Here is a 270,022-nt window from a genome sequence, read left to right on the forward strand (position 1 = left end):
TTCCTTGGGGGGCGATATTGGAAGTGCTTTCTTCATTGTCTGTATAGGTAGCACAGTAGAGTATGTGCATGTTAGGGCAACTGCAATAAATGGGAGTACATGGACAGAAAAGTGTCTATAGAATAATAAAAAAAAAGTATCCAAAATATATCCAGGAAAAGATGGCATAGTGCCTGAGACCAGGGGGCAAGAGAGATGCATACAGAGACTTATATGTATATATGGTGCCTTTATATATTGCTATCCTGCCCTATACAGATCTCTAGCAATAGTATAGAGACATCATCTGTCATTAAAGGGGTTGTCTCACTTCAGCAAATGGCATTTATCATGTAGATAATGTTAAAGGGGTTGTCCACTTTTTTCCATTGATGACCTATCCTCTGGTCATCACAGCAAAAATGTAAAGCCTAAATAAATGTGTGTTTTAATAATGTCATTTATGATGATACATTTCTTTTTGATTGTTTAATACTGATGACCAATACTCAGGATAGGTCATAAGTATCTGATCGGTGGAGGTCCGACACCCGGGACTCCCGCTGATCAGCTGTTTGATGAAGCCGCAGAACGCACCTGAGCTCTGGTGAGCGCCATGGTCTCCTCACTGCGCCGTCCATTGTATAGTGGCTGTTCTTGGTATTGCAGCTCAGCGCCATTCACTTGAGCTGTGCCTAGGCCATGTGACCAATAAACGTGACGTCACATGGCCTAAGAAGAGACCTCATGGAGCTCTGTGGCCTCTTCGTACAGCTGCCCATGGATTTCAAAATCCTGGAAGAACCCCTTTAAGAAGTAGTTTTCCTTTTGCTTTTCAAATGCTGTTATATCATATCTTGCATTGCCAAAATTTGACATTTTCAGCTTGCACCACAAAATGAGTAATTGGGCTTGGCATACGCTTTATCATGTGTGTGTTTTTGGCCTCCAAGCACTAGGGTCATTGTTGTATTTCCATTCAAAACCAGGTGAATATCAGCTGTCACCGAAACGATCTGCAAGCATCCAGATGCCCTCGGCGGAAATAAAGCGCACGCCATGACGTTTTAGTAAACATTTAGAGGGGGGGGGAAAAATCAAGAAATGTAAACCCGGCCATAAATTGTATCTATTTCTCTAAAGATTGAGATGCTGTTCTTTAATGTTCTATCGAAAAGAATTCCCCAGAGGAAAATACTCCTGCCTAGTTTTAGTTTTTTTGGCGTAAAGACAGATTGGTCAGTGCGTGGAGGACAGCTTCCAATCACCCAGAGTAACATTCCCCACATTAAACTCTAACTGGAGACTCAGAGTTAAAATATGTTCCTAATAAAGTATAACATTTTATGGTCATTATGCGATACACTCAACTTAAAAAGAGCAGAACTGCTGAGAAAGTCATTTCCAATAAAGCTCTCAGATTTCTGTACTTGGGTCAAGAGCCCGGGGAGAAAAATTAAAGAAAACACGAACTCATGCACAAATTAATTAAAGATATTTCCACTAATATATTGGAGCAGTGTCCCGAGGCAAGGCCAGCCTCCCTGCAAAATATGGTAATATTCAATCTGTGGTCTTTCCATCAAAATGTTCAAAAACGTTTAGAATCAAATTGGCAGCTCCATGATAGGAAAAGGAAGCCGGCCTAGGTAGAAACTGTACAATGTGAAAATACTTCAAATAGATCCGTGCAATGAGAAAAGAAAACCCTGGAGGATAAGACGGGAAGGATCGCTCGCTGCATCCTAATGACGGATCAGGCTGGGGCCATACAGACCATTATCTCTTAGTCTGGGTGCAGGTAGAAAATGAAAACATGGTGGAAACAAATTACCGGAATGAAATGGTTTACAGTATAATTGGACCACCTATTCTGAGGGGTGCTTACAGACTAAAATAAGAGGCAGCGGGGTGAGAATGCAGTGGCGTACATAGAGAAGTAGGGGCCCCATAGCAAGGATTAAACCAGGCCCCCCACACAGGACAGAAGGGTTTCTGCCCAAACCCTTTTCAATGACCCTTGGGCCATTTTTCCACTGCTTCATTTGCTAAAAGTTGTTCCTTTAGAGGGTAGAGTCCTGACCAGGTTTTCACCTTCAGTAGAAGAGGAGATAATCCCAACTAAGACGGGGCGCCTCTTGCCCCTGGCCCCATAGCAGTCACATGGTCTGCCACTATGGTACTTATGCCCCTGTGAGAATGTGCTGCAGACTTCAGGAAAAATCTGGGGATTCTGTAGGTGCAAAGTGTGGTCTCATAGCTTTATGTCTGAAAGGACCAATTTCAACCTTAAAGGGGTCCTCTCACTTCAACAAATGACATTTATCATGTAGAGAAAGTTAATACAAGGCCCTTACTAATGTATTGTTATTGTCCATATTGCCTCATTTGCTGGCTGGATTCATTTTTCTATCACATTATACTCTGTTCATTTCCAGGAGTTATGGCAAACCACTGCGGCGCAGATATAAGGTGGCCGGGACGGGAGTGGCTGCGCATGCGTGCCTGTGTGCGCTCTGACTGTCCTGGACACCAGAGAGGCCGGCGCTTTTTCCTATAGTGTGCAAGCACAACCACTGCTGCTGGATTGCAGGGTGGTCATAACCATGGAAACGAGCAGTGTATAATGTGCTGGAAAAAATAAATGAAGCCAGCAAAGGAGGCAATATGGAGAATAACAATACATTAGTAAGTGCCTTGTATTAACTTTATCTACGTGATAAATGCTGCTTGCTGCGGTGAGACAAACCCTTTAAAGGACAGCTGTCACCTCCGCTGACATGACTGTTTTAGTGACTACTTGCATTCCTCATGTAATATCATTTCTGGAGCATCTATTCTTATCAGTCTATTTTGTGCCATTCCTTTATTATTCCTGCTAGAAGTTGTTAATGAATTACTAGCAGTTTGCAGTGAAGGTCCAGATGGGTGTTACCAGTTGGGGATGGGTAACTGCACAGTCTGACACCGGCAGCCCTGATTGGACAGTGTCAGACTGCAGGGACACCCTTCCCAACTCGTAACACCCATCTGGACCTTCTTTGCAAAATGCTAGTAATTCATTAATAACTTCTAGCATGAATAATAAAGGGATGACAAAACAGTCATAAGAATAGATGCTCCAGAAATGATATTACATGGGGAATGCAAGTAGTTACTAAACCAGACATGTCAGGAGAGGGGAGAGGTCCTCTTTAAAGGGTTTCTCCATAAATATTTATGATCTAAACACAGAGTAGGTGATAAATGTGCGCATGGAGCATTAGTGATGACTTTACCGCTGCTCCATTTACTGTCTATAGAGAGATCACCTACCTCCTTCAGTCCCATAGAAGTGAATAGAGAGATGGTCACGTATGAGTACCACTGTGCCATATACAGAGAGGACTCAGGGATCCCCATTCTCATCATCAGTGGGGTCCCAGCAAATAGCCCCCCAGTGTTCATACATTTATGACCTATTCTGTGCATAGGGGATTTATGTTGCTTATGGGAAACCCAATTTAAAGGAGTTTTCCAGGTTTAACTTTCCTAATTTTAAAGGGGTTGTCTGAGTGTTTAAAATGGATGACCTATCCTCAGGATAGGTCATCAGTATCTGATTAGTGGTGGTCCGACCCTCAGCACTCGCCTACCATTGAGCGCTGCAGCCGGTGACGTCATGTTTATCGGTCACGTGGCCTAGACACAGCTAATTCCCATTCAGGTGAATAGGGCTGAGCTGCAACATGAAGCACGGCTGATGTCCAATGGACGCCACGATGCTTGGTAAGTTGAGAGGAGGCTACAGCTTCTTTAAAAAGCTGATCGATGGGGGTGCCAGGAGTCAGACCCCAGACCCCCCCAAGTGTCCCTCTTTTTGCCCCAAGTCCCTTTTTGCACCATAAATCTCCCTCTTTTTGATCTGATGTATAGATTTTCATTATTGCGTTTGCAATATTGATCCAGAAAGTGTTTGGCTGGTTCCTTTCTGTATATTAGAGCCCTCCTTGTATATTATTTCATTATTAGTATATGCAGATAATTTGTGCGCCATTTCGTAAGAGAAAACTATAAAATTATATAAATATACAGAAAAATTGAGCTTTCACACTATGAACTATAAGTGTCCCTCTTTGAATGTCCAAAAAGTTGGGAGGTATGAGACCCTCGCCGATCAGATACTGATGACCTATCCTCAGGATAGAAAGTGAGGATATGTCATCAGGGTCAGGTGAACACTCATTTAAATTGATAATAAATGTGTGATCCCGGGGTCCTACACCCAGGACCGCCACCATCAGTAGCTAGAAGGGCCCGTCACACAATTCTCACTCCAATATCTGACAAGTTCCTATAGTGTTCTGATATGTTTCATCCAACAGCGTCATTATCACAGGCAAAATGCCATGTTTGATCTTGGCCTTGTACCTTCTGTATGATAAATTCCTCAGCTTCAAATTGATACCGAAACCGATTAGAAAATCTGGCCATGGACCTACATAGATGACAGTGGGTTGTCATCTACTGTGCTGCTCTGACAAGTAAACATTACAATACTTCCATGCTTTGGACATTGGAATACACCTGCTTTGTCTCCATAGACATTGGATGTTTGACTTCCCGTAAAACAAAACCTTTGTGGTCCATGAAATATAATATAATGTAATGTCTGTGGCCAACGTAACACAAAAGTAAATCATCTGTAGATAGTCAAATAGCACTAGATGATCTGAGAAATGCGCAGTTATCCCAAAACTTGTGTTAGGTGCCACCATGCTGAACAGATTAAGGACTTCTAAATAACGTCGTTTCTTAATTTGCTGCAAGAAGCGTCCTGGAAACTTGATGCAGGAATCTTCTATTTGTACCATTTTAGACGGTTAATAGTATTTTTAGCTGCGCGAGGAGTTGGAACAAAAATACCAGACCCCCCTGGCTACAGCGCAGTGCGTCATCAAAGGGTTTAAACAGAGGTGACCAGACATTCCCCCCGCAGTCTAGAACGCTTCTGAAAAAGACACGGGAAAGAGCTCAAAACAATCTGGAACAGCCCAAAAAATGAAAACTGTAATTAGAAAAACATTGGCGGTCACTGAGTAAACAGCAAATATGCAGATGCACAGATTAGTGTATTCTCGGGAAATGTACAAAACTGACCACCGACATGGACCCCGGCGTAAATACTCGACAGCTTGTTTGGAATATGATTCCCTTAAATTAGATGTCAGGTTGGAATCCTTCCTAGGGTCATTTCAGAAAAACCAAAGTTTTTGGGTCGAAATGCGTGAAAGACGCAGTTTCTCCAGCTGTAGGAAAGAGCTACTCTGGGTTCAGCCAATAAAGCTTATTCATTGTGTTATGAAACATGTTCAATTTTCCAATATACAGTACTTAATAATTTCCTCATGCTTTTCAAGATCTCTGCTTGCAGTCATTGAGTAGGAACCTTCACTGTTTATTTCCAGAGGGGAAAAAATGTTCTCATCATGAGATGGACATACAGCTGTAGGGATCACAATGGTTAAAGTACAGTTATTAGTTGATATGCCTGGGATCGGAGATAGCACCAGTCTCGAACATTTATGCACGTAGATGCCACAGTCAATATTGAGCGCAGTATCTGAGTGGTTACACAGAGGGAAGAGGCTTCCACTTGTTACCTCATCACTAGGCGTAATCATGGGGTGCTTATTAGTTGTCCTTCATATCTGCATATATCTGGTATAGCTGCTTTCAATAATGATCTGTATAATATCTGGAATGTTATTTGTACTGCACAGTGAACCATGTAAAAAAAAAAAATCAGGGCACCCAAAATGATACTATTAAAAAAGCTTCATTCTGCAAAAAAAAATTCCCCCATAAATAAGTTATGACTTGCAATGTCGAGAAGAAAAAAAGTATTATTAAAAAATACTTTTATTGTATACAAGCAATCAAATATAACATAAACATATCGACCAGCAAAGGGAAAGAACAGTGTGAGGAAATAAAAAATAATAATTAAAGTTAATAAGTTATGTGTACCCCAAAATATGTACTGTACAGCAAGTCTTATACAGCTTTGTCGGCAGAAAAAAAAAAGTTTATGGTGTCCTGAAGGGCAGAAAAGCCTGTGTCTTTAAGGGGTTATCCTTACTTATTCATGACCTTCCCTTAAAGGGGTTTTCCGAGACTTTAATACTGATGATATATCTTAAGGATAGGTCATAAGTATCTGATCGGTGGGGGTCCGAAACTCGGGACCCCCGCCAATCAGCTGTTTGAGAAAACACAGGCGCTCACAGTAGCACCGTGGCCTTTTATCCGGTTTTCCTAGGCCAGTGATATGTTCATCAGTCACGTGGCCTAGGTGCAGCTCAGCCCCATAGAAGTGAATAGGACTGAGCGTGATACCAAGCACGGCCGCTATACAATGTAGGACTCTGCCTTATCAAACGGCTGATCGGTGAGGGTCCCCAATGTCGGACCTCCACTGATCAGATACCGATGACCTATCCTGAGGGTAGTTCATCAATTGTAAAGTCTTGGAAAACTTTTTTAAGTCATGAATATTAGATCATGTTGGTCTCACTCCTGTCCTGGGTACTGCAGCGTTGCTCCCACTCCTGGCCTGGGTACTGCAGCGTTGCTCCTGGCCTGGGTACTGCAGCGTTGCTCCCAATCCTGGCCTGGGTACTGCAGCACTGCTCCCGCTCCTGGCCTGGGTACTGCAGCGTTGTTCCCGCTCCTGGCCTGGGTACTGCAGCACTGCTCCCACTCTTGGCCTGGGTACTGCAGAGTTGTTCCCGTTCCTGGCCTGGGTACTGCAGCGTTGCTCCCACTCCTGGCCTGGGTACTGCAGCGTTGCTCCCACTCTTGGCCTGGGTACTGCAGCATTGTTCCCGCTCCTGGCCTGGGTACTGCAGCGTTGATCCCGCTCCTGGCCTGGGTACTGCAGCGTTGCTCCCATTCTTGGCTTAGGTACTGCAGCGTTGTTCCCGCTCCTGGCCTGGGTACTGCAGTGTTGTTCCCGCTCCTGGCCTGGGTACTGCAGTGTTGTTCCCGCTCCTGGCCTGGGTACTGCAGCGTTGCTCCCGCTCCTGGCCTGGGTACTGCAGCACTGCTTCCACTCTTGGCCTCGGTACTGCAGCGTTGTTCCCGCTCCTGGCCTGGGTACTGCAGCGTTGCCCCCACTCCTGGCCTGGGTACTGCAGTGTTGTTCCCGCTCTTGGCCTGGGTACTGCAGGGTTGTTCCCGCTCCTGGCCTGGGTACTGCAGCGTTGCTCCCGCTCCTGGCCTGGGTACTGCAGCGTTGTTCCCGCTCCTGGCCTGGGTACTGCAGCGTTGCCCCCACTCCTGGCCTGGGTACTGCAGTGTTGTTCCCGCTCCTGGCCTGGGTACTGCAGCGTTGATCCCTCTCCTGGCCTGGGTACTGCAGCGTTGCTCCCGCTCCTGGCCTGGGTACTGCAGCGTTGCTCCCGCTCCTGGCCTGGGTACTGCAGCACTGCTCCCACTCTTGGCCTCGGTACTGCAGTGTTGTTCCCGCTCCTGGCCTGGGTACTGCAGCGTTGCTCCCACTCCTGGCCTGGGTACTGCAGTGTTGTTTCCGCTCTTGGCCTGGGTACTGCAGCGTTGCTCCTGGCCTGGGTACTGCAGCGTTGCTCCTGGCCTGGGTACTGCAGCGTTGCTCCTGGCCTAGGTACTGCAGCGTTGCTCCCGCTCCTGGCCTGGGTACTGCAGCGTTTCTCCCACTCCTCGTGTTTAGCCCCTTTAGCCTGTATCCCTGCAGATATAAAGCCGCACAATGTAGTCGTTCCACGTTAGGGAGAATGACATTGATTGTTGTACAAGGCGCTCTACCGGCAGTTGAAGTTGAGCGTAGGATACACACGTAAATACTACAACTCCAATTCTTCAGTAACAGACTTGACTGACTCTACCTCTGTATGTACACACATATACAATTACTAGGAGTTCAACAAAAGCGCTCACCCCCCACATTTCTATATATTTTGGCAATGTTAGGTTGAGACAGTGAAAACAAAGCACATAGCGAAACGAGATGGGGTAATATTAATGTATAGGATTCGGTGCCCCAGGCTCAGTATGTTTCATTAATTTCCTCTCCATTAAAGCAAAATGAGGATATCCTGTAGAGAATTGCAGTGAACTGTTCAGTCCAAGAAATTCCCCTGACCTGTGCTGAGAAAACATCACTTGTACTGTACTCGCCCACTCGAGCAAACTGACGGAGGAAATTCTTATTATTTTTCTCTGTCTTATAAGGAAAGAACACAACGACAAGACTATGTTTTAAATAATGCAACTAAACCGACAGTTCTTCCCCTAGGGAAACATTGAGGTCCTGCGCGATATTCATGGCAATTAGAGATGAGCGAAATTCCGCTTATGAAATTCGTTCACACTCCGTTTGTTGGTAAAAGGTGAATTGCGTTATGGATTCCGTTACCACGGACCATAACGCAATTCTATAACGGAATGTCTTTAGAGGCATTCCGTTATAATAGAAGTCTTTGGACTGCAAAACTGATCCGTCCCATTTCCGTTATGCAGGGGAGTCCTCTACGGGACGGATCCGTTATGCAGGCCATAGACTTCTATTATAACGGAATGCCTCTAAAGGCATTCCGTTATAGAATCGCGTTATGATCCGTGGTAACGGAATCCTTAACGCAATTCACCCTTTACCAACAAACGGAGTGTGAACGAATTTCATAAGCGGAATTTCGCTCATCTCTAATGGCAATGCGTGAAGTACTGCAGACTCCATTTTGCTGTGAAGTTCTTAGTTTAACCCAAAAGTCTGAAAATGTTCGACTAGTCGGCACATTCCTTTGCAGGGACGTTTCTTGCTGAGTCTGCAGCTGCACAGAAATCGTGCAGCTACAGGAGAGGGCAGCTTGCTGTCAGTGACAGACAGATTCCCCATGGAAAAGGCAGACATGGTTTATTACCGTCCTGGCATTCCTGATTGCTGTATGTTTGGTACTCAGTCAGCACTGTGTATACAGCGACCATGACGCTTCCTGCTCCCGTCCCACTGATTACTGAAAATTGCCTTTAGGATGTGTCCACACATGGCATATACATATATCAGGGTAGGTTTGCATTCAGAAAATATATAGCATATTACAACACCATTATTAAAGTGGATGGGATTTTTCAAAAGCTTATCCACACGCTGCTGAAAAATGCAGTCGAATTGGCAAATAATTTGAACTGCATTTTGAGCGTGGGTTCACAGACGGCGACTCCGATGCAGATGGAGGAAAACAGCCTCAGCAAAAAAAAAAACAACCAAATAGGATGGAGTGGTCCTCCGCTGCTTTCAGCCTTTGCATTTCACAGGCTGAGAGCCCAAGTAAAACCTGCAGCATAAGGACTCATGCACATGAACGTGTGCCGCCCGGCTGGCGCAGACGGATGCAGACCCATTCAATGGGTCCGTGATCGATCCGCACCAAGTTCTATGTTTTGTTGAGGTGCAGAGGCACGGATGGACAGAAAACCCATGGGAGCACTCCGAGGGGTTCTGTGCCTCCGTTCCGCACCACACCTTCCGGATTGGGAACCTATTCAAGTGTTTGTGGGCCGCGATATGGGCATCGGCCAACAGCGCTTGTGTGCATGAGCCCTAAATTGGCAACCTGCAGCACAAGTCAGTTTGGCCATCAGGTTTTCTCTGCAGCATGTGGGTGGAATCTCTGAGGGTACTACCACATGGCGCAGTCGTGTGGCATTCAGGAAGCAGTCGTGATTAGTTATATCAATCCATAATCCCAGATATTATCCTCTAGCTATGTATAATCCTATTAATATTAGAAAAAATGCCAATATGTCCTTTAACATAAAAGAGAGGTCTCCATTGCATAAAGCACAAGTGTCAGCGGACATAAAACAAACTAACAAGTGCAAACATAGCGAATGCCATGGCCAGAGTCGCTATCTTATCCGTATTGATTCACATACTCGTCATCTTAGATGCAGCAAGGATGGCGCCCGCCCCGATATGCGTTTCGGCGTACCTTCTTCTGTTTTTATTTGGGTTTTAAGTGTCATTGTGATTTATGTATTGGTTTAATAAAGTTTACAATTTGGTATGAAGAAGCTCTGGTCTTCTGTAGGTAATTACTGGTTTACTGTAGCATATACCAGTTACTATTGGTTTACATATGATACAAGGTGATGTAATGTTATAATCAGTGTGATATAGATAATGCTTGTATTGTACATTGCATGATATATTTATTGTACATTCAAGAGCAGCACTGTTTAGCCGCTCTGCATTGATAATGGCTGCGCTGCCCCTGCAATACCGCGTGACCAATAAACAATTGCGGTCTCATTAGTTTAATTGGGCCAGGCCACGCGATTCTTGACCACCCTGTGTGATCGCACCCTCTCATCTCATCCATTTTTCCGCTACTGTAAAATCTGCAGCATTTGCACCATGTGTGAATACACCTTACATCTGCTGCATTTCAATTTAGGCCTCATGCACACAAACGTATTTATTTTCCGTGTCCGTTCAGTTTTTTTTTTTGCGGATAGGATGCAGGTCCATTAATTTCAATGAGTCCGCAAAAAATGCGGACAGCACACCGTGTGCCGTCCGCATCAGTAGGTCCGTTCCGTAGCCCCGCAAAAAAAAATAGAACATGTCCTATTCTTGTCCTTTTTAGGCATTGTTACAATGGATCCGCCAAAAAAAAAAAAAATGTATGGCATACGGATGTCATCCGTTTAGTTTTTTTGGGGCGGACTGCAAAACACATACGGTCGTATGCATGTAGCCTAATGCTGCAGGTTTTACCTTGTGCAATGCAAACTCGCAACATTTATGCCATGAATTCCACCACTAAATCCATTTGGTGCAGAATTTGCTGCTGCGAAATTCAGGTTGAACCCATCTCGTATGGACATGGGCAAAATCTGCTGCTGATTCGGCAGTGAAAACCGCCATTTTCCACTGTGTAATCCACATTTGAAACGTTGTCAACAGCTTCTTATTGGCATCAATGTAAAATGACGCAACCATGTGAGCGTGGTAGAATTTATTTCAGTAGCTGATTTGAAAAAATGCTTGAGAAGTGCAGATTGCATAGAAGCCAATGGGGAAGGATCGGTGAGCGTTTCTGCCGCCAAAAAAGATCCGTTTTCAGCTGATTTACTGCTGATTTTTCTGCAGCAGATTTTGCTGTGTGAACCCAGCCTGAACGATGTCTTTCTGGTTCATCCTTAGCATTGCTGGGCTCCAATATTACGGTAGATCCGACCTACCTAATATCCATCATTCATCCAGCACGGACACATCTCCTGACATTGTTTGGACAACAGAGACATCCATCAGAAGAGCTTGCAATCTAAATATTGTAATATAATCTAGACAGCTCCGGGGACAAGCAGAGGGATGAGGTGGGGACGGCTGATAGCAGATGTGAACGCTGGATGTGTAAGGGAATTGTCTTAATTAAAATTCTCCCTTTCATCGTTGTAATTATGCGCTAACAAGAATTTGCTTCCCGCTTTGTCATTACGCCAACTTAAAAGAGGAAGGAGAAAAAAAATGGATCCGACCGTCCAAACATCATGTTGTATTAAAAGAATGATGATTTTAATTAGCAGCGAATCACTGAGGGAGAGAGTAAAGTTAACTAATTATTACCTGGCAATTAATAGAGAATATTTGGAGTGGCTGCAGAATAAGAGGAGCGGCTAGTTCTAGTTTATTTGTCTTTTATTTTCTGTGGTGCTGCAATGAATGTGGCAATCCCTGCACCAGGTGAGCTTACAATCTAACTTGCTTGGTGCACATACACTCTGTAATATAAGGAGTTAGCTGACAGGCACATATTACTGGGACAGATATCTCTCAGACTCCCTTGTTGTAGACATCAGGGCCTTTGATTCTTAATAAATTGTTCTCATTGTGTTACATTGTTTTTTTTTTACTAAGACTGAAGTACAGGGGCGACTGAGAACTTAAAGTGGCCCTGGAAAAAAATACTAAAAGTTTTGTAGTTGGGTCTAAGTTTTGTAGTTGGGTCTAAATTGATGGAAGGCAGGGCCAACGCAAGTAGACGAGTCCAGCGATACCATATTGTGGAACATTATACCACCCCAACGGAGCCAAATACCACAGTGCATCACAAAATACTGCCAGCTGCACAAAATACATCTCCAAAAACTTCCACTGGCCGGCCACGAGGAGAGCCCAGGCGGCCCCCTGGGCTTTAAATTTCCCTGTAAGGTCTATGGTCAGTCCGTCCCTGCTGGAGTGGAAAACCCCAGTCTTAATTAAATGACCCCTGTTCCATCAGATGCTGTATTATGGACGTATTCTCCCCCTAGAAGCATTGCTGCTACAGGGATATCGTGGTCCTGCACAAAGGCGCCATACGGCGGCATACAGAGTGCTTATAGCTTAGGAACCAAAGGGAATATGTGTGCCGCTATTGAGCACCTCACACATGGTTTTGCTGTGTGCATACCGCCATGGTTTATGCTGTCATGTCCTATCATTTTGAAAGTATTTGCCCTAAATCTATTGTCTATATGCACCAGCAAAAGGCACGGCTCAACAGTGCGGCTGGCTGCATGCAGCCCGGGCCGGCCATGCCCAACAATGAGCCCACAATTTTAACACAACCAATGGGCCCATGGCATCATTCACCTGCATCTGCGTAATAATCGGACAGGGAGCGGTGTGCCAAAAGATTGACTTGAATAATCTTTAAGAGTAGAATATGACTACATTGCTATGGACATGCTGCTGACAACCCGTTATACTGCCTATGTCTATCAGGCAGCACATTCATAACAACCAGGCTGACCCAACTGAGGCATGAAGAACTGCAGTGTGGCAGCAGACATGTATGGTCCTCCTTATAAAAAGTACATACACTGCTCAACACCCAGAAAGGAAAGCTGTGGAATTATGGAAATCACTGGATGGATAGACATGTTAATGAAATAATAAAAAAAAATGGAAAGAAAATATTCAAAACATTTCAATGTATTCAATATCAAGCACCATGCACAGAAATACCCACACCTATGCAGCTTGACATACTATCAATGAGGTTATTAATGGTTGTCTCCATGCTGAATGCACTTGGGCACACAAATCATCAAGATCCGCTGCTGGCAGCTCCCTTTGCAATTGCCGACCAATGACGTCCCAGATGTGCTTGATGGGAGAGAAGTCTGGAGACGCTGCAGGCTATAGAAGCACGTTTAGGCCACACAGGCTACTCACAGTAGTGCGAGCAAGAAGCGGCCTGGCGTTGTCCTGTTGAAAAACTGCTTCTGGGACACTTTGGAGAAATGGCCGTACCACTGGTTCCCAGAGCAAATCAATGTAACGCTGAGCTGTTAATCTACCTGAAATAAAGAATAGACGGGTCCGGCTACTGTACATTATACCACACCACAATCCTGGGAGTAGGACCAGTATGATGTTCCCTTGTGAAGACCTCTTCTTGGCATTGCCCATGTGGTCTCCAGACCTGTCTCTAGCTATCATTGATTCTGTGAAGAGGACAGACTTCCATTCCAGCCTCCATTGTCCGTCTTGCTCTGCACCATGATAGCCTTTGGGAGCGGTGGCGTGAGATCAACGAAACATCTGTAGCTGGAAGTCTGGCTTACAGCCCAGTTTCATGCAGACACCTTCTGATGGTTTGTGTAGACGCTGTTTGCCACCCTAGGCTTGGGATGTGACATCCAATCTCACCTGCAGTACAGAATGGATCACTACACGCCATTCTTCTAATCAGACGACCCGTCCATGCAGAGGTTCTCCTCTCTCCTCAGAGGTTCTCCCAACCACCTGGACACACAAAGTTGAGCAGAGCTGACATCTCGGATTAGGCATGTAACAATCTGCCGGAGTGATAAACCAAGGCCTCTCAGCTCAAGGATTCTGTCCCTCTCAGTTTTCGACAAGTGGTGATAACTGAGCCGTCTGTGCGATTCCTCCTGTTCATCATCCCACATGACTTGATCATGATCATTTTTCAGGTTTCATGTGGCTAAAAAAGCTTTAATCAGGCTTTTATGTCCCTCCCACAGTTTGGCGCTAGGTGCATGAAAATGTCATTATCTGCAGATATTCGTGACACTTTCTACTTCCTCGTTTTACATAACCTTATGGCTTGTCCTTCTTGGTGTTGTAATTTCAGGGTAGAGGATTGTACAAATTCCAAGCAGAATCAAATCCAGGACCCGACTTTTCCAGGCAGTAACCATACCTAAAACTACCTGTACAACAGCAATCTCTTTGGATTGCCTTAGCAAAATGAATGAGGACATGTACTGTATTTAGCAGAATGTTCTTGCTTCTTAATATAAGTCCCTTCTTGGGGAGGAGATGTACAATTATAGCAGGGTGCCCGTCTGTCTTCCCCCTACCACCTCTATAAATAATTCTGGCATTAGGAATAAAAATAAACCTGTTTCGGCCTCTTTTAGTTAATTCCTTGGAGGACCATTGTGATGGTCAAAGAGTTCAGAACAATGCATATCCAGATGTGACCTTAAATATCACAAAACTGAAAATGAAAGTCTCGTATCAGGAGTACCATGGTTTTCCGGAACCTCCAGTATTTTTAGATCATCGTTTCTGTCTCCCAGGTGCCACGAAATCATCTGGTCTAAGTAGGATGTGGTCTACCGCAAGGAGAAAATTATCCCATAGAACCAATAGGCAGGGACAAATGGCCTTCTTCTCTGAAGCTCAGGCTGGCCACATGAGAGATACCCGTTTGACAAATGGTTGGTGGACAGATGTGTCTATACTCATGCATGTGTTCTGAATAGGGAGAGTGGGGAAAGCTGCTGCCATAGTCCTTAGGACAGAAGGATCAGGCATGTTGAAATCCAAGTGCCCAACCTTTATCTCTTCTGACAACTGCTATTGGGTGAGAGTCAGGAGGTTCCCATACGCATCAGGTGACCGGACGGGTTGGCCAACATACATCTAATGCAGGGGTCAGCAACCTTCGACACTCCAGATGTGGTGAAACTACAACTCCCAGCATGCTCCTTTCACTTCTATGGGAGTTCTGAAAACAGATAAGGGTACTTTCACACTTGCGGCAGAGGATTCCGGCAGGCAGTTCCGGCAATCCGATTGCAAACTAATGGCATTTGTCAGGCGGATCCGTCTGACAAATGCATTGCAATACCGGATCCGTCTCTCCGGTGTCATCCGGTATTATTATAATTTTTTTTGCATTTTTAAAGGTCTGCACATGCACTAATACACTTTAATGTAAATTAGATCCGGCATTCCGAAAAGTGTTCAGTATTTTTGGCCAGAGATAAAACTGCAGCATGCTGCGGTATTTTCTCTGTCCAAAAAACGTAAGAGGGACTGAACTGATGCATCCTGAACGGAATGCTTTCCATTCAGAATGCATTGGGATAAAATGTATCTTTTTTTTTCTGGTATTGAGACTCAATACCGGAAAACAAAAACGCTAGTGTGAAAGTAGCCTAAGCAAGTGTGCATGCTGGGAGTCGCAGTTTCACCACAGCTGGAGTGCTGAAGGTTGCTGATCCCTGATCGGTGTATGGCCAGCTTTATGTAGGTGACCATAATTATGTAGTAAAAATAGCGTCAGTAGCTGTATGACAAGTGTACGATGTGGCGGTATTGTACAGTGAGGCTTCCTGGCAAGGACCTTTATGAAAAAAATCCCAGCTAATGTTTGCATAAGTGATGATGAGGATGATGGCTTGCAGCTGAGCAGATAAGAGGCCTACATACCATCATTGGTCTGATTTGTAAAGGTCACACGATGCCCTTTCATGCACGATCACATTTGCCTTCATAGTTTGTAGCCCATTAATGGGTTAACCATGTTCTGGCGATTCGCTGCACGTGATACAAATAGAGTACAGCGCAGATAAGGTCTTCTTTCCTGCATAGGATACGGCAGAAGTCGCACACAGGATGCTGCTGCTCCGTCCAGTTAACAACCAGCTTGCTGCAAACATTTCTATACTCGATAATATTTTTTGCTATCTCTTAAAAAGTACATTAGCACCAGACCATGTTCTCATCAAAGTCTCCACTCAGAGAACACCGATAAGCCTTATCTTATTTCTGCTTCATTAGCAACTGAAATCTTGGGGAGCTGTCAATCACAGCCATCGCCACGAGCCGCGGAAGTTAGATGGTGGTAAAGTAACGTTGGGCCAGGGTTACGGTTTACATGAAAACTAGTAATAGAGGTGACAACTGGAGGGACCGTGTCCTGTGCTGGGGGGGCAGCATGGTCTGAGGATTAAATCCTTTATTGGACCAGAATAAAAGAAACCTTGATGGTTTCCGCAGACGCTATAAGGATTATTGACCGGGTACAAAATACAGACAAAATAGATTTCTAACAATTTTGTTTAATGGTATTTATTTTTCACATTTTTATGGCATGCAATACATTAGCATCCCAACTGGGATACTGAAAAAAAACAAAAACATAGGACATCAATTAAGTACGCAACCCCGGTGTCGCAGTAGTCGAATCACAGGATAAGTCCGAGAAGATCGCATGAGTAAGTCCATTTGTGGCAGTATTTCTGCATTGAGCAATCACCAGACTACATTCACACTCACACGCCTGAGCACTCCCCAGCTCTACCCATGCCGATATCTAAACCGTATTTTGCGTATGGAGCCAAACACCCTAAATCTTCTCAAAACGATCCGGAGTTCCTCTAGCAGCGTAACTTAACTTATACATGTGTAGGTCTGTATGTATCAGTTGTATTGCTCAAGAGTAAGGGTCTTGGGTGGCTTCCAGTTAAGGAGAATAATCTTCCTCCCGTAAAAGATTAGCAGACGGAGCAGTTGTCTATCATGTTTAGCAGGGGTTAGATCCATCACAAGGCCAAGCAAACACTCTATAGGAGAGCAGATCCCTGGGAGCCCCATCCTCGTATTTATGAAAGAGCAAATCGCTGAATCGTGGGACAATATCATGTGGTACAATGATCCCCTCGACTCCCCGCATCTCGTGCATGAAGGATCCGGTAGTCTACGCATGTAGAACAGCCGCACTGGGGTCAGATACACCCTATGTAACCATTTTATCTGGATGAGTTGGTCCCGAGCGCTAATCACCGTAGATCGCCACACAATGCTCAGCTCCTTCAGAAGTCATGAATATCCACACACCAACGCTCAAAAGATCGCCGGAATGGCGAGTCCTGAATAACCAGTATCTCTCTATAAAACGAAGAGAGTGGTTTGTATGGTCGAGCCCTTCTAGCAATAGACTCGAGGGGGCCACATTTCAGCTGCAAAGGCAAAGTGTTAAACTGTGTCCCACAGGCGTGTCTCAACTGAAGCTCGTGCGGGATAGGTTGTAATCTCGTTGGAGACTTTCAAAAGTACGGAAGAACCCATCTTGGTAACGTTGGGTAATCTATCTCACCCCCCTCTGGGGCCAAAACTCCTAGACAGGCAAATGAAGGAGTTCTTTAAGCTGCCTATTCCGCCATAGGGGGGACCAAGTCTAGCCATCTGCACCCTCTGCATGACCTCTACAAATGTCGTCCACACAGCCGCCGTACCCTCCGTGTAGTACCTCACTGATATACTAGGTTTTCCAGCGCCTTGTATGAGCCTACTAACACTGCCTCAAGAACCACCGCTGGATTATTCGCGTCTGCCCGGATCCACCAGGATGCATTGCCCAGCGGTGGGGCAATATAGTAAATGTACATATCAGGCAATCCCAATCGTCCCTGTGAATATAAAGCTTCCAGTGATTTCCTTACCAACCTGGGAGCCTGGTGCCTCCACAAGAACGGTGACAGCAATCTATCTAGGGATACGAAGTGAGTTTTTGGAATTTTCATTGGAGTTGCCCTGTAAATATACAATAATTTAGGTAATAGTACCATTTTAACAATATTTATGCGGCCCACCAGTGATAGAGGCAGGTTTTCCCAGTCTCCAATTTAGCACGTAATATATTCCATCGTCGGTACCACATTCAATTGGAAGAACTGACTAGGATCTCTAAATACACAAAGCGATCAACTACCGTCAAGCGGGAGAGTGGAGACACCTCCGCCCTATTCTCATTGTCAATGAGGCACAGGCTAGACTTCACCCAGTTAACTCGCAGCCCCGAGTAAGCGCCGTAGCTATCCACCGTATCCAGCAGTGCCTCTAGGGAGGGTCCTGGATCTGCCAAGTACACCAGCCTATCGTCTGCATAGAATGATAACTTCTACTCTGCTATTGTCCACCCTTCTATCAGCATACTGGAATTAATCAGCTGGGTAAGGGGTTCCATAATGATAGCGAACAGCATGGGTGACAAGGGACATCCCTGCCTGGTACCTCTATGGAGCCTAAAGGGGTGTGATAAGTAGCCATTTACTCTCGCCTTGGGGGCCCGGTATAACAACTGCACCCAACGTATGAAAGTCTGGGGGAACTTTAAGCAAGTCAACATCTCCCACATGAACTGCCACTCAACAAAGGCGAAGCGATCGCCCAGGATCCTGCATTCTCGTGTCTAACCTGCAGATTTGTGAATAACCTTCTGAGGTTTATATCTGTAGTTTTACCTGGAATAAAGCCCAACTGTCCCGGGTTTATAACCGGGAGGATAACGTCACTGAGACGTCTCGCCAATATTTTAGCGTCAATGTTCAGAAGGGAAATCGGTCTATATGAACTACACTGGTCCAGGGGCTTCCCTGGTTAATGGATTACCACAATAGTAGCTTCCATGAAGGATGGGGGCAGCCTATTGTGTTCAAAGGCATATTCAAACAGTTTCAGGAGCCGCGCACTTTGCGCTTCCACATCTAGCTTATACCACTCCAGGGAAAAGCCGTCCGGACCAGGGGACTTCCCGACCGCCATGCTCAAAATTGCCATCTTAATCTCTCCTGCGGTAATTGGGGAGGCCAAGTAACCCCCTTCCGACGGAGATAGTGGTGTGAGGATGGCCCTCAGGAAATTCTGTTTGATAGTACAACTACCATATTATTACAACTGCATACTATGTTGGGTACTGTCTCATCAAATAAGAACATTAGAATAAGAAAGTATCAATAAGACATTGTAACATTAACTTGTCTTACACTGCTGTGGAATGTAATAATTTTTTGTGTTGTGCGAGAGCTTCGTACTATAAGGCCCCTTTCACACGGACGAGATTTTCGCGCGGGTGCAATGCGTGACGTGAACGCATTGCACCCGCACTAAATCCTGACCCATTCATTTAAAGGGGGCTGTGTACATGAGCGATGTTTGTCACGCAGCACTTGTGCGTTGCGCGAAAATCGCAGCAGGTTCTATATTCTGCGTTTTTCACGCAACGCAGGCCCCATAGAAATGAATAGGTCTGCGTGAAAATCGCAAGCAAGTGCGGAAGCGGTGTGATTTCCACGCATGGTTGCTAGGAGATGATAGGGATGAGCAACCCCGGACCCCAGTCTATTCACGTGGTGAGCGCGGTGACGTCCGTGCAGGTCCTTCTGAATGAAGCAGGACCTGCGCTGACGTTACCACGTGGTGAGCGCGATTACGTCATCAAAGGTCCTTTTGCAGGTTCTGAAAGAAGAAGAAAGAAGACCACGATCAAGTGGATGAACTGAGTTAATTTATTTGTATTTTTTAACCCCTCAAGCCACATTTTAGTAAGCATTCTGTATTCAGAATGCTATTATTTTCCTTTATAACCATGTTAAGGGAAAATAATAAAATCTGCAGAACACCGAACCCAAACCCGAACTTCAGTGAAGAATTCCGGGTTCGGGTCTGGATACGACATTCCGTTTTTTATCACGAGCGTGCAAAATGCATTGCACCAGCACGATAAAAACTGAACAACGCAGTCGAAATTGAGTGCGCACTCGTGCGGGTTTACCGCAATGCACACGCGATGCATCCGGAGCAAATCCGGGACGCCCGTGTGAAAGAGGCCTAAGTCTATAGAAGGACCGTGACTATACGCTAGATTTTTACATTTTGTTGTTGTTGATATATTATATGTATTTTATCAGACAATAATACATGTGGATATATTAATGTAGAGAAACCGGCCACTTATTATCAATTGTATTGAACAGCTAGGTGGTATAGCAGGCCGAGTTGTATACCAGTGAGCTCCCTTCTTTTGTTGTTTTTACCTTCATGATCTGAAATACCCCTCGGCAGGTATTCCGCCCTGTTTAACAGCGGCACCAGGTCTCGGCTAACAAACAGAAGATCTATGGGAGATAGCGTTACAGACAATGCCGAATAGCAGGAGTATTGGCGATCATTCGGATGCAGGTGTCTCCATCCCTCCGTTAGGCTGTGGGCCTCTGCCCAATTACTGAGCAATCTGTTATGGGAGTCTGTCAGCAATCGGGTCTAGGACAGCGTTGTAGTCTCCCAAGATAATCAGGGGAGTAAGTGTTAGGGTCGCCACCTTACCCTTTATTTTATCTAATAGGGGAGGGATATAGAGTCCAATGATCACATAGTCCGTTCCCCGCACTGCGGCTGAGACAATAACATATCGGCCAGAGACATCTGTAACTGTAAAGGGAGCACTTTAGCTATAAGCACCGAGACCCCTCTGGTGTAATTGCTATACACTGCATGATAGACAGAACCCACCCACGGTCTTTTCAGAGCTAACACTTTTTGCCCCCTCAGGTGGGTCTCCTGTAGAATCACCACATCCAGGCTGTAGCCCTTCAAGTAATTAGTCAAGGGAGCATTTCACTTTATCATTAAGACCCCGGACATTCCAGGAGACAAATCTACAAGTGACCATTCCAAGAGAGAAACCCATTATAATCACATGAGAGGACCACGGAGGCCCAGGCCAGTCGCACACACATCCATACCATGAGACACCAAACAGAGACAGATATAACAGACTTCCCAAGTCCTGTACTAGGAAATTCCCCCCTCCCTGCCCAGACCCCCCAACTTATCTGAGCCTAGCATCCCAAAACGTAGATACGCTAACCTTCCCTTAAAACACAGGGAGACACATCGAACATGGAAGGTCACCAAGTCCTCGGTATTGTCGTACGAATCCCACGGGTCAACGAAGGTGTCCAATCCAGCAGAAGCTCCTCGGCCATCCGTAAGTAATGTAATTTTGCGGGCGCCAGAGGACCCGCGGTGGTCAGCCTCTCCTATCCAGCCAGTCAGACGCCTCCTCAGGGGTAGAGAAGAATCTTGTAGGATCCCCATCTTGGACTCTAAGACGTGAAGGGTACAGCATGGCTTACTTAATGCCCTTCTCCCGTAGTCGTGCTTTCACCGCCGTGAATTGTCGCCTCTGTCTCTGGACCTCTGATGAGAAATCCGTGTAGAACAAGATTCTAGTGCTCTCATACTTAATCTCTTTCAGCTGGCAAGCTGCCGCTAATATGGTATCTCTGTGACGATAATTCTGAACTTTCAGAATAAACAGACGTGCAGGAGCCCCGGGTGGCAAGGGCCCGGTGGGTATTCTGTGCGCCCGCTCCACAACAAAATTAGAGGACAGGGTGATAGGCGCCAGGCATTGTTTGATGAGTTGTTCTGCAAAGTCCTCAGGTGCTTGACCCTTGGCTCTCTCCGGGAGGCCCAAAATGCGTATGTTATTGCGTCTATTGCGGTTTTCTGCATCCTCCACTTCTGCCTGTAGTATTTTCACCTGCTGCTGGAGGGCTCGCACATGATTTTCCCCTAAGTGCGCCACATCGTCCACCTCACCCAGATGCCTCTCCACCTCAGCGGTTCTATCTCATCAATATCATGGCGGAGGCAAGCTAGATCCTTTTGAAGGCGGTCTATTTCAGCTGTAAGTGCGGACTGGCAGTTCGTTATTGCAGTCATTATTTTACTCAGATCTACCTCTAGTTGATCAGGACGACTACTTTCTGCTATTTCATCTGTTTGGCTCATGACATCCACTAGCACCTTAGGGGTAGGGGAAGTAGTAGAGGTACCGGTTTTGTGGCCCATGAATATCTGGATGATGATTAGTGGTAGGAGGTCCCCTCCAAAGTACCTCACACTGTCCAGGCAGGTTTCCCAAAGACCCTTCTTCAACAGAGCTCCAAGTGTCCCCAGGACCCAGTGAGGCAGCGGCAAGTCCCCTCACCTCTCATAACTCTGCCTGTAGCTGGTCTAAGATGGCAGGGCCAGGTGTCTGTCACAGACCCAAATGTTGCTGGTCAGGGAGGCAGCAAGCGCTAGAGAGCCTCCTCGTAGCTCCCCTCAGTACCGCTGCAGCGCAGAAGCCAGCTGAGTCGGGCAACAGGCCACAGGCAGAGCGCCACAGCGCAGAGTTCAGGCAGAAGGCCGCAGCCGCCCAGCGGGACCGGAGCAAGGGGGAGAACGGAGCCCAGACGGGTCCAAACAAAGACTGCCACACCTTGGAGTCAGCCTCGGCGGTTCTGGCAGTGGGGAATCGTCGGATGGCCAGGATATTAGCAGGATGCCAGAGGAGCTGAAACGGTTCACTTCCTCCTCAGAATATAAAGAACATTACACGGTGGTACACCTATGTTACAAAGTGCAGAAATTTATTCATTACATTTAAAAAAAAACGCAACACAGTGATGTTGAAAAAACCCTTTAAGCGTACATAACTTTTAAAATGTTTTTGTTGTTTTTTTTGCAAATTTGAGCAAACAAAACTTGGCAGCCTTTGCCAGTGTTTCAATTTGAATGTCGTGGACCCCAACCCACCATGGCTTCCAGCGGCAGCGTTCCAGACACCGCACCAAGAAAGGACATGTTCTCTTAGGGCATGGTCACAGCTCGAATGGCAGCTTGGCTTCCCAATGAAAACTAGGTTGATTCCGCACGGTCGTCAAAAGACACTAAGTAAAAACAGGCCGCTAGGGGTAAGGCTACTTTCACACTTGCGGCAGAGTGATCCAGAGAAACGGATCCGTTATATATTTTTTTCACATTTTTACCGGTCTGCACTTGCGCAGACCGGAAGGACGGATTCGGCATTGCGGTACTAATACATTTCATTATAAATTAATGCCGGATCCGGCAACTGATCCGGCATGCTGCAGTATTTCCTCCGTCCAAAACGCCGTTCAGTGATTGGACTAAAGACATCCTGATGCTTCCTGAACGGATTGCTCTCCATTCAGAATGCATTAGGATAAAACTGATCAGTTATTTTCCGGTATTGAGCCCCTAGGACGGAACTCTATGCCGGAAAAGAAAAACACTAGTGTGAAAGTACCCTAACGCTGGGTTAACACCTGAGCGTTTTACAGCGCGTTCCTACGCGCTGTAAAACGCACAACAGGCAAGAACCAATGATTCCCTATGGGAATGGTTCACACCTGGGCGTTTTACAGCGCGTACGATCGCGCTGTAAAACGCCCGCCGCTCAAACAAGTACAGGAGCTTTTTTTGCCGCGTTTGACGCGCGTTTGGGCCATAGACTCTTTGGACAACACTGCTGTCAATCACCCAAACGCGCGTCAAACGCGCGTTTACTATTACAAAAAACGTGCATAAAAACGCGCGACAAAATCGCGCATAAAAACGCGCGTTTGCGAAACGCTTAGGTGTGAACCCAGCGTTAGCAACATCTTCCTTTCCTTTACGCTGGGTTCACACCTGAGCGTTTTACAGCGCGTTCCTATGCGCTGTAAAACGCACAACAGGCAAGAACCAATGATTCCCTATGGGAATGGTTCACACCTGGGCGTTTTACAGCGCGTACGATCGCGCTGTAAAACGCCCGCCGCTCAAACAAGTACAGGAGCTTTTTTTGCCGCGTTTGACGCGCGTTTGGGCCATAGACTCTTTGGACAACACTGCTGTCAATCACCCAAACGCGCGTTTACTATTACAACAAACGCGCATAAAAACGCGCGACAAAATCGCGCATAAAAACGCGCGTTTGCGAAACGCTTAGGTGTGAACCCAGCGTTAGGCTTCCTTCACACATAATTTTTATTTGCTGGATAATTTTTTTTTTTTTTTTTAAACACTAGGAAAAAAAAAAGATTTTTTTTTATGTTTTATGTTACGTTGTGTGTTCTTATGGTAGTTTTTGAACCATTTTTGTTGCATTTTTGTTTTTGCAAGCCATTTGTTTTCAAGCTGGAAAAAAGATCCTTGGTAAAAAACTAAAAAATGTAAAAAAACAAAACACAATACACATTTTTGCAATGGCAAAAAAACAATGTAGCACAAAAACGCCTAAAAATTATCTAAAAAAGGCACCATAACTGGAGCAGGTCGCAAAAAAAATACAAAATGCTATGGACTCAAAAAAAGATTAAGAGAAGAAAACCGCCCTTAGAAAATATATTTGTACTTTTACACATCTTCCTATAGACTTACAGATATCACCACATAACAAAACAAAAAAAAGACGTCTGATTGGTCAGAGCACACAGCACGGCGGTGACATCACTCCAGGCTGAGCCCGCCCACTTGGCAATGATGGAGGACATACAGTTGGGCAGATCTGCCAATCTTATCTCAGACGTAGACTAAAACGAGATGCAACTTTGGGTGCCCAAAAGGAGGCACAATAATAAACGTGCCCCAGTTATTTCTGGCTGCACTACACCTGAAGGGCTCACGCACATGGACATTGCCTGGCCGTGCCCGTATTGCAACCTGCAAACAGCGAATCCGCAATATACGGGCACCGGGCGTGTGCACACCATATCATGGATGCTGACCCAATTACTTGAATGGGTGCAATCCGGGAGAAATGTTGCAGTGTGGAACAGAGGGTTTTCTGTCTGTGCCTCTGCACCACAAAAAAAGTTGTGTATGCGGTGCGGACTGATGCAGATCGCAGACCCCATTCAAGTGAATAGGTCCATAGACGGTGCCCGACCATTACGGACCGTGATTTGTGATCGACAGCACGGGCAAGGCCGGCAAACGGTTAGATAAATGGGGAGATTTATCAATATTTTTTGTTAGTTGCATAATTGCCAATTGTCAAAAATTTTGCAAACATTCAAAATTTATAAAATTGGGTATACTACAACATTTCTCTAAACGTGTAAGGCTCTATTCACATGAGCATTGTATACTGGAAAACAGAACATTCTGATCCAGCATAGGATGTATATCAGTGTCGCCTAACGGACTCCATTGATTTCAACTAGGGTCTGGCGGTTTCCGTCATTTTCATGTATGATCCTTCCTGTTAAATCTGCCGATGGAGACTGCAGCAGTGTGGACAGAGCCTTATACCCTTTTCCTCGTGGCTGCTGTCCTTTAAACCAATATTGTTCGGTACAGTGCCACTTTTTAGAACAGTTTCCTAACTTTTTTGTTACCAGATGACACATTGTAAAGTCCTTCCAAAAGTCTGAAGAGTTTTCCCAACTACCAGTCAGTCCCTGTAATAGTGCAGCTCCCTCCTAGCGAGGCGGCCATATTGGATGATTTCACATCTACTATTCACAGCAGTAACCAAGTGAAATATTCGGCTCCGGGAACAATGGAAGATGAAACCTAGAGAATTGCTGCAGTCGGTGACAACCAGGTCTGAGAAAGGCGGATAATAAAATCATGACAGCGTATAGTAAAATCCTTCACAGCTGCCAGGAGGCCTTGTTTTCACAGGACAGACGCTTGCCTGGGATGTTAGAAGCCAAGAATAATATACTGTCTTTAAAGAGACTAAGTAAAAGGGTAAAAAAAATCTTATAAACATGGCGTGGAGAGTCATGCCAGCGGTTATAAATCCTGGATCCTTTAAAGAAACTGAGAGTAGGAGTTGGAGGAGGTCAGTTGTGGGGAGATGCAAGGCATAGCACGGAGGAGAAAAATCTCTGCTTCATCCAGCTAAAATTCCTCATCAGATCCTGGGACTGATAGGTCCAGGCGGACAATGTCGTTTAACCCCTCGCAGCCTGTATAGCGCCTTAAGGGCCCGGGTAGCTGAAAAAAGCATACCCTGTTGATGCACTTGGAGCTGGCACCTTGTGGAGAGACGAGGCGCAAACTGCTAAGTAATGAACATTGGACATTGCACAGAAATTTGACGATTTGGCACCTGCACAGTTTACCGCATCTTTTGTGCACACAGTAGATATACTGATACAGCAGTTACAAACAGTCTTTTCAAAACCAGCCCCCGGATCTGAATACTTTTGTAATTGCATGTAATTAAAGGGAACCTGTCACCAGGATTTTGTGTATAGAGCTGAGGACATGGGTTGCTAGATGGCCGCCAGCACATCCGCAATATCCAGTCCCCATAGCTCTGTGTGCTTTTATTGTGTAAAAAAAAAATATTTGATACATATGCAAATTAACCTGAGATGTGTCAGAGCTTGAAAATATGACTCTTCTATGGTCACACAAGTAAGATATGACTCTTTTATGGTAATTTGCATAAAAGGCAGCAAGTACAAAAATGCATAGTACTTATTGAATTTGTCTGCAAATGAAATTAAAAGTGTAATTTATATGTTTTGGGTAACACAATGAACATTTAGAAATGCTCAGTGAGGGTAGCATAGTAGAGGTGACAGGTTCCCTTTAAAAATGTAATATAGCCACTGAGTTATTCAAAAAAATGCATCTGTATAGCGCCACCTGCTGTTTGTCCTTTTCCTTATTTCTTGTCCACCTCACTAAGGTGGTCGCATGCACTCATTTGAAATCTTCAACCGTCACTGTCTGTTAGAAGCTGTGGCAGTTACAGGCAAAGTGCAACAGCAGAAAGGACACACCCACTGAGAATGGACACACACCCTGAGAATGGACACACCTCCTGAGAATGGACACACACCCTGAAAATGGACACACCTGAAAATGGACACACCTGAGAATGGACACACCTCCTGAGAATGGACTCACACCCTGAGAATGGACTCACACCCTGAGAATGGACACACACCCTGAGAATGGACACACACCCTGAGAATGGACACACACCCTGAGAATGGACACACCTCCTGAGAATGGACACACCTCCTGAGAATGGACACACCTCCTGAGAATGGACACACCTCCTGAGAATGGACACACCTCCTGAGAATGGACACACACCCTGAGAATGGACACACACCCTGAGAATGGACACACCTCCTGAGAATGGACACACACCCTGAGAATGGACACACACCCTGAGAATGGACACACCTCCTGAGAATGGACACACCTCCTGAGAATGAACACACCTTCTAAAAATGGACACACCTCCTGGGAATGGACACACCTCCTGAGAATGAACACACCTCCTGGGAATGGACACACCCCCTGAGAATGGACACACCTCCTGAGAATGGACACACCCTGAGAATGGACACACCTGAGAATTGACACACCCTGAGAATGGACACACCCTGAGAATGGACACACCTGAGAATTGACACACCCTGAGAATGGACACACCTCCTGAGAATGAACACACCTTCTAAAAATGGACACACCTCCTGGGAATGGACACACACCCTGTGAATGGACACACACCCTGAGAATGGACACACCTCCTGAGAATCGACACACCTCCTGAGAATGGACACACCTTCTGAGAATGGACACACCTCCTGAGAATGGACACACACCCTGAGAATGGACACACCTCCTGAGAATGGACACACACCCTGAGAATGGACACACCTCCTGAGAATGGACACACACCCTGAAAATGGACACACCTGAAAATGGACACACCTGAGAATGGACACACCTCCTGAGAATGGACTCACACCCTGAGAATGGACTCACACCCTGAGAATGGACACACACCCTGAGAATGGACACACCTCCTGAGAATGGACACACCTCCTGAGAATGGACACACACCCTGAGAATGGACACACCTCCTGAGAATGGACACACACCCTGAGAATGGACACACACCCTGAGAATGGACACACACCCTGAGAATGGACACACCTCCTGAGAATGGACACACCTCCTGAGAATGAACACACCTTCTAAAAATGGACACACCTCCTGGGAATGGACACACCTCCTGAGAATGAACACACCTCCTGGGAATGGACACACCCCCTGGGAATGGACACACCCCCTGAGAATGGACACACCTCCTGAGAATGGACACACACCCTGAGAATGGACACACCCTGAGAATGGACACACCTGAGAATTGACACACCCTGAGAATGGACACACCTCCTGAGAATGAACACACCTTCTAAAAATGGACACACCTCCTGGGAATGGACACACACCCTGTGAATGGACACACACCCTGAGAATGGACACACCTCCTGAGAATCGACACACCTCCTGAGAATGGACACACCTTCTGAGAATGGACACACCTCCTGAGAATGGACACACCTCCTGAGAATGGACACACACCCTGAGAATGGACACACCTCCTAAGCTGCCAACATGAAATACATTTAGCAGAGTAATTGAAGGAATTAATGGGGATATCTCTGTGAGGTGCAGGTTCATGTACCCTATGATGTCTGATTTTAATTTTGTATCAGTCATGGCATAACCCCTTTAAGGCCTCGTTCACACTTCAGTGTTTAGTCAGTGATTTGTGAGCCAAAACCAGGTACAACTCTAAACACAGAACAGGAGCAGATCTTTCCCTTCTACCTCATGTCTGTGGAGGCTCCACTTCTGGTTTTGGCTCACAAATCACTGATGGAAATCACTGACCAAACACTGAAGTGTGAACGAGGCCTAATAAATGTCCTTCAGTGTTTTTGGCTGCCTGCATTTTTTCTGGTGTTTTTTGTACACAGAGTGGCTTACCACTAATATTTTCTTCATGGCATTTTTCCCCTATAGAGAAAGTGATGTGAAAATGTCTGAAAAGACCGTTAGAGCAAAAACATACAGTGTGCATTCCGTATTTTGTGGAATGGAACAGCTGGCCCCTAAGGGTCTATTCACACGTCCGCAAAATGGGTCCGCATCCGTTCTGCAATTTTGCGGAACGGGTGCAGACACTTTCATTTTCCATGGGGCCGGAATGTGCTGTCCGCATTTGCGGATCCGCACTTCCGCATCCGTGCTTCCGTTTCCGCAAAAAAATAGAACATGTCCGATTCTTGTCCGCAATTGCGGTCAAGATTTCGCATTTTCTATTATAGTGCCGGCAATGTGTGGTCGGCAAATTGTGGAATGCACATTGCCGGTGTCCGTGTTTTGCGGATCCTCAAAACACAGACGTGTGAATGGACCCTAATAGAACAGTCCTATCCTTGGCCGTTATGTGGACAATAATAGGACATGTTCTATTTTTTGGTGGAACGGACATACAGAAACGGAATGCACACGGAGTAACTACAGTTTTTTTGCGGACCCATTGAAATGTACGGTTCCGCATATGTTCAGAAAAAAAAATGGAACGGACACGAAAAGAAAATACGTTTGTGTGCATGAGCCCTTAGGCTGGATTCACACACTGCTTTTTTGTGGTGTTTTTTTTCCTACTTTTGCCTTTTTTTGATGTCATATGCATTTTTTGCGTTTTTGTTTCATTTGTTCTTTTGCAGGAAAACTGTTAGCTCCAGACGTTAGCTGAAAGTGTAATAGTGTTTTTTAGTTTCTATGTAATTTTTTCCTCTTCTCTATAGGAAAAAAAATTAAATTCACACACGTTAAAGACGTTGTCCCATTGTCCTCCGCCCCATTCAGCTCTATGGGACTGCTGGAGAGAGCAGCTATCTAGAGAGGCAGCGTGCATGCATGGCCACTGCCCCATTCGAATGGGGGAGCACGTGTCCCCGTTCTTGTGATCTGCAGGGGCCCCAGTGATTGGATCTCCACCAATCAGGCACATATTTTCCTTTACTGTAGATGGGGAATGCGTTGTCATATTGGGACAACCCCTTTAAAAAAAAAAAAAAAAAAAACACTAAAAAAAATACAAAAACACGTGATATGCAAAAAAACTAATGTGCTTTTATTTTTTTTTACTACAATAGCAAATTCACAAATGTAGAAAGCTGTACACACAGGCTCTATCACAGCTTCAGCGTGGATAAGTGCGCGATACGGAATTTAGATTGGAAGCTCCGATAGGACAGAGTCCGACCTGAAGAAATGTCTTCTTGTAGTAAGTTGGGACTTCGCCTCTTCACGTTACATCCGAAGACAGAATATAAATACAGGGGATACGAAGCCAATGAAATCATGGCGTTCGAGTCGCCCCTTCCTGTCTAAATCTGAATGCTGACCCTTCACCATTACACCAGGCCTCGGAGGGACCGAATCCAGGGGATTGTTTATGATACCTGCACCTGCAAGACCAGTTCCCTTTTCAGTATTTCATATGGAAAGAACATTATAAAGTGTGATGTACAGAAAAACCGTAGCCCGGGACGAGGCGCAGTGTCACCGATACCATGGGGCGTTAAATTCCTGGGTTTAGTTACCAATTATGTAAACTCTGGTTATATTTCATCCTCACCGCTGGCTGCCCTGGGAGGAAGCAGACCTCATCCAGACGGGGGCTTATAGTTAAACAATTTAAGGAGCAAAATTGCAGAAAATGTAGCGCAATTTGGCTGCTGAGCGAATTCTCGCTGCCGCCGGAATTATCCACTTGTGTTAATGTGTCCCAGGATTAGAGAACATCTGTCTCCTTCAGAAGGGGTTAAGTCCTCTCTATATTATGTTAATTAGATCCAGGAAAGCGATAGGATTTATTCGCACCATCGCACTTTGTAGTAGTGCAAATATTCTGCTGTGTTACACCAGATAAGTGAATGTAGTGTGCACCTACGGACTGTAGTCTGCTGCTCCTACACTGTATATTTCGTGCAGGGGGGTCGACAACCATTGAAGCCGAAATGCTCCCACTAAGACGGGGGTCGGTACCCTCCAGCACTCCAGGTCTTGTGAAACTACATCTCCCATCATGCACACTTGCTTGGCTGCTCTCTAAACTGCCACACAAGTGGAAGGAGCATGCTGGGAGTTGTAGTTTCACAACAGCTGGAGTGCAGAAGGTTGCTGATCCCTGCACCAAGAAGAGGTCATTGCCAAGGAGATGTCGTCAAATGTCCATCAAGGTAGTGTAGCAGTCATCCAAAGTGCTCTCTCTTACCGGAGGGTGCTAGACGTTCCCTCCACATAGGGGTCTGTAACTCCCACATCCGAAATGATTCCACCCCAATGGTTGTCCGCCACACAGAGCTGTGTGCTTACCAACACCTGCTTTGCTGCAGGCACCATGACCTCAATCCGCAGATGTGTTTGGAGAAAGGAACAATTCAATTTCCCCAAACTGATTGCACCTTTGTTTTGCTTCTTTTTTTTTAATCTAGAAAGGCATCTAGAATAGCTTCTCTCAGCCATATAGTAAAAGAATTTGGCTGCCTGCAGCCACCACCAGGGGGAGCTCTAAAGTCTCATTTATTATTGAGGGCTGGATAAATAGTTTTCCATGAGCTCCCCAGAATTTATAAAATGTAGCTTTTTGGCTGTGTAAATAGAAGCAGATGTCTTGGCTCCTAGCAGGGGAATTTTGAACCTGAAAAAATTCTAAATTATATAAATTGTACGCACCTCTTTCCTCTGATTTTAAACACAGCAAAATTCATAAGTGCCAGATTATCAGATTGTCTGCATTATCGAATGGTTGTAAAACTTGCAGGACTAGCTCTGGAATGGAACAGGAAGCCCTGCCCTGTTTAAAGTGTAGTGGGCGTGACGGGTTACTGCAGCTTCCATTCACTTCAATGGTAGTTGAGCTGCAGTAACCCAGTTCGGCCACTACAATCTGAATGGAGCTGTGCTTCCTGTTCCATTTAAAGTGATAGCTCCCACATCGGAGGCTGCAGAGAACAGCTGATTGGCGGGGGTGCAAGGTATCAGACTCTCACTGATCGGATACTAAAGGGGTTGTCTCACCTCACACATTGGTGGCATATTGCTAGGATACACCACTAGGGATGAGCGACCCTGAACTTTACAGGTTTGGGTTGTGTGTTCGGGTGGTGTAGGAATTCCGTTATAATGTAATTCGTAGACGGAATGCGAAATGGAAGCCTTTAAGAGGCATTCCATCCGTTTTGATCAGTCATAATAGAAGTCTATGGCCAAGCATAACGGATCCGTCTGGTTTCCGTTGTGCAGGACGGAAAACAAAAGACCTGCGTAACGGAAACCACACAGATACGTTATGCTTGGCCATAGACTTCTATTATGACGGATCAAAATGGATGGAATGCATCCTAAACGCTTCCATTTCGCATTCTGTCTACGAATTACGTTATAACAGAATCCATAATGGAATGCCTACACCACCCGAATGCCAAACCTGTAAAGTTTAGGTTCGCTCATCTCTACACACCACCAAAGTCCGGGACCAGCACTTAGCTCTATAATGGAGCCTCTATTTGTTTCTATGGGACTGCCAAAAATAGCTGAGTGCTGGACTGGCTATTTCCAGCAGTCCCATAGAATTGAATGGAGTGGTGTCCGTGCTTGCGCTTTGCGCTCTCCATTCATTTGTATGGGACTTCCGAAAATAGCAGTGCTCGCTGGCTGTGTTATTTTCAGAACTCCCACAGAAGGGAATGGAAGGTGGCCGCTCTCGTTCACTTTGGGGGCTCCGTTCTAGACATTCAGTAGGTGAGTGTCCCAGAGATGGACATTGGTGGAATAACCTAGCGATATGCCAGCAATGTGTGACACAACCCCTAATGATTTATCCGGATGAGTCATGAATATTAGGAGCCCGGAGAACCCCTTTAAATGGCACGAGCACCATATTTCTAGCAGCTCTCCTCCACTTTTTAGGACATGTGCAGATGTGGCGGATTTACAGTGCAGATTTCACACTGCAAATCTGCAGCAATGTACAGTACAAGCGGCACAGGGGGCTGCCAAAATCTGCACGGAAATCCGACCTTCTCATTGCGCCATCATCTGATTGCTGCAGGACCTAAAACATTACACTGGAGTGGCATCTGGCGAAGCGTTCTGTAAAGTGTCGGCTCCGTGTGTTGTTCCTGTGTGATATTTTGATAGCGAGCTGTATTATTTCTAATAATTCACACCAGATAGTGCAGAGCACGCATGGCGCCCTTAACCCCGCTGCCTCATGCACGCTGCTCTATGGCTTTAGCGGATTTAACTTTTTTAACCTGCTCGCATTTTACAAGATATAGTAAAACAGCCCTTAACCAATTTTCAGTCAAGAGGAAGTAAAGCTTCATTGTACGGATTCCAAAATTTTGTTCAAATATGCATTTTTTATTTTTTTTTGGGTAAGGGAACTCCGTTCAAAAATAACTTTGAAAGAAATCTAAACATAAAATACAAGGGGCTTAATATGAACCAGCTACGAATAACATTCACGGATACACATGTAACGTGCTACCCAAACGACCTGCGACTGAAAATATTTGAGGATATTTTATCTGTGTATCAGATTTTCTTGTGTAACTTGTGAAAAACAGGAAGCGAATGTAATGGCGGCTGACAATACCTACCTCATATCGCCTGTATCAGACCAACCACCCCGTGGGCCCATATTACAGACAGATCCTTGAACATGGGCACGAGGCATGATTTTGCGTTGACTTTCTTCTTTAGCGAGTGAATCTTCTTTATTTCTGTAGGTTTGTTGGATAATCCAAGATATTTGATAATTCACCATCTATGAAGATTAGAGAAAGAGGGGGCAGATGCAGTAGAGTAGCACAATGGCATGATCAGACTACACAGGGTTTGTTTGTAGTCTGTAACCATGGAGACTCATAGATCTGCGCATTAGCTGTAGATACTAAACAGTTGAATATTTCGTTTATTTCTTGCAATATTAGACATGGACCAGTTTCAGACGAGTGAGTTGTCTGCAGGAAACAAGCTCCAGGTGGGAGTATGATTTCCCATCCAGGACTCTGCTCATGTAACAGGACCTCATGGCATTATAATGCTGTATGTCCCTGCCTGACATCATCTGTAATAACTTGTACTTACCGTATTTTTCACCCTATAAGACGCACCTAGTTTTTAGAGGAGGCAAATAAGATAAAAAATATATTTTTCATCAGACCTCAGATCAGAACCCCAATGTTAATAAGACCCTAATTTAAAGGGAACCTGTCACCGGGATTTGGGGTATAGAGCTGAGGACATGTGTTGCTAGATGGCCGCTAGCAAATCCGCAATACCCAGTCCCCATAGCTCTGTGTGCTTTTATTGTGTAAAAAAAACGATTTCAGGGACAGGACTCATCTCAGGTTAATTTGCATATGTATCAAATCGTTTTTTTTACACAATAAAAGCACACAGAGCTATGGGCACTGGGTATTGTGGATTTGCTAGCGGCCATCTAGCAACCCATGTCCTCAGCTCTATACACAAAATCCCGGTGACAGGTTCCCTTTAAGCCTCAGATCAGACGTCTAATCGGACCCCATAAGTTTTCCATGTTAATCAGATCAGAGAAAAAATAAATAAATAAACTTACCTCTCCTGCTCCGGACACCACCGCTCCTGATATCCTGCTCTTCCTGGTACTTTGTGCTGTGTCAACATCGTCACACTGTACGCAGGTCACAGCACAGCATGAAGACCACAAAGCAGTGAGTACAGAGGCCGGGGAGCACTGCATTCACTGCTCCCCAGTCCTCCTGTACTAATGAGCGCTTCCATAAGGCCTCTTTCACACTAGCGTGTCCGGATGCGTCCTGGTGCAATGCGGCAAACCCGTGCGAGTAGGTACCCAATTGCAGTCAGTTTTGACTGCGATTGCGTTCCGTTGTTCAGTTTTTATCGCGCGGGTGCAATGTGTTTTGCACAAGCGTGATAAAAAACTGACTGTGGTACCCAGACCCGAATATCTTCATAGAAGTTCAGGTTTGGGTTCAAGGTTGTGTAGATTGTATTATTTTCCCTTATAACATGGTTATAAGGGAAAATAATAGCATTCTGAATACAGAATACATAGTACAATAGCGCTGGAGGTTCGCGCAGCCGGCATCTCTTCTGTCTTGTTCTGTGAGGAAAAGGACCTTTGATGACGTCACTACGCTCATCACATGGTCCGTCACATGATCCATCACCATGGTGATGGATCATGTGATGAGCATAGTGACGTCATCAAAGGTCCTTTTCCTCACAGATGAAGACAGAAGGAGATGCCGGCTGCGCGAACAAGTGGATTAAGGAGAGTTAAATTTATTTTATTTTTTTAACCCCTCCAGCGCTATTTTACTTAGCATTCTGTATTCAGAATGCTATTATTTTCCCTTATAACCATGTTATAAGGGAAAATAATAATGATCGGGTTCCCATCCCGATCGTCACCTAGCAATTGTGTGAGAAAATCGCACCGCATCCGCAATTGCTTGCGATCTTCGCGCAACCCTATTTGATTCTATGGGGCCTGCGTTAAGTGAAAACCGCACAAAGAGGAGCGTGCTGCAATTTTCACGCAACGCACAAGTGATGCATGAAAATCACTGTTCATGTGCACAGCCCCATAGAAATAAATGTGCGGGTGCAATGCGTTCACCTCACGCATCGCACCCGCGCATAAGTCTCGCCCGTGTGAAAGGGGCCTAATGGAAGCACTCATTAGTATCCACCCCATAAGACGCACTTTGGGGGGAAAATAGTGCGTCTTATGGAACAAAAAATATTGTACATAACGCTGTCAGTACAGTTTAATAGATCCGAAGTCTGACGGGGACACACGGCCAATATAAATCATTATAATGCTGTGAGATCCCGTAACAAGAGCAGAGTCCAGGATGTGAAATCACTGCCTCAGCAATATCTGGTGTTCCCATAGAAGTGAATGGAGCAGTGGCCGCACTTGCACGGCCCGTTCTCTATTCATATCTATGGGACTGCACAGAAGCATGCCGTGCATGCGCAGTAGACTTTTCTTCACTTTCAGAGGTCCTTTCTAGAGATAGGTAGGACCCTCAACTATAAGATTTTAATGGTGTATCCTAGCCATATGTCACCAAAGTCCCAGATGACACAACCCCTTTAAAACAACCCAACAGGCTAACCGTGCTGACTTTTTAAAACTGGAGTGGTGTAAAAATGCAAAATGTCCCAAAAGTTTTGCCTAAAGAAGCCCAAAAAAATCCCATCGATAAATGTCCATGTAGTCATTAAACCCAAAACTGGGTTTGGGTGAATAGGTATATTTCCTAATCCAGACTGGAGGCCTGGTGAGGTTGGTTACACTGTTGGACACGGTTGCAGGTCCTTTGTATCATCACTACAGAGAGCTACAACATGTCACGTATCACCAGCGCAGCAGATGCAGGCTCTTCAAAGGGGTCGCGTGCAGGCTAGACAGCTCCTCTCCAGAGGACATGTTGCGATGTGTGATGTGTTTAGTCTGCAGGTGTTTGTTTTGTGCCTAGATGAAGATGGGGCACTGGTTGTTTAGGCTGAGCCCCTGCTACTGGGCGGATTCCATACATCGTGGACGCTTCAGTTCAAGGAAAGATGTTACCAAAGGACGGTGTATAGACATAACGCCGCTCGCCTCCATGTATCAGGTTGCACTAGCAGCATCACAGCCTGAATACAAGGTATTTAAATATTGTATCATAGAGTGGATAAATTATACTAAAGCATAGTAAAATGTGTCAAATAGATAACAAGATTGGGCAGTTGGATTTCAACATGCCTGATCCTTTTGTTCGGCCTCTCTCCCCATTGAGGACATGTGCATTCTCCGCCACGTCCATCAGTCATGTGTATTAGGGGGGGGGGGGGACAGCTCTGATTGTACAGTAGAATAATCAATTAAGTAAACGTTCATCTCCTTCCTATAATGGACACAGGCACTTTAAAGGTGCATTTGGATATATATATATAAAAAAAAAACAACATTTAAAATAAGTAAATAAAAGTCACAAAATTGAAATAAACAACTTCTTGTTTATTGAGGCAACAAGAGATAATGGTGTCATGGTTAACGCATCATTTGACCACAAGCCGGAATAAAATGGCTGCACCCTGATTGAGGGGGACAATTAAAAAGGTATAAAATAATAAATGTTGCATTTAAGTTCACATTCATGATTGTTATCAGTGAGAGATACTGAAAGAGGTTAGAAATTTTGGGCTACATCATATAGTGTGACAACGCATCGCCCAGGTATTTCCTGTCAAGTCCTTCGGCTCAGCGCTGGTGCTGCATACATCGGTCTATATATATATATATATTTATATAAATTAATGGTGCGGACAGGCTGGATCCTCAATAAAGACCTGCAATCAACCATTCAAAATCTACTTTTCATCAGTGACCTTTACTTCGTTCTGCTCTTCAATTACATGATGCTCTGAACTCTTCTTAAAGGGGTATTCCCATCAGCAGTTTCCATACTTACCTGCGGCGAGCGCGACGTTCACTTCCTGGATTCGGCTGGCCTTCATTGACGTCTTCTCCCGGCCGGGCTTGCGCAGAAGACTGAAGATTTTCTCCCAGCCGGGCAATGTCCTGAATGCGCACGCCGCCGCGCATGCGCCATGATGACTTCTTCCTGGCCAGTATAGTACAGAGCCGCGAATGCGCACGCCGCCGCGCATGCGCCATGATGACTTCTTCCTGGACAGTATAGTACAGATTAAAAGGGAAAATAATAGCATTCTTAATACAGAGTGCATAGTACAATAGCGCTGGAGGGGTTTAAAAAAAATAAAAAAATATTTAACTTACCTCATCCACTTGTTCGCGCAGCCCGGCTTCTCTTCTGTCTTCATGTTTGCTGTGCACAGCAAAAGGACCTGTGGTGAAGTCACTATGCTCATCACGTGGTCCGTCACATGATCCATCACCATGGTAAACGATCATGTGATGAGTGCAGTGACGTCGGCAAAGGTCCTATTCCTTAAAGAAGACAGAAGAGAAGCCGGGCTGCGCAAACAAGTAGATTAAGGTGAATTAAATGTTTTTTTCGTTTTTTTAACCCCTCCAGCCCTATTGTACTATGCATTCTATATTAAGAATGCTATTATTTTCCCTTATAACCATGTTATAAGGGAAAATAATACAATCTACAGAACACCGATCCCAAGCCCGAACTTCTGTGAAGAAGTTCGGGTTTGGGTACCAAACATGCCGATTTTTCTCACGCGCGTGCAAAACGCATTACAATATTTTGCACTCACGCGGAAAAAATCACGCATTTTCCCGCAACGCACCTGCCTCTTACCCGGGCCAAAAACATGACGCCCGTGTGAAAGAGGCCTTAGGGTTTCATGCCACCCTTGAGGGTCTCTCTCTAGAACAGTGATTAGAGGATCCTGCGTACATTTGGTCCTCTTGATGCCAGATTAAAGGAATCATCATATTATTATATGTATGAACACAATGATGAAGAATTTTTGAGGTTGAACATAATTATAACAATGTACATTCATGGGCAGCCCTTCCAGAAGCGATTAAGATGCATCATATCAAGAATCAAGACTGAATAATTTTCTTCTGTGGGTCAAACACATATCTTTTGAAGGCCAAGATGATGAGCACAGGCTGACTGTCTGTCCGACTTTCTTCTTCTTTGGTTGATTCTGTGTCTCCTTTACTTGCTTTGGTCTTCTTTTTTGAGGAACCTCCAAGAGCTTGCTTTGTCTCTGGCTTCAGACCGTCTGGATGAAAAAGAAGAAGTCAATGAATAAAGTGATATGTACAGTAAGAGTAAAGCCTTGTAAATCACCCACAAACATTGTCAAACTAATATTTATTCCTACAGCATACAGCAGATAAGAGTCACCTGGGCAGAACCTGAACAAGCAGAGTAGGTGAGCAGAGTGCAGCTCTGGAGCATAATACACTGTACTGATCCTGAGTTACATCCTGTATTATACTCCGGAGCTGCACTCACTATTCTGCTAGTGCAGTCACTGTGTACATACATTACATTACTTATCCTGTACTGATCCTAAGTTACATCCTGTATTATACTCCAGAGCTGCACTCACTATTCTGCTGGTGCAGTCACTGTGTACATACATTACATTACTTATCCTGTACTGATCCTGAGTTACATCCTGTATACTCCAGAGCTGCACTCACTATTCTGCTGGTGGAGTCACTGTGTACATACATTGCTTTACACTGTACTGATCCTGAGTTACATCCTGTAAGCAATGTATGTACACAGTGACTCCACCAGCAGAATAGTGAGTGCAGCTCAGGAGTATAATACAGGATGTAACTCAGCATCAGTACAGGATAAGTAATGTATGTACACAGTGACTCCTCCAGCAGAATAGTGAGTGCAGCTCTGGAGTATAATACAGGATGTAACTCAGGATCAGTACAGGATAAGTAATGTATGTACACAGTGACTCCTCCAGCAGAATAGTGAGTGCAGCTCTGGAGTATAATACAGGATGTAACTCAGGATCAGTACAGGATAAGTAATGTATGTACACAGTGACTGCACCAGCAGAATAGTGAGTGCAGCTCTGGAGTATAATACAGGATGTAACTCAGGATCAGTACAGGATAAGTAATGTATGTACACAGTGACTGCACCAGCAGAATAGTGAGCGCAGCTCTGGAGTATAATACAGAATGTAACTCAGGATCAGTACAGGATAAGTAATGTATGTACACAGTGACTGCACCAGCAGAATAGTGAGTGCAGCTCTGGAGTATAATACAGGATGTAACTGAGGATCAGTACAGGATAAGTAATGTATGTACACAGTGACTCCATCAACAGAATAGTGAGTGCAGCTCTGGAGTTCAGGATCAGTACGGGATAAGTAATGTAATGCATTTATAAAGGGACTCAAATATTATGTTATGTAGCTTATATTTGGAAACACTGAAAGGTATTAATAATGAAAGACCTGTTCAAAAGTTAAATCTAAAAACCTGCCAGTGCAAAAACATCAGCTGCAATTATGTAGACCCTAAATTATATACTAACTAAATCGGTACATAAAACACAAAGTATTTAAAACAAAGTTGTTACAATCTGTTTTGCCTTTTTAAGAACTTAAATTCTTTACTTTGGCGCCCATACGAAACTGAGACATCCGTGTTTTGAGTATAATATTGCCTTCTTTACGGCGATAACATTATTTCAGATGCATTAAAAGTGACTATAATAGATAGAGGTTTGGGATGGAGCGACACGCATTTCAGCGCTAATGGTCATTTTCCTAAGAGGGGTTTGGTTGTTTTGTGTTAGGTTCTCATATTTCTTTCAATATCATTCATCTCAATTCTTCTTTGCTCCTTGGTTGACTATCTACAGACAGACGAGAAGACGCAGCAAGTGTCTAGAATTGCAGAGCGGTTGGGTCAAGGAGCAACTGTCTTGGACTCTAGCTCTTCTCTTTCCGATAGGAGAAGACAGAACCCAAGAAGTGTATGTACCTGGTGCCGCAGTCAGCTGAAACCTGCGGTGTCGCATAACCTTATCTCATACACTTAATCAGCCTCCCTGCCCTCATACTGAAACTCTGATCGGCATTCCTATTCCAGAACATGACAAAAGATTCTGATGCTCACGATTTGCTGGAGACAGGAGGTCTACGAACCCAGGTGATTTGCTCAATTACAGAGACGTGAAGGGGGTATTGGTAACTGCGTGTAAGGGTAGAGGCATCCTCTGTCCTTGCTGGTAGTGTCAGATGTGGACTGACACAAACAGCAATTAACCCTTCAGTGTTAAGAGCACGTGGCATGTTTTCGGCTCGTCTCTTAAGGATGTTATGGCTTTGAAAGATAACATTTTAGAAAGTATGCAGAAAAAAAAAAATACAACCCAGTGATACTACCACTTCTTCTGAACCTTTCTGATGGCGATAATGCCTGTAGTACTAGTGCTCTTCACTCCATCCCTGCTCCTATTTATTTTATAAGATGCTTTGCTGGTAAAGAAAACTCTAGTATTTAGATATCATACATTTTTTAAATTTCCAAAAATTTGATTTAATTACTGCAACTTAGAATCCAGTACCTGGAAACTGACAATATATGTATTTTTATGTCTTATAGCTTTGTATCAGATTTGTTATATTTTAGTTTATTGTTTCTTAACCAGTATACATTACTGACAGTGCATAGTATTGTATAGATATTAAAGGGGTTGGCCCATTTCATAGATTGGGGGTATATTGCTAGGATATGCCCCCAACGTCCGATAGGAGCCCTACAACAGAGCCCGCAAAGTTAGGGCTCATGCACACGGACATTTTGTGCATTGGAGGCCGCAATTTGTGGTCCCCAATGCACGGGCAACATCTGTGCGGATTCCACAGATGGATCCATACCCATTCAACTTGAATGGGTCCGTGGTTCGTCTGCACCGCAAAAAAGTAGTGCCCTTTTTTTGCAGTGCAGAAGCATGGACAGAAAACGCAAAGAAGTGCTTATGTGGGTTTCCGTGCCTGTGATGCGGGGTGCACACGGTTGGTGCCCACATATTGCGGACCTGCTGTTAGTGGGCCGCAATACGGGCACAGTCAGGCAACGGCCGTGTGCATGAGCCCTTAAGGAGAGTGCACCGCGCATGAGCAGCCGCCCTACATTTATTTCTAAGAATGTAGGCACCGGTGCCTTCTCACACAGCTGATTGGCGGGGATCCCGGGTGTTGGACCCCCACCAATCAGATAATGGTGACTGATTCAGAGGATAGGCCATCAGGTATAAAAATCTCTGAAAACCTAAGGTGCCATGGGTTAAGTAAATAAAGGGTCCATGAAGGATCTGTTTTGTACCAGATCCCATTGACTAATAGTGGGTGTTATATTCTGCTTTCTAGAAGAAAGGTGGACATATACATATTAGATTAATGCTAGCGGAGCCCATCGATTGTGCCGGGGACTCTCTTCTGACAGCAGATGTTGTAGAAAAAAAATGGCCAGGCCTAGTGAATTTCAACATGCCCAATCTTTTTGTTCTCACTGTAGAAAAGCTGGTGCGAGAGATATTTGGGTGTCTGGAATAGATGAAGGCTAAACGAGAGTCCATCCAATGGGTATCTAGACTCTACTGTGGTTGCTGCGCCTGTGGGGTGCCCCAGAGTCGAGGGACCTTTGTCTAGCAGTGGGGGCGCTAGACCATCCCTCTTGTGGGCTCTGTGTTGCAGTAGTTACCCATGCGGTGCCACCAAATAGCATACAGACCCAATGAGGTCATTGTCAAGTTGGCAAATGGGCTTATACAATAGCCAACAGAACCCTGACAGGACTGCGATGCCAGTGTGAACATTGCCTACCACTGACGCATTTATTGGTCTGTGTAAATGGTTTCCTCTAATATAGATTATGGCAACCTGCAGGTCATTGGAGGGGTTGTATGTTTACACCAGTTTGAGACCATTGATTCATCATTATTTTATTAACTCAAGAGTCGTCCTCTTAGCTGCACGTATAGGACACGGCATGGAGAGAGGTTCTACCACGCTTCTATTTAGTAAGCCGTGCTTTTCCCAAAATGTCCCATTCAATCAATGCACATTTAACCTGGTCCCACGGCTCCCGCTCTTCAGCAGGTGAATGGCATCACGGCCTGAAAAAAACGGCCCTGAACGCTCGCTTTTCTCCATGGTGCCAGAAGGTCTGTGGGCTGCCTTAGACCAAGCTCCTAAAAGCCAGTGCCCAAGAGCCAGACACAGCCCAATCTGACTTCCATCTCTCTCCGTGGAATTCTTGCGTTACACGATACATGCCTGACGTTCCTTGAGAGCAAGGAAATGAAGGGAAATAGATCTGTCACTGAAGACGACATTGGCTACTTAATAGCTGGAGCTGACGGGTATTTTTAGATGGAAGTCTTGTTTAACTTGCATTACGGTTTAATCTCTGCTGAACAATGACCGCGCCGGCTTGAATACACAGCGAAAAAAATCTCTGCCATTAATTAAGTCCTGGCTGTGCCGCACAGTCAGAGAAAACATTAATAGATTTTTTTTTTTTGTTTCCGCTGAACAATTACTTTATTTTGTTAGCGGATTAAATTCAGAGGGGTTTGTGTCACAAAGAAAGAAATGCAATACGCTGCCTATCTGTATGTGTACAAACACGCGGCGGAGGAGCGCGCCTTCAGCATCGGCAGTGAGAAACATGGCACATGCTCTTCGGGACCCACAAAAACATGGTTCATTAGACCAATGTTTACTGGAGCATCTCAGAAATCCAATAATGAAATTATATATACACACATATATATATTCAATGACCTGGCAGTGCAAAGAAGAAAGGGGGCCCCACAGCAAAGATCTCCACAAGTCCCCCATTATGCTCCTGGGCTGTGCCGCCCCGTACAGAAGGGCGTTTGTTTCCCCTTTCACACCTGTTTTGTAACCCTTGGTTCCACTCGCCACCTAAAAGTATATTCGCACCCGGTAGATCTGTTGCAGAAACTTCTAAGACTGAAAATCATTTCTATTCATCCGAACGAGATTGTTTGGTGGCAAGAACATGGATTTCTGCAAGACGAATGCGGAAATTTCTGCACAGATTCCGCTGCCTCTGGATTCACCCTAACAACATAGCGGTCCAAGAAGAGGGTCCTGCACAGGTTCTAAGAAAAGGAATGGGATCCACCAAAGCGCTAGGTGCCCCTCTATCCAGAGCGGCTGTATGGTCTGCATCGAGGGTACATAAAACCCAGGCTGTGCCAGAACATGCCCATAATCTGCTACAGATGGATCCTTCATAATTAAGGGATTCTGCTCTGATATTGACATCACAGGAATGTTCCCACATCATTGGATGCTGGTGGACAAACGTGAAACGTATCAGTTGCCAGGTTATCGAATGTTCTGGGTTGTCACCTGGTCCTACAGAAATATATAAAAAGCATTTACATTATTTGCCTGACATTCTAGAATATTCGCTAAGTGTGTGTTCACATGTGCGCTGGAGGCTCCGTCACAGAGTTCGCCAAAAATAGTGTAAAGAAAAGTCCTGAATGCAGGAAAAATGTTCTCCGACGGGATCTGTTAGACTCCGTTCCTGTCAATTATGTGCCAAATCCGGTCTCCACTGCTGAATTTCGGTCACTGACATTCAGTAGCGTATGTCTCTGAAATCCGCTGCCGCAAAGTCCACCTAAACTGGGCGTTTTTTTTTTTTTGCGTCCCCATTTCTGCAGGAATTGCTGCAGGTTCTCTGCGGAGTTGCAAAGCTTGAAAGATGAGGATAAAACCTGCAGCATAAATTAGTTTACAGAGTAAGGTCAGTTTAGGGTGTAGGTTTAGTTGTTTGTTTGTTTTTCCTGCGTTTGGATGCGTTTTGTGAAAATTTTATCCAATTTGCTGATACTGTAAACCGCTGTGGATTTTCTGCCTACAAATCCGGCTGCTGCAAATCTCCATCCGGTTTCAATGCCAATAAGAATCTTAGTGCAGATGGACAAATACGGATATTATGAATCGTTTACTTAAGCTTGTATGAAGGGTCGAACACCGACTTATAGGAGAGCTGCCTTACTTCTGGTGGCATTGGAGGCAGAGCTTGTTGGGAGCGCATTTGCATTCCTTTCTTCCCAGAATTCCAGAGGAGCGCCGCCTGGCCTATAAGACTCCTCACACCGTTTAGGCGCTCCCCCTAAGGAGATACAGTATCCCCGAATCCTTGTATTGAACACACCATGGGAGTTATATATTAAGGGACTTGCAAATATTTTAGTAGCAAATATAGTCCCTTTTTTGACTGGCCATGCGACAATATTTAGTTGCACACAGGGACATGTTGGGAGTAGTTTTTCCAAAAACATTTACACCTTCCCTGTAAATGTCCTGATTCTGGCAAATTCACACCTGGAAACAGGTGCAAATATTGGTGAAAAATGACGCCAGCCAGGCGCACAGACTGCCGTAGATTCGTCTAATTTATGACAAGGCCACAAATTAGCCGAACCTTATGGCAGAGTAGGGGGGAATCTTAGTAAATGACCCCCGATAAGTTTTGGCAAGTAGTATAGGTGCACAAGATCACTCAGAGAATTAACCCTTCACTGGAAGCCAGAGAGGATTCTGCCTTCGTGCACGCAGGTGACTGCGGTCTTCTGTTCACACTTGGCTGGAGCTGAAGGATAAGGGCTATTCAGACGCACAATGGTCTTTGCTGAGCGTCCCAGAGAGACAAGTCTTTAGATTTGGCTCTCGCTGCTAGCAATCACAGAAGAATGCGAGAAAGCAAAACTGTTTCCCAAGCACTGTTTGTTGGTGCCATAATTAATAGAATCATCAAACGGTTCTGCAAATTGCTTCCAATTGCCGGCGTCACTTTCATGTCAGATGCCAGACTAGAAAACACGAGCTCGTTCACTACTGCTGGGCTAACCTCTGTGTCCTATACTGGGAACCAAGCGATTTCTAAAGGGGTTTCGGATAATTTGAACAGTAATGGGGTCCCGCTGGGTATACATTACACACCATTTAAAGTCATGTTGTTTTTCCTTGTTTCAGGACATATTTAGTAGTGAGACGATCATAATAAAATACAATGGACTTTTATTTCCTGCGTTCCCATAGATTTCGCTTCCAACCAAAGGGCATAGTAATCTGTATAGGGAAACTGTCAACATTAGCTGCAAAATTATAAAAAACAAAACTAATAGAAATAAAGCAAGTCTCTACAAAAAGATATGAAAACCTGCAGGAAAATGGTCAGTTGGAGTGGCAGAGCACTTTCATGGCCTTCGCGCCATTATTTCTGGGGACTCGGACTCCTGTCCTCATAATTGTTTGGGGTCCAGCACTGAAGATACTTATAACCTATCCTATGGTGAAGATCCAATACAGTTCAATCCGTGTACAGTACAAAGAGAGACATCTCCACCTGTCCTCCAAAGCCCCAGCTAATCCTGACACAGGCAGAAAGGTTAGGGTTAGCAAATGTAGTGAGCAATGCAGTTCAGGCAAAGAGCGGTATGGACAGGCAGCGGACAGTACATGTAGGACAGGTAGAGAGCGGTACAGTACATGTAGGACAGGTAGAGAGCGGTACATTACATGTAGGACAGGTAGAGAGCGGTATGGTACATGTAGGACAGGTAGAGAGCGGTATGGTACATGTAGCACAGGTAGAGAGCGGTATGGTACATGTAGCACAGGTAGAGAGCGGTACGGTACATGTAGGACAGGTAGAGAGCAGTACACGTAGCACGGTAGAGAGCGGTACGGTACATGTAGCACAGGTAGAGAGCGGTACGGTACATGTAGCACAGGTAGAGAGCGGCACGGTACATGTAGCACAGGTAGAGAGCGGCACGGTACATGTAGCACAGGTAGAGAGCGGCACGGTACCTGTAGCACAGGTAGAGCGCGGCACGGTACCTGTAGCACAGGTAGAGAGCGGCACGGTACCTGTAGCACAGGTAGAGAGCGGCACGGTACCTGTAGCACAGGTAGAGAGCGGCACGGTACCTGTAGCACAGGTAGAGAGCGGCACGGTACATGTAGCACAGGTAGAGAGCGGCACGGTACATGTAGCACAGGTAGAGAGCGGCACGGTACATGTAGCACAGGTAGAGAGCGGCACGGTACATGTAGCACAGGTAGAGAGCGGCACGGTACATGTAGCACAGGTAGAGAGCGGCACGGTACATGTAGCACAGGTAGAGAGCGGCACGGTACATGTAGCACAGGTAGAGAGCGGCACGGTACATGTAGCACAGGTAGAGAGCGGCACGGTACATGTAGCACAGGTAGAGAGCGGCACGGTACATGTAGCACAGGTAGAGAGCGGCACGGTACATGTAGCACAGGTAGAGAGCGGCACGGTACATGTAGCACAGGTAGAGAGCGGCACGGTACATGTAGCACAGGTAGAGAGCGGCACGGTACATGTAGCACAGGTAGAGAGCGGCACGGTACATGTAGCACAGGTAGAGAGCGGCACGGTACATGTAGCACAGGTAGAGAGCGGCACGGTACATGTAGCACAGGTAGAGAGCGGCACGGTACATGTAGCACAGGTAGAGAGCGGCACGGTACATGTAGCACAGGTAGAGAGCGGCACGGTACATGTAGCACAGGTAGAGAGCGGCACGGTACATGTAGCACAGGTAGAGAGCGGCACGGTACATGTAGCACAGGTAGAGAGCGGCACGGTACATGTAGCACAGGTAGAGAGCGGCACGGTACATGTAGCACAGGTAGAGAGCGGCACGGTACATGTAGCACAGGTAGAGAGCGGCACGGTACATGTAGCACAGGTAGAGAGCGGCACGGTACATGTAGCACAGGTAGAGAGCGGCACGGTACATGTAGCACAGGTAGAGAGCGGCACGGTACATGTAGCACAGGTAGAGAGCGGCACGGTACATGTAGCACAGGTAGAGAGCGGCACGGTACATGTAGCACAGGTAGAGAGCGGCACGGTACATGTAGCACAGGTAGAGAGCGGCACGGTACATGTAGCACAGGTAGAGAGCGGTACGGTACATGTAGCACAGGTAGAGAGCGGTACGGTACATGTAGCACAGGTAGAGAGCGGTACGGTACATGTAGCACAGGTAGAGAGCGGTACGGTACATGTAGCACAGGTAGAGAACAGCACGGTACATGTAGCACAGGTAGAGAGCAGCACGGTACATGTAGCACAGGTAGAGAGCGGTACGGTACATGTAGCACAGGTAGAGAACGGTATGGTACATGTAGCACAGGTAGAGAGCGGTACGGTACATGTAGCACAGGTAGAGAACAGCACGGTACATGTAGCACAGGTAGAGAGCGGCACGGTACATGTAGCACAGGTAGAGAGCAGTATGGTACATGTAGCACAGGTAGATAGTAATAAGGCGCAGACCACTGTATACACTGCTCTCTGATTGGCTCTTACTGCCCCTCACCTGCTACATTGATTGGTTACTGTATCCAGTCATTCATACTTTACCTCTGAAATGCATTACTGATTAGCTGGACGGTACACGGCACGCCCCACACTTTGTACACGGCACGCCCCACACTTTGGCATCTCTATTATTTATTAACCTGAAAATTTCTCCGGTCTGAAGTCTGGGCAGTCTCCGTCAGAAGAGGACTGTGGACCATACACGGTGAGGAGGAGGATGAACAGGTGGAAAGCATTTTACTTGACCTTTGTCAGTATGTCATTATATAGAAGGTCTTGTTTGAACAGGCAAATGACTTGTATAACAAATGCCCCTATTCAGAAAATAAAATTTGAGTAATCCTATTAAAAACAATTAATTTTACACCAACCCCGTCCAGAGGAAAACAAACGAGAGAGTGTCGAGAAACCAAAATGGCTTCCGTCATGTTTAGTGGCTACTGCGATTACAATCATCCCCCTGATTTCCCATAAATATTCATTGTGTGGATGTTCTAGATTTTTCACAATAACTGAGCAGTCGGAAAACGAACAACTGGATGAAGGATGGTTCTCTAAAGCATCCATGTAATTAAACGAGAAAAGCTCAGGTAATGCAAGTAGGACTAAATCCCAATCTCAAGGGAAATACTGTACGTCTGTATCTTGGAACATCATCCATTGGTCTCCTAGTGGATAACCCTATAGCCCCATGTTATGTACGAGCATGCAAATATACAGCAAAGGGAGCCTATAGCAAGAGAAACTTGGCCTCACCAATTGTGGCGGTGCATGTCCCCCCACCTTTTTCGAACTGTGACAGATGAACCCCAAGACCTCCCATGCCTCTCGTCTTGAAGTGCGGTGGTTCCATCTTGACAGTTTTACATACGGCATTACAAAGGGGATGAGGTCGAACTAAGTTGGGGTCTCTCTACTCTAGAGTCCCATGGAGTCTTCACAGGCCATCTCGATGGTATGCAGGGGTGGACTGGCTATAGACCCTACAAGGAAACTTCCCGATGGGCCAATGCCCAGGGGGCCACCTGAGCTACCTCATGGCTACCGGCTGTGTACATAATGATCTGATGCTCTCAGCTTTAATTTAGGAGCATCATGTAATGGTGGTCCTGTGTAATTTGGTTCTGCTGAGGCAGTATTTTGGGATGCACTGTTATTTAGTTCTGCTAGGGCGGTATTTTAGGCTGCACACTACGGTATTGTAGCTCCACCTACTTCTGTTGGCCCATCTTCTGTCAATCTGGACTCACCTACAACATGAGGCCACTTTTAGGTTTTTTCCAGGGCCACTTTAAGTTTCCAGTCTGCTCCTGATGGTACAAATACTCTAGATCAGGGATCCCCAACCTGCGGCCCTCCAGCAGTTGCAAAACTACAACTCCCAGTATGCCTGGGCAGACTACGGCTATTAGGGCATGCTGGGAGTTGTAGTTTTGCAACTGCTGGAGGGCTGCAGGTTGAGCATCCCTGCTCTAGACTGTTCTGATATCCTCATCTTACAATATTATGTGATGTACAAAGGGCATTTTATTTTAACCGATGGTTTAAAGGGAACCTGTCATGTGGATATTTGATTATAATCTAACTAATTATATACAATCATTAACTACTAAAAAGTGCCTTAGATGTATTCACTTACTGGTGTGACAGATGGTTACCTAATAATATACACACAAAGATGCCACATGCTGCATGCTAATGAGCTGATTTGAGTCCAGCGTGATGTCATTGAGTCCAGCGTATATTTAATTCAGAGCTATAGCCACTCCCCTGCCCACCTGCTGCTGATTCATATGGGAAAAAAATGTGAATCAGCAGCAGGTAGGCGGGGAGAGTCAGGAGCTCATAAATATTCATGACTCATCAGCTGGAGCTTTTCAATACAAGATGTTGGCAGATTGACTGGGTCAATTAAAGAAAGTGACCCAGCATTTTGCTAAGAAAATCAGTCACTTATTTATGTTGCCCTTAGTTAGGACACCATAAAACTGGTGACTGGTTCCCTTTAAGCCATCGATATGTATAATAATATACTGTTAACCATTTTTTTGCCAGAACCAATGAATGCAACCGATACGTGCCGCAGGATGGCTACGCGCCAATACTTTGACATGTCGGCATGAAGAGGGGATCCTGTTGTTCTTTAGCACAGCAGGACGGTCCAGGAACGGCTGGCTGCTATCTGGTGCACAGCACTCTCCATCTGAAGTGGGTACGAGGAGGGTGCCAGCTGTGCTTCATTTTCCTAACTTCTCCCAGATATCTGCTACTTGAGACTGACCCCCGTTCCTGCATTGTTTGGTCCCGTGTCACGCTGGCCTGGAAGAACATCCCAATCAACAGGAGTGGGAAGAGAGAATGGAAGACGAGTGCTAATAAGACGGCGCAGGGGAGAATGGAGAGCGTCTTTATTGAAACTTTTATGCCGCGTACATTGTGCATAAACAAATGTGCGGCTTGCTTTCAAACGATAAGGAGATTACATTTTTCATTTCTTGAAATCAGGTTTGTTCTCCGTTGTCATCACAACAAAGCGAATTAGGACGAAGAAAAACAGGCATCTCCTTACTAGGACCCAGGTTCTTCACAGCACAGCTGCACAGATACTTAATATTCTCAAACAAGCCTTTGATTGTCTTTGATGCAACATGCTTGCTTTTATAGCGACACAAAGAGAGGAAAATGCGGCGCGTTCTGATGTCTTAATGTTGTCTAATACCTTGTTTAACCTTCGCTAAGCTCCTTAAACGGTGGGAGACGAATTGGTGGAAAACAAATAGACTGCAAGAGGGAAAGGATTTGCGCAAAAGGAAATGCAAAGATATGCATGCACAACTTTATGCCGTGCTTACGGACGTTGCTAGGGAAATAATTAATCGCACAAGATATTATCGCCATGTGTTGCGTAGGACGGGCATCGCACGAAGAAGGGCACAAAAACATAGGTAAAATAGAAAATGGTCCGGCATCTCAGGATCCATAAATCGGGGCTTTATTCAAAAAAAATTCCATACATAACAAGTGGTTGCAAAAAGATCCAAACAACGCCTAGGTATTTCAGCCAGCGCCTGTGTCCTTACCAATGGGTAAGGAGATGGAAGAAGTCCGAAACGCGTTGCAGTTGATTTTATCTTTTTGCAGCCACTTGTTATGTACATAAATTCTTCTCCTAAGATGACTATTTTATACTCTATTTTTCTGCGTTCACAAGCGGAGTCCGAGACGCGTAAAGAAGGATGAGCTACGGGCTCTTATTTATAGTAAGACATTGGTCCAGTGGCAAATTTAGCAGTTGTGCAACATCTGCATGGAGTTTAGGTTTCCTTTCAGCACTCCATTGTTCTGGGTGCAGTCAGAGTAGATTGCTACTGAAAATAGTGGCAATACCCAACTTTCTAACCATGGATAGCCCCTAAAAACGACTTCTTCACCTGGGTAACAGTGACATCTTTTCTAGATGAGATCTTTCAAACCCATAACTGGATTGTTAAGGACGCCAAGATTCAGCTGACCCATGACTCGTGAGCACTTGGCTAAGAGAAAGAACAACCTATGTAAAGGTCTGTAGAATATGTCAAAGCTAAATCTAACTTTAGATGGCTATATCCTGTAACCAAAGTCCTCTCGGGTCTCTTCAGAGCCTCTCCACCTCCTAGATATATCCAAAATACAGATTAATCTGGCAGTGCAAAGTCTGTTGAGCAGCCTTCGAAAATCCCAAATGTCCACCTGACCAAAAAGGTCAATGGCGAACTGTTACAGGTGGACATAAGCATGGTGGCCCAGTGGTTAGAGCTGTTGCCTTGAAGTGCTGGGGTCCTGGGTTTCAATCCGACCAAAAGCAACATGTGCATGGCTGCTACCTTCTTCCCGTCTTTGCATGGGGCTTCCTCCTACGCTCCGAAAAGACTTACTAATAGATAATTTGGAATTTAGATTGTGAGCTCCAGTGCGGACAGGTACTAATATGAGTGATCACAGACCATGTCCAATGCCGCAAAATATTTGGGCGCTCTAAAAATCAATTCTAATGATCTTTATTAATAGAGCGCTAACATATTCCGCAGTGTTTTACTGCAGAGGGTTCATGTACAAACAGAGTCAAAAATAACATAGCAAGAACCAAGAGCTTACAATCCGTGGGGGGAACGCAAAATTAAAAACATTGTAGATATATCACAAGAGTCTACAAGACAAAACGGGGACCAAAGTACGAAACGCCACAGCCGGTCCACAGGACCGCGCCTATATCAAATAAATAAAATTTATTTTATTTCAATACATTTTAGTAAACGCCATCACATAAAAAAAAAAAAAAAAAAAAAACCTTGTCAGCATTTCTTTGCCCAGGAACAGCCGGTGTTAACCCTTTAGCTGCTGGCTGAAACACTCCAGGGGTTAACACCTAGAGGACCGGCAGCCAGTGCTGGTTCGGATCCAGGCTGCCCGCAGAGCCCAAGTCTCAGTCTGATGTTTTCCTTCCCTGAACAGCCCCCGTGCATGGAAACCAATGTAAACACGAGCCCTGGAACCTCTCTTTGTCTCCAGACGCTCCATGTTACTTCCTAGACTGCACTGCCTAAAAAAACTACCATTTTATATCCAAAAACACAAAGGGGGAGAGAAGGAGGCGTCTTTTAAACCGTCCGTTTGTAGAAATATTGGCAGCCGGGGGAACGCAGGACATGCAGTTAAATGCTGTTTTCGTTGTGCCCATTGGCTCGCTGCCTTCCATCTCTCTTTCAGTATCTCTGGGAAGCTGGCTTCCGATGGAGGCTTAAAGTAAAGCAATGGACGGCCTCCTCTCGAGGCCGCTTATGATCACAGGATACTGGACACCGCCACGGAGCACAGAGGTCCTTGCTATGCAACTGCTACTTTCCTCCTTGAATATTTTTGTAATCTTAAACGGAAGCCCCACAGACATAACCGGATCGAGTCCTCTTACAGCGTGAATTTGCAGAGAGGGTAACATGACACATTCTCAGCCCAGCTTGGGGACATTTGGAAAAATATTACCTCTGTCTCACAGAAATAAATGCTCACATTTCATCCTTCAGCCAAAGAATGATAGATGTACATGGAAATAAAAACTGTAGTGTAAAACACATCATTTGGACGGGGCAAGGCTGCCCCTATCAGAAAATAGGCCGACACTGCAGCGGGACATTTTGTTCCAGCAGCCATTATGTACTGGTTTTAACCTCCGCTTGTGTGGAGAACCTGGGCAGCTCCAGTTGGGTTGAGAATTGCTCCACTCCGTTGTTTATTATAGGGGAGACCTGCTGCAAATTGCACGTTGCAAATGACAGGTAAAGAGAGGACAATAGAAAGATTAGAGAAAATATACAAGAATATGTAACAATGTATCACAGCATGGTGGTTACCTTGTAGCTTCAGCCTAAAGGTGTCCGTACAGCTTAGGCTTCGTTCATATCACCATTCAGCATTTCCGTTCTCCTGCTCCATTTAGGACGTTAAAGGCACATAACTGAGCCGAACGGAACCTAAGGACCCCATAGACTATAATGAGTTTCCGCTCAGAAGATGATTTTGAAGCGGAGACAAAAATCCTGCATGCACAACTTTTGTCTCCGCTCCAAAATCATCTTCTGAGCGGAAACCTAACGGACCCCATTATAGTCTATGGGGTCCTTAGACTCCGTTTGGCTCAGTTATGTGCCTTCAACGTCCTTAACGGAGCAGAAGAACGGAAATGCTGAACGGTGAAGTGAATGAAGCCTTAGGCTACTTTCACACTAGCGTTAAAGTTTTCCGGTATTGAGTTCTGTCATAAGGGCTTCCGTTCAGTATGCATCAGGATGTCTTCCGTTCCGTACCTTTTACGGTATTTGGCCAGAGAAAATACCGCAGCATGCTGCGGTATTTTCTCCGGCCAAAATTCCGGAACATTTGCCAGATCCGGCATTAATTTCCATTGAAATGTATTAATGCAGGATCCGGTATCAAGTGTTCAGGAAATTGCCGCAATGACAGATCTGGCATGCGCAGACCTTTAAAAATGTGAAAGAAAAAATAAATACTGGATCCGTTTTTCCGGATGACACCAGAGAGACGGATTCGGTATTTCAATGCATTTGTCAGACAGATCCGGAAACAAATTATAACCGTTTGCATACGGATTTCCGGATCCGGCAGGCACTTCCGGCCTGCCAGATTATTCTAACGCTAGTGAGAAAGTACCCTTAGCTTTGACCTAATGCTCATAGGCCTATCAGCTTCATATCTAGGGGTGCACCTAGCCTTTCTGCTGCCTGAGGTGAAAACTGAAACGGCGCCCAACCCCTCCAGCCCTACTGTTTAAGACATACTGTGATACAGTTGAATATAGAGAGATATTCCCACAGACCTGCCGCTGCCCCCACTTGTCTCTAGGTTTTGCCGCCTGAGGCAATCGCCTCACCTGACCTCATTGGTGGTGCACCCCTGTTCATAACATGCGTGTTATCAATGGGGAGAGGGAAATAAGCAGTGACATGTCCCGCTGAGACCAAATGATTGGGCATGCTGAAATCTAACATATCCAACCTTTCTTCCCACTGACGGTGGAACTCCTCCATATACATTTGCACCCGAAGGAGGGGCTGTGTCCCTGAAACACCCACCAAAATATTATGGAAGTAATAAAGCAAGATTTTATTTCAACTGGATGAGCACTGGAGTCCATATTTTCTCCCGAGTAAACTACTCTCCATACACATTAGATGGTCAGTGTTTCCAACCAAAATCTGCAAAGTTCATATAAGTCCTGTCCCCTCTTCTGACGTGTCCGTTTTAGTAACTACTTGCATCCCCCATGTAATGTGACTCTACGTTGTGCCATTCCCTCTGTTATTCCTGCTGGAAGTTTATGAATGAATTGACAGCAGTCTTCAATAAAGATCAATCTGGTTGTTACTAGTTGGGGATAGGGGGTTTTCCCTGCACAGTCTGGCACTGGCAGCACTGATTGGATAGTGTCGGACTGTGCATGGACCATCCCCCAACGGGTAACACCCAGCTGGACCTTTATCGCAGACTGCTTGTAATTCATTTATAAATTTACAGTAGTAATAACACAGGAATGGCACAACATAGAGACATAATTATAGATGCTAGAGAATTATTACATGGGGAATGCAGACCTGTCAGGAGAAGCGACACATCCCCTTTAAGGGGAAGTGATTAGCTATGATTTCTGTAATGAGTAGGAATTGAGTTCATAGCCATTTGTCCTGTTGCCTAGTAGAAATCCTTGCCCTACTGGTAGCCGCCAGCATCACACACTAAGATCTGAAAATGTAGTGGTTGAATGAATGGCTCATTATCGTTGCCTTCAGTCCATGATCAAAGTCACAATCCTGATAAATACAATTTGGAGCAGACTGGCTTCCTTCTCGGTGATCATTTATGCCCGATAGTGAATAAGAGCTCCATGCATCTTAGGCCTCTTGCACACGAGTCGACTGTATGTCCTCCGAGAAATACGGTCCGTGAACCGGCCATATGTCCCAGAGCGGCATTGATCGTGCACACGGCATTATAGATTACAATGATGCTGTGCACGTCGGCCCGCCCGCAGGACTATTGTCCCGCACTCGTATGATTTTATGAGTGCGGGACAATAGCCGCGCAGGCGGCCCGACGTGCACAGCATCATTGTAATCTATGATGCCGTGTGCACAATCAATGCCGCTCCGGGACCCGCTCACAGACCGTATGTCTCAAAGGGCATACGGTCATGTACATGAGTCCTTATACACATTTTGCATCCGTTTTAGGCATTTTCAATTGAAATGTATTGTTTTAGATGGGAAGAAAAAAAAAGTCCTACACAAAGTACTTTTTTTCCATCTAAAATAACCGATCTCAGGAGGAAATGGCTAAAACGGATGCAAAATTAGCATAACAGATACCTAAAATACAGGCTCAGTTTTTTTTTGTATACTTTTCTGTTCTTCCGACGGATCAGAAGAACAGAATAATAAACGGTGATGTGAACCCGGCCTTTACCTGGGGCCTCCAATACACCGCAGCATCGCCAGTGTCAATGTAAAATACTGGACCCCACTGCGGCTCGCCGGCGATGCCATGTAGCCCTCAGCATACCATGTAATGCCATTGTCAGATCTGGATATTTCTAGGTCAAAAATGAGAAACTGTACAAAACTAAATAAAGAACATAAACTCCATTAGAATTCATCTTCACCCCGTATTGAAGTATAGAAGGCGGATCAGCTTCAGAGTTCACAACACGGAAAAACCTCATGTATAGGAACCATTTCTATCACCGTGCTGTCAAGTAATCAGAGCGCAGAAAAGGTGTTAACACTGTATATTTTGGCACGGCTGTTTTTCATTTGAAAGGTAAGAAGTTACTGAATATTTTACATGGCTGGAAAATATGTAGAAGAGGGGGTGATGATTAATGGTCAGCTCGGAAAATTCACCCTGGGTTATTTCAAGCCCAGAACCAGGGAAAAGATTAGGAGCCGTCACTTGATCTGCCAGGAGGTATTACCGCGTACAGCAGATTGACGCGCTTCAGCCGACTTGGCCCTTTCTTTCGGCTGAGCTGGCCCCTCACTACAATATTTTTTATTTTTTCAGTAAAAGTCAGCAAAAGGCTTAAAGGGGTTGTCTGAGATTTGGATATTGATGACCTATCTGCAGGGTAGGTTATCAATATCTGATTGGTGGGGGGGGTCAGACTCCCCGCCCATCGGATATTGACTATATACCCTGAGGATAGGTCATCAATATCAAACTAATCAGAAAACCTCTTTAAGTTGGCTCTACACACTAGACTTAGGATATATTCACATGACCTGTCCGCAAATTGCGGATCCACAAAACACGGATACCGGCTGTGGGCGTCCCGCATTTTGCAGATTGGACAGGGCCAGTACTATATAGAAAATGCCTATTCTTGTCCGCGATTGTAGACAAGAATAGGACATGCTCTATATTTTTTGCGGGCCCGCGGAATGGAAATACTTTTGCAGCCCCATTGAAATGAATGGGTCCGCAACCATTTCGCAAAATCGAGGTACAGATGCTGACCCAGTCATGCGGTCGTGCGAATGTAGCCTTAGTTAAACAAACCTGCCAATTTCAGCAGTAGTGGTAGACCATCTAATGTGCATGAAATATGTCATTCTGCATCTTAGGGGCAAAAAGTATCAGAAATGATCAATTTCAACATGCCAGTCCTCAAACAGATTGTCTCGTCTCGCCATTACTAAAGCGAGATGAGACGGTCCCAACCACCAGCCGGCCCTCCCTGTTCAGTAGTACCTATTGCAGTGCATTGGTGCTACATAAAAAGCGATCACCAGTGCACGCAGCCATTTCCCGGCCGGCTGGTTATCAGGACTGTTTCTCATCTCGCCTTAGTAATGACGAGACAAGACAACCCCTTTAATACTCCAAAGATATGGCTGGGTACACATATAGGATTTGTGTCCAGCAAGTTCTTTATTTTCGGCACCAGACAACGAATGCATGGTTATGTGCAGAAAAACATAGCATGCACTATACAGGTGGTTACCTGAGCAGGGTCAATAAACATATGTGAAGAAGCCCATAGCCGCCTTTTATAGGTGTCTGGTAGTGGCTTTCCCCATTGAAAACACATTCAGGCTTACCCAAACCAAGAATGTATGTGCATTGAGAAGTTCTATAGGAAACGCATGGCCACATTTAATAAATGAGAACCCCAAAGTAGTCTGCAGAGGCAAATTTTGTCCATAGGGCCTAACCGGTCCTACAGAAAAACTACCCACAGCAACCAGTCAAAGCTTATCTTTCATTGACTGGTTGCTAAGGACAAGGCACAGTTTTTCAAGGACACTCAAAAAGGAAACAAAGGTTCTAGACGTAAATGTGAACAGTATTACAAAGCATTATATTATACAAATACAATCCCCTCATGCGCACACGTCCCCTTACAGAACTTTCTAAATACCAGGTAAAAATTTTTGTGGGTTGCAGATTTCCTAAAGTATAATGGGATTGTATGATGTTCCGCTGCCATCAGATCTGACGAATCCCCTACAGAGCCTGAGTGTGATTGAGTTGCACATAATCGGTTCGTCCTGTTTGCAGAAAAATATAAACCATATAGCTATAGCAGAGTGGATGGAACGAGGGCCGAGCTTCTTAGGAAGTCAGGAAATTAAATTAAGCCGGTATAATGTAACCAGCCAAAAAAACATATAAACAAGTTAAAAAATAAATTAGCCTCTTTAGCAAAACCACAAGGCGGACGTACGGCATAAAGACGAAATAAAGCAATTGTTGTTTTTTTTTTTGTTTTTTTATGCTCTCGAAAACTGGAGGTCACGTTCACTACACTAAATCACAACAAGTGACAATTAAATAAAATAAATGGGGAAAAAAGACTATTTTTTATGTTAGCAAAAAATAAAATAGATTATTGAAGACTGATATATAATTAAAAAAAAGTTTGCTCCAGGATTAAAAACATTAAAAGAACAGCAAATAAGAATAATTTCCTGATTGTTTTTTTTCCTTTAATTTTTGTAATTTATATTTCTTGATTCATTTCAAAGGAAGGTGCACTGCGCATTGGAAGAAAAGATAAATAAATAAAAATGTACAAAATAAATAGAAGATTAAATTATAAAATATAAAATAAAAAAAACACTGTATGGCTAAACAAGTAAAATATACGATTATATTAAACCTGTCCATCTTCAAATGCTCACATAGAACAAATATGATTACTTCTTGATGATGAAGTACCAGTTATGCAGAACAACCTTGCAGGCCGTGATAAATTTCTCAATATTTTTTAAAAATGAGCTAAATTAATAGGAGTAGTCGAAAATGAGGAGAGAACCTGCGAGTGTAATTTAGCTCGGCCTCGTAAGAAGGCATTTATTTTACATAATGCCGTCTGCTGAATCTTCATTAATAAAAAGCTCGCATCAGAAGATTCCAGGTCCACTGAGCCTTAATGAAGAGGTTACTTCTACTTAAATGCCTGGTTATACCAACAAAAGGAAAAAAATTAAAGCACAAGTTCTACAATCCAACCCTATTATTAAGTCCTTAAAATATACACTACCTAAATTTGTACATACTCTTTAACAGTATTTAATCTTCAATTAAAATACCCAGAGCAGAAAACTCAGATAACTGACTACAAGAAAAAGCTGATTGACCCAGAATATTCTTCTCCTTGTTACTATTTTATTTCTGCATATTAAAATTGTCATCTTTATGTCTTACAAAAAAAAAAAATCTCCAGAAATAATGAAGTTGAACAAAAGAATATGAGGCAGCAATTTAACAGGCTGCGCCGGCTGCATCCTGATGACTGTCAGACCGGTTCAGAAAACATGAGTGACCCCGTACCTGACAGACCTCCCAGCTAATGGGGAAAAAAGGACTCAAGAATAGAAGCTTGTATTACACCAAAAAGACTGAATAATCACTGGATGCATCATCTGTCCAACCGCAATATCCTGGTGACTACCGGTTATTATTAACTTCGTGAGTCCACAGGACAAGTTGTGTCCATGGGTCAGGCCTGGAGCTACAGCAGATTCCCTTTCACTTGGTCCATTGGACTTGACAAAGGGAATTCAATACTCTTGAAAGACTGTCCTCCAACACATGTGAATGCAAATGTAAAAAAATAAAAATCCTGTACTTATATGGGTATAATCACTATGACAAGATGGCGCGACGGAGGAAATCCGCAGGGAGAACACAGAAACTCCATGCGGATTCGAAACTGTGCCAACCACTGAGCCATCATGATCTCAGTAGGTTGTACAATACTAATAGGGAAACTCTAGCTTAAAGGGGTTGTCTCATCTGAGACAATGGGGGCATAGCTTTAGGATATGCCCACATTGTCTGATAGGTGGGGTTTCCACCGCTGGGACCCGGCACCTATCTCCTAAACGGAGCCTAGAAAGTGGCGGAGGGCGCACTGCACATGTGCAGTGGCTGCCCTCCATTCATTTCTATGGGTCCACTGAAAACAGCCAAGCAGCTGGCTAGGCTATTTTAGTCAGGCCCATAGAAGTGAATAGGAGCGTTGGCCGGTCATACGACCCATTCACTTCTATTGGGAGAACGCTGTGTTCTCGATATAGGTGCAGGTCCCAGCGGTGGGACCCGCACCTATCAGACAATGGGGGCATATCCTAACGATAAGCCCCCATTGTCTCAGATGAGACAACCCCTTTAAGGGTGAGTTCACAAGGAGCAGATACTCAGCGGATCATAAGGGATGTAAAATTTGTAGCATATTACAGTAGAAGAAAAGTAGATCAGATTCTACCAAATATCATACACATGCTGCGGAAAAAAATCCACAAGAAAATGACCTGCGGGGCGGATTTTGAATCTGCATCATGTCAACTTACCATGCAGATTTCACTTTGCCATGCATAGTAAATATTAAATTCATGACAAATCCGCATGTAAAGTTTGCTGTTTTTTTGCCATGGATTTGTTGCTGAATTTGCACACCAATTTGTTGGCAAAATATTCAGCAAATATTTTTCAATGTAAGTTTACGTCCTATCAGGATGCACCTTAACAGGAAAGTTTTTTTCTTTTAAATTAGTTAAAAAATTTTAAAGTTACGTTCACACATGCGGTACAAAATCTGGTAATCTGTTCTGACATAGCTGGATACCACATATCGCCAAAACCCTATTGTCTATAATAGGATCCAATGGAGATCCAGCTGGTTTATGGCATAAGTGCTGGCTTCTGCATGTAGTGGTATTTGCCCGGCCAAAATCCAGACGGATCCCATTATAGTCAATAGGAATCCGGCGGTATGCGGCAGTACCCGGCTTAGATGGGTATTGTCAATTCCCGTAGTCTGTTCCTCTGCCGAAACAGACTACTGGAGTTTGTGCCGCATATGTGAACCTACCCTTCGATTTGCAAAATAAGTGGTGATTAAGAAAGTGTCAACTGAGCACATTTTCAGGTGATACTATGGTGGGTACAGTCTAAAGAACCCTCTACCACCTAAAATGTGGTCCAGATGTTTTTTTATAACTCTGGCTATTGCTCCAAGTACAGCGAAACAGGTCGCTTTTTTGATTGGAAGGACACAAATTAGAACAGTGACAATCTTTGCAAAATTAAAACTTTCATAAATAGAACTCAAACATCTAATTGTTCCTGTTCGGACCCTCTGACTATAACCCCTGAAGTACAAAAACATGCGGACGGGTTAATTAGCTACCTATGAACCTAGCCGCTCGGTGTGTATACCATACCGGGACTAATCTGAGTGATTACCAGCGCAGCGGAATATGTTGCTGTTACGTAAGCGACTGGAATAACATTCAATGGGAAAGCCGTAGGCTGGAAATAATTTTTCTAAAAAGAAGGCAAAGCTCCGATTAAAAGCCATCACTCCATTTATTCTATCTCTTCAACAAACCTTCTTAGCGATATCTTGCAGAGTCCGCAGCCTATCTCTAACGTTGTAGATAACAGTCCCACTAACGTCTCAAGACTGGAGCCTAGACTCTGTGTATATATGGAATCTAAACACGCATCATATGGAATATATTATCACGTAACCAGGAAAGTTTGCCTGCAAAACCCTTGTCCCTTGATTACAAATTCCAACACTTGCAAGCCTACCACACTACAAGATGGAGCTACGGTGGTCTGTACACATGTACTTAATTTGGGACGAGGAGAAGTTCAAAAGTTTACCAGCTCTTTTTGACCTGCAGACCCTAATGGTTTCTGTGCTTATATGGAGAGAGATGAAGATGACATTTAATACCAGCCCAAAAAGGAGATGCAACCAGTTCAGAAGGGATACGTCCATTCCAAAACAAGACCCAAACTCTTGGGATTGGCATCTGATTTTGGGCTCTTGGTAAGTAGCTGGAGCTATAGGGACAACGGTGTTAACCCCTATAGATTGTATGACAACATGAAATTAAATAATTGAAGGTGCTTAGGAAGGTTGGGCGAAATATATCAATTTGCAGATGTTGCATAAACTTTGCACTGAAAAATTCCATGCAAGAGCCCATTTATACATGGAAACACAATGGCTTGTATACAACTCGAGGGCCCAAGTCTCGCAGCTAAAAATATCGTGAAGCGGATTGCGTGGACAGAGTCAGACACAATGCTGTAGAAAGGGGAAACGTTACTTAACAGGCGGCTTATACATTTGCAATTGTGAATGTGAAGAGATCCTTGTGCCCCGGGGGACAGACGACTACAAAGAGAGCATAGAACGTACGTCTACTGAGAGATGACTTGGCCGGGGTGAAAATACAGCTACTGTGCGGATGAAAAGCTGAGCTTATTGATCACAAAGAGCATATTTTGCACCCACATAAACTGCATGAAATCTTGTGGGAACAAGCCATTGAGCTGGCACATTACAGGGAATCTTCCTACTCTCGTGGTGGAAGTCACGATGTACAAGTACAAATACTACCGGCCCATGGGAGCTGAGCTCGTAGACATTGGAGCACTGTACGGATAGATACCACATATACCGCAGTGTCTCGAGGGGACGGAGGAGTCTTAAAAAACAGCAAATTTCCTTCCTCGATGAAATAGAAATGCACATTGAGGATCGGGATAGACTGTTGATCGACGGCTATCTAATGTATATGACTGGCTTTAGTTACAAAACATACAGATGTAACTAATTACAAGCTACTAACCCCGATATAACCACAGACTTGTATATCTTGTGGCCAATATATTGAAAATCCAGGGCCTAGGACATCCACCAATAAGGTTCTTTGCAATTATGTTTTTCTTTATCTCGCCATACACATGTAGTAATAGTATCTGGGGGTGATGGTTGGACGTTGTGGACCTCAGAGAATGCCGATCCCGCTTTAAAGACTCCACTTGTCTGCTAAGAAGTCTATTCCCTGGCCTGCAGCCAAATGCCCCCCCTTTTGTAGGCTTCCGATGAAGGGCATGAACCTGGATGTAAACCCTTCATTCCCAGCAGAAAGTGGCAGTGACCAGTTCAACCAAAGCCTCTATAGTCTGACGTGGGCACGACACTCAAGACGAGCTGTCACTTAAGAACGACTCGAGATAAAGGGAGGTCAAATGTCAGCTGCTTGATAATTCATGTCTGGGACTTCTACGGTTTTTCCCACTACCTACTGTATTAGGAGTGACGTTCCCACAGCGTGTCTTAATGCTTATTATGGTGAGCAGAAAAAGCAAATATATGCAAACAAAAAACACGCTAAAACGGATGGAAACGCGGAAGTTAGAGATCTGCTTGTTTGCTCTCGGCAAACCATAAGAGAGTCGGGATGTCCTTTAGATGCCCTTGTAAAAGTAAACAGGCAGGTCTGCAGACATTCACTTCCATTACCGGAGCCTCCGAATATTAGTCTGCTCTGTGCTTAAGGGGCTACAAGGGAAAACAGAAGATATAAGCTACAGCATGATAGATAGATACCGTAGATAGATAGATACCGTAGATAGATAGATACCATAGATATAAGCTACAGCATGATAGATACCGTAGATAGGAGATAGATACTGTAGATAAATAGATACCGTAGATAGATACTGTAGATAGGAGATAGATATAAGCTACAGCATGATAGATGGATACCGTAGATAGATAGATACCGTAGATAGATAGATACCGTAGATAGATAGATACCATAGATATAAGCTACAGCATGATAGATGGATGGATAGATACCGTAGATAGATGGATACCGTAGATAGATGGATACCGTAGATAGATGGATACCGTAGATAGATGGATACCGTAGATAGGAGATAGATATAAGCTACAGCATGATAGATGGATACCGTAGATAGATAGATACCGTAGATAGATAGATACCGTAGATAGATAGATACCATAGATATAAGCTACAGCATGATAGATGGATGGATAGATACCGTAGATAGATGGATACCGTAGATAGATGGATACCGTAGATAGATGGATACCGTAGATAGATGGATACCGTAGATAGGAGATAGATATAAGCTACAGCATGATAGATGGATGGATAGATAGATACCGTAGATAGATAGATACCGTAGATAGGAGATAGATATAAGCTACAGCATGATAGATGGATGGATGGATAGCTAGCAGATGGATATGAGAAAGAGAGAGATATTAAACACAGACAGATATTAGGGCTCATGGACATTAACATATTTTCTTTCCGTGTGTGTTCTGTTTTTTTTTTTGCAGACTGTATGCAGAACCATTCTTTTCAATGGGTTCGCAAAAAAAAAACAAAGTTACTCTGTGTGCATTACGTTTCCATATGTCCGCTCCGTAAAATTATAGAACATGTCCTAATATTGTCAGCATAATGGACAGGGGTAGGACTGTTCTATTAGGGGCCAGCTGACGTCATCCGTATTTTTTGCGGACCGCAAAATACATACGGTCGTGTGCATGAGCCCTTAGATAGATATGAGAGAGATACATATTAAATACAGATAGATATTAGGTAGATAGAAGGGCAGCACACTCCAAATTGCAAAAAAAAGTTAATAAAAGATCTTTTTATTTTTTTTACATTTTGCAGTGTGCTGCCTTTTTTGCTTGTTTTACCTATTGGGATTTAGTCACGTCGCCTTTGGCTCGTTTTGTATTTTCTTCTCCGGTGCTGCCATTTCTGTGTATTTAGATAGATTGATAGATACGGTATATTATAGTTTACTGTACTAAAGGAAATAAAAATAAACTTCTGGACATGAGCGAGCGCCTCTGGCAAGGGAAAAATAACGCACAGCAGACAGAGGGTTAATAGACTGACTCACTTTGCTCGCAGGCCAGTCCGAGCGATCCAATCTGATTGACATATGTGTAATGATGGCGAGCCGGAGAGTTTTCTACTGATGGAGGAAGTAAGGGATATAAGGGGCCAATAAACCTAAAACAGAAGTGGTCCCATATGAAGAGCACCACTTCCAGCCGCGCGCTACGCTGCGATTTTGATGCTCGCTGTTTTTGGGGGGAAAAAAGGCTGCCCATTCTAGGCATTAAAGTAGTCCCATCGGCCAGGCCTCAATATATCATCATGACACCGGTGGGAAAACTGATGAATTGATGTCAACCTTTTATCTGTGTAGCTTTTCCAAACGTCTTGATTCTGTGGGACATTTGCCATCACTTTCCGTTTTTGTTTTTATTTTTGCACATTTCCCTCCTGTACGTGCCTCGTACTCAGATCACATAAAGCTGCGCGGCTCCGGCGTGTACTGTACGTGAACATGATGTAAAAGCACCTCCGGCAGGATACGGGCCGCGTAAGTTCACAATTCATCTGAAAAAAGCGGTTTTAGTTTTACTTCCAAGAAAAACCTCCAAGAATAGCAGAGTCCGCAGGGAATGTGTAAATCAAGCTTTATTATCCCCGCCTTCATTATGAGGGAATATAACATCAAGTTATCTTCAAAGCCGAGCGAGTGCAGCGATATAGGATGTCAGCGGAGCGCTGCTGAGGGGGGAATGGCAGCAGTCCACACGTCATGTCCTGACTGAGGCGGCCAACAACAGACTAAAGACCCCCGACTCCGATCGTTTGTCACTCTGGGCCAACAAATTGTTCAAAGTGTCAAATAAACTATTACAGAACGGCCGCATGTGGCGCAAACCCTGCGGATTGTCTGCAACGGAAATGCATGCTGAAAATACAAACTGTTTACAGTACCAGCAAAGTGGATGAGATTTTATTTAAAGTAGTGCTCCTTTTTTTGTACGTTTTTACATATATTACTAACTAGGGTTGTCACGATACCAAAATTTTTATTCGATTTCGATACCATAAAAAATTATTGCGATAATCGATACCATTTGATACCACGCGAAAGAAAAAGAAAACATCAAAAAAGCCGTGTGCATTCCGCATTTTATGGAACTTCCGGCCCATGATAGAACAGTCCCATCCCATTTTTTAGAGGAAAAAGGTCATAAAGAAATGGCGAATCGCGTGTTTCTTAAATTTTTTACATCTTACTTACGGCGTTCACTGCATAGGAGATTTTTTAAATATTTTAATAGTTTGGACTTTTTGGGAGGTGGCGATATGTAATATGTTTATTAGATGTAGAATTGGGAAAAAGGGCGATTTAAACTTTTAATATTTTGGTGTTTTTTTTTATCTTTTTCTTTTTTACTTACTAACTATTAGCCCCCTTAGGGGGCTAGAACCCTTATCCTGTTCACCTTATTAGAGATCTATTAGGGTGAATAGGATCTTACACTCTTCCTGCTGCGCTGTGCTTTGTGCACACAGCAGCAGGGAGCTTACCATGGCAGCCAGGGCTTCAGTAGCGTCCCGACTGCCATGGTAACCGATCGGAGCCCCGCCATTTCACTGCTAGGGCTCCGATCGGAAGCGGCCACTGCCACCACTGCAAATACACCGGCCCCTACATAACTTAGACGAACTTTACACTTGTCTAAATCTACGTCAGCTCCCTTGCTGGCATAGATTCAGATCATTTTCTACGCCTAAAACAGGTGTAGAAAATGTTAAAATGAGACGAGCCTGCCGGGCCGCCCTTTTCCCCCGCCCAAGCCACGGCCCCTTTTTTTAGACCTGGGGTGAGCGGCAGAAAAAGGGGAAAAGTTGCAAATTGCTGGGAAAATAACCTTTGCGTTGCAATCTGTGACAGATATAGGCCAAAAAGTGGCACATATCTCTTCATAAATGACCCCCAAAGAACTTTGGAAACTTGCAGAACTTTTCATTACACGATAATTAAACATCTTGTACAAAGGAGCGAAAAACCCCTTTAAATAGCACAGGCGTGAATTCTCATTGCACGGCTCCCACTAACAAAAGGATAGATTTTGTTATTTTTTTCCTTCTACAATAAAAGTTTCTGCATCTAAAATTGTTTTAATTTATTTAAAATGAAAAATAAAAACTTTGAAGCCACTTTGTAGATGAATAAATACAACCCGGAGCGGGAGAGAAAGAAAACTTTATTGCTATCAGCAATTACCTCGAGAACTTCGTTTCCTACCATATTTTCCACTCTCTTTTCAGAAGTGCGGTTTAAAATTCCGTTTTGTTTCACGAGATGATATACTCAGATACTGCATTCACAGGAAACCGCAAACACCTCGAGAAACCCCCCCCCCCCACTTCAAGATAGGAAATATTTAGGAAATATAATATGTTCGTTCTACTGAAAACAACCTGCTCCTTTTGTTTTCGTTTTATCAGCGTTCACGCGATAGTGGGAACAAGGAGAGAGAAGGGAACAGGCGGGCGTTATCTTTACGGATAAGTGATTGCATTAGCTTACAAATATAAGTTTCTATTAAGTGCGGAGCTGCTTTGAAAGGTCGGAGGGGGGGACTTTTTAGTAATTTTTTTGTTATCTTTCACTTTTACTTCTTTTATTTCGGTCAGATGTTTCTCCATTAAATGCTGTAAAAGTATGTGTGAAGAATATATATATATATAACGTATACATACATCTATAAAAAATATATCAATATACCGATGGATCAGCATCCGTGGGCCTGGTAGGGACTATTCCAGACCATTAAAGGGGTAACCCGACACTAACAAATGCTCCACAATATGCCGGGCCCTCACACTAATTCTACTTACCTTTCCCCCTGCGCCGCCGCTGCTGCTTCTCCCCGTGCGCGGTGGTGGGGGGGGGGGGGGTTTCGGTGCAGCCAATGGCAGGTGGTGATGGGGACAAGCCTTCCTAGTGTCACCCTCCATGCTCGGGAGACTCTACCTCGTCTGCCAGTGGCGGTGCTGTGACCAGGAAGCCAGGTAAGCAGAATTCTAGGGGGGAGTATTTGTTAGTGTCGGATAACCCCTTTAAGGCATTCTGACAGTCCAAGAAAAATTTGAAGGGACAGGGGAGCAGAATTACTGATCCTGTCCAACAAGTTCACAGCACAAACTTAGGGGAGAATCTATCATTCCCTCCATGCCAGATTTCTATGAATGTACATAGATCTTGGGTGCACTGCAGAGTCCAGCATGGGCTTCTCAGAGAAGCCTCCTGGGAGCAGTGAACGGTGAGGTCAGCCATGACCGCAGAAATACAGAAGCCTTCCAGTGACGTAAAGAATGACGTTTATTGAAGCAGTCCCGGTGCATGCGCAGTACAAGTATCCTGCTGCACATGCGCCAGGAAGGGAGGCCGGCCCTCACAAAGTCTTCTTGGCTGCAGTCGATAGTGAAGTCAGAAATAAAGCTCTTTTGACTGCCGAGGGCAGGAAGACAGAAAAGCACTTCTGAACGGGATCGTACCGGAAGCACTGAAATCACAGTAGAAAAGGTGACGCGACTGTAACGAACAGGAAGGAAACGCCAGCTTGACACATGGTATGTACTGCTCTTCCCTCTACAGGTTAGAAGAGCACAGCACGGTTTGTCTCAGACCCCTTTAATATATTTTATAGCATTTGGATTTTTCTGACAGAGCTCCAAATCCCCTTTATAGACCTAGAGTGAAATTGAAACATTCTAGCTTCCTGCAGCCACCAGTAGAGGGCGCTCGCTGCACACCGTTTCATTTGTGAAACAGTATAAACAGTTTGCAGTAAGCTCTTGAGCTCTCTCTAGTGGTGGCTGTTGATGGCCAGAATTTCATCAGTGTCATTAATACAGCGGTCTTCCCTCCTATAAAAGTATATTATAAACTTAACTAGAGCATAATTGAGGATGGACATTTCATCAGGTTTCTGTCGACACGCGCTAGAAATTGGGGGGGGACCTGTTGTCAGTACATAAAGGGGATAATAAGCGTCTGATTGGTGGGGAGCATGAGAATGGGAGGCATCCTGTGTCCTCCCTTAAGACTTGACTGGTGGTCGTGCATGTGCACTGCTGCTGCTTCATTCATCTCTATGGGGCTACCGGAGATAGTGGGGAGCTGTACTTGGCTCCACCAATGAACGGTGTGGCAGCGCGCATACTCGACCGCCACTCCATTCCAACGGGAAGGGGAGAAAAGGATCCCTCTTCTTGTGATTGGTCCAAGTGGTCATCTCCCCCACAATCCCCTATATTGTAGTTAGAGGGTCAGCTTAACTCTTAGAACAACCCCTTTAAGAACTGAAGTTGAGAAAGTCTGACCTGCGTATAATATCCGGCCACAGCAGCAAAAGCGCATGAGCAGGGCCCGGAGCTGCGCAGAATCCTGATGCTATATGGAGATTATTACACTATGGACACATTGTATTTCTATTTAGGTAATTTGTGGATCACAGCCTCTACATTGTTGTTGGTCTTACGGATTATGATCGGGGCTGGTTAAGCCTCTTGCTTACAATGACCGGCTCAGCTGGAATAATATTGAATCTAAATCATATCTCCAGCAGAAGGATGGATTTTTTTTTTTTTTTTTTTTTTTTGGGGGGGGGAAGGGTGGGTGGCAGGGGGTCCCAGCTTTCTAAAGGGAGTATGGCACCAAAGGACTGGTCTTCTGGCCAGAAGAGGAAGGTTACAGCCTGGTCAAGGAGCCTCCCCAGAGATGTCAGAAAGGTTCTGCTAACTTTTTCGATCCATATAAATAAACAGTTGAACGTGAAGAGCCTTGAACCAAAGCCCCCCCATGTTTACCTAACCCCTGAACCGTGAAAGACATCAATCCCACACTTATTAAAGCAAGACCTCGCTATCCCGGATGGCTTTGACTGAGACCTCTCCCCTGCATATTTACAACCGGCCAGGGGTCAGAGAAAGTTCTGATGGGCCTTGTCTTATAAAGAAGAGAAAGTCTGAAGAGCGGCATTGGGGGGGTGAGACTCAGACAGCTTTAATTAGAGGGACTCGCTAGACTAAAGTATCAATATACAGGTCATGTTATCCAGGCTGCCAAAGGAGACACTTATCTCAGGGCCGGTCACCATGAGAAAGCCGCTGTTTTGGAGTTATTCTAACCTGTCATGTCTGTCGGTTTGCCTTGCACATTGATACTCCCCTTTAAGACCCTAATACAATGGGCCGGCCAAGCGGAAAGCCGAAGGAGCTGTTATCACCCTGGAAATTGTACAGAGGTGCCATTGTCCCAGCATGGATATTGACAGCCAGTAACAAAAGTATCAGGACTGCAGGGGGGAGAAGAGGAACCTAGACCCCATGGATCTCAGTACGTCGCCATTGGGTAGTGCCCATGTGTGCCACACTTACCATGGCCTACGGCACCAGGGCCTGCATCTGAACCTGCTGTGAATTTCCATTTTATATATATATTTTTTTATATAAAATGCAACTTTTTTTCAATGACTTGTTCAGTAAAAGCTTATAATAATTATAAAAAAAAAAACATTTAAAAATTGTCCAAAAAATTTGTACACTTTTCATTTGAATTTTGTTACAGTCATGTATCCGGGATGTGAATTCTGTAGGATGTGATCTGTTTGCTGCGGACGAGACTGGGTTCCAGGGCCTTAGGAATCCCTTGGTCTTCCCTATTGTCCCTGCCGGAGGATTTTCAAAATAGCCACACAGTCAGCAGCAGGGTAGTCAGGGACGGAGCCAAGGATAGGAACCAGGAGAGTAGTCAGGGTGTCAGAAGGCGAGATGAGAAAGGAATGGAGCCAGGAGCCGAAGCAAGATCAGAACCAAGGCCGAGGTCAGGATCGGGGTCAATTCCAGGAGACCCCGATCGAGAGGACGAGATGTACTGCTCCATATCAATACGTCATAAATATGCGACAGATTGGAACCCCCACTTTAGGAGAGAAGATGAAGAGGCAGCTCATGCATGAGGCCTTCTCCATTAAAGCTGATGGAAATAGCCAAGCGGTTCGCAACCCCCATAAACTACACTGGAGAGAGTCACATGCAGTCACAAACAGAAAGAGATCACGTGGAAAGCACGGGGCAGTATGTTTTTATAAGTTGGCAGGGTACTGACAAAAAGCCAGGTTCTGGTCTGATAAAAGTCTGGTTACCTGCAGCCACCACTAGGGGGAGTGCCTGCAGTACGCTGCCCCTAGTGGAAGTTGTCTGTAGCTAGAATTTTATGCTTAAAGCATTTTTTATGGGTTTAGAATATTGGCATGACCTGAGGATAGGCCACCAGTATCTAAATCGGTGGAGGTCCAACTCTTGCCTCCCTGCCAGTCAGCTATTTGAAGGGGCCATGGCACTAAATGCCTCCTGCACCTTGTGCCTCAGTACCCTATTGGTGCCTCATACTGTCTGCCGTTCCAACGAATCTCCACAAACCACCAAATTTATAGAAGGCTTTTTTCCTCGCTTTGCAATCTCAACTTTACCGTCTGCTCTGTGGGAGCTGGGAAACACTCGGAGAGATGCAGATGAGCCATTTCCTAAAATTATCTCAATTGCTGCCATTAACGCAAACTCCCGAAACGATGTTTTCTAATGATTGTCTGGAGAGTCAACAGAACAGGAAATGAGGGCGAGAGTCGGGGACGAGGGGGCATCAGACTGAAAATCGCAGGTGCAGGAAGACGAAACTGTTCCAATGTGTGCAATGGGTCTTGGCATGACCAGGAGGGACTGCACCTGGCAGGAGCTGCCGTGCGGCCAAGGTCCTGACCTCAGCTGTTCCACCACGTCCATACGGCCGTTCCCAAGGGGCCCGTCCTCCTGTAATAATTCTCTCCAAGTTTAAGGCTGTAATACGACCATTTGTCAACAGTGACAACGAGACGGATGAGATATTAAGTGTTTTTGTAAGAGAAATACATGTGACAGCTTACAAGCCCGGACAATTACCCTGTCTGATCTGTGAACACATTGTCTGGGGTCTGTCCTCCGGGAATTATTACATTTGATTAAAGGGGGTTTCCACTTTAAAGACAACTAATTGTTAAATAAATTTTCCAGCACTTAAAAATACATGGCTGCCTTCGCAAAATAAAATTAAAAAAACGGTGCAAATTTGCAATACCAGACTCGTGGACAGGTGTGGCGCTGTTTCTGGAAGGGAGCAGCCATGTCTTGCTGCTTGGAGTTCTCCAGCTTTCGCAATAACTACAACTTGCAGCAAGTCCTGACAGTCTTTCGCCTGGGAACCGGACAGCCACAAGTTCGGGACTATATTAGCAACCTCCGGCACCCCAGATGTTGTGAAACTACAACTCCCAGCATGCACATTGACTCGGCTGTTCTCGGAGCTCCCATAGAAGTACCACTGTGGTACTTCTATGGGAGCTTGGAATTTCTTAACTTATTACCCGAAGTCTTGCAAGACTTCGCAAAGTAATAACTTCGGCTCATAGGAGCCAATACATTCTAATACTGTACGGAGCGCTCGTTCCGTACAGTATTCTAAAGAAGTTTTATGCAAATCTACTTCGGATGTTTCATCCGAAGAAGTCGATTCACTCATCCCTAGCACCCACCATAAATAGCCGTGCCCAGTTTACTGGCAGCATTCGGACTGGATGTCTATTGCAATGCGACCTGTGAGTGGTGGACAATCGGTGAGGGGCCCGGCATATGGGAGAGCAGTTTATAGTCTTGGATAACCCCTTTAATACAAGGCACTTTCTAATATATCGTGATTCTCCATATTGCCTCTTTTTCAGGCTGGATTCATTTTTCCATCACATTATACACTGCTCGTTTCCAGGGGTTTCGGCCACCGCTGCAGAGCGGATACGAGGTGGGCAGAACGGGAGCTGCTGCGCATGTGTGCCTGTGTGCTCCTACAGTCCTGACCACCAGAGAGGCCGGCACTTTTTCCTATAGTGTGCAAGCACGACCACCACTGATGGATTACAGGGTGGTCGTAACCATAGAAACAAGCAGTGTATAATGTGATGGAAAAATGAATGAAGCCAGCAAAGGAAGAAATATGGACAATCACAATACATTAGTAAGTGCCTTGTATTAACTTTCTCTACATGATAAATTCTATTTGCTGAAGTGAAAGGACCCCTTTAACTGCTATACACCTTCTATAGGGTGTTTAAACACACTGGCACCAACGTCCAAATGTGGCTATTTCCGTGAGTGGTGGGAGACCTATAGTAGTTAAAAGAGTTGTCCTAAAGTGACAACATATCTCCCCATCCACAGGATAGGTGGTAAGTGATTGATCGGTGGGGGCCCAATGGCTGGGATCCCAAAGTGATCATGAGAATGAGGGTCCTGTGGTGGTGAGTGGTGGGTGAGCACGCACACCCTGTCTCATTCATTCCGTCTGGGGGACTGCCGGGTTAGCTGAGGGCTCTACTCGGCTGTTTTTCGTAGTCCCATAGACTTTATGTAAAGTGCAGTGGGCATGCATGACTGCCAGCCCATACCTGTGAAGTCGGGGGTGACACAGGACCTCGTTTGGTTGGACCCCACCAAGAACTTCTAACCTAACCTGTGTATAGGAGGTTGTATAAGTTGTCATTCTGGGACACCCCTAAGGCTCCTGTATACTTGTAATTAAATTATCCGGAAGATCTGGGCGGAGAACCAGCCCCTAATATAAGTATTGGGCACCAATTACCAGATGTTTTTAAGGAAAGCAATCCTTGACCCACCAACTAACCCCCCCCCCCCCCTCTTTTTTTGCCCCTTTTATCCTTATACGGGACATCTTTGCATATGTGAGTGTATGTAGATAAATGTTTTGTGTGTTTTTGTACTGTTTTGTAATATAATTGTAAAATAAATTATCTTTATGCACATCTATTTATGAATAATTAAAGGTATCGTCTTAGTGTCTAAAAGTTGTTTAAAAAAAAAAAAAAAAAAGGCTCAGAAAGAAAGGTGAGCGTAATAAAATCCATCACACTCACCTTACCGATCTCCCGCTGTTCCCGTTCCAAAGCTTCTTAGCCCCGCCTCAGCCAGTGATTGGCTGAAGAGTTGTTTCCTGTGTGTCATGGGGGCCCAGGAAGCCACAGAACAGGAGTGGCAGGTCAGTATGGTCAATATGTCTTACCTAATTACTTGACACCATCCTAAACCTTTCCAAAAAATCCAATTGAAAGAACAACCCTTTTAATGCAGCAGGCCCAAAGGGATGCCGGGTTTTGACAATTTTAAAGTAAAGCAAAAAAAATAAAAATAATAATAACTAATAAAAATAAAAAAGCATTCATGTCTTTAAAAGCGCGCAGACGACTTGCATAAGGTCGCAGGAGGGTACAGAAATAAGACAAAGGGAGTCGATTACAGAGTTACACACTTATGCAAACAGTTATCCAATGCATTTTCTTAAAGGTAATATGATGTGTTCGTATTAAGCTGATAACCAAGGAGACTGCTGACAGTCTCGCCGAAATTCCCCTTTTAACGCGGGTGCATGGGGAATATCTGTTTGGTTGGGCAATCAATATGGTTAAATGACTGCCGCCAGAAAGTGGTCGGAGTGCGCTGAAGGATGATGTTCATGAGCTGGTTCAACAAGCCTCTAATGAACTTATCTCCTTTCATGTCATACTATCTTAACTCCGCTGCAAAGACAATTTGTACAACTGGATCGCGCCCGAGAAGAGTTTGATCCTTCTCCTGCAATATATCCATCTTACTTATCCGTCCGCGCTCCACAATGAGGAACTTCCCGGTCTTAAGCCCGAAATCCACGATTCTGCTACAATGCGTATTATGGCGACATCATTTTATTCCATGCACATTTGCAATTTAATCATTTGGCTCCTTCCTTCCGCTAGAGGAAACTATTTTTTAAACCTGGATTATAAAAGAGTCAGAAAAAAATAAAAAATCCTTCATTCACGGGGATATAGAGCTCTTTAGAAGACTATTGTACGGAGAACTGCATGATTAGTTTGACGAACATCAGCCGGTCCCAGATAAAAAAATTAAAAAATGTGATCTCCACAAAAGACCGGGCCGACATTGTGACACCGTAATTTCATCAAGTCACTTGACTGCAATTGATTACTTCAAAAAGGCGGAAGCAGCGGCTGACATCAATGCCCATCCTGCTCGAACGCTGTATTCCCTCCACATCTTCATAGCGCGGTGACGAACCTCCGGGAGGTCAATGGACCTTCTCAATGCCACGGCTTTATCTTCCCGTGCATTTCGGTCATTCTGTTAAGGAAGGTTCACATGGAGGATTTTGCCGCGACAAAATCCTACGTTTATCCCATGGCAGAAGCCGCTGCGCTTTTCATGTGCACCTAAACCACGCAAAGGCTTCCACCGCGGCTTTGCGAAGGGTCCTCACGGTAACTGCTCCAAGAATGGACCTCTATATCAGGGCTGGCCAACCCGCGGCTCTCCAGCTGTTGCAAAACTACAACTCCCAGCATGCTCAGACTGCCTATCGCTATCAGCCTACAGCAGGGCATGGTGGGAGTTGTAGTTTTACAACAGGTTGGCCATCCCTGCTCTACATTCTCGGCATGGTCATGAAAACCGTGCGGCATAAACCCTCATCCACATGAACTGCAGCGCAGCCTCGCATTGGAAGGAACCACTCTCAGAGCAGATTTGGCGCGTTTTTTTGCCCCAAATCCGTGCTGAAATATGCACCCAAAATCCGCTGTCTGAACCTACCCTTGCAGTATCACACATGTAGGACATTTACACATCCTCTCCAATAAAAAATAAAACACACTGACCGGAGAAGCTGTGACACCTAACAGGGACATACTATAAGACACGGAGATTCTAATAAGGCCTCATGCCCACGACCGTATGTATTTTGTGATCCGCAAAAAATACAGATGATGTCCGTGTACATCCCGGAATAGAAAATAGAAAAGTTGTATCCTTGTCCATATTGTGGACAATAATAGGACATGTTACAATATTGTGCGGACCAGACATAGGGAACCGAAATGCACACGAAGTAACTTACATTTGTTTTGCGGACCCATTGAAATGAATGGTTCCGCAAAAAAAGGGGTAAATTGCGGCAAATTGATTAACCACTTCAGCCCCGCTAGCTGAAACCCCCTTCATGACCAGAGCACTTTTTACACTTCTGCACTACACTCCTTTCACCGTTTATCGCTCGGTCATGCAACTTACCACCCAAATGAATTTTACCTCCTTTTCTTCTCACCAATGGAGCTTTCATTTGGTGGTATTTCATTGCTGCTGACATTTTTACTTTTTTTGTTATTAATCAAAATGTAACGATTTTTTTTGCAAACAAATGTCATTTTTCACTTTCAGCTGTAAAATTTTGCAAAAAAAACGACATCCATATATAAATTTTTCGCCAAATTTATTGTTCTACATGTCTTTGATAAAAAAAAAAATGTTTGGGCAAAAAAAAAAAATGGTTTGGGTAAAAGTTATAGCGTTTACAAACTATGGTACAAAAATGTGAATTTCCGCTTTTTGAAGCAGCTCTGATTTTCTGAGCACCTGTCATGATTCCTGAGGTTCTACAATGCCCAAACTGTAGAAAAACCCCACAAATGACCCCATTTCGGAAAGTAGACACCCTAAGGTATTCGCTGATGGGCATAGTGAGTTCATAGAACTTTTTATTTTTTGTCACAAGTTAGCGGAAAATGATGATGATTTTTTATTTTTATTTTTTTCTTACAAAGTCTCATATTCCACTAACTTGCGACAAAAAATAAAAAATTCTAGGAACTCGCCATGCCCCTCACGGAATACCTTGGGGTGTCTTCATTCCAAAATGGGGTCACTTGTGGGGTAGTTATACTGCCCTGGCAATTTAGGGGCCCAAATGTGTGAGAAGAACTTTGCAATCAAAATGTGTAAAAAATGACCGGTGAAATCCGAAAGGTGCACTTTGGAATGTGTGCCCCTTTGCCCACCTTGGCATCAAAAAAGTGTCACACATCTGGTATCGCCGTACTCAGGAGAAGTTGGGAAATGTGTTTTGGGGTGTCATTTTACATATACCCATGCTGGGTGAGAGAAATATCTTGGCAAAAGACAACTTTTCCCATTTTTTTATACAAAGTTGGCATTTGACCAAGATATTTTTCTCACCCAGCATGGGTATATGTAAAATGACACGCCAAAACACATTCCCCAACTTCTCCTGAGTACGGCGATATCAGATGTGTGACACTTTTTTGCAGCCAAGGTGGGCAAAGGGGCACATATTCCAAAGTGCACCTTCCGGATTTCGCAGGCCATTTTTTACACATTTTGATTGCAAAGTTCTTCTCACACATTTGGGCCCCTAAATTGCCAGGGCAGTATAACTACGCCACAAGTGACCCCATTTTGGAAAGAAGACACCCCAAGGTATTCCGTGAGGAGCATGGCGAGTTCCTAGAATTTTTTATTTTTTGTCGCAAGTTAGTGGAATATGAGACTTTGTAAGGAAAAAAGGAAAAAAAAGAAAAATCATCATTTTCCGCTAACTTGTGACAAAAAATAAAAAATTCTAGGAACTCGCCGTGCCCCTCACGGAATACCTTGGGGTGTCTTTTATTCCAAAATGGGGTCACTTGTGGCGTAGTTATACTGCCCTGGCAATTTAGGGGCCCATATGTGTGAGAAGTACCTTGCAATCAAAATGTGTAAAAAATGGCCTGCGAAAGGTGCACTTTGGAATATGTGCCCCTTTGCCCACCTAGGCTGCAAAAAAGTGTGACACATCTGGTATCGCCGTACTCAGGAGAAGTTGGGGAATGTGTTTTGGGGTGTCATTTTACATATACCCATGCTGGGTGAGAGAAATATCTTGGCAAAAGACAACTTTTCCAATTTTTTTATACAAAGTTGGCATTTGACCAAGATATTTCTCTCACCCAGTATGGGTATATGTAAAATGACACCCCTAAACACATTCCCCAACTTCTCCTGAGTACGGCGATACCAGATGTGTGACACTTTTTTGCAGCCTAGATGCGCAAAGGTGTCCAAATTCCTTTTAGGAGGGCATTTTTAGACATTTGGATCCCAGACTTCTTCTCACGCTTTAGGGCCCCTAAAAAGCCAGGGCAGTATAAATACCCCATATGTGACCCCATTTTGGAAAGAAGACACCCCAAGGTATTCAATGAGGGGCCTGGCGAGTTCATAGAATTTTTATTTTTTTGCATAAGTTAGCGGAAATTTATTTATTTATTTTTTTTCTCACAAAGTCTCACTTTCCGCTAACTTAGGACAAAAATTTCAATCTTTCATGGACTCAATATGCCCCTCAGCGAATACCTTGGGGTGTCTTCTTTCCGAAATGGGGTCACATGTGGGGTATTTATACTGCCCTGGCTTTTTAGGGGCCCTAAAGCGTGAGAAGAAGTCTGGAATATAAATGTCTAAAAATGTTTACGCATTTGGATTCCGTGAGGGGTATGGTGAGTTCATGTGAGATTTTATTTTTTGACACAAGTTAGTGGAATATGAGACTTTGTAAGAAAAAACAAACAAAAAATATATATATTTCCGCTAACTTGAGCCAAAAAAATGTCTGAATGGAGCCTTACGGGGGGGGGGGGGGGGGGGGGGGGGTGATCAATGACAGGGGGGTGATCACCCATATAGACTCCCTGATCACCTCCATCATTGATCACCCCCCTGGTAAGGCTCCATTCAGACGTCCGTATGATTTTTACGGATACATGGATCGGATCCGCAAAACACATGCGGACGTCTGAATGGAGCCTTACAGGGGGGTGATCAATGACAGGGGGTGATCAGGAAGTGTATATGGGTAATCACCCCCTGTCATTGATCACCCCCCTGGTAAGGCTCCATTCAGACGTCCGTATGATTTTTACGGATCCATGGATACATGGATCGGATCCGCAAAACACATTCGGACGTCTGAATGGAGCCTTACAGGGGGGTGATCAATGACAGGGGGTGATCAGGGAGTGTATATGGGTGATCACCCCCTGTCATTGATCACCGCCTGTAAGGCTCCATTCAGACGTCCGCATGATTTTTACGGATCCATGGATCGGATCCGCAAAACACATGCGGACGTCTGAATGGAGCCTTACAGGGGGGTGATCAATGACAGGGGGTGATCAGGGAGTTTATATGGGTGATCACCCCCTGTCATTGATCACCCCCCTGGTAAGGCTCCATTCAGACGTCCGCATGTGTTTTGCGGATCCGATCCATGTATCCATGGATCCGTAAAATCATGCGGACGTCTGAATGGAGCCTTACAGGGGGTGATCAATGACAGGGGGTGATCAGGGAGTGTATATGGGTGATCACCCCCTGTCATTGATCACCCCCCTGGTAAGGCTCCATTCAGACGTCCGTATGATTTTTACGGATCCATGGATACATGGATCGGATCCGCAAAACACATGCGGACGTCTGAATGGAGCCTTACAGGGGGGTGATCAATGACAGGGGGTGATCAGGGAGTGTATATGGGTGATCACCCTCCTGTCATTGATCACCCCCCTGTAAGGCTCCATTCAGACGTCCGTATGATTTTTACGGATACATGGATCGGATCCGCAAAACACATGCGGACGTCTGAATGGAGCCTTACAGGGGGGTGATCAATGACAGGGGGTGATCAGGGAGTTTATATGGGTGATCACCCCCTGTCATTGATCACCCCCCTGGTAAGGCTCCATTCAGACGTCCGCATGTGTTTTGCGGATCCGATCCATGTATCCATGGATCCGTAAAAATCATGCGGACGTCTGAATGGAGCCTTACAGGGGGTGATCAATGACAGGGGGTGATCAGGGAGTGTATATGGGTGATCACCCCCTGTCATTGATCACCCCCCTGGTAAGGCTCCATTCAGACGTCCGTATGATTTTTACGGATCCATGGATACATGGATCGGATCCGCAAAACACATGCGGACGTCTGAATGGAGCCTTACAGGGGGGTGATCAATGACAGGGGGTGATCAGGGAGTGTATATGGGATGATCACCCCCCTGTAAGGCTCCATTCAGACGTCCGCATGTGTTTTGCCGATCCGATCCATGTATCCATGGATCCGTAAAAATCATACGGACGTCTGAATAGAGCCTTGCAGGGGGGTGATCAATGACAGGGGGGTGATCAATGACAGGGGGTGATCAGGGAATCTATATGGGTGATCGCCCGCCTGTCATTGATCACCCCCCTGTAAGGATCCATTCAGACGTCCGCATGTGTTTTGCGGATCCGATCCATGTATCCATGGATCCGTAAAAATCATACGGACGTCTGAATGGAGCCTTGCAGGGGGGTGATCAATGACAGGGGGGTGATCAGGGAGTTTATATGGGGTGATCAGGGGTTTATAAGGGGTTAATAAGTGACCGGGGGGGGGGTAGTGTAGTGTTTGGTGCGACTTTACTGACCTACCTGTGTCCTCTGGTGGTCGATCCTAACAAAAGGGACCACCAGAGGACCAGGTAGTAGGTATATTAGACGCTGTTATCAAAACAGCGTCTAATATACCTTTAGGGGTTAAAAAAAAATCACATCTCCAGCCTGCCAGCGAACGATCGCCGCTGGCAGGCTGGAGATCCACTCGCTTACCTTCTGTTCCCGTGAGCACGCGCGCCTGCGTGCGTTCACAGGAAATCTCGGGTATCGCGAGATGACGCGCCGATGCGTCCAGGAGGAACAAATCAACCACCTCCCGGACGCATCGGCGCGTTAGGCGGTCGGGAGGTGGTTAAGGGGTAAATTGCGGCAAATTGATTAAAAGGAGCATACCTCTTAATAAATTTGGCGCAAAAATGTGAGAAGATAAAATCTATGCCTACTATGGGCAGTCAGAGATTTGCACCAAAATTTGCACCATTTTCTGCCTTCATTGTTAATAAATCTGACTAAAAGTTGGAAGCCACGCCCTCCTGGTAAACCACGCCCATTTTTCAATTTTTGGTGAACACAACTCAAAAAGTGAAATGGATTCACATGACCCATTTCTTCATTTTCTGCCTAAAATTCCTCAAACCCCTTGCATGCAATCTATGGGGGGGGGGGGGATGTATTAAAGGGGTTTTCCGAGATTTACTTATTGATGACCATTTAGCTAATCAGTATCAGGTCAGTGGGGGTCCAACTCCCGGGACCCCTGCTGATCAGCTGTACTAATAGGCCATGACCTCCGTGAGCATTTCGGCCTCTTCCTAGGTCAGCGACGTCACGTTCATCGGTCACATGACCTAAGTGCAGCTCAGTCCCATCCAAGATATGCTTGGTAAGCTGCGAGCAGGCCGAGGTACTCACCGGCGGTCTGGTGAGCGCCACGGATTCCTTAAAACACTTGATCGGCGAAGGCGGCAGGAGTCATTCTGATGACCTATCCAGAGCAAAGTCATCAATATGTAAATCCTGACGGACCCCTTTAAGAAGTAATAATTCTGGTGCATGCGGCCGAATTTTTTTTTACCCCCAACTAGGGGGCTGGCGTAGATACCCAGTCTCATTTTCTTCTGCCGCAATGTTAAAATAAGTGGGGCTGCAGAGGCTCCGTCTCCTCCTGCACACTTTTTGTAAACATGACAAGAATGATGGAGAAGAGAAAAGTCACAATTTTTTGCCAGAAAACTGGTATACAAAGCGAATACATCCTATCTGCTCCAGATAACCACCAGTAAGTCTGTTCTTCCTTTCTGCTGTAGCTCCTCTCTCCCTGTAACAGCTCCGGAGGTAGGCCCTATTTCAGGAGGCTTGCCCTTTGTTAGGGGTGATGTATGCTTTCTGCTGCAGCTCTCCCATTGTATCCGTCACAACTTCTAACAGTAGCTATGACAGGTGTCATTTGAAGGATGGAACTGAGCATGTGCGACCACCTCAGTTGGTGGACGTGTACATTTGCTATACAGATTAAACACTAGGGGAGCCATTATAATGAAGCCAAGAGAATACTTCACAATTGGACAATTGTTGTAAAGTAAATTACTAGTTCCTCATGCGGAATTATTTTTACATAACACTTTAAAGGGGTTATCCGAGCCTGGAAATGCCCCCCCATCCCCCCAATATGCCCGGGCCCCTCACACTGATTTAACTTACCTGGCTCCCCATGCCACTCCTGGTGCCTGCACGGCCGCAGCTGCTTCTCCCCGTGCACAGATAAAAACATCTGGTGCCTGGGGGGGGAGCAGCCAATGGCAGACGGGGACTAGCCTCCCTAGCATCGCTCCCATCATGGCCTGCCATTGGCTGCCCTCCCTCCCTCGACACCAGATGATTTCATCTGCGCACAGGGAGAAGCAGCGGCGGCCGTGCGGGTACCAGGAGCGGTGCAGGGAGCAACGGGCCCGGGCATAAGAGGGGGCATTTCCAGGCTTGGATAACCCCTTTAAGGGTAACACAAGCTTCTTCTTTTTTTACATAAAAACATTTAATTTCTTTTAAAATATATAAAATGTTGGATCTCCATACCACGTCTGTTTAAAGCCCTAAAGCTCGGGGAAGACCACAGAGGGTCCACCGTGCCCAGATGAAGCTTTCTATGGTATACTTAACCATTAAAGGCTGTGTCAGGAAAAGGTTCCTTCTAATTCTATATGGAAGCAATCTGCGGGGTAAGACCGACTCAAATTATTACTGTCTGCAGCCAAAAAATATTCAAAAAATTCTGAAGAGCTTAGGGAAATAAGGCAGTTTTCCTCATGGGAACCTGAAGTGTTCTGCGCTGAACAGTAGGGAGACGCTGCCATCGCAATACTCATTTGCAAGGTCATGGACCGGAGAGGAAGCGAGGAGGAAATGTTTAAAGCCCTAAAGCTCGGGGAAGACCACGGAGCGTCCAGCGTGCGCAGATGAAGCCTTCTATGGTATACTTAGCCATCAAAGGCCGTGTCAGGAAAAGGTTCCTTCCAGTTCTATATGGAAGCAATCTGTGGGGTAGGACAGACCGCGGGAGCAGGGATCTGATCAATCGCTTTAAATAAAATTAGACCACAAACAGGATGCAGAGCCATTAAACACAGCGCTGACATGTGCAGGAATGTGAACTGCCGTTAATATGTGCTGCATCATACCCCTCCTCCCCCACCCCGCAAGTCCTGTTAACCCTTTAAACAGCCCTGAATCTGCAGACTCAGCAGAGACAACCTAAAAAAAAAGACTCCTGGGTCACATCCTGTGCTCAGCCAGGTCTTTCAGACTCGTGCACCATTGCTGATATTAAAGGGGTAGTCCGGATTAGATAACCCATGTCCACATAAAGCGCCCCCTGACGATAAAAGAGGTCATAGCAAAAGACATTTCAGCAGAGGGCGTCTGCACCCACAAAGTGGCCTCCTGATCCTTAGGTGCTGTGCTAAACTATCGGGTGTGTTTTTGCTTTTTACAATTTTTTTTATTTTTAAAGCATTACTTAAAAAAAAAAAAATAGTTCCTATTTTGTTCCTTCGGAAGCAATACCGCAATAACGCATGTAAAAAATCCTGCTGGGGTGTCCAAACAAACCCTTGTGCTTTCCGATTCTGCAGCCCTGCTGGGGCACGTCCACAGGGGATGTAAATTTCAATGGAATCTGTTGCAGATTTACCACAATTTTGAAGCAAAATCTGCACTTTTTTTTTGCAGATTTCACCCTATGGATTGCAAAGGTGAAAATCCGCAACATAAATGGACTCTAAATGTAGATACACATAGATCTGCATAGGAGCTGCAAGCACAAAACAGCAGGAGATTTACGTAGGATTGTGCTTACGCTCGGAAAGCGGGCACCAAGCAGGTAAACCACAAATAGACATTAAAGAGCTGCAAACAATTACAAGTATCCTGTATTGAATAGACACCTCCTATGCCGACTTCTGTGTTTCCATAGAAACAGACTACAAACAAACCTTGTGTAGTCTGATCCTTCAGTCCCATTTCATTCTCTTCCATCTGTCTCCTCTTCTCTGCTTGTAGTTTACTAAGCGGGCAGAGGACTGAACGCCATAGATCAGGGATGCCCAACCTGCGGCCCTCCAGCTGTTTTAAAACTACAACTCCCACAATGCCCTGCTGTAAACCAACAGTTGTGGGCTGTCCAGGCATGCTGGGAGTTGTAGTTTTGCAACAGCTGGAGGGCCGCAAGTTGGGCATCCCTGCCATAGATGAACGATCAGTCTGCACGGGCTTTGATGCAGGTCAGTACCGTGATATTCCAGCAACAAAAATGCTGCGAAACCTCATATATTGAAGTACTGCTTGTCCCGTGGAGCCGCCACATATATCCTAAGGCTTCTTATACACTTGCGTTGTTGTCCTCCGACAAAGGATCTCAATATCGGAAAAATACATTTCCGTTTAGTCCTCATTCATTCTGAATGGAAAGAGATCCATTCAGGATGCATTGGGATATCTGCAAGCTGCGGTTTTGTGTCCGGTCATAAAAATGGGAAAAAAACGGATCTTGCACTGAAAACTATGTAAGTCAATGATTTTGTAGCCAAAAAAAAATAAATCAAATCTGCCAGCCAGCGTATGAATGTATTTAGTGAAGGATCACTTTTTTCCGTTTTGATTTCACACAACCGCATCCTGATGTGCAAAATCAAAAAACAAGATCTGCCGGATCTCAATACCGGAATTGAAAACGCAAGGGGGCGAAAGTAGCCTTAAGACTTGGCGATACATGCCTTAGACATATCACCACCGTTTGCTATTCCGGTAATTTTTTGGACAGAACGTTGATAAATTCCACATATGGACTCACTTGGGATTCGGATTTTGAATTTGCCGCTCTGGCCGAAGCTTCCTTCTATGGTGCCTTCCTCTCCCGTCGACAGCTTCACCTTCAGTCCCACGAACAGTTGCATGTTGGTCTCCTTTTTGAAGAGGGAACGTCCGATGACACTGTAGTCGTCGTTTACCTGCGGGACAGAGAGGGAGCGGCAGATCAGCGCCGTGTGCGAGGTAAAATACAGCCATAACGTCTACACGTAAGAGAATGACACCGGACCTGATCATATTTACCTGATCTTCACCTCTGGGTTCCAGCTCCATCTCTGTAGGTCAACACCGTAGCGGTCATGGCACTGGATCAAGTGACGCATGGACGAACGTCACCCGTCGGATGTTGACGTGGGCAGGGGCAGGACCTGCAGGGGCAGCGAAGGAGCCAGAACCCAGCGGCAGGGATCAGGTAAGTATGATTAGCACCGCAGGAGGTAGGTAGAAAAGGTCCTCAGGGGGTGAACAACCCCTTTAAGAACTCCCCTGAAACTCCACATAATAAAAAAACAAAGCATCCTGTCTCTTTAAGCACGCCCGCACACCGGGCACCAGACAGACGAGGTGCGATGGCGCCGTGAACCGGTCAGACCTCCACCTAGTGCCAAAACAAAGGTTGAAAGTTTAAAGGATGTTAACAAACAATTGCGAAAAAAATTAAAAAGAGCGATGTCTATAGAAACGTACGGAGAGCTCGTAAATACGCTGGGTCAACACTGCTCCAGCTTTTATTTCCAGTGAGCAAAACGCGGCCACTTCCCCGACTCTCGCTGTCCAAACAGCACGTAGCGCGCGCCTGCACCAAAAAAAGACGGGAAATACTTCTACTGGCGTCTACGAGGGTACGCACGATGCACACCGCATTATACCGCCTCACACTCGTCCTGTAGAAAGGAGGCCGTGAAATATGCCATCAATTACACCAAGAGCTGCAGAGCCGAGTGTGTCACTCTGTATAACTCGTAATCCCCCATCAGTGGTTTGTAGAGCGGCTGTAAAATGTTCCAACAGCGAGCATCTAACTAAAGGGGATCTCCGCCTCTCTATATATACTACACGGCTGGGTTCACATCTACACTTTTAACTTCTAGCCAGATACCACCGTGCACCGCAATTTCCCTATTGACTGTAATGGAATCCGGACGCTTTCCAGCATATATGCCGGATACAGTGAATTCTAGCAGTCTGTTCCTCCACTGGAGCACATGTGTGAACCTTAGGGTACATGGACAGTATGGGGGCAGGTTCACATTGGCACCCCCAGAACGGATAGCTCCGGAGGGCCCATCCCAACAGAGAGGCTGCTCTGCAATACTATAGTTTCCCATGCTATGATTCTGATCAGTTAGCATCCTCTTCCCCCTGCGACTTGTAATCCGGCATCCATATCCGTTAATCTGCCTCCTCTTAGGCCCAATCTACGCCGATCGGGCACAACATTAAAACAGATTATTGTCATTTGTCCCTGACCCGCCGAGGCATGAAGGTATCCAGCAGGAACTTTTTCAGCAATTTGCTCCACAGTAGCTCTCCTGCGGGATCGGACCAGACGGGCTAGCCTTCACGTTAATGAGCGTTGGGCGTCCATGATCCTGTCACCAGTTTACTGGTTCTCCTTTCTCAGTGGTAGGTACCAACCACTACACAACAGGAACACCCACAAGTCCGGCCACCCAGGTGATGCTCTGACCCGGTCGTCTGACCATCACAAGCTGACCCTCGTCAGAGTCGCTCAGATCCTTCCGCTTGCTCATGTTTCCTGCTTCCAACACATCAACTGCAAAAAGACTGTTCACTGGTTGCCTAATATACTGCATCTCCCGCCAGACAGCGCTGTCACCAGATAAGTCACCTGTGAGTATGGGCCAGGGGCATCGTCCACCGCACCTGTATGGGTACTGCCGCCTCCAGCTGCGGCTCCGTTACGTAACGCTCAGGGACACGACATTTCTCACCATGTGCATTTATGTACACTGCCTCTATTTCAGCATTACATGACATAATCTACTGAATCCCTGTAAGTGGCGCAGTGCCCGGGGCAGCCGTGGACAGGGGCTGCTGCTCTACCACCCAAATGGCGCTGACTGACACAGACCCCTCGCCCCTGCCCTGTCCTCCCGGATCGCAGATTCTTGGCGTCTCCTGGTATCAATTACTGTTCCTTCTTGATGAGGGTGACGGCCACTAAGGTGAGAAACCCAAACAACAGACAATGGTGGCAGATGGCGCGACGTGCTCCGCCAACATGACCACGAGCAGCTTAACCAATTAACCAAGAGCATCGCAGCCCCCATAGAAAGGAACACGACACGAGCAGCGGCACCACTGCAAATACTGCTACTAATACTATTAATACTGCTACTATTGCTAATACTACTGCTAATACTACTTCTACTACTGCGGATACTATTAGGCCCCTTTCACACGGGCGAGATTTCCACACAGGTGCAATGCGTGATGTGAACGCTTTGCACCCGCACTGAATCCTGACCCATTCATTTCTATGGGGCTGTTCACATGAGCGGTGATTTTCACGCATCACTTATGCGTTGCGTGAAAATCGCAGCATGCTCCTCTTTGTGCGTTGCGGTGCGATAATCCACGCAAATCAGGCCCCATAGAAGTGAATGGGGTTGCGTGAAAATCGCAAGCATCCACAAGCAAGTACGGATGCGGTGCGATTTTCACGCATGGGTTCTAGGTGACAGTCTATTCACTGTATTTATTTCCCTTATAACATGGTTATAAGGGAAAATAATACAATCTTCAGAACATCAAACCCAAGCCCGAACTTCTGTGAAGAAGTTCGGGTTTGGGTACCAAACATGCGCGATTTTTCTCACGCGAGGGCAAAACGCATGACAATGTTTTGCACTCGCGCGGAAAAATCGCGCATTTTCCCGCAACGCACCCGCCTCTTATCCGGGCAAAAAAACATGACGCCCGTGTGAAAGAGGCCTTATTGCTGCTACTACTGCTTATGCTACTATTACTGCTAATAATAATACTATTACTACTACTGATGCTACTACTATTACTGTTGCTGCTACTACTACTATTAGTGCTGCTGCTAATATTCCTACTGCTTCTACTACTACAAATTAATACTACTATTATTACTGCTGCCACTACTATTAATACTACTATTACTGCTACTACTCGTATTACTACTGCTTATGCTGCTACTACTATTAATACTACTATTACTACTGCTACTACTATCACTACTGCTACTACTATTAATACTATTACTACTGCTGCTACTATTAATACTACTATTACTGCTGCTGCTACTACTATTAATACTACTGCTGCTACTACTATTAATACTACTATTACTGCTACTTCTACTATCACTACTGCTGCTAATACTACTGCTACTACTACTGCAGCTACTACTATTAATACTACTGCTGCTAATCCCATTAATACTACTATTACTGCTGCTACAACTACTATTACTGCTACTACTACTATTAATACTACTATTACTGCTGCTACTACTAGTAATACTACTGCTGCTACTACTAAGGCCTCATGCAGACGGCCATTGTTTTGGTCCGCATCCGAGACGCAGTTTTGGCGGCTCGGATGCGGAGCCATTCACTTCCGTTCCATGGTCCGCAAAAAAAATATAGCATGTCCTAATCTTGTCTATTTACGAACAAGAATAGGCAGTTATATTAAAGGCTGTCCGTGCTGTTCTGCAAAATTGCGGAACGCACACGGACACCATCCGTGTTTTGCGGATCCACGGTTTGCGGACCGCAAAACACACATCGGTCGTGTGCATGAGGCCTAACGCAGACACTGATTGAACTTTTGTGCAAAATCAGTTTTTTCCTCCACAGATCCGGATACAATTGGCACGGCTGGTGTGAGAGGCCTTGGGCGCTGTTGGATTCCATTGCATCCGTCTCCATTTAGTACTTTGAGTCCTCAAGGGTGTAAAGGGCTGCATTTCATCGCTTGGGCCGGGTTCACGTACATCCCTGTGTCCAGCTGCTGGTTTGTGCCAGGGAAACATACGGAAATACAAGTGGTGCGTCAGATCCCGGAAATTATCCTGAAGAAAACTATAGAACAAGCCTAAGGAAGACGACATCATACGCCCCAGGTTAGGGCCCCATTTGCACTTTTCAGGGGCCCCGAGGCAGGCTTGATCAGTATTAGAAAAATGGGTAGCCTAATTTTCCCAAGAAACAGCGCCCCCTGTGCCCATAGGCAGTGCCTGCTGCAGATCGTCCCTAATGAAGTGTAGAGGGCTGAACTGCAATACCCGACACAGCCACTGGACAGATGGGGCACTGTTGCTAGAAAACAGTCAGCATGGTGCCTGAAAAATCTGCAGAGCTGCGCACATAACACTACAATTCATGCCCCTCTTTCCAGTCTATGCCGCCCCTCCCCCTCCTCTACACCCCGTATAGTGGAGGCCTCGGAAAAGAGAAGGTTTTAGACGTATTGTCCTCAGGAAGTTAAATTATTTGCAATTCTGCAAATATTTTAATCGCGTAAAAACAGAACTATGGAGCACGTGGGCAGAAAGTATTTACACGAGCGCGGACCCTGCACGAGGCTGGAGCGAGGAACCAAACGAGACCCATGAAAGACGAGTTCAAAAGCAAGATCAATGGGCTCTTAAAGTGGGAATGAGGCCACTTACCCCGACGTGCCCACGCTTTACAACCTGCTCTCTTCCTAAGTGAAACCATTTATGATAAACTAGCTGGAAGTGTCCGAGAGATGGAAAGTCCTAGACCGCAGCACAGTCACCCGAAAGGCAAACAGTCCAGGAATGGGGGGGGGAAGGGACCGAGGGGTCAAACCGATGGCCATCGCTGGGACAGTAACCTTCATGTTGTAATATATCATCCTAATCCCAACATGAGAGTATAGGAAATATACTATGAGAAAACCTATGAGATTAATGTAATATAAATCATGAAGTAACGCAATAAACAGGATGTAACAACGTAAAATTAGACCACGAAATAATGTAGTATTTGAGATGAATTAATGTAATATTAGGTCATGAAATAATGTAATATTATAGAAGGTGAAATAGCATTATACAAGATGAGACAATGTAATACTATAGAAAAATTGTGATATAAAAAAAAATTATTATGAAATATTGTATTATAGAACAGGGGTGCACAACGTTTTCATGGTCAGACTGAACCAAAATTTAAAGGGGTATTAACAACTGAAATACTGTATTTATGGCGTACTGAACATACAGTATACACCATTAATGTCTCGTTACAGTTACAGGACCCCCATCCAATGGGAGAATACATAAAAAAATGCAGTTTAGCAACCGCAAGACTTAGACATATATGTCTGTTACCAGATGGTCGGGGGCCACACAGAATAGTATTGAGGGCCGCAGGTTGTGCACCCCTGTTATAGAACATAAAATAACATAGTATTGTATGAGCTGAAATAAAGTAATATAGGACATGAAAGAATGTATTATAGAGCATGAAATAACAGTAAATGAGATTAATGTATTGTAATGTAATATTCAGTAAATCATAAAATAATTTAATATAGAAAAATGAAATAATATTCTATAAAATGAAGTATTGTAATAATATTATAGAACATAAAAACTAAAATTTTTATATATTAAATTAATTAAAAAGAAAACAACAATGGCGCACAATACTTTTAAAATAAAAAAATGATCTTGAAAAAAAATATATTATTCTGTGTATACAGCTTGTAAACTATGTGTATCCATGGTTACAGACTACGAACAAGACCTGTGTAGTCTGATCCTACATTCATGTGTTACTGATGGTTGGTAAGGGTCCGGAGTGTGTCAGGGGCGGATTGGCCATAGACCTTACAGGGGAATTTCCCGGGGGCCGCCTGGGCCCTCCTCACGGCCGGCCAGTGAACGTTTTTGGGGTTGTATTTTGTGATGGACTGTGGTAATTGGCTCTGTTGGGGTGGTATAATGTGCCACAATATGGTATTGCTGGCCTTGCCTTCCATCAACTGGACACAACTACAAGACGGGGCCACTTTTAGTATCCAGGGCCACACCAGTTCACAGTCCGCCCCTGGTGTGTGTGACATCTGCACATCCATGGGGTCCTGGCAGAGGGGCCTTGCTGTACTGCAGTCCCTAATACTTCAGGGATCCATTAACTGGATGCAAAATTCAAGGGTTCCCCTAGGGTTGTCAGAGTCAGTCCTGTCCATACTACATGCTCCACACCATCACCCCTCCGCACTACACCCATAGGTATTTATTGCAGTATTTATTCTAGGTGACTATACGTGTCTGGCGAGTTGGACGATATTTTCTCTCTACATTTTTCTTTTTTCTTTTATGGGATTGTAGTATTTCCCGGCCAACATAAACCAAACGACCAGAAACAAATAAATAAAATCTTTTCATCAGAACGAAAAAGAAATGTTTTTATGAGAGCGGAGCTCGTAAACCTCTGCGTGTCCTCTCGTGTCTGCCAGTTGTAGACAGAGTTAACGTGCGCAGTTCTTATAAGTCCAGTCTACCGCCAACCCACACACTCAATAACTATGGAGGCGCGGAGGGACTGCAGCCGAACCCAAAGGGTCCCAGCAGTTCTCAGGTGCGAAACGTTCTATGAAATATGCAACCTGCTGGCACCTTAAGAAGAGGCGCAGTGAATGGAAGACATGGCAGAGGTAAAGCAGGCCATGATGGTATGTACAGAGCTGGTCCCAAGTAGGACGGTGCCCCATACTAGATATTGGCAGATCAGCCACATAAAGTGTAAGTAATACAGTATATATATACTGCTATATACCGATAACGTGCACCGCAAACAATATTCTGTACAGTGCAAAGGAATAGTGATAAAGAATGCAGAGCAAGTAAATACTGCACCTAATATCCATCCCCTATTGTATCTAATTATCTATCCCATATCTATCCATCTATCCCATATCTATCCATCTATCTATCCCATATCTATCTATCCATCTATCTATCCCATATCTATCTATCTATCCATCTATCTATCCCATATCTATCTATCTATCCCATATCTATCTATCTATCCCATATCTATCTATCTATCCCATATCAATCTATCTATCCCATATCAATCTATCTATCCCATATCTATCTATCTATCCCATATCAATCTATCTATCCCATATCAATCTATCTATCCCATATCTATCTATCTATCTATCTATCTATCTATCCCATATCTATCTATCTATCCCATATCTATCTATCTATCCCATATCTATCTATCTATCCCATATCAATCTATCTATCCCATATCAATCTATCTATCCCATATCAATCTATCTATCCCATATCAATCTATCCCATATCAATCTATCCCATATCAATCTATCTATCCCATATCAATCTATCTATCCCATATCTATCCCATATCTATCTATCTATCCCATATCTATCTATCTATCCCATATCTATCTATCTATCCCATATCTATCTATCCCATATCTATCTATCCCATATCTATCTATCCCATATCTATCTATCCCATATCTATCTATCTATCCCATATCTATCTATCTATCCCATATCAATCTATCTATCCCATATCTATCTATCTATCCCATATCAATCTATCTATCCCATATCAATCTATCTATCCCATATCTATCTATCTATCCCATATCTATCTATCTATCTATCTATCCCATATCTATCTATCTATCTATCCCATATCTATCTATCTATCCCATATCTATCTATCTATCCCATATCAATCTATCTATCCCATATCAATCTATCTATCCCATATCAATCTATCTATCCCATATCAATCTATCTATCCCATATCAATCTATCCCATATCAATCTATCTATCCCATATCAATCTATCTATCCCATATCTATCCCATATCTATCTATCTATCCCATATCTATCTATCTATCCCATATCTATCTATCTATCCCATATCTATCTATCTATCCCATATCTATCTATCCCATATCTATCTATCCCATATCTATCTATCCCATATCTATCTATCCCATATCTATCTATCCCATATCTATCTATCCCATATCTATCTATCCCATATCTATCTATCCCATATCTATCTATCCATCTATCCCATATCTATCTATCTATCCCATATCTATCCATCTATCCCATATCTATCTATTAGGGCTGCACGATATGGGAATTTTGTGCATTTGCGATTAGGGCCCTAAAAATTGCGATAACAATATGCAATGCTTTAAGAGAATTGTGCTAGAGGTCTATTTGCTTGGATTTTCCCATATGAGCCACTGACCCGGCTGGGTATGACATAGTTATGGGGGATCTGTGGATGATGCGCAGTTATGGGGGATCGGTGGATGATGCGCATTTATGGGGGATCGGTGGATGATGCGCAGTTATGGGGGATCGGTGGATGATGCGCTGTTATGGGGGATCGGTGGATGATGCGCTGTTATGGGGGATCGGTGGATGATGCGCTGTTATGGGGGATCGGTGGATGATGCGCTGTTATGGGGGATCGGTGGATGATGCGCTGTTATGGGGATCGGTGGATGATGCGCTGTTATGGGGGATCGGTGGATGATGCGCTGTTATGGGGGATCGGTGGATGATGCGCTGTTATGGGGGATCGGTGGATGATGCGCTGTTATGGGGGATCGGTGGATGATGCGCTGTTATGGGGGATCGGTGGATGATGCGCTGTATGGGGGATCGGTGGATGGGGATCGGTGGATGATGCGCTGTTATGGGGGATCGGTGGATGATGCGCTGTTATGGGGGATCTGTGGATGATGCGCTGTTATGGGGATCGGTGGATGATGCGCTGTTATGGGGGATCGGTGGATGATGCGCTGTTATGGGGATCGGTGGATGATGCGCTGTTATGGGGGATCGGTGGATGATGCGCTGTTATGGGGGATCGGTGGATGATGCGCTGTTATGGGGGATCGGTGGATGATGCGCTGTTATGGGGATCTGTGGATGATGCGCTGTTATGGGGATCTGTGGAAGATGCGCTGTTATGGGGGATCTGTGGATGATGCGCTGTTATGGGGGATCTGTGGATGATGCGCTGTTATGGGGGATCTGTGGATGATGCGCTGTTATGGGGGATCTGTGGATGATGCGCTGTTATGGGGGATCTGTGGATGATGCGCTGTTATGGGGATCTGTGGATGATGCGCTGTTATGGGGATCTGTGGAAGATGCGCTGTTATGGGGGATCTGTGGATGATGCGCTGTTATGGGGGATCTGTGGATGATGCGCTGTTATGGGGGATCTGTGGATGATGCGCTGTTATGGGGGATCTGTGGATGATGCGCTGTTATGGGGGATCTGTGGATGATGCGCTGTTATGGGGGATCTGTGGAGGGCGCTGTTATGGGGTGGATCTGTGGATGGCGCTGTTATGGGGATCGGTGGATGATGCGCTGTTATGGGGGATCTGTGGATGATGCGCTGTTATGGGGGATCTGTGGATGATGCGCTGTTATGGGGGATATGTGGATGATGCGCTGTTATGGGGGATCTGTGGAGGGCACTGTTATGGGGGATCTGTGGAGGGCGCTGTTATGGGGTGGATCTGTGGATGGCACTGTTATAGGGGATGTGTGCTATGACACATAGGGCCATGAGGGGGGCCAGCATAAGACACACACATAGCATTTTATGCTGGTCCCCCTCATGGCCCTATGTGTCCTAAACTGCGCACATAACTGGCTTTGTGTGTAAAGTATTTTACTAGTGTGTGAAACAATCTCTCTCCTATTGATAACAGGTCCGGCCTCTGTACTCACTGTCACTATGAATGCACTGCAGCGAGCAGGCCGGCCGGTGCGTGACTGACGTCACTTAGTAACGCTCCTCCCACTTCAGGAAGCAGGAGCGTTACTAAGTGACGTCAGTCACGGGCCGGCCGGCCCGCTCGCTGCAGTGCATTCATCCTGAAAGTGAGTACAGACTAGAGGCTGGCCATGTTATCAATAGGAGAGAGATTGTTTCACACACTAGTAAAATACTTTACACACAAAGCCAGTTATGTGCGTGGGGCCCCTTCATATATAATCGCGGCATTTTCGGGTCGGCCAAATTGCCATATCGCATTTGCCAATTATCGCGATTCGATTAATTTTGCGATTTATCGTGCAGCCCTACTATCTATCCATCCCATATCTATCTATCATTTCCCCTCTTCATAAACATTACTTAACTATTACATTCTCCCAATCTCAGTAATCAGCAGCCGCTCATCAGACAGGGCTCCAGCCTCCGCTTGTAAAACACATTTTAATACAGAGAGAAGACTTCAGTCTCTAGAAGGAGCTCTGCGGAGTCCGTCTGCCAGTAAATATCTGCTCCTTAAAGGCATGCTGGGAGTTGTAGTTTTGCAACAGCTGGAGGGCCGCAGGTTGAGCTAAGTCACTTCCATCAACCTAATAGAAAAAAGGATAATTCTATGCAAAACCAGAAAGTCTCCAATCATTTACTGAAAATCACCAGGGGCTAGCTCCAGACATGGCTGCTGCCAGCATTTAAAGAGATGTTAAACTTAGATAAAGGGATAGAATGAAATCACTCATCAATTTGCCGGACAGTCTTCAAGACTTTCAGCTTGTGAAACCAACAGTCTTGAAGAAATCTAACAGAGAAATCAGTGATCCATTCCCTTCTGCTCCATTTTCTTACGTGGATTGTTTAAGGAGCAGAGTTTCGCTTGCCAGGCCTCAAACACTGACCTTTCTGGTGATGCACATTCATTCTAAGTCTGAAAGAACAAGTACTCTCTCTTACCCTCTCAACTTGTCCTTCCTTGTGTTTCATCTTGAAGACCTTGAGTTTTGGAAGAAATGTCTCGGAGTAGTTCTTGTGTTCTGCCCCTTCGAGGAGGACTCCATGAAAGGCTAATCTACAGGTATTTGAATGGATGTCAGTGTCCAACTTGGATCCAATCACAAGGCACGGTTTGGGACAGGTGACCGGCCTCTCAAACTCCAGTAAGGCCCACTGCTCCTTAGGAAGGAGCTCGTCTCCCTGAGGACTATCCGCTTTGCCCGAGTCCTTCGTGATATAGCTGTCCTGATATAAATACTCCTCCCCGAAATCGAAGTGGTCTGTAGGTTCTTCTTGGTTGAGGTGAGGAGGAGGAACACTGAAGAACATGACTTTCCCCATTACAGTTTCATGGCCCAACGTTATATGGAACTTGGCTTTGGTGTGAAGGGACCCTTTAAAGTAAGGGATCTTCTTGACTGATATTATGGCCGCGTGGATTGTGTGCAGCGAGTCTGGAGTGCAGACAAGTCCTCTTTCTAACAGCTTTGGATCAAACTGAGTTACGCAGATTCCCAGGCGATCGCCCTGCATGGCGCTGCTGACGGGCTGGTGGAACATCTGCATGCTTTTCACCTTCTTAGACACCTAAAAGAAAGTAAAGAAGAAGAGAAAAAAAAGTCAAAACTGAGGACACCTCATTGGGACTACAGATGGCAATTGGTGGTTGGACGGTTTCACACACTGACGTCGACCAATGATGGTCTTCACCAGGCATGCTCAACCTGCGGCCCTCCAGTTGTTGCAAAACTACAACTGCCAGCATGCCCGTCCAGGCATGCTGGGAGTTGTAGTTTTGCAATGGCTGGAGGGCCGCAGGTTAAGCATCCCTGGCATATGTCATCAACTCTAGGATCCCCAACGATCCTGAGAATGAAGGGGACACAGAGATAATTCAGCACTTCACTGTTTCCCCCCTGCACATCTGTGCCTTGGTCACCCGCTGTGCAGAGAACTACAGCTCCATTCAAGTAAATGGGGCCAGCTGCAGTTAGAGTGGTCGCGACCACCGATGTGCAGGTAAGGTCTCATGCACACAAGGATATGCATTTTGTGCTCTGCAAATTGCAGAGCCGCAAAATACAGATACCTATGTCCATGGTCCAAATTTGGTGGCCAGGTATAGGACATGTTCTATCTTTTTGCAGAACGGAAATAAGGATGCAGAAAGCACACAGATCATCTGCAAAAAGATCGAGTAGGTCAGCAAAATGTGGACCACGGACACGTTGAAGTCAACAGCTCTGCAAAAACAAAATACGTGTACGTGTATTTTGCAAATCCGAGGTTTTGAAGCTGCAAAAAGGACATGGTCATGTGTATGAGGCCTCATAGATGGGAGGGGATGCAGTGCTTCACCATAGCGACATCCCCTTCCGTCTCAGAAATGTGAAGGTACCAGGAGGTGGGACCACCACTGTTCATAAAGTGATGGCATATCCTAGCGATCTGCACATGGTGGGTCCTGCAGCGGCAAATCTATTGTGTGTGGAGCTCCCTTTAAATGAGTTGTCCTCTCCTTTACTACTGATGGACTATCCTCAGGATAAGCCATCACTACCTGATCGGCGGGATCGGACAACCCACCGCTCCGCCGATCAGAAGAGCTCCAGCCCCAGAAATGATGTAATATGAGGAGAAGTAGCATATAAAGCACTAGTCTGTCTGGAAGGTGCATGTTCCAGGTGTAGCACTAGCAGAACTATCTGCAGGGACATATTTAATTAAAAAAAAGCTGGACCGGACAAGAGAGGTCAACTTGGCAAAGTCACTGCAGAAGAAATGTAGCAGCCATTGTGCCTGGGAGCCTTCAGTCCCTCTGAAGATGCTTTGAATGATTTAGTAAGCCATTTATCAACTGCTGGAGGTGGATCACATAGAGGAACGTCGCTTCTGCCTGTCCATGGAGAACGAGATAAACCCTGGGAGGGACCAGGGCCAAGGGCCTGAAAGTCTGTAAACCGATGCAAGGACTCCGTGCCCTTAAATGCTCCGTCCATCGAGAAGCTTCTTGTGAAATTCAATTCGTGGCCGGTAAATATATGAAGTGATCCCCGGAGGAGTAGTCCAGAGAAGTCGTAATCAATACGAGACCGTGTTAGGTGTTCTCCTCCGCGGGAGCGGCTCTTGTCTTGGACATTATAAAAGCAATTCATTTACAATACCTGTTGCTGGAGCCTCAGTCTACCGCCTGTGACTGGTGCGGGGCTGACCACAGGACGTAATGACTGCGGTAAATGATCTGACCGTAGACTGTAAGTGACCACTAGGTCTATGATCGGCGGACGGCTGAGAGGAAACATGAGGGAATCTGCCATGGGTTTAAGAGGGGAGAAACAAAGCAGTACTGACATAATACAGTCCCAATAGCAGTGCCATAAAAACTGCCGTATAGTGCTGATATAATGGCGCAACTATACAGAACAAACGTGTCAAAAAAAAATCCTGACATCCTGCAGTTTTTACACAGAGCCCCGTGGAGATCACAACTCAGCAGTCATCTCATCATCATCATCGCAGGCAGGATTACCAAGAGAGGCAACACCCATATAGAATACACAGGATCCATCATTTACAATAGGCGATGGTCACTTCTTATCTATACCACTCCCTGCACATTGGCCTTTGCACAGGTCACAGAGCATGCCCAGAACACTTGCCCATAAAATTCAAAAAGAGTCATCGTCAGTCTACAGGTTTCTATGGTCCATGTGGCCTCTTTAAAGCAAATCCTCCATAATCATCTACATCTGTTCAGCTCACATGTATAACTGAGAAAGGCTCTAAGGTTTGGCCGAAAAATGGCGTCTCCACATGGGTGAATAAAGCATTTTTGCATTTTTATTTATTTTCGAGTGCTGCCTTTTTGCGGTTTTGTATGCTGGGCAATAGTCTAGTCCCTTTTTGGTGTGCACCTCTTTTGTTAATTTTATTTATTGACTTTAGTGCTGCCATCTATTTGCTTTTTCATGTACAGAACTAGACACTAAATAATAGATCCACAATTAGAAGACAAAAACACAAGTAATAAAGAAAATAAAAAAAAATGAATATTTATCAGTATTTGGTTTTAAACCAGAGGTGGCCAACCTTACAGACACAAAGAGCCAAAAAGAAAACCAAACAAAAAAAGTATGACTACCAGGAGCCACGAGCTATACATTTACACACGAGTCACCGTATGTTTTGCCCTTCAAGATGCACCTAGGTTTTAACAAAGAAAAATAAGGGGGGGGAAATATTTTTTTATCTGATCTGAGGTCTGATAAAAAAAAATGTTTTTCTTATTTTTCATTAGCAGAGAAAATCCTCATCTGACCTAAAATAAGATCCACAAACCTCATCAGACCCCTAAAATAAGACCCCCAATGCTCGGATCAGACAACACAAATCAGATTCCCAGTGTCCGACCCTCAGTGCTCAGATCTCCCCCCATGCTCAAATCTTCCCTCTTCTCAGATCTGACCCCCCCATGCTCAGACCTGACCAACCCATGCTCCAACAAGTCCCTCCCATGCTCAAATCTGACCCCCCCATGCTCAGTTCTGACGACTCCCCCCCATGCTCAGTTCTGACGAATCCCCCCCCATGCTCAGTTCTGACGAATCCCCCCCCATGCTCAGTTCTGCCCCCCCTCATGCTCAGTTCTGACCCCCCCTCATGCTCAGTTCTGACCCCCCCTCATGCTCAGTTCTGACCCCCCCTCATGCTCAGTTTTGGCCCCCCCTCATGCTCAGTTCTGACCCCCCCTCATGCTCAGTTCTGACCCCCCCTCATGCTCAGTTTTGGCCCCCCTGCCATGCTCAGATCTGCCCCCCTGCCATGCTCAGATCTGCCCCCCCTCCCATGCTCAGATCTGCCCCCCCTCCCATGCTCAGATCTGCCCCCCCTCCCATGCTCAGATCTGCCCCCCTCCCATGCTCAGATCTGCCCCCCCTCCCATGCTCAGATCTGCCCCCCCTCCCATGCTCAGATCTGCCCCCCTCCCATGCTCAGATCTGCCCCCCCTCCCATGCTCAGATCTGCCCCCCCTCCCATGCTCAGATCTGCCCCCCCTCCCATGCTCAGATCTGCCCCCCCTCCCATGCTCAGATCTGCCCCCCCTCCCATGCTCAGATCTGCCCCCCCTCCCATGCTCAGATCTGCCCCCCCTCCCATGCTCAGATCTGCCCCCCTCCCATGCTCAGATCTGCCCCCCCTCCCATGCTCAGATCTGCCCCCCCTCCCATGCTCAGATCTGCCCCCCCTCCCATGCTCAGATCTGCCCCCCCTCCCATGCTCAGATCTGCCCCCCCTCCCATGCTCAGATCTGCCCCCCCTCCCATGCTCAGATCTGCCCCCCCTCCCATGCTCAGATCTGCCCCCCCTCCCATGCTCAGATCTGCCCCCCCTCCCATGCTCAGATCTGCCCCCTCCCATGCTCAGATCTGCCCCCCCCCCCCCCACCATGCTCAGATCAGGTCCCCCATGCTCAGTTCTATAATTTAAAAAAAAAATCTCCTGATCGGGCACTGGGCTCCTGCTCGGGCACCGGCTACTCTGCAGGTCTGACACGCTCTCCACTGTGACCTGATGAGCACAGCGTCCGGTCATAGTGCGTGTCTCCTCGTACTACGTTCTCACACTGTGTGCATCAGGACGTAGTGGAGAGTGAGCTGGAGCTGCAAAGTAGCAACAGAGCCCGATCAGGAAAAGAGATCTGAGCATGGGGTGGAGAGTGCGCCGCCCGACTGCTTCCGGCTCCACAGCTAGAGCCGCACATGACGAAGCAAAGAGCCGCATGCGGATCAAGAGCCACGGGTTGTCCACCCCGGTTTTAAACAGTAAAAATAAGAAATCAGAGATACATTCCCTTTAAGTGACTACCGGTAGATACCTGGGCATCAGAAGACAGGGGGGAAAAAATAATAATACACCGCCACTATTGAGCACCAAGTAGTGCTTTAACAAGATGAGATTATTGCACCATGTAACATGTCATATACTGCAGATAGTTTTGACTACGTATTCCAGCGCACCCACAGCTAGATCTGTATAAACTGGTTACCTACACGCTGCGCTGTTAATGAAGGCATGCAATGTAGATTGGGTATGAATGGCTGACCTGGTGCCGCTACTGATCACCAGGTCAGCCAAGATGAGATCATTGTACCATGTAACATGTAACTTGTCATATACTGCAGATCGGTTTGACGGCATATTCCAGCATGCCCACAGCTAGATCTCCATCAGCTGGTTACCTACATGCTGTTAGTAGAAGCATGCAATGTAGATGGAGTATGAGTGGCTGAGCTGGTGTCAGGACATTTCCATCATCTCGTTATACTATTATTATTTATTTTATGCACTTATATAGCGCTACTATATTCCCAATGGGGCTCACAATCTAAGGTCCCTATCAGTCGGTCTTTGGAGTGTGGGAGGAAACATGGGGAGAACATACAAACTCCATGCAGATGTTGTCCTTGGTCGGATTCGAAGCTAGGACCCCAGCGCTGCAAGGAACCAGTGCTAACCACTGAGCCACCGTGCTATGCATTTCTATAGGGCGACACCGGATCCATTCCCATCCACAATGCTGCAGTGGAGCTTACAATCGAGCAGGCGCCGTGTGATGGAGCAGCAGAGGTCGCTTCAGGCTGGAAAGCTACATTCGGTTTAAACAGATTTGGCATTTCAGAATTCTTTTCATAAATTGCAGCTTAAGACACAAATAAACGGTCAGACTTCCTTCCCTTCCAAGCCTCACGCCTCGCCGTGTTAAACTGGCATTTATTAGGACGGATTGGATGACTGATCGCCGGCGGTTTTCGATCCAAACCACAATTAATAATGTTAATTGCAAATGCCTGTAAGCTTCTTCGGTGTTAATGTAGCACACTAATAGGACGGCTGCCCGCAACCGAATCTCTTATTCAGGGGAGTTATTTGACAAGGGGAAACAACACTAATTCAGTGGATCACCTTTCAAGGTCACGGAAAAATGAAAGAGTCAGCGAAAAGAAAGAAAGGAAGCTGAATACAAACTAGGACATTCCTTAGGAAATTCCACAAATGCAGAAAGTGGGACAGAAAAATGGGACGTAATATTAACAGGATATGCATCTCTTGTCTGAGACTCAGAATAAATAGGCCTATTGCACACGACCGTAGCAATACACGGGCGCCGTTCCGTGGGACATGCCGGATGTGGACCCATTCACTTCAATGGGTCCGCAAATCCGGAGATGCGGAATGGAACCCTACGGAAGCATTATGGAGTGCTTCCGTGGGGTTTCGTCCTGTACTTCCGTTCCGCAAAAAGATAGAACATGTCCTCTCTTTTTGCAGAACGGGCGGATTAAGGACCCATTAGGCCTCCTGCACACGAACGTGTGCGCCCCGTGGCCATGCTGCCATCCGCTCGTTTCGCAAAAAGATAGGACATGTATCATTTTGTGGAACGGAAGCACTCCGTAGTGCTTCCGTAGGGTTTCGCTCTGCACCATTCCGCATCTCCCGATTTGCGGATCCATTCAGGTGACGGGGTCCGCATCCGTGATGCAGAATGCACACGGAACGGTGCCCGTGTATTGCGGATCCGCAATACAGCAACGGGACACCTATGGTCGTGTGCAATAGGCCTTAAAGTGAATGGGTCCGCGATCCGCTGCAGCTGCCCCACAGTAGGTGTTCGTGCATTGCGGCCCACAATTTGCAGGCCGCAGCAGGGCCACGGGGCTCACACGTTCCTGTGCAGGAGGCCTAACCCCCTATATGCCACAAGCCTCTGAAATCAATATTGATTGTAAGGAACTGTTAATGCTAGACCGTCACTGGATACATACATAACTGATCCGCTGTTATGTCCCATTATAAACTTCATAGTTGCACTCGCTATTCTGCTGGTGGAGTCACTGTGTACATATATTACTTTTCCTGTACTGATCCTGAGTTACATCCTGTATTATACTCCAGAGCTGCACTCACTATTCTGCTGGTGCAGTCACTGTGTACATACATTACTTATCCTGTACTTATCCTGAGTTACATCCTGTATTATACTCCAGAGCTGCACTCACTATTCTGCTGGTGCAGTCACTGTGTACATACATTACTTATCCTGTACTGACCCTGAGTTACATCCTGTATTATACTCCAGAGCTGCACTCACTATTCTGCTGGTGCAGTCACTGTGTACATACATTACTTATCCTGTACTTATCCTGAGTTACATCCTGTATTATACTCCAGAGCTGCACTCACTATTCTGCTGGTCCAGTCACTGTGTACATACATTACTTATCCTGTACTGATCCTGAGTTACATCCTGTATTATACTCCAGAGCTGTACTCGCTATTCTGCTGGTGCAGTCACTGTGTACATACATTACTTATCCTGTACTGATCCTGAGTTACATCCTGTATTATACTCCAGAGCTGTACTCGCTATTCTGCTGGTGCAGTCACTGTGTACATACATTACATTACTTATCCTGCACTGATCCTGAGTTACATCCTGTATTACACTCCAGAGCTGCACTCACTATTCTGCTGGTGGAGACACTGTGTACATACATTACTTATCCTGGATTACATCCTGTATTATACTCCAGAGCTGCACTCACTATTCTGCTGGTGCAGTCACTGTGTACATACATTACTTATCCTGTACTGATCCTGAGTTACATCCTGTATTATACTCCAGAGCTGTACTCGCTATTCTGCTGGTGCAGTCACTGTGTACATACATTACTTATCCTGCACTGATCCTGAGTTACATCCTGTATTATACTCCAGAGCTGCACTCACTATTCTGCTGGTGCAGTCACTGTGTACATACATTACTTATCCTGTACTGATCCTGAGTTACATCCTGTATTATACTCCAGAGCTGTACTCGCTATTCTGCTGGTGCAGTCACTGTGTACATACATTACTTATCCTGTACTGATCCTGAGTTACATCCTGTATTATACTCCAGAGCTGTACTCGCTATTCTGCTGGTGCAGTCACTGTGTACATACATTACTTATCCTGTACTGATCCTGAGTTACATCCTGTATTATACTCCAGAGCTGCACTCACTATTCTGCTGGTGCAGTCACTGTGTACATACATTACTTATCCTGTACTGATCCTGAGTTACATCTTGTATTATACTCCAGAGCTGCACTCACTATTCTGCTGGTGCAGTCACTGTGTACATACATTACATTACTTATCCTGCACTGATCCTGAGTTACATCCTGTATTACACTCCAGAGCTGCACTCACAATAATGCAGACATCATGGCTGTCATCTCCCAAGATCCCCTGCCTTTGCTTTATCTGCACAGCGCTTGCTCTGGTGATTTGCATTCTGTAATGTAGCTTTACACTAGGCACCGCGCAAGAATCAAACGAACTGTCCCCTGCGATACAGGAGCTGAAATAAACCGTCAGGGCTGTTTCTGCCAACAAGCTTGCTGACTGTGTCTACTGACAACCAGCAGAATCATGAATGCAGCTCTGGCTCAGTACACAGACAAGTTATAGACATATTTTATGTACATTTTGTATACCAACTGTTTATATTTTAACGCTGCCCGCAGACGGACATGCCCTTGGGTATACCCTGTGCTGTCAAGCCAGTGACATCTTACAGTCCTATGTATTAGTAAGTTGCATCCTCATGAATAATGGGTCCAGCACGCAAAATATGGCTGCAAAGGTAATGGATACAATTCAATATCCTCTGCAAATGGAGCTGATGGCACACACTGATAGCCGGGATCATTTCAATGAAGAAGCCCTGCGGTGACAGGTTTAATATAAAGCACCACAGCTTCCTGCAGGAATACCGCAGCAGCCGCCTGACAGCTTATCTGCTAATACCCCTGGCAACCAAACGAGGGCATTTAATAACATGGGAGCAAATGCATCACCCATAGCAACCAGATAACAGCTTCAATCGGCTATCTGATTGGTTGTTGCAGAAAAGCAGATTAGTTACATTTTATCCAAATGGTTACAATTGTTTCTCATCCAGTAATGCAGCTATACAGGAGAACGCCCGGTCACGAATTAGGGGTTTTAGGGCGCGGATCATCCCCGGAACGGCTCCCTGTGATGGATCTTCCCCTTGGGTACGGGAAGAGAGAGGTTTTAAAAATACATTCATGTTTGCCTAGTGCCACGTAAAGGAGTGTGAGCCTCTACCTATCTCAAATGGGAATCAGCCTGAGAGTCGATGCCGGCCCAGGAAGGTAATTCTTGCAATCGCAGAAATGAAATGGAGACATGTTAGATCAGTGGTGCATGAATATTTACTCAAGCCCGGCTTTACTGCACTCAACCTGGCTTCAATTTTGCAAATTAAAATGAGCACTGTGTGGATGGAGAGATTAAAGTACAGCGTCCTGGAGGCTGCCGCTTGCCCGCTGAGGTATTAAGTGATCTGCTCTCCCGTATGCTGGGCTATTTTGGTGATGTTATTGAGGGAGGTCAGAAAGGAATCCAGAATGGAGGCTGCGGGTCAAGAAACGGTCAAACGGCTTGGACCGGGCGTCCTGAATATATGCAAATCAAGCTCATCGTTACCTAAGGTCATTTATATTCAGAGCAGAAAATAATAATAATTATAGGTTTCTACTGAAGAAAGTTAGAAAAAAAAAAAAAATGTTTTGTTTTCCCCCCCTGGAAACAGCACCACTCTAGTCCATAGGCCACATCTGGTATTGCAGCTCAGTCCCATTCCCATTTTTTTAAGCGCCCTTGATAAATTGTTATAGGTCCTTACCATCGTACTATTGAAGGACCCGGTGCTGATGGCTGCCACTTTCTTATCCAAGATATTATAAAAAAAATTATAATATATATAATGTAATAAATGGCAGCACCAACCTTAAAGTTTGGAAATGGGGTGCAAGCTCCAGTGGGAATAGCGTCCCAGGATAATATGAATGAAAAACAGAGCAGCACTCCAGGGAAGTGAAAAAAGAAATCTGTTTATTCACCCAGTGGTGAGTGACGCGACGTTTCGGCTTCATGTTGGAGCCGAAACGTCGCGTCACTCACCACTGGGTGACTAAACAGCTTCCTTTTTTCACGTCACTGGAGTGCTGCTCTATTTTTCATTTATATATTATATATATATATATATATATATATATATATATATATATATATATATATATATATATATATATACAAAAGCAATAGAAAAATTGTAAAAAACTCTGCCCCCATACCTGTTGTGAAGCCACGTGGAGAGCAGATAAGTGGACATTGCAGTGTATTATATCAGCGATCTAGTCCCAGAGTGGTAAAGCGTCCGAGTGGGACTTAGAAAATGAAAATTTTTTTTTTTTTTTTTAAAACAGTAACAAAAAAAAAAAAGAAAAAGTAAGAAAAAAGTTAAAAATAAAAACAAAGTGTACAAAATTGGTAGCACCGTGCCTGCAAAGTTTTGAACTATGATCACATTACAAATGCAGTACAACAATAGAAAATAATGTCAGACTTGCTGTTTTTTTAAGTTTAACACGCTTCAAAAAAATTAATTAAAAAAAAGTGTATCTACCCCAAAGTGATTAGAATAGAAATGACAACTTATTATTCGGCAAAATAAACACGTTAAAGGGATTTTCAGGATTAGAAGAAAAAAAAAAAAAAAAAAACATGCCTGCTTTCTTCCAGAACCACATCGGTCCAAGGGTTGTGCTTAGCATTTACTGCTCAAGAGTGAATGAGGCTGAGCTGCAATACCACACACCACCTGTGGACAGGTGTGGCGCTGTTTTTTTTTTTTTATAAAAACATGTTTTTCTGATCCTGGACAACCCCTTTAATCACTCCAGCAGTACCTGGATGATATGAGAGCGTTCGTCTGATCAGTGAATCCTAGACAATTTTATTCAGCGCCAATAATCTTGGACGTTCCCAGGGACCAATATGTTTGAAGACGAATCGTTACCACCTGGGACTGGTACAGCCAAAGCTGCCAATTCCGCCTCCACCTGGTTCACACCGCCGCTGATCCCTGAGCCGTTAATTAATATGGCAGCCTCAGAGCATTTATCAGTGTGTGGCAGAACGCAGACAAGACAGACGGAAGAAATGGCGGAGGGAGGAGCGGCACCAGTTATTTAACGTCCCTTCCCGAAGCACAAAATAACTTGTCATATAATGAGACAGTTGATGGGCTGAGAATCGAGGGGGATTTAGACGCTGGGCACAGTGGGCACCACAACGGACACAATCTGAACAGCGACATTTTATAAGGGCAGTAACCCAGAGGATCCAGCATCGGCGAGCATCCTAAAGGCGAACTGAATGAGCCCTAAGGCAAGGTTGGAGCGGCAAAAAGGAACACGAAAAAAATCTAAAATATCCCAGAACTTCCTTCCTTAAAGTTAATGTGTAATCAGAAAATGACCTATTGTTTAAATCACGTTTTTATGTTAAATATATATTTTATTAAAAATATTGGTGAGTTTTTATATAAAAAAAAAATATAAAAATTGTGTATAAGGACTCCTGCACACGAACTTATTTTCTTTCCGTGTCCGTTCCATTTTTTTGCGGACCGTATGCGGAACCATTCATTTCAATGGGTCCGCAAAAAAAAAAAAAAAAACGGAAGGTACTCAGTGTCCGTTAAACGAAAAAAATAGAACATGTCCTTTTTTTGTCCGCATAACGGACAAGGATAGGACTGTTCTATTAGGGGCCGGCTGTTCAGTTCGGCAAAATGCGGAATGCACACGGACGTCATCAGTGTTTTTTGCGGATCTGTGTTTTGCAGACCGCAAAATACATACAGTCGTGGGCATGAGCCCTAATCCTAGAGTTTTCTCACTGGACACTAGGTTTAATAATAGGTCATGATTTTCTGTTCTGCGCAGGTACTTTCCAGTGGCCATTATTATCATTATCAACACAGGTAGGATTACAATGACGAGTAACACCTCTACATAGATAACGCCGGATCCACCACTCACAATAGGTGACATCACAGCTTATCAGCTCCCTCCTGACCTCTGCAACGTTCACAGAGCCCAGAACTCTCTCCAATACAAGTCAATGAGGTCACCTCCTGTCTTCACATATGTTAGGCCTAGTGGTCACTGTGAAAACTGCTGAATTTGATAAAAAATTTAAAAAATAGAGAGACAAAAATAAATGTGACAAAAAACATAAATGTGATTTATATAAAAACTTTTGATGACATTCCCCTTAATCTCTTCCTTTTATTTGATCTGATTTTAAAACACATAACAAAAACTGAAATATATATATATATATATATATATATATACATACACAGTGCCTCCCAGGAGCCCCGCCATGTCCCCCCTCCTCCTCACTGTACCACCTCTGACAACGGCTCCTTCCCCTGTCTGCAGTAAGACGCACAGCACCTCGGCTCAGCCCCATCCCCTGTAAGGGCGCCTTCACACATGGCAGATTTTGTTGCAGAAACTTTTGCGACTGAAAATACCATAATTTCCACTCCTCTGAATGGGGCTTGCAGAAAGTCGTACGAACGGAACGGATTTTCAGTTGCAGAAATTTCTGCAGCAAAATCTTAGGCGCACTAAGAAATCAGCAAGGGTTATCGGGTGCAAGAAATCTATTGTATAAGGGCTCGTTCACACGAACGTGTGAGGGGCGTGCCCGTGCTGTGGACCACAAATTGCGGTCCGCAATGCACGGTACCACCCGTGGGGCAGGCGCATGGGGATTGCAGACCCATTCAGTTGAATGGGTCCACGATCCTTCCGTTCCGCAAAAACATAGAACTTGCTCTTTCTTTTTGCGGTGCGGAAGCACGAAACGGAACCCCACAAAGCACTCCGCAGTGTTCAGTTCCGCATCTCCACATTCGTGGATCCATTGAAATGAATGGGTCCGCATCCGTGATGTGGAATGGCCACGGAACAGTGACCATGTATTGCGGATTCGCAAATTCAGTCCGCAATACGGAAACCGGCAGCACACGAACGAGCCCCTTCCGTTTTTTGCGTTCCATATACAGACCGTAAATGGAACGATTTATTTCAAATCAATACGCAAAAAAAACGGAAAGTACTCCGTATGACTTCCGTTCTGTTCAAAGATAGAACATGTCCTATTATTGTCCGCATAACCGACAAGGGACAAGGATAGTACTGTTCTATCAGGGGCCGGCTGTTCCGTTCCGCAAAAAACAGAATGCACACGGATGTCATCCGTATTTTCTGCGGATCCGTTTTTTGAGAACCGCAAAATAATGAAAAATCCATACTGTCATGTACATGAGCCCTTAGGCATGCTCTCCGAGACATAAGGTCCGTGAGTGGGCCATATGTCCCTGAGCGGCATACATCGTGCGCATGGGAGCGCACAACATCATTGGTTACTATGATGCTGTGCGTATCGGGCCGCCCGCGGGACTATTGTCCCGTATTCATAATATCATAAGAGTGCGGGACATTAGTCCAGCGGGCAGCCCGATGTGCACAGCATCATAGTAACCCATGATGTTGTGCGCTCCCATGCGCACGATGTATGCCGCGGCGGGACATAAGGCTGAGCGATCACGGTCAGTCATTTCCTGTGTGTCGAGACAGGAGCAGGAACTAGAGCAGCAGGGACCAGAGCAGCGCTGAAACGGCAGCAGTTGATTATGGATTATTTTATATAATTTTTACCACTGGATAATAGTATATGGCCAACTTTAAGGTTTTGGTTGCAATCAACTTTAAAAATAGTATCCATCTTTTTAACAAACTACTGAAACGTCAGACGTTTTGATAGTGGGGGTCTTGGCACCCCTGAACCCCACCTAAGTGCTGTGCCCCACTGCTTCATCAACTCTGCTGTGTAGCATGAAGCCAGACAGGACCCCATGGGCTGCTCTACAGCCACCGCACCATGTGCATGGGGTCTTACAGAGGAACGCCCATAATCCCAGTTTTATTATTTTGCATGTGGCGGACCTGCTCTGGAGTGTATACAATTTGGATAGTTGAAGGCCCATGATCAGAGCAGAGGTCAATACCATCAGTCCTCCCGATCAACTACGACCAATGCACCATCTGCGTCTCTCCTTGTGTTGGGATCCTGATCCTCCCACATTTCAAAAACATGCTCGGGTCAACTGGGTTCCTATATTGGCTCCAACTGTGTGTTGGACCCTAACACAGGGAAGAGGGTTAATTCCGCTGGTGGAGCGAGCACAGGACTGCTCCTCCCGTCCCATCACAAGGTCTGATGCTCTCCAAGGCTCTCGTTCCACGAGCAAGGGTCTCTTCTGAAGACCACGTAGAAGGGGGGAGACAATAAATCAGATTTGTGCTCCCCGCGCCGCTCGCTTCTCTCCGTCTAGTCTGCAATTTTTCTTGATGCTTTTCCCAAAGATGCCAGATGTGTTCAGAACTGATCAAAAAGAGCTGAAACATACGAGCGAGCGCTGCGCTTTTGTTCTGGGGCATTATAGCTGAACTAATTATTACTGTATGCTGCTTAATGAAATAGCGCGGTCACAGACTAACACAAATAAATAAACATGGGACATGGGATATAGAGCAAGGACTTGCCAGGGACTTAAAGGAACTCTGAACACAGAAGACACACACAAAAAAAAAAAAAAAAAAATCTTTTCTCCCTTTATCTCCTCCTTTCCCTTGGTCCTAATATATATATATAGTAGTCATCTCTGTGTGTCCTAGGAGCTCAGCCACGTCCCCCCTCTGCCTCACTATTATATGACGGGCTATCAACAATAGGCTGCAGCAGGAGCCTCTCCCCTCTAACCTGTCTGCAAAAAGATCATTACATTTTATTTTATGCAAAAAAATTAAAATTTCAGACATCATATAGTACATGACACCCCCTTACTAAACCAGCCTTGTATCTCACACAGATCCGGTGATCTCCCCATTTATTCCTACAATTGCTTTGCTACATTTATTTAAAGCTGGCAGCTCAGGGGCTGTGTCCTTTCTGCTGCAGCTCTCTCCCTGTAACTGCCACAGCTTCTAATGGAAGATATGGCTGGCGGCAGTTGAAGATTGAAACTGAGCGTGTGCGACCAGCTCAGTGAGGCGGAAGGAGAAATAAGAAAAAGAACAGACAGCAGGTGGCGCTCTACAGATACATTTTTACACATGTCGCTCCCATAATCGCCGTGGATCAGGCGACGAAATTGCGGATCGAATGCAGACCCATTCATTTCTAGCACACGGATGTCATCTGCATCGGTTATGGCCATTCCACAAATTATAGAACATGACCCATTTCTCTAACAAAATTGCCGCACGCGCGTGGACGGGATTCGGTTTTGCAGATTTGTGGTTTTCAGACCCAAATATTTCTCTTGGCTATTATCAAATAGTATACAAATTTTGCATACTTTTGCAAAAAGAAGTGTAATATATGAGGAAGACAGAAAGATCCGGCGTACGTCCTACCAACTCTTCTTGCCCATCAGGCCTGTCTGAAGACATATTGAAGTCAATGGGGAGGAAGGTATGAAAAAATGCAGTGTGTGAACAGGATTCTTAATAGTCAAGCCCATAACCATCTTTTTTTCCATCAGAGGTTCCTATAATTCCAGTGAGATAGACCTGGAACTATACAGGTTAAAAAAAGCTGCAGCGAGCGCAGAAACATTGTGGCGGCATGCGGATAATCGCTTCCATACCCTTTCAATAAACACATCATTCCACCTTGTTATTGTCTTCGCTTTGCTGAAATTTTATGGACTAACATGCATTGACCTTGCACTTAACACCTTATTAAGGCTGGGGGGTCCTTTGTTGATCACAGCGTTGGGGATTAACCTGATTAAAGGGAGCTCTTGCGGAGTGGGGGTCTTGGCTGGGCTTCAGCTGTCTTGTAAAAGCCTCTCCGGCATCCTCTGCGCAGGCACACCGGGCTTTTATTGTGTTTGCAAACACGGAAAGACGGAGAGGTCCGCGCCGGCGGCGGGGTAAGGATTTCCTAACGGTGACACGAACTGAAGCAGGGCCAGGACGGTGCCAGGGAAGAGATGGTGGTCCTGTGATGGAGGAGGAAAGTCCTGCAGGAAAGCAGAGCTATAACGGCGCACTCCTATAATACTGTGCGCAGATCCCGGAGATCTGTTAGTCGTGGAAGACGCAAAACCAAAGGGAGGAGGAAGAAAAGATAGAGGTATGCAGCCCAACTGCAAGAGTTGATCGTATTGCTCTATTGAAGCAAACCTTCAGCTGTGGGAAGTAAAAGCAAGCAGAGATACTGAAAATGGTGAGGAACCGAAACACAAAGTATATTGGAAAGTTATTAAGCTTTCTGTTTGCTGACTTAGGGCTCATGCACACGGCCATTGGTCACTATTCCGTGCATTGCGGTCAGCAATATCCGTGTGGATTCCGCAGACGAATTGAACAACTTGAATGGCTCCATGATCTGTCTACACCGCAAAAAAAAGTAATGCGGAGGCACTAAGGAGTGCTCCCGTGGGGTTCCGTTATGCACCGCACTTTCCAGATTGCGGAGCCATTCAAGTGAATGCAAAAAGCCATATATTGCGGACCCGCTGTTTGCGGGCTGCAATCCAGGCCCATCCGGCACACGGTCGCGTGCATGAGCCCTTAGCCTGCTCTCAGCACCACCGCTGCCTGCTGGTTATGTGTGGTATTGCATCCCAGTCCCATTCACTGTGTTGGAGCTGAGCTGTAATACCAGGCACAACCTATGGCCAGATGTGGAACAAAACATGCAATGCAACAGCTCTCTGAAAACCAAATAAAGTACAAAAATGCATTAGAATTGCTAATGTTATGCTTATAAATTAAAGATGCTTGGCAAATACATTTTGTACAAAATTATTTGAGCCCGTCCGCCACACGTCAAGGCGATCTCTGTAAGACGGGAACCTAACACTAAATTCTACCTGTTATGTGCCATGACGGCTACCATACAATTCAGGGAGTGTAGGTTCCACATGCATGCCGGGCCTACTCCACACCTCTCCTGGTGCCAAATGGCTTCCAGTGAGTGAGGGAGAGCAGGCTAAGCTTTATACTCACACTAATTAAAATCAGCCTATGGGGCAGACGAGCTGGTCAGGAGTGCACGACTGAGGTGTCAGCCACACCTCCAGTACAAACTGCAAAGAAATTCACTTGGGATGTGCTGACTGACCCCCTTTTTTTCTTTGCAGTTTGTACTGGAGGTGTGGCTGACACTTCCGTCGTGCACTCCTGACCAGCCTGTCTGCCACTTGGTACCTGCATTCCCTAGATATAATTGGAGGTCGTTTTGGCACCAAAGATGATAAATATTAAAGCAGGCCCAGCATGCATGTGGAACCTACACTCCCTGTATTGTATGGTAGCCGTCATGGCGCATAACAGGTAGAATTTAGTGTTAGGTTCCCGTCTCACAGAGATCGCCTTGACGTGTGGCGGACGGCCTCAAATAATTTTGTACAAAATGTATTTGCCAAGCATCTCTAATTTATAAGCATAACATTAGCAATTATAATGCATATTTGTACTTTATTTGGTTTGCAGAGAGCTGCTGCATTGTATGGTTTGTTCTACGTTGTGTTTTCAGCCATAGCAGCGTGCACCTGCGCATTGGGATGTGCTGACTGACCCCCCTTGTTTCTTTGCACTTTGTATGGACAGATGTGGCGCTGTTCCTGAAAAAAGGAGGCACACAACCGAATTTTCAAGTTTTGTGATCAGATGTGGACCCATTCATTTCAAAGGGGCTGCAAAACATGCAGATAGCACCCTGGAAAAAATATAGAACCTGTTCCTTTTGTGGACAAGGATAGGGATATGTCTACAGGAGTCTGAAATAAAATGGTGGCATGCACACGGCCGGGATTCGTGTTTTGCAGACCCCAAAACGGACACGGTGTGGATGAGGCCTAATCCTGTAAACCCCCGCTGACTGCCGATGCAGGATGGCTTGCTGGGCACAGAGGTGGACAGTGTGCGCGGCGTCCATTTCGGGATGATTACAGGGAGGTGACGCCCGTCTCTCAACTCTTCTTCATTACCTGGCAGCAGGTACGTTCCAGCGCAAGAGAAGGACCAGAGCAAATTCACAAAAGCCCAAACCGGACTTCTCAGGTTACACCAGGAGCCGGCAGGACTGTGACACCCTCAAAAGCAGAGCGGGCGACTGGTCCCCGGGAGCGTCGGTCAGGACGCCACAGCCACTTATCAATATAAAAAATATCTTGGAGGAAGCAAAAAAAAAAATCCTCAGTATCCTGATATTACAACTTGTACCGCCCCAGACAGGTCAACCCAATCTCATATCAAGCCATTCCCAAAATATGTCATCCGGATCATATCGGGTGCAGTGTCCACAGAGTACTGCGAAGATTTCAGGTGCAGCTTTTATGCCGCCATACGCATTGGCAGAACCTGACAATGGCCGACCATCTAATGTGTCTGGCAGTGTCCTGACTCTCCTCAGCGGCCGACGTCAGGGGAGAGAAGAACGGGGTTTGCTGACTTTCAATATGCCTGAACATACGCTGCCGACAGAGGTGTCTGGCCTCCACTTGTTCTGCATTGAGAATAGATGCCGGGCATGCATGTGTATGGGGTGGGGGTGGGGTGAGGAACAGCTGTCGGCAGGACCATCGTTCAATTGTCGCCACCTGCTGTTTTTTTTTTTTCTTATTTCTTTGACCTGCTCACTGAGATGGCCGCACATGCTCAGTTTCATCCTTCAACTGCCTCCTGAGTTGTGATAGGGAGAGCTGAGACACACCCCCTGAGCTGTGATAGGGAGAGCGGAGACACACCCCCTGAGCTGTGATAGGGAGAGCTGAGACACGCCCCCTGAGCTGTGATAGGGAGAGCTGAGACACGCCCCCTGAGCTGTGATAGGGAGAGCTGAGACACGTCCCCTGAGCTGTGATAGGGAGAGCTGAGACACGTCCCCTGAGCTGTGATAGGGAGAGCTGAGACACGTCCCCTGAGCTGTGATAGGGAGAGCTGAGACACGTCCCCTGAGCTGTGATAGGGAGAGCTGAGACACGTCCCCTGAGCTACAGCAGAAAGGACACTCCCCTTGAGCTGCCAGCTGGATGTAAACCTAGCAGAGCAATGAATGGGGAGATCTGGTACAGGGCTGGTTGTAGCTTTGTTAGAAAGAGACTGACATGTACTATATGATGTCTGAATTTCATTTTTTACATTACTCATGGGAGAACCCCTTTAAGGAAACAAGACATTGACTGATCATTATGGTGGAGCGATCCAGTGACCAAAATCCCTTAAAGGGGCTTTCCAGGATAAGTTATCAATAGCAAATCACTGTGAGGGGGGGGGGGGGGCACTCCTGCTGATTGGCTGTTTGAAGAGGCTTTGGTAAGCGCTGCAGCATTCTTACAGCGCCGTACACTGTATAGTGGCTGTGCTTGGTATTGCAGCTCAGTCCTATTCACTTGTATGGGATGGAGCTGCACCTAGGCCATGTGACTGATGAACACGACCTTACTGGCCTAGGAAGAGGACGCAGCGATCACCAGGGTCGGACCCCCACCGATCGGATATCAATGTCCTATCCTGATGATTGGCCATCAAAATCCCAGAAAACCTTTTTAACCTCCTAACAGCGACATTATAATTGGAAAAACCCTCCCAAAAATGTCACTTATTTTTACTGTAGATTTTTAATGAGTGTCTGCAATAAATTGCATTTTTAACCCCTTACTGAAAATGTATTTTAACCTTAAGGACCAATAATATTTCCCCCTTTGTGTTCCAGCAGTCATAGCTTTTACATTTTTTCTTCTAAATTTTCTTTTTATTTTGTGGGATTAGTTGTGTTTTTGTTTTTTTTAGGAACCAGTTTGGGGAATATATTGCGTATTAAATAACTTTTATTATTTTATTTTTAAGCAGAAAGCTAAAAACAGCAAGTTTAACATTGTTTTGTGGAATTTATTTACGGCGTTCACGATGTGGTAAAAATAACATACCGATGATAACACCGCATTTCTATATATTTTTATCTTTTTGTCTTTCTTCCTGCGGGCTGTCAGCTCTGCAGCTGCTCCCCTCCTCCTCCAGACTGAAGGGGAGGGCGGCTGCTTTAGCTGCTCATAGCTCTGGTTTGGTAGCAGCTAGAGATATGGGCTTTGTGGTGTTTGAAAGCTGGTGGTTCAAGCTTTCAAACCATATAAGAAGCAAAATCTTTAGTAAATGGGAAGATATCGCTGTTAGAAATTGGAATGCAGTTTATTAATCTGAAAGTATAAGCAGGTTTTACGGCGATTATTCCCGACTCCATCTCTAACAGTGATATCTCCCGTTTATCTTTGGCTAATGCTATCTGAAAGCCTACATGCTCCAGTTATCCAGGTTTATGAGACATGGGGGAGATTCCAGATTCATTCACTACAGCGCCATATAACCTCTGAATTGCGCAAAGGGGTAACAGGACACCCACAAAATTCTATAGGCGCCCAGCCTCTAATGTCATGCCATGCTGCATACGAAGTCGCATTACGGAGCTATTATCCAACGTATGGCGCTGCAAACACCGCCCGTGCAGCCCAGCCATGTGCATTAGGTCAATGTGACCTACATCAGAGCTGCAGCCATATAACTGTCCTGTGCGGTCACATTCTACGCTCCTGAGACCTCTCACTTTTTACCCTCTTTTTCTAGTGCATTTCGATACGGAAACTTTCACAGCACCTGATGTCGTGGTGGCGGTACAACATCCCCTACGGACCGACATGAATCACGCAAAAAGCGGGGATCTTGTCATTGATTAACATACACCTAAGAAGAAAAAATAATAAATTAAGTGGTAAATTTAATTTCTCATTATTTCCCTCAGTATTTTCCTAGCAGTATAAACAGTATTGTGCTGGAGCAATAAAGCGTGAAGCACATGATTAATACGCCAAAGAGATTTTCCTCTCCCGGGCCCGTGTGTCATGGAGCTTGACAGGCACAATCGACAGTCAGGTCTTTGGCGCCATCTGCTGGATAACATAGAAATAGCGTCACACAACCCACGCATCACAAGGCTTGGCCATAAAAGCACTGATACAGCTGAATTAGGCCTCATGCACACAACCGTTGCAAATTTTGGATCCGGATGGCGTCCGTGTGCGGAACGGCGCAGACAGCCATTAATATAACTGCCTATTCTTGTCCGCAAAACGAACAAGAATAGGACAGGTTATATTTTTTGGGCGGACCGCGGAACGGAGCAACGGATGCGGAAAGCACACAGAGTGCTGTCCGCATCTTTTGCGGCCCCATTGAAGTGAATGGGTCCGCGTCCGAGCCACAAATACTGCGGCTCGGATGCGGACCAAAACAACGGTCGTGTGCATGAGGCCTTATACTGATGGTCGGCGTGTCTGTTATTGGTGCAAAATTTACCGCATGGGTCAAGTGCAAAAATAATCAAACTGGGAGGAATATCCAAGGAAAAATTGGACGAAGACGTCAATGAATGCAGTTTGCCCTGATGTCCAGCCAGATCCGGGAGGAGAGGTAGGTATAATATACACACACATCATGCCCAGATGCATCCATATACAACACATTATGTAGCTGCCTTCACCCCGGGTCATCGGCTCCTCAGATCACACTTCTGGAGCCCCGTCCACTCTGCTGACATATCCGTTTTAGTAAGTACTTGCATTTCATGAGAAATTACAATTCTAAAGCACCTTTTCTTACAAATATGCGTTCCGCTGTTATTCCTCCTAGCAATATGAATGAACTGACCACTGGGCGTCTCTAAACAATAGGACTCTTTCTAATCCGTAAGGACACCTCTCTGAGGAGGAGAATGGCAACACCAACTGTCAATTTATATACTTTTCTAGCAGGAATAACAGAGGAACAGATGCTCTGGAATGGTCACTCCATGGGGAATACATGTCTTTATTAAAATAAGTAGGTTAAAGGGGGACTGTCAGCTCATTTGACCCCTGAAAACTGCTGACAGCACTCGGGGGAGTAGTATAGGCATAGGGCGACTGGTCATGCAGGTTGCTTGATGGAGAAATCCAACTTTTAATCCTGAGCTGAGGGCACTAAAAATAAAGGGACCAGCTCCACAGCTTGCGTGACACCCCCCCCCCCCCCCATCCCCCGGTATGCTTAGAGTACTTTCACACTTGCGTTGTTGGAACGTCACCTGTACTGCCCGCCGGATCCGGCAATCTGTATGCAAACGGATACCATTTGTAGACGGATCTGGAGGCAGATCCGACTAACAAATGCATTGCAATACCGGATCCGTCTCTCCGGTTGTCCTCCGGAAAAAACACATCCGGTATTTATCTTTTGTGCATGCACAGACCGCAAAACCGGATCCATTTTTCCGGAACACTCGGGGCCGGATCCAGCATTAATGCACTTCAATGGAAAATAATGCCGGATCTGGCATTCTGGCAAGTGTTCCGGAATTTTGGACAGAGAAAATACCGCAGCATGCTGCCGTATTTTCTCCGTCCAAAAAACGTACAGTGACTGAACTGATGCATACTGAACAGATTGCTCTCCATCCAGAATGCATTAGGATAAAGCTGATCAGTTTTTTTTTTTTTTCAGAATTGAGCCCCTAGGACGGAATTCTCAATACCGGAAAAGTTTAACGCAAGTGTGAAAGTGCCCTTACACCACCCCCCGCTTTGTAGTAGGGAGGAGCAGCCGCTCCCCATTTTCTCAGACGCTGGAATTAGGGGGGAGCAGAACTTCAGCTTTGAAATTGACTGAGGCAGGAGCAGGACTTCTGGTGGTCGCACTACTACTCCCACCCTCTACCTCAGTTGGAAGAGGGAGATGTTCATAGTGACGATGGTGGATGGGGCAGGGGATACACAAGCTGTTGTCTCCCCTGCCGGGCCAAATGATACATGATCAGCAGCCATCGAAGAGCCAGACCGGAGTTTATAATGAAAACCATTAACATTGCTCCATAATAACCGGCCGCGCATATTAATGGAACCGAATTAAACAATGCGCGTAGGGTCTTGTGGCTTTGAACGCTGAGGGCTGCGTTTTTTTGGCTTATTTAAAACAGCAGTGACCAAGTCAGAGTCCCTGGAAGTTCACATCCCATCAATACCACACGGGATGAAGAGAGCGAGCGTATGGTTTGCATTAGTGTTTGACTTTTTCGCCTCTGGCTCTCTTCCCTTATCCCCCCCCCCCCCCCCCATCCCTTTAACTAAAGTCTCCTGGTTACCTTTCATCCTGTGCTCTTACAACCACCCAAATTCTTAGTCGTACTCTCCCTGGTCACAGAGCTTGTAGAACGCGTGACCTCCCTTGCAGTGTTAATGCAAAAACATGCTTACAAGTAGACATGCAAGTGCTGGACCATGGGAGATGTAGACCACAGCTGCTGGGGACAGTATGAGGACATGGGCCAAGATATGGCCGCCACACTGAACCTTCCCCACATACTAAAGACGAGCAAAACCAGCCTACATGTCTAAAAAAGCTATATCCACCTAAATAATCCATATCCACATATAGAAAGAATCTCCTTATATAAAGTTGAGCCACATACATTTCTTATCCTTACTATACTCCAGAGCTGCACTCACTATTCTGCTGGTGCAGTCGCTGTGTACATACAATACTTATCTTGTACTGATCCTGAGTTACATCCTGTATTATACTCCAGAGCTGCACTCACTATTCTGCTGGTGGAGTCACTGTGTACATACATTACTTATCCTGTACTGATCCTGAGTTACATCCTGTATAATACTCCAGAGCTGCACTCACTATTCTGCTGGTGCAGTCACTGCGTACAGACATTACTTATCCTGTACTGAGCCTGAGTTACATCCGGTATTATACTCCAGAGCTGCACTCACTATTCTGCTGGTGCAGTCACTGTGTACTATACATTACTTATCCTGTACTGATCCTGAGTTACATCCTGTATTATACTCCAGAGCTGCACTCACTATTCTGCTGGTGCAGTCACTGTGTACATACATTACTTATCTGTACTGATCCTGAGTTACATCCTGTATTATACTCCAGAGCTGCACTCACTATTCTGCTGGTGCAGTCACTGTGTACATACATTACTTATCCTGTACTGATCCTGAGTTACATCCTGTATTATACTCCAGAGCTGCACTCACTATTCTGCTGGTGCAGTCACTGTGTACATACATTACTTATCCTGTACTGATCCTGAGTTACATCCTGTATTATACTCCAGAGCTGCACTCACTATTCTGCTGGTGCAGTCACTGTGTACATACATTACTTATCCTGTACTGATCCTGAGTTACATCCTGTATTATACTCCAGAGCTGCACTCACTATTCTGCTGGTGCAGTCACTGTGTACATACATTACTTATCCTGTACTGATCCTGAGTTACATCCTGTATTATACTCCAGAGCTGCACTCACTATTCTGCTGGTGCAGTCACTGTGTACATACATTACTTATCCTGTACTGATCCTGAGTTACATCCTGTATTATACTCCAGAGCTGCACTCACTATTCTGCTGGTGCAGTCACTGTGCACATACATTACTTATCCTGTACTGATCCTGAGTTACATCCTGTATTATACTCCAGAGCTGCACTCACTATTCTGCTGGTGGAGTCACTGTGTACATACATTACTTATCCTGTACTGATCCTGAGTTACATCCTGTATTATACTCCAGAGCTGCACTCACTATTCTGCTGGTGCAGTCACTGTGTACATACATTACTTATCCTGTACTGATCCTGAGTTACATCCGGTATTATACTCCAGAGCTGCACTCACTATTCTGTCACTAGTAACACACCGCACATATCCACAGGTATAATATAATATACATGTTATAATGAGGCAGGCTGGAAGGCAACACAAGGGTAAGGCGACCCAGTGAGCTGACAATCACTTTCTATAATAACAGATTATTGTATTCTCCTTCAGCAGCCGGACAACCTTTAACCTGAAAATTGTACAAGGGATTGTCTAGTGCCCGGGGGCACCATAGAGCTGTGAGGGCCACCTCTGTATAACCCCGCGCGCCTCCATATAACATCCCTCCACTTATTACAAATTGTTTAGGTTTCACTCACATTCTTCGGATATTGAGAAGAGTCGGTGGGTTCAACTAAAAAGGTTACAAGCGGCCCCTGTGGGAGTTCACAGCCGGCCGCGCTGGAACCGACACAGCGTCATAGGGCACAGTGGTGTTAGGGTCCCAGAAATAGATAGAAAGGGGTGACAGCTCCAGCAACGAGACCCCAAGGTGAAGGCCCAAACTGGTAAAGGTCAATGAAGTCAAGTGTCAGTGTCATTATCCTGTCCCCCCCAGTGTCATTATCCTGTCCCCCCAGTGTCATTATCCTGTCCCCCCCAGTGTCATTATCCTGTACACCGAGTGTCAGTGTCATTATCCTGTACACCGAGTGTCAGTGTCATTATCCTGTACCCCCCAGTGTCAGTGTGATTATCCTGTACCCCCCAGTGTCAGTGTCATTATCCTGTACCCCCCAGTGTCAGTGTCATTATCCTGTACCCCCCAGTGTCAGTGTCATTATCCTGTACCCCCCAGTGTCCGTGTCATTATCCTGTACCCCCAGTGTCATTATCCTGTACCCCCAGTGTCATTATCCTGTACCCCCAGTGTCAGTGTCATTATCCTGTACCCCCAGTGTCAGTGTCCTTATCCTGTCCCCCCAGTGTCAGTGTCATTATCCTGTCCCCCCAGTGTCAGTGTCATTATCCTGTCCCCCCCAAGTGTCAGTGTCATTATCCTGTCCCCCCCCAAGTGTCAGTGTCATTATCCTGTCCCCCCCAAGTGTCAGTGTCATTATCCTGTCCCCCCCAAGTGTCAGTGTCATTATCCTGTACCCCCAGTGTCATTATCCTGTACCCCCAGTGTCATTATCCTGTACCCCCAGTGTCATTATCCTGTACCCCCAGTGTCAGTATCCTGTACCCCCAGTGTCAGTATCCTGTACCCCCAGTGTCAGTATCCTGTACCCCCAGTGTCAGTATCCTGTACCCCCAGTGTCAGTATCCTGTACCCCCAGTGTCAGTATCCTGTACCCCCAGTGTCAGTATCCTGTACCCCCAGTGTCAGTATCCTGTACCCCCAGTGTCAGTATCCTGTACCCCCAGTGTCAGTGTCGTTATCCTGTACCCCCAGTGTCAGTGTCATTATCCTGTACCCCAAGTGTCAGTGTGTCCTTCATTGATCATGGAGCCCCCTAATAATGTTTATTTTTCTTCGGCACCCAAGTATCAGGACATCTTTCCTCTTGCACCCCATATACCAGATACCTGGGATGGTACAAGGTAACCTCAATGTTCTTGCATTAACACTTTGTGTACTAATTAAACCCCCAAAATGTAAACTCCTCAGCAAATAAACATCGTCCGCTGTTCCCTCTGAGCCGGGAGGAAAATAATTCAGTAGGATGATAAGTGAGAGAGGAAATACTTGACAGGGAACGGAGGATCCGAGAAAGTGCACAACGAGGACTGGCCACCGGCCGCCTTTGAAGTCGACTCCTTTGTGCTTTGTATAAGTTAATGGATCTTAAAATGCAACTAAAAACTGAGGCAGATGAATAAGGAAAATGATGCTGGAGGACGGCGCGGCGATGACCGGCCCGGCAGCTGCTTCGTGTCACCAGCGGACGCCGACTGTCAGTCTGCGGCTTCTCTGATGTGGACGGGGATTATTGTTTACATTTTTTTGAAGAAAAATTATTAAATGAAATTTATTTTAAACGAACGACGTTCCAAAATTTCCCGGAATTTGATCCAAAATTCCTATAAAATTTTCAGGAGCCAGGGGAACGCTGCAGAAAATACGATATATAGAGATGCCATCGACGCACTGGGGCCGTTTATCTTGCTGGCGTAGATTTAAGTCATTTTGTACACGTTCAGGCGTAGAAAATGATAAATTAGATGGCCCGGCCAGCGCGCCCCCTTCCCCCGCCACCTCAGAAAAGTAAGCAGGGAAAAGTCGCAGGTTCAGCCGCAAATCCCCTTTGCGAACGAATCTGCGACAAAAGTACGCCAAAAAGTGTCTTACTTATTAAATGACCCCTTTTGTTATTGGTGTTCATCCTTTGATACTACAAATTTAGATATGCGACACGCCCAATTTCAGGTACATTTTTGAAGGGGGGATGGGATACTTTTTATGTATTTTTTTTGACTTTTATTAGTTTTTATTTTTTGCACTATATTTTTCCACAGTGACAGACTGTAAAGCAGTCTCCCAGAGAAGTGGAAGTGTGCAGTCGTGTCCTGAGCAGTCAAAATGGCGCAAATGTGTGTGCACTGAACATGAGACCCCGGGAGGCTGAAGGTTCCCAGAATGAAGAATGCTTTATTTGGTGCAGAAACAACTCGTTTCGGGGTTGGACTGAACCCTTCGTCAGGTAAGATTCTGTGAATCTTCATCCTTGTAGCATGGCATGCAGCCTTCTATTCTTCACCCTGGACGAGGTTTGTGCACTGACAACAGGTAGCATGGTCAGAGGGCCAGCGAGCAGCAGAAGGATACCCACTAAGGCTACTTGTACATCTGCATTCCGCAAAAACTCATCCGGTATATAATACAACCGTCTGCATCCGTTTAGAACGGATCCGGTTGTATTATATCCCAAATGAACGAGACGGATCCGTCACTAAATCCATTGCAAGTCAATGGGTGCCCGATCCCTCTTCATCAGTATCCCATGACGCACTCAAAAACGCTGCTTGGGAACGCAACGAAACGGAATGCATTCTGGCGCAGTCCGTTCCATTCAGCTCGGTTTTGTCCCCACTGACAGTGAATGAAGCGTTTTCCTCCACTTTTGACATCTTATAACGGATCTCAATAGCGGAAAAGGGAAAGTGCAAGTGTGAAAGTAGCCCAAGGCTAAATGCAAACGTTTAGGATTTACGTGCGGACAATTTGCACTGAAATCCGCAGGTGTTCGCAGGGAAATCCGTGCAGTCAATCCGCATCAATTGGTGCGGATTTACATGCGGATTTTACTCTCCCGATTGAAATGAATGTAGAAAATCCGGTCAGGAAAAATAAAATCAATTGACGTGCTGCGGAATTTAAAATCTGCACCGTAGGTCAAAATCCACACGGAGAAAAATCTGCATCGTGTGCGTAAGAATTTAAAATTCTCATAGAATACAATGTATATGACCTATGGTGTGGATTTTCTGCGCAGAAAATCCGCACGCAATCCTAATCGTGCGCATTTGGCCTTAGTGTTCAAGGTCAGCCGGGCCGTTGCGCGCCGAGCACGGTGGCAGTAGGCGAGTAGTCCCTTATCTGCACGGCATCACCTCTACTGTCCGGTCCTACCCAGACGCCTGTGCTCTCTCCTCCCTCCACAGATCTCCAGTACAAGAGACCCACTAGGCATTGTGAGCGGGCAAACTCCTGTGCATGCTCAGCCGCTTACAGAACGAGCTACTGCAGGAGGCGTGTAATGGCAACGGTAATGTCTTTTACAGACAAGCGATATGGAACGTGTCCGAGTTCTGCGAGTGAATAACTGATGCTTTCCCCTCAATTTTGCATCAGAGTTTTCTGTGTTCAGTTCTTGCGTTTTCTTCGGCGCATGTGCCAGGTTTCAAAACTTTTTTAATTTTTTTTATTGACTTGAATGGAACAGTCCTGCGTGAAAAACGGAAGAGGACAGAACAAGCTGCAATTTTCGATTTTTCCTGAACGAACGGATGGTCAGTGAAAACCAATGCTCATGATCTTACACCCATTGAAATGAATGGGTCAATGTTCAGTCCGGATGCAACTACGGGCTATATCCTGATGGAAACGGTGCAAGCCGGAGTAATTGATTGCAGAGGATGGCGTTCCTGCGCAGGGCGACCTCTTCACAGAGAACTGCAACTGATTCTGAAGGTTTGGACAAGGGGCCACGAATGCAAACTTGGCACAGCGCCTTTAAATGAAAACAGTCCCATGAAAACACCTAAAATGATATAGTCTGGGTAAGGATAAGGGGCAGCAGTGTAGAAGAATCGGAGAGGGCAAAACACCATGAAAAACCCCACTTCACGTGAAATCAGCTCAATGCCACAACATCTCCAGATAAAGCCTGTGGTCTGATCTCCAGCATGGGACACAAAGGAGGGTGTGAGAAGGAGCTGCCTCCTCCGTATCCTCTCCCATAGACGGACAATCAATCTTTCAGTGCGCTCCTATCATTGGTGATTGTATCTGGCGGTATCGGCCTTTCATGTCCGGAGCGGTCACACAATGCCCCATTCTGTGCACAGCTTTATTTTAATTTCTGGAGAGCCCGGCCACAACCTCCCGCTTATTTGTGAATGGTTCGAGGGTCTAATCGTCCACATGACTTCATCCCTCAGACTAATCCCTAAAGTCGGGATGTAAAGTGGGGGGGGCGACCATTATTCTAGCTAATGGATGCAATTAGCAGGTCATCCCGGCTTTTAACTCGTCATTCAGAGTTTGTTCCCAAGATCCTGGAAACTTCTAATTTTACTTGATCAATTGTTCTTCAAAGGAGGAAAACTCCCAGGATGTCAGAAGGGTCCCGAATCTTACACCAATTAGGACTTCCGGTGGGCTCCAAAGTGTACTGACGGACCACGCACCCAGGACGTACTGGACGCAATGAGCTGCAGCCAGGATGGGCACACCTGAGACCCAGCAATGGCGCACCCAAAAGACCACAGCAAAGACCGCCAGTTAATAAATGGCGCCAGGTCTCTAATCTGGTGATTATTCTATAACAGGATTTTTTTCTCTTTCCTTCTAGAAGTTGTAATTAGTTTTATTGATTTCCTTGTAGGAAGATGCACATGAAAAGCTGGAAATTCCTGCAGCAGATTCCTCCTGTTCAAAGCGGCCTAAAGCCGCCATATACAGGTGCCTGATCCAACCTGGGATTCAATATTATTCGGATTAGGATTCATTCACACTGTACATGCAGGTATATGCCAGGAGGATTTCTCCAATATACTGAATAACACTGATGGATACAAATGGACAGATACGAGAGGGATGGACAGATACGAGAGGGATGGACAGATACGAGCGGGATGGACAGATACGAGCGGGATGGACAGATACGAGCGGGATGGACAGATACGAGCGGGATGGACAGATAGATAGATAGATAGATAGATAGATAGATAGAGATAGATATGAGAGGGATAGATACGAGAATGATGGATAGATAGAGATAGATACGAGAATGATAGATAGATAGATAGATAGATAGATAGATAGATAGATAGATAATGTGTCAGCAGCAACCTGGGTAAACTCCTCAGCAGTATCCTGAATAAGAGGATCCTCAGCGTCCTCGGCCAGTACAACGCCCTCAGCAGAAGCCAAGCAGGCTTCATGCCAAACCACCGCACCACGGACCACATCCGCACCCTGCAGAGCTTGATCAAGAGCCATGTCCACAATGCAAAGTATGGAAAGATCTATGGCTACTTTGTGGACTTTAAGAAGTCCTTTGACTCACCCAGGCCTATTCCTGAAACCTTTCAAAAGCGGAATAAGAGGAAAAACCTATATCATCATCCGAAGTTCCTACACTGAGAATAGATGCAGCGTGAAGGTGAATGAGAGGAGAACATCTTATTTCCGGCAGAGCCGAGGAGTCAGACAGGGCTGCAGCCTCAGCCAAACCCTCTTCAACATCTACAGGGTGGGCCATTTATATGGATACACCTTAATAAAATGGGAATGGTTGGTGATATACTAATGTGCAACAAACAGGAAGTTAATATGTGAGGGGGGAAACTTTTCAAGATGGGTGGTGACCATGGTGGCCATTTTGAATCAAACTTTTGTTTTTTCAATAGGAAGAGGGTCATGTGACACATCAACCTTATTGGGAATTTCGCAAGAAAAACAATGGTGTGCTTGGTTTTAACATAACTTTATTCTTTCATGAGTTATTTACAAGTTTCTGACCACTTATAAAATGTGTTCAATGTGCTGCCCATTGTGTTGGATTGTCAATGCAACCCTCCCACTCTTCACACACGGATGATGTGTTTCCCTCTTTAAGCACTGAAGCTGGCACGTTCCCTGAGTTTTTCCAGCAAGATGGTGCACCACCACATTATGGGTGTTAGGTCAGAGCATTCTGAGATGAACAGTTTCCTGGAACGTGGATTGGTCGTCGTGGGCCAGTTGAATGGCCCCCAAGGTCTCTCGATCTGACCCCCTTAGACTTTTATCTTTGGGGTCATCTGAAGGCAATTGTCTATGCTGTGAAGATACGAGATGTGCAGCACCTGAAACTACGGATACTGGAAGCCTGTGCTAGCATTTCTCCTGCGGTGTTGCTATCAGTGTGTGAAGAGTGGGAGAAGAGGGTTGCATTGACAATCCAACACAATGGGCAGCACATTGAACACATTTTATAAGTGGTCAGAAACTTGTAAATAACTAATGAAAGCATAAAGTTACATTAAAACCAAAGCACACCATTGTTTTTCTTGTGAAATTCCCAATAAGTTTGATGTGTCATATGACCCTCTTCCCATTGAAAAAACAAAAAATGGATTCAAAATGTCTGACTTCAAAATGGCCGCCATGGTCACCACCCATCTTGAAAAGTTTCCCCCCTCACATATACTAATGTGCCACAAACAGGAAGTTAATATCACCAACCATTCCCATTTTATTAAGGTGTATCCATATAAATGGCCCACCCTGTACATCAATGAGCTGGTGGCGGCTCTGGAGTCCTCCTCAGCACTCTTTCACCCTCCATGACACCCAGGTGAAAATGCTACTTGATGCAGACGACCTCCTGCTACTGTCACCAACTGAGAAAGATCTCCAAAATAACCTAAAAACTCTGGAAAAATTCAGCACCACGCGGGCATTGCCCATCAATCCAAAGAAAACCAACATCATGGTGTTCCAGAAGAGAAACCAGAAAGCAGCCAGGCGTCCTCCCTTCCTGCTAAACAACTGTCAACTTTTAAAAAATGGCAGCTACACCTACCTGGGCCTAGAAATTAGGGAGTTTTAAGAAAGCCATAGAAACACTGAAAGACAAGGCATGCATCTGCATAGCAGTAGTCCCAGCTCCTACCATCACAAAGCCTTGCTGCAACAAGAATCCCCAGAAAAATGAAGCACCCCGGAACAAGTTACCCAAACCTAGTCTGCCCAAGCCACCAACCAATACAGCCTGACAGGGGGGAAATCCAGAGGACAATGCACAAGAGAAAATAAGAGGAGTATACCAGCGTCTGGAAGAACGACATAAGAACATCAGAGAAGGTGATCTACCAAAGCCTGCAAAGGGAGTACAAACTGGACCCATATCTTGAGAAACCCCCCAACCCCAGAGACTGACAGATCCTGAGCCTGTACAGACTGAGTGCCTACAGCCTGCTCATCGAATCCGGACGGCACCAACAGAGGTACATGTCCAGAGAGAGCAGACTGTGCCAGCAGTGCAACCCAGGAGGCTGTGGAGGATGAGACCCACTTCCTGCTGCGGTGCCCACAATACTCGGCAGAAAGGGACACTCACTTCAGGAGACTGTCTGATCTCTGCCCAGACTTCACCTCTATGGAGGAGGAAGCGATACTCTCCATACTGCTGGGGGAAGAGGAGAACACAGCGGCCACAGCAGTACAATGTGTCAGTGCCTGCCAAAGACTGAGAGGAGCCCGATATATCACGGACTCCTATACCCCCACCATGGATGTATCCCTATCCCCCCAAACCTACCCAATTATTTCCAGTTTGCTTTGGTAATGCTAACATGTATTTAGTCCTGCCAATAAAGCTGATTTGAATTTGATAGATATAAGATAGTGCCTTGTAAAAGTATTCACCCCCCTTGACTTTTTTTTTCGTATTATGGTGCCTCACAACCTGGAATTAAAATGGATTGTTTGAGGATTTGCATCATTTAGTTTACAGAACATGGCCACAACTGAAGGTGTTTGTTGTTTTTTTTATTGTGAAGCAAACAACAAATAGGACAAAATAACAGAAAAAAAGTCAATGTGCATAACTATTCACCCCCCTAAAGTCAATACTTTGTAGAGCCCCTTTTGTGGCAATCACAGCTCCAAGTCGCTGTGGATAAGTCTCTATGAGCAGTCGCCACATCTTACCGCTGGGATTTTTGCCCGTTCCTCCTTGCAGAACGGCTCCGGCTCCTTCAGGTTGGATGTTTGCGCTTGTGAACAGCGATCTTTACGTCTGACCACAGATCTTCTATTGGACTGAGATCTGGGCTGTGACTCGGCCATTCCAACACATTTACATGTTTCCCCTTAAACCCCTCAAGTGTTGCTTTAGCCGTGTGTTTGGGGTCATTGTCCTGCTAGAAGGTGGACCTCCGTCCTCGCCTCAGATCACGCACAGAGTGGGGCAGGTTCTGCTCATGAATATCCCTGTATTTAGCACCATCCATCTTTCCCTCAGCTCTGACCAGTTTCCCAGTCCCCCCAGTATGATGCTGCCACCACCAGGTCTCACTGTGGGGATGGTGTTCTTTGGGTGATGTGATGTGTTGGGTTTGCGCCAGACATAGCGTTTTCTTTAATGGATGAAAAGTTCAATCTTAGTCTCCTCAGACCAGAGCACCTTCCTCCATACATTTTCGGAGTCTCCCACAGGCCTTTTCGTAAACTCACAACGCACCTTATTGTTTTTAGCTGAAAGTAATGGCTTCTTCTGGCCGCTCTGCCATAAAGCCCAACTCTATGGAGCGTACGGCTAATTGTCGTCCTATGTACAGATCCTCCAGTCTCGGCTGTGGAACTCTGCAGCTCCTCCAGGGTTACCTCAGGTCTCTGTGCTGCCTCTCTGATTAATGCCCTCCTTGCCCGGTCCGTGAGTTTGGTGGGGGCGGCCATCTCTTGGCAGGTTTGCTGTTGTGCCATGTTCTTTCTATTTGGTTATGATAGATTTGATGGCGCTCCTGGGGATCATCAAAGTTTTGGATATTTTTTTTATAACCTAACCCTGACTTCTAGTCTCAACAACAATGTCCCTTACTTGTTTGGAGAGTTCCCTGTTCTTCATGGCAGCGTTTGGTTAGTGATGTCTCTTGCTTAGGTGTTGCAGCCTCTGGGGCCTTTCAAAAAAGGTGTAATGACAGATCATGTGACACTGAGATTGCACACAGGTGACATCATTTCACCAATTATGTGACTTCTGAAGGTAATTGGTTGTACCAGAGCTTTTTATGGGATTTCTAACAAAGGGGGTGAATACATACGCACAGGACAATTTTCTTTTTTTCTATTTCTAAACAATAGTTTTATTTATACAGTACAGACCAAAAGTTTGGACACACCTTCTCATTCAAAGAGTTTCTTTATTTTCATGACTATGAAAATTGTAGATTCACACTGAAGGCATCAAAACTATGAATTAATACATGTGGAATTATATACATAACAAAAAAGTGTGAAACAACTGAAAATATGTCATATTCTAGGTTCTTCAAAGTAGCCACCTTTTGTTTTGTTTTTTAAATCAAGATAGTTTTTATTGAAAAAGTAAACCACATTGTACGAAATTTACACATACTGTATAAGTCAGCCTCCAAAAGCATGTATAATAAAAGAAAGAAATTTGTACCCCTTTTTAAATATAAATACAATGTTGTTGTGTCATCTTATTATTTCCAAGGAGTACACATTAATCACAATGTATCCAGCGCGTACATACATCATAATAAAATCCAATCATTAAACCAAACTCCCCCCCCCCCCCTCAAGCATTTCAAACCTGTGAGACGACCGAGCCCTACAAAAGCAGCATCTCTTGGGTGTTGTAGCACTGTCCACTGCGAAATACTAGTGCACAGCCATGCTGCCCAGCGTTCCCACTATACCAGGCCAACCTACCGCCGTCGCAGTCCTCCAGTCCAGAAATTTGGTTTTTTATGCAGTCCGCAGTGAGGGCCCCTGACACTAGACCCGGAGCACTTAACCATCCCTGCCAAATAGATAGAAACTTATTGGGACACTTCCTTTTCAAGAGCCACCTTTTTTCCTTTGATTACTGCTTTGCACACTCTTGGCATTCTCTTGATGAGCTTCAAGAGGTAGTCACCTGAAATGGTCTTCACTTCACAGGTGTGCCCTGTCAGGTTTAATAAGTGGGATTTCTTGCCTTATAAATGGGGTTGGGACCATCAGTTGCGTTGTGGAGAAGTCCGGTGGATACACAGCTGATAGTCCTACTGAATAGACTGTTAGAATTTGTATTATGGCAAGAAAAAAGCAGCTAAGTAAAGAAAAACGAGTAGCCATCATTACTTTAAGAAATTAAGGTCACTCAGTCCGAAAAATTGGGAAAATTGAAAGTGTCCCCAAGTGCAGTCACAAAAACTATCAAGCGCTACAAAGAAACTGGCTCACATGCGGACCGCCCCAGGAAAGGAAGACCAAGAGTCACCTCTGCTGCGGAGGATAAGTTCATCCGAGTCACCAGCCTCAGAAATCACAGGTTAACAGCAGCTCAGATTAGAGACCAGGTCAATGCCACCCAGAGTTCTAGCAGCAGACACATCTCTAGAACAACTGTTAAGAGGAGACTGTGTGAATCAGGCCTTCATGGTAGAATATCTGCTAGGAAACCACTGCTAAGGACAGGCAACAAGCAGAAGAGATTTGTTTGGGCTAAAGAACACAAGGAATGGACATTAGACCAGTGGAAATCTGTGCTTTGGTCTGATGAGTCCAAATTTGAGATCTTTGGTTCCAACCACCGTGTCTTCGTGCGACGCAGAAAAGGTGAACGGATGGACTCTACATGCCTGGTTCCCACCGTGAAGCATGGAGGAGGAGGTGTGATGGTGTGGGGGGGCTTTGCTGGTGACACTGTTGGGGATTTATTCAAAATTGAAGGCATACTGAACCAGCATGGCTACCACAGCATCTTGCAGCGGCATGCTATTCCATCCAGTTTGCGTTTAGTTGGACCATCATTTATTTTTCTACAGGACAATGACCCCAAACACACCTCCAGGCTGTGTAAGGGCTATTTGACCATGAAGGAGAGTGATGGGGTGCTGCGCCAGATGACCTGGTCTCCACAGTCACCGGACCTGAACCCAATCGAGATGGTTTGGGGTGAGCTGGACCGCAGAGTGAAGGCAAAAGGGCCAACAAGTGCTAAGCATCTCTGGGAACTCCTTCAAGACTGTTGGAAGACCATTTCAGGTGACTACCTCTTGAAGCTCATCAAGAGAATGCCAAGAGTGTGCAAAGCAGTAATCAAAGCAAAAGGTGGCTACTTTGAAGAACCTAGAATATGACATATTTTCAGTTGTTTCACACTTTTTTGTTATGTATATAATTCCACATGTGTTAATTCATAGTTTTGATGCCTTCAGTGTGAATCTACAATTTTCATAGTCATGAAAATAAAGAAAACTCTTTGAATGAGAAGGTGTCTCCAAACTTTTGGTCTGTACTGTATATTTTTCTCATTTCACTTCCCCAACTTACACTATTGTGTTCTGATCCATCACATAAAATTCAGATTAACGAAAGCCTGTAATGTAACAAAATACGAAAAAAGTCAACGGGGGTGAATACTTTTGCAAGGCACTGTAGATATGAGAAAGATAGATATTTGCAGTTTTTCCCATGGTTTTCTCCATGCAGAATATGTGCAAAGAACACCTCTAAAAAACTGAGTGAAAAAAGAAGCAGCATGCTCTATCTTGGATAGGAATCTGTGCCGACTCTTCCATTGAAATGACTGGGAGGTTGAAAAAGAATGCTCCAAAAACCGGATCAAAACTGCTGAAAAAATAAGCGCGGATTCCGTGCTGGTGGTGCACGGACATCGTGAACGGTGGGCAACTGGAAAGAGGTGACCACAGAGGGGTCTGGCTGCACGGGGTCGGTACAGTCCTGTCTGTACATAGGCTTCTCTCCCATCAGTATATAGCACAGTAGGTGGCGGTCCGGGGCCGGGGGGCTATGGAGTGACCCTGAGTTACACAGGTTCAGCCGGTCACTGGTGTCACAATCTATTAGTGGATCTTGAGAACGGCAGAGACACTTTCCGCAGTGAAGTCGCTGATTTGTTTTCCTTGTAGAAATGGTTTCTTTTTTTAAGTGCGGCGTCCCAGTTCCCTGTGGACATCGCCTGTCAGTCACGGCCTGGGGTATGTGCTAAATCCTGGGGTCAGATGGGAGGCTCAGGGCTAAGAGACCTCCCGAAATGTGCAAACCTCATTGTATGATCTCCCTCAATATCTGCAGTCACGTCATAGATCAACTAGACTTATTAGTGACCACAGCAGCCTGATAGCACGCAGTGAATGGAAACTTTTTTTATTTGAAAATTTGCACTAAAAAGATTGTAATTCTAATATTTATTATTTTTTCTAAGTAAAAATCCCATATACTGGCAATTCCATAATAACATACCATATACCATCACACCTAAATCAATACCAAACAAATTCTAATAAAAAAAAAAACTATAATATATATACCGTAATATTAAAATATATAATAAATATGTAGAAATAATGTTTGACTTATGTTTACACAGATTACCAGTAAATAAAGCTTTAATAGCCCCCCCCCCCCACTAATGAATTATATGCCACATACATAGCACCATACGGCAAGGTTTGCTAACTTTTTTTAAACTTCTGTTTCTATGTATTTATTAAAAAAAAAAATTCATTATGATTTTTTTTCTTTTTTCCTCTTTTAGGTCACATGCACACAGTGTATATTATGTGCAGATTTTCAGCACAGCAGCAGAGTAGACTAGAATCTAGGCTGATACATGTATAAAGCCATGTAAAGGGTAAGTGCATAAAAAAAAAATGTCAAAAATGTAATAACCATAAAAATATATGTTTTTGATAATATGAATAATAAAAAAAAAAAAAAGATTGTGGAAAAATATTTCCGTAATTTAATTAAATAAAATAAAATTAATTTATAAGCAATTAAAATAGCTGTTTGCTCTTTGATAAAAAAAAAAAAATTATTTATATAAATCTGTATTTTTTGGTGACAAGAACAAGTCAATAGCCTATGCAAGAAAAGGCAGAATCTTAAATTTTCTACATGCGGCTGCGAAATAATAGCAATAGCATTTTTATTCCTTTAGACGCATTTATTCGCTCAATTTTGTTAAGGGTTTTGTGCCAAATTTATCAAACTGTTACGCGTCCTGTTAAAAATGGGGCAATTTGAGACTGGGGAATTTTGTGGGAAAAAAAATTAAAACTTTCATTATGTCACAATTCATAAACGTGCACACGCTATGCTCAAACTATTCGAATCAAAACTGGCATAAAAACCTGGCGCAGGTGAGTAATAAATGTCGTGCACATGAAAAAAACTGGCAAAAACGTATTTTAAATTGCGCCAAAAAAGCAGCGCTAATAGGATAATCAACGTGCCCCATCATGGAAGATCAGAACGATTTGATTCAACTTTTTGTAAATGACTATTTATTGCAATGTCTTTAAAACGCCACCAATGGTATACTTTGTATCAGCATGTGATCTGCATATAACCGTACAGCCGGAGCAATGCTGCCCACTAGTGGCGGATGATTCCTTACCTTTAAAGCTGGGATCTCCACGTTGTCATTGAGACTGACGGATCCAGAGAGGACGGTGCCTGTCATCACCGTGCCCTGACCCTTGATGGAGAAACAGTGGTCAACAGCCATGAGGAAAGGCCCCGAGGGATCTCTACGAGGCAAGTAGGCCTGAGACTTCAAGAGCTGGACGTCGACAGGGAGGGGGTAGAAAAAAAAAAGAAAAAACACAAAGGTTCATTGAAAGAGCAGTAAATACAGTGTCGCCAGGAGCAGTAGGCAATCGTCTTGGCAAGACTATGCGTAGGAATTCCAGTACGACTACTGCTCCCAACATAATGTTCTATAATTACTAGATTTTTTATTTCACTTGTCATAATTGACACACAAGGTCCTTCAATGTTGCAAAAATGTTAAATTTTATTTATTTACATATATATTTATTTATTTTAATAGTGTGTCACATTTTATTTTTGGGTCTGTGAAGCTCAAACTATTTCCGTGGTGATGAAAACTTCATTAATAATGTAGCTGCGTCTCTATTTTCTGGTCCAAAGCAACGCAGTTCCAAAAAGTTGGACCCAACATCGCTGAAGTATTCCCCCGATATAACAAGTCAGACACTGAGAACGCCAGGATCATGGGAGCTCATTCACATGTCGCTGTTTAGGCTACTTTCACACTTGCGTTCGGGGATCCGCTTGTGAGTTCCGTTTGAAGGCTCTCACAAGCGGCCCCGAACGGATCCGTCCAGCCCTAATGCATTCTGAGTGGATACGGATCCGCTCAGAATGCCTCAGTCTGGCACCGTTTGTCCTCCGCTCCGCTCAGCAGGCGGACACCCAAACGCTGCTTGCAGCGTTCGGGGTGTCCGCCTGGCCGTGCGGAGCCAAACGGATCCGTCCAGACTTACAATGTAAGTCAATGGGGACGGATCTGTTTGAAGTTGACACAATATGGCTCAATTTCTTAAACGGATCTGTCCCCTATTGACTTTCAATGTAAAGTCTGGACGGATCCGTCTGAGCAACTTTCACAGTTAGAATTTTTTCTGAAATATAATGCAGACGGATCCACTCCGAACGCAAGTGTGAAAGTAGCCCTAAGTTAGGGTATGTTCACATGTTGGATTCTGGCCATATCAAAATCGGCCATGTATCCCATGACCGGAACGGCTGCTTTTTTTTTTCATTTTGTACGCTACGGTCCGGCTGTCTGCTTAGCTCCATTGAATGGAGCTAAATTGCGAGCAGACTGCTGCTAAGGTTTTCCGTGCAGTCTGCGTGGTAACCACGCCATGAACGGATATGTCCATTCTTGGCACAGTCTGGAAAACCACACGTGAAAAACCTCTCGTTGCAAACAATAGATGGTTTCAAAAATTGTACGTGTGAACACTGTTACAGTTTCTGTCACGGTGGCAAAACGCTGCAGTTTTAAAGAAATTGGCGCTAAACCACGAAATGCCCGTTGTGTGTGTATAAACCCTTAGGGTCCCTTTACATAAGCAGCCATGATGCTTCCTGCTCCCATTCTGATTTGGCGACAGGCAGCCACCACTAGGGGGAACGTCCGACTGTTCTGAATACTGTGTTACTACATAAACAGTACGCAGTAAGTTCATGAGCTCCCTCCAGTGACAACTTCTTTAATAACTTCTTGACATGCATGTGAATTGTAATCACCCAATACACACCTCAATTAATTCCGAGATTCCCTGAGCAGTTTCCGATTCCGGCGCCTCAGGTCCTCCTGGTTTTGCAGCCACAGAGATAATAGGACAACCATGAAATCTATAGAGGTAAAACAAGAAATACAGAGGATATAAACGCCTGTACTGATACACAGTGTCCATCTGTACAAATCTGCATAAAGGATTTAAAGCTTGGAAACAAAACAAATTGAAAAAAAAAAAAATGGCGCAACGTAAACGAAACTTATAGTTCTTGTCCTAGGGTTCGAGGTCAAAGAAAACAGCGTTGAGAATCTAAAGACTATCCAGCAAAACAGGGGTTAATGATGGGACCAACATAAAGTAAGGGCCCAGAAGAAGAAGGAGGAGGAGGAGGAGGAGACACAAATCCCCTCAAGTCATATTATTTTTAGATATTAGAATCTTATTGACTCCATGTGTAGTTTTCTACACATAAATATGACACGTTGGTGTACAGCATGGAGGACGGTGTCCAGAGCCCTGAGAGAGTTTTTTATATTTATTTTTTAAGTAAAACCCAGACATTTTCAGCAGAACAATGATTTGTGTTATATTTTATGGTAGAAGCCAATTGTAAACACTTAAATTGCAACATTATTAGTGTTATTGTTATATAGAGCAGACAAATAAAGCTTTAAAGGTAAGAAGCGAATGTTTTAATTTACTTCAGCAGTATTACATTATTGAACATAGGCAGTACTATAGTAGTTATATTCTTGTACATAGGAGGCAGTATTATAGTAGCTATATTCTTGTACATAGGAGGCAGTATTATAGTAGGTATATTCTTGTACATAGGAGGCAGTATTATAGTAGTTATATTCTTGTACATAGGAGGCAGTATTATAGTAGCTATATTCTTGTACATAGGAGGCAGTATTATAGTAGTTATATTCTTGTACATAGGAGCAGTATTATAGTAGCTATATTCTTGTACATAGGAGGCAGTATTATAGTAGGTATATTCTTGTACATAGGAGGCAGTATTATAGTAGTTATATTCTTGTACGTAGGAGCAGTATTATAGTAGTAATATTCTTGTACATAGGGGCAGTATTATAGTAGTTATATTCTTGTACATAGGAGGCAGTATTATAGTAGTTATATTCTTGTACATAGGAGGCAGTATTATAGTAGTTATATTCTTGTACGTAGGAGGCAGTATTATAGTAGTTATATTCTTGTACGTAGGAGCAGTATTATAGTAGTAATATTCTTGTACATAGGGGCAGTATTATAGTAGTTATATTCTTATACATAGGAGCAGTATTATAGTAGTTATATTCTTATACATAGGAGCAGTATTATAGTAGTTATATTCTTGTACATAGGAGCAGTATTATAGTAGTTATATTCTTGTACACAGGAGGCAGTACTATAGTAGTTATATTCTTGTACATAGGAGGCAGTATTATAGTAGTTATATTCTTGTACATAGGAGCAGTATTATAGTAGTTATATTCTTGTACATACAGTCAGGTCCATAAATATTGGGACATTGACACAATTGTAACATTTTTGGCTCTATACACCACCACAATGGATTTGATATGAAACTAACAAGATGTGCTTTACCTGCAGACTGTCAGCTGTAATTTGAAGGTATTTACATCCAAATCAGGTGATCGGTGCAGGAATTACAGCAGTTTGCATATGTGCCTCCGACTTGTTAAGGGACCGATAGTAATGGGACAGAATAATAATCATGAATCAACCTTTCACTTTTTAATACTTGGTTGCAAATCCTTTGCAGTCAATTACAGCCTGAAGTCTGGAACACATAGACATCCCCAGACGCTGGTCTCATCCCTGGTGATGCTCTGCCAGGCCTCTACTGCAACTGTCTTCAGCTCCTGCTTGTTCTTGGGGCATTTTCCCTTCAGTTTTGTCTTCAGCAAGTGAAATGCTCAATCGGATTCAGGTCCGGTGATTGACTCGGCCATTGCAGAACATTCCACTTCTTTCCCTTAAAAAACTCTTTGGTTGCTTTTGCAGTATGCTTTGGGTCATTGTCCATCTGCACTGTGAAGCGCCGTACAATGAGTTCTGAAGCATTGGGCTGAATATGAGCAGATAATATTGCCCCGCAACACTTCAGAATTCATCCTGCTGCTTTTGTCAGCAGTCACATCATCAATAAATACAAGAGAAGCAGTTCCATTGGCCGCCATACATGCCCACGCCATGACACTACCACCACCATGCTTCACTGATGAGGTGGTATGCTTAGGACCATGAGCAGTTCCTTTCCTTCTCTATACTCTTCTCTTCCCATCACTCTGGTACAAGTTGATCTTGGTCTCATCTGTCCATAGGATGTTGTTCCAGAACTGTGAAGGCTTTTTTAGATGTCATTTGGCAAACTCTAATCTGGCCTTCCTGTTTTTGAGGCTCACCAATGGTTTTCCATCTTGTGGTGAACCCTCTGTATTCACTCTGGTGAAGTCTTCTCCTGATTGGTGACTTTGACACACATCCACCTACCTCCCGGAGAGTGTTCCTGATCTGGCCAACTGTTGTGAAGGCTGTTTTCTTCACCAGGGAAAGAATTCTTCGGTCATCCACCACAGTTGTTTTCCGTGGTCTTCCAGGTCTTTTGGTGTTGCTGAGCTCACCGGTGCGTTCCTTCTTTTTAAGAATGTTCCAAACAGTTGTTTTGGCCGCGCCTAATGTTTTTGCCATCTCTCTGCTGGGTTTGTTGGGTTTTCTTCAGCCTAATGACGGCTTCACTGATAGTGACAGCTCTTTGGATCTCATATTGAGAGTTGACAGCAACAGATTCCAAATACAAATAGCAGACTGGGAATGACCTCTGGACCTTGTATCTGCTCATTGTAATTGGGATAATGAGGGAATAACACACACCGGCCATGGAACAGCTGAGAAGCCAATTGTCCCAATACTTTTGGTTCCTTAACAAGTGGGAGGCACAGATGCAAACTGTTGTAATTCCTGCACCGTTCACCTGATTTGGATGTAAATGCCCTCAAATTAAAGCTGACAGTCTGCAGGTAAAGCACATCTTGTTCGTTTCATTTCAAATCCATTGTGGTGGTGAATAGAGCCAAAAATGTTAGAATTGTGTTGATGTCCCAATATTTATGGACCTGACTGTAGGAGGCAGTATTATAGTAGTTATATTCTTGTACATAGGAGGCAGTATTATAGTAGTTATATTCTTGTACATAGGAGGCAGTATTATAGTAGTTATATTCTTGTACATAGGAGCAGTATTATAGTAGTTATATTCTTGTACATAGGAGGCAGCATTATTGTAGTTATATTCTTGTACATAGGAGGCAGCATTATAGTAGTTATATTCTTGTACATAGGAGGCAGCATTATAGTAGTTATATTCTTGTACATAGGAGGCAGTATTATAGTAGTTATATTCTTGTACATAGTAGCAGTATTATAGTAGTTATATTCTTGTACATAGGAGGCAGTATTATAGTAGTTATATTCTTGTACATAGGAGGCAGTATTATAGTAGTTATATTCTTGTACATAGGAGGCAGTATTATAGTAGTTATATTCTTGTACATAGGAGGCAGTATTATAGTAGTTATATTCTTGTACATAGGAGGCAGTATTATAGTAGTTATATTCTTGTACATAGGAGGCAGTATTATAGTAGTTATATTCTTGTACATAGGAGGCAGTATTATAGTAGTTATATTCTTGTACATAGGAGCAGTATTATAGTAGTTATATTCTTGTACATAGGAGCAGTACTATAGTAGTTATATTCTTGTACATAGGAGGCAGTATTATAGTAGTTATATTCTTTGTCAATTTTCTTTTTATTGAGCAAGCTTAATAAAATGATACAAAAGTGACATTGCATACATTTTCATATGTCAGCAAAAATGAGTCATCAAACAGAGGATAGGCACATCCTCGCAGGTAAGTAATTGACATAGACAGATAGTGCAAAGTGCAAATGGAGGCACGCAAATAGTAACATACAGATATACCAAGCCTGAGAAACCTTGCTTTAGTGCTCGTAATACGCCACTTAGGAGTATATGAAAGTAGTTATATTCTTGTACATAGGAGCAGTATTATAGTAGTTATATTCTTGTACATAGGAGCAGTATTATAGTATTTATACACCGAGGAGCAAAAGGGTAACAATGTTTTGAACGTTTGACTTTCAGGCTCCATGTCTCACCATCCACTACAGCTTTGAACGTGATACTACCATCATTTTATAGACAATCATCTTGGCTATCTCATACTTAAATTGGACTTGCTGGAACACTATGTCATCCTTTTCATACCCATAGTACTCGAGTGTATGAAGTAACTCACCTTATAGGATACTCACATAAAGCTCAGCATTGAGACCACTATCGATCCTGGTCAAGTATCCAACACCTTTGGCTGTAAAACAACCCCATGTCATCCACTTCCTCCACCGAACTTGACAGTTCTCTCCATTTCTCTATCAGTTAGCCCCTTTTTCCCTGGTTTCTTCCAGACCCATTTGCACCCATCAGAGCCCAGTCTATTGACTTTTTTCTCATCGCTCCAAATCACCCGTTTCCAATCTTCTACTGTCCACTGTTAAGATTTTTTTTTTCAAACTCAAGCAGACGCTTCTTATGACGATATTGAAGTCTAGGGTTCTTCACCTCTTTTCAGACCACCATTCCAGACTTGTGTAATGCGCATTGCTCGCATGGTCGTCTGTGATCTCACTATTACGAAGCATACGATCCACCACCACTGCCGTGTTTGTCGCGCCAGAACTGATTGACCTTGTGATGAGCCAACCCGTTGACTCCAATATTTTGCCTGGACGTCCACCTCTTGGCTTTGGAATGGATGGACAGACTTCATTTCGTATTTTCCACCTGTCATGGCGCTTACAGGATGCAGTTTGGCAATTTTCTTGGCCGAGATATCGATTAGCTGGATGAAGCCATTTCTCTTTTCTTGGAAAATCTTCTTCATGGCTGCTCCTGGATTCAAACCAGTGACCTTTCGCTTGGAAATCAACCTAATCACACACTGAGCTATTAGGAAATGTGAGAACAGGTTGTAATTTGTAGAAGATTGTTCCACCACCAGGAGCAAAACAGTAACAATGCAGATACAAGAGAAGAATCTGCAGAACTTACCATATGCTAAATAGCTTCAAGTTGAATTTATGTGTAAGATAGCCAAGATGATGGTCTATAACAGGCATGCTCAACCTGCGGACCTCTAGCTGTTGCAAAACTACAACTCCCAGCAAGCCCGAACAGCCTACAGCAGGGCTTTGTGGGAGTTGTAGTTTTGCAACAGCTGGAGGGCCGCAGGTTGAGCGTGCCTGTTCTATAAAATGATGGTAGTCTCACGTTCAAAGCTGTAGCAGATGGTGAGATATGGAGCCTGAAAGTCAAAAGTTCACAACATTGTTACTCTTTTGCTCGTTGGTGTATTCTTTTACATTGGGGGAGTAGTACAGTAATTATGAAATATAGGAACCCCAAGACCGACATCATTGCATGTTTTTTGCAAAATGCAGCTGGTTGGTGTGGTCCCTCTCAGTCAACTGTACAGTGCTGCCTATCTAAACCACCCAAACGAGAGACTTTTGGGGCGGGGGTCCAAAGTGGCTGTGGCTCCCAATTATTAAAGTATTTAACAAATGCCCTAAACAGAAGAGAGGTGTCTGGTGACAGATAGAAGTTTATGGTTTATGTTCACACTTTGTAAGTTTCTGTATCCAGGTTAAATTATCTGCTATCGAAACAAATATTTGCTTTCGAGGAGAGATTGGAGTTGTGGCTCCTTGTTCCTCCTCCCCTGGGGTAAGAGGTCAGGTCTCCAGTGCTCCAGAAGAAGCAGAACATAGATGGATTACTGAAGAATCTCACCGGGCTTCAGCCTCTATGATACATATTGAATTTTACAGAGAGCCAACAACAGTGACTTCCAATGACTGTAATCCGCTTGCCCGCGGCTCTGATTGGGAACATTCGTACTGAGAGTCAAAGAGATTAACAACAAAGCTCGGGGAAATTCAATTACACTTAATCCAAACACCAGAAAAATGAACATTGCGTGGAACAGGAACAAATGTTGAAACAGGTGTATTCATTTTAACGAAATAATAATAAAGTGATCTATAGACTTAGGAGAGCACGACTAGTGCTAAGCACGGTTCCTGAGATCCTTCATATTCTGCCGATTGTCCCTGGTATTCCAGACTCTCAGCCCGTGAACAGGTTTCTAGACAGTCCTTTTGGAAGTGACAAAGAGTCACAGTGCACTGTGCCATAGGTCAGCATACCTGGCTGCCCCATCTGCTCTTTGTTGACCAGCAGATCAATCATCATTTTTGCACTCTCGATAATTATTGGGCGAGGCAATCCAAAAATACTGTTACCTATAATGACTCTTGTGTATAGATTGTTGGACTTTGAAGCATCCTCCAACAAACTCTCTCCCAAAATCTTCACCTTGTGAAGAGTTCATTAGGCAGGCTGGAAATTTAAAACTCAATTTAATTGATCCCCGGAGGTATCTGACAGAACATTATCTCCATCTATGCAATCAAACGGTGGAATTGGCTACATGAATGCTTAACCATAAGATATTTTGATAGACAGTTAGACTCCGACTTCACCACCTGTGCGCCTCAGAATCTTCCTCCGCCTCCTGTTCTCCTCCAGACCCCTCCTTCTCTGTTCCTTCAGGCTCTTCCTTCTTCTCCTGTACCTCTCCAGATTCTTCTTTCTCCTCCTATGCCTGTCCAGACCCTCCTCATCCTGTAACCCTCCAGATTCTTCCTCCTCCCCTACAGGCTCCTCCCTCCTCCAGTGCCCCTAAAGGCTCTTCCTTCTCCTCCTATGCCCGTCCAGAGCCTCCTCATCCTGTGCCCCTCAAGACTCCTTCTCCTCCTGTAAACCTCCAGATTATTCTTCTGCCTCCTCCTCCCTCCTGTGCCCCTCCAGGCTCCTCGTCCTCTTCTTAGGCTCCTCGTCCTCTTCTTGCGCCCCTCCAGGCTCCTCGTCCTCTTCTTGCGCCCCTCCAGGCTCCTCGTCCTCTTCTTGCGCCCCTCCAGGCTCCTCGTCCTCTTCTTGCGCCCCTCCAGGCTCCTCGTCCTCTTCTTGCGCCCCTCCAGGCTCCTCGTCCTCTTCTTGCGCCCCTCCAGGCTCCTCGTCCTCTTCTTGCGCCCCACCAGGCTCCTCGTCCTCTTCTTGCGCCCCTCCAGGCTCCTCGTCCTCTTCTTGCGCCCCTCCAGGCTCCTCGTCCTCTTCTTGCGCCCCTCCAGGCTCCTCGTCCTCTTCTTGCGCCCCTCCAGGCTCCTCGTCCTCTTCTTGCGCCCCTCCAGGCTCCTCGTCCTCTTCTTGCGCCCCTCCAGGCTCCTCATACTCGTCCCGTGCCCTTCCAGGCTCCTCCTCCTATGCCTGTCCAGACCTTCCTCATCCTGTGCCCCTCCTGACCATAAGCAGCTGATCTCCTATAAAGGATTGAGCATGATGAACCCCAACATGCCAATCCTTTTTCCCCACCCAACATCTGTCGTCAGTAGAGAGTCAGAAAACCCATTAGATAGCCATCCCATCTTGCTCCTCATCCTCTTCTTGTGCCCCTCCAGGCCCCTCGTCCTCTTCTTGTGCCCCTCGTCCTCTTCTTGTGCCCCTCGTCCTCTTCTTGTGCCCCTCGTCCCTCTTCTTGTGCCCCTCGTCCCTCTTCTTGTGCCCCTCGTCCCTCTTCTTGTGCCCCTCGTCCCTCTTCTTGTGCCCCTCGTCCCTCTTCTTGTGCCCCTCGTCCCTCTTCTTGTGCCCCTCGTCCCTCTTCTTGTGCCCCTCGTCCCTCTTCTTGTGCCCCTCGTCCCTCTTCTTGTGCCCCTCCAGACTCCTCATTCCTCTTCTTGTGCCCCTCCAGACTCCTCATTCCTCTTCTTGTGCCCCTCCAGACTCCTCATTCCTCTTCTTGTGCCCCTCCAGACTCCTCATTCCTCTTCTTGTGCCCCTCCAGACTCCTCATTCCTCTTCTTGTGCCCCTCCAGACTCCTCATCCCTCTTCTTGTGCCCCTCCAGACTCCTCATCCTCTTCTTGTGCCCCTCCAGACTCCTCATCCTCTTCTTGTGCCCCTCCAGACTCCTCATCCTCTTCTTGTGCCCCTCCAGACTCCTCATCCTCTTCTTGTGCCCCTCCAGACTCCTCATCCTCTTCTTGTGCCCCTCCCCCTATGCCTGTCCAGACCTTCCTCATCCTGTGCCCCTCCTGACCATAAGCAGCTGATCTCCCACAAAGGATTGAGCATGATTAACACCAACATGCCAATCCATTTTCCCCACCCAACATCTGTCGTCAGTAGAGAGTCAGGAAACCCATTAGACAGCCATCCCATTCTGCCAAAATCAGCAGGTTTGGACAACTTTCTTCTTATGTGTATTCCAACTTTAAGAGGCTGAAGAATATTTGCTAGCTCTGGCTATGCATCGTTCCATCACAGATGTTCTTTAAGGATGCAAATAATGAAGTGAGCTAAAGGTACGGTGAAAATATAAATAATTTAGTTGAGCCAAGAGCTTTTTCCATCACTGTGTGCAGAGTAGTCTTCCTATGTCAGCCAATGCTCCTAACTGCTAATTAGTTTTATAGCCTAGTTCTGGAGGTAGGAGGGTTACAGCAGATATTTTAGTGGGTACTGAGCTATCCTTTAGTCACAGAGTCGCACGGCATCACTGGACTGCACAGCCCCTGCTTTCTCCTCCCCTCTTCTACAAGACATTGACAGGAATAACTAAGGAGCCAATCTAATATTTAATAGACAGCGTAAAACTGTAAAGATATGACCCATTTGGAGGGGGTCTGTATCCCTCCAAAACAGCACTTACTTCGTATTCTCTAATGTCTTCTGCATCTTCTTAGTCATCCTCTCTATAGCAGCTTGCCTCTTGCTTTCTGGCAGCAAATCAGTTTTGTTTAAGACCACCACCATCTTGTTGCAAGCAATCTGTCCAATGACCAGACACTCCGCAGACTGGGTCTGCATGCCTTTGGTTACGTCGATGACCAGCATCATGAGATCTATGATCTGTGCACCTGTCCGGAGAAACAACAAAAATGTTAACACCATGGGAAACTACGGTTAAAGGGGTTGTCCAAACGCCATAACCTACCTAGAACCACATTTTTTAAATACCTTCAAATACGACACGCTATGAGCACTCACTTTAGGGATATCACAATATCAATCTCTGATTACCCACTGATCGGTGTCATACGCTCCCAAGGCCCCAAGGGATTTATCTCTGCTCTTTCCACTCACTTGCTGAGTACCAAGATGCATAAGGTCCCCCTCTTGGTATTATCCAAATGGGAAACTCTAATACCGGGTATCACAAATGAAGAAATTAGTGACCTATTGGAATCTCCTGTATTGGTTTCCCCATCTATCAATAATACATTTCTACAGCTATGTATTATTCACCCCAAGGTTATCCATCACCCGTCCAGCTACAAAAAAATAGGCAAATTGTCACATTCTAGGTGCCATAGATGCGACGCGGAGGGGGCAACTTTCTGGCACCTTATATGGGACTGTCCGTATATACAAACCTTTTGGTCTGACATCATAAGCTTTCTTTCTACGCTTACACACCCTCCGATAGCACTAACCCCACAAGTGTGCCTGTTTGGTATACTTGATGAAGAGGTATATCCTCACCATGTCAGAATACTCTTAAGAGAAACATTGTTTCTCGCACGGAAAGCTATTGCAATTCGTTGGATGGGTGATAGACGACCTTCTCTTAACCAATGGAAAGTACTTGTGAATAATGTGGTATCCTATGAGAATATTGTATTCAAGAATCGGGGTTGTCCTCAGAAATTCAGAAAAGTATGGGGACCCTGGTGTTCATCTATGCAAACTATGTATTCAGCTCCTAGATTTTCGGATAATCTTAACGCAATATTAGGATAAGATGGTTATGTACTCACTACAAACATGTGTCCTGTCAATGATTGCTCTGTACATGTTTTACATACGTGAATTGCCATCTCGCCTTTATTGATATTGCTATGTATATGGTACTGTTTATGTATTTGAATGTCTTATTGACCTTCATGTTTACTGATGTTCTTTGAACTTTTCTGATGGGGCTGTCCAGCTTATAAAACCCATTCTCATATATCTTGATAAGTAATTCTGAATTAAAGGGGTTGTAAGGATTAGGGTACTTTCACACTAGCGTTTTTCTTTTCCGGCGCAGAGTTCCGTCCTAGGGGCTCAAATCCGGAAAAGAACTGATCAGTTTTACCCTAAGGCCTCTTTCACACTTGCGTTGTCCGGATCCGGCGTGTACTCCATTTGCCGGAATTACACGCCGGATCCAGAAAAACGCAAGAGAACTGAAAGCATTTGAAAACGGATCAGTCTTCAAAATGCTTTTCAGTGTTACTATGGCAGCCAGGACGCTATTAAAGTCCTGGTTGCCATAGTAGTAGCGGGGAGCGGGGGAGCAGTATACTTACCGTCCGTGCAGCTCCCGGGGCGCTCCAGAATGACGTCGGAGCGCCCCATGCGCATGGATGACGTGCCATGCGATCACGTGATCCATGCGCGTGGAGCGCCCTGACGTCACTCTGGAGCGCCCCGGGAGCCGCACGGACGGTAAGTATGCTGCTCCCCCGCTCCCTACTACACTTTACCATGGCAAACAGGACTTTAGCGTCCCGGCAGCCATGGTAACCATTCAGAAAAAGCTAAACGTCGGATCCGGCAATGCGCCGAAACGACGTTTAGCTTAAGGCTGGATCCGGATTAATGCCTTTCAATGGGCATTAATTCCGGATCCAGCCTTGCGGCAAGTCTTCAGGATTTTTGGCCGGAGCAAAAAGCGCAGCATGCTGCAGTATTTTCTCCGGCCAAAAAACGTTGCGGTCCGGAACTGAAGACATCCTGATGCATCCTGAACGGATTTCTCTCCATTCAGAATGCATTAGGATAAAACTGATCAGGATTCTTCCGGCATAGAGCCCCGACGACGGAACTCTATGCCGGAAGAAAAGAATAACGCAAGTGTGAAAGAGCAGTTATGCATTCTGAATGGAGAGCGATCCGTTCAGGATGCATCAGGACGTCTTCAGTTCAGTCTTTTTGACTGATCAGGCTTTTCAGAAAACCGTAGCATGCTGTATTTTTACCTCCGGCCAAAAATCCTGAACACTTTGACTGAACGCCAGATCAGGGCTTTTTCCCATTGACTTGCATTAACGCCGTGTGTTCAGTCAAACTGGATCCGGCTTTTGCATGTTAAACCCGAAAAATGTGAAAAAAAAGTTAAAGTCCATAAATGGCGGATCCGTTTTTTCCAATGCATTTTTTCATTGTGATCAAAATCCTGATCAGGATTCAAATGTAATCCGTTTTCACACATTTTTCCGGATCCGGCGGGCAGTTCCGGTGTCGGAATTGAACGCTAGGTTTAAACAACGCTAGTGTGAAAGTAGCCTTAGAAAAATATGGCTGCTTTCTACACAAAAGAGCCCTACCCCCTCTAGACCTAACCTGTAGACTGTGTTTGGAAGAAAGCAACCATGTTTTTCAAATCCTGGACAACCCTCTTTCGAAAAAAGGGGCATCATGTTCAGGATCCTCATCTCTTATCCAGAGTGGTCATCACAAAGAGAGCGTCTGTCTCTGGAGGACCTCTCCTGTCCTGTGTTACACTGACAACTCATTCATTTGAAAGGACACTCTGCAATACTTCATCTTTCCAGTGGTGGCGCTGCAGCAAAACTGAACACTTACTGCTGGGTTTACATGCAGATTGCTGCAGATCTCAGCGGGATGATGCTTTTTGTGATCAGCTTTTTGTTACTGGACCCTTCTAAAATGTAGGAATTGTCCGAAGCAGAGTGGCGCTTTTTTTATTAATTTTGTTCAATATTGTTCCACCAGGGGTGTACCTAGCCTTTTTGCTGCCTGAGGCTAAAACTGAAATGGCATGTCCCCCCTTCCCCCCGTGCCAATTTTATAACCTAACCCCTTTGCCACAATGGAAGCGCTCATTGCCCATGGCCCTTCCGCTGCCCCCCTCTTGCCCCTACCTGGTGCTGCCTGAGGCGATCACCTCACCTAGCCTCATTGGTGTTTCGCCCCTGTGTCCCACAATTCCTTGTACTGCGGAGCATCATCTCTGTTCATCCTGAGCTTCCTCGTTTATAAATCAAACACTAAATTATAGCATAAAGCAGGGATCAGAAACCTCCAGCACTCCAGCTGTGGTGAAACTACGACTCTCAGCAATGCACACCTGCTTGGCTATTCTCGGAACTCCCATAGAAGTGGATGGAGAATGCTGGGAGTTGTAGTTTCACAACAGCTGGAGTGCCGGAGGTTGCTGACCCCTGTTATAGACTGACTCGGAGGTGAGGGAGCAAATGGGGTGAATGTTAGTGTGAAGCTTTAAAAAGGCCTTACAGTTTAGGGGGAAGGGGGTCTTCTTTATCAGGTGGCCTGTGATAAACCAGTAGGATTAAAAATAAAATAAAAAATCTCGATTTTGGGGGTGGGATGAGGGAGGATCATAATATTTTTTTTAATTACGTCAACGAGGGCAGATACCATTATCGGGTCTCGTGCCTGCAAACACTCGAAAGGTAAGTAAGCAGGAAAATAACCAAACACAGGGAAAACAAGCAGAACAACAGACTAGGCCCAAAAGCTAGGGAGAAAAGGGTCACCTCCTAGCGATCCCTAAGGCTTTCCCTATACTGCTGTGCACATATGCATACCCTTATGGTGGATATACACATGCCCTAGTGCCTAAGTCTGTATACCCTAGGACAGGGGTAGGCAACCTCCGGCACTCCAGGTGTGGTGAAACTTGCATGTACACTTGCTCAGCTCTTCTCCTAACTCCCATAGAAATCAATAGAGCATGCTGGGAATTGTAGTTTCACAACAGCTGGAGTGCCGAAGGTTGCTGACCCCTGCCCTAGGAGAACCCTGAGCAGTAGGGAAAGGGGAAGAGGCGACCTGCTTCTTCAAACAGTAAGGCCTCTTTCACACGAGCGTGTCCGGATTAGGTCCCGATGCATTACTGCAAACCCGCGCGAGTAGGTACGCAATTGCAGTCAGTTTTGACTGCGATTGCGTTCCGTTGTTCAGTTTTTATCGTGTGCGTGATAAAAAACTGAATGTGGTACCCAGACCCGAACTTCTTCACAGAAGTTCAGGTTTGGGTTCAAGGTTGTGTAGATTGCATTATTTCCCCTTATAACATGGTTATAAGGGAAAATAATAGCATTCTGAATACAGAATGCATAGTACAATAGCGCTGGAGGGGTTAAAAAAAAAAATATAATTTAACTTGCCTTAATCCACTTGTTCGCGCAGCCGGCATCTCTTCTGTCTTCATCTGTGAGGAATAGGACCTTTGATGACGTCACTGCGCTCATCACATGGTCCATCACATGATCTTTTACCATAGTGATGGATCATGTGACGGACCATGTGATGAATGTAGTGACGTCATCAAAGGTCCTATTCCTCACAGAAGAAGACAGAAGAGATGCCGGCTGCGCGAGCAAGTGGATTAAGGCGAGTTAAATTATTTTTTTTAACCCCTCCAGCCCTATTGTACTACGCATTCTGTATTCAGAATGCTATTATTTTCCCTTATAACCATGTTATAAGGGAAAATAATACAGATCGGGTCCCCATCCCGATCGTCTCACGCAGCCCCATTCACTTCTATGGGGCCTGCATTGCGTGAAAAACGCACAAAATAGAGCTTGCTGCGATTTTCACGCAACGCACAAGTGATGCGTGAAAATCACCGCTCATGTGCACAGCCCCATAGAAATGAATGGGTCCGGATTCAGTGCAGGTGCAATGCGTTCAACTCACGCATTGCACCCGCGCGGAAAACTCGCCCGTGTGAAAGGGGCCTAAGAAGCAAGCGTCTCCCTAGAGGCCTAGATAAAAGACACTAAGGGAAGAAACAGAGAGGACTTATCTTGAGCTGAGCTGGCGCAGACAGTCCACAGCACATCCAAAGCCCACAGGAATGAGCTATAACCCGCACAGGCCACTGGGAGAAGGAGGAATAAATACCCTCGCTAACAATCAACCCAGTACACCTGAGGGAAGGTGGATCCAGCTCAACTCAAACCAAAACAAAGAGAAGAATCAAAAATGTGCAGCCAGCCTGGCAGATCTCCGCACATTCACAGGGCAAGGCGTGACACACTCTGCGTGGTGCGCGCGCGTCCACGTCGGTCAACAGCCGAATTGACATTTGTGCTAAATCTTAGAAACGGGTGAATGAAACTAAAAAAATAATGATACAAGAAAATCAGCATTTAGTGAATGGCCCCCGCTCTCTCCATTCAGCGATCTTCTGGCCAATTTCTAGAGATAGATCATATAGCATAAAAGAGGAAGACCTGAGTCATGAGGAGGAGATAAGGCTCCCGCAGCCTCGGCTTAAGGTTAGCCATTTGCTGCTGACCACAGAGATAACCGCCAATACCCGGCCCATTCTCCTGACCTGCTTATAGCCGACCAAAACTACTTCTCCCAGCTGACAACAGCACTTCAAGGATTACAAGGAAATGAAACCTGCTCCGAAATGGAGGGGGAGGGGGGGGGGGGGGGGAGAGAGAAGGGGAAAGGTGCGGAAAGGACTTGTTTTGTGTTTATGTGAACCAGAGCAAAAAATAAAATAAAATACACACAAGAAAACTACTAATGAAGATCGTACGTTACAACAGGATTTCTAAAAGATTACCAGATTATGCAGTAAAATTTTTGAATTATTATATTCCACCACAAATACTATGGGGGCCATTTATTATTATATATGCGCCACTTTTTGGCATATATCTGTCGCTATTTGCACCTCGAGCTGCGACTTTTACCCGCTCACAACAGGTCTAAAAAAAAGGGGTGGGTAAGGGTGCGGGCTGGCAGGCCCATCTCATTTTCTACACCTATTTTAATAAACACTATACATTCGCCGCGCTTGGCTGTATTACCTTACTGGCCCCAGGTAACAAAACCTAAAATATAACTTTCGCCAAGGGTGTCGAATTTATAGTGTTTATTAATAATTCTACCCATCCCTGGATGGGGTCATTTTTGATCCAGTACTACAACTGTTTTAGGCATAGAAAATACTCAATCTATGCCAGCAAGGGAGGTGGCATAGATTTAGACAGGCGGTGGTCGGAGCCTCTACATAAATTTGGCGCATCCACCGCCAGCTAAAGAGGTATTAAAACCGGCGTCTAAAATACTGGTCTTAATAAAATGGCCCCCTATGTTCCTGTGCAGGGTCCCATCCTCCCTCCATATCACCCTGGTATTTGGGTCTAGTAATGCAGGCGATGCCTATGTTACAGAGGGACACGGCAGCACGGTGGCTCAGTGGTTAGCACTGGTTCCTTGCAGCGCTGGGGTCCTAGGTTTGAATTTGACCAAGGACAACATCTGCATGGAGTTTGTATGTTCTCCCCGTGTTTGCGTGGGTTTCTTCTGAGTTCTCCGATCAGACTGATAGGGACCTTAGATTGTGAGCCCCATTGAGGACAGCGTGATGCCAAATGTCGGTAAAGCGCTGCGGAATATGTCACCGCTATATAAGTGCATAAAATAAATAATAAATATTAAGAAATCTGATCAGGACATGTGAACGTCATAGAGGGGTTGCCTCTGATGGAGCATCTCTCTGCTTTGGAGGACTCCGCTCGACCACCTATTATTTCAGCATTTACTCATTAGAATGGGCGCCGTGCAATACCACATTTGTCCAGCAGTGGCCGCTATGATAAGACCCGATCGCCAGAGGTCTCACAGCAATCGGCAAGCAGGTCCGCAATTTGGAACATTTCAGGCATAACGGTGCGCACTTCTTTGTCAAACTCGCTCAAATTCTTGGCTGGAGTCCTGCTGGGGGTAACAGTTTTCTTCTAATGAAACGCCAGCCTATCCGGGTTGCGCCACGATCCTGTGCCGCCGCCGCCACCACTTCCGGGATCACGTGCCGTGAGTGGGAATATCTTGCTAGCACCGTGACGAAAGATTCAGACTCACGCATGCATACGGTTCTAACCTCAGGCTACGATCACGTGCCCAATGTACGGCACATGATCCCGAAAGTGGCCGCCACACAGGATCACGGCGTAACCTGGGATAACCCCCTTTAAGACTACAACCCAATGAACTGATCAGCTTCCTTCTCCCAAATACCGGAGTCCATGATGGCCTTAAAAATGCAATTGAATACAGACTGGCTTCCCACAGTCCATAGAAATACAGGAACAAGCAGCAGATTCCCTATGGCGTTAGCTTGGTGTCATGTGACCGTCGTCGGCGCGGTTTTATTAGCAGTGCACTACGGTGCACGTTAATTTGAGCAGCAAAAAAAAATTGAGAAACAGAGAAACCACCATTGATTGAAAGCAGAGGGCTCAGGAAACCCGGCCGAGGAGCCGTTATTGCTTCCCAACTATCCATGACTACCAGCCTAGAAATACGATAATCCTCCTGGTCGGAGCGCGAACAGACTGCGCTTTGCTAGCGACGTTCTGGCGCAGATGCTGGGTGTCATACTTCTGTATTATCAGAGGGTTTGACTTTATGCTTTTTTTCTTCTTCTTTCATTTTCTAATGTTCTTTGAGTTATTGTGGCGACTCCTCAGCAAGTCGCAACACGGGAAATCAATGCGACTTAGTGACGGTTCACTGGAGAGCGGCATTGTGCGAGGATGAGCGGAGGACGATAGACAAGAGAATAACCCCCCCGAGCCAGAAGATTTCTAGGGAAGACCTTGTCTGAGTCATGTCTGGTCTGTTTGCATTAACACTTAAAGGGGTTGCCCAACTTTTGGATTTGGGAAACCCCTCTCCTAGCCAGACCTGCAAAATGGAAGCACACTTACCTTCTCCTTGTCCTCGGGTCCCCCCAATGTCATGATCCACTTTGACGCCGCTGCAGCCAATCATTGGCCTCAGAGGCGACTTTCTCGCACTGCATCAGCTCAATTGGTCATGTGACAGAAAGGGGGCAGGTCACCAGTGATTGGCTGCAGCAGCGTCAAAGTGGACCTTGAAAGCACGAGGCAGCCAAGGACAGGGAGTGGTTAAAAGTGATTCTATTTTGCAGGTTTGGACCCCCCCCCCCCCCAAAAAAAGGGGGTTGTATACCTACAACAAACCCCTTACTACAAGCAGCTCATGGGGGGGGGGGGGTTCCTAATGATCAGCTGATATTACCACGGAGAGCTGCTCGAACAAGCCATTGATAAATATGTAACACATGGCTGCTTTAAGTCCTCCAGAGCAAGCGCTCCCATTGTCAGTAGCACTCTATCTTGACAGGTCTATTAGGTCTCATGCATGCGGCCGTTGCGTGCGGGGTCCCCAATGCACTGGCAACGTCCGTGCGGATTCCGCAGACTGATCCGGACTCATTCAACTTGAACGGGTCCGTGATCCGCCCACACGGAGGCACGGAGAGAAACCCCACGGAAGCACTCTGTTTCGCAACGCTCCTTCCGGATTGCGGACCCATTCAAGCGAATTGAAAGTGGTGCGTCCCATGACAGTCCCCTGTGATTGGCCAGTGTCAGACGGCGCACAGAAACCCCTGCAGCTAATAACAGCCAGCTGTCAGCGTACTCAGACATTTCAAGGTGGAATAACAGAGGAACGCCACAATGCAGTGTTCTAGGAAAAGATGCTCCCGAATTGTAAGATTATGGGGAATGCAAGCGTACACGACGCAATATAATAATGCACTTTATTCTTCAGCGGGAGCCGTATAATGTCAGCCATGTTGGTCGTCACCCGGTTTTCCCAGAAACAGATAGAACTAAGTAAAGGCTGCGCAGTAGAGGATGAGGGTACACGGTATATGGTTTCGGGTGATTTTTTGTTTTGTTTTTATTTCGGAGGCCGACGCTGTAGAGGAGGTGGATTGATGAGCGGAGAGAATTCTGTAATCAATGTGCGGCTGATTTTATACATTACTGAATTTATGCAATTAAGCCTCAGTAGACAGGACGCCAAACCGCAGAGCGCGGAGCTCCTACCCAGGAGAGCGCGGCGCGGGGCCATGACCTCTCCACCCCAGAGATGTAATTAGATTTTATGCTTTGGGAAGGAATTAAAGACACATCCTTGGGTTATTGTGTGTGCGAGTCCTGTTTATTTACTGCAGCGCTCCATCTACCTGGGATAACGAGACACACTGCTTAACCCCTCACACACTGCAGACATTAGAAAGTATAGATGTAAGATTTTTTTTGTTTGCAAAAAAATAGAGAAAATATGACTGAAATTAAAGCGTGGCTGAAACCTTGTAAGGAAAAGTAATACACAGTCCCGTTATTCTGACCACTTCCTGCTTTTGGATTTGACAGCGTGTAGCTCGTGAAGGTAGTCACGTGTGGTGAGCTGGCTCGGTGGGTATATAAGGTGTGCTGAGCCGGCTCGGTGAATATATAAGGTGTGGTGAGGTGGCTCGGTGAATATATAAGGCTACTTTCACACTAGCGTTCGTCGGTCCGCTCGTGAGCTCCATTTGAAGGAGCTCACGAGCGGACCCGAACGCCTCCGTCCAGCCCTGATGCAGTCTGAATGGATGCGGATCCGCTCAGACTGCATCAGTCTGGCGGCGTTCAGCCTCCGCTCCGCTCGCCTCCGCACGGACAGGCGGACAGCTGAACGCTGCTTGCAGCGTTCGGGTGTCCGCCTGGCCGTGCAGAGGCGTGCGGATCCGTCCAGACTTACAATGTAAGTCAATGGGAACGGATCCGCTTGAAGATGTCACCATATGGCTCAATCTTCAAGCGGATCCGTCCCCCATTGACTTTACATTGAAAGTCTGAACGGATCCGCGCAGGCTACTTGCGCACTTGCAAATTTTTTTAAAGTTATTAATGCAGACGGATCCGTACTGAACGGAGCCTCCGTCTGCATTAATATGATCGGATCCGTTCAGAACGGATCCGATCAAGCGCAAGTGTGAAAGTAGCCTAAGGTGTGGTGAGGTGGCTCGGTGGTTATATAAGATGTGGTGAGCTGGCTCGGTAGGTATATAAGGTGTAGTGAGCTGGCTCGGTGGGTATATAAGGTGTAGTGAGCTGGCTCGTGGGTATATAAGGTGTGCTGACCTGACTTGGTGGGTATATAAGATGAGCTGAGCTGGCTCGGTGGGTATATAAGGTGTGTGACAGGCTGCCTGCACACATATTCCTCAATGCTGTCATGGGTAAAAGGGGCACATTATCAAAGTTGCAGAAAGGGATATTATTGGCTTTCATGCTCCGGGTGACGGTATTTCTAAACCTGCGCAGTGTGAACTGCTCTCTGCTGCTGTGCTGAAAGTGTACGGTGAGTGGACAAATGTAACATTTTCTGCTTCATAGAACGGATGGACGTTGGCGTGTCAGCAGAGAAACATCAGAGAGGGAACGCCCTGCAGCCATTGCTGGAAGAACACAGGCTGGTGGGGGCAGCGTTATGGTCGGGGAAGGTTTTCCTGGCTTTCTCTGGGCCACTCATTTATGTAGAAGCCACACTCGGCCGATTCGGGAATGACTCAATCCTTGCAGATCACGTACACCCCTACATGCTGATTGTCTCCCTGGGGCAGATGGGATGTTTCAGCAAGACAATGCGACATGTCACACGGCTAGAAATGTCAGACACTGGTTGGAAGAGCCTGACCGAGACTTCCCAGTACTACCCTGGCCCCTAATTCCCCAGACTGGGCATCTGTGGGACCACCTCTTCTACTCTATGGACCCCCCTCCGGCAGCTGTGGGATGCTGTGCGGTCAGCATGGCTCCAGATACCTGTGACAACCGACCAGGACCTTATGGAGTCACTCCGGACCAGTCTAGCTGCTGTCCGTGCTGCACACGGCGGTTACTCCATATATTATCTGGAAGGCAGAATAATTGGACTTGATTGTGATCTTCATCCATCTCCAGCAGCCTGTAGTCCCCCTTCCCTGTCCATAAATCTATGAACCTCCTCAGCCACCATAAAATCCATCTATTGTAAAACAGTAAAGGAGGGGGATGCAGCTGCAGTCTCTCTCCCTAATGTTTGTGTCTGACGTAGGCCGTCTCCCCTGGAAAGAACGGAGCGGCAGGTTGCACATGTGGGTGGACACTCCATCCGTTTCTATGGGAGTTCCGGAGATAGCCTAGAACAGCGCTCCACTATCTCCGGAATTCCCATACAAATTAATAGAGCGGCCACCCTCATGCGCAACCGGACACTCCGTTTTTTTTTAGGGGTGCTGCAGGGGGCACGGGCCCCCATTCTCATGATCGGTAGGGTCCCAGCAGTAGGACCCCCCACTGATCTGATAGTTATCCCCTATCCTGTGGGTAAGGCCTCTTGAACACGAACGTGTGCGCCCCGTGGCCGTGCTGAGGCCTGCAAATTGCTGCCCGCAATGCACAAACACCCACCGTGGGGCAGCCACAGCGGATCGCGGACCCATTCACTTTGAAGGGTCCGCGATCCAGCCGTTCCGCAAAAAGATAGGACATCTTCTATCTTTTTGCGTAACGTAAGTACGGGACGAAACCCCACGGAAGCACTCCGTAGTGCTTCCATAGGGTTCCGCATCTCTGGATTTGCAGACCCGTGATGCGGAATGCACACAGAACGTTGCCAGTGTATTGCGCAATACGGCCACGGAGCGCACACGTTGGTGTGCAATAACCGACCGGAATACCCCTTTAACTGCAAAGAAACTGGAATGAGGTCCTTAAAGCAGCGTCTGCCATTTCCTGCTGACTTGCACTGGTTGGATTGTACACATGACCCAAAAATAATATGGTCACAATTAAATTGCGTAACCATGTGCCTGCGACGTCACAAGAAAAAAAAAATATCAAAATCACAGAGACCACTTTAAAAAGAGACGGTAACGGCCCACCCAAATTATAGAACATTAAAATTGTGCCGTCGTTGCATTGCTCTGTATAATAAAATCTTTAATACTGAGGTGGCAATGAAGGAGTTAACATGCACCCGCTCCCCTTCCCCTTATAACACTTTTTGGATCATTTTTCAGAACTTTCACCAAACAACAGAATTTAGACCCGGTACAAAGGGGGGCAAGGGGGTGGGGGTCGGCATCTGATCCGTGATACAGACTCCAAAAGATTAAAGTCACGAGTGGAGACAGGCGACTGTTTTCTTAATAACTGAAAACACAAGCCGGGGTCTGAATGTGCCCATTGTTAGGTGGGGAGGGGTCTGCCGGGAGCCACGACAGGCTGGCGACATAGCTGCCACCCCATTTACACAGAGATCTGCACCAAACTGATCACATTGTGCCGGGCCTCGTAGCAGGAGAACAATACCCTGGGGAGACGTCCACATTGCGCCATTTTTTTTCTGTGTCTACATAACTTTAACAACTTCTTTTTTTTTTACTTTATGTAATACAAATTTTATGTAATTTTTTTAAATTTTATGTGCAAATAATTGTATGTAATTTTTTTCATTTTATGCACAAATATTAATTTTATCTCATGTTATAATAATTTTATGCAAATTTTTTTTATTTCCTAATCATTTTATGTATTTTTTAAATGCATAAAATTATAGCCGCCCAATAAAATTTTTCTCACCTGAATGAGACTTTTTTTTTTTTCTTTTTGTCCTTGCTGTGAGTGAGGAAATGGACAACATGGATGTGGCCTGGACAACCCTGGGGAGACCAGATGCGTGACCGGCTGGACTGGTGGGGTGTACGATTTACCTAAAGCGCTGGCTTTAGCATTTTGAGGGAATTCCTTTTTCCATGGAGACAAAAGCCACCAGTGGGGCAAATACTGTGTCCACGCCAAGGTGCCCTCATCTTATTAAGGGACGGCATATCTCTGGGATAAGACATCACTTTATGATAGCTAGAGAACCTGGCACACTCGCCGATGCTGAGAATGAAGGGGGCGCAGCGCTGATTGTGGATGCGCTGCAGGAGCGCTGCTGCGCTGGAAAATTTGCAAAAAGGGGCACAGCCACGTGGCCCCTTTATTCTGAGGATTGGTGGGGGTCCCAGAAGAACTGGGAGCCCCTCAGATCATAAAGTGATGGAATATTCTATATATTTTTTGGAACATCACCCAGAATCTCTGACAATCCAGTACTGCAGCTGAAGGCGAGAACCATAAGACTGGTGGGAACAAAATTACAAAAGGTCTTTGGCCTTTGCAACATATCGGATGAATCCGCTGCAAATGAGCAAGAAATTCGCTGTGGAATTTCTTCTGCGGAAATGACGGCAAAATCCACGTGCGTTTTTTCCTATGAGTTTTTTTTCCCAATTCCTTTAAAAATGCATCAAAACCACACAGTGAAAACCTAGTCTCGGGGTATGTTCACAGGAGTAAACGTGTCAATTCCTGCTGTGGAGAGGACCACTGAATGGAGCTAAATCCGTGTGCAGATCCGCGGCAAGCACAACATTGCATGGCGCTAAATCCGCGGCAGACCCATGGCATGCACAACATTGCATGGCGCTAAATCCGCAGCAAGCACAACATTGCATGGCGCTAAATCCGCAGCAAGCACAACATTGCATGGCGCCAAATCCGCAGCAAGCACAACATTGCATGGCGCTAAATCCGCGGCAGACCCATGGCATGCACAACATTGCATGGCGCTATATCCGCGGCAGACCCATGACATGCACAACATTGCATGGCGCTATATCCGCGGCAGACCCATGACATGCACAACATTGCATGGCGCTAAATCCGCGGCAGATCCATGGCATGCACAACATTGCATGGCGCTACATCCGCAGCAAGCACAACATTGCATGGCGCTACATCCGCAGCAAGCACAACATTGCATGGCGCTACATCCGCAGCAAGCACAACATTGCATGGCACTAAATCCGCAGCAAGCACAACATTGCATGGCACTAAATCCGCAGCAAGCACAACATTGCATGGCGCTAAATCCGCAGCAGACCCATGGCATGCACAACATTGCATGGCGCTATATCCGCGGCAGACCCATGGCATGCACAACATTGCATGGCGCTATATCCGCGGCAGACCCATGGCATGCACAACATTGCATGGCGCGAAATCCGCGGCAGATCCATGGCAAGCACAACAATGCATGGCGCTAAATCCGCAGCAAGCACAACATTGCATGGCGCTAAATCCGCGGCAGACCCATGGCAAGCACAACATTGCATGGCGCCAAATCCGTGGCAGATCCATGGCAAGCACAACATTGCATGGAGCCAAATCGGTGTGCGGATCCACGGCATGCACAACCGCAATGGAAATCAGAGGATCGGCTTTGGATTTCATTTTCTACCAGGGATTTTTCCGTTTTTTCACATAACTTTGCTAGGAAGTTTGATATCCTTTTCTAGAACGGTCCAATCATCCAGATATCCCGTCGTCACACTGATCAGGATCATTGCTCTATATGGCGGCGGCCCCCCAGTAGATAAGAGGTGGTCCATGGTGAAATCCAGTACCCTGACCCCTGCGTCGCCCGCCTGGGAATTCCTCGCTGCCACAGGGGCCTTTGATGCTCGGCCTGATGTACATGAAGGGAGGAAACAATTACCGTCGCTGACATTTCAGCAGCTTCTGATATTTCATCTGCGGCCAGCGCGAGGCCGGGGGAGTCAGGTTTAGGGTAAAATTGTGCCTATGATGACACAGAGCTGGCTACAATGCACCAGGGCAGATCTGCTGACAGCTAGAAGTCCCCCGGGCCGTGCATGCCGACCTCGCCTTCGTCAAATCATATGCATCGGGGGCCCGGTCTATACCAGGGACCCCTAAACACTCGCTTATCGAATGCATAAACTAGGCAAATGGGCGACAGACAATGTGGGAGCTATAGAGGCGGCCATACTGGCTGTCACTCAGCTTTCCCTGGCGCAGATATGATTTATAGAACTGTAGGGTCCCCTCAGCACCAGTAACGTCTGTGACCTGTTCTAGGGGGTGACTGCTATGAAGGAGCCATCATCACCGTGCAGCTGTTTGGACAGATCTCGGGCCGCACGGGTCCAGGTCTCTGATCTGGAAGCCAAGCGTTGTCAGACGAGAGCGCGCACAATGTACCGTGGACTTGATGTAACAAGGGGGTCAAATGATCGTCCCTGGCCTTCTGACCCCTGACATTCCAGGTAGGAGTTAAATCACTGGAGGCGCAACGCCCCCTGGTGCTAGAAGCCAAATACTGCAGGCAAGGTCTATCCTACACCCAACGCCATTATACGCTGCAGTTGAGCATTTCTAGTGTTCCCTGTTGTCAGCCATTCCAGCCTGGGGAGAAGCTGACTGCAGTGGACTTCAATGGACAGCGCTCCAAGGAGCCAACGGGCTGAACCGCCGTACACAGGTGCAACCAATATCAGCCAAACCTCCTACAGGGTACGCTCACATGCGGCGTCACAAAACCTGCCGCGTGCGGTTCTTCCTGTGATTTTTATCTGGTTTTAATCACCGGAATTTTATTGTACTTGTTTTATGTCGCTTCCACTGCACAATTTTTTTTATTACATTGTGAATCGCACAAAAACATTTTTATTTAAAACCACAAATCCCATCAAGGGAATTAAACTGCTCATAAAACCCATAACAAAAATGTCAGAAAGGATGTGCAGATTTATAAAAATAAATAAATAAATAAAAAAAGTCGCTGTAGTGACAATGTATGCAATGCTTTTTTATTAACTAATTATAATAAAAGGGGTTCTCCAGAAAAGGGAGAAGTGTTTTAAAAGGCGCCAGAGTGGGGTTAAAAAAAATATATATATATATATATATATATATATATACACACAGTACAGACCAAAGGTTTGGACACACCTTCTCATTCAAAGAGTTTTCTTTATTTTCATGACTATGAAAGTTGTAGATTCACACTGAAGGCATCAAAACTATGAATTAACACATGTGGAATTATATACATAACAAAAAAGTGTGAAACAACTGAAAATATGTCATATTCTAGGTTCTTCAAAGTAGCCACCTTTTGCTTTGATTACTGCTTTGCACACTCTTGGCATTCTCTTGATGAGCTCCAAGAGGTAGTCACCTGAAATGGTTTTCACTTCACAGGTGTGCCCTGTCAGGTTTAATAAGTGGGATTTCTTGCCTTATAAATGGGGTTGGGACCATCAGTTGCGTTGTGGAGAAGTCAGGTGGATACACAGCTGATAGTCCTACTGAATAGACTGTTAGAATTTGTATTATGGCAAGAAAAAAGCAGCTAAGTAAAGAAAAACGAGTGGCCATCATTACTTTAAGAAATGAAGGTCAGTCAGTCAGCCGAAAAATTGGGAAAACTTTGAAAGTGTCCCCAAGTGCAGTCACAAAAACCATCAAGCGCTACAAAGAAACTGGCTCACATGCGGACCGCCCCAGGAAAGGAAGACCAAGAGTCACCTCTGCTGCGGAGGAGAAGTTCATCCGAGTCACCAGCCTCAGAAATCACAGGTTAACAGCAGCTCAGATTAGAGACCAGGTCAATGCCACACAGAGTTCTAGCAGCAGACACATCTCTAGAACAACTGTTAGGAGGAGACTGTGTGAATCAGGCCTTCATGGTAGAAGATCTGCTAGGAAACCACTGCTAAGGACAGGCAACAAGCAGAAGAGACTTGTTTGGGCTAAAGAACACAAGGAATGGACACTAGGCCAGTAGAAATCTGTGCTTTGGTCTGATGAGTCTAAATTTGAGATCTTTGGTTCCAACCACCGTGTCTTTGTGCGACGCAGAAAAGGTGAACGGATGGACTCTACATGCCTGGTTCCCACCGTGAAGCATGGAGGAGGAGGTGTGATGGTGTGGGGGGGCTTTGCTGGTGACACTGTTGGGGATTTATTTAAAATTGAAGGCATACTGAACCAGCATGGCTACCACAGCATCTTGCAGCGGCATGCTATTCCATCCGGTTTGCGTTTAGTTTGACCATCATTTATTTTTCAACAGGACAATGACCCCAAACAGACCTCCAGGTTGTGTAAGGGCTATTTGACCATGAAGGAGAGTGATGGGGTGCTGCGCCAGATGACCTGGCCTCCACAGTCACCGGACCTGAACCCAATCGAGATGGTTTGGGGTGAGCTGGACCACAGAGTGAGGGCAAAAGGGCCAACAAGTGCTAAGCATCTCTGGGAACTCCTTCAAGACTGTTGGAAGACCATTTCAGGTGACTACCTCTTGAAGCTGATCAAGAGAATGCCAAGAGTGTGCAAAGCAGTAATCAAAGCAAAAAGGTGGCTACTTTGAAGAACCTAGAATATGACATATTTTCAGTTGTTTCACACTTGTTTGTTATGTATAGAATTCCACATGTGTTAATTCATAGTTTTGATGCCTTCAGTGTGAATCTACAATCTTCATAGTCATGAAAATAAAGAAGACTCTTTGAATGAGAAGGTGTCCAAACTTTTGGTCTGTACTATCTATATATATATATAGTTTAAGGAAGGCTCGCGATCAGAGCCAAAACGCTGCACCACTGGTGTGAATAAAGGATTCACCACTTTACTTCTTGGAGTGCCGCTCTTTTTTCTTGCTACATTCAACAGGGAAACTAGTCCATTCCCTTTGGGACGTGCACCCGCATTTTCATTTTTTGAGCCAGTGCCGCCATTTTTCATATATATATATATATATATATATATATATAGATTTTTTTTTATTATACTCACCCTCGCCGATCCCCCGCTGCTCCAGTCCCCAATGCTCGACGCTTCCTGGTCCCACCTCGAAGCTCTGGAAATGCCTGCTCAGCCAATCACTGACCACAGTGGGGACCCGCCCAAGACAGTGATTGGCCAAGCAGGAATTTCCTGTGTGGAGCCAAGACCAGGAGGTGGAGAGCAGCCCTGGACCGGCAGCGGTAGGGAATCGGTGAGGGTGAGAATTTTTTTCATTTTTTTATTTTTTAAACCCCTTCTGTGAAAGTAGAAATCCGCCATATGTCACTATTTTCTTCTCTGATGGCCCAGCGGCTCCACAGCACCTCCCCCATCCAGAGCTGTGGAAGTGACGTCCCGGTAAAGGCGGTGATGTCTGCGGATTCAGGTCAGGAGCATCATGTGACCAGGTTCCTCACGCAACTTTGAGACGGTAAGTATACTAGAGACTTTCTTCTGCAGGTAAGAGATGAGTATGCTTCCTGGTCCCGAGGCCTACTTCGTCCCAGAAGAAATCCCCTTTAAGGGCTCATGCACATAAGCATTGTTTTGCAGTCCACAAATTGCGGATCTGCAAGACATGGAGACCGGCCGTGCGTGTTCCGCATTTTGCAGAACGGAACGGCAAGCCCATAATAGAACAGTCCTATCCTTGTCCGTAATGTGGAGAGTAATAGGACTTTATTTTTGCATTACGGACATAGAACAGAATCATTTCCATTTTTGCGGCCCCATTGAAGTGAATGATTCCGCATACAAACTGCAAAAAAAAAAAAAAAGGAACGGACAAAAAAAAAAAAAGTTTTTGTGCATGAGCCCTAAGGATAAGTCCAGGCGCTAGTGAATATTTCTGCCACAGATCACAGAGCGAATCTGCAGAAAAAAAGTAAATCCAAGGACGGATTCTGCTGCGGATTCACTCCGGATTTCACCCGTATACAGTAAAAGGGTGAAATTCGTGTCATTTCCACAACAGAAGGCGCACAGTGCAGAATTAACAATCCTTGGCATTCCGCTACAGGTGGGAATCCACAATAAATCTGCCATATAGCCCCACCGCTATATACTTATCTAGCGGAAATGCTGCCAATTCTCCATCCAGATTTGCAGGTGGAAAATTGCGCCAATCTGGATGAAACTTTCCTGCTGGATGTCAATTCTTTCTGCAGATTCTCACCACGGATTGCAATGCAAAGGGTGAAATCTGCGACAAACCTGCATGTGGCACTTCTCATTGATATTCCGTCCCGAGCGTGCATATAGCCCTCTCCTACCGTGTACATGGTGGCACTCAACAAGCAATCTAATGGTTTAAGTAATCACGTGATAGATCATGTGATCCTGAGGAGGGCTGTCAATGGCAAAAAATTGGGCTGGCGGGAAGAAAAAAATAAAATAAAAATTATAATAATTTAAAATCTAATATATAAAGCTGAGTGTATGTATGTATGTCCGCTAAAGGAATCCGCACCGTCGCACTTACAATCACGAAATTTGGCACACAGGTACATCAGGTGTCCGGGAAGGTTTTAGACGGGTCTCAGCTCTCTAGGTCGTACTGTTCCTGAGATATTGGGGAAAAAAAATGCATTAGCCAATAGAAGCCTGGTCACATGACCCTTATCAGCCAATAGAAGCTCACAGGCCCTTAGTCTCCACATACACACGGTTTTACACCAGGTTTCCATAACAACCCAGTCATTTTTCTTCACTGCTGCAGGTCAGCTTTAAAGGGGCATGGCGCTGTGGATGACAATGTTAAGGGAGCAGAGTGCTGTGGAGGTCATAGTTCAGGGGGCAGGTAGGGTGGCCATTCAGGCCACCCTCAAAAGACGGACTTAAAAATCCCGCCCCCAGGTCCCGCTAAGTCATACTCCTGACCCAGTTAGTCACTCAGCAACCAACGGGGATTGAAAAAATGAAAGTAAAGATCAACTTCTGTCAGCTGCAGGGGTGGGAGGGAGGGTGACTTTCTCCCTGCAGCTCACGCTTAGACAGCACAGTGCTGCTGTCTGAGAGTGAGCTGTTCAAAATTACATCCCTGTGTCTGTCCAGGCCCTGAGCCAGATGGAGGACAGGAGGTCTGAAAGACAGACTGTCCGGCCTAAAACCGGACCTCTGGCCACCCTAGGGGCAGGCTGCTGTGGAGGTCACAGTTAAGGGGACGGTCCACTATGGAGGTCAGTGTTGGGGGGCAGATTGCTGTAGAGGCCACTGTTAAGGGGACGGGGTGTTGTAGAAATCACTGTTAGGGCTCGTTCACACAAACGTATTTTGTCAGTGTAAGGGGCAGGGTGCTGTAGAGGTCACTTAAGGGGGCGGGGTGTTATGGAGGTTACATTTTAAGTGAACAGAGCTCTGTGGAGGTCAATTAAAGGGGCGGGTTGTGGAAATCACTGTTAAAGAGACTGGGTACTGTGGAGATCACTGTTAAAGGGGCAGCCGCTGTGGAGATCACTGTTAAAGGGGAGGGCGCTGTGGAGGTCAACGGTAAGGGGCGGGGTACTGTAGATGTCACTGTTAGGCCTCTTTCACACGGGCGTTCCGGATTTGCTCCAGATGAGTCACTGTGGGAAACAAGCGCGAGTGCGGACGCAATTTCAGTCAGTTTCGTCTGGGACTGCGTTCAGTTTTTATCGCGCGGGTGCAATGCGTTTTGCACGCGCGTGATAAAAAACTGAATGTTGTACCCAGACCCGAACCTGGAATTCTTTACTGAAGTTCGGGCTTGGGATCGGTGTTCTGTAGATTTTATTATTTTCCCTTATGAAAATAATAGCGTTCTTAACCTCCTCAGGACCGCCGTACGCAGGATTGCGTCCTGGCGGCGGCCCTGCTCTTCTGGGTGGACGCATATACGCGTCCTCCCGTGAGAGCCGAGATTTCCTGTGAACGCGCGCACACAGGCCTGCTACCTGGTCCTCTGGTGGTCCCTTTTGTTTGGATCGACCAGAGGACTCAGGCAGCTCAGTAAAGTAGCACCAAACACCACTACACTACACTACACCCCCCCCCTGTCACTTATTAACCCTTTATGAACCACTGATCACCCCATGCAGACTCCCTGATCACCCCCCTGTCATTGATCACCCCCCTGTAAGGCTCCATTCAGACGTCCGTATGATTTTTACGGATCCACGGATACATGGATCAGATCCGCAAAACACATGCGGACGTCTGAATGGAGCCTTACAGGGGGGTGATCAATGACAGGGGGGTGATCACCTCATATACACTCCCTGATTACCCCCTGTCATTGATCACCCCCCTGTAAGGCTCCATTCAGACGTCCGTATGCGTTTTGCGGATCCGATCCATGTATCCGTGGATCCATAAAAAAAGTCTTATATTCCACTAACTTGTGTCAAAAAATAAAATCTCACATGAACTCACCATACCCCTCACGGAATCCAAATGCGTAAACATTTTTAGACATTTATATCCCAGACTTCTTCTCACGCTTTAGGGCCCCTAAAAAGCCAGGGCAGTATAAATACCCCACATGTGACCCCATTTCGGAAAGAAGCCGACTGCCTTAATGAATACTTCTGTTCAGTTTTTACAAAAGAAAAAGAAGGAGAAGGACCTCCACTAGAAAGGATGACTATTAAATCGTTTGATGCAGGTGTCTTTACAGAGGAAGATGTTCTAAGTTTGCTGTCTAAAGTGAAGACAAATAAGTCACAGGGGCCTGATGAGATACACCCAAAATTATTAAAAGAGCTTAGTGGTGAGCTGGCAAAACCGTTAACAGATTTATTTAACCAATCATTAGTAACAGGAGTCGTCCCGGAAGATTGGAAATTGGCAAATGTCGTGCCCATTCACAAGAAAGGTAGTAAGGAGGAATCGAGCAACTATAGACCAGTGAGTCTGACATCAATAGTAGGCAAATTAATGGAAACCCTATTAAAGGATAGGATTGTGGAACATCTAAAATCCCATGGATTGCAAGATGAAAAACAACATGGGTTTACTTCAGGGAGATCATGTCAAACAAATCTTAGAGATTTTTTTGACTGGGTGACTAAAATAATAGACGGTGGAGGTGCAGTAGACATCGCATATCTAGATTTTAGTAAGGCTTTTGACACTGTCCCACAGAGAAGACTTATCAATAAACTGCAGTCTTTGGGCTTGGACTCCCATATTGTTGAGTGGACTAGGCAGTGGCTGAGGGACAGGCAACAGAGGGTTGTAGTCAATGGAGAACATTCAAAACAAGGTCATGTTACCAGTGGGGTTCCACAGGGATCTGTACTGGGACCAATTTTGTTTAATATCTTCATAAGTGATATTGCAGAAGGCCTCGATGGTAAGGTGTGTCTTTTTGCTGATGACACAAAGATATGTAACAGGGTTGATGTTCCTGGAGGGAAACGCCAAATGGAAAAGGATTTAGGAAAACTAGAAGAATGGTCAGAACTCTGGCAACTGAAATTTAATGTGGATAAGTGCAAGATAATGCACCTGGGGCGTAAAAACCCAAGGGCAGAATATAGAATATTTGACACAGTCCTGACCTCAGTATCTGAGGAAAGGGATTTAGGAGTACCGTATATACTCGAGTATAAGCCGACCCGAGTATAAGCCGAGGCCCCTAATTTTACCCCCAAAAATGGGAAAAATTAGTGACTCGAGTATAAGACTAGGGTGGGAAATGCAGCTATAATGCAGAGTGTATGTGTATATAATGCACACACTCTACATTATATACACACATCTGCAAGAGGGTGACTCAGATTGATGGGAGTCTGACTCTGACTCCCTGTATTTAATGCAGAGTGTGTGCATTATATACACACACACTCTGCATTAAATACAGGGAGCCATCCACAGATCTCCCCCCTAAACAGTGCCATCCACAGATTCCCCCCTAAACAGTGCCATCCACAGATGCCCCCTCCCCTAAACAGTGCCAGGATGGCACTGTTTAGGGGAGGGGGGATCTGTGGATGGCACTGTAGGGGGATCTGTGGATGGCACTGCCATCCACAGATCCCCCTACAGTGCCATCCACAGATCCCCCTCCCCGACGCTCACAGCAGTATATTTATAAAGTAGTATTCATCAGTATTCTTTAACTTTGGATATCTTACTTTGTCTTTACTCCGGTAATAGCAGCCGCAGGCAGTGCGGGGAGCGGCGCTCACTCACTGACGTCACTCGCCTGCTCCCACTAGGCGGCGCAGGCGCGTGACGTCAGTGAGTGAGCGCCGCCCCCCCGCACTGCCTGCATTACCGGAGCAAAGACAAAGTAAGATAGTAGACTCGAGTATAAGACGAGGAGGCTTTTTGAGCACAAAAATTTGTGCCCAAAAACTCGTCTTATACTCGAGTATATACGGTAATTATTTCAGAAGACTTAAAGGTGGGAAGACAATGTAATAAAGCAGCAGGAGATGCTAGCAGAATGCTTGGATGTATAGGGAGAGGTATAAGCAGTAGAAAGAGTGAAGTGCTTATGCCGCTGTACAGAACACTGGTGAGACCTCACTTGGAGTATTGTGCGCAGTACTGGAGGCCATATCTCCAGAAGGATATAGATACTCTAGAGAGAGTTCAGAGAAGAGCTACTAAACTGGTCCATGGATTGCAGGATAAAACTTACCAGGAAAGGTTAAAAGACCTTAATATGTATAGCTTGGAAGAAAGACGAGACAGAGGGGAGATGATAGAAACTTTTAAATACATAAAGGGAATCAACTCGGTAAAGGAGGAGAGAATATTTAAAAAGAAGAAAAACTACCACAAGAGGACACAGTTTTAAATTAGAGGGGCAAAGGTTTAAAAGTAATATAAGGAAGTATTACTTTACTGAGAGAGTAGTGGATGCATGGAATAGCCTTCCTGCAGAAGTGGTAGCGGCAAATACAGTGAAGGAGTTTAAGCATGCATGGGATAGGCATAAGGCCATCCTTCATATAAGATAGGGCCAGGGACTATTCATAGGATTCAGATATATTGGGCAGACTAGATGGGCCAAATGGTTCTTATCTGCCGACACATTCTATGTTTCTATGTTTCTAAGACACCCCAAGGTATTCCGTGAGGGGCATATTGAGTCCATGAAAGATTGAAAAAAAAAATTTTTCTAGGAACTCGCCATGCCCCTCACGGAATACCTTGGGGTGTCTTCTTTCCAAAATGGGGTCACTTGTGGGGTAGTTATACTGCCCTGACATTCTAGGGGCCCAAATGTGTGAGAAGTACCTTGCAATCAAAATGTGTAAAAAATGGCCTGCGAAATCCGAAAGGTGCACTTTGGAATATGTGCCCCTTTGCCCACCTTGGCTGCAAAAAAGTGTCACACATCTGGTATCGCCGTACTCAGGGGAAGCTGGGGAATGTGTTTTGGGGTGTCATTTTACATATACCCATGCTGGGTGAGAGAAATATCGCGGCAAAAGACAACTTTTCCCATTTTTTTATACAAAGTTGGCATTTGACCAAGATATTTATCTCACCCAGCATGGGTATATGTAAAATGACACCCCAAAACACATTCCCCAACTTCTCCTGAGTACGGCGATACCAGATGTGTGACACTTTTTTGCAGCCTAGGTGGGCAAAGGGGCACACATTCCAAAGTGCACCTTTCGGATTTCACCGGTCATTTTTTACAGATTTTGATTGCAAACTTCTTCTCACACATCTGGGCCCCTAGAATGCCAGGGCAGTATAACTACGCCACAAGTGACCCCATTTTGGAAAGAAGACACCCCAAGGTATTTTGTGATGGGCATAGTGAGTTCATGGAAGTTTTTATTTTTTGTCACAAGTTAGTGGAATATGAGACTTTGTAAGAAAAAAAGAAAAAAGAAAAAAAATCATCATTTTCCGCTAACTTGTGACAAAAAATAAAAAGTTCTATGAACTCACTATGCCCATCAGTGAATACCTAGGGGTGTCTACTTTACGAAATGGGGTCATTTGTGGGGGTTTTCTACTGTCTGGGCATTGTAGAACTTCAGGAAACATGACAGGTGCTCAGAAAGTCAGAGCTGCTTCAAAAAGCGGAACTTCACATTTTTGTACCATAGTTTGTAAATGCTATAACTTTTACCCAAACCATTTTTTTTTTTACCCAAACATTTTTTTTTTTATCAAAGACATGTAGAACAATAAATTTTGCGAAAAATTTATATATGGATGTCGTTTTTTTGCTAAATTTTACAACTGAAAGTGAAAAATGTCATTTTTTTGCAAAAAAAACTTTAAATTTTGATTAATAACAAAAAAAGTAAAAATGTCAGCAGCAATGAAATACCACCAAATCAAAGCTCTATTAGTGAGAAGAAAAGGAGGTAAAATTCATTTGGGTGGTAAGTTGCATGACCGAGCGATAAACAGTGAAAGTAGTGTAGTGCCGAAGTGTAAAAAGTGGCCTGGTCATTAAGGGGGTTTTAGCTAGCGGGGCTGAAGTGGTTAATACAGATCTTCTACCTTCATTCAGCAGGACCTGCGCTGACATCAGCGCGCTTACCACGTGGTGAGCGTGATTACGTCATCAAAGGTCCTTTTGCAGGTCCTGAAAGAAGAAAGAAGACTATGCCGGCTGCGCGAAGAAGTGGATGAGGCGAGTTATTTCTTATTTTTTTATTTTTTTTTAACCCCTCAATCTACATTTTAGTAAGCATTCTGTATTAGGAATGCTATTATTTTCCCTTATAACCATGTTACATGGGAAAATAATACAGTGAATTGCTCATCCCTATCATCTCCTAGCAACCATGCGTGAATAATTGCACCACATCCGCACTTGCTTGCAATTTTCACGCAGCCCCATTAATTTCTATGGGGCCTGCGTTGCGTGAATAACGCAGAATATAGAACCTGCTGCGATTTTCACGCATCGCACAAGTGATGCGTGAAAATCACCGCTCATCTGAACAACCCCATTGAAGTGAATGGGTCCGGATTCAGTGCGGGTGCAATGCGTTCACCTCACGCATCGCATCCGCGCAGAAAACTCGCCCGTGTGAAAGGGGCCTTATAGTGGATACTGTCGATATCTTTAACGACACACACAAACATTAAATGAAATAGATGAAATGTACCCGTGCGAAACCGGGTCCTTCTGCTAGTAGCTTATAAAGTGTGAAACACAAAAAAAAAAAACACACCCCGATACGTGCAGTGGAGGTGCCGCTTCTAGCAACCAATCAGATCACTGCTCTCCACCCTTGACCAACGCTGGAAACATGGCTGCCCCTCCTCCTCGTGTGGCTGCCCTCGTCACCACGTGTTTTCCCCTTATCCAGGATCCGCGCAGCTTTGTCTTCTTCCTGACCCCAACGCAACACGGAATTAGGAGACGTCTTGAATAATCCCCTTCCGATATCGGCCCGGTCCTGAACTCCACTAATGAGGTTACTCATCCCTTGATCTTGGGGCTCCGTCTGTTTTACGCCACCATTGCGTCACCTGGTTACATACCTCCGCGCAGATGCATTGGATACACCCGCTGCCCCTAATCTTGTCTCCCTCGGGCATTTACAAGAGTTCAAAAAAACAAAACAAAACCCCGTCCGCGGACGATATCAGGCAGAGAACAAGAGCGCAGCCGCTGGAAAGTGGAAACAGACGCGCAGTGAACTCTGCACACACAAACCATTTGGGGACAGGAATAAAAACGATACCTTCCAATTATTGGTGGAATTTACTCCACGAAGCTACAGGTTTTGTGTTTGACCCTTTACGTGCTGGAATAGAGCGTTTTCGAGAGGACAAGGAGAAAAAGAGAATGCATTTGCCCTAAATATACATTAACCCTGTGCAAAAATCCTGACATTTTTTTTACCTTAAAGGGTCTTTTTCATTAATAACACTTATGATAAATATCTGATCAGACAGCAGGGACCCAACAACCACAATAAAGGGGGTGCCGTGTCGCCTATCTAAGCGGCGAGGACGGTGCTCCAGTGCAGTCCTATAGAGGTGAACGGAGCGGCGTCAACATGCATGCTCAACCCGCTCCTTTTAAAAAGAGGACACAGTAGTCAGACCCCCACTGATCAGACTCCCCTGTAGATAGGACATAAGTGTTGGTTTTAAAGGGGTTGTCCAGATTTTTTATTTTTTTTTATTACCCATCCACCCAGCTGGACCTGTGAAGAGATCTATTCGTACCTGCTCCCGGCTCTGTGGCTCCCGGGTTGTCCACACTGGTCCCCGTCTGTCAGCTTCCACACAATGGCTGGCCTCAGATGTGCCCCCAAGTGGCATGTGACCCTGCAGTGTCGTGTCCACAAGCAGCATGCCAGTCATTGGCTGCAGCGGCACAAGTGACCCAGTGACAGCTGAGGACCAGATGTGCAATGCAGACAGGCACGGAGTCCGGACTAAGTACCAATGGACAACCCCTTTAACAACAGGAATCCTGAACAGACTGTCCTTGTGTCTTTCAGGCTGGGTTCACACCTGAGCGTTTTACAGCGCGTTCCTACGCGCTGTAAAACGCTCAACAGGCAAGAACCAATGATTCCCTATGGGAATGGTTCACACCTGAGCGTTTTACAGCGCTGTAAAACGCCCGACGCCCCAAGAAGTACAGGAGCTTCTTTGGGGCGTCTTGTCGCGCGTTCCCGTACATAGACTTCCGGGAACGCGCGACAATGGGCGTTCGCTTGTCTCTGTATGCGCCATTGCAAACGCGCATACAGAGCGCTCCATCGCGAATGCTCAGGTGTGAACCCAGCGTCAATGGACCCCAAGGTATCTGCCTATGGAGATTGATAATGTCACAGAATATCCCCGTGATCTGCAACCTGCTCTGATCACATCAATCAAGGGGTTAAATGATGGCAATAAGAGGAAGAGTTCATACCTTAGATTGTGAGCCCCACTGGGGCTGTAAAGCGCGGCAGAATATGGTAGCGCTATATAAGTGCATAAAATAAATAAATAAAATAAATACAAACACAGTAATGCTACAATGTATCAGTGTAAATGGAATGTATCCGTCTAGAATCCCAGAGGACACAACTGTATCAAAACCTCAGCTGTGAGAAGTGTTAGGTCCACGCAGGGTTTTCTTGTCTCCAGATATAAATTAGAATATATTTTTTTTTTTTCATTTATTAACAGCAAGCAGAGTTCTTAAAAACTAGAGGAATTAAAAAAAAAAAAAAAAAACACGAAGTGGGTGGTGTGGCTGATAAAACCTGGTGCACTTGGTTGTGTTATAGGTGAAGCTTAACCAGAAACAAGCGGAGGGCTGCTACTGCTTAACCGTGAGTGCGCTGGAGGCCGCGGTGCGGAGGGGCATGGATCGGGCGGGGTGTCATACATGGACTCACAGGAGTCTGCTCTATATAAAACGTAAGGTTTACAGAGGATATTGTGCAACCAAAGCCTCCAATACCGCCCCCCAGGTCCAGCTTTTTAAATGCTGAACAGACCATTTTCCTTTTAACTTTAAAAAAAAAAAATAATAACTAAAAAAATTTATTTGGGACAGAATATATATATTTTTTTTATCTAAATTCTATTTTCTGTACATGATTATGGGCGGCCATCTTGCCTGAGCACTCAGATGTTTGTTTAACAGCAGCCAAATGGACCATAGGAACCTGTAGACTAGAGATGAGTCATTGACTTCTACGGGAGAGCATTGAGGGCATACTCTGTGACCTGTGCGGAGGTCATTGTGCAGGGAGGGGGGAGTAGTCCAAATGTCACATCACCTATTGTGAATAGAATATTGGATCTTGTGCTATCGATATATTGGTGATAGCTGTCCTGTGATGATAATAAGATGACTGATGAGAAGTGATCTCAACAGCCTATTGTGATGTTCAGTGGTGAATGTGCAGGGAGGGGGAAGAGAGGAGCGTGATCGCCTATTGTGAATGGTGGATCCAGTCTTATCCATATATAGGCATTACCTGTCATTGTAATCTTGCCTGTGATTATAATGAGATGACTGCTGAGAAAGTGTCAGCCTACTGTGCAGGGAGTGGGAGGAGATGAGATATCACCTATAGTGAATGCTGGATCCTGTCTTCTACATATGTTATACCAGTTATTGTAATCCTGCCTGTGATGACGATGAGATGACTGCTGAGAAGCGTCAGCCAATTGCGAGGATCACTGGCGAAGAGAGTGAAAACGACAAGATTTTCTCACACAGATCATTTTTGACGCAGATTCCAATGCAAATTTTCTGTTGATGTCAATGAAAATCTGCTCAGTTTTTATAAGGCTCAAAAAGATTAAAAAAAATAAACAAGTTATCACTTTTTGCTGACGATTCTGAGCGGAAACCGCAGTGAATGGCCACGCACAGGTTCGCTCCATTAAACCGGGCTAATCCACGTGCAGAGCCGCGCCAGTTCATTTTGCAAATCCACGTGTCCGTTTTCTGTCTGATTTTTTCCCCTAAGGGACCACATCCCTTTAAGCAGCAATGTCCAATTAAATAGATTTTTTTTATTTATTTTTGCAAAAACTTCAGTGAATGGTCGGCCATATGGTACACAGTGCATCTTACACATAGAACGTATTTGATAAAGCAGAGGCTCAGACATCCGGCCTACAGGCCAACATGAATTACGCACAACGAAAAACTCATAAATTAAGTTACCCAAAGACATTCGCCCTAATCAAGGGACGTCTGATCCGCGGCCAAAAAGTAGCTGCTCCGGTGAATAGGCAGACGGCAGGAGATATGACAGATTAGATCACCGAGGGCACTGATTCCGTCCTTTATTCCCTTTAAATCTTAATTTGTTGCAGGCAGCGGCTCAAGGGACATGTCCCAGAGCAGAAATCACTGGAGACGCCAGTGGAGGGGTCGGGGGTACTTACCTTACCAGCAGAGCTGGCGGAAACAGCTGAGCATTACCCATCACTCCCATTACCGTACTGTCAAGCCTGGCGGATCAGCAACCTGCAGCTGTAGTCAAAATAACAACTCTCAGCATGCTCCATTCACTTCCATGGGCATTATTAGAACAGCCAAGCAGGTGTGCATGCTGGGAGTTGTAGTTTTTTAACAGCTGGGAGAGGTTGCTGATCCCTGGCTCTAGCCTATTCAGGCTCTAGTCTTAGGGCTCATTCACACGACTGTGCCTTTTTTTGCGGTCCGCAAATTGCGCATCCGCAAAACACGGATGGCGCCATTTGCCTTCTGCAATTTGCGGAACGGAACAGAAGGCCCATTATAGAAATGCCTATTTTTGCGGACCCTTTGAAATAAATGGTTCCGCACACGGGCCGTTCTCTGCGCTCCGTGGCCCCGCAAAAATTATGAGTCCTGTCCTATTGTCCATTTTGCAGACAAGAATAGGCATTTCTATAATGCACACGGGGCGCCATCCGTGTTTTGCGGATCCACAATTTGCGGACCGCAAAAAAAGGCACGGTCGTGTGAACGAGCCCTTGAAGGGGTGTTCCGATTTCCAGGAAAATGCAACTCATTCATTCCCACAACATTCTAATGCACTTTGTAAATAAGTTCTCTGCTTGCTGTCAGTGAACGGAAACTTATTTGCATCTATTCCACATGGGTTACAAAGATACAATAAATGAAACATACCCCTGTGTGAGCAGCAAATTAACATAATTCCAGCCTCTGAAGGTAAGGGTTTCCAATTGCTGACAGCAAGCAGAGATCTTCACAAGTCAACCCCTTTAAAAAGTACATTTGTACAGACATTTTTCCCCCAATTTCCTAATAGAAGAGTTAAGAAAAAAAAATCCTATCGTTCTGATTCTACAGCTCCTCTCCATGGAAAGAATAAAGCTGTCAGCAGAACAGGAGGCAATGTGACTGCGGGATCAGACTACACACAGGCGAAGTTTGTAGTCTGTTGCCATGGAGACACATAGAAGATGAAGAAACAAAACGATAGAAATTTTGTAATAAAGATCTCCTGTGAAGTTGCTTCATTCTGCAGATGCATTGGGACAAATGGTAGCAAAGGTGGCCTGTTAGCTTTACTTGCTGGAACTGGAACACCCCTTTAAAGGCACATTTCCATTTTATGATGTGATGGCATATCGCTAGGATTGGTGTGGGTCCCGGAGGTTGGGCTTCCACTGATCATTAATACCTGATCTGTGGGGGAGGTCCGACTCAGGGCACCCCTGCCAATCAGCTGTTTGAAGAGACCTTGCAGCTCACCAAGCACAGCGCCGCCCATTGTATAGTGGTTGTGCTTGGTACTGCAGCTCAGCCCCATTGACTTGAATGTGATTGAGCTGCACCTAGGCCTGTGATGGCTGACCTCTGGAACTCCAGCTGTGGTAAAACTACAACTCCCAGAATGCACACTTGCTTGGCTGTTCAGAACTCCATAGAAATGAATGGAGCATGCTGGGTGTTGTAGTTTCACCACAGCTGGAGTGCCGGAGGATAGCCATCACTGTGACTGAAGATTGTGACGTCACTAGTCTAAGAAGAGGTCGCAGAGCTCACTGGATGCTGCGGCCTCTTCAAAACAGCTGATTTGGACCCCCACCCATCAGACAATGATGACCTATCACAGGGGTGGACAACCTGCGGCACTTCACTGTTGTGAAACTACAATTCCCAGTATGCTCCATTTATTTATATGAGAGTTCTCAGAAGAGCATGCTGGGAGTTGTAGTTTTACAACAGTTGGAGTGCCGCAGGTTGCCCACCCTTGTCACCTATAAATCCTATAAGGCCACCCCTTAGGCCCCTTTCACTCGAACACGTGACGGATTAGGTCCGGGTGCGTTCAGTGAAACTTGCACCATTTTGCAAGCAAGTTCGGTCAGTTATGTCTGCGATTCTGTTCAGTTGTTCAGTTTTTCACGCGCGTGATAAAAAAAAAACGGAAGGTTTACAAACATCTCCTAGCAACCATCAGTTAAAAATGAAGCCCCATTCACTTCTATAGAACATGCTGAGTTTTTCACACAACGCAGAACTGATGCGTGGAAAAAAAAAAAAATATGTACACAGACCCATTGAAATGAATGGGTCCGGATTCAGTGCGGGTGCGATGCGTTCACGTCACGCATTGCACCCGCGCGGAAAGCTCGCTCGTGGGAAAGGGGCCTTAGACATTCCCATATATAGGGGGGGTCGGTATATTCTATCAATGCCTATGTTACATTACATTTTATAGAAAACCCAACGAGACCCCTTTAAATCTGCGGATCCCCCAAGGCCCCAGCGACAAGTAGTATAAATTAAGAGAGAACGGGCCCAACAATGGGCGATGCGCGGGGACGCTGTTCACATCTCCTCCTGCGGACATTTAAACTGGTGTTGGCAGAACAAACCGAGAAAGAAAAAATAATAATAATAGCGGAGCGCGATGGCTGCAGCTGATTAAATTCATGACATGCAGGAAAAACAAAGGCGGGAGCGCGAAGGATCCATTGATGTGTCACCGTGACCCGCTCCCACTCAGGAGGGCTCCCGTCCTCACAGAATGGACCATTGTCTCCTCACTTACTTTCCGTGGGAAAAAAAAGCCATTTTATCATTTTATAATGATAGACTCCTATAGGCTGTGGCGGTTGTGCGGCGAGATCTCGTCATTCTGTAACTTAGCGGCGGTCGCACATTTTTTTTTGTGCAAATATATAAAAGTGTATTTGTATCCTGCAAAGTTCTTTGCCAGTATCAAAACTGTTGATTGCTGTCAGTGAATGGAAAGGCTGTTACCAGGCACAACTTTTGACTTTGTTATCTGTAGCTTCATTCTGGAGAAAAAGCACTTTTAATCTATATGCTAATGAGCAGCTTAGTGCAACCTGGGCGGGCCCTTGCTCCTCCTGCCAGCCCTTTCCTTCCTGCATAGTCATCACAGCTGGAGCTGTCAATCAAAAAGTAGAGGGAGAGGGAAGGGCTGGCGGAAGAAGGAGGAGGAGCAAGAATGCACAGGCCCGCCCCTCGTGCACTTAAAGGGGTTGCCCACCTTTTTGGGGAAGAAAACAGAAGCTTACTTAGCTGCTCCCTGATTCCTTCGCTCGCCGTCCTCGTTGCTTCACTCGGGTCCCCTGCTGTCAACATCAACATCAGTGGCGGGTAGCAGGTAAGTATGCTTGCCTTTTGCAGGTCTGGCCTGGAGGGGGTTGCCATAAAAACCTTCAAAAAGGTGGACAACCCCTTTAAGGGTGGGCACAAGACACTGGTCACTCTTCTCTTCCTGCTTCCTCTGCCATCTCTTTCCTCTCCTCCTTGAATGACAGGGCCAGGTGAGATTACTATGTGGGAAGGAAAGGGAGGGGCTAGCAGAGGAAGCAGGAGGAGCATCGGTGCACAGAGTGTCTTGGGCACGCCCTCGGTGCACTTACCTGCTCTGCGCCCTTGCACACGACCGTATGCCCTCTGAGCGGGCCATATGTCCCGGAGTGGCATTGATTGTGCACATGGGAGCGCACAGCATCATAGATTACAATGATGCTGTGCGCGTCGGGCCGCCGGCGGGGCTATTCTCCCGCACTCCTATGATCTTAATCAATAGATCGCTGTGTAAAAGGCATCATTACATTGAGCTCTGCTAGCCCTACAAGACATTGTGCCTGGTGTAACAGCGAACGTCCCTTGGTGACACACTCCCTTCAGGAGAATGGATCCTGCCACTGACCTGCTGAGAGCTCCATACACATTATGCCTCCTGCACATGCCAGGATTTGGTCAGTGATTTCCACCAATTTCCATCATTATTATGAGCCAAAACCAGATGCGGGTCTAAACGCAGGACAGGAGCAGACCTTTCCCTTATGTCTGTGGAGGCTCCTCTCCTGTATTTGGCTCAAAATCACTGATGGAAATCACTGACCGAACACTGACATGTGAATGAGGCCTTAGGCTGTTGTCAGAGGGGGGGCAGTTTTGGCAGGACTGGACGACAATCCAATGTACACGGGGAGCTGCTGACTCTTCAATTTCAACACCTGATCCTTCTACTCTCCAGATGGATAAGACCCCCTCCTCTCTCACTAATGAGGACACATACATGTTTGGCTGAGCTGAGCATGCACGTTTATGGGTAGTCGGGAGAGACAGCTGTCAGCAGAACGAGCATGCATGTGTATGGGGAGAGTCAAAGAGACAGCTGTCAGCAGAACGAGCATGCATGTGTACGGGGGAGTCATAGAGACAGCTGTCAGCAGAACGAGCATGCATGTGTATGGGGAGAGTCAAAGAGACAGCTGTCAGCAGAACGAGCATGCATGTGTATAGGAAGTCAAAGAGACAGCTGTCAGCAGAACGAGCATGCATGTGTATGGGGAGAGTCAAAGAGACAGCTGTCAGCAGAACGAGCATGCATGTGTATAGGAAGTCAAAGAGACAGCCGACAGCAGAACGAGCATGCATGTGTACGGGGGAGTCAAAGAGACAGCTGTCAGCAGAACGAGCATGCATGTGTATGGGGAGAGTCAAAGAGACAGCTGTCAGCAGAACGAGCATGCATGTGTATGGGGAGAGTCAAAGAGACAGCTGTCAGCAGAACGAGCATGCATGTGTATGGGGAGTCAAAGAGACAGCTGCCAGCAGAACGAGCATGCATGTGTATGGGAAGTCAAAGAGACAGCTGTCAGCAGAACGAGCATGCATGTGTATGGGAGAGACAGCTGTCAGCAGAACGAGCATGCATGTGTATGGGAGAGACAGCTGTCAGCAGAACGAGCATGCATGTGTATGGGAGAGACAGCTGTCAGCAGAACGAGCATGCATGTGTATGGGAGAGACAGCTGTCAGCAGAACGAGCATGCATGTGTATGGGAGAGACAGTTGTCAGCAGAACGAGCATGCATGTGTATGGGAGAGACAGCTGTCAGTAAAAACAGACAGAAGAATAGATGCTCCAGAGCTGTCACTAACACAGAGCTGTCAGGAGAGGGGACGGGTCCTCTTTAAGTGACTGACTCCATTCGATATACAATTTGTCAACCAACCTACCACAACATTTATCCACTCTCCACAGGACACGTAGGACCACCTACCTGTCATGACAACGGGGGTCCCCTATGTGATTTGAGAGCAAGTGCGACCGCTGCTCCGTTAACTTCTATGGGACCACAGAGTGCACCACCCGGCCGGCTCCATCACTTCATGGCCTAATACTTCTCACAGCTGAGGGTCTGTCACAATTGTATCCAGTAGAGACTCCTGCGGCGCAGCTCACAGAACATTGTCTAGAAGACTGTGACAAAACCTCAGCTTGTGGATGTAGACAAGAACGTTCCCATTCACTGCCAGCAAGCAGAGATAAAATAGAACCACAAAGTATATTAAGAAGTTGCAGAGCTCCTACCACTACTACCCTCATTCTCCTCCCCAGCAGCTGTGGCACTCACCCCCTATGATGGTCCTGATGAGGGACGCATGGCCCGGGCAGTCGACCAGTGTGAACTGCAGCCTCTTGTAGCCGCTGTGGCTCAGGTGCTCCGGCGGCGGCACGGTGAACGAGGAGAAGCCCAGGTCCAGCGTGATCCCCCGCTCCCGGCTCTGCGGGTTCTTGTCAAAGGCGGCGGTGGAGGCAGTGGTGCTGAGCGCCCGGGCCAGGGAGGTCTTCCCGCTGTCAATGTGCCCCAGCACCCCGACATTAAAGTTCAGAGTCCCTCCAACTGCAGCCATAGAGGCGGCCATGCATGCGTTCCAGCGTGAAACGCTTTGCTTCCGCCTTGTGCGCCACCTAACACTTCCCTATGGAAACAAGAGCATCTGCCGATTAGTTCCGACAAACAAAAACAAAAAGGAGGGGAGAATCAGTTCATTGCCAATGTCAAATGTTATTTTATGCATAATTTTTCTGATATATAATAAAGCTTTTATAGGCAAAGGGCATCTCGTTTATTAAACATACTATATATATATATACAAATCAGGTCAGGTTGTGGACTTCTTATAGAGGGGAATGCAGTAAAAATCATCCCTTTCTGGCCTATATTCCTCTCATGTTAATTATTAGGGCTCATTCACATGACTGTATGTATTTTACGGTCCGCAAAACATGGATCCGCAAAATATACGGATGACGTCCGTGTGCATTCTTTGACGTCCGTGTGCATATTTTGCGGAACGAAACAGCTTGCCCCTAATAGAACATTCCTATCCTTGTCCGTAATTCGGACAATGATAGGACATGTTCTATTATTTTGCAGAACGGACATACGGAAACGGAATGCACACAGAGTAACCTTAGTTTTTTGTTTTTTTTGCGGACCCATCAAAATGAATAGTTCCCTATACGGTCCGCAAAAAAAATATAACGAACGGACATGGAAAGACAATACATTTATGTGCATGAGCCCTAAGGTTGAGGTTTTGCGTCCACTCAGAATATTTGTTCAATAATGACCTTCAAAATGTCAGTGTTTCCACCGTATTGGTTGACAGAGTGCCCCATCACCATGGCGACACCGTGGCAGCACTCGGCCATTTGAATGGAGCAGCGGTGTGGCGCGTGCTTGACCATCGCTCTATTCAAATCTTGGACGTAGTACCCCCATTCTCGTGATTGGTGGGGGTGCCTGCAGTCAGACCCCGGGCCACCGATCCCCCCCGCAGATATCCCCTATCCAGTAGATAGAGGATTACGTGTTGTTACTGGAGTACCCCTTTAACATCCGTAAAGAGGGAAAAAAGGTTTCTACACCAACACAGAGGAGGATTCTTTACGGTAAGAGCAGAGAGACTATAGAACTCTCTGCCTGAGGAGGTGGTGATGGTGAACTCACTAAAAGAGTACAAGAGGGGCTCAGACGCCTTTCTGGAGTGTAATAATATTACAGGTTACAGTTATTAGATTACCAGGGAGGGGTCGGTGATCCAGGAAGTAAAAATAAAACCAAATGAACAGCACTCCTAGAATATGAGTGGCGGGTGCACATCTCCTGGGGAAGTGGTAGGTTCCCCCATACAAATAGGATACTCCACAAAGCAAAAATAAAAAAAAATGAAGACAGCACGTCCAATATGTGGAATTTATTCCGGATACAACGTTTCGGCTGTAAAGCCTTTGTCAAGCATGTCGTGCAGTCCTAAACCCGTCTGTCCCATAGGCTGATTTTAATTAGTGCACATATAACGCTGTAGCCTGCTCTCCCTGCATTTAATGGAGTCAATTTAGCGCCAAAAGAAGTAACACGTGGAACCTGCATTCCCTGAATTTAATGGAGGCCAGTATGGCACCAGAGGAGGTAGTATTTAGTGTTATGTTGCCGTCCAAAAGAGATCTCCTTGTCGTTGGCGGACAGGCACAAATAATTTCGCACAAAATGTATTTGCCAAGAATCTCACATTTATGACGTAGCATTAGCACCAGTACAATTTCTAGAGTGATCTATCACAGTTCTGATAGATATAGACATCAGATGTCAGGTAGTCACTAGTGTCATTTCATTATAATATAATCGCAGAGTACCTTCATGTCACGGATGGTGTTGCAGAAAGCTGGAACTTATAAATAAACATCCGACTGGCTTGATCCCAAACTAAGTGAGCCCTATAAAACCCCTAGAGCTCTCCCTGACTGCTATGCCCATGCAAAGGTCTTTATGGTAGACGATTGCATGCCCACGTACCTAATACTGTGCAACACCTGAAAATCCTATAATAGTGAGGGGACACAACTTAATACGGACGGAGTCAGGGTCACCTAGAATCAAGCCAGCAAGGAAACACAAATAAAGGAAAAAGACTTATCTGAGGAATCAGCAGTAGCAGCCTCCAGCAGTGAATACCGTATTTATCGGCGTATAACACGCACAGGCGTATAACACGCACCTTCATTTTAAGAGGGAAATTTCAGGAAAAAAATTTAATATTAAATAAAGAACTTTGAAGCAAAATAAGGGTAGCTCAGAACTTTTTTTTATTAATATTATTAGCACTTATAAGGTAAATAATGTAAAAGGATGACACTTTACATAAGTGTCATCTACAGATCCCCCATCAGATGGATCAGTGTGGAGAGAGGAGGCGGGGACACTCATGGCGGGGCCCGATGCAGTGACTCTACTCTAATACACCGGGCCCCGCAACAGTTAAACATTCAATCTGATCTCTTGTAGACGCGCTGTACGGTACTTACTGTAGTACCGGAGGTATAACATTAAGACGGCGCAGACCGGCATCTCCCTCGGTCATGCGCCGCCTGTCTCAGCTCCCTTCTGATGCGCTGCCTGCCCCAGCTCCCTCCTCATGCGCCGCCTGCCCCAGCTCCCTCCTCATGCGCCGCCTGCCTGCTTATCTCACTTTATGAATGAACAGGCAGGCGGCGCATGACAGAGTGAGCTGGGACAGGCGGCGCATGAGGAGGGAGCTGCGGCAGGCGCTGCGCCGTCTTAATGTTATACCTCCGGTATGTAAAAACATGGCTTCTTAACATTATATCGGCGTATACATCATTTGCCCCCTATTTTCAGGGGGAAAAAGTGCGTGTTATACGCCGATAAATACGGTAACTCATCCAGGAAGAAGTATAAACCGCAAAGTGAGGCAGTATGGGAGGGAATATAAAGGGAGACAATTAGTGTAAATAGGTGACAGCTGGGAGAAGGAAAGAAGATGACAAAGTGTAACCAAAACAAAGAACTTCATGCAGGTAGAGAAGAACGTCTAACAGACCTTCTCACAGAACTGGCGGTGACACTTCACCAGTGTAAAACGTAACATTTACTTATGATCATTAAAACTCACCCAGATTGTGTCCATAAAAAGCAATTGATGATGTACATCGATCGTTACTTTGATTTGCCTCTCCTGCTGTTATTCCAATTTTATATATAAGGCCATATTATTACTATTAGCATTTAACTGGTCTGCGGGATGCTTTAAGAGGGTCCTATTAATACCAGCATTGTGGACATTGGGTGTGTGATGCAGATGCATTATATTTGATCCTACATTTGTGGGAATGGTTATTCTATGGCTTTTTGCCCATGAGATTTACTATTGTCATACGAGCACTATTACAATAGTTTAATCTGATTCGCACACATATTATTGCCTCCATTTTTGTATTGTTTGCTTTTTGGAGTTTTTTTTGTTATATGTGGTCCCCTTATGAATTGACCCCAGAGAACAGTTAAAAAAAAACGCATCTGGACAAAGTTATCATTCCTGGGACATATGGTATGTGCTTCTTTTTTCCACTGGCGATCAAACTTGGACGCCACTGGTTTATTTTGGAGCATATACAGTATGTATTATGTGCGATTATTTATTTATGTTATAACTTTATTATTTTCTGATACATGCATTGACCAATGACATTACCGTTCGACTGTAGTCATAATAGGTCTCTTCTCGGGTGGCGGTATCTTTTCCTTATCAGGGACATATAGGGTCTACCAGGAGGTCATTCCATTTTGCTAGGCAGTGCTTGTAGCTTCATAGGGCAAGTGTGAGGGTGAGATATTTTTCCTTTCCTTGTCCTGCCCCCCCTCATTGTCAATTGCTTTTATGGGCACAATCTGGGTGGCTATGCGCAACAGGAGCAGGGCCCCCTTTAAAAATTTCCACCACCACTCGTCGCTTGCTGCAGTAATCATTCTCCCTCCAGCCAAGTTGGGAATGTATTGTTTATCACTTGAGGACCGCACATCAGCATTTATATACCCCATGGTACCCTAAATATATGGCGGCTTTACAACCAAGGTCTAATTTGCATATATACAGGCACAAATGGTTAACAACCCCACATCATCATATTACCCTTAAGCTGTTCATAATCACATCACCATGAACTCCCATAAATAGGATTATTGTGTGGTGGAAATGGATACATAATTTCCGCTGATTCTAATGCATCTACTTAGCAGACAGTAAAATAAAAAAATAAAAAACGTTAGCTGCATCCAAACTAAATAAATTTCCCCCAAATAAATAAGCCATTCATTACCCAGGAGTCCCGTGGAAGGCCTTGGTTCGTGTCCATACATTGTACTTTCTCCTTTTGTCGAAATCCAATACATAAATGCAAATAAATCCTGAATGTTTAGTGTGTGAAGCAGTTACCCGAGAGAAACCTAACACCGACCCGCATGATATGTTGCCTTTATCATGGAGACTCTTGTTTTCATTCCTATAGCAATCCTGGAATAAGCGCAGGAAGTAATATCGCCAGGAAAGATTGGGGTTAAATGTTCAGGTCTCACACATATTCATCCATATTTATACTGAAGGGGAATGGGTTCCAAAAATAACAATGCTCCTGACAGTCTAAGCCCATCAGACTTCGAGAGTATTGAAATGGTTGAGTGGAACTTGAGTGGGTTCTTCAAATCTGGCTATTTCTATTGTATAAACATTACGGCCCCCGAGTCTTCCTTGGATATCGCATGGCAGGCGGACCAGACGTAGGCCTGGGAGATATGGAAATAAAATGTGAGTTTGCTCTTTCATGGTATTCATGTTATCGCGGGCACCTTTTCATAAAAATGTGTGCCCATTAGTCACTGGCCACCCACTGAGGAGTGGTTCTCCCGTGTAAGGTAGCAGTCCACATCTCAGTGACCCACAGAGGCCCTTATAAGTACTATTGTGCATTTCAGGGTTCATGGTGCAAGGGTTTATCCAAGAGCTATAATGCCCCCCCCCCCCCACATCCGGCATTGGGGGGGCAGCCAATAGCAGGCCAGAACGGGAACAAGCCTCCCTAGCGTCACCCCGGGAGATGTAGCGGTGGCCGTTCCAACATCAGAAGCGACGCGGGTGCCAGGGAGTGAGGTAAGTACTATCTGTGTGAGGGGCCTGGGCATATGGGGGGGGGGGGGGGGTGCGGCATTATATATCTTGGATAACCCCTTTAACCTTGTGGATTTGATCTGGTAGTGAGTATCTCCTACCCTGACTGGTGGAGGCGTAGCTCTCTACCCAACTAGAGAAGATATGTGAAACTCGGGCATAAACCACTCTCATGATTGATGTTCCCAGCCTCAGTTCATGACCGCTCCGCCATTGAGACTAAATGTCAGGTAACGAACAAGTAAAGTTCAACTTGATCACATTCAGGTGTTAGGCATATTTTTATTATCGGGACAGTAATAAAACAACTCATAAAGTGTCGTCCTTTAACACTCAGGAGAAGAAAACCCCCAGTGAAACCATAGGGAGCCTTGGTTGAAGGACTGCCCCTCCCAAGGGCAAGGGGATAGAAAGCCAACGTAGTATGATGAAGCTGCTGCAGAATATTCAGTTGTTCTGTGAATGGATCTGACTGTGAGAAGCCTTTTAAGTGGTAATTACAGATACCAAGCCCGGAATCTGCCTCTTTATGCAGCATATAATATATCTGACTGCATAAAATCTGGTAACGTCAGGGTCAGTGGTGAGAACAGAGACCGAGCCCAGAATCTACCTTTTGATGCAGCAAATAAAATATATCTGACTGTGGAAAGTTCGGTGACGCAATGTCCAGTGGTGAGAATAGAGACTGTAACGGATCTCCTGGCACCCCAACTGGGTACCTCCGTTGATGGATGCTCCTAGTGCTTTCTGAGGGCTCCAAGCACTCCACTTGACACCGTAAGCACTGCCGACCCCACGAACCGCCGCAGCTTGGTTGGGGTCTTGCCGTCTCCTACCCACCCTGGACCTACGACAAGGCACAAGTGGCTGAACCTCTCTTCCTTCAGACTTTAGGTGTGGCTTAAAGGATAACTGTCGTATATATTTTTTGGGGAGTACTGGATTGTGGGGATTAATATCACCTTGGTGGCACTATTTAAACTTTTCACTGTGTACTCAATTACCCCCTAATTCCACATTTTCGTTCCCTGTACTGCCTACCTTTACCTGTGCTTAAAATAAGGTTGCTAGGCATGGTCCGTCTATGTGTTGCTAGGCATGGTCCGTCTATGTGTTGCTAGGCATGGTCCGTCTATGTGTTGCTAGGCATGGTTCGTCTATGTGTTGCTTGGCATGGTCCGTCTATGTGTTGCTAGGCATGGTCCGTCTATGTGTTGCTAGGCATGGTCCGTCTATGTGTTGCTAGGCATGGTCCGTCTATGTGTTGCTAGGCATGGTCCGTCTATGTGTTGCTAGGCATGGTCCGTCTATGTGTTGCTAGGCATGGTTCGTCTATGTGTTGCTTGGCATGGTCCGTCTATGTGTTGCTAGGCATGGTCCGTCTATGTGTTGCTAGGCATGGTCCGTCTATGTGTTGCTAGGCATGGTCCGTCTATGTGTTGCTAGGCATGGTCCGTCTATGTGTTGCTAGGCATGGTCTGTCTATGTGTTGCTAGGCATGGTTCGTCTATGTGTTGCTAGGCATGGTCCGTCTATGTGTTGCTAGGCATGGTCCGTCTATCTGTTGAAGGACGGAGGACGCAGAAGCAGGCTGCGTGCAAGGTCAGATAACAGACAGCCAGGGACTGTAAGTAAATGAGTAAAGCCAGGTCCTCCCCAGCAGCTGATAACAGTGCCTGCGCTGTGTGCACTTCTCCCTGTCCCTGCGCTTGGCAGACGCTCCCTCACTCAGCAGAGCTGGAGAATGCAGAGTTGGAGCAGCGCAGAGCAGGGAAGGGAGATCTGCCGTCTGCTCAGTGTATAAATGAAAGCAACATGTGGTAAGAGGACCCCTTTGTGCTGCAGGAGATTAACACTTTGGGGGGAGGGCTCTGGTTACTGACACTTTTGGGGGGCTATTGTTACTGGCTAGTGAGGGCAGGCGGGATTAGCCTCAGGGTGAGGGCAGTGGCGGCCATCTTAACTGAATAGTGAAATTGCAGTTTTATGCAGACTGGTTGCTAAGGGCAGAATCTTATTAAATATGGGGTAAGTCAGTCTAATAGTAGCTGATTCTGGAATATCATGTTAATAGTAACTACATATATGAAAATTGAAATTGGGGTCTAAATGTGACAGTTATCCTTGTGAAAGGTGGCAACCCTAGCGATCAGCGATAACACCGATCACAGACATTTCACCCCTCAGATGCTGAAGTGGTCAATAATAACAAAGGTTTCTGCCATAGTATACATGGCAAAACCCTCTGTGTGAACATACCCTTAGAAAAACATTCAGGAGAACGTCCCTCCATTTACATTTATTGGGACACCATCGACAATGCTAATTTGTATGATGGTGTGATCGGTTCACAGGGGAGGGCGCCCTACTGAGAACTAAGGAGCCAAGTTATGTAAATCTCAGTTGCATTCAGTGCAACCCTAATACTTTTTCCTCCACATAAACAAGAACTGTCATTAAAAATGCCACAGAGGTTTTCTCAGCGCTTGTGTTACGCCATGTTTCACCTCATGACAGAAAGCAGCTGTATGTGCAAATAGTGCAATGATAAATATACATTTATTTCCTTTTATTCTTTATTATGTTTAGCACAGGCCCAGACACAACCGGGTCAGTGACACCTGAGGAGACATTTAGGCCGTTGACTCCCGCAGGCCTCGTTGCTAAGGCCGGTGGAAGCCTCTAGTAACGCAAGCGGAAGCGGCTCCCTGACACATAGATTGACACTTCAGTTGTCCAATCCCTACGTGGATACTGACACTAGCAACCAATCAGGATACGGCCGTTCAGGTCAGTGGGCGTTGCTTCCTGCCGCCTTGGTAACCGCATGGTAACCCGCTGCAGAGCCTGAGATTCCCGCTCACGGTCGGAGGCAGGAGCCGGCAGTCACACGGCGGGACGTCCTTTACTGCTCCCGGCACCATGAAGATCGAGGAGGTGAAAAGCACCACTAAGACCCAGCGCGTCGCCGCCCACAGCCATGTCAAGGGCCTCGGCTTGGACGAGAGCGGGCTGGCCAAGCAGGCGGCCGCCGGGCTGGTCGGACAGGAGAATGCCCGTGAGGTGAGGAGTGATGGCACCTGTTGTGCTTCTTAGATCAGGGCCGAACAGTGTAGAGGAACTACAAGGCCCAGCATGCTCAGCCACCTAGGAAGCATGTGGTTAACATTTAGAAAAACTTTTCAAGATCTTTGCTTGCTGTCAGTGAATAGAAACATTCTGAAGCACGTTATTTCTCTTCTGCTCCCTCATATCAGACACATGACTATAACGTGGCCTGTCAGTGCTGCGGCCTCCATACCAGGTGTGAACATGGCTAAACTACTCACAGCTGGGCGTTTGCTACAGTTGTATCCAGTGGGGCCAATCCTCTGCCAGCTGTATACTGCAGCTGCTGAAATCTCTTCTTCTACAATGTATCGTGCAGGGAAAATGTACTGTATCAGTGTTAAGCCTCGTTCACATTTCCGTGTCCGTACGGTATTGACGCAAAGTTTTATGCGAATCAACTTTGAATGTTTCATCCGAAGTCGATTCGCTCTTCTCTATACACCATACATCACTGTGCCGTGGGAAACGGAGCATAACCGTAGAATGTAAGGGTCACAGGTTTGTTTGTTTTTTGGAGGGGGGGGGGGGGGGGGATTGCCTGCAGTTTGTAGCTGACCACAGACCATTAGTGATCTTCCTGTTAGGGCTCGTTGGTAGTGTTGAGTGAACTTCTGTTTTAAGTTCGGCGTCTAAAGTTCGGCTTCTGGTTAGCGGAGAATCCCAATATGGATTCCGAATTCCGTTGTGGTCCGTGGTAGCGGAATCAATAATCGGCCATTATTGATTCCGCTACCACGGACCACAACGGTATTCGGAATCCATATCGGGATTCTCCGCTAACCGGAAGCCGAACTTAAACAGAAGTTCGCTCAACACTACTCGTTGGGTGTCTTGCTATCTGCAAAATAACAGATACCGCTTGCAGAACGTCCGGTCCATATTAGAACAGTCCTATCCTTGTCCATAATGCGGACGATAATAGGACATGTTTTATTTTTTTGCGGTACGGGCATGCGGACATATAGACACAGAATGCACAGGGGCCCCCATTGAAGTGAATGGCTCCACATACGGCCCGCAAACAAACCCTGTCACTGACACGAAAAAAAAAGGTTTCACATACATGATTTCCATCTGGATGAGCTCCATTGATTTCAGTGGGTATAATGCCCATGATTGTCATTTTTCACTGACCTCTTGTGGGTTTAGAAAAAATTGCAGCATGTTCTGTCGTTTTTTTTTTTTCATGCAGCTCTGGTCCATTCAAGTCGGTGAAAAAAAACCTGACAGCCCAAGCATCTGGATGCCGTCCGATCACTGATGGTTGTTAGGAGATTCTGTGTCTGAGTAACTTAACCTTTTATTGAACTTTTAATATGTTGTCCCTAAGGCCCCTTTCACATGGGCGAGTATTCCGCGTGGATGCGATGCGTGAGGTGAACGCATAGCACCCGCACTGAATCCCGATCCATTCATTTCTATGGGGCTGTGCACATGAGCGGTGATTTTCACGCATCACTTGTGCGTTGCGTGAAAATCGCAGCATGCTCTATATTCTGCGTTTTTCACGTAACGCAAGCCCCATAGAAATGAATAGGGTTGCATGAAAATCGCAAGCAAGTGCGGATGCGGTGCTATTTTCACACACAGTTGCTAGGAGACCATCGGGATGGAGACCCGATCATTATTATCTCCCCTTATAACATGGTTATAAGGGAAAATAATAGCATTCTGAATACAGAATGCATAGTAAAATAGCGCTGGAGGGGTTAAAATTATTATTTTTTTAACTCCCCTTAATCCACTTGTTCGCGTAGCCCGGCATCTCCTTCTGTCTTTAACTGTGAGCAATAGGACCTTTGATGTCACTGCGTTCATCACATGATCCATCACCATGGTGATGGATCATGTGATGAATGCAGTGACATCATCAAAGGTCCTATTGCTCACAGCGCTATTGTACTATGCATGTACTAACCATGTTATAAGGGAAAATAATACAATCTACAGAACACCGATCCCAAGCCCGAACTTCTGTGAAGAAGTTCGGGTCTGGGTACCAAACATGCGCGATTTTTCTCACGTGAGTGCAAAACGCATTACAATGTTTTGCACTCGCGCTGAAAAATCGCGGGTGTTCCCGCAACGCACCCGAACATTTTCCCGCAACGCCCGTGTGAAGGAGGCCTAATAAACAATTTCTATTTTCTAATGTACTTTATTAATCCATTTTGTCTTTTTATGACCCTTTTACCTCCCCCTAAAGTGCACCATTCCCTGGTGCACCTAAAACTCCGTTCTCCGTCCACTGCTGACAGTTCAGCCCGTGCTCCCCAGAGGATTACTAACTCCTGGCATAGCACATGATTACCCTGTACCCAGGTACTATGCCAGGATTAGCTGAGCGGAGCAGCTCCTGCCTTCTACGCTAAGCTAATAGAACTGCATGTCCGCTCTTAGCATAGCGGGCACAGGCAAGAGCCCTCTCCGCTCATCCTGGCATAGTACAGGGTAATCCTCCAGGGAGGACGGGCCGGAGCAGCAATATGCCCCATTGATAAAATGTGTACTCCGTACACCGCTGAGCAGTCAGTGGTGTACGGAGATCTGAGTTTTAGGCGCACCAGAGGATGGTGCGCTTTAGGGAAGTAAAAGTATAAGGGCTCGTTCACACGAACGTGTGTAGCCCGTTGCCGTATTGTGGACTGCATTTGCGGATCCGCAATACACGAGCACAGTTCCGTGGCCATTCCGCATCACGGATGCGCACCTATTCATTTCAATGGGTCCGCAAACCCGGAGATACGGAACACTACGGAGTGCTTTCTGGGGGTTCCGTTCCATGCCTCTGCACCGCAAAAAGATAGAACTTGCTCTATCTTTTTGTGGAACGGACGGATCGCAGACCGTTCAAGTAAATGGGTCTGCGATCCCCATGCGCCTGCCCCACGGATGGTGCCCGTGCATTCCTGACCGCAATTTGCGGTCCACAGCACGGGCACGGCCTTCACACGTTCGGGGTAACGAGCCCTAATAAAAATACTAAATTGATTAATAAAATATATTAGAAATAGTTTCATTAGGGACAACATAATAAAAGTTCATATAAAGGTTTAGTTACTCTTTAAAGGGAATCTGTCAGCAGCGACCTGCCCATCAAACTGTCTGCAGACACAGTTATTAAAACGCAGTTTTTCTTTAGTTGATCTGATTCTCCGTTCCTGAGTTACGATACGTTTTCTTAATATGCAAATTAGGCCTTTGGGGCAATGAAGGCATCACCGTTGCACCCACGCACTTCTACTTTTCGTGTGGCCAGTCCCTCCTTGGCTGCTTTGATTGACAGGATCAGACACTAGCTAAGCAGCAATGGAGGGGCTGGCCACAGAAATAAATGGAGCGTGGGTGCAACAAGAGCAACGGTGATGCCTTCATTGCCCCAAAGGCCTAATTTGCATATTAAGAAAAAGTCTTGTAATTCGGGAACGGAGCCTCAGATCAACTAAAGAAAACCAGCGTTTTAATTGCTTTGTGTCTATGCAGACAGTTTGATTGGGAGGTCGCTGGTTACAGATTCCCCTTGGGCCTAATTCACACATCAGTGTTTGATCAGCGATTGTGAGTAAAAACCAGGAGCGGAGCCTACACTAAGAAGAGGTCTCACGGATAGATTTGCACTTTGCTCGCAGTGTGAGGTCCCGTTCCGGCCTCCGACCCACTGACTGGATCGCAGAGTATTATAATGATTTATACATAATGGGCCAGATATATCATTAGGCAAAGTCACTTTTGGGGAGTGGAAAAGTCGCAAAAAAGTCCCAAAGGCTAAAACTGCGCACAAATTTGCGACTTTTTTCTGCTCTGTACTATGCTCGCCAGTTTTCTGAAAGTGGGCGTGTTTTCGTATGTAAATTAATCTCTAGACAGATTTACTATTGGGACTTTTTTAAAAAGTCGCAACTTCACTCCAGTGAGGACAATGCTTATCTTATGAGACTTTTTAATAGAACATGCGACTTTTTCATAAAAACGTGCGACTTTTGTAAAGCTGCTTACTGACGGATAAACTGCTACCGTCAAACCACATTTATTACAGTCTTAAAGGGCCGATCATAAATCTGACTTGGCTAAAACTGACTTTAGCCATATGTGAAAGTGGAGTGAGCTGTCAGTCGTGATAAATCTGGCCCAATGTGTGTAACCCCGAGGCTCCTGCAATATATTGTATTAGGCCGCATTCACACGACCGTATTTTTGGTCCGCATCGGATGCAAACCCTTTTATTTCAATGGGTTCTCAAAAATGTGGACTGCACACCGGGTGCTGTCTGTTACGCGGTCCTGCAAAATTGCACAACAGATGCAGACCCATTCATACAGTCGTCTGAATGATCTCTTACACAGCAGTATAAGTATTATCAGTATAATGGTGTGCGATGCTGTCAGAGGAGCAGAGACCAAAACGGGACCTTTCACTGACACACGTCATCAGTCCCTGTCCCCAGGCCAGCTTAAAACGGCCCGGGGGGGGGGGGGACCCTAAATGTGGCCCCATGTTGTAGGCAGGTCCCAATTGATAGAAGGCAGGGCCAATATAGGGTGGAGGGGCCTGCAGTAAAGTAGTGAAGCACAAAATACTGGCGCCCGGATGCAGCGTTCATCTCCATCACCTATCTGAGACCAGCCATACAGTTGAATGCAGGAGGGCACTTCTGCCGGCCAGGTGCATTAAGTGCCAGATGTTCCAAGCATGTACCCGACCGGTGGCCATGAGGAAGGCTTGTGCGGCCCCCTGGGAAGTTTCCCTGTAGGGTCTATGGCCAGTCCGCGCCTGAAGCCACCGGTTTTTTATTTGAAGTGTGGTAGTTAAACAGAACCCCCATAGACACTCAAATATAGGGAGAACGTACAAACTGCCTGCAGATGTCAGCTTTGAACCCAGGGTCCCGGCGCTGCAGCAGTGCTAACCACCAAGTCTGATACGCCATAACGTTGCCCCTTTTAATATGCAAAGCTTCTCATTACTTGTCCATTGTACCCAGGCATGATGAGGACACCGGCCTATCCATGTGTCTGTAAGGGAAAGTGGAGTTACCCATAGCAGCCAGTCGGGGTGCTGCTTTAATCTGCAAGGTCCTAGAGGTTCTTTTGTGCTGGTTTTGATAACTCTCCCCCTCTGTGTAACATCTGTGTGCACAACCCAGCAAAGGAGAGAATCCTCACTGTCCCAAATCTTCAACCAAGGAAAGTTTGTCTCGGGCTCTTCAGGCCGCACCTGCAGCCGGGGATGCATGTCCCTGGTCTTAACATAACCCCCTGGTTACCCAGGCGAACCTCCCTCCTGGACTACAGTTTTTTTTCCTCCTCTGCATTACTGGAAAGCTCAGACTGTGAACTTTTCAGTCTTTGAAGACGTTAATTTGTTTGTGAAATGCTCCTCGTGTATCAGATGGATTTTCCTGGACCCGCCATTCTACGAGCGGCCTGGTTTTGATTTCACGTGCAGTTTCTCAGATGTGCGCGAACCCTGGCAGTGAAGCGGCGCACAACTTGGAAAGTCCTCTGACGAGTCTGGTCCGTGTGGGCCGAGCGGAGGGGTTATCTGATGGCGGCAGAAAACGCGCCGTGAACCACTGATTGGTGCTTTTATTTATAGACAGAGAAATTGCAGGATCAAAGCGCTGCACGCTCGCTGCTTTCTTACCCGCTGCGCACAGGTCAACCATGTTCCTTGTCACTGCGGGCGGTCAGACGGGGGGCAGACCGTGGAGTCACTCCAAGGTTATCACATCCATTTAGTTTTAAAAGAGCACAAACAGTAAGGACGGCAGCTTCAAGGTGATCGCCGTAATGGAGGCTTCACATAAATTTTTTTATATTTAGGTTTTCAGAATTTTTCTCCCTAAAGTTTTTAAAAAAATGTATTAATTTTTTTCTTCATGATTTATATTGAACTGGGTTGTTTCAGAATGACAGCTTATCGGGAGAGGTGGGAGCTCTGACCACCGGGACCCCTTCAGTCTTAGGCTACTTTCACACTAGCGTTCTGCTGTCCGCTCGTGAGCTCCGTTTGAAGGGGCTCACGAGCGGAGCAGAACGCTTCCGTCCAGCCCTGATGCAGTCTGAATGGATGCGGATCCGCTCAGACTGCATCAGTCTGGCGGCGTTCAGCCTCCGCTCGCCTCCGCACGGCCAGGCTGACAGCTGAACGCTGCTTGCAGCGTTCAACTGTCCGCCTGGCCGTGCGGAGGCGTGCGGATCCGTCCAGACTTACAATCTAAGTCAATGGGAACGGATCCGCTTGAAGATGACACCATATGGCTCAATCTTCAAGCTGATCCGTCCCCCATTGACTTTACATTGAAAGTCTGAACGGATCCGCTCAGGCTACTTTCGCACTTAGAAATTTTTCTAAGTTATTAATGCAGACGGATCCGTACTGAACGGAGCCTCCGTCTGCATTAATATGATCGGATCCGTTCAGAACGGATCCGATCAAGCGCAAGTGTGAAAGTAGCCTTAACAATGAGGGTCCTGTGTCCCCTGATGTGAACGGTGCAGCCACCCCATTCATCTCTGTGGGACTGCAGACGATGGACGTTATGTACGTTGGTTCTCTTCAGCAGTCCCGTAGGTTTACAATGGAGCATGCTCGACCAGCGCTCCATTTAAAGGGCACCCCTGTTCCCGTGATTGGTGGGGGTACCAGTCGTCAGATACCTTTCAGCAATTCTGTGGTTAGGTGGTGACAAGTTACCATTTTGGGACAATAGTGGTAAATTGAAATTCTGCTGATTTTTCCTCGGCTCTCGCATAGCAACAGTCCACTTTTGTATGAAGTGACTACCGCAGATCCTCCATCCATCCTCCTGGTCACAGTTATAGGTGGCCATGCACATTAGATAAATGTTGGTTGAACCTGCTGATTTTGGTGGGACTTGCCGACCATTGAATGTATATTGGGGTGTCCCGACTCATGCACATTGGCTGTTGTTGAGGGAGAAAAGGATCGGGCATGTTGGATTTCAACATATAATCCGCCATTAGAGATGTCTGGCAGTGTCTTGTCCTCCTCTCCCCATTCAAACGCTCAGCCGAGTATACATGTGTATGGGGAGCGAGTGCTCGGCTGACAGCTGTCTAAAGTTTATGGCAGCCTTCGCTCCCGCCTGATAGCGGAACCCACCCTCCCCATTAGGCACCATTCACACGACTGTATTTTTACTTCTCATGGGGCCTTACAAAAAATGCGGAAAGCACACCGGGTACTGTCCGCATCCATATGTCCGTTCTACAGCTTTGCAAAAAAGATAGATCATGTGCTATTCTTGTCCATTCTGCAGACAAGAATAAGCATTGTAACAATGGGTCCACGGAAAAAAAACAAATGTCACATAGACGTCGTGTTTTTTTTTTTTTTTTTGTAAACCGCAAAATACATAAAAAACGGTTGTGAATGCACCCTCAGCGTAATACCGTAGGAAACCAGTGTGATTTCTGCATGCAATATGGCGGGCAGAAGCTAGTTCTATTGGGAAAGAGGTAGGGGCTGTATTTTTGATAGGGAGGGGGTCGGTTTGGGGCTGGGAATGTCAATGTGCTGCCAGACTTTGTCTAAACGTTCCCATTTTTAGTCAACTTCTGCTCCGTCAATTGTTATAATTTTTTCCCCCCTTAAATTGCAGGCATGCGGCGTAATCGTAGAGTTAATTAGAAGCAAGAAAATGGCTGGCAGAGCGGTGCTGCTCGCTGGACCTCCTGGAACTGGCAAGGTAACTTGGATTTCACCTGCATCCTATTTAGCCATGGAAAATGTTAGGCATGAAAATCAGAACGTTCCCGACAAGTACAGCAGCTGGCAGTGCCCCCCTGTGCTGAAATGTTCCTCCCGTCACCCATATCTAAATGGATTCAGTGTTTAGGGAAGAGACTGAGCCTATTCTTCATGGAAGTATTGGGAAATATGTCAGAGCGGTTACTTGAGAGTTTTCTCTTATTAATTTCTGCTTGACCACCAGGTGGCACTGTACAATTGCCTTGTGATTTGTAATGGAAGTGAATATTTATTTTTTATTATAATTTATATATTGTAATATAAAATGTCCTGTATTACAGACTGCTTTGGCTCTCGCCATTGCTCAGGAGCTGGGCAGTAAGGTACCGTTCTGCCCCATGGTGGGGAGTGAAGTCTATTCCACAGAGATCAAGAAAACAGAAGTGTTAATGGAGAATTTTCGAAGAGCGATTGGTAAGTAACAAATGCCCCATCTTCCTGCTTAGGGTACTTTCACACTAGCGTTTTTCTTTTCCGGCATAAAATTCCGGAAAAGTACTGATCAGTTTTATCCCCATGCATTCTGAATGGAGAGCAATCCGTTCTGGATGAATTTTCCATAGGAATGTATTGGTGCCAGATTCGGCGTTCAAAATACCGGAATGCTGGATGCGCATACAGGAATAAAGGTGAAAAAAATAAATGCCGGATCAGTTTTGCCGGATGACACTGGAAAGACGGATCCGGCATTTCAATGCATTTTTCAGACTGATCAGGATCAGTTGGCATACGTTTTGCCGGATCACTCTGCCGCTACTGTGACAGTAGCCTTATTCCTGTCCAAGCACAGCTGTTTTGTTTGTGCTTTCTCCCAGGGTTTGGGGGGTACATCTCATTGCAACAGAAACCCACCCTTCCTGCTTCTGTGTCTGCCATGCTAAAGGAGGTTTACAGAGCTAGAAAAATGTCTGCTTTCATTCAGAGACTTGCGCCACACCTAACCATGGTTTGTATCTGGTATTGCACCTTTGCTCAATTGGGCTGCGGTACCACACTAAACCTGTGGTCAGGTGTGGCGTTGTATTTAGAAAAAAGCAGTAGAGTCCTTTTAACCACCTCACATCCGCTCTTAGGATGATTAACTTATAAATGACAGACCGCTGAAATCAACTCACCTGCCTCTACTTTATGCTGCCCATACTAAGGGAAGCATAAAGTTGATGACAGGTTCTCTTTAAGGAGCATTTCCACATATCTTGCAGTCGGGAGGAAATTAAAGGATTGTTTAACTGACTGGCCTATCAGGGAGCATGTGAGATCGGAGTGACATTTAGTGATGCAGAGGTGGGACTCATCATCATCAGTGGGGGTATGAAGGTATTCGTATGTGCATGTAATAGCAGCTCTGCAGAGGAGGCCCATTCTTGGGGTGTTACATGGTGTAATATTTCCCTGGCATAGCTGGAAGACGAGATAGTTAGGGGAAAAAGAAAGCTAAAGCCTTATTCACACGTCCATGTTCCACCGATGTGTGCTGTACGTCTTCTCCACATACAGCACACTTCCCCATTCATTTTAATGTGTATATTCACACATCAGCACTTTAGCACGGTCTGCAGGGTCCATGTTTTAAGAAAGGATGCATGCTTTTTTTTTTTTTTTTTTTTTTTTTTAAAGGGTTTTCTAAGATTTTCCTCAGGATAGGTCATCAGTATCTGATCGGTGGGGGTCTGATACCCGGGACCCCCACCGATCAGCTGTTTGAGAAGGCAGCGGTGTTCCTGTGAGCGCTGCTGACTTCTCTCAGCTCACCAAGCACAGCGCCGTACATTGTATAATGGTTGTACTTGGTATTGCAGCTCAGCCTCATTCACTTCTGTGGCTGAGCTGCTCCTAGGCCACGTGACCGATGAACGTGTGGTCACTCTGCCTAGGAAAAGCAGAGAGAGGGCAGCATAGTATAGTGACAGACCCGCTGCAATGTCACTTCTGTACTTTTACAGTACTGACAGTCTGAACCTCTCAGTGCACACCAGTGCTACTAGTGACATGAGTCCGATGAGACTTGGGCCCCTACCACTCGGCCTCCTCCTGTAACAAATAGGAAAGGAAGCTGCCAGTCATGCCTGGGGGCGCACAAATCTCATCGGACTCGTGTCACTCGCTACGCTGGCATGCATTGCTAGGTTCAGCTTGTTTGTACTGTAGAAGTACTGAATACTAGCACAGAAGTGGAAAATCAGAAGCTGAAATCAGTGGATCTGCCACTATACTATGCTGCAGTCAGCGAGGCAATCATAGTGGAGACGACAGGTTCCCTTTAAGGTGAGAATGAGCTTGATGTTATCCCCATTTGCATTGCATCTATTGCTCTCTGTAATCAGACTGGAGGACAGCTGACTATAGTGTCCATCTGTGGAATGACTGACGGGGAGGGAAGTAAATTCTGGGAGTCTCTAAAAATATTTACATCCATGTGACTGATATCTGCCTTTCCTGCACTTGTAAGAGGCTTTAGGCCTCATTCACATGAGCAATACGGAAAAATACAGTTAAAAACTGATGGTTCTGCGTGCAATTTTAGGCTACTTTAACACTAGCGTTAATATTTTCCGGTCTTGAGATCCATCATGGGGTCTCAATACTGGGGAAAAAAACGCTTCCATTTTGTCCCCATTCATGGTCAATAGGGACAAAACGTAACTGAACACTACAGAGTGCTCTAAAATGCATTCTGTTCTCATACCGGAGAGCAGCATGCTGCGGTTTTCTTTCCATCATGGGATGCAGAGCAAGACTGATCCGTCATGACCCACAGTGCAAGTCAATGGCGATGGATCAGTTTTTTTTTTCTGACACAATAGAAAACTGATCCGTCCTCCATTGACTTTCAGTGGTGTTTATGATGAATCCGTCTTGGCCATGTTAAAGATTATACAAATTTTTATTTTTTTTTTTTTTTTTTTTTTTTTCACTGCCCCATTCACTTCAGTGGGGCAAGCGCTGCATGAACACTGTCAAGATAGAACGTGCTGAGAGGTTTCCTGACTTATCGAAATACACAGGTCCGGATGCGATGCGTTCGCTACACGCATCACATGCAGAAGGAAATCTTGTCCGTGTGAAATTAGCATTACGGTTCATGTCCCTTTAATGGTAACTTTATTTAGCAGGAGGTGACTAGACAACCCCTGTCCAAATGTCATTGAGGGAGGGGTTGCCCAGTTCTGGTAGGCTCTAGCCGCTCATGTATTATGTGAGTGGCCACTGTCGTCCTACAGTTCCCCCTGCAAAATGAACTATTTGCTGCTGGACCCTGGACGATCTGCCGATAGTCCTTGGGGGGGGGGGGGCTGCATTCTGAAAGGGGTTGTCTAATAAAGATAATCCAACCGATGGCATTTCAACATCATAAAATCTCTTCCTTATCCGCTGAGAGGCTGTAAGCGGTGGGGGGGGGGGTGGAGGCAATGAGGTGCGAAAAAGGCGGCTATGGACAATTTCGATCGAAGAAGATCACCAGGCCGCCTCTGTTATTGAAATCGCGGGTGATCGTTTTCTGAGCCGTGAGTCCCGCAGCCGAGGAGACAAATCTCCTTCCTTTAATCCCAGAGTCAAATAAAGCTTGACCTTTTATTGATTTTTGTGTTTTTTTTTTTTTTTTTTTTCCCCCCCACTGCAAAGAAAGGGGACAGTCCACATTATCTAGTCTTTAAATTCCTGTCAAGTCAGGGGCAGAGAGGGAGGGACGGCGGGAGAAACCTCTGCAGCAGAAATGAAAAGAGAAGCGTCTGCAATATTTCCTTGATGTGATGAAGTTGCCTGTCAGGGATTTGGAAATTTGAACCAACAGATGAAACCTGTGTCATCCCCGTTGTCATTCCCCCAAGATAACAGTCTGAGAGTTAAATCACCGCGAACAGCCGAAGCTTTTGTTACCGGGGAACATTCTTTAAATGTCAGCACACGGGAAGGCTCTAAACAAATATTGGATTTACTGAAAGACTGGGGGGAGGGGGGGGGGATTCTTTTGTGGAATTTTCAATTTCGTATACGGATTGGGATTAGGAGAGAGATCGTAATAGGATTCTTCCACCCTGCGTAAATTAAACATCTAATTCGAGCTGCACCTTCAGAGTCCAGAACGTATTTAATTGCAGATGTTTCTTCTGCTCGGGTCATTGCAAATATGGCAAAGGACCGATATAGACTTGTTGACTGGCTGTGAAAAGGATTGTCGCTGCCCCGGAGTTTAAAGAGGTTTCCAAATATCGTGGATTACAGAATACGAACAATGACACAAGGCGTCCTGACGTACGATGAACGACAGGGTTCTTTAAAGCGGCACATTTACATTGTTTTTGTTTTTTTAATAAAAGGTTTGACAGCCGTGACACTAGAACAGGGTTCAGCAACCTTCAAAGTACGACTCCCAGAATCCTCTTTTCACTTCTGTGGGAGTTCGAAGAACAGCTAAGTTTGCATGATAGGGGTTGTAGTTTCACAGCAGCTGGAGTGCCGGAGGTTGCTGATCCCTGCTATAGACCATGAAGACAAACATGATCTACATATGGTATCTGCCTTCTGTCTGTATATATGTGTGTACACAGTGATGATGGTTGGCTCCTGCAACAACAAAATCTACACTTGTCTCTATGGACCGACCCCCTAGTGAGCTGCTGGTGATCCTGTGTCCAGGTGGTGCCAGTGTGGACAAGCAGAGCTGCACTGTAAAGCATGGAAACCTAGAGGTAGGAGGCACAGCAGCAGTCAGAACTTTTGATTTTTAGACTACAGCACTAAGCCAGCAAGTATTACCCAAAGAGAGTGACTTCTGTATAAGCCTACTGGATGTGTGCTGGAATCATAAGAAACTTCTGACAAGCCAGATTTCGTTTGAGTTTTACAGGAAGTTGGGGATTTTTTTGTGGGTGGTGGGATTTTGCAATAGAAGCAAATTCTGGGGGCCCCCCCCCCCCCCCCAGAATCTAGTCCTAGATCAGGGATCGGCAACCTTTGGCATCCAGCTGCTGTGAAACTACAACTCCCAGCATGCAAACATGCTCGGCTGTTCTCCCAACTCCCATAGAAGTGAATGAGGCATCCTGAGAGTTGCAATTTCAGAACATCTTCAGTGCCGGAGGTTGCTGATCTCTGTGCTAAATTGTAAGGGACACCCTTCCAGTGATATTTCTGCAAACCAAGAAAAGTCAGTCATCACCACACCCAGTTTACCCAGTTTCTTTGTCATGTTCATTCTGAACACCATATGTCTCAAAGCATCTGCACTGGACATCTGGCATGGATAAATCCCCTGCATCCTCTTGCACATCATATTTATAAAACTGTCTGCCTGCAGCCACCACTAGGGGGCGCTCAGTGCATAGAATGTGTTGAAATACCATTTAACGCGATGGAAGCTGTAAAAGCTCTTTGGCTAGCTAGTGGCAGCTGCAAGAAAATACCATCGGGATCAGGAAAAAGAAGTTGAGGGCCAGGCCCCATAAGTGGTGTGCTTTGCTTCCATGGTGGATACGCCACCGGAGATGGGATGTATCCGGTCTCCTGTCTTGTATCTGCCTCGCCATCTCTTGGTAGACTGCTGGATTCTGAGTTGAGCAGCCATGACTATTACATTACATTCCTTGCTGTCGCTTCTCGCGCTCAGTCTCCTTTTGCTGGCGGTGGCTCCATCACTTCTCCTTTATGACCGTCCATTAATGCCTGTATTCATTATGGGGGACTCTTCCTAATCTGATCTCCTTGCGACGTTTACTCGGCGAGACTGTGCCCTAGAGGACGGCGAATAAAAGTGAAATACGGGGCGGCCCCGGTGATATTTGAACGACGCAGCGGATGCATTTGCGACGCTCCTAATGTTTAACACATCTAAGTTTCTCTCCTTCGCGCATGGATTATTCTTTTTGTAGGAATACAAGTTATTTTCTTCCTCTCCACAAGGGCAGCCGAAAATTGTATTTGCCACTGATTTAAACCTCTTTCAAGTGTTTGCGATGAATTGTCTCTTGGAGGCCGGCCCGCCATCTTATAACTGCAGTGGTAACTCAGACGTCGAGGTCTCGTTATCATGTTTGTCTAAATAAGCCGGGGTTCAGATTAAGGCGTAAAAATGGCAATAATAACTCTGCGAATACCCGAGTGTAAGCCTTGGGACAGTTTACGGAGCACCCGACGTGTGCGGGTGTAGTTAAGACAAAGAGAAATTCACCCCATGGTATGTGTCCATGTATACAGCATAGGGGCGAGCGGAAAACCCCATAGACCGTTTCTCATGGTTCCAGTTTGCCGTTTATGAAAACTACTGGTCAGAGTGATGAGAACTTGGGTTTTCAAAATGGGAAAGGGAATTAAACTGCTTTGGCCGCCCTTTTTGTTTGGTCAGAGGTGATGTTATCTAGTTCTGGGGTCCCACATGGAGGCCCAACGTGTGTCAGTTGCAGCTGAAAACTGTGGGTCAGCGCAGTTTGCAAATAAATTGGGAGAAAACTGTTTTATAATAGTTTTATCCAAACTACACAGCTAATTCCTTTCTTTGCAGATCGCTCTTACCTGGGCTTTTGGCCATAGCTCAGCCACGTAACAGCTGCTACCTGGGACTTCACCCATTAAACTATCACCTGTCTCATCAGAGGCCCTAACACACGCAAACGATGCGGTTGTGTCGCAACCGCGGTGGGCACCAATTAAAGTAATGAGGGCTGCTCTGTTCAGTTGATCAGCACCCTCAATATCGCATAGTCCTTTAAAGGGTTATGCTGTGATTAATGTAAAAAATTAGAATCGGACATCGTATAACACATGACCACCTCTTTCCAGGCTTGTACCCCTCATATGGATCCAGGGACCCCCCCCCCCCCCTTCCAGTTCATTGCTCCATTACTCTGCTAGATTTATATCAAGCTGGCAGCTCAGGGAGGGGAGTGTGCCCTTTCCGCTGCAGCTAAGGGACCTGTCCTTATTGCAGCATCTCTATCACAGTTCAGGAGGTAGTTAAGGGATGGAAACAGAGCATGTGCGTCCACCTCAGTAAGGTGGACAGAGAAATAAAACAAACAGCAGGTGGCGCTGTACAGATATATTTTATTGAACAACTCGCTGGCTATGCAAAATTTTTCATTACATGCAATTACAAAAGTATTCAGATCCAGGAGCTGGTTTGAAAACTGCAGAATATTTTTGTGGGACTACCTCTACGACTACGGTGCGGTCCTCATTAGTTTAATTAGGCCTGCATGGTATCCGGCCCTGCCGTGTGGTCCTACCTTAAGGGTGCTTTCACATGCCACGCATATTTTGTTGCAGACATTTTTGGGATTGAATATTAGTTGCAGTCATCTGAAAGGGGTTCTCATGGTGGGGAGCACATGGGTGAATGGACCTGATTTTCACTTGCAGAAATGTCTGCAATGAAATCGGCCGCATGTGAAGGGGCCCTTTAGGCTGCTGCTTAATCTCTCTTTTAATCCATGCTTTACACTTCTCTTCTTAGTCAGATTCCTTCATTTATCAAAGTCGGAACGTTGAGTTCTTCGTTCTTTGCCCCTTTTTCCTGTAGTAAATTCAAAATGCTTCTTTCCTGCAGGTCTGAGAATCCGAGAAACGAAGGAAGTGTATGAAGGAGAGGTGACGGAACTGACCCCCTGTGAGACTGAGAATCCAATGGGAGGCTACGGCAAAACGATCAGTCACGTCATTATAGGCCTGAAAACAGCCAAAGGAACCAAACAGTTAAAGGTGCGTTGTATCCATTGTATGCTTACTGACTGATTGTACGATCTGTGTGATTAAAGGGTTGACTCCCAGTCCAGACCCCTTGATTAGTGTTGAGCGAAGCGAGCTTTCGGATGCTTCCTCCAAGGTAGTTTCGTTCAAAACTTCGGAATAATACTGTATGGAGATTAGTCTCCGTACAGTATTAGAATGTATGGGCTCCGATGAGCCAAAGTTATTTATTCACAGTCACGTGTGACTTCGTTGAATACCTTCAGTAATTGACTAGTACCTCGGAACCGAAGCAGAGTTCAGTTTCAAGTTTTACGCTCTATTCACACATCCGCAATTCTGTTTTGCGGAACGGAATTGCGGACTTATTCATTTCTATGGGGCCGCATGATGTGCTGCCCGGATCTGGAAATGCGGATCAGCACTTCCGCGTCCGTAATTCTGATCCCGAAAAAATAGAACATGTCTTATTCTTGTTAGCAATTGCGGACAAGATTAGGCATTTTCTATTAAGTGCCGGCGATGTGCGGTCTGCAAAATACGGAACGCACATTGCCGGTGTCCGTGTTTTGCGGATCCGTGTATCCGCAAAACACACACGGGTGTGTCAATGGAGCCTTAAAGTTTTTTTTTTTCAACTTTGAAAATCAATTGCCAAAGTTATTCAACGAAGTCATGCGCGACTTTGTGACCAACTTCGGCTCATCAGAGCCCGTACAGTATTATTCCGAAGTTTTGAACGAAGTGTCTACGGATGAAGCATCCGAAGCTCGCTTCGCTCAACACTACCCTTGATGTTCACAGCTCTTCCTCTGAAGGATTGCCTGCAGCCATGGGTTATACAAATGCCCATGGAGTTTAGTGGGTGCTGGGTAATGTGTCAGTGTCCCTGCAGCAATACTGCGGTTTCCATCAGAACTGTATGCTGTTATAAACGCCAAGCACTATATGGAGATGCACTCCATACCTGAAAATGTTAAGAAAAACCAGAGGATGTGTCAGCAGCAGCTTGTTGACTGTTTCCAGTAAAATAAAATATTTGAATCAATCTGGGTAAGTGATAGATTAGTAAAATCTTGTCTCCTCCTTCCAGTAAAAACACCAGTATCCATGTTTTTAGCATTCAGGTGAATGGGGCTGTAATACCAGATAAAGGAGACTGTCAAGGTGTTAATTGCCTTATGTTTGTTTTTATTTAGCTGGATCCCAGCATCTATGAAAGTCTGCAGAAGGAGCGGGTGGAAGTTGGGGATGTCATCTACATTGAAGCAAACAGTGGAGCCGTAAAGGTAAGTCTGTATAGAAACCTCTTTTATGTATTTGATTTTTCTATGATCAGACACAGCTACTTTCACAAGGATAAGAAGGTTTTTGCAGGTTGGAGCTTGTGATATAAACTTTCAGCGAATCTAAAATTGGGAAGCGAGTCCTCGCTGCCTGCCATCAGCAGCCTGTCAGTCAGGGATTTGGCAGCCGCCCTCGCAGCACACCTGCTTCCCTTTCACTAACTCACATTCTGTCCCCAATGCACAGAGGCAGGGCAGGTGTGACACCTATGCCACAGAGTTTGACCTTGAAGCGGAGGAGTACGTGCCCTTGCCAAAGGGCGATGTCCATAAGAAGAAAGAGGTGATTCAGGACGTCACGCTCCATGACCTGGATGTGGCCAATGCAAGACCTCAAGTAAGTTGAGTTTGCAGCTGCCTAATATTATCAGGAGGTGCAGAGTTAGGCCAGTTTCACACAAGTATATTCAGTCTGGGAGACGCTGTATTTCCCGGGCTGAAAATTGCTTCTGTGGCGCAAACTCGTGGCATTATAATGTTTTATAATACTGTTGGTTCCTGCCCAATGTTATGTGATGAGAATTAAGCTCATGAAGATTGTCTAGGATGTTGATGGCAAAGGAAATGAACACCTTGACAGTCTCCTATGTCTGGCTTTACAGGATAATCGATCAACAGCAGATCGATGAGGTGCTGATACCCCAAACCCCTACCGATCAGCTGTTACCGTGTAGTGAGTGGAGATGGGAACTGCTGCGCTGCTCCCACTGAAGTGAATAGTAACCAGCTCCATCCAGTACACAATGGACGGAGCTGTGTAGTCCCAATGTTGGGGTTACAAGACCTGATATTGGTTGCCTATACTGGGGATAGGCTGTTAGAATCCTGGAAAACTCCTTTAAATTAGCATTCCCAATTGGAGTGCATCTTACTGTGCAGGATATATGTAACCTGATGTTCACTGTCATCAACCACTTCAGGCTGGGAACTTTAGTACTCTGTAGTTTACGTAAAAAGTTCCCCATCTCTGCATTTATGGTTACCCCCAGAAACCTTTTCCATACGTAAATGTGAACATTATCAGTCCGTCTTATACTTCTGTGACTATGTTTAATACTCCATTAACCTTTTCATGAGAATGGATTAAGCAGTAACTTCATAGAATAAGGCAATTAGAATAGGCTGCATATATGCTGCACATCCACTATGGTGCTAAACCTTTATACTTCTGTTTTTATATTAATCATATTAAAGGGAGGACAAGACATTCTGTCTATGATGGGTCAATTGATGAAGCCAAAGAAAACTGAAATCACAGGTACGTGTCATTGCTGTCTGGGGTAATCTTCCTAAATGTGAAGAGGGAATTGTAGAAATGGATGGAATTGCTCTTTCTTGGGTGCTCTCAGTAAATATCTGATTTGCAGCACAAGGATTTAACTTCTTGCTTATTTCCTAGATAAACTGAGAGGTGAAATCAACAAAGTGGTGAACAAATACATTGACCAGGGCATTGCGGAGCTGGTGCCCGGGGTGCTGTTCATTGATGAAGTTCACATGCTGGACATCGAATGTTTTACTTACCTCCACCGAGCCCTGGAGTCATCACTCGCTCCCATTGTCATCTTTGCTACTAATCGAGGCAACTGCGTTGTTAGGTACTGAATGCTTCTTGATGCTTGTGTAAGGACACCAAAATCGTCTTTACTTGTTGACAGTTGAGAAAGGTTAAAAGGGGTTTCCCTGCTGTGTAAGATATGCTATCATTTTACGATTAGTTGGGCTCTGACCTCTGGTATCCCCAGTGATCCTGAGAATAAGGGTCCATTCACACATCCGTATGTGTTTTGCGCATCCGTTAAACACTGACACCGGCAATGTGCGTTATTTTGCGCATCTGTAAAACACTTCTGCATTTTGCGGACCGCACATCGCCGGCACTATAATAGAAAATGCCTAATCTTGTCTGCAATTGCGGACAAGAATAAGACATGTTCTATTTTTTCCGGGAAGGGAAGTGCGGATCCGGACAGCACATAGTGTGGCCCCATAGAAATTAATGGGTCCGCAATTCGGTTCCGCAAAATGCGGAACAGAATTGCGGACGTGTGAATAGACCCTAAATTAGGTTAAGTCAGTGCTGCGTCCCTTAAGTTTTGCCCTTACAGCAGTACCCGTCCATCCCCATTCATTTGAATCCAGCTGTTCTGCAGTTACCTGCTGAGCCACTGGTGTGCAGGAAAAACAGTGAAGGTGATCGCAGCATTACTCCTGTTCTGCAGCCCCTTCGTTTTCCAGATTGGTGGTGGTCCCAGAGGTCGGAGCCTCACTGACCATAAAGTGATAACATAGAGTACTGATATGCCATCACTTTAGAACATGGAAATAGCCCTTTAAATTTAGCCCACGATGTTATATAATTCTGTGATTTATTGCAGGGGCACTGAAGATGTGCTTTCCCCTCATGGGATCCCTCTGGATCTGCTAGACAGAGTGATGATTATCCGCACCATGCTGTACACACCGCAGGAAATGAAGCAGGTGAGAAATATTATGTTGCTTATTACAGGTTCTTATTTCAGAGAGCTGTATGAGAGCGTATTTACACACGTCAGTTTGTGTCCATTTCATATAGGAAAATTGCTGACATTTTTGCAACGAATTACTGCGTATAAATATACCTTTAGGTATATGTATTATTCTACTGACACCATCTGTAATATATCTGCAAAAAAAAAATACATTTTCTGCAGCATTAGGATATATTCACACATGGCAGATTTGTTGCAGACATTTGCTTCTCTGTGATTCCTGTATTCACATACTGGGTTATATTATTTATACAATTCCCTGATATAATTATTGAAGTGGCTCCAGAGCCAAACTGTAAAGGTGTTGTCCTATTTCCACCTGAAGTAAAGAATAGGTAAGTATGTATCTGACAGATCCCGTACCTCCGTACCAGTTCTGCCGGCAGGGCTCTGTTTTCCCAACTGCAGTGGTGATGCCATGTCTACAACATATGACTGCTGCAGTCATATGTGAGGTCTCACCTCTGCAGCTGGGTATGTGGAGCCTGACTGGGAGAACTGGAGCGTCGGTTTGTATCTGTCAGGTAAATACTTGCCTGTTCCTCCTGAAACTGGACAACTCCAACAAAGGGGTTGTCTGTTTTACGAAATTGATGACCTATCCCCAGGATACGTCATCAATATCAGATCCATGGGGTTCTGACTCCCCGCAAGAGCTGCGTTCTCCTCACTGCTTACCAGCTCTCCATCGATATTACAGCTCCTCTGTCCCAGTCTCTTGAATGGGAAGGAGCAGTTGTAGTTATTCCCATTCAAACAGCTGATCGGTGGGGGTGCTGGATTCAGACGCCCACCAATCTGATATTAATAGGTCATAAATATCAGAAACCAGACAACCCCTTTTAAGGCATTTTTGACACGTTTATCTCCCTTTTACATCTGAAAAAATAAAACTGCAGCATTTCATCCGTGAAGGATCGTTTTTGGTCTTGTTATCCGTTTTTCATATGCACTGCTAGTCTGAAAAAGAGATTTCCAGAGCGTCTCCAACCAATGGTCCATGAAATCCATTGACAGAACATAGATGCCATTTGTGTTCTGTTGGTGGTATCCATGACCCACAGACTTCAGTGGGCATGTTCCTCAGTCTGTGGGAAAACAAGTGTGTGAATAAACGCACTGAAATCAGTGGATCTGTGTGTTGTCCGTGATTCACCAATGAGTGAAAAAGCTCTAAATGGTTAAGGAGAGAGCATTAGGATTCTGCAAATGAATCAAAAGTCCTGGCATTTATTCTCGTTTCTCAGGTGTCTGTCTGTAAAGTTTCTGGAGCGGTCACACACCGTCTACTTGTTGTGCGTTCCCAGTTTTAATTTAAGCAGGCGCCTCCTGCTATCTTGTTTACAGAGCTGCCAAAGTGAAAAATACCTGTATTATATGAGACTTGCTATCTCAGCAGTACAACACACACTACCATTATCCAGACTCTACCCCTTATCACTCAGCAGTGCGAACTGGCGTCTTGGCGTACGGTGCCAGCTCTTTGCTTATTATGTGCAGCGCCTTGTCACTGTGTCTTACAATATTAGGAAGATCATCAGCTTGGCCTTGCATCCATTTTATTGGCTGCTAATTAGATGGGCTAATTAAACCACCCTGGTGACAAAAGAAAACCAGGTACATCTTAAGGTGAACCCCCAGTGGTCTTGCTAAAATCATGTAGGTGTAATTATCAAAGGTACGTTCTAAGATGCCAATGAGATCTGATGAAAAACAAATCCTTCCTAAAGTCATGGCGCCGTTCAGAATAATTGTGTGGAATAACACGGTTCCTTATTTGGTCTCTTGTTTCAGATTATAAAGATTCGTGCGCAGACCGAAGGGATTAACATTAGCGAGGAAGCCTTGAATCACTTGGGAGAGATCGGCACCAAGACAACATTAAGGTAAATGATGTGTAAGCTCTGCCGGTCATTCTTCTCATCTCGGAGAGGGCACTAAAGGACGGCCATCTGAGGACCGTCTGAGTTGGACCTCACAGCTCAGGTAGATAGATGCCAGCTGTCAGGTATCCCAACAGCACAGGTGCATTACCCTCCACATCTGATGACATTAAGGCCGCCAAGTGATTCTTTACCTCCAGGAAAGGAGGTCCGTTGAAGTGGTGTAATTTATTTATTTTTTCTCACCTGCCTTTATACTTCAAAATGTTTTTATTGTTTCATAAATATCAATTTGGATACTCGCCGATAGGCGTGAAAAGATTAACATTGACAATCATATATATAAATCGGCATGTTTAGATCACAGCCAATACAAAAGTCATACATAAATTAATGTAATCGGTATATCACATATCCTGGTAAAACATACATATGTAGAAACAATTCCAAAATGTAGAAACAAGGAGGGAGGTAAGGGGAGGGGGGAAGTCAGAGGGAAGGGGGGTATAGGATAATATGAGTCTAGAGGTCTCATGTTCCTTCACAACCTGCACTAGTCATACATTTCCAAAATGGATTTCTAGCTTAATCAGTGAATCCTCTAAACTTCCTCCATGGGCCCCAGATCTCCGAGAAACGTTGAGGTGTTCTAGCATCCCAATGTGCTATTTGTTCCAATCTATAGATCTGGTCACATTTCATAAACCAATGTTGCAATGCTGGGGGATCCACCTTTCTCCAGTACACTGCCACCAGAAGACGTGCTGCTGCTAATAGTATCTTACACAAGGTGTGAACCCCTTTCGATTTGGTACTGGTTAATTCCCCTGTTAGACCAAAAAGACACAGTTTAGGTGACTCTCGAACTGTTATCCTGCACACTTGGGATAAGACCTTACATACTTCTTGCCAATAGGTTAGGATTTTAGGACATGACCACCAAATGACTATGAGACCCAATATTTATTTCACACCTCCAGCAAGTGGGGCTGACCTCTGGGAACATAGTGTGCAACCGTTGTGGAGTATAATACCAGCGTGTGAGGACTTTATAGCTATTTTCTTGCAATTTCACACATCTAGAGACTTTCCCTGGAGCCATTAATACCTTTGGCAATTCCCATTGATCAAATTTTATGGCTAGTTCCTCCTCCCATTTATCAATAAACGTACATCTATTGGTATCATTTGAGGAAATGATCGAGGAATATAAATGGGAAATCTTCTTTTTAGGTTCTAGCTTTTGCAAGGCCATTTTTTCAAATTTTGTATGATCTGAGCCCCATATTGGAGCTCTAGTTAGTTTTTTGAAGATATGATAACAATGTGTAATTTGGAATATAGTACATCTTTTCAAAGCAGGATGTAACTGCAATTCTGATAATGTTGGCAAATCCGCATCTTGGCACAAGGACAATATTGGCGTCGCATTACTCTTGTCCCCTTCTCTGACCGTGTTCCAGAAATATAGATTTGACTGACAAAGAACGTCCCTTACTTGCATAAGTAGAGCATAATTAGGTATCAGCTTCTGAAGCATATACATCCTACACCATCGGGAAATTGTGTGTTTAGTTATTGAGCTATGTGTTATAAGTATTTTGTTTACCTTTGTCAAATCTAGGAAAAGCAGGGACCTTAAAGGGAGATTCGACATCGCTTCTTCCACTTTAATGTCTAGTCGATCTGGAGAGGAACGTAGCCAATCTAAACCTCTAGTACAAAGAATTGCCTTATGATAAGTATAAACGTCTGGTATTCCCATACCCCCTCTCGTGGGATGCCGGATTACATATCATGAGGGCATTCTCGCTTTCTTTCCCCCCCATAAAAATCTAAGAAATATCTTCTGAACTTTTTTTAAAAAAGGCCAGGGGGATAGGAATTGGTAATGCTTGCAAGTAATAAAGCACTTTAGGGAGGAGTATTGTTTTTATAAGGGATTTGCGGCCAAACCAAGAGACAAAGGGGATATCCCAGCTACTTATCAAAGTCTCTAATTGTTGAGGAATAGGCAGGAAATTTTCCTTATACAGCTGGTTAAACGTAGGTGTAAGTTCTATTCCTAAAAAGGTTATGGCTTTTGACGTCCATTGGAAGGATGTAGAGTTTTGCAAAGCAGTCTGTTCATGCGCCGGCAAAGATACGTTCAAAACTGTTGATTTTGAGAAATTAACAGAGAAGTTAGAGACTTCGTGAAATTGACCCAGAATAGACATAATCGCTGGGAACGCCTCTTTTGGGTTTGTGACTATAAGGAGCTCACCTGCCTTTATAAACCTAATGTTTCCCGACACAGATTCTAGAAGCAGCGTCATGGCTGCTCCCCCATTTTTGCCAAATCCCTAACAAATTCTTTAAAATCTGAGTTCACCGTTGCTGAGTGAACACCTTAACAACGCAGGATGAGGACGCTTGTCCCTGAGCTTTTATGTAGCTTTAGGCCTCATGCACACGACCGTTGTTCGGGTCCGCATCCGAGCCGCAGTTTTTGCAGCTGTGGTGCGAACCCATTCACTTCAGTGGGGCCGCAAAAGATGCGAACAGCACTCTGTGTGTTGTCCGTATCCGTTGCTCCGTTCCGAGGCCCCGCAAAAAAAATATAGCATGTCCTATTCTTGTCCATTTGCGGACAAGAATAGGCATTTCTACAATGGGCCGCCCGTTCTGTTCCGCATATTGTGGAAGGCACACGGGCGGCTTCCGTTTTTTGCGGACCGCAAAAACCAGAACAGTCGTGTGCATGAGGCCTTACCATGAGGACAAGCATGCTGATCGTGTTGATCACACTGGCGCAGCATAGATGACCAGTAAAACGGCTGTAATACACAGCAGCCGCCCCATTCTAACGGCCCTTTCACGTGCGCATTCCGCGCGGGTGCAATGCGTGATGCGAACGCATTGCGCCTGCACGGAATCTGGACCCATTCATTTCAATGGAGCTGTGTACATTACATGTGCGTTTGGTTTTCACGCATCACTTGTGCGTTGCGTGAAAATCGCAGCATCTTCTATATTCTGCGTTTTTTTACGCAACGCTGGCCCCAAAGAAGTGAATGGAGCTGCGTGAAAATCGCATCCGCAAGCAAGTGTTTTTCACGGATGGTTGCTAAGAGATATTGTTTGTACAAATTCAGTTTATCAAGCGTGCAAAATGCATCAAAACGCATTGTACCCGCCTGATAAAAACGTAATCGCAGGCAAAACGGAATGACTTTGCCTGCAAAATAGCGCATTTTTCATTCAACGCATTCGGACCTAATCAGGACATGCTTGTCTACAAGGGGCCTAAGTGTACATCCACATGGGATGGATACACTGTGGATCCATTTGCAGCAAAGTGGATGATATTTTAAAGGAGTTATACAGGTATAATGATTTTTAAGCAAGTGCTGGAAGCCTGCCGAAACAGAAGATTCACACTTCCTGCTGCACGCCACGCTGGTCCTCACACTGTTTACATCGGGTGGTGCATAGTCATTTGCACTTCTCCAACTAATTACTGGCTTCAGCGGTGATCTGCTACTCTTGCCCACATCACCACTGAAGCAGTACATGCACAGGGGTGTAACTACCATAGCGGCAGACCATGCGACTACTATGGGGCCCCAGTTGGGATCATCTCCTCTTCTACTGGTGGGGGGGGTTAAAACTTGGTCAGCACTCTACCCTATAAAGAAACAACTTTTAGCAAATAAGGCAGTGGGAAAAAAATGGCCTAAGGGTCATTAAAAGGGGTTTAGGCGGAAACCTGGTTTGATCCTTGCTATGGGGCCCTTACTTCCCTATGTACGCCACTTTACATGCACCACCCGATGTAAACAGTGTGGAGATTGGAAGATGGAGGCGGAGCGGAGGACCGGAGCGGGCTGAAGCAGGTAAGTATAAATTTTCTGTTTCGGCAGGCTGCGGGCACTTTTTCACACTTTGCATTGCAGAGGGTGAAATCTGCACAAAGAATTGACATGCTGCGGTTTTCTAAATCAATCAATTTCCACATGGGAAAATAAGTAATGTGTATGTGAGATTTGGCAGATCTCATTTACTTTGCTTGTACTGTATTGCTTTATTTATTTTTTCCTTGCACAAAACTGTGCTAAAAAAAAAAAGGTGTAATCTGCAACATGTATAGGTTCCCCCCCCACCTTCATGACCACCTATTATTAGTCAGCTATTTGATTGGCGAGATGTACGGCTTCCCCTTCCGTATAGTGGCTACTGCAGTGCTGGACCCATGGCTGCTGGATCATTTTTTAAAAAGGGGTTTGTCACTATGAATGCACACGGACAAACCATACCAATAAAATGGCAAGTCTTGCTGCCATTTTCTACCGTGGTTTGCCTTCACGCATTCATCCCCTATGATCTTGCCCTAAAAATGAGGCATCAGCTCCCTAAGGTGAAACAAACTTTTATTTTTATTTTTTATGTATTTATTTGTATTTCTAATGAATATTCTAGTCCAATTTTTATCACTTACCTTTAACAAATCCCACCCTGTGCCCCGGCAGGTACTCTGTACAGCTGCTGACCCCAGCCAACCTCCTCGCCAAAATCAACGGCAAAGACAGCATTGAAAAAGAGCACGTGGAAGAAATCAACGAACTGTTCTACGATGCAAAATCATCTGCTAAAATATTGGCTGAGCAACAAGAGAAGTACATGAAGTAAACGAGCAAGAAATACAGCTGCATAGCCCGAGATTTAGTCCGCCATCGTCTGTGATATATTGAACTGGTTTTGTGAACTGAAAATACCTGGGAAGACCCCAGAGACTGGCTGTGGGGGGAGGGGGGGAGTGAACTTGGTAGAATATATTTAATTTGTCATTTTTCTGGTTGGAAATTTTTTATATTGAAACATAAAAGAACAAAAGTGTATATATATTTTTATTTTTTTCTTCCCGCCCCTTCCCATTATCTGGATACTAAAATCCATTGAGCCAGGTAAGGTAGTAATGAGAAGAGAGATGGTTGCAAAACAAATCCGGCACCAGCCCCTTTAAAACATACAAAGTAGCTTGCGCCGGGCCTGTGAGTATAACGGATGAGATGGAGCTGGAGTGACGCTTTCAGGAGTTTGTTATTCCCTGGCACCTGTGCAATTATCAAATCCATCTCCGCAGTGAAGTTTTTACAGCCAAATTGCCAAAGGCTGGTAAGAAGCCGTCCGATTCATTATGTGCGGGAAGCAGGGCCCTGCCGAAAAAGGACATATTAGTTACATCTTATCAGGCTGACACCTAATCTAGCAACAATTACAGCAGACACATATATTCTGAAATTTCAATTTCGGGGACTGAAGTAAAAAAATGTTAAGATGGTGGCGGAGGTGAGGGAGGCTGGAACAGCCTGAGGATTTTGCATAGAGTAGGTGGGAGCGATGCTATAGGTGGGCAGCTGGAAAATAAAACGTGTATATATTATCCTCTGAGGAAAATGGAACGTCTGCTGATGGACGAGGCGGCCTCCCCATTATTTTTGTGCTTGTAGGAGGAGGATGTCCCTTTTGCCTTGCGATGTAGCGCCCCTTCATCCTAAACCTGCATCCAACATGTGGACAGAATTTTTTAATCAGTTCCTTAGCTGGCTTTACAGGTGTTACCCCAGGATTAAAGGGGTTCTGCAGTTCTTTTAAACTGATTATCTATCCTCTAGATAGATAATCAGCCTCTGATCGGGACCCCCGCCGATCAGCTGTATGAGAAGGCAGCGTCACGACTAGTATCAATGGCCTGGGCGGGGCTAAGCTCTGTTCACTTGAATGGAGCTTAGCCGCAGCCAGGCCAGTGATTCTACTCGCTGTTTACCGCAGGCCCAGTGACAAGGCCATGGCGCTGCTGCCTTCTCAAACAGCTGATCGGCAGGGGTCCTGGGCGTCTGACCCCCACCTGATCACATATGGTAATCAGTTTAAAAGAACTGCAGAACCCCTTTAATGTAAGAAATGAAAATCAGACATCCTATAGCTCAGGCATGGCCAACCTGAGGCTCTCCAGCTGTTGTAAAACTACAACTCCCACCATGCCCTGCTGTAGGCTGATAGCTGTTGGTAGCCTCGGCATGCTGGGAGTTGTAGTTTTGCAACAGCTGGAGAGCCTCAGGTTGGCCATCCCTGCTATAGCACATGACAATCGCTTTCTAACAAATACCAGCCCTGCACCTCACATGGATCCAGAGATCTCCACATTCACTGCTTCAATTGCTCTGCTAGATTTTGTTTGGGGGGGGGGGGGCGCGTGTCCTTTCTACTGCTGGTGTCTGGAAGGTTGGAACTGAGCATGTGCTTCCATCTCAGTGAGCAGGACAAAAGAAATTAGAAATAAAGCAAACGGCAGGTGGCGCTGTACAGATACATTTTTTTTTTTTAAACTCGTTTTATTGAAGTTTAACAAGAAAGGCATGTTACATTATCACAAGCATAGAGGTAGCAAATCCAGGTTCAATCCCGCGCAGGGGATACAGTACAAGCACAGTAGTACCAGACAGTATGGCATTAGATCCAATACAGCAAGGAAGCGTACAAGTCAGGTGACGTTTATAGACCATGAGGTAGAAGAGGCTAGCACATCAATAGATATAAACAATATATCACACATCAGCAGCTGAAAACATACAAGCGTTGTGCACAGTCAAAGGGGACGCACACCATTCACCCCACACTTTGTCAAACTTTTGCGGGCACTTCCTGTGAATATAGACAACCTTTTCCATGCCTACAGCCTGATTGACCAGCGCTTTCCATTGACCCAGTGTAGGTGCCCTGTCATCCATCCATCTCAGGGCGACGGTCTTTCTGGCAAAAAATAGGGTCTCGCTCAGAAAAATCCTATGATGATGACCCCAAACCTCCTCATCTAGGATGCCGAGTAGGCAGCTCTTAGGGCATAACGGAACTGTATTTGGAACTATTGCAGATAGCACTCCAACCACAGCTTCCCAGAAGCTCTTTAAGTACGAGCAGTCCCATATGAGATGCCAGAAGTCTGCCCCGTCTTGATGACATCTGTGGCACCTACTATGTGACAATCTGCCCATTTTATGCAATCGGACAGGTGTAAGATAGCTTCTATGCAAAATAAACAGTTGAATCAACCTGTTAGTGACCGACGGGGATACCCGTGTTGGAGACAGCAGTGCCTCATTCCAATCATCCGCTGATAGGGAGGGGATGGAGATTTTCCATTTCCCTTCAACAGCAAGGGGGTTCATCAGTGTCCGATTGTTGAGCAGGTGCGTATAGAGAACAGAGATGATACCTCTCGGCCCCTGCGACCTGAGGACACCTATCAGGGGATAATTAGAAATTTTGCGACCCCCCCCGACCCAAACTGTGCCGCCAGCGCGTGCCTTAGCTGTAAATATCTGAAAAGGAAGGAGCGAGGCAATTCAAACTTTTCTTGCAGTTGAGAGGAGGAGCACAAGCTACCGTTAGTGTATAAATCGCTCAATTTGTTGACGCCCTGTAACTTCCACCATCTGGCTCCCTCCAGATCTTTCAAATGGGCAAACATGGGATTGTCCCACAGGGGAATGTCATCCGGAATGTCTCTGAACGACCTCAACTTCGCAGCTGACCATACCTGATGGGCCATTCTATGGATGGGAAGCAAGCGCATGGATATGAAACGTGGCCCCTCCAAAACCGGCCACAGAGAGGAAAGGCCCAAGAACTCCCTGAGATAGTGTTCTGCATTGGGCAAGTCCAGCTGCTGAACCCAAGGAATTAGGAACCTCAGCTGCCCGGCCAGGTAATAAAGGAAGAAGTCAGGTAAAGCAGCGCCACCTTCTAGCTTGGGCCTCTGAAGAACCTGAAGAGACAGCTTCCGTCTGGCCCCCCCCCACACAAATTTAGCCACTGACGAATGGATGCGAGCAAAAAAACCCTGCGGTACCGGGGTGCACGCATGCGCCAGCAGATACAACCCTTTGGGCAAAAGTGTCATCTTAACCAGATTCAATCTACCCATAATGGAGAGCGGTAGGTTCTGCCACGTCCTAAATTTATCCATAAACAGGGTCTCCAGAGGAGCAATGTTCAGGGAGTACGCCAACTGGGGATCCCTGGTGATCACAATACCTAAATATTTGAAGGAGTCCACAACTGGCAGATTACAATACTGAGGAGGCCACGTGTGCGACCACAAGGGCATGAGTGCCGATTTCGTCCAATTTATGTGTAAGCCCGAGAACCTTCCAAATTCGCCAATTATATCAATCGCTCTAGGGAGTGTCGTCTCGGGCTCGTCCATAAAAAGGAGGAGATCATCCGCATAGAGTCCGACCTTGTCCGTTCTGTCGCCCACAGAGACCCCTTTAAAGACCTGATCCTGCCGAGTTCTCAAAGCAAGGTGCTCAATGGCTATGGCAAACAAAAGTGGTGACAGGGGGCATCCCTGTCTAGTTCCCCTGTGGAGGCTAAAGGATTCAGACATCGAATCATTTACCAGTATATTAGCTTTAGGGAGATGGTACAGAGTTTCCACCCATTCGATAAACCTAGGGCCAAAACCAAAACAGCGTAGCACCTCTAAAAGGAACACCCACTCCACAGAGTCAAAGGCCTTGGCAGTGTCCAGAGATGCCATGGCCCAGCGCTTATCCCCCTCCACTCCTACCTGAGCTACAACCTGCGCCCTTCTGATATTATCAGACGTTGATCGTCCCGGTATGAACCCCGACTGGTCTCTGTGTATAACAGTGGCTATCACTTTGTTCAGTCTAGAGGCGATCAGTCTTGTAAGAATTTTATAATCCAAATTTAGGAGTGATATCGGCCTGTACGACCCGCACTCCAAGGGGTCCTTGTCCGGCTTGAGAATCACCACTATGGTGGCATCATACATCGAGTCCGGGAGTCTACGCTTCTGCTGAGCCGCCTGATAAAGTTTAAGGAGCTCAGGCCCTAGGACCTCACTGTATTTCCTGTAAACCTCCACCGGGATCCCGTCAGGGCCAGGTGCTTTCCCAGTGGGTAGCTCCGACATGGCTATCTGAATTTCCTCTAGCGATATGTCAGCCTCCAATAAAGTCCTGTCCTCCTCACTAAGTTGCGGATGCACGACCTGATCTAGATAGGCCCTCAGTTCTCGAGCAGAGTATTGAGCCGCTGAACTATAAAGATCCTGGTAGAAGCCCTTAAATCTGTTTAGAATGTCCCCCACCGATTCCACCACCACCCCAGCTGCGTCCTTTATCCTAATAATCGGGGGAGACATGCTGTTATTACGTACCACATGAGCCAGTAGTTTGCCAGCTTGACTGCCCAGTTCAAAGTTCTGTTGCTTCAAGAAGAACAGCTTGCGCTCGCTCTTTTCCCTGAGATGCGTCATATACAGCCTGCCTTTCAGCATCCATTCCTGCCTATTTGCATCCGTGGGGTTAGACCTGAAAGAGTTCTCAGCCGCCTTACAATTAGAATGTAGCTCTAATTCCTTACGCGCAGAATCCTTCTTAATATAAGAAATAGATGACTTAAGGCACCCTCTCAGATAGGCCTTCAGTGTCTCCCAGAGCAACAGTCCGTCCGTCATCTCGTCCTGCATAGCAAGGAACACCTGGAGCTGATCAGGGACTCTATCATTAGAAGACAGCAAAGACAACCAAAAAGGGTGAACACGCATCTTTACACTCTGCCCAATGCCGTTGTATAGAGTAAATTGAGCTAAAACTGGAGCATGGTCCGAGGGTCCCTGTGCACCATATTCAATACTACCAAGATCCGTGTATACAGCAGCGCTGCCAAAAATATAGTCTATTCTGGATAGTGCGCCCCTGGCGGGGGTGAAGCAAGAGTACTCCCTCTGAAGGGGATTTCGCAATCTCCACATATCTAGCCACCCAAGCTTGGATGCAATTCTAGCCATAGTGGTATCTCCCGGATTATAACCACCCACTCTGTCCCCAGAACGGAACCTGTCCCGATCTTCGTGCATTACTAGGTTAAAATCGCCCATGCAAATAAATTTGGCATTGGGGTATTGCGCCGCAAAGCCCATCACCACCTGAAATATGGTTGTAGTAGCCGGGGGGGGGGTTGTAGATGTTAATTACAATGTATGGGGCGCAGTTAATGAAGGCATACACCAGGATGTATTGGCCTTCAGGATCCGCAACCGAGCGCTGAACCTCCCACCTGATGCTCCTGTGGACCAGCAAAGCGACCCCTCTAGAGTGTGTAGACCCATATGCATTCATTGACCATTGAACCCAAGGCTTTTTAATCCTGTTGCCTGTCTCTGGGATTAAATGAGTTTCTTGCAAGCCCAGGATATGAGGGCTAAACTGCCTGACATGGGAGAATACAGAAATCCTCTTCTTCGGATCACCCAGCCCCCTCACATTCCACGACATAACTTTGAGATCAGCCATGATGATATAGTAATCTAGTCTCCATGCAATACATCCACCTTCCTGCACACGAACCGTGGCTGCCCACCTCCGACCATCTCACGCACACCCCACGTGGTGCCACCTCGTTTCTCACATACCATGCCTTTAACAGTATAAACCATTTACAACTTAATAACAAAATAACGACTGAATAAGTGACTCTGTAGTCGGTGACATCTCTGTCATCCCGTTTCATGGCTGATGTATCGGGGACCTGCATAGTGCATGAAGATGAAAAACCTATGCAGGTATCCGCTCAACCCTGTATCAATGAGACATATCTGGTTATAGCGAATAACATAAATCAAGACTAGAAGGGGGAAAGGGAACACAGGGAGGGGGGGGAACAGACATCAGGAGCATGACAAGGGGGATAAAACGGACAGTCACAGTCCCAGTAGCGCATTGCATAAGGATGCTCTGCAGGCAACGTGTCCGCAGCTGTGCTCAACATGGGGCAATTCCATAAGACAAGTTATGACACCAGAGTCATAGATGCCCCTATAAAACATAACGTTACCGCTCCGGAGGGCTGTAGCTGTCCCAAAATATAGAGTCCTCAGCGCGGGTCCGGACGGCTTGGCCTCTTGGAGATCCATTCTTCCGCCTCCTTAGGGTCCACGAAAAAGACCGTTTTCTCGCCATCTACCACCCTGAGGCGCGCCGGGTAGGCCATGGAGTACTGCAGATTCATATCACGGAGGCGCCGCTTGATAGAGATGAAGGTAGCCCTCTTCTTTTGCAGCTCCGCTGAGAAATCAGGAAATAGTGATATATTCGCGCCTTCATGTTTAATATCCCGCTTGTTTCTTGCTTGCCCTAGGATCAGATCTCTGTCCTTCCAATTAAGCAGTCGCGCCAGCAGAGGCCTAGGGGGAGCCCCAGGGGGGGGAGGCCTGGCAGGAACCCGGTGAGCTCGCTCAACTGCGTAGGCACCAGAAAATGGCGCATCAGGGAACTGTGCCTTGAACCAGAGTTCCAGGAAAGTGGCCGGGTCTGAGCCTTCCGCCCTCTCAGGTAGCCCCAGGATCCTTACGTTATTGCGCCTGGCCCTGTTTTCGAGGTCGTCGCATTTTTGCTGCCAAAGGCCAACAGACCTCTCCACAGCCTGTAGCCTGCCTGCTAGCGGCCTAGTAGAGTCCTCCAGAGCAGAGACCCTGTCTTCCGTGTGGCGCACCCGTTCTCTGAGCTGCTGCACGTCCTGTCTGAGAAGGCCCAGATCCACCTTTACCTCCTCAATCTTGCAGGTAAGGGACGTCTGGCAGGTAGAAATCGCGGAGAGGAGCTGATGAGAAACAGTCTTAAGTGTCACCTCCGGCTCCTCCACTCCCTCCGCTTCCGTCTGCAGCGCTGCCTGACCTCTCGTCACCGCCGCACGCGGCGTAGCAGGACCAGCGGCGCCATTTTGGGCCTCTTGCCGGACGTATTCTTTCAGCTTTTCAGCCGCCGATTGTGCCTTGCTGGGACCCATGTCAGTTCTCCCAGGTCTCTTCTTTCTCCTCTGCACCTGCCACTCGTCCTTCTGTGCAGCCAGAATGTCAGGATGCTGAAGGATTTAGATCGGGGTACGGAGCAGAGCTCAAGTGCGTGCGCTCATGTCGGCAGTTGGCCACGCCCCTACAGATACATTTTTATTACATGCAATTACAAAAGTATTCAGGTCCAGGTGTTAGTTTGAAAAAAAATGTTGAATATTTTTTTGTGGGACAGCCCCTTTAGCTATCCTCAGGATAGATCATCATTATCTGATCAGTGGGGGTTGACTTCCGGCACCCGTGGTGATCAGTTATTTGAAGGGGTCGCAGCGCTTGGGTGAATGCTGTGGCCAGTGACGTCACGTTCGTCGGTCGCATGGTCTGTGTGCAGCTCAGTCCTATTCAAGTGAATGGTCCTGGAGTGCAATACCAAGCACAGCCGCTGTACAATAGAAGATCGCTGATTGGTGGGGGCGTCCGGAGTTGGATCCCACTAACCGGATGTTGATGACCTATGTAGAAGATAGGTCCTGAATATAGAAGTCCCAGAAAATGCCTTCACCCGTATTGGAAGGTCTCATGTAGCATGTGATAGTCTTTACCCTCCTAGACGCCACTGTATGTTTTTGTGTCATTACCATGCTACCATTGTGATTGGTCAGTGGTTTTCCCATAAAAGGCAACCACTTAGCGGGAATGGCTGGCCATGTAATACATTAAAGAGGGTCCTAAGCAGGGGGCGTCCTCCATGTGCCTTGACATAGGGACAGGGGTTGGTTGTCTTCAGGAACCAACTCGATTACCAATGTCCCCTGTGATGGATATGCAGCATCACGCCCTTCAACACCTAAATGGCGCTAATTCATCATGGCGTCATAGAAGGGGGGGGGGGCGGCGTGCAGAAATGAACAGGTAGGTACGCTTTTTTTTGTTTCAGTGCATCTAAAAATAAAATATAAAGCTATGTTGTCTTTTCCAGAAACTGCGTCTGCCTCGTATGTGAGCTTTGTATCGCAGTACACAAAAGAAGGGTGCTGAGCTGCAATACCAGGCAGAGCCTGTGGACAGGAGAGGCGCTGTTCCTGGAAAAAAATATTTATTTATTGTTTCTTCTAATAACGGACAATGCCTTTGCTAAAGAATCTAATCGTTTTGTGTGTACAGGTGCGTCTCCATGGTAACAGACAACAAACAGACCCTGTGTAGTCTGATTCCACAGTCGCACTGCCTTCACGCTGTCCCTCGTGTCTTATTTCAGTAAATTGTAGATCGGTCACTGGGAATCTAACATTGGTTTGACTCTGAGCCGTGCCATCTTTCTGGATCTCCTTTTTGCTCTGAGACGGTAGAATTACTTGAGGGCTCGCATCCATACAAGCCGCTGATAACGCCCCTACACACGACAATGCGGACGGCTCAAAACTATTTTTCTGTTGCATTTGTTTTCCACTTTTTGATATTAATCAGTATATAGACCTTTATAGTTCACACGAACGTATGGCTTTTATATTTTTTTGCGGTCCGTTGTTCCGTTTTTGAGTTCCGTTGTGCTTCCATTTCTGTTCCGTTTTTCCGTATGGCATATACAGTAATTACATAGAAAAAATTGGGCTGGGCATAACACTTTCAATAGATGGTTCAGAAAAAACGGAACGGAAACGAAAGACATACGGATGCATTTCTGTATGTGCTCCATTTTTTTGCGGACCCTTTGACTTGAATGGAGCCACGACCCGTGATTTACGGCCAAATATAGGACAAGCGCTATCTTTCAACGGAAATACGGAAACGGAATGCATACGGAACACATTCAGTTTTTTTTTGCGGAACCATTGAAATTAATGGTTCCGTATACGGACCACAAAAAAACGGTCCGTATACTTGAAAAAAAAAAACGTTGGTGTGAACTAGGCCTTATGCTGTGAGCTTGGTCGCTCTTGGAGTTCAAGTCTGTGTAATAGAAATGTATTCTGATCGGGACGGACAGAAACCAACTGCTGTGACCTGGCATCCAGTAATCCAGAAAGTCTGATCATCCGGCCCTGGATTCCAGCACAGACCTGCCATATGAGGGAATTTCACAAAACCAATTAGAAAATCCCTTACCCTTAGGGCTCGTGCACACGACTGTAGCGGTTTGCAAATTGCGGATCCACAAGACATTGATACCGGCTGAGCGTGTTACGCGTTTTGCGGAATGGTACGTTCTGCCCTCCATAGAACAGTCCTATCCTTGTCCGTAAAATAGACAAGAATAGGGCATGTTCTATTTTTTTTTTGTGGGAACAGACATACAGATCCGTACAGCACACTGATTGAAGTGAATGGGTCCGCATATGATCCGCAAAAAATTGTGCATTTTTTGGTCAACATCGTGTGCATGAGCCCTTACACGGTAAGGACTATTCTACGCCCACCCAGTTCTCCAAAATACCTGGTAACAAGGCACCTGCTGGTCCCACTAATGCCGGATTAAAGGAATGTTATGTATAGCCACCATGATATGAAAGTAAATGATTTGTAATATTCGTGAGTTTCCCTTTTCAAGCCATAAAGACAGTCCCTTCCTTTTTTCTGCTTTGGCGCAAAATCTTCCAAATTTCACATTCCCACCAAAGTTTATCCAGCAGAAAACCTACACTAATGCTAAACCATCTTTATTAAAAAAAATTATAATACACAATATCCCCCCCCCCCCCAATCATATATTCCGCCCGCATCCTGGTTTTACGCGGCGATCCTAGTTGGGGCCGTGATGAAATGAACACATAAATAAGTATAATAAAGCGCCTCTCCGCGGCGGTGGGGGGGATCTCCGCTATTGATGGTGCTGTCACTTGGCTGGTTTCAACTTTTTGATTAATGGTCTTCAAAAACTTTTCCCGGTTCCCATCGGCTTCCTTATTACCTATGTATCTTTTCATCAGCGGAAATAGAGGAGGAGGAGAGGAAAAAAAAAAAAAAGGTTGGCGTAGGGACGTCGTGCCTGACAGAACTGGAATATAAAAGGTAATAATTGCAGGTGGCGGCAGTGGACGGTGTAGCTTCTGCCTTTAACATGTTGGTTGCCTGGTGCTCCACAAGCTTCTAACCATCTGCTCTTATCTCGACGCCTCCGAGGCCCACTTTTTATTTATTTATTTATTTTCTTGCGACGCTCTGTTCCCTGATGGGGTTAATCATATCTGCCTCGACTTGAACTTGAAGCCCTGAGTGGGTACAATTTCTCACGGCTAGACAGCACGATTAATTCCTGTTGCCCTCCAAGGGTCCTGCCGGAGCACGGAACGTCCAGCTGGCCCAGAGCTGATAAGATGTACCTTTTGATTCAGTCCTCCTTTGATTGGTCTTACTGTCACCCACAATAGCTTTCACCGTTTGGGACCTCTCCGCCTGACTGACTGATCTATCTATCTGCAGCCTTCTGTTCTCCATTACCGGCTACCCCACCTCCATCCTTCTCCTGCCTGTCTGCTGGCCCTTGGCATTCTACCTTCACCACCGCCGCCGCCGCACCTTGTCCATCCTCGTTGATCCCACCGCCGCCCCCCCTTTTTTTTTTTTCCTTATTTTCCCCTACGCGCCACATCTAATGGAAATCCACTGAAGTCTCGTCTTTAATAAAATACATCTGCCAGCGCTTCTCCCCGCCAGATAAAGGCCTGTCACTGTTACTTTGCAATCCTTGGGCAGTTTGATTAATGGTGAAAAGCTAAAGCAAGATCGACTCCTGTTTTTTTTTTCTCTTTTCCCTTTTACAAGGGCTGTCAGCGTGGCCGAGGCTTCACAAAACACCCCAGCGAGACAACAATACAGAGTGAGGGAGAGGTTGGTGGGGGGCAGAGAGGAGGCGGGGGGGGCCAGCCCAGTACCCAAATCATATTAGCCTCATGACTAAATATAAATGACTCCGGGGCTATCAAGCCACTGTCAGGGGTGGGGGAGCGCGGAAGGCGAGCGCTGGCGCATTGTAATAAGTAAATGCTAATAATAAATCATTGTTGAAGGGGACAAGGCTGATAATGCGCGTGTTGCACTGGTCCGCTGCCACGCTTCTTGGAGAAGGGTGCATGGTTTTAGGAGGAAGGAGACCCCCGCCCGAGTAAGAAATGCATTTGAAGCAAGTTATTAATCTGTCAGTCACCTCTGTCTCTTCCATATTATACCCCCCCCCACCTTCATGAAGACTCAAGGCGGCGGCGCTCAATCCATTACGGTGATCGGTGTTTTAGCAGCCCTGCAATCTGCAATGCACGAGCCTTAAAGGGGTTGTCCAGAATTAGAAAAAAGAAAACCATGGCTGCTCGCTTCCGGAAAAGGGCGCCACACTTGTAAATGGTTGTGTCTGCTATTACAGCTCTGCTGAAGGGCTCCTGCACACAAACGTATTTCTTTTTTTACGTGTCCGTTCCATTTTTTTCTTTTTTTTGCGGACCGCATGCGGAACCATTCATTTCAATGGGTCCGCCAAAAAAAAAAAAAACAGACGTTACTCCGTGTGCATTCCGTTCTGCAAAAAAATACAACATGTCCTATTATTGTCCGCATTGCATTCTATTCTATTAGGAGCCAGCCGTTCCATTACGTAAAATGCAGATGTCTGTATTTTTTGCAAATTTGTTTTTTTGCGGACTAGAAAATCCATCCGGTCGTGTGCGTGAGCCTGAAGTGAATGGGACTGAACTGCAGTACCACAGATGACCTGTTAACTGGTGTGGCGCTGTTTCTGGAAGAAAAGCTCTTTAAACGGGTTCTCCGGGACTTACATATTGATGACCTATCCTCTGGATGGGTCATCAGTATGAGATCAGCGGGCCCGATGATCAGCTATTTGAGGAAGCTGCAACGTTCCTGTGAGCATTGCAGCCTTCTCACAGCGCCATCCACTGTACACTGGCTGTGCTCGGTATTGCAGCTCAGACCCATTCACTCAAACGGGACTGATGAACATAGTGTCATATGGCCCAGGAAGATGCCTAAGAGCTCACAGAGTGCCACGGCCTCTTCCGACTACCGTGGCCCTCCTCCAGAGAATAGATCATCAGTATGTAAATCCCAGAGAACCCCTGTAAACTGAAGCTCCTGCAGCCCCCAGAGCCCCCATAACATTATGTAACATTTATTAGGGTGTCAGACAGCGGGGTCTACGGTACCAGTGCAGCCCCTAGAGCAGTGATCACCAACCTGTGGCTTTCCTGTACGTTGTGACGTTACCATCATGGCTGTAAAGGCATGCTGGGAGTTGTAGTCTCACAACAGCTGTAGGACCACAGGCTGGAGACCACTACCTTTTGGTTTTCAGTTTACTTCATTTTTACACCATTCTAATAACATCACAGCAGCCATTTTTGCAAAACTGACACTAGGATCTGCCACTCTGTCGGCTGTCGCTCTGGCAGGGGCTTCTCAGCTACCACTAAGCTCCAAATCTCCTGCCTCCCTTCACACATTTGGCTGCTGGCAGCTACCACTAGGGGGAGCTTGAGAACTGACTTATTGATTTAGTTCAGTGGGAGCTGATTTGATTTGTATGCAGCAGGCTCCCCCTAGTGGCAGCTGCGGGAAGTATAAATTTCAATATTAGAGGGCACATTTACTATAGACTAGAGTTTAATGCACCTTCTGTAGGAATAAGATGCGCCCAATTTAGTAAGAGGCGCCTCTTGTGCTGTATCTCTACAAACTAAAGTTTCCAGTTGTAAATTATGGTGTATCGGGCCTATGAGGCTCCACCCCCTTTTGTAAAAAATTTCTGAAGCACCAGAAAATCCTAATAAATCGCAAATGTTTACGTGCGCAACAGGACTTTCCGGCTGCTACAAAGGGTCAGCAAAGTTCGGCACGCCAGCTGCTGTGAAACTACAACTCCCATAGAAGTGAAAGGAGGATTTAGGGAGTGCGGGTCAGAAACACAGAACAGGTGCAGAGCTTTCCCTTATACCTTATCTCTGTTGTAGGCTTCCCTTCCGGTTCCATCTTAAAATCACTGATGGAAATCACTGACCAAACACTGATGTGTGAATGAGGTCTTAGAACGAGAGCCCTAAAACAAGTATGTGCATTCACATGACTCTGGGTCCCCCGTGCCTGGGTCTGCCCCGTGGTCCACAACACGTGCACTGCTGCCCAGCGGTCGTGTGAATGCGGCCTAAGGCAAGAAGACGCAAGAAAATATTGTACAAGACATTGTGCAGATCAGAATGAGGAAAGAAAGAGAGGAACGTGCAGAAACTTGAAATATTGTAAGACCTGTGATCTCTGTACCAAGAAGGGGACATGCACTCCTCCACAACACTGAAATTGCAGCAACAAGAAGGAGAAGCCGTAAGGTGATGTACATGAAGGAAGCAGCAGGCGTCGCTCAGATCTGCAGATGACATTTTCCAGCACCTAGCTCCAATCTGTGGCATGTGGGCGGGGCATAAAAGCCAGATTGGAGGCAAAGTTTTTTTAAACATGAAATCTCCAAATTCGGATCAAGTTGTGTGGGATAATTGTGCGATGCCTCCTGTCCATCGACGTGCCAGTTATCACCACTCACCAGAAACTGAGAGTGAGAGAATCCTTGGTTTATCACTCTGGCAGGTGGCGCCTAGGCCAAGATGTAAGCTCTGGTCGATGGCATGTCCCAGTGGTTGAGAGAAGGACGACGAAATGGAATAACAGCAAGAGGTACAGGGAGGAGAATCACTGCATGGATTAGAAGAATTGTGCATAGTGATCCATTCTGTACTCAGTGCTCCAGACAAAAAAAAATTACCAGGATCCATTGGCTCCTAAACTAAAAAATTTAGGAGCCAAATTACATTTTTTAGTCGCCAAATTTAAAATGCATATAATAAAAAAAAAAAAGGACTTTGAGAAGATGAGACGCAGGTCACAGTAGTGAGCCAGCACTACATATAGGAGAAAACAGCACCACATACCTCTCACATCCAGGGACATCTTCTGGGGGACAAGGTGACTAAAAATGGCGAATTGCGTGGTTTAGAGTTTTTTTTTTTTTTCTGTTACGGCCTTCACCGAGCGGAAATATTTTTTTATATTTTAATAGCTCACACTTTTTGGGACGTGGCGATATGTAATATGTTAATTCTTTATTGTTTGTAAATTTTATATGTAAAACTGGGAAGGGGGCTATTTAAAGGGTTTCTACCACTTGCATATGACATATTTGGTGTTCAGACACTAGCGATCCGCTAGTGTCTGATGTAGCATACAATTCGATCCTCCCCCTGCTTCAGCCTTCCGAAATCTCGCGCCTGCGCCGTTCGTCGCGGCATTCGGAGGCATTCGGCGCAGGCAATGTCTGACCGCTCCCCGCTCAGACATTTCCACTGCGCCTGCGCCGATGACGCGGCGCAGGCGCAGTGGAAATGTCTGAGCGGGGAGCGGTCAGACATTGACTGCGCCTGCGCCGAATGCCGCGACGAACGGCGCAGGCGCGAGATTTCGGAAGGCTGAAGCAGGGGGAGGATCGAATTGTATGCTACATCAGACACTAGCGGATCGCTAGTGTCTGAACACCAAATATGTCATATGCAAGTGGTAGAAACCCTTTAAACTTTTAGTATTTTGGTGTTTTTTTTGTTTAACTTTTTATTTAATAACCATTTCTTCACTTAGGACTAGAACCTGGATCTTTTCATCACTTGTGCTATTCACCCTGATAGAGATCTATCAGGGTGAATAGGATCTCACACATCTCCCTGCTGCCCTGTGCTATGTGCACACAGCAGCAGGGAGCTGAACATGGCAGCCAGGGCTCCAGTAGCGTCCTGGCTGCCATGGTAACGATCTGAGCCCCAGCAGTGTAATCTGCCACTGCCACCAATGGAGGGGATGGGACCCTGTGGCCACCATATAACAATGGGAGGGGACTTGTGGCCAGTGATAATGGGGGGGGTGAGGCTTTGGGGGGGGCGCACTGCATCACCAATGAATGTAATTAAAGAGGACCTTTCGTGGGTCCAAAGAATATTAACTTATTAGTAGCAGGCTGCATAGAGCGGCGCCCAGGGATCTAAGTGCACTTACTATTATTCCTGGGCGCCGCTCCGTTCACCCGCTGTGGTCCCCGGTAATTTCAACATTCAGAGCAAGGAGGAGGAGACGCCAGTGTCTGTCCTTCCCCCTGACAGCAGCGCTGACCAATCACAGCGCAGAGAGAGGGAGAAAAAAAACAACTCCCTCTCTCTGCGCTGTGATTGGTCAGCGCTGCTGTCAGGGGGAAGGACAGACACTGGCGTCTCCTCCTCCTTGCTCTGAATGTTGAATTACCGGGGGCCACAGCGGGTGAACTGAGCGGCGCCCAGGACTAATAGTAAGTGCACTTAGATCCCTGGGCGCCGCTCTATGTAGCCTGCTACTAATAAGTTAATATTTGTACCCATGAAAGGTCCTCTTTAACTCCTGTCGGCAGCGGTATAACAGACCCGGCACCCGGCCTCAATAACAGGGCATGCGATCTGTGGCACCTGAGGGATTAATTACCGCAGATCGCATGCCCTGTTATTGAGGCCGGGTGCCGGGTCTGTGATACCGCTGCCTATACTTATGTTTTACATTCATTGGTGGTGCAGTGGCGACAGCTCCTCCCCTCCTCCTCCCTGCTATCTGCCCATTGGTGGTAGTGGCGGCCGCGTCACAGTGGAGAGGGAGGGACTCCTTCCTTCTCCACTGACTGTGCTACTGAAGAGAACATAGGCTGCGCAGGATCGCGGCGGTACAGTCGCAAATGGCGACAAGACTAAAAAGTCTTGTCGCCATCTGCAAATTTTAAGGCGCATTGGCGACCGTTTTGGTCGCCATCTGGAGCCCTGGTACTGCAGGTCAGATTGGATGTCACATCCCAAGCCTAGGGCGGCAAACAGCGTCTACACAAACCATCAGAAGGTGTCTGTATGACATTTGGCATGGAACCAGTGGTACGGCTATTGCTCCACAAAGTGTCCTAGGAGCTGTTTTTTAATAGGACCACATGTTGCTGGTGCTACTGTGAGCAGCCTGCGGGGCCTAAATGTGCTACCATGGCCTACAGCGTCTCCGGACTTGTCTCCCATCGAGCACATCTGGGACGTCATTGGTCGGCAATTGCAAAGGTTGCTGCCAGCAGCGGATCTTGATGATTTGTGGCCCAAGTGCATTCAGTGTGTCAGAACGTTCCTCAGACAACAATTAATGCTGGTTATATATACACCGTATTTTTCATCCTATAAGACACACCTGCCCATAAGACGCACCTAGGTTTTAGAGGAGGACAATAACTGACATTAGAACTCCGATCAGGCCACCAGTCTGACCCCCAATGTTAATCAGACCTCAGCTCACAGCCCCAATCAGACCCCAATGTTAATAAGACCCTCAATCAGACCTCATATCAGACCCCCAATGTTAATAAGATCCTAATAAGACCAGATCCACAATCGCACCTCAGCTCAGACCCCAATGTGAATGACCCCTAATCAGACCTCAGATAAGTGTCACGGCTGAGGATGGGGAAAACCCTCAGCCGTGCGATGACAGAAGATGGTAGTCACGACTTGGCCAGAACCACAGAATTAGGGAGCAAGTCACCTCCTATTGCTTCCCTAATCTGACCCTAACTCCTAGCGACATGAGCCGACCTTGAAGGTAGGAGGACTCATGCTCTGGAACCTCGGGTCCCTACTAACCCTCCGCAGGTCCCTAAGCTAGGAGCTGGGTCAGATTAGGGAAGCAATAGGAGGTGACCTGCTCCCTAATTCTGTGGTTCTGGCCAAGTCGTGACTACCATCTTCTGTCATCGCACGGCTGAGGGTTTTCCCTATCCTCAGCCGTGACAGTATGAGCACAAAGGCTTCTCACGTGGCATTCCCTCGAAAGAGGGTGAAGCATGCATCGTCATATGCTGATGGGGTGCATGCGCGTTCTCCGGAGGGAGAGCGTTGTGGGGGTTTCGCCGCTGACGGCGCGGTGAGTGGCTTTTCCCCGCCATCCCTTCACCGTGTTCTGTTTTGGCGTCCCCTTATTTTTATTCCCTCACCGTTGTGTTTTTTGGTGTGTGGTATCACGCCTTCGAAAGAGGGTGCAGCATGCAGCGCCATCTGCTTTCGGCCTGCATGCGCGTTCTCCGGAGGGAGAGCGTTTTGGGGATCACTGTTAACGGTGCGGTTGGTGGCTTATTCCCCGCCACCTTACCTTCCATGTCCGTGTTGGTGATCCCTCGTCCCTCTCTATGTTCCTATCTCTGGTCGTCTGCTGGCAGCATTCAGTTCGTGTTCCGGCTGTGTGCTGGGTAGGAGTGTCTGTTGGCAGCGACTGGAGTGGGGACGTTAATAGAGAGTGGACGCAGTGTCAGTGCGGTCTCCTCGGGCTGTTTCTTTGCTGGTCTCTGGTTCCTGTGTGTTGTTCCAGGGTCCGGCAGCAGTCCTGGGGAGACTTGCAGGTACTGACACTGATTCCCCTTCTCCCCTATCCCCTTGTTGGGTCCCGCACCAGTTTCCTTTTTTTTTTGGTGGGGGGGCTTTGAGGGGTGGGAGTGTCACGGCCATGGTCATGGTCGTGACTCCTGAACCGCATGCGGTTGCCTGCGGTTTGGTTTGGTTGTTCAACCACAGGTGAGGGCCGCTAGTGTGTTGCCTCACTTGTGGTTGCCGCGGGCAACAAGTCATTTGGTATAGTCACAGTATAGCAGCCTGAGCTGGTGCTAGGCAGCTTGCTGCAATGTGCATGCGGTTGCACCTAGAAACCTCTCTGTTAGGTGTGTGTGTATGTTATGCACTTTGTATGTCTGGTGTGCACTAGGTTTTATGTTAGGTGTACACTGTGACACTTCCCTTCACTGTGGCTGCCCGTGGCAACGTTTGGTATGGTGCACATGTGGTCGCAGTGTCTCGGCCTTCTGGCTGACTCCCAGGACATGGTTGCCACCCATGTCGTTGTCTGCGGTAACAGCTGCAGTGTGATGTTCATTTGGACACTTCCCCTTTAAGTGGTTTCACTCCCTGGTTAGTGTTGGAAGGGTTAATTCCCTCTCCTGTGTGTGTCTGGCCACTTTGGTCTATAAAGCCTCTTTGGAGATCTGAAGCTGAGGGGGTTCTTCAGCCATGCTTTGCTGGAGACACCCTCTTGGTAATTCCATCTGCCAGTGGGGGCCACCCTTGTGGTCATAAATTGTTACAAATTGTTACAGATTGTTATATATATATATATATTGGGACTCCCATATTGTTGAGTGGATTAGGCAGTGGCTGAGTGACAGACAACAGAGGGTTGTAGTCAATGGAGAACATTCAAAACAAGGTCATGTTACCAGTGGGGTTCCACAGGGATCTGTACTGGGACCAATTTTGTTTAATATCTTCATAAGTGATATTGCAAAAGGCCTCGATGGTAAGGTTTGTCTTTTTGCTGATGACACAAAGATATGTAACAGGGTTGATGTTCCTGGAGGGAAACGCCAAATGGAAAAGGATTTAGGAAAACTAGAAGAATGGTCAGAACTCTGGCAACTGAAATTTAATGTGGATAAGTGCAAGATAATGCACCTGGGGCGTAAAAACCCAAGGGCAGAATATAGAATATTCGACACAGTCCTGACCTCAGTATCTGAGGAAAGGGATTTAGGAGTAATTATTTCAGAAGACTTAAAGGTGGGAAGACAATGTAATAAAGCAGCAGGAGATGCTAGCAGAATGCTTGGATGTATAGGGAGAGGTATAAGCAGTAGACAGAGTGAAGTGCTTATGCCGCTGTACAGAACACTGGTGAGACCTCATCTGGAGTATTGTGCGCAGTACTGGAGGCCATATCTCCAGAAGGATATAGATACTCTAGAGAGAGTTCAGAGAAGAGCTACTAAACTGGTACATGGATTGCAGGATAAAACTTACCAGGAAAGATTAAAGGACCTTAACATGTAGAGCTTGGAAGAAAGAAGAGACAGAGGGGATATGAGAGAAACTGCTAAATACATAAAGGGAATCAACAAGGTAAAAGAGGAGAGAAGATTTAAAAGAAGAAAAACTACCACAGGAGGACACAGTTTTAAATTAGAGGGGCAAAGGTTTAAAAGTAATATCAGGAAGTATTACTTTACTGAGAGAGTAGTGGATGCAGGGAATAGCCTTCCTGCAGAAGTGGTAGCTGCAAATACAGTGAAGGAGTATAAGCATGCATGGGATAGGCATAAGGCCATCCTTCATATAAGACAGGGCCAGAGGCTATCCATAGTATCAGTATATTGGGCAGACTAGATGGGCCAAATGGTTCTTATCTGCCGACACATTCTATGTTTCTATATATTGTTATACACGATGTTTTGAGGATGTGTTTGTGTGTCATGTCTATTTATTGCAGTGTATGGTTTCCTGGCGTCCTGTGTGGTGTGTGTGCTATGTCAATTGTGTTTGTGGACAGCAGCACTGATACTTGGGTCCCAGGCTCTGTGTCTGTGGCAGGTAGGTGTTAATACTAGTTGCACTTACCTGCCATTGCCATATGACTGTTCCAGTTCCCCTTTCTTTATAGTTTGGCCATCTTTAGACTCCTATTTCTCCATGTCCAGGAGGAACAGGTAGTCTACCCAGCTCCTAGCGTAGGGACCTGCGGAGGGCTAGTAGGGACCCGAGGTTCCAGAGCATGAGTCCTCCTACCTTCAAGGTCGGCTCATGTCGCTAGGAGTTAGGGTCAGATTAGGGAAGCAATAGGAGGTGACCTGCTCCCTAATTCTGTGGTTCTGGCCAAGTCGTGACTACCATCTTCTGTCATCGCACGGCTGAGGGTTTTTTCCCCATCCTCAGCCGTGACAATAAGAGCCCCAATATAAACAAAAAACCCCATTCAAATCAGATCAGCCCCCCATGCCTAGATCAGCCCCCATGCCACAGAGCAAATAAAATAAAATAAAAAATCAACTTACCGTATTTTTCGCCCTATAAGACACACCGGCCCATAAGATGCACCTGGGTTTTAAAGGAGAACAATAAGAAAAAAATATTTTTCATTAGCTCTCAGGTCTTTATGGGCGAAAAATATGGTATATATATATATATATATATATATATATATATATATAGCTAAGTATTTTCTATAATGGCATCCAGTGTAGACAATCTTCTGTGTGATAAATCCATATGTACTAATAGATTGTTATAATGTATCTGGGGAGTCCAGACTGTACAGCTCATGGAAGATGATCCACACTGGATACAAATGTAACAACTCCTCAGTATTAGCCTCAGAATATAAACAAGATCGTTTCAGCTCAGTGACAGCAAGCAGATATCTTAATAATAATAAGGAATTGTAGGGGTTTTCTGGGAGTAAAATATTGATGACCTGTCCTTTAGATAGACCATCAGTATCTGATAGATGGGGGTCCGACTCCCGACATCGGCACAGATCAGCGCTCATTGACCTCTGTAGCCTCCTCCTAGGCAAGTGACGTCACGTTCATCGGTCACATGGCCTATAAATGGGCCTGGGCTGCAATACCAAGCACAGCCACTATGCAACGCACGGCGCAGTGCTAGGAGGCCGGAGCAATTCCAGGAGTCGGACCTCCAACGATTGGATATTGAGGACCTATCCTGATCATGGGTCATCAATATTGCACTTCTGGAAAACTCCTTTAAAGCACAAAGTATATTAGAAAGTTGCAGAACTTTTCTTTACATGGCGACTGAGACTTCGAAATCCCTTTAAGTTACAGTCAGGACACCCCTTAATCATCGCGCGTACCCCGGTGTCCTCTGTGCTGGCAGATTCTCAGCAGTTCTGGAAGACGCTGTCTTCTATGACCTCCATTCATCACCCGCAGGTGGCCCATAATGCCCTCTAACTGGACGATAACATTAGAGATGATTTAGGAGGCTCCGGAGGAGGCCGCCTGTCACCGGCTGTAAATATATTCTGTAATAGAAAACTTCAGCACAAAGTGTGGAGGTCACCGGCAGCCGCAGAGCCACGTGCCGTATATCACCACATATTCTTTATGAGAGATCTCAATTCAGGAGAGCCTCAGCCCTGGGAGCTCTTAAAGGGACACTCCACAGCTGTGAAATACTTCTACACCATCTACTTGTCTGTATGAACCTTCTCCAATCAGCTGGTTATATACACTGTGAGGGTCCCCGGAGGTCTCTCCGCTCCATCCCCTCCCCCTCCAACTCTCCTTCATAAAGAGACATGATTAAGAATGTAATTACTTAAAGGGACAGCGTGCTGCAAATAATGGGACCATGGCGAAGAATAGAAACTCACGGCTCGTATCTATCATTTGTGGGGGTTTAAATTATGTCCAAACATTGAATGAATGGATATGAACATGTGTCCTGTGCATGATGAATGTGGTTTACCGTAGACAGGAAATTGTCTTTCTTTTCTTTTTTTAAGTAATTATATTCTTGTATGTAGGAGCAGTATTATAGTAGTTATATTCTTGTACATAGGAGGCAGTATTATAGTAGTTATATTCTTGTACATAGGAGGCAGTATTATAGTAGTTATATTCATGTACATAGGAGCAGTATTATAGTAGTTATATTCTTGTACATAGGAGCAGTATTATAGTAGTTATATTCCTGTACATAGGAGACAGTATTATAGTAGTTATATTCTTGTACATAGGAGCCAGTATTATAGTAGTTATATTCTTGTACATAGGAGCAGTATTATAGTAGTTATATTCTTGTACATAGGAGCAGTATTATAGTAGTTATATTCCTGTACATAGGAGGCAGTATTATAGTAGTTATATTCTTGTACATAGGAGCAGTATTATAGTAGTTATATTCTTGTACATAGGAGCAGTATTATAGTAGTTATATTCTTGTACATAGGAGCAGTATTATAGTAGTTATATTCCTGTACATAGGAGGCAGTATTATAGTAGTTATATTCTTGTACAGAGGAGCAGTATTATAGTAGTTATATTCTTGTACATAGGAGCAGTATTATAGTAGATATATTCTTGTACATAGGGGCAGTATTATAGTAGTTATATTCTTGTACATAGGAGCAGTATTATAGTAGTTATATTCTTGTACATAGGAGCAGTATTATAGTAGTTATATTCCTGTACATAGGAGACAGTATTATAGTAGTTATATTCTTGTACATAGGAGACAGTATTATAGTAGTTATATTCTTGTACATAGGAGCAGTATTATAGTAGTTATATTCTTGTACATAGGAGGCAATATTATAGTAGTTATATTCTTGTACATAGGAGCGGTATTATAGTAGTTATATTCTTGTACATAGGAGGCAGTATTATAGTAGTTATATTCTTGTACATAGGAGGCAGTATTATAGTAGTTATATTCTTGTACATAGGAGCGGTATTATAGTAGTTATATTCTTGTACATAGGAGCAGTATTATAGTAGTTATATTCCTGTACATAGGAGGCAGTATTATAGTAGTTATATTCTTGTACATAGGAGCAGTATTATAGTAGTTATAGTCTTGTACATAGGGGCAGTATTATAGTAGTTATATTCTTGTACAGGTCCTTCTCAAAAAATTAGCATATTGTGATAAAGTTCATTATTTTCTGTAATGTACTGATAAACATTAGACTTTCATATATTTTAGATTCATTACACACAACTGAAGTAGTTCAAGCCTTTTATTGTTTTAATATTGATGATTTTGGCCACAGCTCATGAAAACCCAAAATTCCTATCTCAAAAAATTAGCATATCATGAAAAGGTTCTCTAAACGAGCTATTAACCTAATCATCTGAATCAACTAATTAACTCTAAACACCTGCAAAAGATTCCTGAGGCTTTTAAAAACTCCCAGCCTGGTTCATTACTCAAAACCGCAATCATGGGTAAGACTGCCGACCTGACTGCTGTCCAGAAGGCCATCATTGACCCCTCAAGCAGGAGGGTAAGACACAGAAAGACATGTCTGAAGGAATAGGCTGTTCCCAGAGCGCTGTATCAAGGCCCCTCAGTGGGAAGTCTGTGGGAAGGAAAAAGTGTGGCAGAAAACGCTGCACAACGAGAAGAGGTGACCGGACCCTGAGGAAGATTGTGGAGAAGGACCGATTCCAGACCTTGGGGGACCTGCGGAAGCAGTGGACTGAGTCTGGAGTAGAAACATCCAGAGCCCCCGTGTACAGGCGTGTGCAGGAAATGGGCTACAGGTGCCGCATTCCCCAGAAACAGCGGCAGAAGCGCCTGACCTGGGCTACAGAGAAGCAGCACTGGACTGTTGCATGTCATTCGGAAATCAAGGTGCCAGAGTCTGGAGGAAGACTGGGGAGAGGGAAATGCCAAAATGCCTGAAGTCCAGTGTCAAGTACCCACAGTCAGTGATGGTCTGGGGCGCCATGTCAGCTGCTGGTGTTGGTCCACTGTGTTTTATCAAGGGCAGGGTCAATGCAGCCGCTATCAGGAGATTTTGGAGCACTTCATGCTTCCATCTGCTGAAAAGCTTTATGGAGATGAAGATGTCATTTTTCAGCAGGACCTGGCACCTGCTCACAGCGCCAACACCACTGGTAACTGGTTTACTGACCATGGTATTACTGGGCTCAATTGGCCTGCCAACTCTCCTGACCTGAACCCCATAGAGAATCTGTGGGATATTGGGAAGAGAAAGTTGAGAGACGCAAGACCCAACACTCTGGATGAGCTTAAGGCCGCTATGGAAGCCTCCTGGGCCTCCATAACACCTCAGCAGTGCCACAGGCTGATTGCCTCCATGCCACGGCGCTATCGAAGCATCCTGGGCCTCCATAACACCTCAGCAGTGCCACAGGCTGATTGCCCCATGCCACGCCGCATTGAAGCCTCCTGGGCCTCCATAACACCTCAGCAGTGCCACAGGCTGATTGCCTCCATGCCACGCCGCATTGAAGCATCCTGGGCCTCCATAACACCTCAGCAGTGCCACAGGCTGATTGCCTCCATGCCACGCCGCAGTGAAGCATCCTGGGCCTCCATAACACCTCAGCAGTGCCACAGGCTGATTGCCTCCATGCCACGCCGCATTGAAGCATCCTGGGCCTCCATAACACCTCAGCAGTGCCACAGGCTGATTGCCTCCATGCCACGCCGCAGTGAAGCATCCTGGGCCTCCATAACACCTCAGCAGTGCCACAGGCTGATTGCCTCCATGCCACGCCGCATTGAAGCATCCTGGGCCTCCATAACACCTCAGCAGTGCCACAGGCTGATTGCCTCCATGCCACGCCGCATTGAAGCAGTCATTTCTGCAAAAGGATTCCCGACCAAGTATTGAGGGCAGAACTGAACATAATTATTTGAAGGTTGACTTTTTTGTATTAAAAACACTTTTCTTTTATTGGTCGGATGAAATATGCTAATTTTTTTAGATAGGAAATTTGGGTTTTCATGAGCTGTGGCCAAAATCATCAATATTAAAACAATAAAAGGCTTGAACTACTTCAGTTGTGTGTAATGAATCTAAAATATATGAAAGTCTAATGTTTATCAGTACATTACAGAAAATAATGAACTTTATCACAATATGCTAATTTTTTGAAAAGGACCTGTATATAGGAGGCAGTATTATAGTAGTTATATTCTTGTACATAGGAGCAGTATTATAGTAGTTATATTCTTGTACATAGGAGCAGTATTATAGTAGATATATTCTTGTACATAGGAGGCAGTATTATAGTAGTTATATTCTTGTACATAGGAGCAGTATTATAGTAGTTATATTCTTGTACATAGGAGCAGTATTATAGTAGATATATTCTTGTATGTAGGAGCAGTATTATAGTAGTTATATTCTTGTACATAGGAGGCAGTATTATAGTAGATATATTCTTGTACATAGGAGCAGTATTATAGTAGTTATATTCTTGTACAGAGGAGCAGTATTATAGTAGTTATATTCTTGTATGTAGGAGCAGTATTATAGTAGATATATTCTTGTACAGAGGAGCAGTATTATAGTAGTTATATTCTTGTACATAGGAGCAGTATTATAGTAGATATATTCTTGTACATAGGGGCAGTATTATAGTAGTTATATTCTTGTATATAGGAGCAGTATTATAGTAGTTATATTCTTGTACATAGGAGGCAGTATTATAGTAGTTATATTCTTGTACATAGGAGCAGTATTATAGCAGTTATATTCTTGTACATAGGAGCAGTATTATAGCAGTTATATTCTTGTACATAGAAGCAGTATTATAGTAGCTATATTCTTGTACATAGGAGCAGTATTATAATAGTTATATTCTTGTACATAGGAGCAGTATTATAGTAGTTATATTCTTGTACATAGGAGCAGTATTATAGCAGTTATATTCTTGTACATAGGAGCAGTATTATAGCAGTTATATTCTTGTACATAGGAGCAGTATTATAGTAGTTATATTCTTGTACATAGGAGGCAGTATTATAGTAGTTATATTCTTGTACATAGGAGCAGTATTATAGTAGTTATATTCTTGTACATAGATGCAGTATTATAGTAGTTATATTCTTGTACATAGGAGCAGTATTATAGTAGTTATATTCTTGTACATAGGAGCAGTATTATAGTATTTATATTTTCAGGTAGAGGTATTATGGTAATTATATTCTTGCATTTAGAGTACAGTGTTGTAGTGCCAACCCATTTTCTAGGTAAGCTCTTGATCCGCAGCCTGTGACACTGAACAATAATAGCCATTACAATATGAGTAAAATTGCTATCTCTATATTGTGTTTGTGTGTCAGTAGCAAGAATGTAAAGTGACTTCATTTCTTTTGCTGTGCATAGCTATCTTTATCAATGTAATTGCACCCTCTTGTGGTGAAAAGATAGCATTACTGAATTTTTAGCTTAGTATTAACAGGTTTTTTTTCTTTGACAGTTTTCTCAATTATTAAATGCATGGACACCTTATGCCAACCATGAGTTAGTATCCAAAACAGTCCAAATTAGCCACTTAGAAATCTAAAATACAGAGACTTGGAGAATATTATTATTATTATTATTATTAATATGAAAGCACCATTAATGAACACTAGGGGAGAAATGGACAATAGTGAGTGCAGCTCTGGAGTATAATACAGGATGTAACTCAGTATCAGTACAGGATAAGTAATGTATGTACACAGTGACTGCACCAGCAGAATAGTGAGTGCAGCTCTGGAGTATAATGCAGGATGTAACTCAGGATTAGTACAGGATAAGTAATGTATGTACACAGTGACTGCACCAGCAGAATAGTGAGTGCAGCTCTGGAGTATAATACAGGATGTAACTCAGGATCAGTACAGGATAAGTAATGTATGTACACAGTGACTCCACCAGCAGAATAGTGAGTGCAGCTCTGGGGTATAATACAGGATGTAACTCAGGATCAGTACAGGATAAGTAATGTATGTACACAGTGACTGCACCAGCAGAATAGTGAGTGCAGCTCTGGAGTATATTACAGGATGTAACTCCGGTTCAGTGCAAAAATAACTCTACGCATTATAACTGCAGTATTATATGAGTGTCATAAACACCATACATGTCATACCTTGAAATCCAAGCTATCATTTCATAGAACTTGATCACAGTAAATATCTACTGGGGTTGAGGCATAAAGTCTTTCAAAAATGCTTTACTTTATTGTCCTTAAAAACATCCAAAATATCAGAAAAGACGTCCTTCAGATGAGACAGGTCACCAATACTCACAGCCGAGTGTCACATACTATACAAATCGTGAATAAATACTGAATGCAATGATGTGGAGGTGCCAACTTCTAATATTTTATTCAGAATAGAACATAAATCACGGAACAAAAGTTTAAACTGAGAAAATGTACCATTTTAAGGGAAAAATATGTTGAATCAGAATTTCATGGTATCAACAAATCCCCAAAAAGTTGGGACAAGGCCATTTTCACCGCTGTGTGGCATCTCCCCTTCTTCTTACAACACTCAGCAGACGTCTGGGGACCGAGGAGACCAGTTTCTCAAGTTTAGAAATAGGAATGCTCTCCCATTCTTGTCTAATACCGGCCTCTAACTGTTCCATCGTCTTGGGCCTTCTTTGTTGCACCTTCCTCTTTATGATGAGCCAAATGTTCTCTATAGGTGAAAGATCTGGACTGCAGACTGGCCATTTCAGTACTGGATCCTTCTCCTACGCAGCCATGATGTTGTGATTGATGCAGAATGTGGTCTGGCATTATCTTGTTGAAAAATGCAGGGTCTTCCCTGAAAGAAATGACGTCTGGATGGGAGCAGATGTTGTTCTAGAACCTGAATATATTTTTCTGCATTGATGGTGCCTTTCCAGACATGCAAGCTGCCCATGCCACACGCACTCATGCCACCCCATACCATCAGAGATGCAGGCTTCTGAACTGAGCGTTGATAACAACTTGGGTTGTCCTTGTCCTCTGGTCCGGATGACATGGCGTCCCAGATTTCCAAAAAGAACTTTGAATCGTGACTCGTCTGACCACAGAACAGTCTTCCATTTTGCCACACTCCATTGTAAATGATCCCTGGCCCAGTGAAAACGCCTGAGCTTGTGGATCTTGCTTAGAAATGGCTTCTTCTTTGCACTGTAGAGTTTCAGCTGGCAGCGGCGGATGGCACGGTGGATTGTGTTCACTGACAATGGTTTCTGGAAGTATTCCTGCGCCCATTCTGTGATTTCCTTTACAGTAGCATTCCTGTTTGTGGTGCAGTGTCGTTTAAGGGCCCGGAGATCACGGGCATCCAGTATGGTTTTACGGCCTTGACCCTTACGCACAGAGATTGTTCCAGGTTCTCTGAAGCTTCGGATGATGTTATGCACAGTTGATGATGATGGATGCAAAGTCTTTGCAATTTTTCGCTGGGTAACACCTTTCTGATATTGCTCCACTATCTTTCTGCGCAACATTGTGGGAATTGGTGATCCTCTACCCATCGTGGCTTCTGAGAGACACTGCCGCTCTGAGAAGCTCTTTTTATACCCAATCATGTTGCCAATTGACCTAATTAGTGCTAATTGGTCTTCCAGCTCTTCGTTATGCTCAAATTTACTTTTTCCAGCCTCTTATTGCTACTTGTCCCAACTTTTTGGGGATTTGTTGACACCGTGAAAATTTGAATCAACGTATTTTTCCTTTAAAATGATACATTTACTCGGATTAAACGTTTGATCTGTCATCTACGTTCTATTACAAGTAAAATATTGACATTTGCCATCTCCACATCATTGCATTCAGTTTTTATTCACAATTTGTTTAGTGTCCCAACTTTTTTGGAATCCGGTTTGTATATTATGAATACTTAAGATTACATTGCCACTATGACACTAACAGACAACTTTTCCAACAAGTTTATATTGGATGCAATTTACATTGTTCCATTCGATGCTCAGTTTTTATTCACGATTTGTTTAGTGTCCCAACTTTTTGGGAATCCGGTTTGTATTATGTAGGTCATTAAATCTAGATAGATGTATAGTATCAATATATATGATTATAAAGAGTTTGTCCGGGGTACTAATATTGATAACCGATCCTCAGGGCATCCGGCACACCCAACAATCAGCAGTTTTTGGCACTCGTGGCGCTGCAAACTATACAGTGTAGGGCAATGTTTCCCGACCTGTGGTTTTCCAGCTGTTGCTAAACCACACCTCCCATCATGCCACAACAGCCTGCAAATATCAGGGCAAGATGGGAATTGTAGTTTTGCAACAGCTGGTGAACCACAGGTTGGAGATCACTGGTGTAGGGAATGGAAGCAGAAGGCTCCCTTTTAAATACTGCAGTACCCCAGCATGGCCACTACACCGCGTAAAGAGTCGTCTGCTTCCTGCGCCGTGGCTCCTCGAGGGTGTGCCGGGTGTTGGACGTTCACCGATCTGATATGAAGACCTATCCTAACGATAGGTTATCAATATCTGTAACCTGTTGTGCCTTTTCATAGGTAAATGCATTGATATTCAATTCATTCTAGTCAAGATGAATGTTCATTGCCTTTAAGAGCCATGCTCGACTATATTTACAGTTTTGTATGTCTTGAGTAGGCCAAAGTAAGGTCGTACAAAGGTTTCTGCTTTTTAGTGTTATTCTTCTCATGAATGTACCAGTCTGAGAAGAGGCCTCCTTGTCTACTTTTAAATTTATGACGGGAGATAAAGATAAGCTCTATGCAGCTGGTGATAATTACCTATACAATTAGGCATTTATCAATGAAGCAAATATATAATATTCATGTATTCATTTAATGAGCCTTAGTCCTTAGCATAAGACAATCAGTAGGACATATATATATATATATATATATATATATATATTACTTTATATTATACTGTTATATGTTATGAAGACAACATCTATCCAGTATATTATATATATTTCTCATTAGGAGAATCTTTGTTTCTAAAAGAGTGTCTGTGTGTTTTGTAACAATTATTCACCTCTTTGGTATGACAGGAGGTACTGGTATCTCTGTGAGAAAACAAGGCCATTGAAGTTATTTATGATACATAAATAAACAGTGTGAGAAACATTCAGAGAGACGCCTAGAGGTCTGTCTCTAATTGCTACAAGTGTCAGAATTAATCCCTATAGCTTTGAATTAAAGCTTTTAAGGTCAAAATGTATAGAGTATGTTTTATTCAGACTTACACAAGTTAACCCTTTATACTATGATGTAAATAGCTTACACAGCAGTGCCACCTAGGTATGAGTAGGTGACATTACAACAGTAGCAAAAGTGCATTCTGGGTAGAGTTATGATGTCACATTTTTATCAATGGTCACACCCATCCAACAATGATTGGAAAGTTCCAAACTAGGAAGGTGTGTCTAACTGATCATAAACCATACACAGAGGGAGAAAAGAAAAACACACAAGAAAGGGAGGAGAAGGAGACAAGTTGAACTCTCTAGAGGGGTCTATCAGGATGAAAGCCATGGTTAGATGCGCTATGATGGACCACCCAGCTTTCCTAGGAGCAGAAGTGAGATTTCTACTAGGACTTGGTAATAGACACAGAAAATGATATTTCATTTTATTAAGACTAATTTAATAATGTGGGTGAAATTATACCATCTAGATTGGCGAATAAATAAATAAATAAATTAATTAATTGATCATCTCCATATTGAGATGTAGTCTTAGGATATTGTGAGACTTCATTCTACCTGCAGAAGAATCAAGACTCATAATCTAGCAAAGCATTAAATGATTTGCATATATATATATATATATATATTGATAGAACATTCTTCGCCAAGCTAATTGATGGATTCCCACAGGAAAGACTTGTTTCAAGTCCTTCCCATTTAAGATATGATCTAGCAATGATCCTAGATCCCTGTTATTTGTCTTAATGGTCTTACCAAAGTTATATGTGTGAAAATAGTCCAGGATGGGGCGGAAGGATACAGTTATTTCTTCTAAGTTATATCCTTGTTTGGATTTGCCCATGCCTGAAGTCATGTTATGTGTATTTGGTTAGAGGGGGCGGAATGTATTTAGCATTCCATATTGATGTCTAGGATTAGACAGGCCCATCCTGATATCATGAGGTTTTCTCTGAACAGTAGTAATGTATATAACTTATGTTTCTACTTTGATATCCTAACCCAGTGATGCTCAACCTGCGGCCCTCCAGCTGTTGTAAAACTACAACTCCCATGATGCCCTTCTGTAAGATGATAGCTGTAGGCGGTCAGGGAATGATGGGAGTTGTAGTTTTGCAACAGCTGGAGGGCCGCAGGTTGAGCATGCCTGTCCTAACCTAATAATAGCTTGGTTATAATGTGACAAGTTATTTCCACTCACATGTATTGTTAAGCTTGTAATGCTTTATATTAACGCTATATATATATATTCACTTGCATGTATCATTGTGTTTATTTACTTATATATGTTTATAATCTTGTAACCAATAAATCAGCATATTTTTATAATACCTGTGTATTGTTGTATAATGCAGAACTACATGTTTTATCATTAACGTCATCTCACGTCAAAAAGAACTTATTTATCTGAGGAAATAGTCGGACTCAGATGTGAATTGTATCAATTAGGTTGTCTACAATTCACCAGGTCATGATTTTAAGAATTTATGACAAATTTTATAAAAAAATTTTTTATGGTTAATTATTTTTATGACCATAATTAATAATTCTTAATTGAATTATTACCCCCCGACAACACCATTAGGCAAAACCATTCCAAAATGTAAAAAATATTTTTTTTTTTATAAAAATACATTCAATCTGTGTGTGAATTCCTACCTGCTGGCAATCCTCCCTGTTACGGCCCACAAATAGTGGTCCACAATGCATGGGCACCAGCCGTGTGAATCCCGTATTGCTGCATTGACCTGACTGGGTCAGCGATCCGCAGAATATGGCAACAGACAGGACACGCAGTGCAGAGGCGCTTCCGATCTGTGCCTCTGCTCCGCAAAAGACAGGACACTACCTATCTTTCGCAGTATCTCAGGGATTGCGGACCCATTCAAGTCAATGGGTCCTGCTGTTTGTGGTCCGCAATACGGGAACGGAGCCATTAAGTCTGTGTGAATGAGACCTTAGATTATTTGCGGCCCTAGTTACCACCTCTTCGAGTCCGAATACTGCCGAGTAGCTGATACCACCTGTATGTGCAGGCAAAACATTCTTCGATCCCAATGACCAATTGCAAGTCCTTGAATTATAACTCCCTACCTAAAATATGCCCCCCTTCCCCCCGTGCGCTTCCTTAGCCGTCTTGGTCATGCAGCCAACATACTGTAATTCACATCGTCCGCCTTCACACCTATGAGCCAGTTGTGTCTAACCAAGGAAAGGCTCAGGGAAACAATATTACCCTCCATTATTTATATCATAAAACTACGGTAACTTCACCTCCAAAAATATGTCCTATAGGTCACTATCCTTACTGGCAGGTGCCCGGGCGTAATGTCCAGCATCTGATAAGAATTCTCTGAGCACTAAAGGTTACGATATTCTGTAGGAGGAGATGACGCCTTGTAAAGACACGCGCAGATCTAGACAAAGAATTCTTTGCCCAGGTGTGATGACTTTTTCAATGCCTGGTCCTGTCCATCAAAGTGAGGAGGGCAGTTGCAGAGAGCGGAGCCTCTAGGTCAGGCAAGCTCAACCTGCGGCCCTCCAGCTGTTGCAAAACTACAACTCCCATAATTTTCGGACAGCCTACAAAAGGGCACGGTGGGATTGTAGTTTTACAACAGCTGGAGGGCCGCAGGTTGAGCTTGCCTGACCTAGAGGCTCCGCTCTCTCTGCAACGGCCCTCCTCACGTTGATGGACAGGACCAGGCATTGAAAAAGTCATCACACCTGGGCAGAGGACACAGCAGTTACAGCAGACACAGAGGACAGAGCAGAGCCTCCAAAAGATATGTTTATACCCGTGATGTTTACACTGTCAAAGTGCCGAGGATGCGGCAGACAGAGCATGACTTGATTGAATCACTTCGGACACACTAAGGTTTAGTGAATACATAGGTCCAGTGGGGGATCAACAACTTAGGAAAGGAGGAAAATTTTAAAAGCAATTATATTTATATCTATTCATTTTTCACAAGGTTTTTCCCCCCATTTCGGAGAAATGTTCAGAGTTTTTAGAACCAATTATGGGAATGTTTAGGAATCCTTCCCCTTTAAAAAAGTTACACCTGGGATTTATTTGACCTTTCTGCCGTTTGTTCATTTCTTTCTTTGTCCTGCTCACTGAGATGGCCGCACGTGCTCGGTTTCATCCTTCAACTGCCTCCAGAGCTGTGATTGGAAGCTCATGGGCACGCCCACTAGCTGCAACAGAATGGACACCCCCTCTTAGCTGCAGCAGAAAGGACACGCCCTTGAGCCGTCAGCTTGATATAAATCCAGCAGAGCAATAAATGTGGAGATCTCTGGATCCATGTGAGATGCAGGGCTGGTTCTAGCTTTGTTAGAAAGAGATCGTCATGTGCTGCATGATGTCTGATTTTCATTTTTTACACCTCAAGGGATAAAACCCTTTAAATAAAAACGTAGAACAGCTTGTTTTCAAAAGTTTTATTGCAAAAAAATGATAATACCCATCAGTTCTGCTCCGACTGTACAGACGCATTAACCGACTGGACGACTTAAGTCTATGAGAGGAGACTTAAATAGATGCCCTGTTTGTATTCATGCTCATAATTGTGAAAATTAAAATATTTATCCTGTGGGGAGGAAAAAAAAAAAAAGCAAAAAAAGTTCTTGCACATTGTCCACAATGTTATAAAAATGGGCCGAAACTGATAAAAGGAAAAAAAAACTAACAGGGTTCGTTTGAGGACGTCACTGGTGAACGGACACCAACTCAGCGATGTGTCTGAGCCCCTCTGAAGTCCCTGGAACACACACTTAGAACGGAGGTTTCCAAGTCACAAGATCAGATCACATCTTGGGTCTGCAGAATGACCTTGCAAAAAGAACATGTGATGGTTTTAGAAGAGAAGCGCGCCCATGCTTCCGACCTCGCTCTGCTCCTTGACAAATATTTCAAAGTATTGGTAGATAATGGTGACGGCCAACAGGATACCAGTTCCAGATCCTATGGCACCCAGGAAGTCAGCGAGGACAGAGAGCGCTCCGATACAAAGACCACCAAAGGCAGCGGCTGTAGGGATGTACCTAAAAGGAGGGGGGGAGAAAACGTATTAACTACAGTCCATTCTTGGTCCTCAATATGCACTGGAGGCGCTGGCAGGGAAACCGTCCATAGGACAGCAGTGTGCCCGCCATCTATGTGCTTGCTTTACTTGAATGTGCCAGTCATGTTACTACAGGGAGCACTAAAGCAGTTTACAGATATAGGCACATAGTACTGCCTCCCAGCAAATGACAAGCGCATGCAGTACTGCCTCCATTGCTCTACTTCATATATCACTAACTTTCCTATAGAAAACCACGTAAAGAACAAGGCAGATGGGCTAAGAAATTGCAGTCCATACAGGCAGCACTGCTGCATCAAACGATTGGAGGGTGACGCGACATATATGTCATACCATTGCTGTGGCCAAGTAAAGAACAGCACAGATTATTGCCAATTTAAAGTTTTTACTCATTTGTATTGCATCCTGTGGGTTTTCTAAATGTTGGGCAGTTCCTTTACTTTTTACCTTACTGGAACAGAATAACCCAGCAGTAAACCTCTCACCTGTTCAGCTCGTGCACCATGGATGTCTCCCGGTGTCCTCTCATCACCATCTGCTGCTCTTTAAGCTGCTTTGCAACCTGCAGACAACAGAGCAGTCAATTAAACTGTGCATAAAAGACAAGAGGAGCGGCACCATGTTAAGCTTCGTGGCCCGACACTTACGTCCTTTGCTGAGGAGCCAGATACTTCAATCCAGGTCTTGGAGAAGAAAGCGCAGGAGCCTAGCATAAAGACTATGTAAACTACCGCATGAACCGGATCATCCAGCACAGAACCAAACGACTCCGGCGGAGAAAGGAAATAGCACAGCCCACCCACAGGGTAGGCCCGGGCAGGTCCACCGGTGGAGGTGTCCTAAACAACGAGAGGCGAGGTTACAACACATTTCCCCTTAGTTCTTTCCATTAATGGTTATGTACGCCTTCCCAAGTGTCCCACCATTTCTACAGCTCCTATGCAGACTGCCTCAAATTGTGCAGTGTATTCCTGCAGTCTCACACTTTCTTCTATTTGTCCCTCACTTTGTGCTAATATGCATTTGGTAGGTTAGCAAGAAATAGAGGACAGATAGAAGGGAACTGCAGGACCAGACTATGCTCGAATGCCGATACCGAGACACATCGGTCTGCACAGGAGCTGTAGAAACAAAACAGTAGGAAATCTTTAACACCTGTTCAGAGTTGCTTCGTTTTCTATGCAATGAGAATTTTTTTTAAACAAATTAAAATTGTTGGCCATGGTGGACAGTTTATAATCTGGGTTAGGCCTCATGCATGGCCATTTCCAGTCCAAAAAACACAGATCTGCAAAATGCGGATACCGGTCGTGTGCATGCCGCATTTTGCTGATAGAACTGCTCATCAGGACATGTTCTATAATTTGCCCTTGACATCCGTGTGCTGTCTGCAATTTTTGTGGACCCATAGAAACAAATGGGTCTGCACGCGATCAGCAAAAAATGTGGATGAGGCGTGGACCCAAAATATGGTGTGTATGAGCCCTTAACTCGGGTCTCCAGATACTTACAGACCATGTTCCCAGGAGGTTGACAAGCAGATTGCCGCTGAAGCGGGCAGACAGCATCTGAGAGATGACGTACAAGTTGGAGACCAGGGCAGACTGCAGGATGATGGGAATGTTTGAGGTGTAGAACAGCTTAATGGGGTAAGTGTTGTACTGTCCACGGTAACGTGCAGACTTGATGGGGAGGTCGACTCTAAAGCCCTGGAATACACAAGGTTACAGAATTAGCAGAAGAATGAGGATGTGTTTCCATAAGAGGAAGGACAGTAACACGATTTGTCCAGTCAGCAAGGCGTGGCACCCGCAGACTAGAGGACGTCCACAGAAATCCGTACAAGTATTCACTGTACAATGTGGGAGAAGGGACCCACCTGGAAGTATATGACCACGGCAAAGACAAAGATGGTGGCAATCAGATTCATGAGGTTGGGCAGGTTCTGGCGATAGAAGGCTTCCCGGAGGGCACGGACTTTATCAGTACGAGTGGCAAGCAGATGGAAGAGGGCAATGATGGCTCCCTCGAACTCTGTGCCTGAAAAAGGGAATACAAACCACAATCAGAAGAAGCTAATACACAACTACGAATTTATAATCCAGTAGAAAATCTACACACACTATAAAACGACTTGTATGTACTGCCATATATACAAATATATGCATGCTGCATATCTCGGCTCCCTTACCTCTACCAGTGTTCACTGTGGTTGGGCTGAAGGCTTTCCATACAATGGTCTCACAGATATTAGTAGCAATGAAGAGAGAGATACCAGATCCCAGACCGTAGCCCTTCTGGAGCAGCTCATCCAGAAGTAAAACAATCAGACCGGCAACGAAGAGCTGGAGGCAAGAAAAAGGGTCTGGTTACTCTGAGGCAAAAGGGGGACATAAAAATATATGGAACAAAGTGTTACCTGGATAGTAATGAGCAGACAGATGCCAGCACCCATCTCAGAGGGATCGCCGTACATTCCAGTCATGACGTACACAATGGCCTGACCGATGGTGATGATCATACCAAACACTGAAGGAAAGGAAGGAAGATTACGTCCCTGCAAACCCAGATACCAATAATAGGTGCAGATTCTACTCCTCAACAATGGGATGTGCTGATGTGTGAACAGGCTCGTCTGACAGGCGTCCTACAGTCTTAACTCTGGCTCCATTTTACATTATTTTCCAGTTTTCAGAAGACGAACAGCATTGTAAACACTGGAGGAGTTATTCTGGCTGCAATGCTGAAGCCCAGAGACATGGACTTTGTGTTGAACAGAAAATGTTAAGCCTACGTTATTAATTGGCCTCATATTAACCCTTTAAATTGGGTTCTCTGGAAATTAAAAAAATACTGAAAATACCCAATTATAATAATATGTTCCCAAATACCTTTCATTAGGTATAATGGCTTGTTTTGTCTAGGGCAGTGTTTCCCAACCAGTGTGCCTCCAGCTGTTACAAAACTACAACTCCCAGCATGCCCGCACACCCAAATGCACGCTGGGAGTTGTAGTTTTGCAACAGCTGGAGGCACACTGGTTGGGAAACACTGGTCTAGGGAGCAAGCAGGGGAAATAAAATGGCTGCCGTCCTATTAGTACACACAAAATCTGTTCTAATCACAGAGGACGACAAGTTACTTCACAACACTGAGCTAAAGAGCTGCCTCATCCTCCTCTCTGCTCGTCAGGGATTATGATTAGAGGTGAGCAAATTTCATTTTTTTTTTAATTGGTTCACTGGTAAAAGGTGAATTGTGTTATGGATTCAGTTACCACGGACCATAACGCAATTCTATGACTGAATGCATTCAGTTACTCCTTCCACCATAATAGAAGTCTATGGCCTGCATAACAGATCCGTCCCATTTCCGTTATGCAAGAGGACTCCCCTGCATAAATGAAACAGGACGGATCCGTTATGCAGGCCATAGACTTCTATTATGATGGAAGGAGTAACTGAATGCATTCAGTCATAGAATTGCGTTATGGTCCGTGGTAACGAAATTCAAAACTCAATTCACCTTTTACCAGTAAACGAAGCGTGAACGAATTTCAAAATATGAAATTCGCTCATCTCTAATTATGATCCTGAATACAGTTTAATATGATCTTCAGCTGGATCTCTGTAGGAATGAAGTTCATGAGGGAGAGCAGCAGCACTTGTATGCAGTCTCCATCACCACAGTCTGTCCTCTGTACTTCATGTCTCCTCATGAACTTCATTCCTACAGAGATCCAGCTGAAGATCATATTAAACTGCATTCACGATCATAATCCCTGATAAGCAGACAGGAGGATGAGGCAGCTTTTTAGCGCAGTGTTGTGAAGTAACTTGTCCTGCTGTGCAATTGGGACAGATTATGTGTGTACTAATAGGACAGCGGCCATTTTTTTCTTCTTCTAATTGATAGGTGTCCAATACCTAGAACCCCACCAATAAGCAACTGAATTGGAACTGAGCTGCACTATGCCGACATCTACACAGTAAGGCCCCATGCACACGGCCGTTGTTCACAGCCGTGTGCGGGCCGTGGAACCGCGGCCTGGATCCCTCCTGAGAGCAGGAGCGCACGGCGTCACTGGTTGCTATGACGCCGTGCGCCCCCTGCTGCCGGCACAGTACAGTAATACACTGGTATAGATCGTACCAGTGTATTACTGTACTGTGCCGGCAGCAGGGAGCGCACGACGTCATAGCAACCAGTGACGCCGTGCGCTCCTGCTCTCAGGAGGGATCCAGGCCGCGGTTCCACGGCCCGCACACGGCTGTGAACAACGGCCGTGTGCATGGGGCCTAACTAAGAGCCTTCTGCTGCTTCCACTCTGTCTACTGTATAGTTTCCAACCTAAAACAGTCGGTGAGGGCGGTGGGTATCGAACCCACACATATCTGATACAGGTGACCTATCCTGAGGATAGGTCTTCAATATCTGTAGCCTGGACCTTAAAAGCTCCTGCAAATCTAGCAGGCGCCGGTCAGGTGCCCAGCTGTCATAGATAAGATAGAAGTGGTTTAAAAGTGAGTCTGTCTTCTTTTTCTAGCATACATAGCGCTCAGTGAACAATTTTGCCCCCAACTCTCTATCGTAGCTGTTACCATCCTCATTCACCCAATACTAATAGATAGAGAGAGAGATAGAGATATATATATATATATATATATATATATATATATATATACACACATATACATACTCTATATCTCTCATTTAAAAAAAAAAATTTATACTCAAACTCTTTACACCAGGGGCCAGCAAACTGCACTGCAGCTATTATGAAACTGCAACTCCCTGCATGCACAATTGCTTTCAGGTAAATACACTGAGCATGTTGGGAGTTAAACATTTCTGGCCATTAATATACAGATTCTAGAAACCCATGTGATAATTTACATGGCTGACTTACATTTCTGTGCTCCATTGAACAGAGCTCTGTCTTTTGGTGTGTCTCCAACCTCAATGATCTTGGCACCGGCCAGGAGCTGCATGATGAGGCCAGAGGTGACGATGGGAGAGATACCCAACTCCATTAAGGTACCTGTAAAATGGGAAGAATGTAGAGCAGTTAGTGCACCATACTAGAGTCTCCGCAGGTCTCCTGTACCATTCAGTGTCAGGAGCCTGGGGAAAACAACACCCCATCAACAAGAATTGTACCACCCATGCTGTCAGCACACAGAACACCAGCCAATCACTTACCTCTGTTGGAAGCCAGGATAACTCTCATCCAGTAAAAGGGATCTGCAGAGTCTGATGACATTATACCAAAGAGGGGAATCTAAAAAAACAAAACAAGTGACAAATCCTTAAAAGGGAGGAATCTACTAAGATCAGCACTGGAGCGGCAGAGCCCGCACAGAGCCAGAGCTGCAGCACATGATATAGAAGGGGTAGGCAACCTCCGGCACGCCAGCTGTTGTGAAACTACAACTGCCAGCGTGCATATTTGCTCTGCTCTTCTCAGAACTCCCATAGAAATGAATGAAGTACGCTGGGAATTGTAGTTTGACAACAGCTGGAGTGCCGAAGGTTGCTGACCCCTGTGATATAGCGCCACAGCCCCTTCACTGCAGTACCAGACACGGCTAAGGCTAAGGCGAAAGAGCGGGTCCCCGCAGCTATCCCCACTGAGTAAATGCATGGTGGAAGCAGTAACCTGCTGTGCTTACCTGGCAGCATACTAAGAAGATGAACAGGGTGATGGCCGTCCATAATACTTTTTCTTTAAATTGGATCTGGAGAGAATAAATACACAACATTAATACAAGAGTCAATAAGTAAATCTCGTGCAAACACACAAAGCATTGACGTGGCCCTCTGGCTTCTTTACAAGTGCACCAATGTTTTCTTCATCCAGTTTTCCCTCTACGGCACTCATCCCTATCAGTAGGAATTACCGAATTAGGGCTCATGCAAACAGCTGTAGTCACAGATACTGGCCGCATGCGTTCCACATTTTGCTGAACGGAACTTCCTTCCCTCTGCAGAACTGTCCTATCCTTGTCCGCAAAACGGGCAAGAATAGGACATGTTCTATCTTTTTTGCAGGGTCGCAGAACGGACATACGGATGGCTCATGCACACTGAACACAAGCCCTTACTGCCTGGGGATGATGGACTGCATTTACATCATGCAGAATATAACACAGTTTTTGCACCATGCATCGTCACCTACCTTTCTTTCTGGCTTTTGGATCTCTGGCAATATCGCACAGAACGGCTTAATTACTTCAAGAAATTTGACTGTTGGGAGAGAAAAAGAAATAAAGTTTTAATAACTTCACAATAATGATTTTTTATTTGGTTTGCGCCTGTGCACCTCCACGGCTGCGCTGTATACTATAAGTGGCTGATAAGACAACACCATATCAACAAATAAAGCTTACTGCGCTACAGAGATCAAATATTTGCCGAAGTGAAGCTCGTGGACTGACGTGTGCCTGGCGACAACGGATTTTGGACTGACGTGTCCCCGGTGACAGCTGATTACACTGGCAGTGAACGTATCCATTAATCTCATTCACAGATTACCCAATACAATAATTACATATATATCTGTACACATTACAGATTAAATCGCCTGAACCCACCGCTCGGGGCTGTCCGACCATTTAATGTATGTGGGGAGACCTCAACTCTCCCCCAATGTGAAGTGGGGGGGGGGGGGGGGGGTGATGATTAATTTCAACAAATCTGATCCTTTGTTTTCCCAGGTGATAAGCCGCCCCCTAAGGTGCCCGACAGCTGCTTTTTGCCCCCTCCCCACTGAGAACACATGCATGCTCAGCCGAACTCAGCATGCAATGGTTCCGGAGAAATAGTTGTCGACCAAAAGGCCGCTACCCAAGTTGTACAGCCGTGATGAGTCCTGCGAAGAGACCCTTTGGTTCCATCACTGCAGGAAGAGTCTGCAAACCTATGACTACCAGTACGCCCTAGTAGTGTCAGAATTGCATTTTATTTATTTTTTACAAACTGGATAGCAACAGGATTGATAGCACCGGACCAGTTCACGCACGGTGGGTTCGATAGCACCGGACCAGTTCACGCACGAGGGAGGGTTTGTTCGATACCACCGGACCAGTTCACGCAAGGGGGAGAGGGGGGGGTTCGATAGCACCGGACCAGTTCACGCACGGTGGGTTCGATACCACCAGACCAGTTCACGACCAGGACAGTGGTATTGAGGAGACAGGGGCATGATTTTGATACAGAGCACATTACAATAAAAAGTGGATAAGACCTGGCTGACGTTGCACGGCCTGGGGACAGCTGCACATATTTCTACTATGCCCTTACATGTACTGAACACGTGATGGGGGGTCTGACAGCTCAATGCACCTCAGACGCGGCCCTATCTAATCCTAACATGAGGGCCCTGCAAAATGCACGGGTTTATTAGGGTGAAGTGCGGCTCATATCATTGGACATTATGTAATTTCCATTGGCCTCCAGTGGGGTCAGAATACACAGCAGCTGACTGCGATGTGTGACCCGGCAGAAGCTCAGGTCACACACCCTGCCGTCCACACCTTCCCTGACCTCACATGGCTTCCCGCACTCCTGGCGGCCGCAGAGGCAGCTCTGGATGATAAAGTAACACTCCGCAGGAAGATGATTGAAGCAGCAAAGAAATCCCTGTGATGTTCCCGCTGTGGGGATCCGCTGACGCCAATGGGCGCTCACGTAATACAGGTTAAGGCCTCTATCACGCATCAGGGCCCTCTCACGTAATCATTGACTTTAATGTGTGTATTCGCACATCACTCATTTTCCTCTGACCGTGGGTTGGTGGTAACACCATGGAAACTTACGCTATTCTGTCCGCGATAACAGATCCCTCACGCACACTATAGCCTGTCTGTTCGTGAAAGCTAGGAACACAACACGGATACCTGCCAGGCTTGGTCAGTGGTTTTCACGGATCATTGCTAGGAGATGCTCTGGAAACTGTCAGCCTAGCAGTGTCCGGACCAAACATGGAGGGCAAAAAACGGATGCATGGACCAAACACGGATCAGCCTCTGACCATCTTGTCACAGATGTCAAGGACACGGACGTGTAAGAGAAGCCTACCGCTTCTCCTGAGCAGGTGACCCCCCCCCCCCCCCGCCCCAATGTGGACATACCATTAAAATGGGTCATCAGCCCCAAACCAAAGGAAACCTGCTGCGTCCAACATCTGCAGCTTACGCTCATCTCCAGAATGATCTAGAAAAACCAGCAGCGATGGACAATCACTCCCATCATTCTGATGATCTTCCCTGGCGGTAAAAACTATCAGGAGATCAATCTCAGTCGCTGACCTTAAATAACGGAAAATGAACGGAAATCCGCTCCGAGCAAAATGTTCTAGGTCGAAGGTAGAAATCCACCAAAACTGATCATTTTCAAATGGGAAATATGTGACCCTCCCTGAGGGAAGTTGCATAAGTCTTCACACCCAGGTGGTTTTATAATAATGAGGAAGCTGGAGGAATAATACAGGGAAGCTATGGGGCCCTAGGACTCCTCATATAAACTATACGGGACATATCCTCCATATATATCCTGGCCTCCGAGGAGAGCTCCATCCCCGTCTCCCCGGAGGTACAGTCCGTCCCCTCCCCTCAGGGGCGCTGCGGATACTCACTGCCCATGGCCGCGGCGGTCGGGGGGCTGCAGGAGGCCGGGTTGCTGGTGTGGATGCTCGGCGCTCTCTCTTCGGACTGACTGGCCTCCGCCGCTCTCAGCACTGAAGAAGCTCCCTAGACACGTCACCGAACACCGCTCACCCACACGTCAGTCACCGGAAGAAAGAAAAATCCCGGCGACTTCCGCTTCCTGCCACGCTCAGCGGCATTCCTCACGGCTGACCGAAGGCTATGGCGGCCATCTTAAGTGCTGGCAGCGGCGGCTCTAAATCGAAAGAATTGTCCCACCCGTTGAGGAGGAAGGGAAGAATTCGGAGCTTGCAGTGACTGAAAATGAACGGCTGCTCTGGGGAGGTACGGCCTAGTCGGTCTTTAACGCTGTCCTAGGAGAGAGCTCGATTCCGACGGGCCCGTTTCCAAGATGGCAGGTGGGAGCAGCCGCTCGCTATGACGTCATTTCCGTTCCGGCTTTGAGGGTGGCGTGTGAGAGCGCTGACTGGCGCTTCTGTGATTGGCTGGTAGGGAGTCGTCATCGTCCGGACGGAAGGAGCCATTTTGGGTTTGGGCAGTTCAGGATGGACACGTCCCTTTTGTTCAGCTGCTGTAAAGGCTGTGAGGGGGAGCAGCGGAGCTGTAGGTGGCGCTATGGAGAGAGGATACAGTTGGCCATTGATGCTGTGATAGACGTATGCCCTGTAACATTATATTAAAGGGGTTGTGTCACTTCAGCAAATGGCATTTATCATGTAGAGAAGGCACTTGCTAATGTATTGTGAATGTCCATATTGCCTCCTTTGCTGTCTTGGATTAATTTTTCCATTGCATTATATATGTCTCGTTCCCATGGTTACGGCCACCCTGGTCAGGCTTGCACACTATAGGAAAAAAGCAACGGCCTATGCACGCTCCTGGACACCAGTGAGGCCGACACTTTTTCCTACAGTGTACAAGCACGACCACTGCTGGCTAAATGAATCCAGCCAGCAAAGGAAGCAATATGGACAATCACACTACATTAAAGGGCTTCTGTCACCAGATTTAACCCTATTTATCTAGCTGACATTAGCGATGTGCTAAACCTAACTAGCCTATTCCTACTTGTATCTAGGCCTCCGTTTTGCCTGAAAATCGAACATTTATAATATGCTAATTCGCCTCTAGGAGCGGAGCGGGGCGGGGGTTGGGCGTTGTTCCTGCTCCTAGAGGCTTCGTTCTCCCACCTCTGCCGCCTCCCTCCAAGTCCTGATTGACAGGGCCATGCAGCGCTCGCATCCGTCTGCCAGCCCCGTGCTCTGGTGAAATCTCGCGCCGTTCAGTATTCGGCGCAGGCGCAGTGAGGAAGGTAGCAGCTTGTGAGCGTCTTTCCCTCACCTCGCCTCACCTATAAATGATGGCGATGCCCACAAAAGGTATTATACTGCGCATGAACGGTCCGGGGTTTTCCCTGTGCATGTGCAAGATGTATGAATGTTTTCAGGTCACTATCAGTGATGGTCAGTTTGCAGTGTTCGCCAACGAACACATGCGGGCTTCCATCTTGACTCACCCGTCCGGCGATGCACAGGTAAGCCCTCACCTGTGTCGGGAGCAGGTCTGAAATTAAATGCGATCACCGGGAGCAGGCAGTTCCGAGAACAGTCCGATATAGGCCCCCAGCGGCTGTTCTCGGAACTGCCTGCTCCCGGTGATCGCATTTGATTTCAGACCGCATCCGCTCGCCAGCTCCATTAAACTGTATGGGACTGCAGGAAAAAAAAAACGAGGGCTGAACTGCCTCCAGCCGTTCCATAGAGATGAATGGAGCTGTAACGTGCATGTGCGACCGCATTCACTCTGGGGACTTCGGGACGCATTTTTGTGGTCAGCGGTGGTCCCAGCAGTCGTATGCCCACTGATCAGATACCCCCTGTAATGTTTTTGTCAGAGGTAAATGCTGTACACGACCCTTTCTTTCCACCTCCAGTATTGCACACGGGTGGCATTCACACCAGCGGACTGTAGAAGTGAGATAACGTGAGCACACAGCAGCGCTTTCTTACCGCATAACCTTGGACCTTGATTCCTGCTCCTAGAGAATCTGTTTAGATCCTGTCCACTCGCCATACGCCGGATCGTTATCTACTTTTAAGAGCTGTTTTCATGGAAAATTCAATTGCAGCGCAGTAGCTTTTCCTTTTCCGTGTAAGCTCCGACCATAGTGACAGCCGAAGTGCCACCAGTAGCTGCGGCATCAGAGGGACCTCCACAAATAATACGTGCCATAGCACTGGGACTATGTTCTTTGCTGCCAGTAGGTCCAAATATTCTGATATAGCTAATTTACATGAATATATTGTAAGAAGGAATCATCGTGGATGGAAGGTATGTGTCACCGAGGTTCCTGGCCTTGGTGAAGTAAGATATGGGTAAAGACCACGGCACTGGTGTATAAGTAGTTAGATGAAGTTCATTTTATTGTCCATCCCACAATCAAATGTATAACACTGGCCAACGTTTCGGTCCACCAGGATCTTGTTCACGGCCTTAGTGGTGTAGATTTTGGAAACATCAGGTGGACCCAATGTCTCCAAAATCTACACCACTAAGGCCGTGAACAAGGTCCTGGTGGACCGAAACGTTGGCCAGTGTTATACATTTGATTGTGGGATGGACAATAAAATGAACTTCATCTAACTACTTATACACCAGTGCCGTGGTCTTTACCCATATCTACATTGATCACCACCACTGAGCACCGGAACCTATACAGAAAAAGGAGTGCCATCCACTATATATTACTGCATAGGTGACGTAAGAGACGGTATTTTATGTGTCAGCGGCAGCTATTGCTAAGGGTGCATTCACATCACCGTTTAGCTTTCCGTTCTTCTCATCCGTCAAAAGAAGAGAGAGAGAGAAAAAAAACACAGGATCCTGTAAAAAATCGGATCCTGTTGCATCAGTAAGGGCTCATGCACACTACTGTATGCCCTCCGAGACATACGGTCCGGGAGCGCACAGCATCATAGGTTTATATCGTATGAGTGCGGAACAATATTCCTGTGAGCGGGCCATATGTCCCGGAGCGGCATACATCGTGCGCACGGGAGTACACGGCATCATAGGTTAATATCGTATGAGTGCGGCACAATATTCCTGTGGGCGGGCCGATGCGCACAGCATCATAGTAACCAATAATGCTGTTCGCTCCCATGTGCACAATGTATGCCGCTCCGGGACATATGGCGCGCTCACAGACCATATGTCTTGGAGGGCATACGGTCATGTGCATGAGCCCTTATGCATAGGATTGCATAGGATCCGTTTTTTTACTGGATCCAGTAAAAAAAACTGACCCTGTTGAATCAGTTGTCATCCATTTGAGCCATTTCCGTCTGACATCCTTTTTTTTTTTTAGATGGAAACAAAAGTACTGCATGCAGTTTTTTCCCATGTAAAAAACAGATCGGAAACGGATGACAACTGAGGCAACAGGATCTTTTTTTTTAACTGGATCCTGATTTTTTTTCTCTCTCTCTTCTTTTGACGAATCAGAAGAACGGAAAGCTAAACGGTGATGTGAATGCACCCTCACTGACACCTTGAGATTTAGCATGGCTGTCATAGCTGATCCGGGACAGCTCTTACTGGGAGTAGTGAAAGTGCTGGGTGGGTGACTACTCCCATGTTCCAGGCCGGATTTTGCCAGGCATAAAAACCAGCCAGCACTGCCAGATGTGGTGGATTTACCTCCCTCTGACAGTGGAGCTCAGGAGTCTGTGTCCTGTGAACTGAGGGCTGTGCTGGGATCTGAGGTCTGAGCCGGGCTGGAGGACTCAGGCCATCTATGGACTTGATGCGGCTGAACTGCTAACAGGGTGTGAATTAACACCCAGGAGAAAAGGTGACTTTTATTGTTTATGGACTTTCCTTGTGTGTGAACAAACACCAAGCCACCTGCGTTTTGTGATACACCAATGTGTGAATAAACACCGCTGTTTGATTCAAGAACTGTGTACTTTGTCTCTATACTGCATCCACTAGTCCTAACTACCAGAGCGAATCCCCACAATATCTTTCTGGTACAGAGCTCCATGTTTCTGGTACAGAGCTCCACATAGTTACATGATACATTCTGGGTGCCTACAGCCACCACTAGGGGGCGCTCACTGCAAACAAATTAACATAGCTGCATGGAAGTCATTGGGAGCAAAATAGATACATTTACAGCACGTGCCCCCTAGTGGTGGCTGGCAGGAGGCATGTAGTTGCATAGAAGGCCTCCTAGACAGAAAACTCCTTACATTATCATAGTGAAACTTTAAACAACCATGACAGACCATTGACCAATGTTTCGATCTTGATAGATGTATATCCACAGTTGAGTCCCATTATTCTGTTTCCTACTTTCAACATTGTGGCAGTGTGTAGCTCATGAAGGAAGTGTGCTGACCTGGTTCGGTGGGTATATAAGGTGTGGTGAGCTGGCTCCTTGGGTATATAAGTTGTGGTAAGCTGGCTCCTTGGGTATATAAGTTGCGGTGAGCTGGCTCCTTGGGTATATAAGTTGTGGTGAGCCGTCTCTGTGTGTTTATAAGGTGTGGTGAGCTGCCTCGGTGGATATATAAGATGTGGTGAGCTGCCTCGGTGGATATATAAGATGTAGTGAGCTGGCTCGGTGGGTATATACGGTGTGGTGAGCTGGCTCAGTGGGTATATAAGGTGCGGTGAACTGGTTTGGTGGGTATATAAAGTGTGTTGAACTGGAAACTGCAGAACACCAGGTGCCATTGATGTGAGAGGTTAACGTCGGCTACGAAGGTGCTCGAGGGTGGAGGATTCCCTACAGGGGAGCAGCTCTCCGCCAAAATGAACCCGGGGGCACCAGACGTGCGTCTAACACAACAGTTCAGAGAACTTACTGCGTCTGGGGCTCCGGAGCGGACGGACGGTCACTGCTCCTCTGATAACAGTAGTATTGGGATTGGACCTCTGCTGATTTGGTAAAGGGTTGTCTTCTCCGTCTTATGCTTTATGGAACAGATGGACGTTGGCATGTAAGGAGAGAAACATCAGAGAGGGAACGCCCTGCAGCCATTGCTGGAAGAACACAGGCTGGTGGGGGCAGCGTTATGGTCGGGGAAGGTTTTCCTGGCATTCTCTGGGCCACTTATCCGTGTGCAAGCCGCTCTCAGCTGATTCGGGTATGACTGCATCCTTGCAGATCACGTACACCCCTACATGCTGGTTGTCTCCCCTGGGGAAGATGGGGTCTTCCAACAAGACTAGAAATATCCATCAATGGTTGGAAGAACATCACCAAGACTTCCAAATACTATCCCGGCCCCCTAATTCCTCAGACCTCTACCCAACCCTTATATGATTCTGTGTTTGAAAAGTAAAAGAGTTTACCATCAGTTTTTTTTCTTGTGGGGCAGATAAAACCTTAAAATTTCAAGCTATGTTCAGAAGTGGTTGCAATTTTCTACTGTGGATCCGGTTGCAAAATTTTAGCAAAATCTGTATGTGTTACAAACAGCGATTTTTGCACCGATTGCTGTGAATCTGCCACAAATCCTTCAGATTGGAAGACCCCTTTAACATTATTATTATTAATAATATTATTTATTATTAAAGCACCATTCATGCCATAGCGCTGTACATATGATAAGCAGTGCACATACATAATGCAGACAATTGCACTAATCATAAACAAGACGAGTTACAGACCGGTACAGAAGGAGAGAGGGCCCTGCCCGCGAGGCTTACAATCTACATGGTATGGGAGAAGGACACAGTAGGTGCGGGTGAAGCTGGTCATGGCGGTATAGAGGCAGCAGGGTCACTGGTTGTCTGAAGAGATGGGTTTTCAGGTTTCTCTTGAAGGATTCCTCTGTCGGTGAGAGTCTGATATGTTGGGGCAGCGAGTTCCAGAGTATGGGGGATGCACGGGAGAAATCTTGGAGGCGATTGTGGGAAGAGGCGATAAGAGGAGAGAAGGAGGTCTTGTGAGGATCGGAGAGTGCGTGTGGGGGTGTATCGGGAAAGTAGCTCAGAGATGTAGGGAGGGGACAGGTTGTGGACGGCCTTGTATGTATTTGTTAGTACTTTGAAGTGAATTCGCTGGGCAATGGGGAGCCAGTGAAGGGATTGGCAGAGGGGAGAGGCAGAGGAGTAACAGGGTGAGAGGTGGATTAGTTGGGCAGCAGAGTTGAGGATAGATTGGAGGGGTGCGAGAGTGCTAGATGGAAGGCCACAGAGGAGGATGTTGCAGTAGTCTTGGCGGGAGATGATGAGGGCATGTACAAGCAGATTCAAAGTTGAGGAAAGTGCGGATGTGGGAGATGTTTTTGAGTTGGAAGCGGTCAGAAGGAAAGGGCATAATCCAAGGTCACTCCAAGGCAGCGGACTTGGTTGACCGGGGAGAGTGTGCAGCTATTGATCGTGACCGATAGGTCTGTTTGGGCGGGTGAGCAAGATGGGGGAAAGATGATGAATTCTGTTTTATCCATGTTAAGTTTTAGAAAGTGAGAGGAGAAGAAGGATGATATGGAAGATAGACATTGTGGGATTCTGGATAGTAAGGTGGTGATGTCTGGACCAGAGAGGTAGATTTGTGTGTCGTCAGCATAAGAGTGATACTGAAAGCCATGGGACTCTATGAGCTGTCCCAGGCCGAGGGTGTAGATAGAGAAGAGCAGGGGTCCTAGGACAGAGCCTTGTGGGACACCAACAGAGAGGGAATGAGACGAGGGGGTGGTGCGGGAGTCGGAGACGCAAAATGTCCGGTCTGTAAGGTATGATGTGATCCAGGAGAGGGCCAGGTCAATGATGCCAAGAGATGAGAGAGTTCGCAACAGAAGGGAGTGGTCGACAGTGTTGAATGCAGAGGACAGGTCAAGGAGAAAGAGGACAGAGTAATGGAGAAGGCAGAGGACAGGTCAAGGAGAAGGAGGACAGAGTAATGGAGAAGGCAGAGGACAGGTCAAGGAGAAGGAGCACAGAGTAATGGAGAAGGCAGAGGACAGGTCAAGGAGAAGGAGGACAGAGTATTGTTTCTTGGTTTTGGCTGTCAGTAGGTCATTGGTGACTTTGTTGAGGGCAGTCTCAGTCGAGTTGTGGGGTCGGAAGCCAGATTGTAGGCAGTCAAAGAGGGAGCAGGAGGAGAGGTGAGAGGACATCATGGAGCTTCACCACAAAATACCTTATTTTTTGGCTCATAAGACGCTCCTCTGTTTACTAAAACAACAGTAAAGAGTTACTTTGTAACAATTACATCAATTAACCAATTACCGGTAATTAAACAGTGGTTAATAATGGAGGGAGATGGAAGCGAAGGCCAGTGGGGAATCGGTGGAAATTCCAGACTAATTATAACTGAGAGCAATTTGGAGGAATTCTCCTGGGAAAAGTTGGGCGTTGGGGATGATGGGGAATGCAGCGACCTGTATTAATCACTGCCGTCTCATTAGAACAGCTGTAATGACATTACAAGGGGATGCATTATTTGCAGGGAGTTAATATTTAAAATGCAATCTACAGCCCTTTGTGGGCGGGTTGCTATATACGGGTACCTCCTAGGGGGCGCTGTGTATTTGAAATGCATCTGTAAGTGGCATTGCTTGTAGGAATGAATGGCAGCAACTAGATTGCAACCAACAATAGGTCCAACGCCATGCATTCTACTGCAGAGCTTTAGCCATGCTGCATCTGCATACATATATCTCAATGGGACCATGGATAATAAAAAAAAAATCTATATATATATATATATATATATAATCAGCACCTCACTATATTGAGATGACAGCCAGGTGTCCAAGGCCTCTTTTTCATAATGGTTTAATCCTCCTCCAATGATGTCATTATCCCAAATAGGCTGTGTTCATATGTTGAATGGAGGGTGGTAAAAATGAATCCACCCAATATGTTGCAGAGACAGGGGACAGCCACTAGATGGCAGCACAACTTTACATTGCAGTCACTGTGCTGGCAGGGAAAACCCAGGATTTCATAAAACTTTAGGCTAGAATTGTACCTTCTGAGTATTATACCCGTCACTGACCATTTGATTCGGATTAGATTCCTCATTCGTCTGCAGTTTCTCTGATAGGTACCGGAACTTGTAAAACTTAAAGGGGTTATCCAATCCTATAAACTGCCACCCCCTCCATATGCCGGGCCCCTCACATTGAATTTACTTAACCCGCTCCCTGTGCTGCTCCTGGTCCCCGCACCGCCACTGCTGCTTCTCCTCGTGCGCGGATGAAGTATATTCAATGTGAGGGGCCCCGTATATGCGAATATGGGAAGGGGGGGGGGGCAGTTTATAGGATTGAATAACCCCTTTAACATTTAATTGATGTTTTAAAAAAAAACTCTACTGACCAGATGGACCGACGTCACTGTGTCACTTGCTGCTCCATTCTTATATTCGCAGAGTATATAATTGATCAAGCCTAGTCCGTCCTTTTAGATTGCAGAGAGTTAAAGGGGGGTCTCTGACCCTCTGTCCGGACGACATCTGTCTTCTGCCTGGCTAAATGTCCGACCCTACGCACCTCATTCTTATGATCAGTGGGGGTCTCAGCAGTCAGATCCCCACCAATCAGATAGTTATCTCCTATCCTGTGGCACTGTTTCAAGACCAAAAAGTAGGCATCTTTTCCCCCACCCCTTTAAAGGGGTTTTCCAGAAGTACAATATTGATGACCTGTTATCAATGTCTAGTCGGTGGGGGTCCGACTCCCAGCACACTCGCCGATCAGCTGTTTGGAGAGTCGGCAGCATCCCGGTGAGAGCAGCGGCCTCTTCCTAGGCCAGTCACATCCTATTCATTGGTCACATGGCCAAGTGATTTGGTCTGGGCTGCAATACCAAGCACAGCCACTATATGATGGACGGCGCTGTGTTTTGTTAGCTGCACAAAGTCGGACCCCTCACTGATCCGATGTGCATGACCTATGCTGAGGACAGGTCATCAGTATTGTACTTCTGGAAAACCCCTTTAAATTTAGCTCTTCACGTATTCCATGGCAGGTGATCTGACTTTATCTGCAGTTTTTTTAATTTTTGGTAACTTGTAATAGTCCCCAGAAATAGTCCAGCCCCACGGGGCGAGCGCCTGAACTGTCACATTGATATTTTTACCGTCACGTTAGCACATCCGCCATCATCGCGGCGGCATCCCACCAGGCTGCATCTGTGTCACTGTTTATGTGCAACAACAGAACCTATATTCTCCTCTCCTAATTACATAGCAGCAGCGTATGGAGAGTTTTCAAGAATCAACTGGCAAGACGCTTCTGTACCACGCACCCCGCCAAGAAGATCTGCGAGCTGTCATTATTCCACCGGCCAGTTAAAGGGAAAATGCTCCTTCAATGTAAGAAACGTGGATCGAGATTCTAAGAAACAAACGTGCAAATACAGATGGAGCAGGTTTTGTTGCACACATTCTGTTATTTTACACATAGGTGTGCCAACAGGGAGGCTTCGAAAACAATCTTTTTTTTTAAGCGCAGGTTGTTTGGGATCTGGACTACAACAAATGCTGCTCCACCTGTACTGTTTTTTTTTTTTTTTTCCATCCTCTAATGTTCTGTCTTATCTAGTTGAGGCTGTAACATGTTCACTATTAGTCTCCTGATACCACAACTAGGTGCGATATTGCTGGCCCTGTTCCAGTTCGGAGCCCCCCTTTTTCCCCTGTGGCTGTAATATGGCCATATAAGACCAGACTCAGGGACATTTATAAGGGTAATATTACCAATGCACAGTTGTGTTCAAAATAATAGCAGTCAGACATCACTAACCTGATCAATCACTGTTTTTGGTAGAAATGATATTTCTACATGGCAAATAATTTACTAGCAGGTGTAGTAGAGTAATAGAAATCCAACAGTCATGACAGGCATGCTGCTGATTCTGTGTAATTCAATCACTTATTGAAAGGGGCATGTTCAAAATAATAGCAGTGTGGAGTTCAATGAGTGAGGTCATTCATTCTTTGAAAAACAGGTGGCAATTATTGTCCTTATTTAAGGAAGGAAGGCAGCAAATGTTGTACATGCCGGTTACAGTGCATTTCTCTCTGAAATTCTGAGGGAAATGGGTCGTTCCAGACATTGTTCAGAAGAACAGCGTACCTTGATTAAAAAGTTGATTGGAGAGGGGAAAACATATAAAGAAGTGCAGAAAATGATAGGCTGCTCAGCTAAAATGATGGCAAATGCTTTAAAATGGCAACCAAAACCTGAAAGACGTGGAAGAAAGCGAAATACTACCATTCGAATGGATTGAAGAATAGCCAAAATGGCGAGGACTCGGCCAAGAATCAGCTCCAGGAAGATGGAAGAAGGTGTAAAGTTCCCTGTGAGTCCTGTTACAATGAGAAGACGCCCATGTGAAGCCGAGCGATTTGCAAGAAGCCCCCGCAAAGTCCCACTGGTGGAAAAAAGACGTGTGCTGAAGAGCTTACAATCTGCCAAAGAGCCTATTGACCGGTCCAAAGAGACATTCTGTGGACTGATGAAAGTAAGATTGTTCTTTTTGGGTCTAGTGGCCGGAAACAGTTTGTCAGACGACCCCCAAACACTGAATTCAGCCCCAGTACACTGTGAAGACAGTGAAGCATGGTGGACAAGCATCATGATATGGGGATGTGTCTCAGACTACGGTGTTGGGCCTATTCATCGCAGACCAGGGATCAGTCTGAATCCATCAGAATAGTGGAAGAGGTCATGCTGCCTTATGTTGAAGAGGAAATGCCCTTGAAATCGGTGTTCCAACAAGACAACGACCCCAAACACAGCAGTAAACGGGCAACATCTTGGTTCCAGACCAGAGAGTAAACGAATAAGGCAAACCCTGACTTGAGTACATAGAAACACTGTAGCTGGAGGAAATGAGTCGTCTCGAGAACCACTTGGTGCACACACTCCAAGTAGCATAGCAATAAAGGGAACATAAAGTGTAAGCTGTGGAGCCAGGTGAGTGGAAGGAAAGAGTAACATTCACTCAGGTCCACTTCCTAAAATGCACACTGATAATAAGGCAAAAATAGTGTTTCTAAAACGTGGCACGTGGTAAGAGACACCAAAAATCCAAAGATTAATTTTAATGATATGGTCACATCCGAGAAATGTGGATTCTCTAAGCCGTAATCCTTTTGGTGCTGGCTATACTGGGGTGCAGAGTTCAAGTGACCCTTAAAGGGGTTTTCCGAGACCTTATAACTGATGACCTATCCCCTGGATACGTCATCAGTATTTGATTGGTGGGCATCCAACACCCAGGACCCCTGCCGATCAGATGTTTGAGAAGGCATGGGCGCTCCTGTGAGCACTGCGACCTTCTCTCAGCTTAGCCTAGGCCAGTGACGACAGGCTGATCGGTCATATGATCGAGGAGCAGATCAGACCCATAGAAGTGAATGAGGCTGAGCTGCGATACCAATCACGGCTGCTATACAATGTACGGTGCTGTGCTTGGCAGAGTCCCAGGTGTCAGACCCCCACCGATCAGATACTGATGATCAGATACCTATGATCAGATACAGAGGATAGGTCATCAGTTATAAGAGACCTGGAAACTCCTTCTAAAGGAGTTGTCTCATTTTAGACACTGGTGGCATATCCTAGTGATATGCCACCAATGTCAGATAGGTTCAGGTCCAACCTCCTATCTCCAGAACAGGACCCCCCGAAGTAAGTGGAGAGTGGCTGTGCATGTATAGCCATAGAGCCGTCCTCTATTTATTTCTATGGGACTGCTGAAAATCTCCAGCAGTCCAATAGAAGTGAATAAAGTGGTGGCCGCGCTTGCGCTGTGCGCTCTCCATTATTTTTTTTCCGCTAGCTCGGCTAGTTGTAGAACTGTCATAAAAAAGAATGGAGAGCATGCCGCACACGCACCTCTGCTCACTTCCGGAGACAGGTATGGTTACCAGAGGTGTGACCCACACCGGACATTGATGGCATATCCTAGTAATATTGTTAGAGATGTTCTCAATCAGAGTTAAATGTATTTGCTCTACTGCTCCAAATTGTCTTAATCCTAGGATTTTACATGCATGGAAGAGACAACACTGGCACCAAGCAGGGTCAAAGAAGTTCTCATTTATTACATAAAGACAAGCAGTATGTACAGTACAGACCAAAAGTTTGGACACACCTTCTCATTCAAAGAGTTTTCTTTATTTTCATGACTATGAAAATTGTAGATTCACACTGAAGCCATCAAAACTATGAATTAACACATGTGGAATTATATACATAACAAAAAAGTGTGAAACAACTGAAAATATGTCATATTCTAGGTTCTTCAAAGTAGCCACCTTTTGCTTTGATTACTGCTTTGCACACTCTTGGCATTCTCTTGATGAGCTTCAAGAGGTAGTCACCTGAAATGGTCTTCCAACAGTCTTGAAGGAGTTCCCAGAGATGCTTAGCACTTGTTGGCCCTTTTGCCTTCACTCTGCGGTCCAGCTCACCCCAAACCATCTCGATTGGGTTCAGGTCCGGTGACTGTGGAGGCCAGGTCATCTGGCGCAGCACCCCATCACTCTCCTTCATGGTCAAATAGCCCTTACACAGCCTGGAGGTGTGTTTGGAGTCATTGTCCTGTTGAAAAATAAATGATGGTCCAACTAAACGCAAACCGGATGGAATAGCATGCCGCTGCAAGATGCTGTGGTAGCCATGCTGGTTCAGTATGCCTTCAATTTTGAATAAAACCCACAACAGTGTCACCAGCAAAGCACCCCCACACCATCACACCTCCTCCTCCATGCTTCACGGTGGGAACCAGACTCAGACTCATCAGACCAAAGCACAGATTTCCACTGGTCTAATGTCCATTTCTTGTGTTCTTTAGCCCAAACAAGTCTCTTCTGCTTGTTGCCTGTCCTTAGCAGTGGTTTCCTAGCAGATCTTCTACCATGAAGGCCTGATTCACACAGTCTCCTCTTAACAGTTGTTCTAGAGATGTGTCTGCTGCTAGAACTCTGGGTGGCATTGACCTGGTCTCTAATCTGAGCTGCTGTTAACCTGCGATTTCTGAGGCTGGTGACTCGGATGAACTTCTCCTCCGCAGCAGAGGTGACTCTTGGTCTTCCTTTCCTGGGGCGGTCCGCATGTGAGCCAGTTTCTTTGTAGCGCTTGATGGTTTTTGTGACTGCACTTGGGGACACTTTCAAAGTTTTCCCAATTTTTTGTACTGACTGACCTTCATTTCTTAAAGTAATGATGGCCACTCGTTTTTCTTTACTTAGCTGCTTTTTTCTTGCCATAATACAAATTCTAACAGTCTATTCAGTAGGACTATTAGCTGTGTATCCACCTGACTTCTCCACAACGCAACTGATGGTCCCAACCCCATTTATAAGGCAAGAAATCCCACTTATTAAACCTGACAGGCCACACCTGTGAAGTGAAAACCATTTCAGGTGACTACCTCTTGAAGCTCATCAAGAGAATGCCAAGAGTGTGCAAAGCAGTAATCAAAGCAAAAGGTGGCTACTTTGAAGAACCTAGAATATGACATATTTTCAGTTGTTTCACTCTTTTTTGTTATGTATATAATTCCACATGTGTTAATTCATAGTTTTGATGCCTTCAGTGTGAATCTACAATTTTCATAGTCATGAAAATAAAGAAAACTCTTTGAATGAGAAGGTGTGTCCAAACTTTTGGTCTGTACTGTATGTACATCAGAGGGGCATCCCCCCCGAGGCTTGTGGCATAGTTCCATTGGCTAGAATACATAAGCAAAGACAGAGATAAGACTTAGCTTCTGCGCACTGTGCATTATTTTACAATCTCTTTGATATGTGGATAAGGCCTCATGCACACGACCGTTGTGTGCATCCGTGAAAATCGGAAAATGCACCGTTTGGCAGCCGCATCTGTGATCCATGTTTCCTGGCCGTGAAAAAAATAGGACCTGTCCTATTTTTTTCAC

The 270,022-nt window shown here is 45.5% G+C and overlaps 3 protein-coding genes across 3 annotated transcripts; 1 reads left to right on the forward strand and 2 right to left on the reverse strand.

The window, feature by feature from the left end:
• Positions 1-37,994: 37,994 nt before the first annotated feature.
• Positions 37,995-179,534, reverse strand: EEFSEC (eukaryotic elongation factor, selenocysteine-tRNA specific). Its single transcript, XM_044302205.1, has 7 exons — positions 179,212-179,534; positions 144,087-144,294; positions 135,226-135,322; positions 133,551-133,715; positions 94,978-95,604; positions 84,179-84,335; positions 37,995-38,509 (listed from the first exon to the last, which is right to left on the reverse strand). Exons 1-7 carry the CDS (start codon positions 179,501-179,503, stop codon positions 38,325-38,327), a joined length of 1,731 nt encoding a protein of 576 aa, XP_044158140.1. The 5' UTR covers positions 179,504-179,534; the 3' UTR covers positions 37,995-38,324.
• A 7,879-nt stretch (positions 179,535-187,413) lies between these two features.
• Positions 187,414-213,816, forward strand: RUVBL1 (RuvB like AAA ATPase 1). Its single transcript, XM_044300950.1, has 11 exons — positions 187,414-187,672; positions 195,345-195,431; positions 195,775-195,907; positions 203,037-203,188; positions 204,376-204,465; positions 204,710-204,859; positions 205,717-205,780; positions 205,922-206,120; positions 206,901-207,003; positions 208,848-208,939; positions 213,448-213,816. Exons 1-11 carry the CDS (start codon positions 187,532-187,534, stop codon positions 213,605-213,607), a joined length of 1,371 nt encoding a protein of 456 aa, XP_044156885.1. The 5' UTR covers positions 187,414-187,531; the 3' UTR covers positions 213,608-213,816.
• Positions 213,817-246,786: 32,970 nt separating this feature from the next.
• On the reverse strand, positions 246,787-256,258 carry SEC61A1 (SEC61 translocon subunit alpha 1). The gene is made up of 12 exons (XM_044301514.1): positions 256,081-256,258; positions 253,624-253,691; positions 253,118-253,183; positions 252,648-252,726; positions 252,355-252,486; positions 249,865-249,974; positions 249,637-249,790; positions 249,325-249,485; positions 248,957-249,154; positions 248,093-248,284; positions 247,931-248,007; positions 246,787-247,404 (listed from the first exon to the last, which is right to left on the reverse strand). The coding sequence occupies exons 1-12, from the start codon at positions 256,085-256,087 to the stop codon at positions 247,218-247,220; spliced, it is 1,431 nt and encodes a 476-aa protein (XP_044157449.1). The 5' UTR covers positions 256,088-256,258; the 3' UTR covers positions 246,787-247,217.
• Between the last annotated feature and the right edge of the window lie 13,764 nt (positions 256,259-270,022).

The sequence above is a fragment of the Bufo gargarizans genome, chromosome 7, assembly GCF_014858855.1.
Source record: "Bufo gargarizans isolate SCDJY-AF-19 chromosome 7, ASM1485885v1, whole genome shotgun sequence".
Taxonomy (NCBI): domain Eukaryota; kingdom Metazoa; phylum Chordata; class Amphibia; order Anura; family Bufonidae; genus Bufo; species Bufo gargarizans.

Bases quoted from the DNA above. Each gene is read 5' to 3' on its own strand.
- EEFSEC (XM_044302205.1), bottom strand. From the start codon at position 179,503: ATGGCCGCCTCTATGGCTGCAGTTGGAGGGACTCTGAACTTTAATGTC. The intron at 133,716-135,225 runs GTGTGTATTGGG...GTCGACGTCCAG, and splicing joins GAATCTCGGAATTAATTGAG to CTCTTGAAGTCTCAGGCCTA. The intron at 95,605-133,550 runs GTAAGGAATCAT...ACTTTCTTTTAG, and splicing joins TGGAGATCCCAGCTTTAAAG to GTGTCTAAGAAGGTGAAAAG.
- RUVBL1 (XM_044300950.1), top strand. From the start codon at position 187,532: ATGAAGATCGAGGAGGTGAAAAGCACCACTAAGACCCAGCGCGTCGCC. The intron at 204,466-204,709 runs GTAAGTCTGTAT...CCCAATGCACAG, and splicing joins CAAACAGTGGAGCCGTAAAG to AGGCAGGGCAGGTGTGACAC. The intron at 207,004-208,847 runs GTGAGAAATATT...CTCTTGTTTCAG, and splicing joins CACCGCAGGAAATGAAGCAG to ATTATAAAGATTCGTGCGCA.
- SEC61A1 (XM_044301514.1), bottom strand. The intron at 253,184-253,623 runs GTAGGTGACGAT...TATTCTCTCCAG, and splicing joins TCCAAAAGCCAGAAAGAAAG to ATCCAATTTAAAGAAAAAGT. The intron at 249,155-249,324 runs GTGGGTCCCTTC...TGTGTATTCCAG, and splicing joins CCGTGGTCATATACTTCCAG to GGCTTTAGAGTCGACCTCCC.